Source organism: Haliotis rufescens, unplaced genomic scaffold, assembly GCF_023055435.1.
Source record: "Haliotis rufescens isolate VD_foot unplaced genomic scaffold, xgHalRufe1.0.p SCAF_62, whole genome shotgun sequence".
Classification (NCBI taxonomy): Eukaryota; Metazoa; Mollusca; class Gastropoda; order Lepetellida; family Haliotidae; genus Haliotis; species Haliotis rufescens.
Genome location: NW_025964353.1, coordinates 1,466,512 through 1,679,583, shown reverse-complemented (window position 1 = coordinate 1,679,583; position 213,072 = coordinate 1,466,512). Strand labels below are relative to the sequence as shown.

The window sequence follows — 213,072 nt, the reverse complement described above, 5'->3', positions numbered from 1 at the left end:
TTGTAAAGTTGATGCCGGAAAGAATGATCCTCTGGGGTTAGAGTGATCCTCTGGGGTTAGAATGATCCTCTGGGATTAGAGTGATCCTCTGGGGTTAGAGTGATCCTCTGGGGCTAGAGTGATCCTCTGGGGTTAGAATGTTAGAATGATCCTCTGGGATTAGAGTGATCCTCTAGGGTTAGAGTGATCCTCTGGGATTAGAGTCATCCTCTTGGGTTAGAGTGATCCTCTGGGGTTAGAATGATCCTCTGGGGTTAGAGTGATCCTCTGGGGTTAGAGTAAATCAACAGGACATGAAAACTAACAGAGTAAAAAGTGAACGTAAAATGGACGATGACCTTATAGTTAAATATTAAGACCTCCTTCTTCAACCATTTGAGGTCATTAAAGTAAAAAGGGTCGCACTGCGCCCCATCTTCAAAAGTATGTGTGTGTGTTTGGGTAGGGAGGGGGGTGTTCCTCTCTTCAAACGTCCCTATAGAAATAGCCTGAAAACTTTGTGGCACATTTTGGAGCCTCGCCAAGCTTGGACATTGTACAACAAACGTGAGTTTTATTACCTACAGTACTTATTAGACCAAGACATTACTGCGCTTATGACATTACGTTACAGTATGTAATAAATACATGGCGCAGACGTATGTTCCGATTCGCTTCATAAGAAAATGGAGACGCAATATATTTCTTTAAAACATTAACGTAAGTGGCTTAACACCACTCAGTGCCCTGGAGCTTTCAGCTTATTGCTTTCAGTTCTTTTGACAACTTGTTGAATTTGGATTGTTTGGCCCAAACCCTGGCTGCCTTTTGGATTGTTTGGCCCACACCCTGACTGTCTTTTGGATTGTTTGGCCCAAACCCTGGCTGTCTTTTGGATTGTTTGGCCCACACCCTGGCTGCCTTTTGGATTGTTTGGCCCACACCCTGGCTGCCTTTTGGATTGTTTGGCCCACACCCTGGCTGCCTTTTGGATTGTTTGGCCCACACCCTGGCTGCCTTTTGGATTGTTTGGCCCACACCCTGGCTGCCTTTTGGATTGTTTGGCCCACACCCTGGCTGTCTTTTGGATTGTTTGGCCCACACCCTGGCTGCCTTTTGGATTGTTTGGCCCACACCCTGGCTGCCTTTTGGATTGTTTGGCCCACACCCTGGCTGCCTTTTGGATTGTTTGGCCCACACCCTGGCTGCCTTTTGAATTGTTTGGCCCACACCCTGGCTGCCTTTTGAATTGTTTTGCCCACACCCTGGCTGCCTTTTGAATTGTTTTGCCCAAACCCTGGCTGCCTTTTGGATTGTTTGGCCCACACCCTGGCTGCCTTTTGGATTGTTTGGCCCACACCCTGGCTGCCTTTTGAATTGTTTGGCCCAAACCCTGGCTGCCTTTTGGATTGCACTCCTGGACAATTGTTCAGACAAAATACGAGAAAGTTCCAGAGGCTAGAACCTCTCCAAGTTACTTACAGGTACACACACACACACACACACACACACACACACACACACACACACACACACACACACACATGGGAGCAGAACAGGTCTGCAAACAGGCTTCATGTCTCTGTGGTGCAAAGAAAGAATGCTGGACGAGGTTTGGTCGCGCTATGGCAACATTCAATACGGAAAAAGGGACAACTGCATTCATCTATCTGAGACAAGGTAGTCAACTGAGTCGTTTCCACCCTTACCGAACAAGCCTGGAATTTCCGGGCTCGATCGTAGCGCCACCGGTGGCTATTACGAGTTATGTCCCTTCTATGGCCCTCCTATTGACCAATCAGATTCCACTTCTCATAATTATCACTGCCATTTGGACCGATGAAGATCCGGGGTAGAATAGGTCTTCAGCAACCCATGCTTGTTGTAAAATGCAACTAACGGATCGGGTGGTCAGGCTCGCTGACTTGGTTGATACATGTCATCGTATCCAAATTGCGTTGATCGATGGTCATGATATCAATCATTGGGTTGTCTGGTCCGGTCGAATATGTACAGACCGCCGTCATATAGCTGGAATATTGATGAGTGCGGTGTTAAACAACAATTTAAACAAACAAACAAACTTCCATTTGCTTCAAACAAAATGGCTGCGTCCAGTCAAGACGATCTGATCGATAATCAAGATTTATATTGTAAACTAACGGGTCTTACTTCGCAAAGTGCATCTAATCACGTGAGCACCTTGATTAAAAACATGAAAATATTTGGAAAATATCTGTTGATGCCGAGTTGACGGTATCCATGCTTTGCAAATCCTGCAAATGACCGAAATCTGCACGGCATTTGACGAACCGGATTTCGATTTCGTTACGCGATTATGATTGGGCTATGCATAGACTTGTTATATAAATATAACTCCACAATTCCAGCCTTTTACAGTCAGTTGACTCCCTTGCCTCGGGAAAAAGAAGTGAATTGTGGTTGCTGCAAAACCACCAGATTTTTTTGCGTGCACAAGAATCTTGGCAAATGGTATTTGGCAGAAAAACAAGCAGACTTTGCGTTGCTGGAAAAAACCGAATACATGCGCAGCGAGGATGAACGAGTACTGTCTTAAATGCCGTTTGGGAAGTCAAGGGATCCAATAACAATTAACAAACGTATTGGCGTTCCATGTTTATGTTGCCATGGTCAGCGTTAGACCTTACTCAGCACTTCACACTGGCAATCTCGCCAAGTCAAGGACTAGTGATGGTCCGACGACAACGCTCCTAGATCCCTACATAGGCATCCATGTGCCACGCCACTTTCACCTTCAATATCCATGTCTTATTTGTATGAATATTGTATAATATGAAAGAAATGTTCAGTAGCAGACAACAAACAAACTCGGTACATATACTTGGTAGCAAAAATTGTAAACATGGGATTTGTGTGGCATTGAGATGTTACATGCTATCATTCTAAAACATACCAGGCAGGTTCTGGATGCCTGGCACTGGAGTGCACACATGGGAGCCCACACGAAAGGGACAGCATTGGAGATGATAAGCAGTTTGAAGGAAAAGTTGAAAGGCAAATCAACCATCAAGAAGTTATTCTCAAGCATACTGTGCCATTCTATAACTGTGACATTTTAAATGATGAAGAAGACCTACTATCAATTATAAACATGCAGTTTCGAGTCTTCTTGAATGTAAGTGGTCACTGATTGTGTGTTCTCAGATTCAAATCCAGATTTCTTACATCACTCCATGTTTGTTCTAGTCACTATGTCATGTTCGTGCAGGTGGATGGGTATCAGCTTCATGTCCTCATAGAATAGTCGAGGCCTTCAACCCAAGGCCTGAAAGTGTGCATGACCACATCAGTATCATCTATTGATGACAAGACAGCTGCCAGTCTTCAGTCACATGCCCCCATGATATCGTCATGGAAATGAGGAAGAATAACAAGTTTTCTTCCAATGAAGGCCAAAGCAATTGCTGACTACATACAGTATGCAAACAGAGGCAGCTTTTCTAAGACTATTCCATTCTTGAAGGAATGGTTAACAGTTGTTCCAGTCAGTGCTCTTGACTCCCATCAGGATCTGCTACCGTAAGAAAACCCATTCTGTTCGCTTGATCGGTTTCATGAGGGAAACAAATAACACTTGTTCCTGAAATCTAAACTTGGGTAATCTGTTTCTGATTTCAAGCAAGACTCCACTTTCCACAAACACATACAATGTGTGAAACCAGTTCTTGATGTCCGACTGTTGCATAATTTAAACGAAAACAGAATCCCAAATAGTGAGTGAGTGAGTATGGTTTTACGCTGCTTTTAGCAATATTCCAGCAATATCACGGCGGGGGACACCAGAAATGGGCTTCACACATTGTACCGATGTCGGGATGTCGGGATGTCGGGAATCAAATCCGGGTGAAAGTGAACGCTTAAAACCACTAGGCTACCCGACCTCCCAGGCTTGTAAGAACTGACTTAAATGGAAATTGTGAGGTCAGGATGTGTGACCTGTCCACTTGACCCACGTGAACTACCACCTTTGAGCTCTCAACACTAAGCAATGGACAAAACTTACAACCTTCCTGAGTTGACCAAACAAGGTAACTCACACAAGAAGACAACAAAAGTATATCAGACAAAATCGCCTCTTTATTTGACATTTTTAAAAAAACAATATTAGCACACTGAATGTGTATCACAGTTTGTTTATTGACAACCGACTTACACCACGAGTAATAACACTGACCAAAATGTTAGGGAAATATAAGAGAAACTTCAAGCATCTAGTTTTGATTTAAGCATTGGCAATACTCAGCTTAACACCGGTGTAATATCTGAAAGAATCTTTTAATGCTCACAATGTTTCAAGAAAATTAATTCAATTTCAAATGTTTTTGGCAAATATATTACACTCAATCTGAAACAAAGCTGTTTTTAATTTGGCTGTGTAAATATAAATATGTAGCTATTAATGCTGTTGAAAATCAGGTATAACCAGGTAAGAACCTTAACAAAACGTTTCTCCGGGGAAGTAACCTCTGGCATGTGGAATGTCATCAACATGGGTGTCGACAAGGGTTTAGTGTATTATATACAAACATACATATGTACAGTCACCAATATATGCAAACATTTAAGTTCAATGTGATCATTTGACAAACAGTTATTTGTATAATGAATATCTATATAATTATTACTGGCAAACCACACCATAAAAAAACTGCAATATTTAATTTTGATATATATTTTGAATTTCACCGACCAACAGCTTATGTTGTGTAAGCAGTAGAATGTTCAGTTACAGCAAATAGATTTCGAAGATATTTTCTTAAATACACCGTTGTGTTAAACTTTATGTGTCAAACTTATGGTTGTCTCGAAGCAAAAGCAACGTTACCTGCATATTCCTATTTTATTCATCATTTTCACTTGTGTCGAACCTTGGATAACTCAAAGTTTTAACGTAGGTCCCTTCAATTCCAAGACAACATTGTTTGACTGTATTGTACTGTGATTCAGTGTTTAAAGCAAAAACATATTCCAAGTATCTTTGTTTATGATACAAATGACTAACAGATTTCACAGCTTTCACCTTTCAAAATGTAGATATGACAAGAAGTAACTACACTTTCAAATTCAACAACAAGGAGTTCATGTAAAATCTTCAAAAACATTACTTCCTGGGTTTTTCATACACATACATCCTGTGGTGACACAAGAGGATTGAATGAGTGGATCAAACTTGAATCTGAAGCTCTGTTCATGTCCTTGTCAAATGTAGCATAATTAGTGGATTAACCAGACTGGCCTCCATGATGGAGCCTCCAGTGTGAGCAGTGTTCCTGTTCCTCAGCACTGTTAGTGTTCAGTAACTCGTCAAGACTTTGGTAGGGGACTAGCAGTATCACAGAACCCTCGCACACGTCACACAAGGAACAGTATTTACAATTGGCAACCAGTGTGAACTGCAAACGTAATGAGAAGCTCTTGTAGTAGTTTCACACCAACATTCAAACAGCTTCTAAATAATTATACATGGGAATAATCCATGGGATGTTTCCTTAAAGATTCACAAATCTCACCCTCCATTACCATTCTTGTTTCTAGTTGAGTGCCTTAACTCTGTGGCAGTACTTGGAGCATGGGATTTTCAGACGATAAACTGATGGAAAATATCACAAGATTGATATATAATTAAGAATAAAAGGCAACCCTGAGTCCAGTAGAATAATTCACACCAGCCAAATAAGTCACTAAAAAAACGTAGTTTCGGGTTTGTCGACTCTTGCAGATTAATATCTGATTCTTTCGCAGTGCGTACACAATTATATACTTATATGCTTAAAGCTGATCCTTGATATGGTTTCTATCAGAATATGAGTAAGCAGTCAACTCATTGTAGAATCTCATAGCATTCTGTTGTAATCTAACATGACTTTCCACTGAAACTGCCAAAACAATAGTATTGGTACTGGCTAAAAATTGAAAAAGACACTTTCAGCTGAAAACAAGAATAAAACTCAACTTCTTTAAAACAAATATATATACCATCCAAACTTTAAGTACAATCACCACAGGTAAAACAATTGGAAAATGTTAAGTACATTTAAATTGAAAACAAGTATCAACAATTCCTGGAATTACTGACCAAACTGATATCGATTAGCATTAGCTCAAATTACAAAGTGTAACAAATAGTCAACAGATGTATCTCATCCAACATGAAACAGAGATACACATACAAACAACACACAGTTCAGCAGTGAACAACTGGAAGAATATAATACACTATATTCATTCCATAACAATCAAGTACCCGATCAAGACAAATCTTTTTAAAATGCTGTAAGTACAAAAGGAAAAATATTGATGTATCACAAAAATAACGGACGGAATGTCCCAACAGCAATTAGCACGGTCACCAATACTATACAAATGCTCTTGCTACCCTTAACACCATACAGAACAGCAGTGTCACACACATATATGTTGTGTGAACAACACTCATAATGCTTTGTGTTACAGCTAGTGTTAAATGGACGGACTGACATGAAAGTAGCAGCACAATGAACAGATGAACAGTCTCATGCTATGTACAAGGACAATGAACATGATGCTATCAGCCACAGAATACCACTGGTCCCACCAGCCGTATCCATGGTAACAGCTATGTACAATCTCAACAAACCCCTGATTAAAAAGAAACAGTGATCAAGACAGTCGTAGGAACTTCTGTTCTCAGAGACAGCTCTAGTCCTTCAAATTTTCTTGGCATCTGTCAATAACTCAAGATGCATTTCAGCCTGATTAACTTTTTACCCAAATGATTAGTTTGAAACAGAACACATCAATTCTTGTTTTTGTAATTTAGATGATCGCTGAACATGGTGTATAGGGATAATCTGAGATAAACACACAAACACAACACGCAACACACATGATGAGGCGCCTCAGTCGTCCAGCTGACACAGGGCGGCCACGCCTCGGTTGACCCAGTGTTGCTGGGGCTTGTCTGTGGGGATGTTGATATACAAGACAAAGTTTGTGGAGTGACCGGTAGTGGACAGCGTCCCTCTCCTGGCACTGGTCTTGTAAACAGGACAGGAGTAGCTTGGTACAGCTTTGAACTTGGCGTTCTCGTTGGGCTTCAGCCAGATCTGATGGAGTTAAGGAAACCATGGAAACAGAATATATTCTAAAGGCCTGGGTTTTGTTACACCAATGAATATACTGGCCAGCTATTAAATCTGATTGACAGCATTGAAGACAACAGCTCGTATTGTCAAGAGAAATGTTAATTATCAGCAAAATACAATAAGTATTTTCAAACACGTTCAATGAATTCAACATACAAGTTTGTTATATATTTCTTATCATAGAAATCACCTGCCAAATTCTTAGTTCTGAGTAACAAGTTTGAAAATTGTGCTTTTATTCTGCTTTAAAAAAATAATACTAACGTTGTTATGAAAGAAAAAGAAGGGCCATAACTCTGTTAGGAACCAATGAGCCCACTCCTTGAAACTGATATTATACAATGAAGACCCTAGGGCTGGGGCAGATAACTCGGGTACTCGGGTACTCGGGTGGGTATTCAGTACAACCTGGGTACCCACAGAACTACCTGGACACATGTTTAGTCACGCAATATATTGTTTAGGCCTAATAGACAAAAAATCACAAACACTTCTCAATTACACTATGTCACTAATGTTCACTTTTCTTTCGGACTATGCACACGTTCCTTCTGACTTTTATATGTTTGAATAAAGATAAGGCTTCAGTCAACTTTAGTGTGCATGAACAGATCGTTCCATACGTGTATCTAACTACTTTTTGCAGGCCTCTGGCACAACAATTCCCAATCTGCCTTGTTGTACCAAACTCTCGTAACATTGGGTCGGGTACCTGGGTTGTACATTTGGACTTGTCCCTGCCCTACAAGACCCCCTTGCATATTTTCATTACAATTTATCTGCTTTTGCAGTTATCATGCTAAGACAGTATTTATAAAATCTAAATCTAATAACATGTTATTTGTTTGTTTAACGACGCACTCAGCACTATAAAGACTATACGACGGCGGTCTGTAAATAATCGAGTCAGAACCAGACAATCCAGTGATTGACATCATGAGCATTGATCCAAGCAAATGGGATATGATGACATGCTTCAACCAAGTCGGCAAGCCTGACCACCCGATCCCGTTAGTCGCCTCTTACGACAAGCATAACATTCAGGGTTGCTGAAGACCTATTCTCACCCGGACCTTCACGGGCGCCTATATCATGTCAAATATGTTTGTATAAGTTGATTTCATTATTAGTATTACTGCAATTACTAGGTCAGCAAAGTTACAGGTAGCTCAAAGTGGCTTACAGAACAACCAGCGGTTGATAGGAGGATGGTTTCAAACAATGCTGTTGGTGTATACGAGGAAGCCAGAGTGTTGGTCCGTTCTGGTGATGACCTCTAATCACCAAACTACCATTGTGACCTCCCAATCACCAAGTCTGTGGACAAAGGGGCATGCATCCCACAACGTAGTAAGTCGAGAACATGGAACATTTACATGCCGTTCCGGTAATCAGCATCAATAGTATTATGTCCATATTAATAATAATGATTAAAGATCATAATAATTCTTGGATATCTTACTTTGCATACATTATGTCTGCACAAGTCTAATATGTACTTATGTTTCAAATGCACATCCTGGTTCACAGTATATAATATTCTAGGCATTCTGTTACTGAAAAGCTCTTTCACATAAATCAAATTTGTGACATGAACTATATTGCAGTAACCATAACACAAAATGACAATTAATTGAGGAAGAAAGGATACGACAGGGATGGAGTCAAAGAGAATCTTGGGAAGAGACTCTCCGATCTGCATTTTCTCTCGGTCCCATCTGGCGCCCTCGAGGAAGAGACCCTGTAAACGTAAGTCACTTTATAATAATCTCATATCGCAGATCTTTCTTACATCTGTGGTTGTTTGAATGCCATGAAAACTCCATATAAGTAACAACATCCAAATTAATAAAATAATGGGAACTACTTATGTCATTTGAAATTACTATATTAAACCCAGACCAGATATTAAGATTGTACATTATGAATCCGTGATAGATACAACACACTACAACGAATCTGGACAAATGCTTCTTTGTACAGGAAATCAGTTATATGTGAGAGGAAAGCCCAGAGTGATGCATTTAAAACAATAGTGATGCCCACCAACTCACTAGTCCCTGGAGGACAATGGTTTAGGGTACCAGCTTTCCCTTTATCTACTCTCCAAAATAACATTTTATTTTATTATCAAGGAGAACGTCTGAGATGAGAAGTTCCAAATATAATTTTCAACATATCAATAGCTCACATAGACATAGGCTCCATCTTCAGGTTTTTCAGACATCTCTTTCTCCTCGGACGTCACGGCAAACTCAAACCCTACCAAATCTATGGGGATGCTGTACTTGCGAGCAAAGTTCTGAGACACACCTGTAAGAATAAAGGTTTCCTTAGAAAAGCACCATAGAGCATTTTTACAAACCAAACCTAACAATCAACACACCTCTTCTGATGCAGTGAATACAAACCCCAACTTTAGCCACCATTGAAGAGAGCTCAGATAATAGTGAGTGAGTGAGTGAGTGAGTATGGTTTTACGCCGCTTTAAACAATATTCCAGCTATATCACGGCGGGGGACACCCGAAATGGGCTTCACATATTGTACCCATGTGGGGAATCGAAGCATGCCTTCGGCGTGACGAGCGAACACTTTAACCACAAGACTACCCCACCGCCTCTCTCAGATAATATAATACATTAAACTCTGCTGAAAATGATGGAAATGCACATTTTGGAAGTGGATTCAAATGTGTTTTGAACAGACTGTGATGAATAACATAAAATTCACAGATGAATGGTCTGTTTTTCAACTTGTCTTCTTCAACGATGCTATTTTTTGTGGTGGGAATTTGTAACTGATGCTCCACTTGCCTGTGAGGAAGGACTGGGTGAAGTAGAATCCCGACAGCCAGAATGTGGCAGGAGCACCCTTGTCGACCCAGTCCTGCAGGAACTTCAATCTGCCACAGATATCATACAAGTTCAGAAACAGAAACAGATGTCAACTATACATGTCACAGTCAGATAATACAGGCTTAGAATCATAATATTCACAAGGCCAAGTTATGGGAACATGTTGAAAAAGACAAATCAGAACCCATTGAACAAATTAAGGACTCATTGTGAGCACACATGCCACAGATCAACCATTTGTTTCAGAGATGTTGTTTCACAGACAATGCCTGCTGTTTGCTTGTTTGTTGCTTTGTACCAGTCTGCAATATTGCAACAATATGACAGTCTTGTCAATAATTGATTCTTGCCCAGACAAAACAGTGACTGAAAGTATGGGCAATGTCCTATAACACTGCGGTATAACACACAATCAGCCAAGGTACTGAGCCTGACTCACCAATCCAATTTAGTCGACCCTTACGACAAGCAATGGACTTCTATGTACCTATGTTATTCCTGGTACCCATGGGAAACAATGCCAAATCCATGCAATCATGCTATCACATACAAACACTATCTTCAGTCTAGTCTGCAGTCTAGGTGGTCAGTCCCGGTGTTTCTCATACAGTGACAACCTACCTCAGCAGGAGATCCGTAACGTAGCTACCCAGCGGTTTCAGCGAAGGGTAGGACTTGGCCGCCCACACAGCAGGCACCTTGCCCACCAGCATGGAGTCAAACACTTCTTCCAACTCGGAGGACATGACGACCAGACCCTTGATGGCCTTCTTCAGGTTCTGGAGGGTGCTGCGGACCACCTTCGTCAGTCGGTTGAAGCGGATCAGCTCCTGACGTAGCACAGTGTTCATGGACTCCGTGTAGACAACCGGGTACTTGTTTATCACCTGCAGGAGAAGCGAGTCATCTTTAGAGACATGGAAGAGTTAGACTACTGGCAGGGTTACTTGGGGAGACTGTTGCATGCATTAAACTGTTGATGTACTATTGCAATAGCAAAGAACACTATTGGGATAGTATAATTGCAATCGATTAGCACTGAGTAGTACACTGATTTCCCAATAATGCAGATTCCATTGATATGTTCTATAAGTATAAGTCTAATACAGTCGTGCCTCGTTTATACGGACACTTGCGTCATTTCACAATTCGTCCGTATAAACGAATTTCCGTATAACTGAAACCAGCTTCTTACTGGAAGAGTTACTTCCCTTCAATTATGCAACTTATGACAGATGACAGAGCAAACAGATACATCCACTCAATCTTTATTCATACACGTTTCAAAAAGTCTGTCATGGAAGTTTGAACTGTCACCAATTGTCGATTTTCCTATGGTATGTCCAAACGCAGTGCCATAATGCTTACTGATGGTTTCTAAACTTGCTGACGGGTGTTTTTCTTTAAACAGACAAATTTCCCTTTTTTTCGCGTGCTGTAACTGCGTGTCGCTTACGTTTCGCTGGTTGACAGGCCATACTTACACAACTTTGACCTCTGACCTCCACAGACGTCATATTTATCGAAGGGGATTACATGTACAATAAACAAGCTCGTCTCAAACGCAACTCAGTGTCACTTGGTTAATTGACTTCTCACGAATCAAAGGATTACCACCAGCGGAAGGATTACCACCAGCGGAAGTGTATTGTCCGGATAAGTGAGACAATTTTGTGTGCATTTCAGTGTTTTGTGTATGAAAATGAAACTGAATTTCCGGATATACGGGTAAATTTATACAGTGATTATTTTGTTTTGAATGAAAATCGTCCGGGAACCGAGGTTTCCGGATATCTGAAGTCTGTATAAGTGGGGTATGACTGTAGATTGCCAAATCTATGTTCTGTAGAATCCTATGAATCGTTTTTAGAGAGAGAAGGGAAGTAGCTATAAACAAAGGCTGATATAGTTGTTTGTTTGTTTGTTGTTTAACACCGCACTTAGCATTATTCCAGCTATATAACGTCAATCTGTAAATAATCGAGTCTGGACCAGAGAATCCAGTGATCGCTATCATGAGCATCAATCTAAGCAATTGGGATACGATGACATGCTTCAAGCAAGTCAGTGAGCCTGACCACCTGATCCCGTTAGTCGCCTCTTATGACAAGCATTGGTTGCTGAAGACCTATTCTACCCGAGATCTTCACAGGCTGATATAGTTATGTAGTGTGAATGGATGTATTTTGGATAATAGTTTGGTCATTTCATTGCATCTATTGGAAATGCTGATACTGTTGTGACAACTCTTAATATTCTGCAATGGGGCCGTGGACAATTGCCTTGATGATTACATGTATGTGTGAATCCCTAATGGTTGCCATGTGTTGCAGACTCCTGTCTGTGTACACATCTACTCACAAATTCAATATCAAAGTCTTTAGGTAGCTTGAGCAGGATGTCAGCAGCAAGGTCTTGTAGAACCTCTCCCGAAGACTTCCCTCCTCCACCACTCTGTCGGGGCAGAGTCAGCAGGATGCTGTCAAACAGCTGAAACACAGACATCATCATCATCATCATCAGCAGCAGCAGCAGCAGCAGCAGCAGCAGCATCTCCATCATCATTACTAGCATCTCCATCATCATCCCAATCATCATTGTCATCATCATCATAATCATCACATCTATCATGTCCATGCTCCTCCTAATCAGATTGTGGCTTTAGGTTGAGAGAGACAGACAGCTTTGAAGAAGATGTCTACATTAGGGCTTGAAGAAGTCCAAATTTACTAGCCGGGTACCCAACACCCTATTACCCGGATATCCGCTATAGCTCTCAAGAGTTGGGTACAAAATTTCCGAATGGGAATTGTTTTACCGCAGCCCTGGCAAAAACTATTTAGATACACGTATAAAACGATCCGGTCATGTATACACTGCAGTTGATAGACGCTTTATCCTTACTCGAACATATAAACGTCGAAAAAGTAGAACAAAGTAGTCGAAAACAAATACTTGCATAGTGAGAAAGAAATGTGAACATTAGCTATACTTGTAGTGTAACCATTGAGTTTTATTGTTAATGTCATTAAACAGTATGTCACGTGACTCACCACGGGTCCGGGTAGTCATTGGGGTACCCGGGTCCTACTCAGGAGCAACCTGACCCGAGTACCCGAGTTACCCGTCCCAGCCCTAGTCTACCTACAGTTGATTCCCACAACTGCAGCTTGTGGTGATTGACTACTGACTGGGATAATGCTGTGATAGAAACAGATTTAGCCCACTAGTCCTTATATTGATAGCCCATAGTAAAACCCTTAAAAATGGCAAATTTTACTAGTCCTTATGATATCTTAACTATTGGGAGTTTGACAAGGACTACAGGACTAGTGCCAATTTCTAACGATGTTAACTGAGACCATCTCTGAGCTGTGACCAGGTAGATATTAGTGTACATTTCATAAACTGATATTGAAACAAGCCATGCTTAGGCCCACACTAAAATAATTGAGAATGAAAATCATATATTCACTGACAACAGAAAGACCAAAAAACTTACCTGTTAATACATTACATTATCAGAATGGAAATAGTTTCAAAGGGTGGTACACTTCAAACAAATCTTGCATGTTTTCACAATGGAAAAGGTAACCTGTGTCCTAAAAATGGATGCGTGAATCAACAATGTTCCTCTAACGCCAAGTGTCTGCAAGAAGAGGCGTACCTGCTGTGTCTCCTGGTTGTCCTTGGTGATGTCAGCATTCTCATGAAGCCCAAACACTTCCGGGTTGGGGATGAGTGGGAGTGTTCGGACGTAGTCCAGGTAGCTCTGATACGGGCCTTCCTCGGGGGCGAAGTAAAGACCACTTGGGGAAAACCTGCACACAGATGTCATGTACAGGGTCAGACAGTGCAGCACTGGCACCACAGGGTGAACACCAACACTGGGAAACACTGGGGGACACATAAACAGGGAGGCAGGGTCAGACAGTGCAGCAGTGGCACCACAGGATGAACACCAACACTGGGAAACATTGGGGGACACATAGACAGGGAGGCAGGGTCAGACAGTGCAGCAGTGGCACCTAAGGATGTACACTAATACTGGGAAACACTGGGGGGCACATAGACAGGGAGGCAGGGTCAGACAGTGCAGCAGTGGCACCACAGGGTGAACACCAACACTGGGAAACACTGGGGGACACATAAACAGGGAGGCAGGGTCAGACAGTGCAGCAGTGGCACCACAGGGTGAACACCAACACTGGGAAACATTGGGGGACACATAAACAGGGAGGCAGGGTCAGACAGTGCAGCAGTGGCACCACAGGGTGAACACCAACACTGGGAAACACTGGGGGACACATAAACAGGGAGGCAGGGTCAGACAGTGCAGCAGTGGCACCACAGGGTGAACACCAACACTGGGAAACACTGGGGGACACATAAACAGGGAGGCAGGGTCAGACAGTGCAGCAGTGGCACCACAGGGTGAACACCAACACTGGGAAACATTGGGGGACACATAAACAGGGAGGCAGGGTCAGACAGTGCAGCAGTGGCACCACAGGGTGAACACCAACACTGGGAAACACTGGGGGACACATAAACAGGGAGGCAGGGTCAGACAGTGCAGCAGTGGCACCACAGAGTGTACACCAATACTGGGAAACACTGGGGGACACATAAACAGGGAGGCAGGGTCAGACAGTGCAGCAGTGGCACCACAGGGTGAACACCAACACTGGGAAACATTGGGGGACACATAAACAGGGAGGCAGGGTCAGACAGTGCAGCAGTGGCACCACAGGGTGAACACCAACACTGGGAAACACTGGGGGACACATAAACAGGGAGGCAGGGTCAGACAGTGCAGCAGTGGCACCACAGAGTGTACACCAATACTGGGAAACACTGGGGGACACATAAACAGGGAGGCAGGGTCAGACAGTGCAGCAGTGGCACCACAGGGTGAACACCAATACTGGGAAACATTGGGGGACACATAAACAGGGAGGCAGGGTCAGACAGTGCAGCAGTGGCACCACAGGGTGAACACCAACACTGGGAAACACTGGGGGACACATAAACAGGGAGGCAGGGTCAGACAGTGCAGCAGTGGCACCACAGGGTGAACACCAACACTGGGAAACACTGGGGGACACATAAACAGGGAGGCAGGGTCAGACAGTGCAGCAGTGGCACCACAGGGTGAACACCAATACTGGGAAACATTGGGGGACACATAAACAGGGAGGCAGGGTCAGACAGTGCAGCAGTGGCACCACAGGGTGAACACCAACACTGGGAAACACTGGGGGACACATAAACAGGGAGGCAGGGTCAGACAGTGCAGCAGCGGCACCACAGGGTGAACACCAACACTGGGAAACACCGGGGGACACATAAACAGGGAGGCAGGGTCAGACAGTGCAGCACTGGCACCACAGGGTGAACACCAACACTGGGAAACACTGGGGGACACATAAACAGGGAGGCAGGGTCAGACAGTGCAGCAGCGGCACCACAGGGTGAACACCAACACTGGGAAACACTGGGGGACACATAAACAGGGAGGCAGGGTCAGACAGTGCAGCAGTGGCACCACAGGGTGAACACCAACACTGGGAAACACTGGGGGACACATAAACAGGGAGGCAGGGTCAGACAGTGCAGCAGTGGCACCACAGGGTGAACACCAACACTGGGAAACACTGGGGGACACATAAACAGGGAGGCAGGGTCAGACAGTGCAGCAGTGGCACCACAGGGTGAACACCAATACTGGGAAACACTGGGGGACACATAAACAGGGAGGCAGGGTCAGACAGTGCAGCAGTGGCACCACAGGGTGAACACCAATACTGGGAAACATTGGGGGACACAAAAACAGGGAACCAGGGTCAGACAGTGTAGCAGTGGCACCACAGGGTGTACACCAATACTGGGAAACATTGGGGGACACAAAAACAGGGAACCAGGGTCAGACAGTGTAGCAGTGGCACCACAGGGTGTACACCAATACTTGGAAACATTGGGGGACACATAGACAGGGAACCAGGGTCAGACAGTGTAGCAGTGGCACCACAGGGTGAACACCAATACTGGGAAACACTGGGGGACACATAGACAGGGAACCAGGGTCAGACAGTGTAGCAGTGGCACCACAGGGTGAACACCAATACTGGGAAACACTGGGGGACACATAGACAGGGAACCAGGGTCAGACAGTGTAGCAGTGGCACCACAGGGTGAACACCAATACTGGGAAACATTGGGGGACACATAAACCAGGAACCATAACACCACAATACCTAAAGAACATGAAGAAATATTATACAAAAGTACAAAGTAATGTGATCTTAATTTCCATATTTCACTGCAATATTTCAATGGAATACTGAGAATTGTCTACATTTTCATAAATATTATTTTCAGGGGGTTGGCAGTAATACAATGCTTATGACGTCGTTGGAGAAGAGTACTCTTGTATATATTACAGCAACACCAATGACCTCAACAATAACCTCAACAATGACCACATCTACACCTACTTGTAGCCGGGATCACTGATGATTTTGTCCTTATAGAAGATGGACAGCAGTGACATGAGCAGCCTCCTGTCCTTGTCGTCAGTGACTCGGCCACCATAGTTACACTCCCCAGTCAGGTAGGTGAGAGCTGGGAGGGGCAGTTCTTCATAGTCATTCAGGAACATCTACAACACAGAACATAGTGCTATCTGGGATGTCTACAACACAGGACATAGTGATTCACTATAACTTCTTAATCAGGATAGCTATCTGGGATGTCTACAACACAGGACATAGTGATTCACTATAACTTCTTAATCAGGATAGCTATCTGGGATGTCTACAACACAGGACATAGTGATTCACTATAACTTCTTAATCAGGAGAGCTATCTGGGATGTCTACAACACAGGACATTGTGATTCACTATAACTTCTTAATCAGGATAGCTATCTGGGATGTCTACAACACAGGACATAGTGATTCACTATAACTTCTTAATCAGGATAGCTATCTGGGATGTCTACAACACAGGACATAGTGATTCACTATAACTTCTTAATCAGGATAGCTATCTGGGATGTCTACAACACAGGACATAGTGATTCACTATAACTTCTTAATCAGGATAGCTATCTGGGATTTCTACAACACAGGACATAGTGATTCACTACAACTTCTTAATCAGGATAGCTATCTGGGATGTCTACAACACAGGACATAGTGATTCACTATAACTTCTTAATCAGGATAGCTATCTGGGATTTCTACAACACAGGACATAGTGATTCACTATAACTTCTTAATCAGGATAGCTATCTGGGATTTCTACAACACAGGACATAGTGATTCACTATAACTTCTTAATCAGGATAGCTATCTGGGATGTCTACAACACAGGACATAGTGATTCACTATAACTTCTTAATCAGGATAGCTATCTGGGATGTCTACAACATTCCACAAAAACAAATGTTCTTTTCCTGTAACATGGCTGGCATTCATTCTACAAATACATACATTGTCACCGATGGACATCAACATCTATGTCTAATCATGTTTGGTGTGTTTGCCGCTTAAAGCTGAAGGCAGGTCAATAAAAAGTCTGGACCAGACAAACGGATGAGTTTGTTATGACCAATGTCTCACACCATCTGAGTATGATGAGACGCCATCGTCCAAGTAAGTGAATCTGACCATCGAATCCACGTAGACCCATCTTACAACAAGCAAGATTACTGGGGGCAAAGTCTTATCCCCCTGTGAAGGCAACATTCACATATTTCATAAGACCAAAGTCCAAATCTAGTACTCCTAATATTCAGTGGATGGTTCACTATATGAAAACCCTCCCGAGATCCCAGTGTTTCTAGAAGCAAATCACTACTAACTGTGTGGGCAATGATTACAACAAGGTGGTATACTAACAAGCATCTGTCTCATGCTGATCCTCAGATCAGATTCGTTGAATTCATACGGGATGTTCCAGCCGAGGGGACCAAACTTCCTCCTTTCTTGGACCATGGCATGGAAGAAACACAGGCCAAACAGCATCTTGTGCCACTTGACTCCCTGGAACACATGGCAAGTTGGTTCACTGCACATCAGACTCATCCTTGATTGATTACTGGTCCTCACAAACATGTATCATTAACTTATTGATTGGAATAATGGTGACGAAAAACTTGCAATAATGAGATGCAACAGCTTTACAAACCAAAATTGTGTCTTGATATTCATCATGAAAAGCACAAAATTATCTCAGTATCACAAGCCTTTTTAAAATATATATAAAAAATTACCCATAACTCAAACTTTGCTATTAGTTGAATTTTGAAACAATGAGATGAGATGAACATTTACAATTTGTCCTTACCAAACTTTGAAACACAGTTAGCACCACAAACGTATTAAAGTCTTTGATAGGCATTTAGAAGTTGGTAGAACATGAACACATGAGCCTTTTTCATAAATAGCAACTTCTTTTAATCTTTGTATGATGTTTCAGAGTTACTACTTGCTCCTTCATCAGGTGAATGCAAAGAATAAAAGAAGTTGCTATCCATAAAAAAGTGTACACAAACGTATTGGTTTTAACAAGGAACAAGACCTACCTTATTACATCCGCTGAAGAAGGCAGGGTCTGATATAGGATCATTGAGGTAGGATCTCAGAAGGTTGGCACGGAGACCTTTAGGGGGCTCATTGGTCATCTTGACCCCATTCTGCAGGATGGACACGGGGAACTCGTCTGAGGGGTAGCTGGTCAACCACAGACGGAATTCGTTGTGCGTGTTCTCTGGAACTATCACCTCCTCGCAGATCTTCTCTAGTCTCGGCATCCAACTTGTGGCTAAATGGCAATTCTGCAGCACCACCCAGGTACCATCCCTGATAGCATTGTCAATCATCTTTGCAGCGATGGGACCCTGTCCTTGTCCCAGGGAGATGGTTTGGATACGGTTGCCAGTAAAGCCTTTGTCTTGGCCGAACTTGAGAAGAGCCGCCATAGGATCAGCTCCCGGGGAGAGCACGAAGATTAAAGGAGCACAGCATGTCGAGTCCGCAAATGAACCAACCAGGTCAAATGTCGGAGGCTCAATGTACGTCTGGCCTAGATTGTCGATGATGAACTCCTGAGTTGAAGGAACAATCTTGTCTGGCCGCAGTGTCCTTAGTATGACCATTCTCTCAAGACCGCTAAGAGCATTAAACGGACTTGGCAGTTTGTATTCGTGAGGGGCAGAGGAATCATAGAATTTCTTCCATTCTGATACATTTTCTTGAAAATCTACAATTGAAAATAAGTGTATCTGAGAAATGCGTGAAAATAGGTATAATTTCAAAACAAATACAATTATCTGACCAGTGATTAACTCAAACATGATGGTCCGTTGTCAAAATCAACAAAATACACAAAAATTTGATTTACAAACCAAGCATACATACTCATCAAACTGCACCTCAACATGCTCAACTTACGTTCTCTGTAATTTTTGAGATTCTGCAAACTTCCTGCTCTGACAATTTCAGCCCAGGACTTCTCTGTGAGCCACCCTGGGGCTGGGTTGGGGTAGGGGTTCTCTAGTGCCACGCCCCCAGTCAGCAGGAACCGCCACACTTCCTCCATGATCCTACCCCTGCCAAACAGATGAACAGTTAGCACATGTTATAGTTTGAGACTGGAGTGTCATTGGGCTGTGACAAGGTACATTGCTACCATTGTTATTGTTATGTTTGGTGCCTCAGAGTACCAGGAAATCTATATCTATTTCTAATTACTGGGTTCTTTGACTCCCTATTTGTGAAAACTTGGTGAAATGAGTCCCTATTTCGAATTTCTTGGTACTGTGACTCACTATTTCTGATTTCTCGGTACAATGACTCCCTATTTCTGATTGTTGGGTTCAATGACTCTCTATTTCTGATTGTTGGGTTCTATGACTCCCTATTTCTGATTGTTGGGTTCTGTGACTCTTTATTTCTGTTTACAGGGTTCTATGACTGTCTATTTCTGATTACTGGGTTCTATGACTCCCTATTTCTAAATTGTTTGGTTCAATGACTCCCTATTTCTGATTGTTGGGTTCTATGACTCTCTATTTCTGATTGTTGGGTTCTATGACTCTCTACTTCTGATTGTTGGGTTCTATGACTCCCTATTTCTGATTGTTGGGTTCTATGACTCCCTATTTCTGATTGTTTGGTTCTATGACTCCCTATTTCTGAATTTTAGGTTCTATGACTGTCTACTATTTCTGATTGTTGGGTTCTATGACTCCCTATTTCTGATTGTTGGGTTCTATGACTCTTTATTTCTGATTGTTGGGTTCTATGACTCCCTATTTCTGATTGTTGGGTTCTATGACTCTCTATTTCTGATTTCTAGGTTCGATGATTCCCTGTATTTCTGAAACAAGTCCCATCATTTTCACAGGTAAATGGTCACTTGACGCATATATAAAAAAAACAATCTAAAGATATTTTTTGTATATTTTTTACCTGTTTCATAACGCTACTGATCCAGAAATTAGTTCAGTGATTGTTGGAAAATGTTGTAAAAATGATAGTAAAAACCTGACTTAACTTGCAACATGAGACATGTCAAATACATACACCTAAACACAACCATATGACTTCTGAGTGAGTGAGTGAGTTAGTTGGGTTTAACGCCGCTTTTAACAGTATTCCAGTCATATCGCGGTGTGTCAGCTTAATGTGGGAGGAAAGCCCGAAGTGATGCAGGTTTCAGACGTTTACCACTTCGGTGAAACCCACGAGCACGGGTATGGTGCTGACAAACCTGGAAACATAATTGGGGCGAACCGGGATTCGAACCCACAATCATAGGTTTCTGGCGTGCCCAAGGGACGCAACTCTGCACAGCGAATCACTGCGCCTAAGACGACTGGGCCACCCGTGCCCACCATATGACTTCTGATTACAGGATGTATGTTGAAGACACCAACTTACTGTCCTCTCATAATTCCAATACACAGGACGAAGGAGAAGAGGAGCTTGTCTTTCTCAAACAGCGACCGACACACATTACGGTAGATGCTGTTGGTGAAGTGGTCATTGAGGTTGAAAATTCTCTCCTCCAAATCATCTGAAGGTGAACTGTTGATGATGGACTGAAAAATAATTCATTCGAGTTTAAAAGACATATTCACGTATGGACTTCTGTCCATATACAGAGTTACAGAGGTATTGAGTTATACAGTTATAGGGTTGCAGAGCAACAGAGTTATGGAGTTACAGAGCTACCAGGTCATGGGGTTAAAGGGTTGTGAGGTTACAGGGTTACAGAGTAAGGAGTTACAGGGTTACAGAGTAAGGAGTTACAGGGTTACAGAGCTACAGAGTAAGGAGTTACAGAGTAAGGAGTTACAGGGTTACAGAGTAAGGAGTTACAGGGTTACAGAGTTACAGAGTAAGGAGTTACATGGTTACAGAGTAAGGAGTTACAGGGTTACAGAGTAAGGAGTTACAGAGTAAGAAGTTACAGGGTTACAGAGTAAGGAGTTACAGGGTTACAGAGTTACAGAGTAAGGAGTTACAGGGTTACAGAGTAAGGAGTTACCAAGTAAGGAGTTACAGAGCTACAGAGTCAGAAGTTACAGGGTTACAGAGTATAGAGTTACAGAGTAAGGAGTTACAGGGTTACAGAGTAAGGAGTTACAGAGTAAGGAGTTACAGGGTTACAGAGTTACAGAGTTAGTAGTTACAAGTTTACAGAGTTACAGAGTAAGGAGTTACAGGGTTACAGAGTAAGGAGTTACAGGGTTACAGAGTTAGGAGTTACAGGGTTACAGAGTTACAGAGCTACAGAGTAAGGAGTTACAGGGTTACAGAGTTACAGGGTAAGGAGTTAAAGGGTTACAAAGTAAGGAGTTACAGAGTAAGGAGTTACATGGTTACAGAGTTACAGAGTAAGGAGTTACAAGTTTACAGAGTTACAGAGTAAGGAGTAGTTACAGGGTTACAGAGTTACAGAGTAAGGAGTTACAGGGTTACAGGGTTACAGAGCTACAGAGTAAGGAGTTACACGGTTACAGAGTAAGGAGTTACAGGGTTACAGAGCTACAGAGTAAGGATTTCCACGGTTACAGAGTACGGAGTTACAGGGTTACAGAGTAAGGAGTTACAGGGTTACAGAGCTACAGAGTAAGGAGTTACAGGGTTACAGAGCTACAGAGTAAGGAGTTACAGGGTTACAGAGTAAGGAGTTACAAGTTTACAGAGTTACAGAGTAAGGAGTTACAGGGTTACAGAGTTACAGAGTAAGGAGTTACAGGGTTTCAGAGTAAGGAGTTACAGAGTAAGGAGTTACAGGGTTACAGAGTAAGGAGTTACAGGGTTACAGAGTAAGGAGTAGTTACAGGGTAACAGAGCTACAGAGTAAGGAGTTACAGGGTTACAGAGTAAAGAGTTACAAGTTTACAGAGTTACAGAGTAAGGAGTAGTTACAGGGTTACAGAGTTACAGAGTGAGGTGTTACTGGGTTAAAGAGTTACAGAGTAAGGAGTTACAGGGTTACAGGGTTACAGACTACAGAGTAAGGAGTTACAGGGTTACAGAGCTACAGAGTAAGGAGTTACAGGGTTACAGAGCTACAGAGTAAGGAGTAACAGGGTTACAGAGCTACAGAGTAAGGAGTTACAGGGTTACAGAGCTACAGAGTGAGGAGTTAGAGGGTTACAGAGTAAGGAGTTACAGGGTTACAAAGTTACAGGGTTACAGAGCTACAGAGTAAGGAGTTACAGGGTTACAGAGTTACAGGGTAAGGAGTTACAGGGTTACAGAGTAAGGAGTTACAGAGTTAGGAGTTACAGGGTTACAGAGTAAGGAGTTACAGGGTTACAGAGTTACGGGGTTACAGAGCTACAGAGTAAGGAGTTACAGGGTTACAGAGTTACAGAGCTACAGAGTAAGGAGTTACAGGGTTACAGAGTTATAGTGTAAGGAGTTACAGGGTTACAGAGTTACAGAGCTACAGAGTAAGGAGTTACAGGGTTACAGAGTTACAGAGTAAGGAGTTACAGGGTTACAGAGTTACAGAGTTAGTAGTTACAAGTTTACAGAGTTACAGAGTAAGGAGTTACAGGGTTACAGAGTAAGGAGTTACAGGGTTACAGAGTTAGGAGTTACAGGGTTACAGAGTTACAGAGCTACAGAGTAAGGAGTTACAGGGTTACAGAGTTACAGGGTAAGGAGTTAAAGGGTTACAAAGTAAGGAGTTACAGAGTAAGGAGTTACATGGTTACAGAGTTACAGAGTAAGGAGTTACAAGTTTACAGAGTTACAGAGTAAGGAGTAGTTACAGGGTTACAGAGTTACAGAGTAAGGAGTTACAGGGTTACAGGGTTACAGAGCTACAGAGTAAGGAGTTACACGGTTACAGAGTAAGGAGTTACAGGGTTACAGAGCTACAGAGTAAGGATTTCCACGGTTACAGAGTACGGAGTTACAGGGTTACAGAGTAAGGAGTTACAGGGTTACAGAGCTACAGAGTAAGGAGTTACAGGGTTACAGAGTTACAGAGTAAGGAGTTACAGGGTTACAGAGTTACAGAGTAAGGAGTTACAGGGTTTCAGAGTAAGGAGTTACAGAGTAAGGAGTTACAGGGTTACAGAGTAAGGAGTTACAGGGTTACAGAGTAAGGAGTAGTTACAGGGTAACAGAGCTACAGAGTAAGGAGTTACAGGGTTACAGAGTAAAGAGTTACAAGTTTACAGAGTTACAGAGTAAGGAGTAGTTACAGGGTTACAGAGTTACAGAGTGAGGTGTTACTGGGTTAAAGAGTTACAGAGTAAGGAGTTACAGGGTTACAGGGTTACAGACTACAGAGTAAGGAGTTACAGGGTTACAGAGCTACAGAGTAAGGAGTTACAGGGTTACAGAGTTACAGGGTAAGGAGTTAAAGGGTTACAAAGTAAGGAGTTACAGAGTAAGGAGTTACATGGTTACAGAGTTACAGAGTAAGGAGTTACAAGTTTACAGAGTTACAGAGTAAGGAGTAGTTACAGGGTTACAGAGTTACAGAGTAAGGAGTTACAGGGTTACAGGGTTACAGAGCTACAGAGTAAGGAGTTACACGGTTACAGAGTAAGGAGTTACAGGGTTACAGAGCTACAGAGTAAGGATTTCCACGGTTACAGAGTACGGAGTTACAGGGTTACAGAGTAAGGAGTTACAGGGTTACAGAGCTACAGAGTAAGGAGTTACAGGGTTACAGAGTTACAGAGTAAGGAGTTACAGGGTTACAGAGTTACAGAGTAAGGAGTTACAGGGTTTCAGAGTAAGGAGTTACAGAGTAAGGAGTTACAGGGTTACAGAGTAAGGAGTTACAGGGTTACAGAGTAAGGAGTAGTTACAGGGTAACAGAGCTACAGAGTAAGGAGTTACAGGGTTACAGAGTAAAGAGTTACAAGTTTACAGAGTTACAGAGTAAGGAGTAGTTACAGGGTTACAGAGTTACAGAGTGAGGTGTTACTGGGTTAAAGAGTTACAGAGTAAGGAGTTACAGGGTTACAGGGTTACAGACTACAGAGTAAGGAGTTACAGGGTTACAGAGCTACAGAGTAAGGAGTTACAGGGTTACAGAGCTACAGAGTAAGGAGTAACAGGGTTACAGAGCTACAGAGTAAGGAGTTACAGGGTTACAGAGCTACAGAGTGAGGAGTTAGAGGGTTACAGAGTAAGGAGTTACAGGGTTACAAAGTTACAGGGTTACAGAGCTACAGAGTAAGGAGTTACAGGGTTACAGAGTTACAGGGTAAGGAGTTACAGGGTTACAGAGTAAGGAGTTACAGAGTTAGGAGTTACAGGGTTACAGAGTAAGGAGTTACAGGGTTACAGAGTTACGGGGTTACAGAGCTACAGAGTAAGGAGTTACAGGGTTACAGAGTTACAGAGTTACAGAGCTACAGAGTAAGGAGTTACAGGGTTACAGAGTTATAGTGTAAGGAGTTACAGGGTTACAGAGTTACAGAGCTACAGAGTAAGGAGTTACAGGGTTACAGAGTTACAGAGTAAGGAGTTACAGGGTTACAGAGTTAGGAGTTACAGGGTTACAGAGCTACAGAGTAAGGAGTTACAGGGTTACAGAGTTACAGAGTAAGGAGTTACAGGGTTACAGAGTTATAGTGTAAGGAGTTACAGGGTTACAGAGTTACAGAGTAAGGAGTTACAGGGTTACAGAGTTACAGTGTAAGGAGTTACAGGGTAACAGAGTTATAGTGTAAGGAGTTACAGGGTTACAGAGTTACAGAGCTACAGAGTAAGGAGTTACAGAGTTACAGAGCTACAGAGTAAGGAGTTACAGGGTTACAGAGTTAGGAGTTACAGGGTTACAGAGCTACAGAGTAAGGAGTTACAGGGTTATAGTGTTACAGAGTAAGGAGTTACAGGGTAATAGTGTTACAGAGTAAGGAGTTACAGGGTTACAGAGCTACAGAGTAAGGAGTTACAGGGTTACAGAGTTACAGTGTAAGGAGTTACAGGGTTATAGTGTTACAGAGTAAGGAGTTACAGGGTTACAAAGTTACAGGGTAAGACAGTCTGCCCTTATTTTCAATGTATTTAAAATGCATAATATGAATCAAAGGAAGACATGAGAGAATGAAAGAATGCACATGTGAGTGTATTCATTATATCTGCATCTGACAGCACTGTATTGTTGATATATAAGAACAAAGTGACATTCATCTTCATTACCAGAGGAACACAATGGACATATTCTCAAATATCTTGTGGTTGAAGTAAATCTTCCTTTTCTAAACTGTATTAGAATGCTACAATGCTTTCTTGTGGTTATACATGTGCTTCCACCCACGAAGGGTGTCTCACCTGCAGGTACAGGTTGATGAACCATGTCAAGGAGTACTGGTACATGGGCTCTATGTTGGCCAGGTCAGAGATGCAGAAGAACAATATAGATGAATGAACTGCCACCGGCTTGTACCCATTTCTTGTCTCATCAATCTCCTTCTCTGTGGATGCAGCTATCTCCTGCTTGGCGGAGATCTCCTCAGACAGAACTTTAGAGGAGGACAGGACCTTAATAGCTGTCTCATCCTCCAGAATATTACCCTGAAGAGAAAAAAGAAGCAAGTCAATTTTTAAAAATGGTTCAGAATTGCCACTAACATTAAAGACATTGATCTGATGCTTATGTTTTTTTGCAAATGCACCTAAAGAAATACTGAATCTACAAAATTTGTTTTTTCAAAAAAATTCAAATCTGTTCAGTCACCATATTTTGGACTTAAATATCGGTTTAAGAATCCAGTAAAACAAGACATGGGACAGAGAGCGTGAAAGTGTTTCAGGTTGAGTGAGTGAGTGAGAAATGTTTTATGCCTCTTTTAGCAATATTCCAGCAATATCATGGAGGGGGACACCGAAAAATGGGCTCCACACATTTTACCCATGTAGGGAATCAAACCCGGGTCTTTGGCATGATGAGCAAACGCTTTAACCAATTGGCTTTCACCGCCTCTTTCAGGTTGCGAACAGAGTGAAAAGTTGTCCCCCACCTGTGATGAGGAGAGGACTTCCAGGATCTTGTCCTCGATCTCCTTCAGCTGCTTTTTGTTGGCCGCCGACTCCAGGATCAGCTGGTTCTTCTTCTCCTCCAGCTCCGGCTTCTCCTTGGCTGCCACGATGCCCAGCAGCTGGTCCTCCAGGCCTTGGGGGGTGATCATGAAGTTCAGCACACACACCTACAACACACATCATCGGACCTATACACCTGGTGCATTATCAGTAAGTCTGTAGAGTTTTACACCATTAACAACGGTATTTCAACAAGCATGAAATACTCATATCCCCTGCCAATATGACATGTCCAGTTGTGTGCAAGGCAAGAAATATTGTACGATTTTTAAGATCTGCTCCAGAAAGGAGTACTGCCACCATTTTCAGTTTAAGTCAAAGTCGTTGCTATGGAAACTGGTATATTTGTTTTCAAAAATCCCAAACTATCAAAAGGCACGAGTTTACCACTAGACCTATCTATGTGCCAAGTTTGGTGAAGAAAAATTGTACAGTTTTTAAGATCTGCTCCAGGAAGTAGCACTACCGCCATTTTCAGTCTATGGTAAGTCATTCACATAATATCACAATGTCACAGCTAATGCAACAGAAAGCCCAAAGTGACAAAGGATACTGGCGGAACGAGACGAGGGGGGAGAGGGAGGGCGCACCCCCTTTTTTCAAACTGTGCCCTTGTGCACACAGATGCTGCAGGTTATCACTATGAGGATGGGAATGGTGCAAGCAAACCAAGAATCATAATTCAGGTGAATTCGGATATGAACCTTAACCACGGATCAGGGCAGGTAGAGAGATATGTGTTTTGTTCATCATAGGTTTAATTCAATGTTTCTCAAGGACTATCAACAATTCACTGAATAAAAACATAGAATATTTTGTACCACAATATGTGTATCATAAGGTCTTGTATTACAGCATGACATTTAAATTTACTTTAGAGATAAGAGTATTCAAGATGTGACCAGTTTGATTTTTAAATTTTCTAAATCTCTTCAACTTCACCTCTCTGATGTGGGAACACAGCTTAAGGATTTCACAATGGTGTACAAGTGATATTGCTACAAATCCAAGATTCATTGAAATGCCTCAATGAAGCATGAAACCCCTTGTTTACCTTGACTGAGACTTCGGGCAGATAGTGAGGGTTGCGGAGTCTGGTGGTGATGTACATCTTGAAGTCGTGGGAGTACTCTATGACATTGTCCCCCAAGCGAATATACTCCACACCCTGCTGCTTGAACGTCTGTTTCTGCAGGATGGGCTCCAGGATTGGGTCCAACTCCTCCGCGATGTTCTCCAGCAGTACCGGTGTTCCGAACTGGATGGCGTTCTCCAGTGTACGCATGTAGTTTGCATCGGACAGCTTAATGATGCCAAGTTTGTTTTCCTTCTCCATGTTCTTAATCCACTTGTTGGCCTGACCTGATTGAGTAAACAGAGGCGTAATGAATAATATATTGTCGGATCATAGGTTTTTTGACTCCATTTGTTTTCGGACGGCCATGTTTATTGCGATTACTCGTACTATAACAGGAATGTAGCATCACACAGACATTGTAAATACTGAGATGATGGCTTGTTTTTAAGATAAAGTTGTCTTTTAAAAGTGAATGAGATGTTTTACAGTTCTTCATGTGATTAGAGAGAAAACTATTAATGTTTCTTAAGCGTCTGAAAACCCATAACAGGGGGCTATATAGAACAGGCACTGGTGAATCTGAAGGGGAGGGTAGGTAGTGAAAGCAGTGGAGACAGCATGAGACGGACACAGTCATATATGACTCTTACCTTGCGGATCTATCATAAGAGGCCATCTTCTGGAGTTGCTAACAATGATTCCATTATCCACACTGAAAGAGTCAACCGGCAGACCAGCAATCTGCCATGCTCTAATCTTCACTGGATCCCCCAGGGTAAGATTGAGAGAGAACACTTCAGAACTTGGGATCTCCTTCTCCTTGCACAGCCTGAGCCACTCTTTGGTGATGTCCTGTAACAGTAAGGTAGGGAGTGAGCTGCAGGGGTCTCATTCAGCAGGTACCGTCTACAGTATGGTAGTAATAGAGCACCCTGAAACAACCCTTTAGTGTTACTGGATGCTGGCAAGGCAAGGTGAAATGAGGGAAATTTTATGCCATTTTTAACAGTACCCTAGCAATATCACAACATGGGACACCAACAAACAGCATCATATATCAGTTTGTGCCAAAAACTTTTAAGTCTACTAGCCCATCTTAGTATATGAACTAGTACAAGCTGATCTTACTAGACCATAAGAGATTTTAGTAGACAGGGGGTTCGGACCACACAATCTCCCTTGATCAACCTTCAAGGTAGAATTGTCTTTCGTTTTCAGCATATTCTATTGCCACACCTCTTCCCTTCTGTAACAAATGTTATATTTGGGATGACACTTTCTTAGTAAAATACAGATTCTTGTACTTTTGGGGTTGATTCCCATCCAGGATTCGAACCCACACTGCCAGAGTTAGGCACCTATTCGCCAGCACACAAAGTCAGTCATCTAACCCATTCAGCCACCAAGGCTTCCACAAAAATGAAAGTCTGACAACTGGTAGTCTAGATCACATACTTTGTGTACCCCTCCGACATGTGTAAATTGGCCTGGCTCCCCTGGCCGAAAGCTATGAACACACATAGATTCTCTTCTCTTCTCATAAAACATTAGCATCAAAGTGTTTCAATAAAACAACTGGAGTTCTCTTGCAAACTTACCTGTCTGAAGTCGACAGTGAATGCACCAAGATAGGCCACCACCCCCGCAGACATAAGGACATCCCCAGTTATGTTGACATATTTATCTCCCAGCATCCTCGCCGCCTCTGTCCACCTGTCCTTCTCACCACCCAGTCCACCGATCAGCTTCTCCGCTCTGTCCAGCTTCTTGGAACACAGGTCAATGTTGTCTTCCAACTCTTTCTTCTTCTGGGTCATAGCCTCGAACTCGTCATTCAGCGCCTGCAGCTTGTCAGTCACCTGAACAGGCAACAAGAGTTGGTTTGTTATCATCCCAAACTGACTCCCACAGGAGCTACAAGAAAATTGCATCACAATGCTTTGCAGACCATTGTGACATCATCGGTTACCATGACGTCACACTCAACATCACTAATCTCTCTGCCACTGGTCAGCTTTACCTTGCTCACTCACTGGTGAAAACTGTTTACAAACTGAAAAAGTTCAAAGAATGATTTTGGAAGATAAATAGAATCTCACCCTTGCCTCTTTTGATATCACCCATATAACACTTATCCACACAAGTGTAAAACTCCTGGCCAAGCTTCGGAGTTAAACATTTATTGACTCGTGTTGATATATTGATATCTTGACACTTGGGTGAGATTCTCTATAACTAGGCTGAACTGTGTTTCAGTACTAGCAAGGTGTGGGAGGAACATGCCAAGAGTGACCCATATAGTGGATGCTTATTTAACACGTTGGTGGTGTCAATCTTGGCATTAAACCCATGATAAACTCATCCTGGCATGAGTAAGGGAGAAAACTCTGCATTGTATATACCTGTTTCTTAGACCAATGGACCAACTTATCCATGGGATATAGTATAACCTATACCTGCCGCCTTGCTCATTACAAGTCTCTCAAACTGCTGTCTAATCTCATTCTTCATACTGGTATATAAGTGTTTTGTCGGACATGCATCGAAGAGCTGTACTTACTAACATATCATATTATAACTAGGAAATCATAATCCCGATAAACTTTGAAAACTATGTTATTGTGAATCTGAATTCCAGTGACATTAAACAAGGAAATCATTGTTATGCTTCAGTGTTGCACAAACTATGAATCCAGCCTTATACAAAGCATGGACCCAGGTTTACAGAATCTGGATCCTGACTTTAATACAAACTATAGATCCAGATTTTTAAAGAAACTATGGATGCAGATTATTTATACAAAGCATGGATCCAGGCTTACATACGGAATCTGGATCCTGACTTTAATACAAAATATAGATCCCGATTTATAAACAAACTATATTTCTATTGAATGTGGACCCAGACATCAGGTTTATACTTACAGCCTGTAGTTGTCCCCTCTTCTCGTTGAGCTTGTCCATCTGAACAGACAGCTCACTTTCAGCCTGTGCCAGTTTCTCCTTCTTGGGTGCCACGACCTTGGCCACCCGATCGTATGTGTCCATGGCTCGTACCCATCGACACAGCCCCTCACAGGCAGTGGAGGCGTTCTTAATCAGGGTGGGGTCAAAATCCGGGTTGGACATGTATCTATACATGAGAAAACATTGACATAAGTGACAAGGATGTTATGTCTTGATAAATCGAACACATGATACCCCATCAAATAAGACTACAATGAAATAGATCCAGTTCTACTGAAACAGAGAACAGAGCGAAGAACACAGATCCACGAAGCATTCCAAGTATTACAACAGTCAGAGTGCTCAAAGCCTAGGTCTTGTAAACAATAATTCTGACCTTGTGTCTTTCTAAATTCCTAGATAATCAGCTAAATCTAAATATTAATTTTGACGTAATCATACATGCATTGGATGTATCACCCTATTACAAGTTTACAATGATAGCATTGTCACAGTACTATGAATTATCTGACCTAAGATGAAATATTCTGTCTGGCACTTGAGTTTCTGACAAGGCCCAAATCACCAGTTTGATCACCACATTTGGTTTTCAGAATCAGACTGTCAATTTGTGGAGTTTAAGAACTCTCCGAAGGGAAACTTACTTCTCTCTAATCTTCTTGATGACTGGGGGAGGGATGTTGTCCTTGTCGTAGGTCTTGAGCCTGTCCAGGAACTTGAGGTCACTGAGCAGCTTGAGAGACGGTCCCCAGTAGTCCTCAATCATCTTCCCGCTGCCACCAGGGTCCGGCTTCCTCTCCGACTTGGAGCCCATCATCACACACACAGACTCCATGACCAGCTTCACCGCAGGAGGAGGGTTCTGAGACACACAATACAGTCAGTGAGGCAGTATACTGAAGTAGCTACAGTCCAGCAATATCATTGTCACACATTCAAACATGTGGGACTTGACCCTTGCATGGGCTCAAATTCCTCTTCAAAATACAACAAGGATATATGAGTTTGTCAGTGTGATGATAGATTCAGTTCCATGTGGCCTCAAATGAGGTGATATATAGTGTATAAAATATCCTACTGGACATCCATTCATGTTCAAGCAAGTAAATATGCTAAACCAAACAAAGAGAAAATGAAGTTGTAAAAAGGATCAGGGATTTTCACCTTGCCTAAGAAAACTTGGAGTCATTTCTTCAGACGCATTGCATATATATTTTTACGAGTCCTGCATGACTGATATTGATTACACACTAAAATCATGAACATTCTGTTCACTGAAAAATGTTGTCATGAAAAAATAAACAATTTCTGTAACATTCCCGAGCATATTTTAGTAGGAACTAGTTCTGACTGACATAAATATTTTGCACCATATATGACTTTTTACACACAAAAATAGGCTAGGAATATTTTGGTTAAATATTTCTCAAAGGCACCAGATTCCTGCATCATGTGAAACCCTGAATGTTCATTTTGCGACTTTACATAAAGCAGGTACTAAAAGGAAAGTAGAAAGCAAGAACATCTGTGGACATCTGCGTGACATCTTGCGCTCTAAGTATTCCAGTTGTGTTAGGCTCATACCTTCATAGACTTGACGAGTGTGATGTCGGATGGTTTGAGGGTGTTGAGGGCCGAGATGGCGGACTCCAAGGCCGGGATAGCTTCAGCCAGCTCGCTCTCACACTCGTCCTTGATGGCCTGGGCAGCAGCCGCAGCCTCGTTGGCAACAGCTTCATCAGCCGCTACAACCTAAACACAAGCAGCACACACTCAAACACATCCTCAGATACCAGCAACACAGTAGGATGATAATGTAATGACCACAGTTGACATGATGATAGGAAAGATGAGACACATAGCCCAGATGAGTACTTTCCAGACCCTGCTGTTTCACAGGCACTTCTACTGCAATGAGGCATACGTCAATGTTAAAGTGTGGGAGTTACAGCAGCCGTAATGCTAAGATGGCCTCCTGAAATAGTTCCTGTCGTTGCCAATTCATCTCACACAGAAAATAGCAGTCTGCAACATTAGTCACTGTTCGGAAGCCCGAGTCCAGTAAACTTTGGTTCAGTCTAGAAAGCTCAGCTAAAAATAGTCCATATGATAAAACTAAATGCTTTTGAAAATGATGCTAAGAGCCATGTTTGGACTAGAAGTCTCAAACCTTTTGGCAATTAAATGGTAAATTCATGAAAAGTTGTGAATTCAGGAAGATACACCTTCATTCATTCAAGGAGAGACAATGTCAAGGAAGCTATTTCAACTAGGCTCAAACAGGCCTTTGTGTGAGCCATGTGCACCCTCAGCCCCTACCACTACTGCAGCCATGCACCTCCCTACTGACACTAGACAGACCACTGTGTCCTGCCACTCACCTCTTTCTTAGCCTCCACCTCCACGGTGTCCTGCTCAATCTTGATCATGAGTTTCTCGGTCTCGGCTGATGTCTTGATGAGCTCTGGCTGGAGGTCCTGTAGCTCTTGCTGCATCACTGACACCTGGGAGGCTGCGAAGTCCAGCTTCTCAAGACCAGTCAGGTAGCGGTTCTTCATGGTCAAGATAGCCTCTCGCTTCAAACCCAGGAGGCTCTTGAAGGTCAGGATCAACTCCAGGTACGAAGTTGGGGTCACATAGTTGTGCCGGCGGAGCATGTCGAAATACCTGGACAAGAGAACATAAATCATTGGCCAGGTTGTTCGACGTCTTACAACATTTAGGATTACATTGGACTGTGAGTGAGTTAATGTTCATGTATGCCAAAGTAAGCAATATTGTGCCGGCCTGTAAATTATCAAATCTGGACCAGCCAAACTCGTGGTTGATATTATGAGCAAATCCCATACTATTTGGGTATGATGACATGCGATGACACTAGCCACATATCGTGACAATCCGATCCTTAACAGCTGACTTTCCACAAGCACACTAAGGGCCTAATCTGTCTGTCACAGCACATATTTTGACACAGTGCAGACATGATCTCCATCTCACCTCTCTGACATGTTCCTGACAGACTCGTGGAAGTACTTGCACATGATGACTGTCTCCTTCCTGACGCCGTCCTCCAGCTCCACCTCCTCCAGGAACTTGTTGGCCACCATCTCCAGGGCATCCTCCGGCCACGCCTTCACACACATAATGCATGTTTGTGATAATACGCATTTAAAATACTGTTAAATCTCCCATTGTACCAGGGAACAGCTGTACACATGATGTTCAGCTTCGGCAAATTATGGGCATTCCCTTTACCATGCCTGTCAGTATAGACTAAACAGATTAACATTCCAATCTCATTAAAATCTGATCGTAGTTCTCGCTATCGCTAAACAAAGATCTGAGGACATCCCATTAAGGGTCACGTCAGACCAACCTTTCATCCAACCAAACAGAGCCTCGTTTACCAGATCATGAAAGTGACAGTCGGAATGTGTTTTTTAATCATGCAACCACGAAATATTTAACACGGGGTATTCTGAACGACAGTTACGGGTTTTATGATTATATCCATACAATCTAGGCCATCTATAAGCCATTCCAGAATGTTCTTCTAATCAGTTTTAATTCTTTTAATCAAGAATACGTCAAAATATGTTTCGAAGCGTAGTCGCCAGTTTGGAACTAGTGTCGTAAAGCTCGAGAAAGCTGCCTTCTGATTGGCTTATGTTGATTTCTTGTCAATCATTTCATTGGTCGGTCAAAATTTGCGATAGGTCGTTCTGGGATGGGATGTCCTCAGATCTTTGTTTAGCGGTAGCGAAAAACTAAGATCATATTTTAATGAGAATGATAAACATTCTTGAAATACAGACATAGAGAATCTCACCCAAGTGTCTTTTGTAATGAAATCTATCAACGAGTGTTGATATATTTGATATCAAAAGATAGGGGGTGAGATTTGATTTATGATCCAACATCATTCTTCTAACTTTTTCAGTTTGTAGACATTACAATTGACACTGTTCTAGTCAGTCTAATACATCATTGTACACTGATATCCTGTAGTCTAGAACTTGATTGTTCGACGATTACTGTTGGAAATGTCTATATGTACTTATGAGGTCATTATGATGTATCTCTGATTTGTTAATACAGAGATGTGTTAATCTGGGATGATTCACTAGGAGCTGTACTTGAGTGAAAGATCAATGTCATCTTTAACCACTAATACTCAGTATAACTGGCGATGTATCAATGGGAGGCTGGTTACATGTATATGCATGTCTCACCTGGAACCAGTCAATTGTGCAGCAGTTGATGAGGGAGGGGAACATCCTCAGTCTGTTCCTGAAGGCGTCGCCGATAGGACTCATGGCCAGGACAATGTGGAGGTTGGTCTTCACTCTCTCGATGAAGAAGTTGTACATCGACAGTGGGGTTGCCTCAATTTTCTTACCCTGGAAATTAGTAGGAATATTAAAGAAAAAAATTCCACAAAGACCACAAAGTATATTCAATTATACAACAAAGTATAGTTGTATTGCTTAAAACGACATATAACAATGTTCAGCCTTCTGAAGCAAAGGATGCCATGCTTAGATGAACAAAAGTCTAGCATGATAATAATATGAACCTTTCAGCTACTTGTTCATCTGTCTAGATGCAATTATTGATGCCAAGCATAAAAAGGAAAAAACAAATGACCAGAGGAATATATCAGTCACAATGAGTATGGATTTATGGTATGAATAACAGTCTTGAAAAAAGGACACCAAGAACAGGCTTCACAAATTCAACCATGCAGGGCATCAAAAACTGGTTCTTTAGCATCACAAGAAAACACTCACACCACTAGGCTATGCACCTCAAGGCTTGTGTGTGAATAAGGAAGCGCTTTCAGACAGTTGAAAATGTCACTATTTCTAGTTTACACATTGACATTACTCCACTGCCTTTTGGGGGATGATTTAAAAATTAACTCCACAACTGACCTCATTCCTGGCAACCACCTGCATCTTCTCAATGATGTCTGCCTTCTCATCAGCAGGGAAGATGTTGGGGACGTCGCCGGTGTTGAGGATCATACTGATGTCCTCCATGAAGGACTCGTCCTTGATCTGGTTGTCTGAGAACAGGAACACTGTGGGTTTCCCTTCAGAGCCTGTCTTCACCAGCAACTGGCAACATGCACCAACAAGGGCTGCTTAGACTTCATCACATACACAGGGCTACTTCCTTAACCAATAACAAACATCAACTGTATGGATTTAATTTTCATGCTTAATATTTTTTAAATACATTTGAGGGCACAGGATCAGTTGTCTAAGGCGTCATAATTCACTGTGCAGAGTTGGGTCCCTTGGGCAGCCAGAAACCTATGATTGTGGGTTCGAAACCTGGTTTGCCATGATTTTGTTCCTAGGTTTGTCAGCACTATATTTGTGCTTGTGGGTTTCACCAAAGTGGTAAAGGTCTGAGACCTGCATCATTTTCCTCCCTCATTAAGTAAGCTGACACGCTGTGGTATTAATGGAATACTGTTAAAAGCGGCAACAAACCCAACTCACTCACTCACTCACTCACTCACTCACTATAAATACATTTTCAGTCCAAAAGACTCCCAGGAGGATGAGATGGTAATATGAATGGTAACCCACTAATGTCTGACAGGCAACATTGTATACTCCTCAGGGAGTTGAGAACCCAACGAGAATGCAACTGATCAGTTGACTGGGGTAACAATATGTCATTGAGGATGCTTCTGTGTGGAGTATTCTCAATAGGTTAACAGACTTAACGTAAAAGACTTACCTTTTTCAGGTCCTCTCTCCACTCTAATGAGGTATAGTTTTTAGTAATCTCTATCTGGAACAAGTCGAAGTCGGCCATGAACGTAGCCAGCTTGCAAGCACTCTGTCTTCCTGAACCACCAATACCTGGGAACAAGTCATTCAGTGAGAACATAGCAGCTACAGTGAACATAAATGCCTCAAACATTGTTTTCTTGTCTTAATACACTCAAGATCCTATGAATCTAGTCACAATTTACCGTGATCAGAATGTTTGTTGATTTTGTTGTTTAATGCCGCACTCAGCATTATTCCAGCTGTAGGGTGGCAGTCTGTAAAAAATCAAGTCTGGACCAGACAATCCAGTGATTGACATCATGAGCATTGATCTACACAAGTGGGATATGATCCGACACCCACATCACGTTAGTCGCCTCTTAAGACAAGATTGGGTTGCTGAAGACCAGTTCTAACCTGATGTTCTGGGGGGGGTCAGAATGCTTCTGCAAGTCACTCATTGAGGGATTAAGGGGAGAGAACTCAATTGTCAGCTGACATGGTCCTCTACTTCAAAACATACTTTTAGCATTGATCAACATTTTCTCAATAATAATCTCTTGTACCTGCACAGCTATACCTAGAACACTGTCATGGAATTTCAAATCATGTTTGGAAATAAGTTAGCAAATTGTGAAGTATGAAAACATTTTTTTGTTTTCAATGTAAAAACAATAGGTAGAGAGTTAAGCATGAGTGCCCCAGTGCAAGAATTCTTCAGGTAAGAGATTTTGATAACAATATCATAAAAACAAAAGGTACATATATACGACAACATGTGTACAAATTATCAAATTTTGTTATGACTAAATGCCACAAAATCATCTATTGTGTTTTCATTTCTTATTCAATTCAAGGGCTATAATTACCTTGTTCAGTCACTGCCTAAATTAATCAGAGCATTACTAGATTTTGCGTTCTAATTCAGAGTGTTCTACCAATTCTTGTCATCATAATCAGTCACCATGACACATTCACCACACATGGGTAACACTGCTCATGGTCGATTTGAAAACCCTTGACAAACCTGGTGAACCTGCATTGACAACAACCCAGTTTAAATTGGTTGACCAATGTTAGCACATGTAAACTGATTTATGTCTAACTTGCACACAGTTGCCCATCCCTACTGAACTTTGGGTGCAGTACGCAGGTGTATTACATAAGGAGCATGATGAAAGCTAATCAGTTTCATTTATTGATTTCATCATGTATAAAAGCAATTTAATAACATATTTTACTAGGTATTGACAGAATATATGTATTCTGATATATCAGTGAAATTGAACTTCGAATGTTGATATAAATACTTTGGAATAATTAATGCAACCAAGACAATGATTATATCTTTGTTTGATGTTCTACCTGCTATTTTAAACTTTCTGGTAATTTTACATGCATTACATAAAAAGGTCAAGAAATAAAGCATTAACCTCTCATAGTTGTGTGTCATAGCAATAGACATGGCTGCTGGTAGCCATTTTGTATCATATGTAAGGTTGCATGTCGTAACATCGTTTGACTCTGTTCACTCAAATTGTAAACAATAATCAAACTCGCACACTATAAACAGACACAAGGGGGATATTTACCAACAAGCAGCGCATGTCCGTTGTCCTGCAGTAGTACGCGACTGACACGTGAGATGTGCTCAATTGCAAACTTAAACATAACAAGGTGCATGGGTGCTTTGCTCATTGTGTTGAACTCCTCCAGATAGCTGTAGAGGAAAGAGAGGAGGGAACAGTTTAGACAAGTATACATGCACACAAGAGGCATCAAATCGAGAAATTGTATTCAAAGGTTTGATGGCTAGAAACTTGAGAAATTTGAACAAGATGCATCAGAGAAGAATAAACAACATCATTCAAAGACCTCTCTCGGCAAGCAGTTGAATATTAATCAATCCTGTGGTAGAAAACATAACTCGAGAAGGAAATAGTTAGAAGGTCATGGTGACAGATATATTGACCATATTGTACATGTTTATAATACCAGCACAAGAACCCTGCCAAGTGTTACACTGTCCCTTTTACCCAAATGCTTACAGAGCATCATAAATAATCTCCTACTAAACACATCACTACATATGCTGCTAAATAGATTCAAAAGAGATAATAACTGTACCCATAATATGCTCAATGTTTTTTGCTGAAATTCTGCAATTTTTAGAAATGTTTTCAACTGCAGCTTAAAATGTATTAAATAACATATTCATAAGAGAGAGTGCAAGTGCATTTCAATATTTCAAGAGATGAAGATTAAAGATTCATGACAAACAGTCTGTAAAACGTTTTGCATGCGTAGTGATTTCGTTTTGACAGTAAATGTATGTTTGATTTAATAAGAAATAGTCTTAAAATTTACATATCAAACAACATGCTGACATGCTTCCTTGTGAACACTAATCCTGTGTTAAACGCTGTGATCAAGCATCCACGGACATTCAATAGTGTCTATGATGGTAATTAGAAAAGTGTGTAGAAATACAAATACTGTGAAATATGAACACAGATCTACCACCATGCTGTGATCATCACGGACCCAGCTTTACACAACATACATCAATAATCATGAAAACCTAAACAGTTCATTGGAGGCTAAATGTGCAATATTAAAAAAATATATTTTAAACAATTGTTCGGTATTGAAGTTACATATGGTTGTATGCAGTGACAACATGCTGCCATGGCTGAAAGAATCCAGCAAGATATTGTGTGTAATCAAACCAGGATGAAGAAAACTCTTTGAGATCTAAAATCCCCATGAGACATTGTCTTCTATACTTATTAATAATACAAAATGAATGATAAAACACTGCATTTAACCTCCAAAAAGTTCAATACAAAATTACTTGAATGATGTACAAAGAAGCAAGATGCAAGTATTTGAAATATTTTCAAAAAAGTTGTACAAGCCAGCATGACACGGAGTGAGATCATTGTGTGCTACCCAGTGACCTGACAGTGACCTGACACTGTGACCTGAACAACCCATGCCAGGAAGTCACGGACTGTGAGTGAGGAGAAATATTACTTACTACGCCACCATCTCTTCGTTATGACTAATGTAAGTAATATTCTTAAGTTAGTCATGTAAGAAGCAAACTTTCACTCTATAAAACAATATCATACTCCCATGGACTGAAAACATTGAGCATTAAATGAAAACAAAAAAGACCTGACAGTTGGGCAAGAAGCACTAACTGTTCTCAGGTGGAGACCTTGAAAATTAGTGTTGAGGGTCAGTTTCCATTTTTGAAAGTTTGAAAATGGATGCTTTATTGGGGTACGAATTTATTTTTTGTCATAAGTAAGAAAAACATCTTCAATATGGGCGTCTTGTTTTGATGTGGTCCTGCATTACTGCTTGATTATCAATATACACTGGACTTTTGTCAATATCAAGATGTCTATTTAGTGTGAACAACGGGATCTGATCCCAAAGAAATGCTAAGGATATATCATGTATTAATTTTGCAAGGTTAATGGCAACAGAGACAAAGGGTTGACATACTGATTTAACTTCTTTATTCTTTCAACGCAACATTTCTGTAATTGGTACCAGGTGCTTGATAAAGTAACTATCATCTGTACCAAAATGTCGCATTGAAAGAATATAGACTGTAAAATCCATAAGAGAACTCTGTGTCCATGGACACTGCCCATGTAAATGCCACTTAACGATGTTAGAACAATATTAGTAAGAGAGAAGTGGAGGACTCACTGTTCCATGACACTGGTCAGTTCCTTCAGGTCAGTGACCTCATCGTATACCTTCTGGTCCAAGTTCATGTAGTCACCAAAGAACAAACTACGGACATTATCATCAACCACGTTGCCACTCTTCGATAAGTGACCCAGTATTTTATCTATGTTCATCTTAAAGTGGGTCTGTGACATCTCCTTCACAATGTTGAAGAACGTGTTCCTGGAAGATAAAATATGTATATCATTAGGGCTGGAGATAATATCTAAAACTGAAGGTGTTAAGCAGTACAGTGCACCATGTTATGTGACCTGCGAAGATCCGGGGTAGAATAGGTCTTCAGCAATCCATTCTTGCCGTAAAAGGCGACTATGCTTGTCGTAAGAAGTGACTAACGGGATCGGGTGTTCAGGCTCGCTGACTTGGTTGATGCATGTCCTCATATCCCAATTGTGTGGATCGATGCTCATGATGTGTCTGGATAGTCTGATGGCCGTCATATAGCTGGAATATTGCTGAATGTGGCGTTAAACAACAAACAACACCATGTTATGTTCAATAATGAGTGTTTAGTATTTTTTCTTTTCATGCAGGGTGAAATTTGAAAATGCAGGGTGTGTTTTATTGCTGTAGGCAGTAACTGAAAAGATAGTTGTTTAACTCAAACCATCATACTGACTTATAATTTAGTTATTAAACATATTCTCAGTGGTAACTAACTCATTTCATATGATGATATCGATATTAAACCTTTCAAAATAGAAGTTGTTTATTTTTTAAATGAATCACAGGGCACTCCCATGGATGTAAAGGTGTTCCTTTTGAGAATGTTTAGATTGCCAACCAGAAGAAATGTTTTCAATGACAAACAGATACAGGATGTTCCAAATTCTGTTAATAATTCATTCATTATCCAGGTATTAGTTAAGTTTACTTGTGAGAAAGTATATTTATCACTGTATCCAAATAATAGAAATTGTTGCAAGGTATTTTTATGAAACAAAATGTGAAAATGTGTGCCCTTCTTATTCTAACCCTACCATTATGAAATATGAGGTATGGGTATCTATGACCATTGAGCATATTGGATGGAGTGACACCTCTTTGATCAGTGTTTCAATATATTACAGTTCATCAGTTTTTGGTTTAGGAGGAAAGCCTGAAGTGATGCAGGTTATAGACATTTACCACTTTGGTGATACCCACAAGCATGGGTATGGTGCTGACAATTCTTGAACCATGATGAGGACAAATGTTGGATTCAAACCCATGATTGTACAAATTGGCATGCCTCAGGGACGCAAATATTGGATGCAACATGGCCAGTGGCAGTTTGATTCTTAAAATGAGGCTACGTGTTTACCTGTCTGAATCATCTATGAGCCGGTCATAGAAGACCCTGTAGACTTCATGCACCCACAACCTCATCAGCTTCTCTGGTTCCCCCATGTGAGTCGGGGGGACGAGCAGCACGCCGCGGATGACTCGGGAGAAGTCGCGCAGGTTGAACACGTAGTGACTCTTGGTTGGCGTGGGGAGGAAACTCTGGATGGCCTCCTTGTAGACACCCATTGTGGCAGACACTAGCAGCTGGAAGCAGGGCAACGATACTGACAATTCTTCTACAACACTGGACAGTGAGAAATACTGTGGGAGTTCCACTATTCTGAAGCTTTCAACCTTCTATGGTCAATACGCTTTGCAATTTCATAATACAGAGGTTTAGTTGTGCAGTTAGAAACAAATATTACAGTATTTATTAGACAATCATTAGGCTTAGGCAAGGTTACGTTTGCATTTATGATGCATACATGGACACACAAACAGACTGGTCATACAAATATGATACACTTACCAAAGATAACTACAAACACATAAAAACTAACCTATCTTCATTAAATGATTTTGTCAAAAAGGTTAATACAGTTTCATTAGCAAAGAATCAAATATAAGTACAGCTGTTCTTACAGCCTTAGAAAATTAAATATATGGTTCCAAAATCTTGGAGTTTTAGAAATTCTTCGACAAAATTAAACACTTTGCGAGCAGATTTCAAACTTGTCAGATGACAAGGTCATGGCTATGGGACCTGACAAGGAAACTCCTAAACTGTTCAACACAAACAAAACATTCAAGCCAACATCAGAAAAGGAGCAAACACATGCAAATGAAGTCCGGACTCCAAATGAATCCCTGAGCTTAATTTCTTGTAAACAACACCACTCAGATCCAAACAGGCCTAGTGATGCACAGGCACCCAGTGGAGTGTTGCCACACAGTGCCGCCGTGTCTGGAGAGGCACACACATCACAGTGTTACATACCATGTCTATGTCAAGTCCAACAATTGATGGAGAAATATTATTACCTGCTATAAATATACACTGCATTCTGTTTAAAGTTAAGTAAGTTTATAACGAACATGCTTCTACCAAACTGATGGATATAACAAACATTTCTTTTTTCATTCTGACCAGTTGTTGTATATATGCTGTATATATGAATGGAGTTTGGCATGTTAGTCAGTGGGTAGTGGTTGTGCTAGTGAGGAGTTACTGGTGAGAGTGTTAGTCACGCAGACAGTGAGGGTACTTACAGCGGATTCCTGTCAGTGTATGACATTAAGTGATAGTGAGTTGTGAGAAGATAGACATAGTGGTTACAGACACATCACAATGTTACTTGTAGAAAAATGACAACTTGCCATGTAGGTAACTATTACATGAAATGTACACAATAACATACATGTGACAGTTCTACTGCTGGCGAGGGAGATACAGTTTGTACATTCTAATCCCTTTGGTGAAGGTCAAGCAAACAAATCCTCTTTGTAACTAAACCCTGCAAATCTGCTCAAGAAAACTTATTTGTAAAGTCATAAAAGACATTTTCAAGCCCAAAAGATGTACAAGTGATGTTTTGCTGTAGTTAGTCATGCCCAATGTGTAAACATCAACCATTGCCACTACCAATGTGTCCACAGCTTCTGGCATTATAAGTGAGACAACATTATCTTGAACAGTATTTCAGTCACCTCACACCATACCAGCGTACTGTGGAATACTCAGGACATAGGTTACGTCTTTGGTCAAACCCTCAAGCATGGGTATGGTGCTGACAGACCATGGTTTATGTTCTGGGATTTGAACCCATAACCAACAGATACTGCACAGCAACTTGTAGCACTGTTACCACTGGGCCACCATGCCCTGGCATAGTGACCAACACAATGGGCCACCACTGACCACCACTGACCACCACTGACCACCACTGACCACAGCTTCAGCACCTAGAGACATCACAGGACAGTGATTGTTGACTCTACCACCTACATACATAGGAAAGGCAAACAGATCCCTCAAAAAGCTGATTATTTATTTTAAGAATTGACTTCAATATATTTTGTGTTTTTTTTATGTTTATAACTCAATAAATGCAAAAACACACAAAAATCAATTCTTATATATATGTCAACAATATTAACTTCACAGATTGCTTTTTTAATCATCAACACAAAAAACTGTAGATAACACGACAAAATCAGTGACATCATCCAGTACTACAATGCAACACAAGACCCACCCTTTCTTTAACAGTGATAGTCCACTAGTCCTTATAAAGATAACATACAGCAAAACCCTCTACAAATGTCAAATTTCTATTAGTCCTTATGATACCTAAGTATTGGGCAGTTTGGCAAGGACTATAGGATAAGTGCCAATTCTTAATGCTGCTTTTATCAGCCAATCAGAAAACAGCAGTCTATTAGTGGGTGTGGCTAATTAACTGCATCTCCCTCTTCAGCTGTGAATGCATCACATGCCAATGTTTTATTTCTATTGTGTGAGTATGACAGTGATATAATGTATATGATAAGAGAAGAAAAAGCATTAGCTGATCACACATTACAGGTGAGTTTATTACATGACAGCAATACACATGATGACATGAGAGCTACATAAGTCGGTGATTTCCTACAATACATGTCTGACACATACAAACATTCTGTACAGTTTGTCACATTGTAAGAAGAGCATGCTCTGTGTGAAGTATGACATGAAATGTCTGGAGACAGAAAATGACACTTTTCACCCATTCTCACGTACAACGTCAGACCGAGATCAAACGGGTGCCAGGTGTAATATGAGTTTGACAAAACAAATGGGGAAGGCTACCAGCAAGGGACCACATGGTCAATCACCGTTTAGGAGATATCTTTAATTGAATGATTAATTTTTGTGTCCTATATGAGTGAAAAAACAATTAATTGACAAGGCACTACAGCGTCTGTTTTAAAGCTATTCAGTTCATTTTCTTGTTATTTTGGATGAATGACATTGTAGATTATGATTATGAATCCACTCTTGTGGCCCCTTTACTGGTAGCCTTCCCCAAACACAAAGAAGACTATCTTAAATTTGCAAAAGTTAAAACATAAACTAAACGTCAATGTTGGTTAAAAAATAACATTTCTATTTCAAAATATCTTGGAAATTAACCTGACCCAACACTATGTTTGGATGATACTGACTCTTATGACCAGCTGATACAAGTATACACAACCATATGTAAGTTATTATCACTAGTGACTAGCCCATGAGAAAGGGTGGCAGTGAAATGGTATCAGTAATAGCTGGAGGACCCTACCTTGCCGTTCCTGGGGAAGGACTGGTCAAAGCCCTTGGAGAAGTGCCAGTCTGTGATTGTTGTGAAGATTCTGTTCATGGTGTTGTCATCAAACTCCTCGATGGAGATGATGTTGAGATGACGAGAGAAGCGTCCGGTGATGTCATTCCTCCCTCCACCAGGCGGACCCATGGCCGTCACGAACAGCTGGAAGTAAAAGCAGGTCAGCAGTGCATCCTGTCTAGTTCCACAAGAGAGTACTTGAGGAGACTTGGATCACATTGAGCAACGGTCCAGTTCAACTAGGGTAAGTGAAGAAAGACTTTACACACTGTAACCATGGCGGGAATCAAACCTGAGTCTGAATGGAGACCGTATCCCAGTACTTCCTCCACCTCCTCTCAGCTGGATATCCTATTCAACACACTATATTTCTCCGCTCCTATCAACCAGAGACATCATTACGTCTATGAGGCCAGACCTTTCAGTTTACTCATTTTTTACCCATAAATTCAGGTCAGTAGGTAAAAAATATAATTCAATTTATATACATTGATAGTGACAGTAAATGAGGCGGGTTTTTTTTAAACATTTCTTTTGTTTCTTGTCGGCAAAACAAAAGAACACTCTTTTGATTTATTATATTTTCTCACATTTACATTTTTTGGCGTCTGTGGATTTGTCAACAAAGTTTTAAAAAAGTCTGGCTCAACTGTCATATAAATGAATAAGTTCTGGCACATCTTGTCTGTGTTTACTCACAACATCAACGAGGTAGACTTTGGATGTGTCCTTCCTGTCATACCAGTGCCCATGGTCAATCCACTGGCGGAGCAGCTCAATGGGAGGCTGGGCGCCATACTTCTCCTTGGCAGGCATGTTCAGGTCGTCAACAAACACGACTGACCTCTTCCCCATCGGGGGACCATACACACCCTTCCTTCTCCTGGGAACAAGAAGTGAGAACAATACTTATTTCTACAGTACAATATTATATATACCGTATTCGACATAATAAGCACCCAGGGCGCTCTCAAAATTAGAATATTATTTTGGTGAAAAAAATGTTGAGTTGAAAGATAAATTTCGTGGTTTATGCTGACAGCCTGAAATGTTTATGTACGACAGATATATTTTTCCCGAATTTAATTGCCCATAGTTAAGTGTGCATATAACGAGTGCGTATTATACGCGAATAAATAAGTCTTGTGTACATTAATCAATCGGAAGGGGTGCTTATTGGGATTGGTCACTAGCCAATATATTAGCAAATATCGCCGTGGGCGTTTACTAGAGCGGGGCGCTTATTACGTCGAATACGGTATATAGTAAGGGACCTGCTCAACTAAGCAACGGTAACGATAAAATTCAAACTTTCCTTATATTTCCTTCATTATTTTCATATTGTAATGCATCAGTTTTAAAAAGGTTAACCTTAGTAAAATGAAGTGGATACATGATATTTAATAAGCAACACATTGGAAAACTGTTGGGAGCTTGATATGTAGATATGGTACATACACTCCATGAGCATCACCATCAGTGTGAACATGACCAGGGACTTACATAGGTCTCTCAGTATTCGAGGGCGGATCCAGCATTTTTGAAAGGGAGGGGTCCAAAATATCAAAATCCTCTCAGTCAATTTTACTGCCCACTACATACTAAATTTCGTTTTCAAAAAGGGTGGGGGTCCGGACCCCTGGACCTCCCCTCTGGATCTGAAAGTGGTATTTACTGGTCCTATGGACTCCCACAAACAGCAGTTAGAGGGTCTAAGCATGAACATGGATGACCTAGGCTGTCAACATGGGCAGCTTCACAGGATTCCATGATGTCGCATCGCTACACAAGCTCAGATGCCTCAAGGCCATCATAGATGTGAAGGAGAATCAACTACTGACATCCTGAACAGTGGGTGTATTTCTGACCAGAATAGAAATGTCAGGTCTATGTAACATGCATTCTTGATAAAATGAATGATTTACACACCCTTATTGTTTACGTCCCACAGGACACAATGTAACTTATTGGCATTCATTCTCAATTTGTATGTAAAAACATGGCAGTGGCTTGATGTATCTTCTTGTTTATATAACAGATGGAAGCCTGGACTCTATGACTGATGGACCCTGTGGACTCACCTGTCCAGTTTGGACATGACGATGTCTTGGGTCTGGTTTGCGGATGTGCGGGCGGAGAAGTTGATGCAGTTGGGGATGTAGCTGCAAGTCAATTAATAATTCTTTACTGCTGTATGGAGCAGATTTTACTTGTAATGTTAAAAATATGTTGAAATACAGATCTTTTAGACAACTCATCTTTTTTTTCTCTAAAATCTGACAAACTAAACAAAAATGGAGCCTTTTTCAGCTAGTGATTTCAACAACAATGTACAACAATACAAACGTAATTTGCTTTGTTGAATTATTCTGATATATTTCAACAAACCAATTCTGTGTGCATTGCAATACATAAGAATTAACTTGAGCATTAGAACATGAGCTGCAATGATTTCTATCCTATCATGTAGACACAATAATCCCCCCTCTCCAGTCACTCACATATCCTTGGGTAAACTCAGGAGGTAGCTGTTGGTGATGGCGGACTTGCCCGTTCCTGTGGGGCCCACAAACAGGGTGGGGATCTCGTGGGCGAGATATGTCTTTAAGAAGAATGTCTGCCGTGCCGTCTCCATTGTCTGGATAATCAGGTCCGACACCTGCACACACCCAAAACGCATACTTCAAGAACATGGTGACAACAAGCATGGAAGGAAGTCATCTCTTCGAGTCTGAAAACCGTCTATCCGTCTCCCTTCTCTGTTGAATTAAATGCTGTCCAATCAAACACAATAACTGAGAAGGCTCAGAAGCTGATTCTGGTTTATCTTCAGCTTTAAAAAATTCATTTTTCCTTTTTTACAATTTTGCATCTGGCAATCTAATCATGCTGATTTGGTCTTTGAATGGCATATAGAAGTGATACATATAAGGAAGAGAATATATGTATGTCAACTTCTTTATTATGAGGAAACACAATGTTTCAGAGAATATGCTTACTCCTTCATATCTTCCTCATGCTAATTTGGTATAAAATATATTTTGCATTACAAATATATTTCTTCCAATGATTTAGAAACAGTATTTATTCCAATGTGACACAATATTTATTCATTCGTCGTAGGTGTAGTTTGCAACTAGTGACATTCACGTGATCATGCAAACAATCATTCAATATATTTTCACAAAAACAAAAATATGATAAAAAAAAAAATGCTTAGAATCAAATACTTTGTGAATCATGCCAAAAAAAATATTATCTGATCTGATGTGCTATTTCTGTCACATGCTACATGCATCCCTTGGGAGTGACATCAAGAACCTATTCAGCCCCCTAGTGCATGCCCCATGAAGTGACATGTACCTATTCAGCCCCCTGGTGCATGCCCCATGAAGAGTGACATCAAGTACCTATTCAGCCCCCTAGTGCATGCCCCATGAAGAGTGACATCAAGTACCTATTCAGCCCCCTAGTGCATGTCCCATGAAGAGTGACATCAAGTACTTCTTCAGCCCCCTGGTGCATGCCCCATGAAGAGTGACATCAAGCACCTATTCAGCCCCCTAGTGCATGCCCCATGAAGAGTGACATCAAGCACCTATTCAGCCCCCTAGTGCATGCCCCATGAAGAGTGACATCAAGTACCTATTCAGCCCCCTAGTGCATGCCCCATGAAGAGTGACATCAAGTACCTATTCAGCCCTCAAGTGCATGCCCCATGAAGAGTGACATTAAGTGCCCATTCAGCCCCCTAGTGCAGGGTCTCATACCTAAATCTACCGGGCATCTCACCTTTACTTTTGCCTCAAATTTCTTTTTTCCAGTTGACTGGAAGTTTAAGGCAGATGACAGTGAAAGCTTTCCTTTGAGTCACAGTAATATTTTAGGCTTACCTACCTGGTAGTTTTTTTTATGTCACCATCAACATTACTTACACAGCCCTGTATGACTGCTTCAAAATAAGACCAAAATAATTTCAGGCACTTTATCACCTGCTCATGTATTATGTTTTTGTTGTTGCGAAAGAATATTGGCTACTTTTCTTATGTGTTCCCAAAACATAGTTTTGCTTATTTGTATTATTAAAAACAGTTTATTTTTTAAATTACTGGTTCAAGATTTCGAGGCTATTAAGAGTATTGATTTTGGAAGTATTTTCCGATGCTTATGTCAGAGTAAGTTTTCAGGCCATAGTGCTCCATATTAAATTAACTACTCATTGGTCAAGTGACCCATAATTTGGGGGGATGATGGACCATACTTCAGAAATACGGACCCTGGGAATCAGAAGTATCGGAATTGATCTGTACACAATTGTTTCTGTCCAACATGAGATCAAGTCCACTATAGTTAAACATGACCGGGACATGATTATAGAGTATTGAAGATTGTGATCAAAATGCACATCTATGAAAATTTCAATTCAAGAATTTCACCACACACATCCCTTGTGGCGGGTTTCTGCAACATTCCTTTTCACACCAAATGCAGGTGAGTCAATTCGTGTCTCACACTTGACAAATCAAACACCACTTGGGGGGTCCTACCTTGGCGGTTGCAGGGATACCGGTCTTGCTCTTGTCCAGAGTGTCCATCCAGCTGACCCAGTGGCCGCTGGCCTTCTTCTCAAAGCAGAAGTCGTAGATGGTGTCCCGCTCGGGGATAGAGTTGCTCTGAAATATTGACATACCGGTAAAGATGTATCCAGCTGTGTGGTTTTCCTGATAGTGTGTTTGTTTGATTATCTAAAGAACGCTGCATAGATAAAAAGATTCCACCGAAAACATGAGCATTCAATAACTGGAAACATCTTTGTACAAGTCCAAGCTTTGCTCTTACCTTGGTGATCTTGATACTCTTGGGTTTGGGGTGGTCTGGGTCTGTCCCACTAATGAGTGTCCTGAAGTAGGTGTCAAACTTCTTCCGACTGTCTCCGGTGAGTGTCCCACCGATAGTCCAGATGACCGAGAACAGGAACAAACCTTGGAGCCACAGTGTCACCTGGAAGGAGAGAGCAACATGGGTCTGGGGAATATCTGCAATCATTCAGTTCTCAATGTATTGAAATACAAACATTTGTAGGTCCAGAATCTACAAGTATCAGACCTTAGCTCTCAACATTTTTGTTTTCAGGTAATGACTAAACAGATATGTTTATTTTACCATGAACAAGTAACCAATATGATCCAAAATGTATTCATTAGAACTAAATCGGACATAAAATACATTGCTGAATAACCATAACAATTACCATCACTTTGAATCACGTGACTCACCTGTTGGTTAGTGAGGACCTCCTTTGTGGGCTCCACCCCCTCTTCCGCCTCATACTCGCACGCCTCTTTGATCTCATCCATCAGACAAGCGTACAGCCTCATCAGGGACTGCACTGAGTGCATGTCGGACGTCGTGATGAACGTCTTGCACTCCTTGTTGATGTAATGCAGGCATGGATCTACTAGCCACTCGAACAAGTCGGCAACCAGTTCCTTGTTCTCGTCGGACAGTTTCTGGGGCAGCTCATGCTGCAGGTAGGAGTCTCGGAGGGGCCGCCACCCCATCTGGTGGGGCTCTAGGTAGATCATTCCACACCGACTGACGGTGGCTGGTGAGGCCTGCTCTAGATCCGCTGGCTCGAATATCAGGTTCATCTTGTTGCTCATCTGGATGATCTCACCACTCATCAGACACAGCTGGAATGAAAGTTGATGATGATGTTCGAGGAGTGATTATTTTGATATATTGATGGACTGTCCTTATATGAAAGGGTAAGATCAAGAAGTTCAAACAGTTCTGTTAATGTTGACAGACAGCAATAGAAACTAACAGTTTTAGTCCACCAGTCCTTATAATGATAACGTATAGCAAAACCCCTAAAAAGGGCAAATTTCTACTTGTCCTTAGGATACCTTAACTATTGGGCAGTTTCTAATGCTGACTGACTATGCCGTGTTACCTTCTTGTTGTCATCCAGCACAGTGTTCATGTTCTCAATCCACACAGCATCTACAGGGCCGTCAAACAAGATCCACTTGCGGTCATCATTGGGGTTACTGGCATATTCACGGAATGTGTTTGCCAACACACCTAGGAAGCCAACATGTCACAGTTAGTTAGGTAGCCAAACTGCAGAATCTTATAATTTGAAATTGAAATTTCTGCACTCTGATTAGCTGAATTGGTCACGTGTTATTGCATTCATTTCCCAATGAATGTAAAAAAATTAAGCCACACCCACCGAGGCGCACTACTTTTATGACTGCAGAATGACGGGGAATCCCAATATTACAGTCGAGGGAATTCCCTTTCTGCTCACGTGTAGGCTGATGTGGCCGCTACGCGGATTCATACAGTTTGCACATCGGTTTTTTCGATTCATACCTCAGTGAACCGAAAACCACACACAGTCAATCCTTTAACAATACTATGTTTGTTTGTCTGTTTGTTTGTTTGTTTGTTCTTAATCACCTCACACAGCAATATTTCCCCCATATGAGGGATATGTGCTTGACATCATGTGCATCAATCTTCACAATTGGAATACGATGACATGCATCAACCAAGTCAGCTGGCCTGACCGACAACCAAGTTAGTCGCCTCATGCCAAGCAGAGTCACCTCTTATGACAATCATGGGTTGCTGGAGACCAATTCCAACCTGGATCATCAAGGGTTATACTAGTGAGTATTGAGGGTGGATGTATCTTCAGCACTAGTATATTCTACATTGTGTGTGTGTTTGTGTAACATTACTCTCACCAATATTCCAGCTATATTAGTATGGTCTGTAAATAATCGAATCTTGATCAGACAGTCCAGTGATTGATATTGTGAGCAGCGATCTATGCCACCAGTGTACAAAGACATGTCATCAAGCAAGTCACAGAACCAGTCTTCCAGTTGTTTGCCTCTTACAACCATCAGCCATTCTAACTCAGATACCCACAGGCGAAATTCTACATTAAAACTAACATTTTTAAAAGTTGCTAAGTCTTGAGAATTTCCTTTTGTCTTGAAATAAAATTTAGCTCCAGAGTATATTAAAGTATCTCATTTTCCAGATCTATGATCGAAACTGATACATAAAACTATATAAAAAACAAAATCTAAAAACTATGTGCTCAATATCTCACCATCGGTCCACTCATGGGAGACTGGGTCAAAGCATCCATACAGCTGGCCCATGGTGATAGACTTGGGGTTGATGATACGATGGACAACCCTGTACTCATCGAACAGGCCGGCCTGATGCAGGTCTCCAAGGGCATCTGCCAGACACTGCCAGCCCATCGTCTTCCCACCCAGCGGCTCGCCCACCACCATCAAACCATGTCGCACAAGGATCATCTCGTAAATCTGGTTAAAGTTATAAACAGTTAGAACACTAGATCAAATACAATAGATTGAGTAGGGCTTATCTTATCCTCGTACTTAGGCATATATCTACCATGTTTGTGCAAGTGTGGAATATTTACAACTCATTTTTGACTAACTAATGACTAATAACTATTAGTCTATAGCCATCTTCATCATCATCATCATCATCATCATCAGAGCAGCAGCAGCAGCACAATAATTAATCTGGATCAGATCATGGGGCTCAGACTTAGCCCTTTAGCCTGCAGGGTCTTCATCCCAATGTATGAGATAGGCTCAATGCAATCAGTAATCCAGTAGGAATTAACTGCCTTCTTCAATGTAACTAATTGGAGTGTGAAGATGTCATGCCCCATGTCACTAGTGGGAAATTGTCTGTCAACAATGATGACAATTCATCGACAATGACAGTACACTCTAGGAACAATCAGTATCTGACTCGACCACATAACTATCACAGTATAAATACATGAGGCCTGACTCGACCACATAACTATCACAGTATAAATACATGAGGCATGTTCATCTAAACAGTCGATCACTGGTACCCATTACGTACTTAATGAAAACCAAAGTATGACAAGTGAATGTACCTACTATTTACAATAACATCAGAAAGAAGTGCAAACATGACTGAATAATGTGTTTAAAATATTAGAAAGAAGGTGTCATTTCAGAGTATTTTCTTCTGCTAAAACTATCCATAAATCTTACCTGAATAATCTTGTCTATGAACCATGGCACTGCCTGCAATTTCCTCTTGGCAATGTTTTCTTTAAGAGCATCCATGAATACGCCATAGTCTGGTTTGGGCAGCTGCACACCGGGGAACAGATCGGAGATGATTCCCCCGAACAGCGGTACATCCTAGGAAGAGTCACAGTGAGTCAGTGAGTCAGTGAGTCAGTGAGTTGGCTTCAACAGTTTTTGTGTCACCAGCCTTAGGAATCATTTATTTAGGACAAGTCCACAGGACTACAGGAAACCTCAGAGTTTGTCGCTACTAGTCCTCCTTCAATGATACAATGATGTTTACTATGTTTACATTTTCAGTCTGTTTTATTCAGTTCCAATTTGTAGCAAAATTGAAGCATTGAAAACTGGTTCAGAATCATAGCCCTCAAATGGAACTTGTCAATAAAGACTACCATCATTGAGTATTTATTTGTCCTCGGTACAATTTAGTAGTATCGGTCTAGCAGACAAGCATGAACTTTATAGGCTGGTCACATCACATGTCAGCTTAGAGTGGAAGAAAAGTCCAAGTTGACCGACGTCTTGGAAATATACCATTTTGTTATGCTGACCGAACAAGCATCATATGAGGGGGTAAGTGCTAATTTTACCAAGAATTTTGAGATTACTCAATTTTGATTGATCTATTCAGTTTTCAAATTTTGAATCGATTTTTTTCAAAGCGTCATCTGGAATGGAAGTCGGCAGTTTGAAACTTGTGCCAAAAAGCTTGAGTAAGCTGCTTTCTGACTGGCTAATGTCTACTTCTAGTAAGTCATTTCATTGGTCGGTCAAAGTTTTGTGAAAGGTCAGTCTGACGTTAACCATAATGGGATGTCTTCAGGTCTTTGTTTAGCGATAGCGAGAACTAAGATCTGATTTTAATGAGATTGATCATATGTACAATTTTAGGTTACAAAATGCAAAGTTACAATTACTACAATATTCAAAGGGTGTGTGGCAATACATTTTGTGCAGAAAAAATGAGACACTGCACATTAAGATACAAATTTAATTCAGCACAGTTAAATCTACAGGTAACCTAGCTCTACATTGAAAAAAGTAAGTTTATCTCCTTATTGAACCTTGAAGTCGGGTTCACGGTTGGCTAAGGAGTGCAACACTGAACACTCTACTGAGGCACCTAAGACAACTGAAAGTATGAAAGTATCAGGTAAAAGCATCTTGCAGACACAACAAACAGAGAATGAGATTTCTACATCTAATTGTAAGACTTTATACTGAAGTACCTGAGCCAAGAACTTTGGCAAGTTGACGTCATTGATAGCCTTGAGAAGCAGCACAGCCTCATCCTGATCTGAATATTTGAGTTTGAGGTTACCAGCTGCTGTCAACACCGACTTGACGGCTCGCATGCCGTAGTCGTAATGGTGCTGGGAGGACAGCTGCTCGGAGCACAGACGATAGGTGGCCACAATCTTGTTAGACAAGCTGGAAGAAACAGTCAGGATGTATGATCTTGCTTCCATTATCACTGATTATATTTTCCATGCCTACCAAAGAGATTTTAAATATGGATCAAAATGAGTAAAATGTCAATTTTGACTACTTTGCACAACAAATGGCAAAAAGCATCATTGTTTGTGTGCTTTGCAGACATATTTTACAATATGCCTAGAATATTAATACATGAGTAAGCAAAGCCTAAGTAATGCATGTGCCCTGACTGAGTTATCAAGGTATCATGGACATTTCTCCTATTTTCAAACCAATGTGACACATCTTTGGTTGGCCTGTATCTCCAAGAACAAAATATGGCTGAAATATTTCTGATTCAGTATTAAGTTCCACTTACTCCATATACAAGAGTAATGTTATCCAATAGAATGTTTGAGTGAGTAGGGTTTATTATGTACTGAGAGCCATCTTGCAGCTGTATCATTTCCGGTGAACATGGATGAACTTATTAACCCCAACAGGATGCCCTGCCACCCTGAAAGTGAAAATCTTGACAATGCTGCTTTTTACACTATCTAAAAAAACGTATCTTCGAACCTTCTAGCATCCACAAATCCAACTGAGTACAAGACGATCTCGCCGATCATGCCGTAGTCAGGAACCATCATGGCGACTGTTCGGAACAGAACCTGAAACACACAATTGAATATGTCACACATCAATGTTCAGGTATCAAGCCAAGGGTGTATTACCATACTGCCACAGGTATCAGGCCATCTTCAAGCACTAGCCCGCCCCTAGTTTAAATGTCCTGAGATAAATTGTCCTTCTTACAGTTTTATGGGTGTCGATCCCCCAATTTGTAAAACATCTTTGTGATCAGTGAGCTGACAGTGATGGCAGTCAGCAGTAACAGTATCAACTCAACAATGACTACCCATTGGTCTGTTAATCTTGTTCGCTATCTATCAAAAGAAGATCAGAGGTAATTTTGTACAATGTCCGAATTACATATTTAGACACTGAAACACAATCAGTATTTATCAATCTCAATGACCGAGACAACTCAGACATTCTTCAAAGGAATATATGATGCAGCTGGAATTAGGAAATAATTTCAGACAAACACTATTTCCAGCAATGAACTGTACACTGACATCACCAACACACCTTGAGGTTGTCGGGCAGCTCCTGTCTGCCAGCGTAGCCAGGGTTCATAGTGATGAACATGGTGCATGTCGGGTTCAGTGACAGCTCAGTGCCTTCAAACATGAACCTCTTCAGCCGAGCAGCAATCGCCTGCTGGATGCTGGCGATCTGCTGGGCCACCACAGACAACACCTCCAGTTCGATACGGTTGAACTCATCAAAGCACGCCCATGCTCCAGCCTGTGCCAAACCCTTGAAGAACTTGCCCATAGCTTTATAGTCCAGGCCATCGGAGCAGTTGAACACAACACACTGTTTAGCCACAGCCTTGGCCAGATCTTTACATGTCTCAGTCTTCCCTGTTCCAGCGGGACCTTCGGGAGCTCCGCCCAGGTTCAGCTTCAGGGCACCCATAAGGGTTCTGACAACACAGGCAATGTGGGTGCTTCAAGTTGTCAACATTATCACTGTCTACAGAGCATTACCCATTCTAAACTAGTGAGTGAGGCGTTGTTTAATGCTGCTTTTTAAACTTATTTTATTTATATCACATTGTTAACTTAGTGAGGTGAGGTGAAATGGGGTTTAACGGTGCATTCAAGATTGTTATATAGCGACGTGCATGCATGTGTGTGTGGCCGCTTGTACTAGTACGGACTAATGCAGATTATAGAGTGCTAGCCAGCTGAGATACCATGCCGCAGTTTTAACATGAATATCCCACTCAGACACAGTATACTGACTCCGAGGCGCCAGACAGGGTAACAACAAGTACCATCTTTTAACGTCTTTTGGTATGACAAGGCCGGGGATCGAACCACCGACCTTCCGCTCTCCAGAGCGGATGCTTTACCACTAGACCATGGAGGCGGTCTGTAGGAGGAAAGACATAGCGATGCAGCTAGTAGTGTTATAGTGTCAGATAGAGTGAACATCCCATAGTGTGGCCACATACACATTACATCTATATCCTCGAGTCAAGGTATGGATATGTATATTGGTGACAGTAGGCTTGGCAGGAGAGGTTCATTATACTCACTGACATAATCTACACACACATCATCTGCTGTCTGACAGTTCAAGTATAAAGATGTTTACTAGCATTTACTGTGATTCAAAGCCTTACCTACTGGTCATGGCAACCTTTTTTGGGTGGTATTCACCTTTAAGTGAACAGACTACATTGTAACCAAGTTGTGACAAACAGTATTGGTCCCTCACCTGTAACACCTGTCCGTCAGGGGAGTGATAACGAGCCGAGGCGTGTTGCCCAGGTACTCGTACCCGTACTTGATGTCGGTGGTGATCATGCGTACAATGACATCGTCCTCCCAGTAGTAACGGAGCTGAGCCAGCCAGTCAAAATCAAGAGGACTTTGTATATTGTCTCTTACAAGACCAGCAACCACATCACGAGCTGGAACAAAAAACTTTCATGAGACTGTCCTGAAAACATACCTGATTCCATATCGTTAGAGACAGGCAGATCTTATTAACTCGTTGAATGTAGGCATACCTGTTAATACTGTTTCAATCACATAAAATCAAAATTGAACTCACATTTATAAATTTAAAAGTGGGAAAAAATATCCAAATTTTGAGAAATGTATTTGCTTCATTCCACCATGTGTGTTTCTGTAGTGAAGGTGAGGGATGGGAAGTCATCTGTGGTCTATCATTCAAAAAACACTTCATCTTTATTTCATTTAACCCACAATCACATAAAAAATATTTTGTGTAAAAATGAATTTGAATTTCATATTTGATGACAGGCCCTATGGTATTTGTGATGAAATCCTTTACATGCCACGTACAGGTAAACATCAGCAGAACTTACCATGTACATCAATGACAGTGAGGGCACCGAGTGTGATACGAGCTCCTCCCTCAAGTTTGCCTCGAACCAGGTCAACAATCTCCTCAATCTGCTTGTTGCACTTTAGTAAGTAGTTCTACAACAATAAACATTTCACGGTGTTTGAGAAAAGGAGAGAGATATGGTTTGTGTTGTCAGAAAGAATGTAAAGACTGCCACTCTAACAGGTTTGTTTCCAACACAGCAGATGCACAATGATGCTATGAGCTCCTAATAATGGCTTTCAAGTGTCACCATGGTTATTCTGTACTAGTAGATACTTTTTTCTGTTTTTTTCAAATAGATCGAGGAAGAATTCAGAAAAATCTTCCTTCAAAAGAAACACCAGTGCTTGATAAAACTCTTCTATTCATATAACATAGTATCCAGCAGATCTCGCCTAGAAACGTAGTCCATCTTATCCTGACATCATGAGTGCCTACCTTCATTCCATCCTTGACGGCCATCGCCTCCACAACCTCCACTGTCCAGAAGATGCTGCTGACACACAGAGTGACCTGCCCCGGCCACTCCACCACCCACCGCTTCCTGGGGGTGTCCCTGTACGCCTGGACCGAGTCCATGATCACCTTCCTCACACTGCTGATCATGACATCCTCCACCTGCAGCAGCCACTTCTCTACCATGCCCTGTCGGTGGAGGAAGCAGAGATGTCACTACAGCACGCATGTGTAGCACAGGTCAAATAGCATCAGCCTTAGGTGTGAATCATGTGGAACACCACAGCAAACAATATTTCAGCTGTATTAGGCATCCCTACATGCGTAAGTCTGCACCATAGTAACCAGTGACTGAAAACATAATCAATGATGATCCCCATGGATGTGAGAATGAAAATCTAGTGCACATTGATCCCTTGACTGGGGTAATAATGGTTTGTAGCACCATGAGCATTCACGAGAAAATGGAATCCGTGCAGTATAGATCGTAATCCATACCATTTGGGCCTGTTGACACAATCACAGTATTCACAGAGCTTGACCAGTAAATCTAAGTCACCTCTTATGATAAGCTAAAGGATGTGGATTCTAACCCAGGTACCATATGTTAATTTGACTGGTGCCTTACCTTGGCTTTGGCGGGGAAGATCTTAGTGACATAAGGCACTGTCTCATTCTCTGCAGACACCATACCAACAATCTCCTGCTGCTCTGTAAACTCAAGCTTGTTGATTCCTTCAAAACACTTCTTGAGATGTGGCTGTACTCGCATCGGGTCCTTTGTCTCAGACAGGATCTCCAACAGCTCATCGTTGGACAGGAAGAAGAATCTGTGGAACAGTTGGTGACATATGGTCCATGCATACACACGTACAAATCATGGCAATAGAGTAGTCTCCCTTTGTTGATATGGAGATGCTCCCAGATGACATTGTCTCTTTGAAACTGTATGTTTTGTTTAAAGCCTCCAAGGCAGAGAAATAGGATGACACAAAGTTTATTTTAAGAATTACCTTTTTCATATTCACTTAATAACAGTATTTTCTTCAAGCAAATAAAAAAACTTCTAGAATCAATTTCATAATATGACTCATACTAGGTCTCCTCTGGTTGATATTGACTCAAGATCATCATGTTACTATTAGAAGCTTGAAATGATCTACCACATAGATTTAAGGAAGAGAGTTTATGGATGTCAACATCCGTATTATGAGGAACACAAGGTTTCGGAGCATATACTTACTCCTTCATCAGGTGATCTCATTCTAGTAAAGAAGTTGATATCAATAAATTCTCTTCCTTATATGTATCACTTCTAAATGCCTTTCAAAGTCTTGACACACAAGATTTATATCATATATTCATGCCTTTAACCCTCTGGATGCCGAGTTTTTTTTCTGACGCACATTTTCCTAAGATCGGAAAAGTGAAGGTTGTGCGAGAATTGCGCTCACGCGGCACTGGATCTACCTCTGGCTATAAACTTACGCAGAGGTGGAGAATATTAAATTTCCTATTTGATGGTGTTAAGTTAACTGCAAATATTAAACCGGTTTTAAAGAAATACGCTTCTAAGTGTTGTCCGAGAATTTATTCTGCGTTGAAAAACAGTAAATTTCTCCGCTTTTTATCGTAAATCGATAAAAGTACTGTGCGACGATTTTTTTTATTTCGAAGCTTTACGGAAACTGTCAGCGAACAAAATACTGCCTAATATCTGAACGACATAACTATATATCAAATGGAGTTATATGCGTATGTGTAACGACATACATTCAATGCCAAAAATAGCATGCCGTAAATGACGAAAACTGATTTTTCTCTATGACGTCAAAAGGCGACCGAGAGGTTACATGCGTACAAAGAAAAGGGGGCATAAATCCGCTATGCTGAGCACTAGGTTATTGTAACTCAGGTCAATTGGTGAGAATTAGCTGTTGGTAAGGACAATGTATTTTCGTTGTGTTTCGTTCACGAGGAACCAAACTATTCCAACACAAATATCGATATTGAAACTGTATACGTTTTCTTATAAATAAAACCCACAAGAAATGATGAAATCGTACTTCATAAAAAAGAGGTAAATAGAGAAATGGATGGCCCTACCTAACCTATAACTTAGTCCTTATATTCCAACATTCTCCTGAGTGTGTAAGTGTAATTTGACTTATGGTGCACCATTATTAATGGAGCACTAGCTTTATCATCAAATGTAATGAAATATCCCAAAATAACACCATTCCTTTTGACGTCATGGCTGGTTTTATGTCTTTGATAACGTCGGAGAAAGACGACACTGGTATTTTGATTTATATATATCTCCCATAATTTTCGTTCATGGTTTGGAATTTGACGCTTTTTCGACACAACATAAAATTACTGCTTTCACCAAGTAAATAATGTCTTGAATATGTAAACAATTAGATAGTTTATCGTGTATCTTAATTGGACAGGACACGCACCTGTTTGGCATCAATTTACGTTATGAAATTCACAAAAGAATATTTCAAAACAACCAAAATTATATTCAGTATTGGACATATATTTGTTCATTATCATGTTAGTATTTCTCTTCATCTCGTCTCAGAATGGAACAATAAAAGATGCGAAGAAAGCACTATCATATTGGTATAGAATTATCAGGCTAATCGTATAAGGTTGAACAAACGGGGTACCTGGCATGGATTTTATTTTATAAATTTTAAAAATTTCTGGAGAAATTAAGTCAACAGTTTAATATCCCGTGATCACAATATTGAAAAAAGAATGAACCCATTGATTATATAATGCAAAACGAGAAGAATAATTCGTAAAATGTGTGTGACTAACGCGCACCTAGCGAATCGTTAGATATCACTGTTCTGTGTATCAAACGACATCAAAAACAGTTCCAAGACCAAGACAGTTCTTTCAGAAATGTGTGCATATATTTACCGAATTTGTTTTGTAAAAGTAATATATTCAGTTTTAGTTATAAAATAAAATGAAACGGCTATTCATGGACATTGCTAATATGAACTTATAATATTGACTATTGCACATCCCAAGAAATGCGTACATGCTGCAGTTACATTTACACTTCTTGTAACACTTGTCCAAAGGAAAGAAATATCGTATGCGACACTAAAAACCTATCAATTGTTATGTAAACAATGTTCAAACAAACAGGAGATTATCAAGGTTCCTTCATACATGTTGTGGCCGATATTTACGTATGATATCATTTTGAACATTGACAAATGTCCAAAGTGAAATTAGAATCTAATTGTGTGAAAAAATGTATAAAATATATGCAAAATCTGCATCATAACTGAAACTGTAAACAGCATGGTACAATGATCGTGTGCACTCTCATTCAAAGACCTTCACCTCAAAGAAATTACCAAATATGTACAACAATGTTGACGTATGACATCACTACCTGTGACCTACTTTTACAAAATGGCGTGTTCACTGTCAACAGTACGCGGGATTTTACGAGGGGACTTTCGTTGATTCAGGGATTGTATTTACATAAATGTGACATGTAAGTAATCAGAAACATTCTGACAATCTATGTACTGTTATTTGTTGTTATAATTTTCATTGGAACAAACCGAAATAGTCAGAAATTCCGATAAATACCGTTGTCGTTGTGCGTGATTTTGCGTCAGTCATGGCGTCACACAGGACGGTAACTTTGCAATGATTTGATATTTTCAACAGAAGTTGTCAATGTATCTATTTTAAATTCCCTATTTCTTCCTACGATTCTCTTCCCATGACTATTCTGCAAATGTTGAGCCAATATTTTGAACGAATAGACGAATGGATAGCTCAAAATAGGAGAAAATGCTACAGTGTGTAAAATCTGTATTTTGCTTTGTTTACACTTCAAACAAGTGCAGTGTTTCGAGCACAGCGTTCGTTTTCACACCTGACTTATATTGCTTGATTTCATCCAGCCACTTCGTATTGGTGACAAAGACCATTGTTCATTCGATTCTAAAATGTATGAGGAATTCAAGGATGTGTGTATCGCAGCAAAGTTTGGAATATACGGGATGTTTCAGGCGCTTCATAACCGGTGTACCTGAAACGTGATTTTGTAAACACTATCCAATATGGCGGAAAGTTCACTTCGGCGTTCGTGTTTGCGTATTTTCCGAAACATTCTAAACGATTCTAGGGTTATCGGAGACGTTTTTGAATGATCATTGGTGATTTCATAAAGGACAGATACCCGTGATCACTAATATGCTATTTTTGAAATTCATTTCTCCGAGTAAATATCCGAAATTTAGATTCCAGAACATGCTGTAAATAACGCGGCGAGTGGTGATTTAGTAATGTGTAAAACATGGCGACATTTACGAAGTACCTAATTTTCATGGTCATTTTTTGTACTTTTGCTTGGCCTAAAAAGCAAATGAATAATATCACAGAACAGGGAATCTCCCACCTTATTCAAAACTGTGATGTGTATTAGTGTGCATGATGTATGTTGAATTTTATTCGACTTCAAAGTGAGGGTTGTAGAGGAAGGACATATATGTCCCTCTGGCATCCAGGGGGTTAAAGCTTGCAACACAGGGAGAACACATGCATGACAGCTCTCTGACCTTGGGAAGTAGAGTCTCTTCTTCTCCAGGTACGCGTTGAGTCCCTTCTGAATCTCCTCCAGGAGGACATTGGCTTCCTTCAGCCTGCCCAGCATGTTGGCCTGACCAGTGGCTACCAAACACTGTGTGTCCTTGGCTGACTCCGTCATGATGTCACGCCAGTAGCTGTCCACGATGCCGAACTTGCGACCTTCCTCCGGCATCTGCGCCATGATGTCCTCGGAGCTGAAGATCGGCTCCAGATACAGCCAGGTGGCTTGGCACTGAGGGAAAACGTATCAGAAATAAGGAGCCAATTTGAAGAGTGAAAACTAATCTTCTGAGAACATTTGAGGGTAATTTCTATCAGTAATAATGAAATTGGCTCTTTTGGACATGACACAAGTTTTAATTTTGACCATTGGAGTGTGACCTTCAGTTACTGACCTTCAACCACTCATCGATGATATCCTGCATAAGCACAAGTTTCTCTTCCCATTCATGCATCTCCTTCTCAAATGGTTTGATGAATGGTGAGCCACGCATGGTCTGTGCCTTCACAATGTGGTCGTCCAACAGCACTTGTATGTCATCTATAGCAGACAGGATTGACACACCCTGCAAAAAGAACCGTCATTCAAACATTGAAAAGGTATGTCACTAGTCCGTGTCAAACACTTTCGAATCTATTTGTTTGAACCTTACCATAAACAATAATACATGAACTATTATTAGCTGAGGTAACTTAACTGAAATCATAAAATATATGAAAAAGAAATATGTGTTAGTGTTTCTGTGTATATGTTGTAGGATTGCTGTGCTTACTGACCGTATCTCGATATGGAATCATCTCAAAGTGCAGATCCTTCCATTCAAACTTCATCTTCTCCAGCGCCTTCTCCAGGGAGTGTTCCTTGGCCGCTGCGGCGCCGATCTCCTCAAGTCTGCAGCACACAACCACGGAAAATGATGAGAATCTCAGCACAATATTCAATTTGGGGATTCTAATATGTCTACTGACAATAAATAATAATGAATATTTAAATATTGGCAGATAATGTTAACTGTTGAGTTTCGATGTTTGATGAGAAAAAAAGACGCTTTAATAATATCAAGTGAGACTTGTGAGACTTGTGAGACTTGTGCTACTTTTGCTACCTGCATGATTCCCAAGCAGGATTTACACCATCACTTAAGTTAAGTCAACAATTAATCCACCAAATACTCAGTGTGATATGATGACACCATGGGTAGACATAAACATACTTTCAATAATGTGGTCTTACGAGGAGCTTGTGAGAATTGTGTGAGTAATGGCAGCTTCTAAGGTGTGACTGTACAGGTGTACTTACTTGACAAGGTGTTTGGACAGGCCATACTCCAGCATGTGATGAAGAGACGTTTCTCCTTCTGGCTTGATGCTGAAGCCCACGATGTCACTCATCTGCAAGCATACAAGAGCATGAGCCACACAGATGATTCAAGATGTCACATTGGCTGCTCCAGTAACTCAGTATCTCCTCTTCTCCAAGTGGCTACTCATGCCTTCATGGCAAGAGGCTGTGGTCTGTCCTGGTTTAACACTGTCTAGTAATGACAAGGGTCTATAGTATTTCATGCTAATGCAGGTGCCTGCTCATTATCCTGATGACATCAGTCTACAGCCTGCCTGCCTGCCCATCACATTGTCTACTCATTATCCCTGATGACAACAGTCTACAGCCTACCTGCCCATCACATTGTCTACTCATTATCCTGATGACATCCGTCTACAGCCAGCCTTCCCATCACATTGTCTACTCATTATCCTGATGACATCCGTCTACAGCCAGCCTGCCCATCACATTGTCTACTCATTATCCTGATGACAGCAGTCTACAGCCTGCCTGCCCATCACATTGTCTACTCATTATCCTGATGACATCAGTCTACAGCCTACCTGCCCATCACATTGTCTACTCATTATCCTGATGACATCAGTCTACAGCCAGCCTGCCCATCACATTGTCTACTCATTATCCTGATGACATCAGTCTACAGCCTACCTGCCCATCACATTGTCTACTCATTATCCTGATGACAGCAGACTACAGCCTACCTGCCCATCACATTGTCTACTCATTATCCCTGATGACAACAGTCTACAGCCAGCCTGCCTGCCCACCACATTGTCTACTCATTATCCTGATGACAACAGTCTACAGCCTGCCTGCCTGCCCATCACATTGTCTACTCATTATCCTGATGACAGCAGTCTACAGCCTACCTGCCCATCACATTGTCTACTCATTATCCCTGATGACATCCGTCTACAGCCAGCCTGCCCATCACATTGTCTACTCATTATCCTGATGACATCAGTCTACAGCCTACCTGCCCATCACATTGTCTACTCATTATCCTGATGACAGCAGTCTACAGCCTGCCTGCCTGCCCATCACATTGTCTACTCATTATCCTGATGACATCAGTCTACAGCCAGCCTGCCCATCACATTGTCTACTCATTATCCTGATGACAACAGTCTACAGCCTGCCTGCCTGCCCATCACATTGTCTACTCATTATCCTGATGACATCCGTCTACAGCCAGCCTGCCTGCCCATCACATTGTCTACTCATTATCCCTGATGACATCCGTCTACAGCCAGCCTGCCCATCACATTGTCTACTCATTATCCTGATGACATCAGTCTACAGCCTACCTGCCCATCACATTGTCTACTCATTATCCTGATGACAGCAGTCTACAGCCAGCCTGCCCATCACATTGTCTACTCATTATCCTGACGACAACAGTCTACAGCCTGCCAGCCTGCCCATCACATTGTCTACTCATTATCCTGATGACAGCAGTCTACAGCCTGCCTGCCTGCCCATCACATTGTCTACTCATTATCCTGATGACATCCGTCTACAGCCAGCCTGCCTGCCCATCACATTGTCTACTCATTATCCCTGATGACAACAGTCTACAGCCTACCTGCCCATCACATTGTCTACTCATTATCCTGATGACATCCGTCTACAGCCAGCCCATCACATTGTCTACTCATTATCCTGATGACATCCGTCTACAGCCAGCCTGCCCATCACATTGTCTACTCATTATCCTGATGACATCAGTCTACAGCCTGCCTGCCCATCACATTGTCTACTCATTATCCTGATGACAGCAGTCTACAGCCTGCCTGCCTGCCCATCACATTGTCTACTCATTATCCTGATGACATCAGTCTACAGCCAGCCTGCCCATCACATTGTCTACTCATTATCCCTGATGACAACAGTCTACAGCCTACCTGCCCATCACATTGTCTACTCATTATCCTGATGACATCCGTCTACAGCCAGCCCATCACATTGTCTACTCATTATCCTGATGACATCCGTCTACAGCCAGCCTGCCCATCACATTGTCTACTCATTATCCTGATGACATCAGTCTACAGCCTGTCTGCCCATCACATTGTCTACTCATTATCCTGATGACAGCAGTCTACAGCCTGCCTGCCTGCCCATCACATTGTCTACTCATTATCCTGATGACATCAGTCTACAGCCAGCCTGCCCATCACATTGTCTACTCATTATCCTGATGACAGCAGTCTACAGCCTACCTGCCCATCACATTGTCTACTCATTATCCTGATGACAGCAGACTACAGCCTACCTGCCCATCACATTGTCTACTCATTATCCTGATGACATCAGTCTACAGCCTACCTGCCCATCACATTGTCTACTCATTATCCTGATGACAGCAGACTACAGCCTACCTGCCCATCACATTGTCTACTCATTATCCCTGATGACAACAGTCTACAGCCAGCCTGCCTGCCCACCATATTGTCTACTCATTATCCTGATGACAACAGTCTACAGCCTGCCTGCCTGCCCATCACATTGTCTACTCATTATCCTGATGACAGCAGTCTACAGCCTACCTGCCCATCACATTGTCTACTCATTATCCTGATGACATCCGTCTACAGCCAGCCTGCCCATCACATTGTCTACTCATTATCCTGATGACATCAGTTTACAGCCAGCCTGCCCATCACATTGTCTACTCATTATCCTGATGACATCAGTCTACAGCCTGCCTGCCCTCCACATTGTCTACTCATTATCCTGATGACAGCAGACTACAGCCTGCCTGCCCATCACATTGTCTACTCATTATCCTGATGACATCAGTCTACAGCCAGCCTGCCCATCACATTGTCTACTCATTATCCTGATGACATCAGTCTACAGCCAGCCTGCCCATCACATTGTCTACTCATTATCCTGATGACATCAGTCTACAGCCAGCCTGCCCATCACATTGTCTACTCATTATCCTGATGACATCAGTCTACAGCAAGCCTGCCCATCACATTGTCTACTCATTATCCTGATGACAGCAGACTACAGCCTACCTGCCCATCACATTGTCTACTCATTATCCCTGATGACAACAGTCTACAGCCTACCTGCCCATCACATTGTCTACTCATTATCCTGATGACATCCGTCTACAGCCAGCCTGCCCATCACATTGTCTACTCATTATCCTGATGACATCAGTCTACAGCCTACCTGCCCATCACATTGTCTACTCATTATCCTGATGACAGCAGACTACAGCCTACCTGCCCATCACATTGTCTACTCATTATCCCTGATGACAACAGTCTACAGCCAGCCTGCCTGCCCACCATATTGTCTACTCATTATCCTGATGACAACAGTCTACAGCCTGCCTGCCTGCCCATCACATTGTCTACTCATTATCCTGATGACAGCAGTCTACAGCCTACCTGCCCATCACATTGTCTACTCATTATCCTGATGACATCAGTCTACAGCCAGCCTGCCCATCACATTGTCTACTCATTATCCTGATGACATCAGTCTACAGCCTGCCTGCCCTCCACATTGTCTACTCATTATCCTGATGACAGCAGACTACAGCCTACCTGCCCATCACATTGTCTACTCATTATCCCTGATGACAACAGTCTACAGCCTGCCTGTTCATCACATTGTCTACTCATTATCCCTGATGACAACAGTCTACAGCCAGCCTGCCTGCCCATCACATTGTCTACTCATTATCCCTGATGACAACAGTCTACAGCCTACCTGCCCATCACATTGTCTACTCATTATCCTGATGACAGCAGACTACAGCCTACCTGCCCATCACATTGTCTACTCATTATCCCTGATGACAACAGTCTACAGCCTACAGCCTACAGCCTACCAACATTTTGGCACTCACCATATCCCAATGCCGGTCCCGGATGCCAGGGTTGCAGATGGTGTGGAGGATAGGCAAGTGTTGTTTGAACTTGTCAATCTTGCCCTTCACACTATCTGCAACTCGGCGTGGGCCAGCCTGGTCGTTGAAGGTCTTGGTCAGTTTGTACATAGAACGCCACATATCGCTGACCTCACTGTCGATGTTTTCAGCATTAAGGTCCATGAATGAACCTGAAACAAGACATGTGACACGTGTAGCTGACAGTAGGAACAGCAACATCATTTGACAAAACACTAAACCAACCTTAGTCCAGACACTCCATCATCCAGACTAATACTGAGTTGAAAGCTATTGTACAATTTAAGTGACTACAGTAAACTACGGTTATAACGAACTCGAAGGGACCACTAACTTTAGTTTGTTATAACCGTAGTTCGTTATAAGCATATATACAGCATAACTATAGCAAATAGTCGGGACAAAAAAATCAGTTTGTTATATCCGTCAGTTCGTTATAAACGTACTTGTCTGTATATATCCATGATTTACTAATCAAGGTAAAGTGGGGTTTATGTCGCATTCAAGGTTGAGAGAGAGTGTACGGACTAATGCCAGTTTCATAGTGCCAGCCCAATGACAAACCATGCCGCAGTTTAACATGAATACCCAAGACACTGTATACTGACTCCAAGTCTTTGGTTTAGCACCTTAATGCTGAGTGCCAGGCAGGTAACAACAAGTACCATCTTTTAATGTCTTTTGTTGTGACACGGACGGGAATCTAACCTATGACCTACAGGGGATGCTGTACCCGCAAGGCCATGGAGGCAGTTGCAGCCATTATGGCAACAATTCACAGTAAGTATTTATTTCTTTGGAACCATTGAGTTAAATACAGCACTGTGCATTATAAAAAGAGGAAAGTATTTACATTATTAAACATAACATGTCGGATTCCCACTACAAGTCTGTAAGCCTGACAGTAGTGCATGTAATGCCAGGGGTTCCATACCGTGCGTCCAGGTGTCATGGCGCTGAGTGAAGTTGTACGCTGTGTTCCACAGTTTCTCGTAAGGTTCTTTCATCTGGAACATCTGATGCAGAATGGGGAACGCACTCTGCTCCCACTCCAGGAGGCGTTCTTCCTCGTTGATGCCATCCAGATCTTCCCGGGCCTTCTCCAGGTCGGCCGTGATGCGTGCCAGTAGCTCCGTGTTGTTCTTCATCTCGTCAGGGCTCATGATCTGGACATTGGAATTCACATCACTTAACCTATTATCAAGGACTGAAATTAGCACTAGCCAGATAACCCGGACCAGTTTTGTTAATGTTAAAGGTATCCTAAGGGCAAGTAGGATTGCAAACATTTGTGGGGGTACTGCTATAGGTTATCACTATTCGGGCTAGTAGACTGTCTTCGTAAATTTCTATCAATGATCATATACTATGTGCTAATTCTAAATGCTTACTACACTCTTCTAAACAATCTACACAGCTACATGTATATATTGGTTTTCTTACATCTATGGCTCAAGAGAGCATGTAGATTAGAAACATTTAAACTCTGACCAACTTTAACAAAATAAAGAGCCAATACAATAAAACTGAAACTGTCTAATTTCCACACAAGGAGTTTTTTTAACAAGACATTATCTTGTTAAGATCATAACAATGACATGCTCTATAGTCATCATATACAGAAAAGTCCCAATGGGTCGGCTGAAATAAGTTTTGCTAAATCTTCGTCTTGACATTGAATAAGCTACACACTGAAAGACAATTCATTGGACTCTGGTTCAAGACTATATTATGTGAAGTCACAGGTTGCCTGTATAACTAATGTTATACAGCAGGCTCCCTGTGAGTGATGAAGCAAGTCCCTATGGTACTGATGCTACGTGACCTACCTCCTTCTTCCTGAAGGACTCGACCTCTTTGTAGTAGCCATTCAGTCGGTCCTCGTAGTCGGACACCCTCTTGCGGAGGTGATCCTCGATGGTGTCCCGCTTGTTGACGATGCGGTTCTGGCTCAACTCAAACACTGTACGGATGTGGTCCGGCCAGTGGAATACAGTGCTGTTCAGCTTGATATCCTCAACTGGAATACATCACAGATACATTGGTATACCATCACACAGAAGCCGACTAAGGAGAATTACACAGGGGAAGAGTTTTCCAACAATACAAAATGTTCAAAGTAGTATGTTATCAAAAGAATACAATTATAATGAACATTCTACCATAATGTTTCATTTACAGCCTCATAACTCCCTAATGGGATCGCAAGTGGATTGTATGGTTACAAACTGTGGCTGTGTTTGTGTGTCATAATAACCTAAAGAATGGATTTGTTCGATCGCAGGTGGATTGTATGGTTACAAACTGTGGCTGTGTTTGTGTGTCATAATAACCTAAAGAATGGATTTATGCTCATGCTGTCGACTACTACTGTTCCTGGTCCAGGTTTAATTCAATGCCCTGCATCTTGCTGTTTCCACCCTTGCCGAACTGGGCTGCAATTTCGTGGTTTAATTGTAGCACCACCAGTGCAAATTACAGGTTATGTCTCTTCTATGTCCCTCCTATTGACCAATGAGATTCCACCTCCTCTCATATTACTTGCATTTGATTCATACAAAATGGCGGCGCCCAGTCAAGACAATCTGATCGATAATCAAGATCTTCTTTTTTGTTATGAAACCCATGAAGTGCATCAAATGAATTGAGCACCTTGATTAAAAACATGAAAAGATTTGGAAAATATCTGTTGACAGCCAATATATAGCTCACATGCTTTGCAAATCCTGCAGTCGACCGAAATCTTGCGTTGAAATCCATGTTGTTAGCGAACCGGATGTCTAGTTCGTTATTCGATTTTGATTGGACTATGCATAGATTAACACCCTTGCCTCAAGAAGATGGCCAATGTGATTCAGCTGAAATATTGCCAGACTGGGAGACCATGTCTATCAGACACAGACAGTAAGAGAGTGAGTGAGTACAGTTTGCCGTCACGACTTACAGGGGAAGATGGCGTAGTCCAGGAGGAACATCAGCCTATTGGCAGACTCATCAATCTCATCCTTCAGCTTGTACACCGTAACCTCCGTAGACTGAAACATAAATTGTCAGCTGATTACACGACTGTGGAGATCAACTTCCAACTTGACCTGCATGCTTTGAAGGAAACTACTAAATACCAACATACCAACAACAAAAACTGTAAAGGTCATTACTTCTTGTAGAACGAAGACTTAATAAATGTTCATGATATTACATTGCAATAATCAAGATGTGAGCACTGTTCCTTTTCTGGAACAATCTGTTCGCAACAAGAACTGACATAATTTGAGTAACATGAAATAGATAATTCCCAAATGTAATTGTATCTCTAAAAAATGAATGGCTGGAAAATCAAACAAAACAGTATTACTCAGGGCTTGCTTTGTTTAGAATTGAGCCTGCTGTTAAAGACAGGCTGTTCTAATTGACTGACAACTTATGATGTGACACCCCTGAGGTTAGTGATATTAGTTTCTGATACAATTTGGCAACAGGGACCAGCACTGATCAGTATTAAGGTAAAACACATGACACAAATAGAGTGACTATTGAACTCACAGTCTTGAGGAACTCCTGTGTTTCAACCAGCTCCTGTGTGGTCTCGGGAATCTCACTCACTCTATCAGCCATCTCATCATACCGCCGACAGATGCTGCAATAACAGTCAGTGATAGAGAATGCCCAATATTTCCATAAAATCAACATTTAACAATTTCTCAATGATATAATCCACATATGCCAAACAATATATGAAGTATAATTCAGTTTGCTTTGACCTACAAGTACTCCAATTATTGACACACTATTAAACAGTATTTTCTTTTTCAATTTCGATAATCATTATATAAAACCGAAAATCTCTTGATTCAACTAACCACAATCGTTGCCAATTTTGCAACTGTTTTAGCTACCCTTATCAGTAATAGGATAATTATACTACAGTCAGAATGTGGTTTTGAGGGTAAGTTGTAGTGTGCATTACACTATCTGGATGGAGGACATGACGTGATTATCTCCCTTGCACCACAATGTTATCTCTCTGTATGTGAACTCACGCTCTGTTCAGCTCTCTGTTCTCATCGACCTCGAATACAATGAGTCTTTCCTTCAGTCTCTGTGCCCTGTGACACAGCTCTGTGTTTAGCTGAACACAGTCGAGACAGAACATGCTGAGCGGGACAGTGATTCGCAGCAGAGCAATCTCATCCTTCAGATCCTGGTAACCTGTGATTTTCTGTCAAAAAAGGTCATTATTATTATTAATAGTGAGTGAGTTTGGTTTTAGAAATATTCCAGCATTATCATGGTGTGGGATACCAAAAATGGGCTTCACACAATTTACCCATGTGGGGAATCGAACCTGGGTCTGTGGATTGCTGCTCACAATATCAATCACTAGTTTGTCTGGGCCACAATCAATATTAACAGGCCATTGTCATATAACTGGATTACAGTAAAAAAAATATTTTAAGAATTATAACAATAATAATTACTGTTTGAGTGATAACTAGCAGTGCTGAAGAACATAAAAAAAGTTTTCCTACCTTCTTGAAAGCTTGTATGGAATGTTTTTCTCGGAGGAAGGTAGACACATCTTGATCAGCTTTGTTGTTGAGCAGGTCTGAATATTTCTTGTAGATGTTCAAGTATCTGCAATAAAGTAGACCATAAATAACAACTGGTACATCAAGGAAGAGAATTTATGCATGTCAACTTCTTTATTATGAAGAACACAACGCTTCAGAGTATATGCTTACTCCTAAATCAGGTGAATCAATGCTATGAGTCAGAAAGCATATATATGTGGTGCTGAAGGTGAGATGTAAGCTCAGTCTGGTGTTTATGGCCCCAGGCCCCATTCCACAAAGCGGTCACAGTGCTATGATGACCGTAACTCCCATACTTTAACATTGACTTACGAAAGTCGTTGCACTTTGTGGAACAGGGGCCAGGTGAGCTAAAGTAGAAAGCACACTTACTTCTGTGGTCCCACTGTGTTATCCTTGAAGATCTCCATGGCCTTATCAACGTAGTCTGTGAACAGTGTCTCCTCGATTTTCACTGACCTCAAGAGTAGGCGCTGTCCTCTCATATCAGGGAACAGTTCCGTTTCAACCTGCAGCCAGGAATAGCGTTATATGTTGCTGAAATTGTCTCTTATTAAAACTCAAAGCAGGTCAATAATGTTAGAATTAACATGGCATTTAACTCTCCTAAATATCAGCCTTCTGCTACAATTTGAGAGGACCTGATTTCAAGCAACTTCAGGATGAGATTCCACACTTTACACTGCTGGAACATCGGACTTACACAACACAGATACATTTTACAAAACATCAAAATAACAGCAGACACTTTTCATTGTTTTAAGATATAACCCATACCCTTGATAGTCCCTCTCCACTGGCAATGATCTCGGAGAAACACTTCAGAATGATGTCTCTGATCTCCCTGAAGGGCGGGTCAAACACAATCTTTGGGTCCTCCACCCTCAACTTGATGATCATGATCTGCGGCATGACGTACTGCAGCTCGTCAAACTCCTCACCGAAGTCGTTGCCCACCTAGCACACAGATCATGCACATAACAGACACCAGGTGGTCATGGGGAACTCATCAACACACACTGCAGAACAGACACCAGGTGGTCATGGGGAACTCATCAACACACATTGCATAACAGGCACCAGGTGGTCATGGGGAACTCATCAACACACATTGCATAACAGACACCAGGTGGTCATGGGGAACTCATCAACACACATTGCATAACAGACACCAGGTGGTCATGGGGAACTCATCAACACACACTGCATAACAGACACCAGGTGGTCATGGGGAACTCATCAACACACATTGCATAACAGGCAACAGGTGGTCATGGGGAACTCATCAACACACATTGCATAAAAGACACCAGGTGGTCATGGGGAACTCATCAACACACACTGCATAACAGACACCTGGTGGTCATGGGGAACTCATCAACACACACTGCATAACAGACACCTGGTGGTCATGGGGAACTCATCAACACACATTGCATAACAGACACCAGGTGGTCATGGGGAACTCATCAACACACACTGCATAACAGACACCAGGTGGTCATGGGGAACTCATCGACACACACTGCATAACAGACACCAGGTGGTCATGGGGAACTCATCAACACACATTGCATAACAGACACCAGGTCGTCATGGGGAACTCATCAACACACATTGCATAACAGACACCAGGTGGTCATGGGGAACTCATCAACACACATTGCATAACAGACACCTGGTGGTCATGGGGAATTCATCAACACACATTGCATAACAGACACCAGGTGAACAGACACCAGGTGAACAGACACCAGGTGGTCATGGGGAACTCATCTATACACACTGCATAACAGACACCTGGTGGTCATGAGGAACTCGTCAACACACATTGCATAACAGACTCCAGGTGGTCATGGGGAACTCATCAACACACACTGCATAACAGACACCAGGTGGTCATGGGGAACTCATCTATACACACTGCATAACAGACACCAGGTGGTCATTGGGATATCTTTTCCTTTTATTTCTTTTATTGTTGTTTAACCCCGCACTCAGCAATATTCCAGCTACATGACGGCGGTCTGTAAATAATCGAGTCTGGACCAGACAATCCAGTGATTGACATCATGATCATCGATCCATGGCTAAGGGACACAACCCTGCACAGGGAATTCTGGCGCCTTAGACAACTTGGCCACCAATGTTCCCCCTAGATAATTATATGTCTTAGCAGGGTCAACTTTGTAGCTGCCAACAATCCAGACCTTGTGTATCTGGAAGAACTCCAGGAAGTCTGCAAGTGAGTTGATGACCATGCTGCGGAGGTGGATAGACATGACGGCAGCGACACAGCGGAAGAACTCCTGGATCATCTCAGTGGAGTCTGTGTCATTGGGGGGAACCAGATCCTGCCATAGGTCCGTCTTCTCAAAGAACACCTTTGCACATGTTGGAATCCAGCTGAAACAGCCAATAGATAAAAGAGAGATTTAACACTGCACTGCAGCCATTCTGCTGGTCTGAAATACCAAGATGACCCTTGCTTTATCTAACATGAATTGTTGAAAGATTGCATCTGTACAAAGGTCCCGAAATCCTCACCTCTTCCTGAGAACTTCATGAGCATCCCAGCATTGTTTCTTGACCAGAGATTCAAACTCAGCAGGCAACAGGGGCAGGTCGGACGCCAACAGTTCCTTCAAGTTGATGAACCGCAGATGGCTGAACCTTAGAAAACATCCAAGAAGTAAGCATCACAAAGCGAGCGAGTGAGTGAGTGAGTGAGTGAGTGAGTGAGTGAGTGAGTGAGTGAGTGAGTGAGTGAGTGAGTGAGTGAGTGAGTGAGTGAGTGAGTGAGTGAGTGAGTGAGTGAGTGAGTGAGTGAGTGAGTGAGCGAGCGAGCGAGCGAGCGAGCGAGCGAGCGAGCGAGTATGGTTTTACACTGCTTTTAGCAATATTCCAGCATTATCATGGCGGGGGACACCAGAAATGAGCTTCACACAATGTACCCATGTCGGGAATCGAACCTGGGCTTTTGGCGTGACGAGCGAACGCTTTAACCACTTGGCGATCCCACTGGCCCGTTTTTACTGAAAGATGCTCTACTTACTGGTCAAACCAGATGTTCTGCAGGTCATGCATGATGGAGTTGGTGATGAAGAGGTGGTTGAGGTTGAAGTTATGGGCCTGGTGGTACGACTGATGCCAGGGGACGGGCGCTCGTATCAACCTGCAACACAATCACAGCTCAGACCTCCATCTCAAGGATCCAACTATCTGTACAGCTTGACCAGGCATGAACACAACGGCAACATACTGTCAACACCTGACATAACAATGTCACAAATAGCAAATTATCAGGATGAACCAAACTCTAAACACAAGCACAATTATGCTATGACTCAAATTGTTACAGTAAATTTTGTACAATCCCAAATCTCTATGGAGTTGGAATAAAGACTGCTGATCAGCCATGTGTGTGTTGTGTAACGCTGCAATCAGCAATATTCCTATATGACAGTGACCTGGAAATAATTGAGTCTGGACCAGACAATCCAGTGATTGATATTGTGAGCAACGATCCACGCCATCGGGGTATGATGACAAACAATCAATAAACTCCTAAGGCTGACCACATAATCCATTTCGACACATCTTACGACCAGCACGGAATGCTAGGGAACTGGGTCCTGTTCCACAAAGCGACCATAGCCCTTAGGTGATCATAACTCCCATACTTTAAGAAACCCAGAAACATCACAGTGTTGATCAGTCATGCATCTTGCATCTTTTCCATAGAACATGAGAATTATTAATTATTATAATGTATTTAGGCTTGCATTAGCAGGTGGCATCATGTTTACCTCAGGGGGAAGGGTTTGGGTGTCCAGGCGATGTGTAGTCTGTCTCTCTCATCTTGGTCCTTCAGGACGTAGTCAACTGTAACACAACACCGCCATCATGATAACCTACCACACTGAACATTAACTGTATGTGCAGCAAATCTGCATGATGAACACAGCTAATATACTAATGGACATAAATATGGAAACCGTTGCAGGGAATATATTACACACTTGCTTCACACAATCTACCTATGTAAAAGTATCCTTCGAGCGAAGTGAAGTTTCCATTTTTATATAGTTGATGAATAATATGCAGGTAAATATTGAGAATTTTATGGAAAAAAGCAGAAGTTAACATTAATTCTTCTGAGATGTTGATGTGTTCAAATATATTGATCCACCTGCATATGTCATGCAAGAATCTAGCTTTACCATCAAGTGTGTACAGGAGTAGGAGGAATCATTCTGTGGTTCTTGCATGGCTATCTATCTTGACAATGAAACACATCCTAAGCATAAGGATTGACATGAATCACACGATGAGCTGTAAGATAAGTTCTCCTCCCACCTATTGACTTCCTGATGCTCATCTCATAGCCTGTATCTATCTCCTGCAGCAGCAACTGGTTGAGGGTCTCATGTTCCCAACTGGAGATGAGATGAGAGGGGACAAGGCGCTGGATATTCTTAACCTGGGTGTGAGACTGGGGTGCCAGCATCTCTCTACGGATACCTTTGTTGATGTAGTAGTAGTAACGCTGGAATCAAAAGCAGGGTTGCTGCACTATAATGCTGTGTTTGTTTCTTTGTTGTTTAAAGCTGCGTTCAGCAATATTCCAGCTATAAAATGGCAGTCTGTAAATAATCGGGTCTGGACCAGACAGTGATTAACATTATGAGCATCGATGTACACAACTGATATACGATGACATGCATCAACCAAGTCACCGATCCTATTAGTCAGTTCTTACTAGAAGAACAATGCTAGCCCAGATCTCCATGGGTATAATGCTGTGACTTCTTACAGACAGATGTAGTGTGTATGTGTGTGTGTAAGTGTGCAATGTCAATTTTTTTTACAAATAATTGTTTGGAGTACAGAGTATTATCATGAGCTGTTGTTGACTCAAGATTGTTCCACTCAAGCATTACATGTTTTGGAGTGTTTGTGATGATGTATGACAAAGTAAACAAAGCTAAATAAATGTTACTTCTTTGCATTTTTGTAAACACTTTTGTAATTTATCCGTGGTTCTTACATTTCAATCCTTGCCATCACAGCAATGTGATTTTAAAGTTTTATTCAATTACAACTATAAACTCATCCAAAATACTTTTAACTAATCTGGGATTCCAATTTGGTTAAAAATATTTTGGATGAGTGTATTTCTGTAGTATTTTTAGCTTTCACTATTATAGTTTCAATCTAAGTTAAAGTTGGAAAAAATTTTTTTTTCAAAAATCCCAAAACATAAGAAAGGCACTAGTTCACCACTGTACTATCAATGTACCAAGCTTGGAGAAAATATAGCGTATGGTTTTCAAGATCTGCTCCAGAAATGAGCATTACCACCATTTTCAGTCTAAGTCAAAGTTGTTGCCATGCAAACTCAAAAAAAAATTCCAAAACTCCCAAACCTTCAAAAGGCACCAGGGTGCCATTGTACAAAACAACCTTAGTGCTAAGACTCTCATAAGTCTATGTGACGGTATGGGAGTTAGCGCTAAGACCGCTTTGTACAACGGCACCCAGTTCACCAACAGACCTGTCTATGTACCAGGTTAGGTGAAGAAATATTTTTCGGTTTTCAAGATCTGCAAGGAAAATCTTGCACAGACAGACAGTGTCCATTTTAATACCCGCCACAAAATGGGTTACTGGGGATAAAAGACATTATTGCTTAACCGGTAATGCAAAACTAATTATAAGAGCTTTGACATGTTTAAATGATGATGTCTTTTTACATGAGTAATCAATATGGTGACAATTTCAATGCTGGACTAAAACGATGAAACAATATAGGGCAATGGCTAGCCAACACAGGATGGTCGCACCTCGAGGTCTCTTTCATTGGGTTCTCCGGACAGCTGAGCTTCCTCTTCCTCTATGGCCCGCATTATGTCCATCTGCTCAGTTGGGGTCAGAGGGCGACTAGGTGGTAGTTCTGGAACAACTTCCTGACGTGGTGACAACTGACCATTGACCAGTCTAAACATTAGAAAAGAAACAAGTTTACTGACTGACTGAAAAGACAAAGGACCAAAATCTTGGTTTTGGAATCTTGCAAAGGCTCATACAGCACATCTGACATCATCTGATCTACTCATAATCTATATACATACAATGTTCTTCATTCGATGTTGAACAACACTAGAGTCAGTTAATACAGTGACAGCCATCACTCACATGTTACTTCTAGTGCACACCTGGCTTGTTGAGTGAGTGAGTGAGTTTGGTTTAACGCTGCTTTGAACAGTACAGCAAACTACAGTTATAACAAACTCAAAGGGGCCACTAATTTTAGTTCATGGGCGAGGAAGTGTAGTGGTCAAAATATTTGCTTCTCATTTTTAAGATTCCCAAATTAAGTATGAATGAAACCATTCATTGTATTTCAAGTTGATATTGTAAGCAATACAAAACCTCACTAATCTCTATTAATAGCCTTTCAATGTAAAACACTACACTCAATTTCAACTCGCTTGGACAAACATCCATCTTCATACATGTTTCATGTTTGTTAAATTTCCTCACCCATTTTTCACAACATCCATCGTTTTACTCCTCGTGATCCCCGGCCCCCGCTGCCTGGGGCTTTTCTTCACCATCTCGACTGCAATACAAACAAAACAAGTCAATATTTCCACGATGATTATACATTGAATCCAACAATTACTCCACTGATGAATAACATCTTTAAGATAGGACACAGTAGAAACCTGCTATATATATTCCTGCCAAACTCACCCTGATACTAGATTTCCAGACTATCAAACAAGGAGGTTTAGGACCAGTGTGATGTCAGTATTTGAACATCAATTTAGAGTTTCAAAGTGTACACAGTTAACTTTGTACAAAACATATACTCTGATGAACCAACCATGTCTAATAACTGACAAATTACACCCTGCTTGTGGACATAGTTGACTGTCAGGATTGGAAAAACAACAGTAAAACAACGTCCTTTTTTCATTAAGACTTGGTAACTCAAATGTGTAGTACAGTTCCCATCTAGGTCAGAAGTACATCAACTCACACAAGATCGTCATCACCAGACACACATTTACTCAAAAAGCTTATTCCAAAACTACAAATGCTATTTCTGACAGAGAAATGGTTGATGTTCAGAGTAGACTCAACAACAGACACAGACCCACAACAGTGTAGACACAGACAACAGAGTGACAACAGAGTGACAACAGAGTGACAACAGTGCTGGTCGATTCAAAAACATGTACAGGGGTTAATACAGTGACAGCCATCACTCATGTGTTACTTCTGGTGCAAACCTGGCTTGTTGAGTGAGTGAGTTTGGTTTAACGCTGCTTTGAAAAACTGCAGAAAACTATGGTTATAATGAACTCAAAGGGGCCACTACTTTTAGTTTGTTATAACCGTAGTTCGTTATAAGCATATATACAACATATTTTCAGCACTTGGCTGGGACCCAAAAATTAGTTGGTTATATCTGTCAGTGTGTTATTACCATGTTCGTTATAAACACAATTTACTGTATTTCAGTCATATCATTGCGTGTCTGTACGATGTGGATGGAAAGCCAGAAGTGTTGCAGGTATGGTGCTGACAAACCTAGAAACATTATCAAGGCAAACGTGGGATTTGAACCCACAATTTCGCCAACTCAGGGCAGAAAATTGTAGAGTTTTGGACGACAGGGCCACCCCTGCTTGTGGCTCGTAGATATCCTACATGCATCGAATATATGACATAAACCTTACAGTCAGTCACAATTCATATAAGAAAATCATTAATCTATATTAATCAAAATATAATATAGGTGGCCATTTTCAACATTATCTCAAGTGACACTAACACTGATACGAAAAAACATTTTTCGAAAGGTCTTTTTGAGTTCTTGTTAACAGAAAAAAACAGATTCAACTTACACTGGGGCTTTAATGATAGTTCCCTGATAACTATTGTAAGGTGGGGATATCATAGAGATACCTAATCACCATACATGAAACATGCCACTTGTTATTCTGCCCCATAGCATATGCCAGATGATCACGGCATGGTGAGTTGTGTCGTAACACAGGAGGCATTTGTATTTGTCTCATAAGATAATCTGGTAATAGCAATCAGCTGTTTACACATTTTCTCCCCTATCTATGGGTGATTTAGTTAAAAACATACTTAATGTCATGGCCAATATCAAAACTGAAAACAAATTTCACAAGAATTGAAAGGAAGACTGAAAACTTTGTATCTCTTGCGACTAATTTTTGTTTCAAGGTGAATTCATGGTTAGTTGATGTGATTTGCAGATCAGATCATACACAATTTCACCGAAATTAATGTAAACAAAATTGAATGAAATCTTTGAGAAAAGTAATATATTGGATTACAAACTTAAGTCCAGATACACAATGAACACTTGTATAGCCAGATAGTGTAATAATAGGAGTAACTTGCATACTTCAGTACGGATTTGTTCACATGCTTCTTTCGGTGTTGTGTGCTCAAGATAACGTCTTTGCATTGTGAAACAAAATCAAAGCTCATTGTATACGTGTACTATGCACACACTCGTAGTCCAACGATAGTCCAATACTGTATTCCAGAATTTTACTCATCAAGGAAAACATTTATGTAGGGAGGCCCTATCCCAGGTTGTTGGTAGAAACTGTTTATTTGTTTACATACTACATGTAGTTTGAACACCACAACCCCCTCCACAAAAAGGCCGCCCTCCCGCACTATATTTTCAAAAGCCATTGCCTGAGAACCAATTCTTTTATTTTTTAAGCCTAACTGAACACTACTAGGACTCACAAGATACACTGTATAGAAAACTTGTTACTTTACAGTATGACCAAACAAAGGCTGTACAGAGCTAAAGAAATCACCCTGACTTTTACAGCAAACACACACAGACAATGTTCTCTAACACACAGTAACATCTATGAGTAGCAACATCACACCAAGTCATTGAGTTAGTAACACCACTTAGTCTACCTACCACTAGTGTGAATTGGGGGCAAAGTTCTGTCTGAAAACAACATGAACATGTTATGCTGAAGACAACTAAAGTCAAGGAGCATTGCATCAAGCGGCACCTGAAAACTAATATTCAATTAAACTATTCTGATTGTAACCTATGTTATCACTATTCACGCTCACTGATGCTTTGATATTAGTTCAAATTGAGAAGCAAATGTCACCTGGAAGCAAGAGATCTTCAACTAAAAGATAGATTTTTTTTTGTAATACAGCTGCTTAGCTCATGTTGCTCAAATAAAGTAGATCAAAGTTGAAAATTATTAACATCTTTCATCAAAAGTGATAATAATAACTGCAAGAAACTGTATGTATAACTCTTTATAGAAACTAATCAGGAAGATTCACAAAAAATTTATACTTGAATAGAACAACAAAACAAACACATTGGTCAGTATGAAATAAATGATACAAAAATATTTTAATCTGATAACTACATGCCAAATAAAGCAAATCTGTTATTACTGAGGTCAGGACTGTTAAATTTTGAATTCAAGCAGGCGTCAATGGAATCTTTAGACTCGCCTACCTTTTGTCTTGGATCGCACAAGTTTTGGAAGGTCTCTGAGCTTTAAATCTGATGCTGTAGGTGTGTAATTGTTGGCAATAGACTCGCTGGGGCTGCGGTGATATTTCTGTTCTTTGAATGGTGCTGCAAGAGTCCATGATGTCCCTTTCATCAACGGAGGATGCTCACTGTTTCTCAACACAATCTGGAAAAGAGAAAAGTTTTTCATGTGCCTACCCAGAAAATGACATTTCAAAAATCCTTATACTCTTGGTTGTTAGGCACCAATTACAACAGCACATCCTCCCCCCAAAAAACATCATCCACTACTCTGGGTAGCAAACCTTCCTATACCAAATAGTGAAAAAAGTCACCCCTAAGAACCAAATTTGAAAAACATATAAGCCCATTATTATGTATTTATTCTATTCGTATATGAGGAACGGTAAACATCATCACAGACAAGTAATTACTCAAAATAAGCCTAAATGACAGGCTAGGGTATTCTGAATAATCCCATTTCACATCCATATCTGGCCTGAATGTTACCTGATAGAGGTCAGAGGGATGACTATCAGTTGATGGAAGTGGGGGAAGTCCAGGCAGCCCTCTGGTCTTGCTGCAACTCTGGATTGGTGTTTCACACACCTGAAAAGTTGTCATGTATGTCAGCTGAATCTTGGAATCTTGTCATGTGTTGTACATTGATTTATTCAAAGATGAAAACATTGTTACATAATATCTAATCATCTATGTAGAATGTATTTCATGTATTTCACAGCTACAGATAAGCAGCGTATTTGCGTAAAACAACACACCCAAATATTCAAAACCCAATTACTTTCAACTAACTTGCACACAGAAACGCATGCATTAAATTAAATGTACAAAAACAGCTCGCGTAAATACCCAGTGAAGCTTTTTCAGCATGCATACAAATAGAACATTATTACATTTCTTTTAAATCTTAAAATGTTCACTAATTTTGGGAAAACCCAATAGAGTGAGGAATAAATGAGTGAAAAAATATTGGTTACCCAATGAAAAATGTAATAACCCAATTAAAATTGAAACCCTAGAGTAAAAACTCAATTGCTCAAAAAGTTATCTGGAGCTCGGATTTCAACTTGATCTGACGATAATTTTGCATCAGAACTCGTATGCACGGATGAATACATTGATGTATCAGCTTCCTGTCTTTACTGTCATGTGGCTTATCATGTTGTGCATCTATTTTTAATTTGACTGTAATGGAGGGGCTTGAAATCATGTGACCGTAACAAGTAGGCATCTGACCGACTCATCTCGCCTTGACAGGCATTATCACCAAAAAAAATTTAACCATCTAAGTGTTAACAGAAATAAATGTTCTCAAAGGTAAGATTTAGTTTTCATGTATTGGGATTGTTAATAAATGTTATTAGACACATAATCAGAATTACATCTTAGGGGTTAAAAAACCCATAACACAAGGATATATTGACTTGATAGTAAAGCTAGTGACCTTTGAAAACTTGAACTTACACAACTAGCCAAACATGATTATTTCTTGTAAGATATTAATAAAAAATATTTCTAACGAAAATGCAGTTATTGTAGCTCTGTTCACATGGTTCATATGGGCGAAAGTCGTACCAACATATTCATGCAACTGGTGTTAACTAAAGGATATCGATATGAGTGCAAAGCAAAGTGAAAAATAGCATTTTGAAAAATATTCCAACTTTCCTATAAAAAAGACTATGAATGAATGAAGATGAGATGAATAACATGGTATATCACCTGCTTTGACGACTTACACCGGAGGGAATTCAACGCACTTTTACAGTTCCAATAATCAAAACATAAACCTATGAGAAAAGTTTAAAAGGATAAAATGTCTTTGCCTGCAGTATGAATAGGCTCAGATATTTGTGTGCCGAACTACCAAATTATCAAATTCATTACAAACCTTGGCCCGCTGAAGAGCCATATCTGAAAACAAGAAATCTGTAGGCTACTCTCAGAGATGTATTTATGTTGTTTTTGCTACAGAGGCTGTCGTCACTTTCTGGGGACCTCTATCAAGGGCATCAGTCCCCGTAATCATGAACACTATAATTCGCGAAACCTGTCACCAACAGAGATCCTCCATCTTGTATAATCAACATCCGGGCGACTGAGTTGCTAAGAGGCGAACCTCGATAAGGTTACTTCCGGTAGCAGACGACGCGCCGCATGTGGGGTTTATCCCTTGCTTATTTTCACACATTTAATGTGTCCAATTTAAGGGTCTTAAAATTTCCAGTGCGAAATACAAGTGGTACTGCTACCAGTTTGTGGTGAACGAGTTGTTGTTTTAATTTGACACTGTAATCAATTTAGTGTCAGTTCATTTACTTTGGCCTACGAAAGAGGCAGTGGGCAAGATTAGAGTGTCAGTATTCTGTTATCTGTTTCAAGAGAAGCAATGTTCACTAGTTAGCACTGGGTAATATTATGTTGGGGTTAACTGATAACGTCTATTTTCATTTTTAAATTACCACAAGGTAATATTTTGTCGAATACTGAGTTATAACCGGATAAGTACGGGGGCCGTCGCATCAAGGGCGATAACTCCTCCATTCATACGTGCAGAGATCCAAAGGCCGAATCTCAATACGATTAAGCAAACAAATAGTTGTCACCTTGGGGACGGCGACGCTCAAATGCAAGCGGCCTACTAAGAAAGCCATATTGAACAGATAATGCCCCGACTCGAATGTGTATGGTTGGTCGGTTGTGTTGTAGTGGAAGTGATACAGTGGCAATGAGGATTCAGAGGGAATGTTTGGAGAATGTTACAGATCCACCTTCAGTTGGCTAACGGGATACCATTAAACAATTAGGATACTGGTAAGAAAAGTTACTGTGTGAACTTTGTATTGATGTCATCGTCTACTCTTGCATGCAGTTGCATACACTTTTGGATTTTACATAGACACATGCTTGTAGCAATTTATATTCATAGAACTCTAGCTTTAAAATGCTTGTAGATCTGAGTTATTTAACTTCATGTTTTGTTGAATGTTTAATTTTTATTTCATGAATTTTGATGGTAATGCTTATTAAATTCAATCATTATATGCTAATGCAATTATAATTATGAAGAAAACTTATTTATTATTTCTAATCTATGTTGTTTCTTTCTCTTATACATTCTCTTAAAAATATTTTAGTTTCTTTTCATTAAACCTATCTTCTGAAAAACTGTTATGTATGCTGGAATGAAGTTTGTATTCCAAAAAGTTCCTCTTATGCCATTTTGTGATACAAACATGGATTTTTTCACAAGATAATAACTGATGTGTAGTATGAATTATTTATTAATTAATAATGTTAATAATGGACATTCCATTTATTCAATTTCAGTCGAAAGATGTTGGACGTGTACAACTATACTGGATCTTCCCTATCCAGTACAATGAAGCATCCACAGTCCAATCGGGAAACCTATGAGTTTAACCTGGGAAAGGCTCCAGAACTGAGATGTGTTTTTTCACAAAAGGCAACTGTGTGTGGAAAATGTGAAACATGCGAGTTAAATGACCGACTCAAATATGTTAAGGAATGGTTCCCCCGCTTTGGAGACCATTCCCAAAAACGCTTCATGTTGGGATTGATGAGACGCATACACAGTATTAACCTACTACAACAATTAGTGACTCTTCTTCAACCGTTACTGAACAAGGACTATACCTATGCTCGGATGAGAACATGCCCAAGTTTACGGACAGATACAATGACACTTAGTTCCGATCGGAGTTTATCATCCGGTGCTGTTGAGTACTACATTACCTCGACATGGGACTGGTTTGCAAAATCAAATTATTGGTCAAAATCAAATTTTGCCCTGGCATTATTGCGTTTGTGTGATGTTCATCTTCTACATATTCTTGGGACGCAAGCAAGAACATTACTCATCTCCGAGGAGAACGCATGTGGGGGCCATGAAGGTAATATTCCATCCATTGTTGAAACTGATCCATCCTTGTTTCAAATATTGCTAGGTAGGCAGATATTTAAGAAAATTTATACATTTATATTTGAAGAAAGTACATATTCTAACTCAATAATAGGGGCTTATTTTGAGAATTTACATTTATATTTATATATATATTTATATTTAAGATTTACAAGACAATTATTGAGTGATACAGCTGAATACTCTAAACAAAACATGTTTTAAGTTAAAACCTCATGTTTGTGGTTCATAAATTGTTTCTGTCCAGAGAAGCAGTATATTAATTCCCCTTAAACCATGGCTCCTTTGTCTTTGACCGTGGTCTAACTAGGTTTATTGTTAGTTAAATACGACTTGGCAATGACGAAATTTCTTTTTTTCCCTAGCATTTATGTTGATGATAGAACAATTTCATGTAAAAAAGGTCGCCAGCGGGATTTGAACCCGCAAAGTCCGCACGGAAGGTTAACGAATGTAGTCTTCTGCCTCGGCAACATGGGAAAAATTGTGTGAAATTAACAACTAAATATTTAGTTACATCAGACTAATTGTTTATCCATTTATGAACTGCAAAATATGTTTTATGCAATTTTTATAACAGTATGTTACTCGATGCATGTTAGTATTTGTGCAGTACTTGTGATTTGGTAGCTTTTTGTTCAAGGAAACAAACAGATAGAAACGAAATTACTATTATCTTGATCATGGCTATGTTTGCTCATAAAAGGCCCATAACATGGGCAAATAATATTTAGGTGATTAATAAAAGCGCTTGAATTGGTCCAAAATAAATGGTTTACTTGCCCCGGGATATAAATTTCATAACCCAAATCAGCATTTAAAGTTGGAGGTGCATGTGTGAAATGCTCGGGGGCACATATTTCATGTGCTTCACGCAGGGCTGACTCACACAGTGTTCTAACAGTTGAGTTCCTGAATATATCTTTCAGAATACCTTTAACAAAACCTGGGTTTTTTTAGCATTTTAGGTGCTATAAATGTTGGACATGGTTTAATTATGTTAGACCACTCGGACCCCAGTGTCTAATCGTTGAAATGGTTGATTAAACAACTCGGCCCTGCACACCTCGTGGTCTAAATAACCATTTCAACTATTAGACACTGGGTCCGAGTGGTCTAACCTATACTTCTACTAATGTATATTCAATTCAGTTGTCTTTTTCCATTTTAAACTAAACACATTTGATTCCCATAAGCATGGTTATCTTAAAGTTCAATGAACAAAACAAAACTGAAGTATTGAATATAAAGCAGGCAGGGTATATGGAAATATGGATTAATTATGAACATACATGATCATGATGATATAACATATATATACGATGTCAGATGTCAACTTTGAGATAAGAAACTTTTTGAGTTTGATGATGGTAAATTCATCAGGGTGTTACTGTATATGGTATAGCAATTGCCAGTAGATGATGAAAATAAATTATATTTTTCAGTTGCTGGGATTAAAATAACTGTTTCTTGTTTTTCAAGGGACATCAGTGTAGTTGTTGATGTGTTCACTCGCATTAGGGGAAGGAAGACCACCCAGTGTCTAACCAATTCTCAGAGTTCACTGACCATTGCCCTGATTTGGCTCAATACTGCTAAAAATGACATAAAACCCACTCACTTGCTTACTCTTTTGTTGCTTTTGTTTAAGATAGTGGTATGAGGTCCTCTTGCTGATTCAAAACTCTACTACACGCAAATTGGTTGATTTGTTCCGATATAATGAATTATTGGGTGCAAGTTTGTCAGTGGAACTGTTCTGACAGTTTTACAGCCTTACATCTTTTATATGTTTTGTGTTTGCAAGTTATATACATGTTTGCCTAGTTACTGACATTAACATCCTGCTGGGAAAGAAATTGGGTGTTTTCTTTGCGTCTGTAATATATCAAAGAAGCTTTCAGCAATCAATCTGTCATCTCATCACATTTTGTGATATTGTTTTGTTTGCTTGGACATAGGTACAAGATGTGATCTTTTCTCCATCAAGCACTAAAGAATACTCCAGCATGTTATTTTGATTGTCAATTGTCAATTTGGCAAAGAGTTAAAATTCACTTACGTTTTATGTCTTGTGCCATCACAAGCTGAAGAATAGGACAAAATCTTAAACAAGACATGTTTTGGACAGTGTTACAAATTGTTTGGGGCAACATAAGATAAAGTGAATCAGTGACTTTGCTGAAGATAAATGTCATTACAACATTTTTGTAATTTTAGCAAATTATGATTGGACAGTCTTTCTGTACCATTCCCATAAATGAAAAATATCTTGTGGACATTTTGGATGATTATCAATAAATGTCATAGAAAATGAACAAAACTGAAACCTTGAGTTAATCAATACAGTTGTAAGAAATCTGTAACTAATTCTCTCCATAGCACTGGCTACATTAACTTCAACAACTGATTTGTATATGTGGTCACTCTGTTGAATGGCTTAAGTGAAATTGGTGTATTAATGTACATGATGAATGTCATGGATATGTTCGTTCTTTTGCTTTTGCAATCACAAGTGATGTGTCAAATCCATTGACTTGTAGTAAATCAGTAATGGTCATTAATGAGGGTCTATGGTATAAAAGAACATTTGAAACATATTGAAAGCATGTATTTTCATAGGCGTATCCAGTATTTTGAGAAAAGGGATGCACATAATGCCTAAATCACAGTTAATATGTTAGGAATCTTAAAGAAAGGTGGTGCTCTTCTGGATCTGCCAGTGATTGTGTAGCAGTGTCTAAATTATGATAGTTACTAAAAGCAAATGGATGATGTACAGTAAACTACGGTTATAACGAATACGCTTATAACAAACTACGGTTATAACGAACGAAAATTAGTAGTCCTTTTGAGTTTGTTATAACCGTAGTTTACTGTATGTTGGTATTAAAGGGATGAGTCAAAATCTTAAGAGCTGGTTGTGTGTAACAATGTGGATTTTGAAACAATATGTATGACAGAAATTAAGATATGAATAAAAAAGGCTATGTATATAAGTATGACCAAGTGAATGCGTAGAATAATAACAGCAAGCAATGACTGCATTCTATGCTATGTGTTAAATGTTTGAGTTGACTCCATTAAGGGATATTGAAAGTTGGAGAGTAGTATAAGTAGGAGATCAATTGTATTTTTTAAATATACAGTGTTCACTTGGGGTTGTTCATTAATCGTATGTAGAAATTGGCAATAACAATCTCAACTATTCAGGGCCAGAGTCATAAGTGAAACTCAGGTATTGTACTTACAACAGTCATAGCTTTTGCTTTGTGATGGAGGACCAAGGCTTTTGTAAGCATCCAAGAATAAGTTTGACCACTTCATGCTGCTCTATGCTTAACATATCACATTGTTATGTACTAATTATGCTTGTACCTGTAGAATTAGTTTAGTATCATGTAAAAGTTACCATCATGTGGGCTAGTGCTCTGTTGTATCACTCAGACTGTAGTACTGTATATCAAGTGACCTTTAATTGGAAGTAGTCAGAACCATAACATATTTCCAAAAGCATGATCAGTTTCTTCTTGATAACAGCAATGTTTTTTTTTCAAGAACACTGATGATATTACTGATGCAGCAAACAAGAAATAATATCATGGTTATTGTTCCTGTTACTTTAGACAGTTTGGTTTGCTAATCTAGACTATTAGAGTAATGTAAATACACAATCTTATTTATATTACCTTCATGGTGAAATACTTTTGGAAACTTGCTGTATATAACATATACCTGGAAGGGAATGATATCATAAAACATTATATCCTTACAGCTTAGGTTCACGTAGAGGTTAAGCAGGCAACAGTCAAAGTTTGAGGTAACCAGAACTTTGAGGTAGAGGAGTTCCTCGCTTGGACTTCAGTGAGATAACCATGTTCAGTCGGATACGGCGTGTTATTTTTGTGTTTCAGACTTGACTCACACTGAGGCACCATCGGTTGCTGCTTCAGACTATTCCTTTGATTCGGACGACCATCGGGAGCTTCTTTTTCTTCAACAGACCAATTCACACTATGGTCGAATACGCTCAGACCCTTTCACTGGAGAATGTATTGATGAGTATGATCAGGATATTATCAATGATGACAGTGGAGATGACAGTCTCTCTGGATCAACTGACCTCTCCATTGACCCAGCTTGCATGGTGGTGTCTACTTCATCTAAAGCTTACTCTGGGGTGTCTCGGTATCGCGACTTCATCCGGTTGTTGCCTGTACATCTGTCTAAGTATATTCTGAGCCTTTTAGACAGACCGACACAACAGAACGCACTCTGTGTGAGCCAGAACTGGAGGGTTCTGATCCAGGAAGTTCACAAGGAGTTCTATGTCAATCAACAGCTCTGGGAGGAGGTCATGTTGATGCAGGTAAATTAAAGGAAAATCACTGGTAACAACCAAAAACTGGCAAAAATTTAAAGATTGATGTCTCGTTCAAAAAAGCAATTGATTTATTTGTTCCAAATACTTTTGAGACTACTAGCCCAAACATGGATCTTGGCATAATTTTCAGTTGAATGTAGTGTTAGGGACCAGTTCAAAGGTTGGATGTCAGATAAAATGGTGAATTCCTTAAGTTTTGAGACATACCCCCTACCTCCTTAAAAATTAATTCTGAAAATGTTGAACTCCTGAGTAGAGTGACCTCTTTTGGTACATATTCTCATGTGTTACCCTGCTTTTTCAGGACGATAATCCATTAAAGTTTATTTACTGGGTGTTGAAAATCATCTGAAGGGTTTTTACAGATCAAATCTGCCATTCTGTATTACACACTGCACTAGAAGGACTCACCACTAGTGCTGGCAATTACAAAACCCTAACTCCTTGATAGACCAGATGTATTTAATGACTCCTAACAGCATGTGAATATAAATGGGATAGGTGAAAAGGGATCAGAGAGTTTGCTCAGTTTAGTTACTATATTAATGATTGAGTCATCAGGTAAGTTGATTTTATCGGATGAAAAACTTGCGGGGCCATTGCTTCACAAACCCCTAAACTTAATGAATTATGATTTTTATGCAACATCAAACTTTTGAACTGGTCCCTTATTATGTGAATTATTATAAGTTGCGATTACTATATTAGACCGAACAAATTTTATTAGACTGTGGCTTTGGACTAGTGGATAGAGTTGCAGACTGAGATTGTAAATGACAACAGAAAATTAACACATTAAGCACTATTTCTCAGTATCCTTTATGTAAATGACAATGAAAAGAAATACCAAATTTGTGAAAAGGAACTTTATGTACTAGGAATCTTTGCAGCAGTAACAGGCCTTGAAACGTTGTCCATCTTATCAAGCATGTTATAATTATGAGCAGTTTTATTGTCCCCCATAACTTTTGTATTATTGACTAACTGAATTGAAAAATAATCTGTCCCAGATGTCATGGCTGTTGCATTTGAACTGAAAGCAACCGAGATATCGATAATATCTATAACTGGTATGTTAATTGGAACAAGTTCCACTCACAGCAATCAGAGTGTATATTTTCATGGGTCAATTCAGACATTAGTCCACAAATTCAAGACAGGTCGAAAGTTATTAGGACTAGTGACTAGTTTTCTGCCAAAATGTACCAATGTACAATGATCAGTGTTAGATTTAAGAAGGCTCCCAGGATTGTTGAGGCTTTATGTTGCAGTGTTAAATAATCAATGGACCTGTTAGATCTTTAAGTTTAATCATGAAGGACCGCTCAACTTTCATTCTAACAGTGGTGAAAGTGTTAGATTTAGAAAGCTCCATTGGGGTGTCTGCCCAAAAACTTTCACTCATATTCCTATGTATCATTGTACAGTGTATACTAGAGATACTAAAAATATGGTTATGACTTGTTTTGAGTTATTTTATATGTTTTTTAATCACTAACAAAAGTATTGTCACAACAACGTGACATATAAGAGTATTCAGTCAAGGGATGAATTATTACCATTCCAACCATGGTCATTTTTAAAAATCAAGAAATTGTTTTAATGCTGGTATTTAATCCCAGATTGAGTTTCTACTTCCTTGGCCCCAAGAATTCAATATCATTATGAAGATAAGTATGTAATGAATATATTCCTTAAATCAATGGTAATGAATGGTTCATATTCTTCAAATATTTCTTCATTTTAAGATGTATTTAATAGAAATATTTAAAACATATCAGCAAACACTCTTGTTAACATATATCAGCAATATATACAATGTATGGTTGTAATGTATTTCAAACACAAAAATAGAATAAAAAGGGTTTCTATCAACACCAAAATGTTCCACATTCAAAATGGGTTGAATAGCCTGGCAGTTTTTCTAAGCAGAGCAAGTGTTATGTCCTGTGACATAGCAGTGTTGTGAATGTGGCCAGAAGCTGTTTAGATCAAACAAGCAGGTGTAGCCATGCCATCAACAACTGCCTTTATATCTTGAGGGGAAGTCACCTGATTTAACTACATAACTGTAATATGTGTAGCCCGAAATAATCTTCAATCTGGTAAGATATCAGAAATATTTATTGTTTAGCAAAAGACCCTCCAGGAGGTAGGTTATTATGCTATTTCAATCTGTATTTACTGTTAGTTACAATATTCCGTTAAAGCATTAGCATCATATTATGGTAATAATTGACTATTCAAATTACTGCTGACCCTGTAAGCCTCTGCGTCATACCTGAATGGCTGTTGTTGTTTAGGGGTACAAAAATCTCATGGTGCTAGCTTACAAAGCCATTTTGTGTGCAGAGGTATTATTTGTGTCCCAGGGAAAAGAGCAGCTGAAGGGCTTTATAATGTCTTTACAGTGGGCTTGTCATGGCGTCCCATAAATCAGAACTGAATTGACAAGTATTACTTTCTCAGCAGCACAAATAATTCACTGGTGTTCTTAGAACTTTACTAATAATTTTGGTAACAAAAGACCGCTATGCTTGTAATAATTCTGATGAAATGGTTTTTGATAAATTGAATAAAATGAACCTAATAAGCTCTCTTTATGAAGGTACTATTGTATTAAGATCCTATATGTGGTTTTGTTTGTTTTATTCATGGATTTCTTATGAGCTAAACAGTAATTGCAACTGATCATGCTGATATGAATCTATTTTGCTCCGAATATATAGCCTTGGTTGTATTGTCCACTATATATTGAAAGTTCAGGTTGGTTCATAGCAGTCTTTCATACTGTTGTCAATCCACATTTGATAAGAGCATTGAGATTGCAATAGAACCTTTTTATCCCTTTTTCAATGGCAATTGAATAAGGATATTATTTTCTAATCTTGAAATAAATTACTTTTGAATATGTGGTGGAAAGGCTCCAGAGGATTTCTTATGTGATTAATATGTTTTCGATGATGCATACTTTGTTAGAAATCATTAGTGTCTTGTTTAAGAAACTAATTGTAAGTCACATCAGGTAGTACTAATGGAGTAATCCATATCAGATAGTCAGCATCCATGGCTAATTGATGCCAGGATTACCTGAAGTGAATGTTATCAGGCTCGACTAATCCCTAAGCACTGGTTTCTTAGGAACAACAGCAGCCCTGAAATAAACAGCAAATCCTGTTTGGATTATGAGGGAAATTATGCAGGCTCGTTATATTGATCAAGGTAGAACTCACCCACACAGAAAATGTCAAGTGGATTTAATATCCCTCACCACCTCTTGTGTGGCTACTGACTAAGGCTATTTATTCCATATGTTCATGGGAAGAATTTAAATCATAGGATTACATGGATTGTGAATAATTGTGGCTTTGTGCAGGCTTATACAGGTTACCCAGCAGGCAGTTACAGTGTTCTTATGTGTACAATCTGGGCTGAGGATTAGCTGGATCATTATGGCATAATAAGCATTTTGATCAAGATTCTTAAAGTATATATATGACACTGGACTAGTTTAGTGGCTCTCAGCTGTCACAGTGTTTTATGTTGACTCTGTGAGTAAAACGCTGGATTGCTCATTCACTTTAAATTGTATCTAATTCTATTATAAGAGGGTTTCAAGAAAAATGGAAACTTTGTGCTTTGTTGTCGGATTGGGTTGACACAATCTTTATATCAGGAAAATAATAAAATACATATGGGACATTAAACCTGAATCACTCACTCATGCACTAATGATTGTTCTGACATAATACTACAGGTACTGATAAAAACCTATGCCGCACATATTGACAATATTATGATGTGCTAAAATGTAGGGAAGTGCTCACAATGACATCCATATGTGTTTATTTTAATGCATTTCTCACATCTGTCTAACAATCTTTATTTATATATTTGTAGGACTCAGATCCATGGTAGGACTCTGATCTGTTGCGCATATCCAGATCTATGACAGATTATCATATAGTATTAATAATTGTCAATTGTTATAGCGTTATTCATCGTATAGATTCATTTAAGGGCAAACTTTTGATGATTAATGTTGTGATTTCTTTTGATTATTTTAATCATTTCCCCTTTGGAACAGCATCATCGGTGCAGGTAATGCATATCAGTACTTTTCTTTTAAACATTTCCGAAAGTTTCATCGTAGAAATAAATTTATAAGACCTTCTGCACCATCCTCTCATTTGACGGAGTTGATAAAATCCTGAATATTTGCACACTTCCCCACTTCAGACTAAGAGCATTTACACAAGGAACTTCTTGTATTTTGAAAAATCATTTGAAAAGGATTTGGCATTAGGGTCTTTCGATACTGGTTTCTTCCTCTGCCTGCATGAATCTGCCATAAGAAAACCTTCATTTTCTATGATGTTCAGCACCCTCATTTTCGACTGATCGCTGTATCTTTCTGTAATAGACGTTAAACTTACATGACATCATCACAGGCAAGGAGTCGTGACGTCGTCTCAAGAATGACATCATACAACAACTGAACTGATTGTCCATTCATGAATAAGACATCATTGCAAACATGACGTCACATAACAATGAGAGTCTGTCCCACCATAAATCTGAGTCCGACATATTTACACTGTGAACTGTTCATGGTGTTTGTGTCTGTTATTTTCATGATTCTCATGACCTTCAAACCAGAGTTTCTGAAACACCAAAGTCATTTCAATGACTTTACCCATGTACATTCTTGATGTAACTGTACCCAGAAGTAACATATGAATGTGTTGGCGTGTAGGGGTGTGTACCGATAAGGCCGCCATTGCAGGTGTCACGTTCCTCCTGATAGCACACTCAACGCAGGTGCAGTCTTCCGCTCACTGAACACAACCTGCGGGCTGTTTGTCATGCAAGCACTTGCCAGGACAGGGACACACTTGGTTCTTAATTACATCAATAATGGAATAATGTTTCATCTCTGTCAAACTGTTTCACAAGTAACAGATAAGTAGGCAGGGGTAGCGGTTTGGGCGTGGCAGGGCTGTGGCAGTATTTACTGGGGGTAAAATAGAGGCTGATCTGACACATATCTCATGTTTTTGTGATGATCATAACTACTTGTATTGCCATAGAAAATGCATGGCTATTACTGTTGACCATCATATCAGATGTGTTTGTTTAAAAGTACATAATATCTAATATATATATGCATATATATACATATATTGGGCCAGTATATATATATATATTGGGCCAGTATATATATATATACTGGTTATTGCACTGTCCTTTGAAAACTTTTTCGTTATATCATAACTCATATTATATACTTTAGTCACATTCTGACTGAAATATTGCTGATGTGAGTTTTCAATCAATCAATCAATCAATCAATCAATCACAACCAACCAGCCGTAACCAACTATCCTTAGCCAACCTATTTGTATTGTTTTATATCAATGAATCATTAATAACCAGCCAGTTTGTCAATCAATCAATCAATCAATCAAGCGTAATCGATCAATCAATCAATCAATCAATAATGGCATACTTTTGTCTCATATATTGTGTGTGTTGCAGGGTCCTGAAGGATTTGGGTTGTATTTTATTGACCCCTAAACTGTCTATTCTACATAGCACCAATGAGAAGGACGTCATGGGTTCCTCCCTAATTTGTAACACTGCATGTGTAATTACAGCCCAATTTCTTTCAGTAAAGTAGACACAGCTGACAATGGTCCACACATTCAGTAATTACTTAAACCTACTGAAAGACAAGTTGAAGCTTGTAGACTCAAATGTTTGAGCTGTCACAGGCTTTAATGGATGTTTGAATGAATAGGCATCCTTTAAAGAAGCACTTACCACATTTAGTAGAATACAGTGACTTACAAAACTAATGAATAACATTCAACTCTGACTCAACTCTTTGAAAATACTTCAAATCTTAAATTTATGTCTAATCAAGGATACATTAATGGGCTTTGAATAAAGTTTCTTTAAATAAAAATGTCAGGATTGGTGATATATACGTGTAAGCTATGATGAAAAAAGTAATGAACATGCCAGTTTTACCATGTTAACAGTGTCACCAGTACATTAATAAAACAATAAACCATTCTTCAGAATGTGTTGTTTAGATAAGTTGTTGCCAAGTTTTGTATGTCAAGTGTTCTCATGGAAAGATCACTAACTGTTTTCCCACCATTGATTTTGCCATGCTGGTACAGAAAGTCAATTCCTGACGTAATCAAATAGTCATTATATTGATCTGCTTTATACAACACTACAGTATCAGGTATCTTCAACTCCCAAGGTAATAGCAGATACAGATGATGAGTGTGGCAGCAAGCCGGTGGACTGAAGTCTGTTGACTGGCCTTATCCAGCATTGACCTGACTTCAACCCATATTGAGCTAAATGACATTGTCAAATGTATAATGGATTATTGCAGTCCTTCCACAGCCTAGATTTAAACGAGATCCCTGCTCACACTGGCCTGATACCTGACATCACAGGACTATCAGGGTGTATCACACTGTATTGTGGGACTAATTCCTCCTTGCATGGGCTGCTTGACAGGCTCTGTACATGATACTGTTTCTATGCAGTGGTCGCCCATAGAATTCAGATGCAATCAAAAGATTGTCAATATTCATACAAGCTGACACACTAGGTGATAAAATGTGAATTACGGTGTTGGTGTTTGTGGTGTAGGATGACTAAGCATGGTGTTGCTATTGACGCTGCTAGTGTCTTATCTGTCGTGTGCTATCACTGAACTGAAACGTGATGATAAACCAGTCAGTTCAGTTACTTATTATAGAATGTACTTGTACATATATACAATAACAAACAATTATTAAAAGTTTTAATGAGTTTTAATTTGAAATTGGCACTAGTCTTATAGTCCTTGCCAAACTGCCCAATCATTAAGGTATCATAAAGACTTATAGAAATTTGCCCTTTTAAAGGGCTTTGCTATAATTATGTTATCATTATGAGGACTAGTGGACTAAACCTTTAAGTTCTATTGCTGTGCAGTATTTTTGTCTTTTAAATAACACCTATACAGTTTGTAAGTTTAGAAAAGAATATGAAACATAAATTACAGTCTTGTGTTTTGACAACATATATGAACTATCAAATTGAGTATGTCAGTTTGAGAATATTACATGCCACTAGGGCTGCAATGAATACACTATGAGGCAAATACGATTCGTATCACGAATATAGGGTAATGAATACAAATATTAATTCACATATACAATAACTAGTCAGCAGTTGATGTGCTGGTAATATTTGTCATATTCTGTGAAACATTAACAACATAAATCATTTGACATGGTTTGTTAATTATTAATATATTATACACTTATACTGCACTTATCCAGGTACTAGTATCTGCTCAAATGCTACAGACCAGTGACCAAATTCCTGTCAAATTAAATATGATAGTAGTGTTTTCATTGAAGAAATCTATGCATATCATATGTTCTAATGGATGTTTTTAGGTACAGGGTATGTGAATGCACATGATTGCATATTCATAAATATTCAATTCTAGTGGCCACGAATAACGAATTCAGTTCCTGAATGGATACAGTTCGATTCACCGTAACCATGAGTCATTATGGCCCTACTTGCCACACAGTAGTGGTCAGTGGAGTAAGGTTAGAGACTAGTGAAAAGGACTTGATGCTTTCCCCCCAACTCAAATTAGGTTATATAAACCACTAGTCTGAAAAGAACTGCAGATAAGTTGACTTGATGTTGTGGTATTGTAGTGAGTGAGTGAGTTGGGTTTAACGACGCTTTTAACAGTATTCCAGTTATATCGCGGCGTGTAAGCTTAATGTGGGAGGAAAGCCCGAAGTGATGCAGGTCTCGGACGTTTACCACTTCGGTGAAACCCACAAGCATGGGTATGGTGCTGACAACCTAGAAACATAATCAGGGCGAACAAGGATTCGAACCCACAATCATAGGTTTCTAGCGTGCCCAAGGGACGCAACTCTGCACAGCGAATCGCGGCGCCTTAGACGACTGGGCCACCCGTGCCCCTGTGGTATTGTAACCCAGTGCAGCACATTTAGGAAAAAGAAGAAATCATGTAATATGTAAACAATACTGAGTTGTAGCTTATTTTGACAGTAAGTAGATATTTGATCAAATATGGCTTGGCTAGTGTGTGGTTATAGCTATCTTTGCCATCAGGCCGCTGGTTCAGCCCTGAGGTATTTCTGAGTGTCCTCCTGTTTTCAGGGAGCAGCAGCACAAGGCGTGAACTCCGTCTATGCCAATGATGTGGATGTGATAGTTCCCCGGATTGACACCGACACCAACGATGTCATCCTCACTGATGGTGCTGTCATCAAGACGATGTTCAAGAGTGAGATCAACTTCAACACCGCGTACAGCGGCCTGGCCACCATGAAGGTCATCATGGAGGAGAGGAATGTCTACTGTGGAGCCTACAACGTCATGGTGATCTGCGACCAGTAGGTTACTCATTATCAGGGTCTAGTTTTGCAAGGGTCAAAACATATTTCCGTAACATGGGGTGATATATATCTCATATAACTCCTTTGGTATAGTTATTGTTGAAGGAAGTAAGTTTAGGGTGAACTTTGAACATTTTCTCCACATCAGATCTAATCTGAGTTATTTCAGGGCTTTTGGTTGACAGCTACAGCATTAGCATGTTTAATCACCCCATTAGCCACATAACTGGTGTTTTCCTGGACAAGGTGCTTGTCACTTACGGTTATGTGTACATAGACAGCTCTGCTGTTAAAGAACTAGGCGACCAATACGTAGGGCTGTAGTTATATAGACTGTCACGATACGATGCATGTCTGTCATACTTGGTGAGGAATGTCCTGACACTTGTTATGTTAAGTAGCAGTATTTAGTCATTAAGGGGAATAAATAGATGCCCCGAAGAAACATGTTAAGTTAAACATGACAATGGATTGAGATCTTTTGTAAATTCTCAAAATGAGTATTTTACATTTCATTTTTATATAATTTTTTAGGTCACCCTAATATATACTTGTAACATTTTGTTTTGACACAGCTTTTCCGCTATCATGGCATGAAGTATCATGATGTGTCTTGTTTCCCCTCTACCTGAGATCTATAGGACATGAACCTTGTTTAATGATGCCATGGTTCGTTCCTTCAGGGAGGACATCCACCGAGTGATGCACACTGATGGAGGACAGACAATAGCCCTGGGGTCCAAGGACCGCAAGGTTCGCTTCATTGACTGTGAGTCTGGGAAAGAGAAGGGGCCAGTGATCACAGGTCATGCTGGATCCGTCCGTTGTACCTACCTCTGTGAGAAGAAGGGCATCGTGCTGAGTGGAAGCTACGACACCAGTGTCAGGTAGGTAGTAGAGATGTAGTGAGTTGTGCCTTGTGGAACTGTGGAGTCTTACCACAACAATGTTTTCAGATCTTTACACTTTAGTATAGTTTTATAGTCATATAATGTCAGTTCAGTTAGCTCTATGACGGCAGTCTATAAATAATCGAGTCTGGCCCAGACGATCCAGTGATTGATATTATGAGCATCAATCCACTCAATTGGGATACGATGAGAAGCATCTACCAAGTCAGCGAGTCTGACCACCCAATCCCAATTGTTGTCTCTTCCGATAAGCATAGTCACCTTTTGCAGCAAGTATAATAGGGTTGCTGAAGACCTATTCTAACCCCATATCTTCACGGGTTCACGATAAATAGGTTTCTGAATCAATCCAATAAGCTATTCATCCACAATTGGTTATTTTTATTAAAAACATGAAAATTGTTTTGTTCAACCATTTTATGCAGGACAGACTTGAATTCAGTTTGACATGGACTTGAGCATAATTCTCATTGATCAAAATCTAAGTATTGGGCATTTTCAAGAGTTCACTGTTGAAAAATTATGGAGAGTTAGATAAATTCAGAAATGGGTGTTTTCCAGAAAGTACAATATATAAATCTCATATAGCAGGTTTTGTTGAAGGGCTTAATCATTACGTGTCTCTTTGCCATTGCTCTGTATTTATGATGGATTGCAGTCACATTCATTATGCGCTGCCATTATCAATAATTTATTTCAGTATAATATATTGATTGATACCCAATAACCTCACTCCCGCCAAAATGATCAATCAACTTAATATGTGCTAGTTTCTTGTGCACACCATCTCTAGTCAGAACGGAGTACTTTAAAAATTATGTTTTACATAATTTCCATGAACAATATTACTTTTCCAATATTACAATAGCTTTCCTAAAATACTTGTAGCCAAGATGGATGGATTTTTAAATAAGATGAATACGGTTCTTTTAATTAGTGTTTTGTTTTGCTGAAGTAGCTTTTGTTTTCAGGTGCTGGTCTATTGAAACTGGGCAGTGTCTAAAGATATTCCGAGGTCACCGAGACACTGTTGTGACAATTATTGTACATGGAGAGACTCTAGCAACGGGGTCCAAAGATTCCTCCTGCAAGGGTCAGTATTAGAATGAGTAATAAAATGACCAAAATCATTTTTGAATCTGAAATAACAGATTCAAAACAATTCCTAACATAATTAATTTGCACATCATCTCATACAATATTTGGGGGATTACAATGAAAGAAATCTTGGGCCACCCTGTCAGCCATACCTCTTAATCCACTTTCATTCAATTTCAACTTTGAAAATGATCGAATTAATGAATTTTCACACTGGTATTAAATATAATTACTTAATAGACTTAATAACTGAAACTCTAAAGCTCAGGTTAAGGATTATTTTCAAAATATCTCAAATAATAAATCCCAATATTTGCTATACCAACTTAAAGGTTTATAAATCAACATGTTATTTTCTTACCACTTCACACCTAAATCTTACCTTATATCATATATTTTTCGGAGAACATGATAGTATTTTTATGTAATGAATCAAGAATCAAGAAGATAATGTGTAATGTGTTTAAAAATCTGTTCCTTTCAGTATGGAACCTACAGACAGGAAAATGTTTGCGAACCTTCCGCCACCGCCACCCTGTTCTAGCTGTAGCGCTGTCTAAGGATCGTTGTATCTCAGGGTGTGAGTCAGGCAGAGTTAAAGTGTGGAATGTCGAGTCAGGGGAACTCATTAAGGTGAGAAGCTATACCAGCTTGAGAATTGAAGCTGCAGTGTATTATTGTAGTAGAAGTAGAAGCATCGTGCTGATGTTGGTCCAGTGTATAGTTTCTTGTTTGTTGTTTAACGCCTACCCAGCAATATTCCAGCTATATGAAGTCAGTCTGTAAATAGTCAAGTCTGGGCTAGACAATCCAGTGATTGATATCATGATAGTCAATTGGTTGTTTGACATGCATTAACCAAGTCAGCCAGCCTGACCACCTGATCTCTTTAGTTGCCTCTGTTGACAAGCATGGATAGTTGAAGGCCAATTCTAAACCAGATGTTGATGGTGTGTATATTTCCTAATTAAGATGTGGGCAAATGTGTTTCATTACAATCTGTGCCCATAACTTGTGTGTCTACAAGCCTGAACGTGTCTCTTGATATCATTTTCTGTAGATCTTTAGCGTTAATATATTGACCATTATTAACAAAGCTTACTTGACCAAATGACATTTTACTAGACTTGGGGTACAGACTTGTGGCTACGTTGTTCATACAATGTTTGGCCCTTACTATATGAAGGTTCATACTCCAGTGAGCTCACACAAATTGAAAGTCAATTCTAATAATTTTTGGTATCACATTTTTTAGCTCGAAGGATGTACGCCTAGATCTATACACAATTTAATTTAGCATGTGTGACTTCATGTTTACACCGACAGCTAAACAACAACCAGCTGTATTGCGAAAAAAAAGTTCCTCAAAAAGAGAGGTGACATGAGCGTATGTATGCTCAACATGCTTTACAGGAAAATGTTGTTGTTTGTTTACAACAAATGTATTCACATAATATCATCATTGGGTGAGAAATGTCTGTTAAGAACTACCTCAGTAAGTCTGTCATAATGACAGCGCATTGTAATACGTTTACATCAAGTATAAACCCCGTGAAGATTCCGGGATAGAATAGGTCTTCAGCAACCCATGCTTGCCGTAAAAGATGACTATGCTTGTCGTAAAAGGCGACTAACGGGATCGGGTGGTCAGGCTCGCTGACTTGGTTGATGCATGTCATCGATCCCAATTGCGTGGATCAATGCTCATGATATTAATCACTGGATTGTCCGGTCCAGACTCCATTATTTACAGACCGCCGTCATATAGCTGGAATATTGCTGAGTGTGGTGTTAAACAACAAACCATACCAAAAAACATCAAGTATAAGACGTCAAAATGGCCAACAAGATGAACATGACGGGAGAGATTTCCGAAGTTGTTAATGAACCTGTGGCGGTTACATATGTTAGTCATCATTGGTCAATTGGCCAGTAATTGAAAGGTGATTATAAAGATGTGTCAAATAGATACTAAGGTACTTGTCATTGTCAGTCTACACACCGATCGAGTCGATACTACAATAGTAAACTTAAGATGTGTATTTCTATGTTTTGTTCACCAGGATGGGTCGTAGCGAGGACATTCATAAACAATCATGCAGTCAAACTCTGAGTATGCTAAAACACTGAGTTCAAGATTAAAGGGTCTAAATGATCAGAAACAATTCTTCTGTATATGTATTCGTGCTTGGGAATTTCCAGTAGTTCCCCCAGGAATGTGTAAGTTATCTGTCAGTGTTTACGTCAATTGAAGAATTTTTCTTGTGAAAAACTTATGAACTTCAATTTGTGTCGTTCATACCACTTATGAATGTCAATTTGGGGGTCATATGACCAACCTTTTGTCCAATGGAAAAGCTGTATACACAATGTATCAAGTAATCTTCACATTAAAAATTTATTCATGAATAAACTCGCTGTTTCTCAATTTCGTGAAACTTATAAGCACAGGTAGGGTGCCAAGCATCAAGGAAAATAACTGGATGAGATCTGGAAATTAAGCTCACTATGATCCAGCAGATCCTAGCAGCAGGTGGCCAAATCTATCTTGGTGTTCAAATTCAACCCAAGAAAATATGAACTGAAGTGTACTTTTTTTTATCCCAGAGATTATCAGGCCACCAGGGCCCAGTGACAGCCATCAAGTTTGACCGCTGGCATATTATCACAGGCAGTAAGGATGGCTATGCCTTGGCATGGAGTGCCTTGGGAAAACACTCTCGCTGTCTACAAGCTCTCAGACATCCCAAGTGAGTGAAGCAGTACATGTCTGGTCTGGCCATTTAGTGTGTAAGCAGCACTTTACTCTTCAAATGCTCGCATGTGGCTGGCTGCAATGGAACAAGGGAGATAACTCTTCTAGGACTGTCCTCAGACCTCTGGCTTGTTTGATCCAGTTCAGATTGCAACTGATCAGCAATGCATACTGTCACATATCTATATCTGTAGTCTTGTGACTGTTGGTGTCAGTTTGTGTTGAATTAATATCAAGACTCATGTTTAGAATAATGTTATATAAGAAAAATGTTTTTGTGTAAAATTCCAACATGGCATGATGATGATGACAATAATGATTTGACTTTTCCTAAAATGAATGTGCTTCTACCTTAAGACTAAATGTATGGAGACTTAATAACAAATGTCATGGACAAATAATTTGGAAGTATTCCTATGTGTTGCACACAGAAGTAACAATGTTGATTGCCATGTTTCCAGAGAGGTGCTCTGTCTGGAGTTCATGTACCTCCGTGTCATCACGGGATCAGCTGATGGCCGCCTCAGGATCTGGAATATCCGAACTGGTCAGTGTTGTCGCATCATGAGAGGCAACAGTCGCAGTGACCCAATCCACTCCATCATAGCTATGGGAGATAGGTAAGGCTGCAGCCTGTAACTGTTAAAGAAGTCTGATTAGGAACAACAGAATACCTAAAACAAATTTTCAAATGAAAATTATAAATATATGTTCTGTTTATTTATTAAAATGCACACTTTATCAAGTCTTATTTTATTTCAATGCAGCTTTTTGTTACCATACATTTTAGTCATCTATCCTTATTAGAATTTGACCATATTTGTGGTTTTGATTATTCATGATATCATTATGAATTAAAGTTACAAATCTTTAGTGAATTATTTTTACTGTTTCTCCTGATTGATTTATAGGTGTATTGTTTTCTTCCTTCAGTGCTGTTTATAATATTGAATAAAACTGGTAACTCCTAAAACATCTGTAATCTGTGGTTCTTAGTACAACATTTTGATCCCAACATATGTGACCCACCAGAGTAAAGGGTACCTTATGGATACTTGGATACAATTGTGCTGTGACTTCATAAAGAAAGACCTTTGACATTCACTTACTTCCATAAAAAAATCACCACATGTGCGGACTGTAATAATTATCTTATATTTCTCTCACTAGTTTGTAATGTAATTAAAACATATTTTCAAAGCATTTCAGCATACATTTCAACTAGTCAGACATTATATCTAAAAACTGAAATTATTACATGAACAGTCATGGGCAGAAAAATATATTGTATTTTTATGGTCCTACGATACTGTACTTTTAAAATAAAATAAGAAGTCAAAATGTGATTGTTCACCCATAAGGTCCCTCATCTCATGGTTGGTCACACATGTCCTCAATGGTTGCTTTCCTATATATGCCTTCATTTGATGCTTATGATATGCAGGCAATGTCACATCCCCTTACTTTAGCATGAACAATTTGTTGCTTTTAGGATCACCCTGAACACTCACAACAACCTGCTTGTACTGAACTTTGAGAAGGTTGACTGGGACTACAGCCTGGAGACAGACAAGGTGCCCTCCATGGTGCAGTACAGTTCCTACTCCGACTCCCCGGTCAGACAGCAGCCCTACTCCTACATCCGGGCCCAGAGGATGAAGGTGGCAGGAGCGGCCAACAAGAAGATCATCAACCATGATGGCAAGCTGGATGAGCCACTGAGGTACACACCCCAGATGCAGACCTCATTTCGTGCTCCTCAGATACCTCACAGCGCTAAGACACTCAGTACTCACTCTCTGTCTGAGGCGAGGATGATCCAGTTCAGTAGGGGAACATCTGGTCTGGAGAGTCATGAGTGGGCACCGTTAGGTCCAGGTTTTGCCACTGAATCGCGTATCACCTTTCAAACTGACCATGGTCAGACCCTGTCACCTCCCAACAGCCCCTTTAAGAAACCGCCTCTGTCACCTCAAGCTCAGTCGTCAGCTCAGTCTCGGACCCGGCCAGGAACATCCAAGTCGGGCAAGGGACAGCCCACTGTTACTATTTTAGAGCAGAAGCCAGACCATATGGATGAAGACGATGTGCCGACGGAACCTCCTGTTATACATCGCAGAGTCTCATGGGCATTTGATAAACCTCTCAATAACAAATCAAAAGATTTTAGTTTGTCTGAAATGAAGTCTTTGCTTCGATCTCAAATTAGAATGAGAGCTGAAAGTGTAGTTCCTCCAGACTTTATATATTTGACTGTAAATACAATTCAGAACTCCATGAAACCGAGTGAAACAAGCAGTAACACTCGGAATAATATGAGAGATATTGAAGTTGTTCCCTACACCCAAAAGCAACGCCCATCGTCCTCCCCTGGAAAGATCGATCCCAGGACTAAAGTACCTATTGAAGAACTTGGTCTGGAACAGTTCATTCCTGTAGGACAAGGGGAAACAATATCTGACTACTCGGATCTTAGATCTGTGCGTTCACTCCGAACCAAGGAACAACCAAAGCCTCCACCAATACCACCGAAAGAGTCCATCGCAACTCATTGTGTATCCACTCCCATCAACCCATCTCGACACATGAGCATCCATCCTAAGAGGATCAAGTCAACACTGCCCCGAGGTAGGGTCATCCGACCAATATCTGCTGCAGTAATGCAGAGGACATCAGCTCATCAACCTCGCAGAGAACCCAAGTCCCAGCGTCCCGTGACAGCCCCAAATTTGACCCGCCCCATCACCTCGACGTCCATCCCTCCCAGCATTGCAACAGCACTGCCAGGAGCACCAGTCCACCGCCCTAAGTCACGTGGGCTGTCGTCCTCACAACACACAGCCAATGTAGTCCCAATGCTCATGTATTCCAAAGAGGTGAAGGACACTATAGAGATGTTCAAGCAAAGACAGAAGGACCGGGAACAGCTAATCCCTCGATCAGCAAGTGAGCCTAGTCTGGGAAAAGTCAGTCCATTTAATGATCCTTTGAGAAGTCATGTCAGATTTGAGCTCCGCACACACAAACAAGAAAAAGAGTACATCAACGACATTGAGACCATGCATCGCGATCAGAGACAGCGGGAAGAGGATACACTGGAGAAAAAGAAGAGAGCAGCATGGTTGGCTAGGGTCAAGGGCAAAGAAGTCAAGGACATTCCAATGACTGTTAGTGTGCCAAAGTTAGACCTAAGCCAGTAGACACTTTATTTAATTGAAACTGTTTCACAAAAAGCATGACTTAGAGACAACCTGCCAGTTTAGAAAACAACAAAAACTTTAATAATTCCAATTCTACAGAGAACTCTTATAAATGATTACCAAGCTGATGATTTGTGTGTTGGACAGGTTTGTGTTTATTACTTGGTCCATTCCACCATCGCACTTAAGGAATCAAATTAGATCCTTCCATGTCTCTTGTCCGTTTCAATAATAACCAAACCTCCAATAGTACATCAATATTATGAACTCTTTTAATTTGTATTTTTACGAAGAAACATATTTCTTTCATTAAATCCTTTGTATTTCATTATAACTTAAGAAAGCGTGATAAGAAATTTGTTTTGCAATTTTACTTTCAAATTCCATTTTTCCTATTGTTTAAGGTTTTTAATTGCTAATAATTAAGAACATCTTTAAACATTCTTCACAACAAATCTTAAGGTTATTTTTGTTATAGTATAAAAACGTGGAAAAAAATGCTTTAAAATAGTTTTCCTGTGTAAAGTATGCCAGTGATTGGATATAAACTACTGTATCGAGTGTTGTATTGAAAGTGCCATTGTGATGCCTTTGAGAAGGGTTAGGGTTAAGTGATGATGTGTTAACTAACATATGAGTGTGATACATGTCTGTTGTACTTCATGCTATCTCAACAAACTCTCTGATGTATAGGAGTGACATGCGATCTTAAAGCTTACAAGTCACAGATACTCTCTAACACTTTGTCAGACATAACAGAAAAGGTATAGTAACTGTTGAAATGAGACTATTAACAGACCTGTTCATGTTTAGGCAAGCAGGACAAACTAGCTGTATTAACACTGTCCAATTGAAGTAAAATTAGAATGTGAAATTCATATACTTCTATGTATACGATAAAATCCACTCTAAAATCAATGGTTAAGGTAGGCATTATGATAATATGTTAGACCAATTTAATAACTTGTTTTACATTATTTTATACCAAAAATACCCAAATCCAGAATGGGATCAAATCAGTGACCTAATTATTACTGCATTGTGCCTCTCAGAATATTATCTTGTGTATAAGACACATATAGCTTTCTCTGCTGAACGATTGTGGGGGCATTGTATCCTTTCTCCTCATGTTGAGTATTTACTGAACCAAGCAAGAAACGACAGTCACAATTTCCCCACTGTAGGTTTGGAGATATAGGTTACTCGACACAGTTATTCCCCATTACAGATTTACTTGTATATTCTGCTGAGGGGAAGACCTATAAAACAAGTGATAAAAAATTTCTTGCAGTAGTTACAATTTTGGTGTGATGCTGAATGTTAAACATATAAAGCCATATTAGAACTTATATAATCACCAAGAAGCCTATTTGCCAGTGAAATTTCCAAGATATCAGACTTCCAACACCTGACAGAATGTGTTTTATAAGATTATACACTAGGTTGTAAACAAACAAAACAAATTAGGAAGAATATTTACTCACAGGTTAGCCTTCAACATTTGCCAGTTTATTCATTGTTTGTTGTTTGCAAGAGTTTGTATTTTATTAACAAATGTGTTGTACATATAAGCTATGTAATGCCAGTTAGTGCTACGTGTGTCTCAGCAGCAGCCGTTTGAGGTCTCTATTCCATGTATTCCCAAAGTCATATTACTCTGTACAGTGAAACCCTGCTCATCCAGACAGCACTGTTCCCAGTTAAAAGATTCAGGTACTAGTATATAGATCCCCCAATTAATTATGTGAGATGAAATGGGGCTTAAGAAAGCGTTCAAGTATATTGCACTTATATAGCAAAATTATGTATGCACCTGCATACATGTGTGTTTGTCAGTGTGTGTATGGCTGCTTGAACTAGTTCGGACAAATGCTGGTTTTATAGTGCTAGCCAACTGAGATACCATACCACATATGTAACATGAATACTCCACTCAGACACAGTATACGAGTCCTTGATTTATCCCCTTAGTGCTGAGCTCAAGGCAGGGTAACAAGAAGTACCATCTGTTAACGTCTTTTGGTATGACGTGGACTGGGATCAAACCCCCGACCTACTGGGCAGACGCTTGGTCAACGGAGGCGCTCAACAGTTAATGAATCCTGGGTATGGGTGTAAATCCCTTTATGTTTGTTCAGTACATACACAACAGAAGTTGTCTGGAATGCAGGGATTCTGGATTAACGAGGTCCTGACTATTGAGGTTTGACTGTAGTTGGCTGATTTGGTTCAGTGTGATTGTATACCCAAGTTACAATGTCAGTATTACATGTATTCATATATCTGTTTGTTTCAGTGTTGTGAAAAATTACTAAGTCTTGAAAATGATGCAATCTGGAGTTTTTCTTTTAACTGGATTGTGATAAAAAAATTGTCTATACACATACAAACTTTCCATATACATAAGTAACCTGTGTCTTCAATCTCAGAAAATATACATGTGCAGTGGAAAGATTATTTCTGTTGCTGTGAACTGATACAAATTTTATTTTCCGACATAAGACAGATTGAAAGTCATCTTCAAATCCTTCCAGATATTTCCATGTGTTTATGTACACTTTACTAGGTTTTCTATTTTTATATACCAAAGTCTGTGATATCTTGATTTATATTGGTCTGTTGGATGAAAAACAGAATAAAATAAATATCCCAAATATGTACTTCTTGGTCTTGTGCTTACCTACATTTATGAGGATTTCTTCAGCCATAGTTGTGATGGCATAAGGTTTTGGGTAAAAGTTGAATTTCATTCAATATTGTGCAGATTAATGGTAAAAATCATAAAGAATTCTTGTTCATTATCTGGCAGGACAAACACACAATAGCATATAACTTATAATGGCATTTCTCTTCTCTTATTTATACACTTATCATAAGACTTGTTCATCAAGTTATGATCTTGTAATCTGAACAATATCATTGCATGTAAGTTATTAAGTCAAGTTCAGGAGGCAGAAAATTGGATGATAGCATGAACCACAATCAACAGAATTTGGGTAGGATTGCAGTCAATCAACCAGTTCACATAGCAATATCTTTAGTTGTCGGTTTAGAAGGTTTAGTATCAATGGAGACAGTTCACTGTGAAGATCCAGGGTAGAATAGGTCTTCAGCAACCCATGCTTGCCCTAAGAGGTGACAAACAGGATCCGGTGGTCAGGCTTGCTGACTTGGATTCATGTCATTGTATCTCAGTTGATTAAATCTATGCTCATAATATCAATCACTGGATTGTCTGATCCAGAGTGGATCGCTGTCATATAGCTGGAATATTGCTGAGTGCAGCGCTAAACAACAAACAAGAACAAAAAAAACTTTGCCTGATCGTCATAAGTATGTGTGATTGTGTGTTTCTGTACTGTTGCAATATTCTAGCTACCGTATTTCCTCTATTAGACGCCTGGGATTCTATCTATTTCGGACAAGCCTTTGACCCGGCGTCAATTAGAGGCCCGGCGTCTATTGGAGGCCCGGCTTCTATTGATACCCCCATTTCACTATGACCACGAATGTCCCGAATCGTCAAGAAATGGAAATATTTTGTGTTCGTAGATATCCGAAGATATATCTCAAAGGGAGTCCTCATTATGTAATTTAGGTCCCAAAAAGGGATCATTAATTGTATCAATTGATCGACCCGGCGTCTATTAGAGGCCCGGCTTCTATTTTGCACTGAACAAATGACCCGGCTTCTATTAGAGGCCAGGCGTCTAATAGAGGAAATACGGTAAATGACAAGTCCTCATAAGTCGGCACTTATGATATGCATGCGGCACCCTGATAATCTTCTGACACAAATCTTCAGGTACAGGCCGTGGTGATTCCGGGTTTCACTAGGTCCACAGCAACCTATTCTGGTCGCAAGAGGCGCCCACGTGGATCGAGTGGCCCCACTCAGTGTCTTCGTTGATTGTGTCACCATACCCCAAGGGCGTGGATCGTTGTTCACAATATCAATGACTAAATTGTCTTGGTCTGACTCGATAACTCAAATCTCAATCCCGTATCCCCCATAAGCCCACCCCACCCCCTCCAGTGCCGTAGCCAGCCGGGGGGACAGGGTGGGCAGTTGCTCCCCCTGGATTTTTTTTATATAGAAAACAGTTTTATTTGAATCAAGTTTGGGACAAGTGATACCCCCCTGTCAAAAAAAAGTTAACTACGGCCTTGCCCACAAACACATATACAGCCGGAAGATCCCTACCCCTTTTTTTTGAAAGCCAAATTTAGTATGTTGTACTTGTAGACTGTCTATACAGTAGTATGTTGTAGGCAGAGAGTATATTTTGGACCCCTCCCTTTTAAAAATGCTGGATCCGCCCTTGACCAGAATACTATTTGATATGTTTTCAACAGATATAACACAACCAAACGCAATATGTTTTTTGCGAATTATTTGCATCACCTTGCATGTTGTATTTAAAATGCACCCCTTCTTTTTTCAAAAAAGTTGTTTCCGCGCCTTCTCTGAAAAAGAGAAACTCACATTCAGAAATATTGTTAAGATAACAGACAAATCTTTCATTTGAAAATATCGACTCAGATCAATCAATACGGAGGTGTACAATGAAGTTCGTTACAAGTAAAATTACAACGTTTCAGTTCATATGATCTAAGAACATCAACGAAATTTTTAAAAAATATATTTTGACCGCCGTATACATGCGGAAACTAGGCGTGTGTAAATGTCTATTAAACTGAGTCCATTGAATCATCCACTAATCTCGTGGTGGACGTGCGTTAAAACCCGAGCTTGTGACGAAAGGAGGTCATTGCACGTGCCAAGGAGACCAATCAACGCTTACACCGCTCGGATTGTAAACACAATGTTAAAGTATGGCCATTACCAACATTGTCGGGAAACAAGTCAGCTTGAGTGACAAGCGCCTGATAATTGCTCTGTTGACAACCGCCCAAGCTGTTATTTAAAAAAAAGACGAGCGGGTGATGCCAGCTCAAGTGTCACTTCCCTCCTATACTTAAGATATCAGCAGCGTTGTTCTGCATCAAACAGCTGCAGGTGATCTGTCAAATCAAGCTTGTAACATGCCCACAGGTAAGAACCGTTCACTACCAAAGTGCGAAATCTGAAATTTAGAAGCGCTCGTTATATCTGCAAAAAAATATCAAGAAGTTACATAAATTTTGGTGTTTAGAAGTAAGCGGAGAAAACCTTGATCAGCTTATTATAACAGGTGCATCTTAAGAAAACAGAATTGGTCATTTCCTCATTAAAAAACCCGGGCGTATACTGGTTGTATTGGAATGGAGGTTAGATGACATTTGAGAATAGAGGATATACTCTGAAGGATTTGTAATGCCTATTTTCTGACACGAACAGGATCGGATTTGGTCACATCAGTAGTGAATTTCAGAGTGTTGGTTCATTTTAACTATTTATCAGATGCTGGTCGTCACAGAGACGGGGTGGTCTGGTAGCCTGGTGGTTAAAGCGTTCGCTCGTCACGCTTAAGACCAGGGTTTGATTCCCGACATAGGTACAATGTGTGAAGCCCATTTCTACCGTGATATTGCTAAAAGCGGGGGACACCAGAAATGGGTGCTTCATATATTGTACCCATGTAGGGAATCGAACACGGTCTTCGGCGTAAATAGGGAGTAGTTACATTTCGCCCCTTGCTAAAAATGAAACAAACAAGAAATAGTTATTCGACGGTAAAATTAAGTTTGCAGTGTTTCGGCGTCTGTTTTCAGCCGAGTGGCGTTTTGATTTTATAGAAAATCCGTTTTCAAGTTTCATCCGTTTTTGTAGGACAAGCATAGTCGCCTGTTACAAAAAGTTTTTCTGTATGTAACCCGTTAAGATTCCAGGACCCTGTTCCACAAAGCGATCGTAGTGCTAAGACGATCGTAACTCCCATACTTTAACAGACTTACGACAGCTAAACGCTGCGATCGTTTTGTGGAGCGGGCTCAAGGACAGAATAAGTATATCATTCAATACTCCATGCAGGATGCCTCAGCGGCCTTGATATTGGAATAGTGTTTTTGGCGGAATACTTACAGTAAGATCGGGTGGTAATAATGTGTGAACTATCTGATTGTGTTTCATCGTACTATGACTGTTGATTGTTGTTCATCATGCTTTCAAGCACCGGTCTGCCCCAATTTTGACTCATGGGACACTTAGTCGTAATCGTTGCTGACTGTGGTATAAAACATGTGCTCTACCCGAAATGTAATGTAATGGAAATGATGTCCTTCGTCCAGACAGGATGAGCGTCGAGGAAGTGAGTATTCAGGAGATCCACGGGTTTGACCACGATTTTGACCCCGAAGTAGACCGGAAGTACCAGTGCCCAATCTGTCTGGCGGTCCTGCGGGAAGCGGTTCAGACTTCTTGCGGACACAGATTTTGCGAAGAGTGTCTGAAAGGCGTCATTAAGTGAGTTACGAAATATTCCTATATTGATTATCCACGGAGATTCCCTCTCACTGAGATCGTATATCTCCCCGAGACCCCAGTATCTGACCGAGGAAAGGTATACCTTGCAAGATATATGGTAATTACCGAGCGGTTATTTATGATCACAACAGGTTATACAACATTAAGGCATACTGGTCTTTATGTAGATATGATATTCTTCACTTTAACACTTGACCCGTGAAGGTCTTCAGCAACCTCTGCTTGCCGTAAATGGCGACTATGCTTGTCGTAAGAGGCGACTAACGGGATCAGATGGTCAGGCTCGCTGACTTGGTTGATGATGCATGTCATCGTATCCCAATTGCGTGGATCGATGCTCATGCTGTCAATCACTGGATTGTCTGGTTTACAGACCGCCGTCACGTAGCAGGAATATTGCTGAATGCGGCTTTAAACAACAAACAAACAAACAAAACTTTAACACCTGCATTTACTTACCTGTGCAGATACGTAATTTTCTTAAATAACTACCACGTTATCAGGAATAAGCCTTTCCATACCTTTCCGCTGATTTCAAGGTGCGATGGTGGAATGTTTACGTTTTATACAGAGTTATTGTGATATCAACTGTATGAAGGCAAATCACTCGCTAATTTCCATATATTGCTAGGTATGCTCCCGTGGTCTCAATGTCTGGCGGAAGTAACCTCAACCTCTCATTAAGGTACTACTCCATCACTGCTATATATAGTTATTACGAAACGTTTACCGTATACCTTCTGTGCAGGTCACCGCCAATAACTGTGTAGTAACCGTGATCAATGATCGTATCTGTGTGCCCCGTGTAAAGTTAATGTTTCTGTCTTCCAAACATTCACAGAGCAAGAACCTGTGCCAAGTGTCCCGTGGACAACAGATGGTTCAGAGTACGGGGAGAGGTAAGATATACACATATTCAGACAATTTCACCCTTTGCGTCCATGTTACTGTGTCATTTGCATGTATTGTGAGCGCATATTTTACCCATAGCTCTACGGGTAGCTGCAACTCTTTCGGAACTTGCGAAACCTATCAACTCCTTTTCCTTGGCAATTTTCAATTTGCCTTGTTTAATTTATTGATACCGACATTGTGACCAATACGTCCTCCTGCTAGTAATTAGAACAAAACACCATGGAGATTCTGGGTAAGAGTATTTCCCCCTAAACCAATGATATTTTTAAAAGCCGACTAAAATTGGGTGATAAAAGGCGTGTTGTCGTGCCCTAAGTGTGTGGATAATTGTCCTTTGTTTTAAACATTGGTTAATTGGTAAACTCATTTACAGGCCGTTGTGACATCTGCAATGCTGTCTACGTCTTTAATCACCCACTCCCTGTTTCGCTGTTAATTATCATTGTCACCCCAAGAGACCTAGTTTAAGGAGAGACTTCATCCGTAATTTGCTTTGAAGAAAAATGTCTTTTAAAAGCGAACCCGATCTGGCATGCGTTTGATCGTTAACAACATATATATGCATGATTCGTATGTCGACATCGTCGTTTCCGTCAGGTGTTTCCCGACAACGCCACCAGACGTGAAGTCCTGTCCTTGACCGTCAAATGCGACCACAACAAAGGTGATGACCGATGCCAGTGGAAGGGGGAGCTCCGGGAACTCCAGGTAAGTGAACGCGGCCATGCCCCATTAGTCTGCAGCTAGTCCAAGGGAGACCATCCAGCTGGTAGTGACCCCCTTAAACACCACGTCTTTCCTGTACGTACACTTGGACATTTCAGTATGGTGGGAGTGAGTACAAATCAACGTCGGATGGACACTTATCAGCATAATATATGTCGCCTCCAAACGTTGTTACAAACAAGTATAAAGGTTTCGTGTATTTTTCTAAGTTATTGTAATAAAATGCCAGTCAAAGACTTGATTTCAAAAACACGTGAAGATCCGGGTTAGAATTGGTCTTCAGTAATCCATGCTTGTACGAGGCGACAAATGGAGTCGGTTGGTAAGCCTCTCTGACTTCGTTAATGTACGTCATCATATCCCCAATTGTGTATTACATGTATTTACACATTCGTGACCATCTCGTGTGTTCCGGGACAATCCGAATAGCGACACGTGAGCTCCGTCTAAGAGCAAATGTGCATAGCTGAAAGAATTGTCACCTCGTTGCGAAATGATTCACGTATATTCACCCCATATATCATACAGATTCTAATTCAAACACATCGGGTCTTACAGTATTATACAGTTTGATTGAACACATTTAACTATATCTTGGGTTTATTGTTAATGCAAGACATGTAAACTCAAAAATTATTTCTGATGGATTCTTTGACCGAAGTACTTCAAGTCAACGCGCATTCTGATTAGTTTGTCGTATTTTCGAACATAGCATTCATCGATAGGAGGATGAGTCATCTTGTGGATTACGGAAAGGGGCGAGTGGTGACGAATGTTATTTACAGACAGCCCTCATACAGCTGGAATATTGCCGACTGCGGCGTTAAGCAACAAACAAAATTTACCTGACTTATAAAACCCCTTCACAATATTAACCGGGCGGGGCTCTAATTCCAGTTGATCTTCTTCAACCTGTGCCTGCTGTTGGCGACGACAATCTCAATGTATGGCTAGACTGTTTGTCATCGTGTAACAAAGGCGCTGACAGTTGTCATGCTATACATCACTGGTTACAGGCCGTGGAATATTGCTAACTGCTATAAATAATATTTTCTCCTTCGTGCCAATATGAACACACAGCCTACTCCACTACTAGCTTTTAACAAGTAAACCATTCATAATATAACAGTGACAAGGAGAATTTTTGTTAAAATTAATATAATAAAGGATAGGATCTATGCTTCCTATTTTTTATACATGTCTGTGGTTTATCTTGACTAACGCTTATGCTTTGACTAGTACCTCTTGCATCTTCTCGAGACAAGGGCTTTAACTGACTATAAAAGTCCAGTTTCCTCTTTTATAGTCAGTTAACCCTCTTGCCTCGGGAAGATGTACTTGATGTGACTCAAACACCAACAAGTTGTTTGTCCCCCAGGATCACAAGGATGCCTGTCAGATGGCCCCCCTGCCATGCGAGTACAACTGTGGGCTGACGGTGACACGCGGGGAAGCGGTGGCCCACATGGCCTCCTGCAGGAGAAGGCCCGTCGCGTGTGACCACTGCCACATAACGTTGGCATTGGCGGACAGACCAGTAAGTTACCTTTATGCCGGCGTTTCTTCAGAAGTCCTTGCTGCTTAGTTAAGACATTCCACCCGTGAAGTTCCGGGTTACAATTGGTCTTCAGCAACCCGTGCTTGTCGTAAGAGGCGACTAACGGGGTCAGGTGGTCAGGCTTGCTGACTTGGTTGATGCATGTCATCGCATGCCAGTTAAGTAGGTCGATGCTTATGATATTAATCACTGGATTGTCTGGTTCAGACACGAAGTGAAGACGCGGCGGTGCAGTTTATGGCCGTATTGCTCCCAGACCCGGCGGATAGCCTGTTGCGAGGAAGCTATGCCCGATTTTTTAAAAAGTACTGATTTAACTTCGACATTTTACTGCATCCGTCATCTTTGTTTATTTGACATTGACTTATTACATTTCTTGGAGTGAATGTTGTCCAAACTGCACGAAATTGCTTAAAATGCAATCAAATGTTTAAAAAAATTATGGGGGGCATCAACCTGCTCACATCCCTGTAAATACATTGACATAACCTGTGAATGTGTCTGAAAAGTACTTTACTGCAAAACTAAACCCCACGTTAATTTTGCCCTGACGTTCTGCACAGATGCACCACCTACTGGAGTGTGAGAAGTTCCCGGTCACGTGCACGGTGTGTGGAGCTGTGGGCATTCTCCGGAAGAACATCCCGGATCACATCGAGCAGGACTGCCCTCTGGTGGAGGTCAGATGCACTTTCCACAGACTAGGGTGCAAGGCTGAGGTATGTCACAAGAAGGAAAACGGAGAGCTGCAGGTGCGCGGATTCACGTCAATAGAAGCGGGCCTTGTTTTGCAAGGCGGAAGTTTCATTTTACAGATCTTGTTTTCAGTAAACAGTCGCGGTAATCCTTATGTAAGAAATGCTCAGACAAAGCAAAGAATAGTTAAGAACAGGTAAAGAATACGATTGCCCGACGCCCGAGGGCAGTAATGCATAACGGTGTCATCGCCTCATGGTCGTTCGCTCATCTGAGTATTCTACAGAATAATGGCAACACAAAAAAGATTCAATAATGGCACGTGGAATCTAACTTTGGCATTTGTATTTTATTCTTCTGAGATAAATGTTATTGGTTAGACGGGGTCTTTCTTTAAGGAAAAGCGCCAGAACCTTGAGAAACATAACAAAGATTACTGGCAGCAACACCTGGCCCTGATGGCCGAAAACGAGCTCCATCTGCGGTCTGAGATGCAGAAGTTCCGGATCACAGTCGAGTCCCTCACTAACGACGTGGAAGATCTCAAAGGGTGAGTGCACACCCAATTGTCAATTTTATGAGGCGGTGGGGTAGTGGTTAAAGGTTTCGCTCGTCACATCGAACTCAAGGTTCGATTATTTATATCGAAAGTTAATTTATTCGGAAGCCCCTTACGACTCCAGAAACGTGGATAATGGGTTCGACTCCCGGTTCGCCCCGATTATGTTTCTAGGTTTGTCGGCACCAGACCCGTTCTCGTGGGTTTCACCGAAGTGGTCTGCATCACTTCGGGCTTTCCTCCCACATTAAGCTGACACGCCGCGATATAACGGGAATATTATTCAAAGCGGCCTTAAACCCAACTCACTCACTCACTCATTCAGTGTATGTTTATCTCGATGTTTCAGTCTGGCCGTGAGACAGGAAGTCATCATGAAGGTCCAACGTCGACATATTCAAAGACTCCGAGGCGAGTCCAACAATGATTCTGTTTCAACTACGTCGGACGACGACGTTGCCGACGCAGGGACTAACACCATCACCGTCGATATGGATGAAGACAGTGCTAACATTTGATGACATGTACCTGGATATTTAGTCTCGAGTATCATGCGTAGGCATAGTGTTCTAAACATGGCACGGACGGTGGGGTACCCCTGTGGTTAAAGGGTTAGCTCGTCATGTCGAAGATCCGGGTTCGAGTTCCCCTTTGGTACAATGTGTGAGGCCCATTTCTGGTGTTCCCGCCGTGATATTGCTGGAATATTGCTAATAGCGGCGTAACACCATACTCACTCACTAAACATGTCACATGACGTCCCAACAGCCACACAAGATATATCTTTCCCTGACGTATACATGTGTGTGCACGTACATGCACGTACATGCACATTGATGTCTCACGTATCGGTTGGAAAAGCCTTCTTTTTAGCCTCCTTTGTAAAACGTAAGCAAGCCATGCACTTCATGTATTGGCCGCAGTCCTCTCCGTGTAACACCCTCATCAGGGCCAGGGTGCTCTGAATACCATTCTATAGACACACCAACCGCTAGGACATTTCTATATGCATTATTCAGAAATGTACATATATTGTACATGACAGATTAACGATAGTTATGGTATGTCATGACAAATTAACTATAGTAATATGAAACAATGGACTGGTCCTGAACTTCTTTTGAGTAGTATATGCACGTGGTACATAACTTCTTTGAGGGGCATTTAGAGGTTGGAGTACTAAGTAAGGATATGAATTATGGATGAAAAACGTCAGTATTACAATTAAGAGCCACTTTTCGGTGTAGGTTGTAACGCATGCTTGATAAGGAGATAGAACCTACACCGACCTGTCGCTCCTCGTTGTAATAAATTAGTTGTTCGTCCATATCTCATCCTTACCCACCTGTTACATGTAATTGTTCTGTTCTGCATGTATGGTGTCGATGTTGCGTTAATGGGTAAATGCACAGCACTATGCAGCATTGATGTTAATACGATGGTATATCACGGCGGCCTGTCTTGAGTGTGGATCAGACAAACCATGACAAAATATTTTAAGTACAGCGACTCATGCCGTGGGGTTCGACATTATCTCATAAGGCAGTTCACAGGTGGGAGATGTAGGCAGATGTCATATGTTGGACACTCAGTGAAAGAACAAACAAACAAAAGATATATCGGTAATATATTTCGTATTTATTGCGGCGCATGAAGTTATTAAGTTATAGGTAATTATTCAGTTTCATCTCAAACTCTTACTAAAACATATCCTAAGAGGAATCCTAAAATGTGCGATAAATGTGCCGTGCGCACAGGGTTATCCTAGCGACATGGATATCGCACCACAGCATCTGCTCAAGTACTGTAATGTTAACCTAGCATTTGATAGGATCGTTTTGTGTCAGCAGTCTTGTCCTGCTAAAAACGTGATATGTGAGTCTAGACGCTAGTTATTAATGGACAGACGGCGTGACTGTTATCTCGAGAATGTTTTATGATACACATGCATCAAACTAGGCGTATTCACCCATAAATGGTTACTTTGTTATTGGGTTAAAGACATACCCACAACTGTTGAGCTGGACTTTCTACACGGCTGTATCAGCACTGCTGATTGTTTACAAGATTCACGTGAAGGGACGATATGTATATGTAAGTGGACTCCCTGTAGGTCAGTGTATAGTCAGAGAATTTCAACTGATTTGTCACCAGGTTTGATTATGCTGAGGTATAACAGCTGCACTTATACTATATATAGTCAGCGGTGTGCGGGACTATATATATATATATATATATATATATATATATATATATATAGTCTTGTATGTATTTTGACAAGGACTGAGAATCCATTTCTATATATTTGCATGCATATTTTTCTACTATAATATTTCATATTTTCATAATAAAGATAAAATTCCATGTAAATGACTTATGTTGTTTTCCCCTGTCCTATAGGCTAGGCTTCTGACTGCTGTCAAGTCACTGTCACCATGGAGAATAGATAGGGCTGTTCCCCTTTTACACCCGTTAGGGTCGTTGTCCCGATGTGTTCTGATTGTGTCATCGTTACGTGGGTTCATATTGTCGTGTTGATTTATATGGCGGTTGTCTCAAGATAACTAGTCCTACGAGAGTAAGAATCAGAACGAAGAGAAACTAGTGCGTTCTAATATCCATTGGGACGGTCGGGTAGCCTAGTCCATGTTTAAAGCGTTCCCTCGCCACGCCGAATACCAGGGTTCGATTCCCGACATGGGTACAATGTGTGAAGGCCATTTCTGGTGCCCCCCGCCGTGATATTGCTGGAATATTGCTAAAAGCGGCGTAAAACCATACTCACTCACTCACTCTAATATCTATTTAAGGAGCAGAGCGATTTTTATTATGGCGCTCATTTTCAAATGGTATGCCTGACCCAGACCCGTAATGTGGCGTTAAACACCACTTTAACGACCAATACGTATTTTAATTGTGTTAACTGCACAAATAACCAACCGATTTAGCCCTTCTGCTTACATGTCTATGTATTGAGTATGTCAGGTTTGTTTCGGGGGTGGTGGAGTAGCCTAGTGGTTAAAGCGTTCGCTCGTCACGCCCCGGGTTCGATTCCTGACATGGGTACAATGTGTGAAGCCCATTGCTGGTGTCCTCCGCCGTGATATTGCTGGAATATTGCTAAAAGCGGCGTATAACCATACTCACTCACTTACTCAGGTTTGTTTCCATCGGTAAGATATCTCGAGTGTACAAGGTGTTTGTTTGTTTGTTTGTTGTTTAACGCCATAGTCGGCAATATTCCAGCTATATGACGGTGAGTGTACGTCATATTAGTTCCATGTGTATATATAACATAAGAACTATTTTCATAACTGAACAGAAGTATTCAAAAGTGATTCACTTTAACTGAGCTATAGTCTTGTGTACTAATTTGAACAAAGAGGGAATACCAAATAAATCCTATGAACCATCAATTATGTAAACATATTTCAATGTGTGGATCGTGTGATTTTATTCAATATAATTATAATCTGTGCACATTTTGCTATAAATAGATCCACATTCATACATCTTTGTTTGTCAAACCGACATACACTTTTATCCTAAGATCCCCATGGGTCGTTAATCTGTATTTGTAGTTAAGGCTTGCGATTATCCCCACGTGCTGTAGAAGGTTCGACCTATTTTAAGCTTATGGCGCCTCGGGGAAATACCATATGGTTATTCATGCTCTATTGCTCAGCGAACGGAGACACGATTCGTGGACATATTCATTAATACTTCATATGTTGTTATATAGTTTCCGTACATTCACAGGTTTTTGTTCAGATTAATGAGAATATTGAGCGCAATTAAGCAGCCATCTTGTTATCTGAGAAGCCAGTGTGAAGACTACCGCGTGCATATGGTGTACTTCCTTGATTGCTTTCGGCATGACTCGGGGTTATTCGTATCTAATTATATTCCGGAACACTGCATGACGACCGACATACCCGGATGATCGTCGTGATCCAAGGCAACGTGACTTGTTTATTTAAGTTTGTGAAGGATATCACAAAAAGACACAGTAGATGGGCAGATATAGACGACTCTGTGTGTGTGTGTGTGTGTGTGTGTGTGTGTGGATAGATAAAATACAAGTCCAAATATGAGCTGTTTAATTAATTCAAACGGTTTCACGAATGTATATATACACTTCATCCATTACTATGTATTGAGTTGTACTGTGTCGAGAAATAAATAACTCTACTGCTCCTACTACTACTACTGCCACTACCACCATCACACAATATAAAGAAGTAATTGAAAGGAACATACAAGGTTACCTAATGTCTATGATCAACATATTTTACTGGAAAGTACAAAGTAAATGATTTATGAAACCGGTCCGCGGTCACTCGATTTGATTTCTAGCCGCCACGTCACATGCACGGACTATCATATGATACTTACATATTGATCTACATTAATAGGTTCATTGTTTTGTTGATACTATGTATTACATATTATATTAAGATCATAATATTATATTTTAGTCGCTATGAACGTGTGGGAGCTGTTGGTATGGTTGAATATCGGGAGGGGGTAACATATGTTCCTATACCACACCTGTCGAGGACTGAAAGATAGTAAAAACACTCAAGATATGAATGAAATAAACACGTGGGTATTACTTTTCCGTGTCACCTGCTGAATCAACAGCAAAAGAATGATGATTTGGCAAAGTGTCGCCGTACCACGTTCGTCCTGTGGTTTAGTATTTGCCTCGTGCCCATTCATGTTTGACGAGTTCGGCGGGTGCTGTATCGCTAATACCCAAATATAGCAACTGCATTTGTGGGCGCTGTCGGTAACTGGCCAATCGAATAACAGATCACACGTGATAGCATTCACAGGATCTACGTCATATCACATGTTTTGGCACACCGCCAGAATTTTCTGATGCAACCCTATGCTTTGTTTACTCCCTAGAAATACCTACACATCCGCTTCGCAAGATAGTGCATCAGAACCTTTATAAATATACTAGTTTGTTTCAAAAGCCAATATTGTAAATATGGTTCAAGTGTAATTTAACTTCAAAATGAAGCTAATGATCACATAGACGTGAATATTTAGCTAATTCGGGCAGCTGTAGACGTCACGCGTAGTAATATTTCACACTAAGCGCACTTTTTAGCTGGCCACATCGCCCGCACCTCTCCATTCTCAGTTTTACCAGCTACCAAGAAAGTCTACACGTTGAACCTTTCGTGATGGCAGCGTAAACCGGCAACCCCCGCAACACCCGTGCAAATAATTTTGCACTATGGCGTAAGTACATTATTAATATACACATTTGATCGTTTTAATTTACATTTATGTGCTACATTGTGATATTATATGTGCTTAATTATTACTTAAAAATAACTGCGCAGTTAGACTAGACATGTCCACATGTGCCACGCGTTACTTCCCGCCATATGGACGACACAATTAATATTTTGTCCATTATCAATCGCACTTGGAATTATGAAGTATGTTATCTTTATAAGGTTATATGAACTCCATTTTTATTGTATCTACACACATTTGTGAATTAAATAGCTGTTATGCAATTTTTATGTTTGACAATTTCAATGACCTTAATTTCTCCTCCCCCCACAAATCGTTGGTTCTAGATTTATGGCTGACACGAGAGCTTTTTCTTTCAGACCCCAACACAATGTCGTTTTCCTCTTCGCCCTGGCAATTGCTGTAAAGGCACAAGATACAGAACCCATTTATACCTACGATGACTTCTACACTCAACATGGAGGACCTCAACCTCTTGTCGGAGGACTGGCAGCTCGAGCCTTCGCTCGGACTGACCCTGTTCGATGATCCATGGAAGAACGTCGACTTAGAGTCGACAGATGTTGTCAAGACTCCGCTCGATAGCGGCGTCGATGACCTCAGCGCGCTGCTTGGAGCTCAGACAGATCATATCGCAGGTGCGTGTTTAAGGTCACGAGTTGACCGTATCATAAGGTCAAGGTCGAGTGTTCAACCCGGAAACTAAACCAAGTTGATTTGGTAATGGGCGTTTTCCTAGTTAAGACTTAAAATGGTGAATAATATCGTGGAATAAATCTGTTTTGTTAAATACTGATTACTTTTAAGGCCATTTATTTCAATATGTTCAATGCTTTTTCCAGACCCCTTCTGCGATGAGTGGATGGAGAATGTTGGCATCACGGAGATGCTACAGAGCCTGGTGGAGGACTCTGCTAGTGCCATGGATGTCAATTCAGTCCCAGAAACTTCATGGGAAGCTGCAGACACCTCTTCTGAGGCCAAGGGTCATGAAATTCTACGAAGCTTGATAGAGCAGGGCTTGGAGCCGGAATCAACCCCACCGTCACCAGAGGCACAGGTGGCTCCAACTATAGACCTGGGCGCTGTGTCCTTGGACTCTAGTCTCGAGACTCCCATGTCTCCCATACATATAACAAACATGGATGGAATCATGCATTCACCTCTCTCCGCAGAAGATGTAGAAAGCCTCCTGTCTGGCTCCGAGCCCTCCTCCCCCCACTCAAGTTGTGCGACAGACGTTGTGAGTGACGCATCCACTTGCAGTGAGCTACAAGCGATGCTTTTGGACAATACCCCTAAATCAAATGGCAAATCTAGAATTAGGTCGTCGCCCTATTCTAAGTCTAGCGGGCGTAGTACAAAGTCTAAGGTTAAGGACACAGATGACTTAGATCTTCATGTTGAGTTTCTTTCTAAGAAAGACAAAAAGAAGCTGCAAAACAAGAACGCTGCCATCAGATATCGCCAGAAGAAAAAGGCAGAAGCCGAAGATGTAAAAAGTGAGGAAAATGGTCTCGAGGATAAGAACAAAGAACTACATGACAAAGTTGATCAGTTGACACGCGAGATTCAGTACATGAAGGACCTCATGTCAGAGGTGTTAAAAGCCAAGGGCGTTAAGTCGTGAAGTGTAGATAAAAGTTAGTGTGAATGTCAACTTGTACATATTGTGGATGAAAGGTGTGTGAATTCGATGTAATAAATGTTCGTAAATTATGACAACCATTTGTTCTGTTTTAACTTTCTTTTTTTTGGTCGTTGGAGTTAAATAAAATCAACGCTGTCAGGCGGTATGATACGAAGCGTAACGGATTTGAGCTAGTTTTAGTGCTCGCCTGGTAGTGTTACTTTGGGATTCTAAACACTGGTGCCCCAGGTGGCTGAAATACTGCCGTGTGAACTTTAAATCAAAACGTTTCATGTCCCAAACAGCCTCGGTCGATGCTCGCAATATGGATCATTGGTTTGTCTGGTGCAGATGAGATGTACATGCCACGGTCATTGGATGGAATATGGACGAGTGCTGCCTAACGAGCAACATGCTCTCAAACACTGGTTATGCCTCGATAGTTGCCCTCGTAAAAGTACCCAAACCCCAGGCGATACATTTCATCAATAATTATGAAGGTGGACGATTTCACAATGCACACACACCTTGTTTAAAAAAGTTTCTTTATGAAACCGCCTTAGTTTATTGTGCTCAATAGTGCTGGAACGAGGAGTACATATACATATTGCTGATACATACGTATATTCTTTAACGATGACTTCTTTTTATATTGAGTACTAACATTTTCAACACCGCAAAACGACACGGTAGCCTTTCAATATCCCCGAAAACGTGTGGGTCTCGTAAGGTTTTTTGTTAAAGAGACTGCAAATGTTTGCGGCGCACATGGTACATTCATCAACATAACGAAGCTTACGTACTCTTTACGTGGTTTAAGGGAAGTAAGTGTATTTATCTGAATTCATCGCGAAGGCACACTAAGACTCCGCTGCAATACAAATGGACGTGAAACATTTAAATTCTATATCATAATTAGGAGAACCTTAAATGTTCCTTATGATTTGTCTGGGACATATCAACCGGTCTCCTCTACGCCCTCTCCCCCGTTTAACATGAACTCGACGCGTGAAGACCCGAGGTAGAATAGGTCTTCAGCAACCCATACTTGGCGACTAACGGGATCGGGTGGTCAGGCTCGCTGACTTGGTTGATACATGTCATCGTATCCCAATTGCGTGGATCATCTCGTGATGCCAGTCAGTGTATTGTCTGGTCATGAGAATTGCTGAGTGCCAGTTTAAATAACGAACAAACATGTCAACTCAGATGTCAACAAGATTCACATACACACTAACACTAACACTGTTTATTCACTCACGATCGATGAATCTGTCAAGGATACTTCTTTAAACCAGTGTTCCAGAAACGGTGATTTCTGACACACACCGTAAATATGGTGATTTACCAGCCGCTTCTTTCACTCTGAACTGCGGTTGCGGTGCAGTTACTTTCCTTGAATCGAACCATGCATTCTCTCATAAAACTGCCGTATCATTGTGAAATAGAACTGGCTAGAGACTTGCTTCTATATATTAGTTTTGTTTTCTTAAAATACATATATTTAACAGTCATGGGGCAGGACTAACATAATCCACTAGAACAGGAAGTTCATTCGTTGTCAACTCGTGTCCTTTCGGGACAGATGCGAGTGGTGACGAATGGAGGAAGTATTTACTTTCTAAACAAGTGACAATGAAACAAATTATATATATAAATATGTATTTCTCTATATTCCACATATTTTCTATGACAAATTCCAGAGAATCTTCCCCTGTGGGCTTCTGGGCAGAATAGGTCTTCTGTACCCCGTGCTGTAGTAGGATCCAAACTAAACTGAAGATTGTGTGATCTGGATATTTTAATTGTGAGGATTCGAATCCCCTGATTCCTGAATTCTACTTAACAGAAATCTAAAGAATCGAGAAAAATGTGCGATTCTGAAGTTAAATGACTAAAAACAAATCTGTAAAAAAATACAAATATATTAATGTTTTCCATTTATTATGTTTTAACACAAAAATACTGGGTTTTTTCTAGTCTCATTGCTACCCACATATTGTATCATTCATGTTGAGTTCCATGAACTTACCGGTACCACCACCGGAAGTTTGGTCAGAGTATTATGTGGGGCAGCGAGAAACAGATCGCTGTTACGCTCTGAGGAATGATGAAAGGTGCTCGATGAAGCGAACGTAAAACATTGCTTTCCTTGCGTGTTCTGCAGCGTTTCTATGCTCAGCTATACGCTGCATACATGTGGTACCTTTTTGATACCTCTAAACAATTTCAATTTTGAAGGCTTTAATGGACAGATTTCATTATTATTACAATCCATACGTAACAATTAAGTCTTTTTTCACTCATATAACACACACAAAAATCATGCATTTTCCTACACATTCCTCAATTTCTTTGTGTTACCGGAAAATGTTTAAATGAAGCGCACATAAAATATAAACTTTGTCCTGTGATGTACTTAGAATCATCAGATAAAATGTGAATGCACAGTCGTATTACTGTGAAGACTTGTTAACTCGAAGTCTTTGGGAGCAGCAAATATATCCAGTTACATGATAATGATTCTGTCGGGGCAGTCCGATTCCATAGTGTCAAATAATAAATCTAGTTAATGGAGTTTAAGAATTTGTCATTATGAGATATGGGAATATTATGGAGGCGTTATGACGATGACAAGCCCACGTTCTCGTACATATCGGCTACTTCGTCGTGAAACTCGCAATTCAGAGGCAATAAGACGCCATATGCCGTTGAACTTTACCATATGACCTATATGTGATATTCACCATCGATTTGCTTCACGTGTGTGTGTGTGTGAGAGAGAGAGAGAGAGAGAGAGAGAGAGAGACGGTTACGTTTCGACTCGTTCGTGTGGTGGTAAGTTAAACACCGTTAATCCGGTCAGTGTCATCCTAGAGCAAATGTCCAGATATACACATGCCCGGATGAACAAATCACTGTCATGGAGTTATGGCTTCAGTAAATGTAGATGTCCAAAATGAATCGCCCCAAAAGAAAGGTTTCCGAAAATGGCACCCGGATTAGCGAGCTTTAATTGTGCTGTAGTGCGGATACCAGCCTATAAAACAAATAAATATTAGCCTGCATGTTTGTGGGTGTGTCAGAGGAAGATGTATCACAAATACGAAACATGCTATAGGTCGTATCATATTATGCTCTGTTCCATATTGTCACTGTAAAGGACAACCCTCAGTTGAAATGTGCTTATGACAAGACCCTACATAGAAATATCTATGCTGCAAAAACAGACCTTTTAATTATGAAACAAAAGCAATGTATCTCCTATTCAACTGATGATGAATTATTTGAACACCTGTGCATGGTGTTTGTTTGTTTGTTTTAAATTTTACTGTGTACCGATCCGTGTAAAATATTATGTATTATTTACTTTTTACATATTTTCAATATGCAAATATTGTGCAAGAATTATATTTTCTGAGAAATTAACCAGATAAAGCAGTTCGTGTCGTTCATTTCAAGAGAATTAAGCTAACCGTGACGACTATTCATACTTTACGTTTGAGGACCGCCTCCGTGGTCTAGTGGTAGAGCGTCCGCCCGGAGAGCGGAAGGTCCGGGGTTCGAGCCCCGGCCGCGTTATACCAAAAGACGTTAAAAGATGGTACTTGTTGTTACCTGTCTGGTGCTCGGCATTAAGGGGCTAAAACAAGGACTGGTCGGCTCGGAGTCAGTATACTGTGTCTGAGTGGGGTATTCATGTTAAACTGCGGCATGGTATCTCAGTGAGCTAGCACTATAAATCGGCATCAGTCCGGACTAGTACAAGCAGCCACACACACACTTAGTGCAATAATCTTGGCCGCGACGTTAAACCCCATTTCACCTCACCTCACCTCACCTCACAACTTTACGTTTGTAGTTGTTTAATTTTCTGTTAATATTAGTGAGTGAGTATAGTTAACGCCGCTTTTAGCAATATTCCAGCAATATCACGGCGGGGGACACCAGAAATGGACTTCTCACATTGTACCCATGTGGGGAATCGAACGCGGGTCTTCGGCGTGACGAGCAAAAGCTTTAAGCACTAGGCTATCTCGACACCCACTGTTAATATTTACCAGCATATATGAACCTGATAATTCCCACGAATTATTGAAGGAATGCTTAGAGGTCAGCTATTGTGATTCCTCGGATCTCCTCAACTATATCAGCAGTCTCATCTCACACGGAATGGAATCAGCGTCCGACAGGATGACATCGCCCACAGATACTGAACGCGTCACACCGATCACGACAAACCACGTGACAGCAGTGGTCTCCTGTTAATGGCCTAAATGACCTCATTTTGCATTTATTGAAAAATATTTTAATCAAATTTGAATAATCATGCTTTTACCACTTATATATTAATCATATAAGCCTTATGATCTATTATATATAAATGTGGTGTGGATGTGCACAACATAGCTTTGATTATATTGCACTCTGGCAATGTAACTGTCATAAATACATTACATAGCCACCCGTGAAGATTCGCGTTAGGTCTTCAGCAACACATGCTTGTCGTAAGAGGCGACTAACGGGTTCGTGTGGTCAGGCTCGCTGACTAGGTTGATGCATGTCATCGTATCCCAGTTGCGTGGATCGATGCTCATGATATCAATCACTGGGTTGTCTGGCCCAGACTCGATTATTTACAGACCGCCGTCATATAGCTGGAACATTGCTGAGTTCGGGGTTAAACAACAAACAAACAAACACACGAAACATTACATAGCATGTATACAATACAAGAATGCGCAAGGGGAAATGATTTGGAGCTGGGGAGAGACGGAGGACCTACTCTGGCATTGAATAATGACTTGGCCTACTCAAGTCAAATCTGATCCCATTTGCATTTGTTTATCTACTGTAAATCTACATGACAATAATCTCTACCCTTCACGAGGTTTGCAAGTGATAACTGTTTACATGAGAAGGTCAACATATTTACGTTGATATGTTCCGACTCACTACCTCCAGATAGAGGACCAGAACAAGATGGCGGCCGCCATGTCTTCTGAGAACTCACTCAGCAAATTGCCGGGATCTCCCAAAATGCAACTCGGGCCCAGGAAGATGTATGGGGTGATGGCTGTTCTGGTGTGTAACCTGTGTGAACAGATGACGTACTACAGCGTCATGGCTAACCTCATCCTCTTCTGCACCAGCGTCCTCAACTACAGCAGCCCCGAGGCAGCCACCATCAGCCTTGTCTTCTCGGGTATCTTGTAATATCTTCCTTGTTGGAAATACTGAAACTGGTGTCAAATTAACGTATATGACACACATTTCACCAAATGTACACGTTGTGTGAATTGTGTACTCATGTCCTGATGACCGCCTCTGTGGTCTAGTGGTAGAGCGTCCGCCCCAGAGCGGAAGGTCCGGGGTTCTATTCCCTTCCGCGTCATACCCAAAGACTTTAAAATGGTACTTGTTGTTACCCTGACTGGCGTTTCGCATTAAGAGGCTAAAATAATTACTAGTCGGGTCGGAGTCAGTATACTGTGTCTGAGTTGGGTATTCATGTTAAACTGCGGCATGGTATCTCAGCGGGCTAGCTCTATAAAATCGGCATCAGTCCGGACTAGTACAAGCAGCCACACACACATACACGTGCATGCACGTCGCTATATAAGTGCACCTCACCCCACCTGACCTTTATGTTCTGATAAATACGCATAAATAGAACTGAATTACTTTTTCTCGACATGAAAACATTGACATTTCAAATGGGCTACTCATGAAAATATCGTGCAGTTTTGTCAGTTCATTCGATGGGATAAACATGTAGCACATAATTCACATCCATTCATATAAGTTTCACCCCTATGTAGTCTTTTACGCCCAATAGAATCTGTTTCGGCAGATAAATCGAGACTGCTTATTCTCTGGTCGTGGACAAGCTAAATATTCTCAAGCTAAATATATGACACATATCTCTAGTGACTGGAATGCATGATGTAAAGAAACTAAAAAGAAACCAAAATGCGCGACAACGATCTGGGACATTATGACCACGATGAATCATGGATTCGAACCCATGACCAGTGTATGCTAAACACTCCCCCTCCGAGCCACCCGTGTGACACGTGTGGGTAGACGGATCTGATTTGACGTTGGGTTGAACGCGACAAAACCCTTTCCGGAGTCGTTTGTACGACGTAGTAAGAATTTGCAAATATCCTGACAGCCAGAGTTTTGACAACGTAAACCATCAACCATTGGTTACTTCGAGATATGAATGTTTATAGAGAGTCATGTTTTAGACATGGTGCACGTGTGTTACAGCAAGTCGTTTTGTTTGTTTGTCTCTTGTTTAACGCCGCACTCAGCAATATTCCAGCTATATGACGGCGGTCTGTAAATAATCGAGTCTGAACAAGACAATCCAGTGATTGACATCATGAGCATCGATCCACGTAATTGGGATACGATGCGATGTATCAACCAAGTCAGCAAGCCTGACCACCTGGTCCCGTTAGACGCCTCTTACGACAAGCATAGTCGCCTTTTACGGCAAGCAGGGGTTGCTGAAGACCTATTCTAACCCGGATCTTTAGGGTAGCCCGGTTGTGGTGTAGGCTTGAAAGATGGATTAAGGTACACTTACAAGAGTTATACATCAGTGGTCTAACTACATGTATACAACATCAACGCCAGATGATAAATAGAAACATATTCCATTGAGCGTAAAAGTTAAAACAGCGGTGAAAATAATAAGAATGGATCACTGAAAGTCAGTTCGTGAAAATGGTAAGCATGTCCTGCCCTACCGGCAGAACCCGCCACTCACACAATCTGCATGAAGCAAATAGTATTAAGTGTTTGTTGCCTGACGCAGCACAGCAGTACTCCTGCCTGGCGACGGCGGCTTGTAAACAAACAAAGCACGTGATCGATCCATGGACCAGAAGATCCAATGACGGACAAAAAAACAAATAGGAAAACGAGATTGAGCTGAAGACCCGTTCTGACCCGGATCTTCACGGGTCTAAAGCAAGTCGCAGTCAAACGTTTTAGGCGTTCATTTTTATATTATAGAACTGTGTAGTGTTGTCAGACGGGTGTGCTGACCTCTGTTCCACTAATATGTCATTCCTGCACTCTGTGTGTAGGGACAGTCCTGTTCATCAACGTGGCGGGGGGCTACATCGCGGACTCGTTGGCGGGTCGGTACAACACGATCCTTGGGGCTGGCCTCATCTACCTGATAGGTGAGATACCCAGATCACGTGGCACTCCCTGGTCACTCCACTGTTTGCTAATCACAGGCCAGGTAACAAAGAATTAAAACGCATGACTATATACCGTGGTGAATTTGGGTGTTGGTATTCACAGGGCGAAAAGCCGTACAGATATGACACTGTGTAGTGGCGATTGACAATGTGTTGTATTGGCGGAGTTATATAACGTCATCACAATATGTCTTTGACATACATGTGTATGGTCCTAATATTCTAAGCATCATTATCAGGACGAATCCATGAATGTAGGATTCTGGTACGGCTAAGGGATGCAACTCTGCTCAGCGAATTTCGGCACATTTGATGACTGGCCCCCCGTGCGTCCACACGGAATGCAGAAAGTTCTGTGCTGTGCTGTGCTGTGCTGTGCTGTGCTGTGATGAGTTTAGGAGTGGCATGATGCATTAAGACCCCAAGTAACGAGTTTACATGCTTACATGCCATTCTCTATGTAAGTGTCTGTGCCATGTTTGTTTATTTGTTATTAATTTCCACACTCACAAAATTCCAGCTGTAAATAATCCAGACTGGACCATACAGTCCAGTGACTGATATAATGATAAACACAACCAAGACACCAAGCCAGACCATCCGATCTATCAAGTAACATCTGACGACCAGCACGGTTGTTTGGAACCTGCTCTTGTCTTGAGTTTTCTGACTGTCCTGTCATTGTGACAATGTTGATGTGTTGCACTGTGTCTGTACAGGTCTTGTGATGATTCCTGTCTCTTCCGTGGATTATAAGGATGTGTTCGGCAGGTCAGAGGATGGATCTGCCCTGGACATGACAGTGGTAAGAGTAAGAGAAAGGATTTTACGGGTGGGTTGGGTTTGCCGGAAATTCAGTAATACAGAATGTTTACTTTTTAAACAGCTTCGATCAGTAAGATCTGGCATTCCAGATACGGCTCCATGCATTGAGTCGGAAACTTCTTGTTCTATGTTGGCCTACAAAGTGGATTAGCCCTTGGTTTACTGAGTGTTGTATCCCCAGGAGGCGAGACGTGTCTACTTCCTGGGAGGCCTGGTGTTTGTTGCTCTCGGCACTGGTGGCATCAGGGCGAATATCGGAGCCTTCGGGGCGCAGCAGGTGCAGGGGCTGGGCGAGCAGGCCGTGCAGTCCTTCTTTAACTGGTAAATTATGTTACTGCTAAGAAATCTCTCCTAAATCAGGGTCGATTGTACGATTCCGACCATATCAAGAGCATCTGTGTATGAATAACTATCAAACAGTAATGATACCAGGAGCGTCGCGTAAAGGTGAGCGTATCCTGCTCCACCGGGGGCACCCATCACAAACACATGCAAAGTCAATTATTCACCTGAGAGAAAAAACGGGAACACATGGTACAAGTCAAAATAGGGAGCTACATGGGACATCATTTTGGTCAATGATTCTTCAAATTTGGAAATGCCCACATGTCTACTCTAAACCTTTTTGAAAGCTTTACTGAGGCCTTGGTTGTTGTAACTTTGATCAAACAACTTTTGAGCAAGAGTCGTGTGACGCTCTTTGAAACTTTCGCAGAAAGAGTTTGCTCGATTGTACCTCAAAAGATGTGAAACCAAAGGCTGAAGCCGCTGGAATATTGCTCAAAAGTTGACTATTGGAAAAATGATGTCATTGTCATACAGTCTTGTGGAGGGTGTTTTGTCACTCTGCATCTTTATGCATAGATCTGAATATGTAAATAATGAGGCGGTCTCTGATTTCTTTTCATTCTAGTTCGGTTGGGTAAATCAATGAAAGGGAATTGGCTATTTGATGGTAATTGAACGACATCAGATCATCGATATACCTGAAGCTTAAGTTAAACTTCTTGTTCTTATTTTGCCAATCCGAGAAGAAATTCCGATTTATATGCATAAAGAAACAAATCAGCAAGAAGAGGAGCCCATTTGGTGCCCGTGGGGATGCCTACTTCTTTCTTGCCTAATTGTCTTACCCTCAAATTTTTCATTGATGTAAAGTTTGAGGTGTGGGAAAGTGGTGTAACAAAGTTGAAAAATCAAATGTTTTGACAGAAATGAACTTTCTTCATTTCTAAGATTGCAAAACTTCAAGCAAGTCCTACAATTAATTCCACTTATCTCCAATACTTTCTTGATCGTGTTAAGGAGTATGGTTAATCTTTGAGTCAGGGGTTTGGTGGTACATTTGTTGGACCCAGCAAGTTCTCTCTCTTGATACAAATTTTTACAGAGCTTTGGAATCCAGTACAAAAGAGGAATAGACAAGTTGACCAAACTAATGCATGGTTTGGGGAGACTTCTTCCTCATATATGGCATTATTTGATGAGTCACTTATACTTACAAGTTTTAAAACAAATAATTTGTGTGGTGATGCTTACACATAACGTTGATGTTATCTGAGGCCTTGTCAGTGGGAACTAATACAAACTTTTCATGTGGAGTAATCAGACCTTGGAAGACAGCTGGCACGGACAAAGGGTTTGTTCCAATTCGGTTTCCTCTTTATCTGTTTTACAAATGCCAACAGCCCGCATTGACTGAACCCACACTGAAAGTCCATCAACAAGTCCCTCTTTTCTTTAGGCCCATTATTTGGCATATGCTTCGATTTTCAAGTTGTGATCAAAATGGCAGAAGACCAGATACAGCACCCCACGTGTATGTTTATCCCAATGGTGCTTCACAATGTGGTCCTCCCACAGGTTCTACTGGTTCATCAATGCTGGAGCTCTGGTCGCCTTCTCTGGCGTGGCCTACCTACAACAGAACAACAGCTGGGTCTGGGGGCTATCTGTCCCCTTCTTCAGCATGAGTCTAGCCCTTGCAGTTTTTGTCCTGGCCAAGGGGACGTACCGTCACACACCACCAGCAGGTCAGTACCACACAGACAGTTAGTTAGTGGCTGTACGTGACTGTCATATCTCTTTAAACAATCAAACACAGAGGAATGGTTCACTGGAAAGATCAGAAATTTAATGTGTTGGTTCAAACAACTGCATGGATTCTTCTTTCTCAGAAAAGACATTGTATGTTCTAAAGTGCTGGCTGAAAATAGACAAATAGTCTCAAAACTAAAGTAGAATAGTATGTCATCGGCCAAAGAGTAATTTCAACAGTACAATTCGTTTTATAATAGTGCTTGCAATGATCTTGCAATTTTCTATTTTTCTTCGGAATATTAGGTGTTTTTGATTTTGTTTGTTATTGTGACGAGATTCAGATTGAGGGACAGCCCCCTTGTATTGTTATGACTTATGTGTGTTCAATGTTAAATTCACATGTTGTGTTTAATTACCTAATAGATTGAAACTCAATAACTACTTTGGCCTTCATTGTATATAAAATGATGATGTGATGTTTGTTGTTTAACGCCGCACTCAGCAATATTCCAGCTATATGGCGGCGGTGTGTAATTAATCGATATTGTATAAAACACATGTTCATTAAGTGCAAACTCTGCTCCACATTATGATGGTATTGTATTTCTGATGGTTGAAATGCTAATCCGTAAGAACGGAATGAGTCTGTTAATAGCCTTGGCTAGCCGCGTGGAGTGAAAGATTCCCCTATCGGAGAGTGTCCAGTGCTAAATTTACTCTCGGAGATTCTCCGCAGTTGAAGACCAGCTTGTCCTACCGTCAGTTCCCGGGAGGCTTTTTAACACTTTAGCAATGAGTCTCGAACTGAGCTGACCTGACGTTCTACTATCCTCCGAGATCAGGTTCCTTTGTCCATCAACACCTGGTCAACAGAAGTGATTCCACATAGTAAGATAGATAGATAAGACTGATAACTGTCCACTCGTTCACTTATTCCCCAACTCATCCACTGACATACATAACCAACAACTCACTCATGTACTCACTCACATACTCGCTCACACTGATGCTTTGTTTCAGAGAGTGTGCTGACTGCTGTGTTCAGTGTGTGGCGTAAAGGATGCGGACATTTCGACAAGGTGAGGAAGACGAAAGGTGGACCGTATGATGACGTCACTGTAGATGGCGCTGTCAGTGTGCTGAGAGTCATACCTGTGTATCTACTCATGATCTTCTACTGGGTCATATACTCACAGGTAAGTACAAACCTCTTATAATATCCTAATATCAGAATGAGCCATTAACAAAGTATATTTAAACACACGGGTTAATGGACAAGATTATAAAAGACAATCGTATGGGTAAAAAAAGCTGCAGAAGCAGTGATTAGCAGGCCCTTCAATATCTCTAAGTGCACCCAGGAATCTTGTGAATGTTTCACTGTCGAATGTCTGAAAACAGTCATATGTGTGTTGTTGAGTCTGGAGTTGTATTGGAAGGTGGCAGGGATTCGGTGTTTTCATATAAATATGTAATCCGTACTTGGCAAGTAGATGAGACGCAAGTAAGCATCAAATAACCCTCGTCTTGTCTCATCATGAACTTCTCGAACGATCCAGCTTGCCATGTTTGTTCACTTCTACCAGGGACGATAACTCTGATCAGACTTCCTCTTAAAATCCTTTTACGAGCGTTTCTGTCGATTGCTGCCACTCACAATCACTTCACATAAACGTACCAAACTCTCTACAAATATATTGGTTGAATATTACGTTACTGAACAGCGTGACACTATGTTTGTTTTCTAACATATAGATGCAGTCGACCTTCTTCTTGCAATCAGAGAGGCTGAACATTAAAATTGGTGACGTCAAAATCCCCGCCGCCATGCTTGCCATCTTTGACATCCTCATCATCCTCGTGTTCATCCCCCTCGTAGACCGAGTGATATACCCGCTCTTCAGAAGGTTGGGCCATCCCCTCAAACAGCTGCAGAGAATGGGTGAGGAAAAAATTAACAATAACCATTTAGGTCGGTATATAAGAAACACAGCATTGATGTCGAAAATATTTATATCTAAATAACAAATGTATTGGTGAGAATAAAGAACTTGTCCTGAGGTAGAAATGAAATAATGCCACATATAAGGTCAATATCCTACTTGAGGAAGAAATTTGCCAAAACTATAAATCAGTATTATCAACTTTTGTCTTGACTCAAGAACCTGAAAGTATGTCCTTTCCTCTTTCGTACTGGATTCCAAAGCTCCATAAAAGTCCGTACAAAGAGAAATATACCAAGAACTGGTGCAAAGATCTTGCAAATTCTGTGGTTGGTTCTGGAGAGTGCGCAGACTTCTGCCAAGAGCATCCCAGACGTATTCGATGGGATTGAGGTGGGGAGACCTTGACGGCCAGTCCATGACGTTGACTCCCGCATTCTGAAGGAAATTCCTTGACAAAATTGCTGTGTGTGGTCTGGCATTGTCGTGTCCATGTGCTGCCATAAAAGGCAGAAGTTCTGGTGCCATTACCTGGTCGCGGTAAGCAGCAGCGTTGAGGTTGCCACGGATGACAAGAGGCCTGGAACGTGCATTGCCACAGAAAGCACCCTACACCATGACACTTCCGCCTCGAAACTGTCAACTTCCTGTACACATCACTGGGCGTAACGTTCATGACGGCGCCTTCACACCCTCGCCCTACCATCAGCAAATCGAAGATTAAATCGGGATTCCTCACTGAAGACGACTTGATTCCAATTCGTAAGTGTCGCTGTGCCCACAATTGACGTTGACGTCTGTGTAATTGAGTCAGAATCGGCCCGCAGTATGGCCGTCGTGCTTGAAGGTGAGCAGTTCTAAGACGGTTTCGAACAGTTTGCGCACTCAGTCTACCCCTAAACAGTTCATTTCTGGTTGATGTAGCCGTCAAAAATCGGTTACGGAGGTGACGTAAGACAATCTGACGAGCCTCTGCATGTGACGTCACACGTGGTCGACCTGGCCGAGGGCGATCAGCGGTGGTACCCGTTTGCTGTAGACGCGTCTGTAAATCATAAACAGTCCGTCGACTACAACCCATCGTCCTTGCGACTTCAGCTACTGACGTTCCAGTGTGCAACATGCCGATTGCACGTTCATGTTGCACATTTGAAAGGCGTGGCATGACAAATGGCCGTAAAGACTTTTGTTTTCTTGTGTTTTTCTTTTTTTGTTAATGACTGCTAACAAGTGTGGCAGAAAACACGTGCGGTGTTGGCCACTTTTGCCACTATAGTGCTGTGCACATGATTTTGATCGATTCACCTGCACAAAAACTGGTGTTATCTGAAGACAATACGTGGCCATTACTGTTTAAATACACAATAAGGGCCCACAATGATAAATGTTAAAATTTTGGGATTGTGAAGTTTTTAATTTGGTTCAGTATATATTGCCGGGTCCAGCAAATTCACCACCAAACCCCTGTCTCAAAGATTAACCATGGTCCTTTATACACCAAGAGGGGGAGTGGGCGGGGGGCTTTCTATATAATTCACAGAAATTATTTGAGACAAGTGGATCCATGGACTACCACATGGATGACATCTATGTACAATTTTGAAGTAAGACATTTAGGCAAGAAGTGGGCATCCTCATGGGCACCAATGGACTTCCGTTCTTGCTAATCAGTTTCTTTATGCATACTAATCAGAGTGAGTGAGTTTGGTTTTACGCCGCCTTTAGCAATATTCCAGCAATATCACGGCGGGGGACACCAGAAATGGGCTTCACACATTGTACCCATGTCGGGATTCGAGCCCGGGTCTTCGGCGTGACGAGCGAACGCTTTAACCACTAGGCTACCCGACCGCCCCCATACTAATCAGAGATTTGCAAAGTTCAAACAAGGTAATTTGGCCAAACTTTTAAACTTGAGCTTCAGGTATATCAATGATCTGATATCGTTCAATAACCATCAAATAGCCGATTCCCGACCTCTGATTTAGCTACCTGAACTAGAAATTGAAGAGACCAGTCAATCTGCCTCGTCTGTTTCATATTTTGAGCTATAAACATTCCGAGTGCCAAAAAACTCTCCACATATTTGGCCTTTCAAATTTGTCTGATGTTCGTGTGGAGATTAAACAAGATGTCACTGCCTCCCCCTTTTCTTCCCCAACAGGAGTGGGCCTCCTGCTGGTGGGGGGTTCCGTGGTGACGGCGGGGGTAGTGGAGGTGTACCGGAAGCAGGTCATGTCAGGTCGTGGCGCCGTCATCCAGGTGCTTGGGGATGAGAAGTTCAACGCATCGTCCATGTCTGTGCTTGTGCAGGTGCCTCAGTTTGCATTTGTGGGAGCAAGTGAAGTGTTTGCCAGCATTACAGGTGGGTCGTATTAAAAAAGAACAGAGAGCAAACGTGAAGTGTGAATGATTGGGGCATCACGTTGCAACCGGTAAAATTCACGCTACATCATGATGGTCTGCTTTTTGGTCGAGTCTGGACCGAGAAAACCACTTGTCAAGCGAAGTGAATGAATATTGTTTTGCGCCAAGGGTATAAAGTAAGTAAGTGTGTGTGGTGACTCCTGGTAAGGACTGGTCCCGACAACCCATGCCTGTAAGAGGCGACTTCCTGGATCAGGTGGTCAGGCTCAGTCACTGGCTTCATTGCGTGTCAGCCTACGCCCAACGTGGAGGATAGTTGCTCTTAATATCAATCGCTGATTTGTATGATCTAAATTCGATTTGGGGGCACGGGTGTCCCAGTCGTCTATGGTGCCGCGATTCGCTGTGAAGAGTTGGGTCCCTTGGGGTCACCAGAAACCTATGATTCTGGGTTCGAATCCCGGTTCGCCCTGATTATGTTTCTAGGTTTGTCAGCACCATACCCGTGATCGTGGGATTCACCGAGACCTGCATCACTTCGGTCTTTCCTCCCACATTAACCTGACACGCCGGATACTGGAATACTGTTAAAGGCGGCGTTAAATCCAACTCACTAGATTCGATTATTTACAGACCGCCGTGGTATAGCTCGAATATTGCTAAGAAACAATAATCTGAACCAGGCACACCTTAGCCTCTTGGTACACATTCACAGCACACACAAGCTCACATGGGGGCAGCATAACAGGAATCTCAATGACATGAATATAGTAATATGTTCCGCTTCATGTTAAGACTTCAGTGTGGTCTCATTGAAATGCCATGTTCTATCATTACAGCTTTAACATCTTACCATATGTTTTCCTAGGTTTAGAGTTCGCGTTTACACAAGCGCCCCCTTCAATGCAGGGGCTCCTCACAGGGTTGTTTCTGATGACCTGGGGACTAGGCAACTTTCTTTCATCGGCCATTCTTAAAATAGTTGAAGTTGCCACGAAAGATGGTAAGTTGTCGTGCAGTGTTTGTTTGATTTATTAACATCATTAGAACAATAGGAACAGTTGACAATGTTGTTTTACCTCGAGCAACTGTGGACAAAAGGAGAGATATAAATACCCACAAAGATAATTCATTCATGACCAAAGAGATACATTCTGGAGACTAATAGTCATTCTGCCATGCCATTGAAGAATGCTTGAATCCTAATGGTTAAAAAGAGGTTTCCTTTTGCAAAAGAAACCACTTTTATATATATTAGAGTTTTCACACACAAAAAACGTGTGTATCGATCATATCAATCCATAAAAAGTGACTGCCGATCACCGATCTGAACTGTATACCGTATCAATATTTCCTCTAATAGACGTGGGGCTTCTAATACAAACAACGCCTCCCGTGAAGTTAATAGACGGCCCATTGTTTAATAGAGGAAATATGGTACGTGTCACATCGGATGATTTTGGCGACAATTTTGAGGTTTGAGGAGTTCGTTTCGAGCCCCCGATGATAAGATTCAGATATAGAAACTGACAGTTTTAGCCCAGGCATATCTTTTGCATACAAATGAATACGTCTATGAAACTCTTATGGACATGTTTGGTGGCCAACAGGTAATTTCCCCACTAAAACGTGCGATAATGAAAGTAAAACATAACATAAGAAAGTGTTTTAAAAAACCTCATTCATGACAACATACTGTTTACAAAACTTTTTGTGATCGATATTAATTGCCATCACCATCAACCACCAACTCTAGGAATTAGCAGGAGAGGACTGAAAGTCCATCGAAAAACACTTCGAAAGACCACGAAAACTCACTTGTAAACAAATAACAAGTGACGCCCCATCACCGAGGTCAAAGGGGTAGGCACTTTATCACCAGCTTATCAAACATGATGAAAATCACTTCAGAACACGCACAGTTAATAAAAACATACACGAACCAGTGTATTGGGGCCTTTCACATTCCGACTGTCACTTTCATCATCTGGTAAGCGACGCTTTGATTGGTCGGATGAAAGGTCGCTCTGACGTGACCCGTAATGGGATGTCCTCAGATCTTTGTTTAGCGGCAGCGAGACCTTAGATCTGATTTTAATGAGATTGATGAGACTTACACATGTAAAATAAATAGTAGAATGTTAATTCATAAAGTTTGTTGGAGGAATATATTCGTATAACTTTTTTGAAAACTATTTGTCACCTCTACAATAGGAAATGGCATATTCGATTTCAAAGAATTGACTTGTCTCGCTGATTTCCAAGAAATGAATTGGTGAGCTCAAACAGTGCATAGCAGGTTGCGATGAAACTAAAACATCTTTCATTGGACTAAGTTTGGAGAGCTATTTGTCAACCTCTTTTTGAAAAAAATGTGTTTTGAACACTTATTTTGAACTCGTCAAGACTATGCGTATTTTAATGTTCAGCTTTAGTAGTATTCGTTACATATATAACTATCTCTGACCATTTTTCGGAATGTTCTAAGATAGCACTCGGTTACAAATTAATATAAGAGGTTTCTACTCAATAGTTGGACTACATCAAATTTCAAAAAACAGTAGTTTTCTATCTCCTAAAGGGACTATTATCCACTTTTCACAACTGGCTAAAAATGAACACAGGCCTCCAGTGACCTCCTTAGGTCAGCCATTGTTATAAGCCTTTCTTGAGTTTTGTTTGTTTGCTGTTTGACGCTGCAATATTCCAACTCTATGACAGCATTCTGTAAATGAGCTGTCAGTGCTCCCAATATCAACCAGCTATCATTTATCAGACAGGAGCTGACTGGCACAAAGCTATCGTAACGCTAGTCACGTCACAATGACGTTAACGTCACTTTCTAAAGGAGGACCCGGGTTTTAGTGTGGGGTGTATGTGATTTATTTTTTTTTAAATTTGTATTTTGTTTCACGCCGCACTCAGCAATATTCCAGCTATATGACGGTGGTCTTTAATTAATCGAATCTGGACCAGACAATCCAGTGATTGACATCATGAGCATCGATCCAAGCATTTGGGATACGATGACGTGCATCAACCAAGTCAGCGACCACCCTATCCCGTTAGTCGCCTCTTACGACAAGCATGGGTTGCTGAAGATCCATTGTACCCCGGATCTTGACGGGTCCGGGGTTGTATGTGATGCCGTGTGTATGTGATGCCGTGTGTATGTGATGCCGTGTGTATGTGATGCCGGTGGTTTACCTGATGCCGGGGGTGTATGTGATGCCGTGTGTATGTGATGCCGTGTGTATGTGATGCCGTGTGTATGTGATGCCGTGTGTATGTGATGCCGTGTGTATGTGATGCCGTGTGTATGTGATGCCGGGGGTGTACGTGATGCCGGGGGTGTATGTGATGCCGTGTGTATGTGATGCCGTGTGTATGTGATGCCGTGTGTATGTGATGCCGTGTGTATGTGATGCCGTGTGTATGTGATGCCGGGGGTGTACGTGATGCCGGTGGTGTACGTGATGCCGGTGGTGTACGTGATGCCGTGTGTATGTGATGCCGTGTGTATGTGATGCCGTGTGTATGTGATGCCGGGGGTGTATGTGATGCCGTGTGTATGTGATGCCGTGTGTATGTGATGCCGGGGGTGTATGTGATGCCGTGTGTATGTGATGCCGTGTGTATGTGATGCCGTGTGTATGTGATGCCGGGGGTGTATGTGATGCCGTGTGTATGTGATGCCGTGTGTATGTGATGCCGTGTGTATGTGATGCCGTGTGTATGTGATGCCGGGGGTGTATGTGATGCCGTGTGTATGTGATGCCGTGTGTATGTGATGCCGGGGGTGTATGTGATGCCGTGTGTAGGTGATGCCGGGGGTGTATGTGATGCCGGGGGTGTATGTGATGCCGTGTGTATGTGATGCCGTGTGTATGTGATGCCGTGTGTATGTGATGCCGGTGGTGTACGTGATGCCGGTGGTGTATGTGATGCCGTGTGTATGTGATGCCGTGTGTATGTGATGCCGTGTGTATGTGATGCCGTGTGTATGTACAAATGTTTGTATACTGATACTTGCCTCTCCAGATCCCTGGTTTCCCGACGACATCAATAACGGAAAGGCAGAGTATTTGTTCTTCCTGTTGGGCGGCATGATGCTCGTCAACTTCATCAGTTTCGTGTTCGTAGCTCGCCGATACACATACACCCCTCTCCCCACCGAGGTGAGTGACGCCGAGGAGAGTGACGCCGAGGTGAGTGACGCTGAAGATCAGACGGAAGAGGGGGCTCGGGTGACGACGGGAAAACCATCCGATACGACTTGACTTTTCTGCGTTTGTAAGTGAGTGTCAACAATAAATCTGATTCAGATTCCGGCGCAGTGATGACTTAGCATTAAACTTCTGCCATAAGCTAATTTGCATATCACTGTATTTTCTCTTGTTTGTATACAGACACGCCCATTCAGAATCAGAGCAGAACAGCCTAGTGTCGGGTTTCAATGCGCTTTAGTATCGTTTAGAATAATTTTAAATCCACGCCAACAACAACTGCGACAGAGTGGCAGTACATCGTCTACACATGAAAGTCGCTAGCTCGCCATAGGGCTTCGGTTTCTGCACGTGGAGTCAAGCTAAACAAAGTTCTCTTCCAAAACCTCGTCAAGCCAGATATAAACAACAAACACACAATGTGGCTTCCCCTGTGGCACACGCCGAGGCATTTACTCTGCATGAGAAACAAAGAAAGGGATTACAGGAAAAACCTATATAACAAACCCAATGATTTGGACACACTTAATCTGGCTTTAACACTGTCTCTGATATACCGATCTTTGGCATTCTCGCTCTTCCAGCGCCCGTGTCTCTTAAAAAGACGGTCGGGTACACCATTGTTTGCTGCCGCTGAAGCACCACCTGCAGGCCATATATTGACACATCACTGACAAAAGGTGACGAGGTTATACGAAATATTCCATGGAGTCATGTATAAGTCAGTGGCTTATTTTCATTTCATTAGAACATATTTACCATCAACAGTACTTAGTGCTCTGAGCACATATTCCTGAGAATCCTCGGCAATCCCTACAATCGTTAAATAACGTTGCAAGTGCATAACAGGACATAGCAGTGAATCGGATACACCTATGACTACCCATGCACCATCTCGGTACACGTCCGTCTTGGACTGTTCAATAAATAGACATACAATGTTCACAAAAGATGATATCTGAACGTGCAACAATTCAACTGATCGAAGAAAACCTGCAAAAGCAGCTAAAATCATTGCAGCAACTCTGCAGTCTTTTAAACATTTCTCACTTTCTAGAGACGATACCATACAACTAAGTTGCAATATTGTTATCGGTTCCTTTTTGTTTACTGGTTTAGCTAATCTCCGCTTACCAGCCTCCAATGCATTTCTTACCAGTGTATTGTCTGCGGGACTGTGTAACCCAACAAGAACATGAGCATATCGAATGCTGTAAAAAGCTGTATTGACAGGAGAAATACTTTCACAACTTTGTATTAAAGATAACGAATAAAGTGCGCAGTGCATAGGAGCATTTGGCAATAAAGTCGGCAAACCATGGGAATCTGCCATAATCAGAAAATCTCTTGAATCCCAAGTTGTATGATCTCACTGTAGTGGCTGATCTAGCCTCATTTAATAATTTGTCAAACCATGTACGTTCAGTTTTAAACTTTCTGGGAGGGTAGATATAACATCATGACATACAATGTCTAACATATCTGAAACAGAAGAAAGCATTTCAATCACTGAAATCGATTTTCAACGCTCACATTGAAGATTTTAAATCTGTTTCACCAAATAAACCCCCAATACGACTGGGAACATAAGCTTCTTTGCAAGACGGCAAATAAACAAAGTCTCTTACTTCTTTGAGAAATGTACCTTGTTTGCATAGCAAAGGCCAGAAACTCGCCGAGTACGACTGGGGTTTTGTTTGTTTGCTTGTTTGTTTGTTTAATATTCCAGCTATACGACGGCGGGCTGTAAAATAATCGAGTCTGGACCAGACAATCCAGTGACTGACATCATCAGCATCGATCTATGCAATTGGGATCGATGACATGTATCAACCAAGTCAGCGAGCCTGACCACCCGATCCCATCGCCTTTTATGGCAAGTATGGGCTGCTGAAGACTTATTCTACCCCGGAATCTTCAGGGTCACCCCTGAGGTACAACCAACGTACCCTTTGCTCTGTATTTGCACAGATGGTACAACACACGAGAAACCAGATACACTGGTGGTACTATCCAGATCACCTCATTACTCCAATCTGAAGTAAAAGTATCCACATTCTCAGAATTAGGGTTCCAGTACCAAGAATCGAAACGATTGATCTTGTAGTAAGAAGCAAAACGATCTATTGAATGTGGTCCCCATGTTTCATCGACTACATGAAAAACACAGTCAGCAACTACCCTGTCATCTCTATCAGCGAGCTTGCTCAGAAAATCTGCTTGATCATTTTGTTCTCGGGGAATCCAGTCTACTGCCAAATGTATACAGGATCTCAAACACAACTGCCAGATAATTAATGCAAGATTTTGTAAGTGTGTCTTCATGCTACCCTTAATTACAGCACATACATTGGTATTGTCCGTAAACCACTTGACTGAGTGAGAACCAAGAAAAGACAGAAAACTTGTCAGTGCTATAGATACAGCCTTCAACTCCCGCCATGTTGAACTTTGATTCATTTCGGCTTCAAACCACTGACCATGTGACAACCTTCCACCAAACTGAACACAGTAGCCACCGTAACCTGCACCACTTGCATCCCTATAAACAACCTTGGGAGGGGAATTGTCTGAACACAACGATCTGGACTTGAAATGTTGAATATTGTCCCGCCAGAACACTAACTGTTCCTTACTTTGAGCTGACAAAACAATCCAGTCATTCCACGAGTTAGCCGTCGGACAATCTACACTGAGTGACCTCGTCATAAGTTGACTGACTGAATAGATAACTGGTTTCATAACAATAATTTGACCAACAAGTGAAGATACATCACGAACATACACAGACCTACTGTTAGGGACTAAGAGAGATGTGATGCAAATGGAAAGCTTCTCTAACTTCCTTTCCGGTATAGCTAAAGTAAAATGTCAAGTGTTCACATGAATCCTAGCCATTCCAAACTTTGTGAAGGCGTCCATAAAGACTTTTCAACTTTAGGTACAAATCCAGAACTTATGAGGTCATTTAGGTACTTCACGTGAGTGGCGTGCAGGTCAAGCAGTTGAGAAACATGTAAATATAGAAAATACATTTTAACATGCCAGAAACCTACCGATATACAAAACGTCGACAAACACAAGCCAAAAGACCTACACTGGTGAAAACTGATCACAAGGGACCAATGCCCAGAACATTTGTGGCAGACCAAAAAAAGAGATCCAACACCCTCTGCTCCAGAAAGCGAACACTGATGAAGAAGGTATGATGACATAATGTCAAACATTTCATATGTAAAGAAACGCACATCAATATTAATGGCCATGTTAAAGCAAACATTACCTGAAGTCCCAATCCATCACCTCCAGAAGGCCCGCCAGACAGTCGCTGGCATTACATAGGAATGTGAACAGCACAAACTTAGTGCCAGTCCTGCCATGGCGGTGAAAGTCCTTACGCAGAGATGCTGCCTCATCCTTCGATCCGAGGTCTTCAATCTGATTACTTTCAGCTGTGATCATGTCAACCAGTTTGGCATTTGTCCTCTTGGTGACATCTTGAGACCTCTTACGGTCCCCTGCCAAAATGAACATGCGTGGTAGCTTCACCACGCATCCCAGTTTCTGACCTGACAAAATGGCATCAACATACAAAGATTTATTGTAAGTACACCTTCCTGAGAACAGACATAGATCCGAGTCCAGGGGCTGTCCTGAGAGAGACGTGTGCGGAACTGCACTTGAAGGGTTGGCCAGATAGCCAGACTGTCGCAGACGATGTCGCCAGTGACGGATCTCGTTGTCAAGATTCGGGTGATATATACTACATAAAAAAAATTATAGGAACACCCCTAAATTTCATAGCCATATATAAAACTTAACGTGGCTTGGTCATTTATGAACTTCAGAAAATGCAACTTTCTGTGTGCACTGAGGGCACTTTAAATGACGTTTTGAGTCGTGCATTTTTGCAAGTGTTTCTTTTTTTTTAGAATTTGGTCAAATTGATTAAATGCTAAAACAGGAAAAAACTTGGGTGCAGAAAGACTCCCTCGCCATGTCAGATTCAAACGCCAAAACACAACAACCTAGTGCACGTGTAAGGCAGAATTCCAATGCATTTGGTGGCAACTTTTCTTTATAAAGAAGCTTCAGACACTGTGAAGTTACACATTTCCTTAAACATGCCCCAGTGAAGACCGTTAAGCATTCATGACAGGTGTAGGGCCATAGCGTGGCTACAAGATGGTGAATCCATAAGAAATGTTGCCCGTCGTCTTCAAGTGTCACAGTCTGTCATTCACAGACTGAGGGAACGGTTCCAGACAACAGGGAGAGTCAGGACAGATGGCGTTCTGGTAGACCCAGAGTAACATCTAGGGCAGATGACCGATACGTTGTGCTGCAAGCCCTTCGGAACCGGTTCACAACAGCCAGTGCTTTGAGACTGCAACTCCGACAAGCAACACACACACCAACGTAAGCGTATCGACCATCAGGAACCGCTTCAGAGCTGCTCATTTAAGGTCACGTCGTCCAGCTGTACGTCCTCATCTTCGTCCTCATCACCGAGCTGCAAGACTTGCCTGGGCCAGGGCACATTTGAGATGGGATAATCAACAATGGTCCAGAGTTCTCTTCACTGATGAGTCCCGTTTCTGTCTTGAGCATAATGATGGAGGGGTCAGGGTTATGAGACGTCCTGGAGAACGTTATGATGATGCCACTGTACGAGAAAGAAACAGGTTTGGCGGTGGCTCTGTGATGGTATGGGGAGGCTTCAGTTTGCATCACCGAACACCTCTCTATCTTGTTCAAGGCAATTTGAATGGAGTGAGGTATCGTGACGAGATTTTGCGCCCTCTTGTCCTACCACAGTTGAACAACATTGGTCCAGGAGCAATCCTGCAAGATGACAATGCCAGATCACATCGGGCTAGAGTCGTTAGAGACTTCCTGCAACAGAACAATGTGACTGTGATGCAGTGGCCAGCATATTCACCGGATTTGGCACCGGATTTGAGCATCTTTGGGATGTTCTGGGATGACGTGTCAGGGGCAATCATGGAGTTGCACCAGCTCTTCAGGTTCTGGTTCAGTGACTCCAAATGAAATGGCAGGCGATTCCACAGGCTACCTTTCGCACCCTTGCAAGATCCATGAGGCAAAGATGCACCGAATGCATCAAACAACGTGGAGGACACACTCGCTATTGACATTGTTATTTCCATTTTTGACCCCCACTTTCTTATTCGACTTGTTCGTGTGTGCTTTTCAATGACAGCTACCTGTAAATGTTTTTGTTTTGAAGCTTGATACGATCACATGTCATTAAATGTTCCTTTTTATAACAGAATATTTTGGTGTTCCCATAATTTTTGTGTGTGGTATACATAATCGCTGTCGTCTGGGGCACATCTTAGACAGATGTGATCGGATCTGTAGATGAATTATTGATGTGATGGTGATGTTTGAAAGTAAATGAATCATTCATCAGTACAATTTAAATATTTCAGGTGAACGAATTAGTGAGCCGGACACATTCGGAGGCTTATCTTTACATTGTCACGCCATCAAAACAAAACTGGTCGTATGGATCACAGGAACTGAAATCTAAGTACGACAAATTGCTTGTAAGTAAAGCATATCCATGAATAAACAACAGAACATATATAAACATTTCCGTCTACGTAAATAAACAGTCATTGTTACATATTACATATGATATGCACATTATTATGTTCAGATGAAACAACATGGCAACCTAAGGGATGGGGGAAACAGCACAAACAACAAGCGATGGTGTCGTTACCGTCCCCTTCCCTTTACCCACTAACAGGAAAAGAAACAAACCCAAGTATCAATGTTTCGACAATCTGGTTCTAATAAATGTGCTATTTGCCATATTGAAAGAGATGGTGATGGCGACACAGAAAAGGGACCGTGGGGAGGATGTGATCCCCCAGATTGTGATAATTGGGTGCATTTCCTCTGTCAAGGTTACAGAGTTTAAAAAAACCACCTGAACATAAGGAGAAAAAATCCTTTCTACTGTGATAAGCACAGACGTACAACAATGTAATAAAATTCCTATCAGATTGGTCTTATTGTTAACATTTTTGTAATACATTTGCATAGCAGTATGGTTTACTCAAGAAGGGCCATTATTCAGACGTGAATAATCAAACTCTTGAAAAATCATTACAATGTCGTCACAAACTGAAAACCGAGGGTCCGGAAATACGGAGTTCATTATTCAATGCCAATAAAACAGCAGTAAGCTCCCCTTACGGTGAACCTCCTCATTGCAACTCCATGCAGCTCTATCAGTAGTGATCCTTCAACACCAGTTATTCCATCCCTGCGTGATATGTTAAAGATGCAAGTATATGAACATTTCTACTGTGCCTGTATAAATATATTGAACAACACAAGTTCCTGTGACATTGAATAAGATTTAATGCAAAGTTATGTTTTTTACCAAATCTGAAGCAATTTCGGTTTGCAACAGATGAAATACTGGTGTCAAATGGTTTAATTTGCCATACTGACTTCAGAAAATGCGTGATTTCATAAAAAAAAACATGAACATGCCAAAATGTCAATTTACAAATTCATAGCGTGTGTGTCCACCTTTGGTTGCGATGCAAGCAACACATCTTCGTCTCATGGAATGGACCAGGCGTCGCACAAAGTCTTGTGGGAAATCTGTCCATATCTGCTGGAGCATGTTTCGAAGTTCCTGGAATGTCTGTGGAACACGTGGACGTGAACACATGTCGAAGGCGCCGATCCATCTCATCCCACATGTGCTCAGTTGGTGAGAGATCAGAGGAGCTAGTCGGCCAGGGGATGACATTCACGTTGTTTTGTTGAAGAGAATCCTGAACAAGTCGAGCAATATGAGGCCGGGCGTTGTCATGTTGAAAGGTAATGCCTGGGCCATGACGACGCAAAAACGGTAGAACAACAGGGCCGATGATCTCGTCGCGGTAGCGCTGTACATTGAGATTTCCCTCTACCACTTTCAAGCGGGTCCTCTGTCTTGCTGTAATCCTATCCCATTACATAACGCTGCCGCCCCCGAACCGATCTTCTTCCATGACACAATGATTGACGTAACGTTCACCTCGACGTCGGTACACTCGAATCCGTCCATCGCTGTAGCTGAGGTGAAAACGAGACTCGTCAGTGAGAAGAACGCTGTCTGCACCACTGTACACGTGCTTGATGGTGGTTTCCTGTCAAAATGGGAGGTCTGGCGGGTCTTCTGGCGACAATCCCTGCACATCTGAGGCGGCGACGTACGGTTTGTGAAGATATTCGTCGATGCTTCTTGCAGTCACTGTTGCTGGCTGGAATCGATTTCGTAGGTGTGTTGTTCGAATCCAGTTGTCTTGTCGATTATTGGTTACGTGTGGCCTGCCACTCCGAGGATGGTCTCTGACTGCATTCGCCGGTTGCCAACGTTGCCATAAACACCAAATGGTGTTTCTGTGGACGTTAAATTGTCTTGCAACATCACGTTGACTCGATCCTGTTTCAAGCATACCAATGGCTCGCACACGCTCATTTTCGGACAGGCGTGGCATTTCGTAATGTTGAATAATTGCGTAATTTTGTTGTTTTTCTGAGTGGTTGTTGTCAGCATGATGCTAAACAATGCATATGGAATCCCGTTAACGCACGTGTTTTTATACCCATTCTTGGGTAGTGAAATGCATGGGGCTTGCATAAAAGTCAACTTTTGCATGGAATGCATGCTTTTCTGTAGCAGTTGCGTTTTTGTGACTTGATTCCATACATGTACTACAATATTGAAAACCAAACTTTACTTGTTTGAAAAATACACTAAAATATTGGTGTCACAGGAACTTCTGTTGTTGAGTATATATTTCTGCTGTTTTCAGGACAGTATTTACAGATTCAGACATACTTTGAAAACACAGGCTGCCTGATTTTGCGCCATTTCAGTTTGTAAACTTTAAAGATTATTTCGACGAAATTGTCATGTTGTGTACACCCACATACCATTCTACCTTCAATATGGCGTAATATATATATATACTCTTCACAAAAAAGAAACTTGACATAGATGTAAAACCACTTTTTGCCAAATATCTAAACTAATCACATTAAATGAGAACCAAATAAGTCAAACAGAAAGATGATGTGTCTATAATTCGCGAAAACACATGCAAAGAACATAAACGTAGCGTTTGGGGATCAATTTTACAGCCTCATCCAAAGGCAACCGCCTGTAAAAAACGTGCAGCACAGGATCCTGCATTTAGGCATGCAGGCCCCCCTGCTGAATGGGTATAAAAATCCACATCAATGGCTGTTCATACAGTCCTTATAACGGCAGCAGAGGCGGTGGCAGAATGCCAAGACTGAATGCAGCTCAATGGAACAACGGCATTGGGAGATTACAAGCTGGAGCAACTCAGCAAGAAGTGGCCAGGCACTCTGGCGTATCCAGACAGACAATCTCCGCACTGTGGACCCGATACAACAACACCAACAGAGTTGACGACGGACCAAGGTCAGGAAGCCCAAGGGTGACAACCCAAGCACAAGATCGATACATCTGGCTGCGACACCTCCGAGACCGCACTACCACAGCCACGTTTACAACCACACAGATCCCTGGGGTACGCAGAATATCAGATCAAACGGTACGCAACAGACTGAGGGAGTTTGGACTTTTTGCACGAAGCCCTGTTCGACGTCATGTATTGACCCCACGTCATCTGGCGGACCGTCTGCTTTGGTGCCAACAGAGGGTTACATGAGCACGTGCAAGGTGGAGAAATGTACTGTTTACTGACGAGTCTCGTTTTCTACTCACACGTGCTGATGGGCGCGCGCGTGTCTACAGACGTCGGGGTGAACGTTACGCCCCAAACTGTGAGCAGCTGGTTGTCCCATTTGGCGGCGGGAGTGTCATGGTATGGGCCGGAATTCATCACGGTGGTAGGACGCCTCTCGGCATATGACAGGTGCATTGACAGGTGTGCGTTACAGAGACTTGATCCTACAGCCTTACGTTCTCCCTCACGTCAACGTTCATGGCGGACAGTTCCAGCAGGACAACGCTCGACCGCATATTGCACGTGTTTGTCAGGACTTCTTACAGCACAACAACATCCAGACATTACCTTGGCTAGCCCGGTCACCAGATTTGTCCCCGATTGAGCATCTGTGGGACGAGTTGGATCGACGCGTTCGCAGAAGGAATCCAACGCCCCAAACACTTCCGGCGCTTCTTGATGCACTTCAACATGAATGGCAGCACATCCAACAGCGTGTTATTGACAACTTGATTGCATCTACGGGTCGTCGGTGTCAAGCGGTGATTGATGCACGTGGTGGGCACAACCGATACTGACATTTTCTGTACCCCTGTAACATTAACTGTAACGTGTACGTGTGTCTGTCTGATGTTCCAATGTTTTGAACATTGTGTACATTGATCTTCAATTATGGTTTCTGTGTGTCCCATTTTGAAACAATCGCATTATATTACATTTTGAAAGTCAGTGTCAAGTTTCTTTTTTTGAAGAGTATATTTCACTCTGTTCAACAGAATGAAATTTCATGATAAATGCGCAAAAAGAAATTGTTTTTCACCTTTTAGGGTATTTTCTCAATGCAAGCTAACCATTTCATGACATGTATTTATGTCCTTCCAAAGATGACAATGACGAAAACATGTAAACTGATGGATTGACTGTGTAAGATGTGACGAATCTCTGGCCTAGACTATAGCCTGCTTAAGATGGGACCCGTGAAGATCCGGGGTAGAATAGGTCTTCAGCAACCCATGCTTGCCGTAAAAAGTGACTTTACTTGTTGTGAGAGGCGACTAACGGGATCGGGTTGATGCATGTCATCGATCTCAAATGCGTGGATCGATGCTCATGATATTAATCACTGGATTGTCTGGTCCAGACTCGATTATTTACAGACCGCTTATGATGGTTGGTTTGTCGGCATCACACCCATATCGCTAGCATGTATACACATGGGCCTCACTGTGGGTTTAGAGAAGGCCAGGTGAAGCAACTGGTCAATGTCTTTGCCAACTGGCTTCCACATTTTCCCAACATATATTGCCTATAATGCATATATAGGATATTTAGCATCCCAAAACGAGCGTTGTGACTTCTTTATCATATATGAATATTATTCTTAATTTCTGTCATCACTAACGGTTCCTAAATATTGCAACTTTCCCCGGAATGTGCGATGAATATATTGTAACAAGACTACTGGTACCATGCAAGCAAACAGACAATTGCCCACACATAGTGTCAATGATCAGCTTTCGCGGCAATCAATCGGAGGCGCTTGTTCTCGCGGTCACTTGTCCCGTTGTCTTCTCGGGCTGGCACCAACAGGATGACAATCAGGTTTGTTTAGAGTCTGCCTGGTCTGCCTTTAAACAATCCTACTTATACGTATGCTCCGTAAAACCATATGACATTAAAATACAGTGTTGGACTAGTGCAGGAGATGCGTCTTCAAAAGGCACAATGTATGGTATCTTGAAATTGTCTATTTAAATTTTGAATATTACTTGAACGTACTGCAGGAAAACGTGTGGCTGGTCTTGCTAAAGTTTAGAACTTGTAACCATAATAACATATCGTTTTTATTAGTTTCAACAAAATCAGTAATGGTACTATCGTGTTAGTGGATTTTCTGGTTCCTCGATCACTTGATTGTCTGGTTTGTTTACAGGCTGACGTCGCATGACAGGAGTACTGCGGTGCGGCGTCAAAGATGATAATTACTTTTTTATGCTGTTTGTTTGTTTGTTTGTTGTTTAACGCCGCACTCAGCAATATTCCAGCTATATGACGGCGGTCTGTAAATAATCGAGTCTGGACCAGACAATCCAGTGATTAATACCATGGGCATCGATCCACGCAATTGGATGACATGCATCAACCAAGACAGCGAGCCTGACCACCCGATCCCGTTAGTCGCCTTTTACGACAAGCATAGTCACCCTTACGGCAAGCATGGGTTGCTGAAGACCTATTCTACCCCGGCGTCTTCACAGACCACTTTCTTATGCAAATTGTATGACTGGAGGTTGCTACCAGTAGTTACCTTTCAGCGAACACCTGGGCCCACTTGCACAAAGCGATCTTAGCGCTACAACTATTGTAAGCCTATGTTAAAGTATGGGAGTTACGATCATCTTAGCGCTAAGATCGCTTTGTGCAAGTGGGTCCTGGTGTCATCACTGATTTTCAGTGGTCCATTCCACAACTATTTTCCCTTTGCGTCAAACGGAATCTGTTTCGGCAGAAAATGTAGGCTGATTATTCTCTTGCACTGACAATATATATTTACCTGGGAGATGGAGAAATATAGTTTCAACCGAAACTAAATGTCCACTTTGTAAATGAATTTCGCAATTTGTTTATTTGTCCATGTTTAGAGAACGTAGGAAACAAATTGTACACAGATTTTACTACATCAGACCCAATGAACTTTCTCGTCAATAATTCACGACGAGGAACAATTGCACATATATTGTTACCTTAGTGAATCTGTATATATATGCATGCCTCCTCGACAAAAATGTGTTGTATTTAATTATTTATAGGTACATGTATATGTTGCTGAAATGAGTTTGTCAGCGGTCTGATTAAAAATAAAGTTCAGTTCATCATTACATTGTAATTTCGATACGTAATATAGCCATCTCTCTCTCTCTCTCTCTCTCTCTCTCTCTCTCTCTCTCTCTCTCTCTCTCTCTCTCTCTCTCTTATATATTATATACATACGTACTTATGTATGTTTGAATATGTGCCAAAAAAAGACGCAAATGTCGAATTTGATATATATGTTTTTATTTTATATTTCATATAATCAACAGATGGTAATCGATTGTTCACAGTTGGCACATATTGTCATTGACCCAGGTTTCTTATGGCACACATGGAACAGAAGATTTTCAAGTTGAGGGTAATCTGTTCTCAATATCAATATGACTTCCATTAGAGTCCAAAACTGACTGCCATCGTCTGATGGCACTGATCTAACGCAATTCCCCGAGACTGGTTGTTGCCTTTGGTATTGTTTTTCCCCAGTGAGTACCCGGATGTATAGCAGAAATCTAGACTAGTTCGCGACCTCTGCTGCGCCATTCGTAAGCGCATTAGTCACTTTTATGGGTAGTAATAAGGGCGTATGGTCACATTGTAGGTATATTTGTGGGTAGCATCGGTAATGGTGACGAAGTTTTGATAAGTCACTTGCTTGGTAATTTTGCGATTTTCGTTTACACTATTTCGACTTGCAACACAAAGTAAATATTTCACCTGAGCATTGCTTTTTATATAGTGTGTATATTTTTTTACTGTCAAAATGTGTAACAAATTTATTAAACGTCTAAATATTCAGTTATTTTACAAAGTGACTGAAAAACATTTCAATCTGTATTATTATGATAACGAATTCCAAACATTTTGATGTTTAATGTCATCACAAAGAGACTGAAAATGTTACGTTGAAAAGTACATTTCTATGTTGTTTGGCTTCTAATCCTACATAATAATCTTTTGTGATGTTTTTAGGCCCTTTTGATCGTCTTAATCAATCTGGACAGATTATTTAGTCAAAATGACTGAAATATTTACACATTTTATAAATTGCCTGAGAGAATCACATTTTACAAATTGACAGTGATATATACACGCTTACAACGGAAAAGACTCGTGAAAACAACGTCTATCGCGCATTGAAGAATTTCCCAACCAAGACGTAGAGAAACAAGAACGAATCGGTTCAAATGAAGGAAAACAAAACGCAAATATCATAATTACAACCTACCAAATTTATGTGTATAAATTTTAGGCAGCTTCCTTGTTCGAGGAATGTATCCGTGAATATCCACACAAAAGAACAATATCCCACTCGTCTGCAGGTGTACAAAGAAACATATTCGATGTCACGTGTCTCTGTAACAATAAAATATTTTAAAAGATATATATCGTTTCGGGATATTATAACCCGTGTTCGTTTCTCAACTGATCACTTGGATTGTTTCAGGTGTTTCACATAGGTGTCAAATCTCATGGGTCGGCTGAGAAAGCGCACGTGACAACTATTTTCATAACGTCCACGGTTCCTAAAAAATCCATTGAGTGATTGATAACAACGATCAACCAATCAACGTATTATCAGTTAACCCTTTGAACAAAGTATGTTGTTTTTACATCGGCACTTCACGCCATGATATGAGTGTATTCCCTTTGTTTTAGTAAACCTAGACATGTAAACACTCACTTTTGACATATCCACTGTGCAAGATAACAGTGATTAATCATTCAACGTATTTTCTGTTGGTCCTTTGATGACTAGGAACGATCCGTTGATTTACAAAAAAAAGTAAATCAACTGATCATTCATCTCTTGCTGGGCTGCAACGTGCATCTTACATAACACACATTTCACCTCACTTCAAACCTGGATTTAGATTGAATAATTACCACAGACACAATAAATGCCAAATGGGAACCTTTGTCAGGTAATCTAAGTGGTGCTACCACTAATTGTACCTGTAATAAATTCATTAACTGAGCATCAAGTGAATGGCGACAAATACACAAGTGTAGGGTTATACGAGAAAACGTGAATGACAACAAGGGAGTAGTAATCGTATTATCGACGCAATCCAAAATCCGAAAATGCTTTCACTGCATGGATACTTTTTTAGTATTAAACTATAACCATCTGGGGTATTTCCAAATGACGCTTCCGATAAGCTCCGCCGTTCTTTCTGTCTGTTTGTTTAGGCTTAAGAAATTAATTAGCATGCGCCGTTTGTCGAAATCTTTATAGATCACAGTTAACCAATCAGTGTTTATGCAAAAATGCGTAAAATAAATATTGCCTCCAGCCTCCAAGTTTATTTAGCTGTCCTTGCAGACGGTAGCCCAGTTTCTGGTCACGCTCAGTTGCGTTGCGTATCATCCGGGTACTCACGGGGAAAAAACAATAACAAAGGCAACAACCAGTCCGGGGAATTGCCTTAGATCAGTGCCCCTTTAAGGAACATTCCCCGCAGGTTTCCGACAGAATGTAGTCTACGTGATGCAGTAATAAGCCTTTCAAGGATTTAATGGTATTGTTTAAAAGCAGAGTAAACTCGCACTCACTCACTCTCTTAACTTATATGGTTATAATGCTGATAAATTCGGATCCTGTCGCGGCTTATGTTTTTGTCCTTGTACAATTATCATACATTGTACCCACGTTGGGAATCGAAACCGGATCTTCGGCGTGACGAGCGAACGCTTTAACCACTAGGCTACCCCATCGCCCCTTGTCTAAATAACAGATTATACATTCTCACTTTACTCTCTCCCTGCGAGAGGCGCCTATTTCGTTTTTGTTTTTATAAACTGCGACCCTGGGGGACACAACCTTGGGATTGTTCTACCGTTCATCCATAGAATTCACGAGCAATCGCGAAAAAACACGTCTTTGCAAATTTTCAATAAAATATACATATTGCAAAACACGTGACCAAAAGAGGAAAGCTGCGGTTGGGACATCGTTTTCAGATTGAAATCCTGTCAAAATGTATCTACCTTTCGAAAAACATGGTCAGTGTATACTTTCTTTGCTCGTAGGTGTGTATCCAAAACATTCCAACAGTATAAGTATGAAACGATTCTCAGCTGACATTATAAGTGAGGGAGGTGTGGTTTGGACAAACCAGGGATAATTATGTTAGATAATATCTAATACATATTTACGTTTCACATGTTTACTTAATGTTAAACTTTTCAAGAATGTATAGTTCTCTAAGACTACAAATGTCAGGTGTCATCTTCTTGGGGTATAATGTTTCCTGTGACCGTGGGAAAACTTCGTATTCATCTCGAAAGTTCACGATGTGACAGCATGCTAAATTAGTAAATAGTACTTTGAGATTATTTTACGAGCATGTGTGTCTTAATTTTAATCGGTATGACACACATGTCAGTGTAATAATTTCTTTATAACTCATTATTTCTTAATCCTTTTGACCTCCCCTTTAAAAAAATGCAAGAAAACCAATTTCTTTCGAATAAGGTCAACAATCTTCAGCTATGACGTCGTTTCTAGTTTCTACGTCACAATGAGAATCCAATGATGCTAACAATGCCGTCCAGGTGACGGAAACAATGCACTGGTGGGCTAGAAGTGATATTTGCACTATAGTGCACATACGATTTGTATTAAATCGGTTATTTCTAACCCTGTGGGTAATATATTCTGTAACAGCATTTTAGGATTTCATTCATCAGTGAGTGAGACTGGATTAAGGGCGCTGTAAACATGATCTCATCACGCCAGTACAGATTCCCGTACTTTATTGGGGTTGAGTCTTGTCCAGGATTCGAACCCACACCGCCAGAGTGCCTCCATTTGTTACATATGCATTTTATTTTGGTTGCATATATTTCTAGAGCATTATATGACAAACGGGAAAACAACTTGTATCTTTCTTATGTCGGTATATTCTATGCATACTATCCGGTCATGTATGGAAGTCGGATATGTTCGTGGCGAGTTCAGCAGCCTTGTGAATAATACAGTAGAGATGACAGCCATCAGGACGTTACTACAACAATACATCATATTTCAATACCGCTGGTATATTTGGATTGAGATTTCTATAGACACAGTAAATCTTTAATAGTCTTTGAATTAGGTCAATAAGCTAAGTGGGTGTTTCCCGGACAACCAAAAAAGGAGACGCTTTGTATCTGAAGAAAGAAGGCGATTTGTGCCCGAAGCAGAAGGCTAATCTTTGTGTTCAAAGCACGAAGGTGACTCTTTGTGCCCGAAGCAGAAGGCGAATCTTTGTGTTCGAAGGAAGAAGGTGAATCTTTGTGTCCGAAGGAAGAAGGTGACTCTTTGTGTCCGAAGGAAGAAGGCGAATCTTTGTGTCCGAAGGAAGAAGGTGACTCTTTGTGTCCGAAGGAAGAAGGTGACTCTTTGTGTCCGAAGGAAGAAGGCGAATCTTTGTGTCCGAAGGAAGAAGGCGACTCTTTGTGTCCGAAGGAAGAAGGTGACTCTTTGTGTCTGAGGAAGAAGGCGAATCTTTGTGTCCGTAGGAAGAAGGTGACTCTTTGTGTCCGAAGGAAGAAGGCGAATCTTTGTGTCTGAGGAAGAAGGCGAATCTTTGTGTCCGTAGGAAGAAGGTGACTCTTTGTGTCCGAAGGAAGAAGGTGACTCTTTGTGCCTGAAGGAAGAAGGTGACTCTTTGTGTCTGAAGGAAGAAGGTGACTTTTTGTGTCCGAAGGAAGAAGGTGACTCTTTGTGCCTGAAGGAAGAAGGTGATTCTTTGTGTCTGAAGGAAGAAGGTGACTCTTTGTGTCCGAAGGAAGAAGGTGACTCTTTGTGTCCGAAGGAAGAAGGTGACTCTTTGTGCCTGAAGGAAGAAGGTAACTCTTTGTGTCCGAAGGAAGAAGGTGACTCTTTGTGTCCGAAGGAAGAAGGTGACTCTTTGTGTCTGAGGAAGAAGGCGAATCTTTGTGTCCGAAGGAAGAAGGTGAACTCTTTGTGTCTGAAGGAAGAAGGTGACTCTTTGTGTCCGAAGGAAGAAGGCGAATCTTTGTGTCTGAGGAAGAAGGTGACTCTTTGTGACCGAAGGAAGAAGGTGACTCTTTGTGTCCGTAGGAAGGAGGTGACTCTATGGCCTGAAGGAAGAAGGTGACTCTTTGTGTCCGAAGGAAGAAGGTGACTCTTTGTGCCTGCAGAGAGGTGACATGCCGTTTTGTGTCGACTACAGCTTCTGTATCATGCTCACACTGAGTCTCTTCAATCCAAACGTTGGACTCGCTGACAACCTACAACAGGACAGGGAACCCTTTGGCCCACTCATGTGCATGGAGTTCTGTAGAAGGTTTCCTGGATTGCCAACTTGTTTGTTTTCAGAACTACATCTGAAATGTACTGTAACAGAGACCAGTATGCAAAATACGTCTTTGATCGAAGAAACATCACTACCTTTACATCTGGTAAGGAGCATACAGATAAACCTAAACCTACAGTCATTTAGGAAAGAAATCTTTTGAGATGTAAAATAACACCTAGAGGTACGGAAAATATACCTATACGTAGGCAGAAATAACCCTTGAGTTACATACCGTGTCGTTAATTCGGACACATTGTCTGGATTAAACGGAATTCACTGCAGGTGTATATGAGATCTTCACATGTTATGAAAAACTGCATTAAATATTTCGAAACTGCGATGTCTAGAAATGTGTCTAATCAGAGAAGAGAGATGAGTAAATTGTTGATTAGGCCTTACATTGTTTTTCTTTATTCTGACTAATGGATTTCAACTTCTTTGTACTTCCAATGCGACATTTTGGTACAGATGTCAGTACGTTTATCAAGCAACTAGATAGGGCACAGCTACAAAGCTAAGAGTTTCACTAAAATTGTAAACGTCTAAGACCTAGGAGACATCCTCCCAGATTTACCTGACGCTGTGATATAACTAAAATACAGTTCAAGGGGTGGAACAATTAACTCATTCACTAACTAAACTTGAAAAAAATACTCTCAACAGGAACACAGCCAACTCAGCAATAGTTCTTGTTCCAAGTTTTCCACGTTGATTCAGAGCAGAAGAAAGGCAGCACGTTGTGTTCAAGGTAAGCAACATGGATGAAAAATACAGTGCATTTGAATGAATACATGACACTTTTTATCGATAGCCACTTTTATTCTTTGTCACGACGTTTCAGAGCTACTTCTTGCTCTTCTAAACTTCTAAAACATGTCAGAGATGTCAGTACATTTGAAATCTCTTGGTAATTAGAATTTGTTCTAATTAGAAAATGATGTCCGATGCAATTCCCGATTTTGGTTTGTACCATATGTTCCCGTGTTTTTTTCCGGTGAAAAATTGACTTGCCTTTGCATGTGTTTGTGACGGTTGCCACCGGTGGGGCAGGATACGCTCACCTTTTCGCGAACACCTGGTATCATTACTATTTGATAGTGATTCATAAACACATGCTCATGATATAGTCAGAATTGTACAATCGACTCTGCTTTATGCAGAGATTTCTATTGGATGTGGAAAGGAATATTATTGCCATTATCATTATCATTATTATAAGAGACGGTCTATCAATCACAATCTTCAAATGATTTTGAAGAAACTGTATGCACCAAGGCAGAGCTGACTCATGGACTTCAACTTCTTTATACTTTTAATGCGACGTTTTGGTACAGATGTCAGTACTTTTATCCAGCAACTGGGTAGGCATAGCTACATCGCTAAGTGTTGCCAATACACAGATGAACAAGAACCACACATCAAACAAAGATGCCAAAGTAATGATGGGGTGAAACCTGTAACAAGAAGGTTGTAGTGGCAGTCTGTAATAACAGTGTGTGGTTCTAGTTATTGAGATGATGGTGAGATGATGGTATGAAGTAACCTTGGGGTTATGCCCGCACGGAACGGTAGCTTAACCAGGCCACTTGTGTTACAAGCTTAGAGGTCGTGTCAAAGTTAAATAAGGCTACTGCTTTACCAATCAACATGCTTCATTGGTTTGCCTTAAACCTTAAACAATGGGAGTGGGCACTCAGGGGTGGCCCCAATCTTGGTCTCTTGTTCCATGTTATTGTCGGCTCTGTCACGCTACATCCTCCACATCATTTGTCACCCTTGTGTGTTTACTCCGCTGTGCAGAGTTGCGTCCCTTGTGCACGTCAGAAGCCGATGATCGTGGGATCGAATCCCGGTTCGCCCCGATTATGTTTCTAGGTTTGTCAGCACCATACCCGTGCTCGTGGGTTTCACCGAAGTGGTAAACGTCTGAGACCTGCATCACTTGTGGCTTTCCTCCCACATTAAGCTGACACGCCATGATATAACAGGAATGCTGGCCAAAGCGGCGTTATACCCACTCACTCACTCACTGTTTACGCAGGAAAAACGATTTTAGAAGCAACGTGCGACAGATGGCATACAGGCCTAGCAAAGAAAAACAGCAGAGATGTGCCCAACTATGGAGCAAGTGCACACTTTAAATAAAAATAGCTACACAAATTACAAACGAGGCACCATCCCATACTCGGCAAACGTGGACCTTCCTTTCAGTGCTGGTATATCAGTCATGGCACCATCATTTACAATGTCAGTCAACAAAGCCATTCTATTTCTAATAATGGAAACATTATTTCTCAAGGCATTGTAATTTACAGAATCGAAGCATTCAAAATCAGATAACTCAAATTCTATATCTGTATCTCGAAAACGAAAAGCAACCCTTTCCCGAATATACATACAGTAAACTACGGTTATAACGAACTCAAAGGGACTACTAATTTTAGTTCGTTATAACCGTAGTTCGTTATAAGCATATATGCAGCTTAAGTACAGCAAATAGTCGGGACCAAAAAAGTAAGTTCGTTATATCCGTCAGTTCGTTATAAGCGTGTTCGTTATAACCGTATTTTACTGTATTGTGGATATTTCATACACCTTTCGTTTCTGAACTCCGTCTCATGCATATTCGTGTCCTGCGTATTTTCTTTGGCTAAGATAGAAAATTCCGAATCTGGCTGAAGAACCCACTCATCCCCCAGAGCGATTGTGCGGTCAAATGTCGCTCAAGGGTCACCTGACGCGACCCTTCCATGGAGGTGTCGTCATATAGTAATGCCGTGTCGGAGTACAATAAGATTGTATGTTGTGGGATCAAAGTTTACTTGCAAATTTGACAGTAACGGCAAACATTATTAACCTCGTGAAATTGATCAATGAAAAGAACATGTAGGTCTAATGTTAACCGTTCAATGATATACTAGTCTGGTATCTTATGTTTGCATACAATGGGCACAGAGGCTTCATCTGCAGCCATGCCAGGATCTACTGATCTTGGTTTTGACTCGTGTTTTCGTGGGTTTTACCAAGAAGTAGTTATACAAAGTACAAAGTACTGAAGGAACGAAAGAATGAAAAGTAGAACGAGCGACCAATGAAAAGCCGAGATATTTATAGAAAACTTGTATTTGCCAAGAACACTTCACAACAGTTGATATCCTCTTTCCGGCTTCCCTTACGGTTAAGAATGTACAATATTGTCCAACCCACTCACTCATCTTACATTCTAGTGTTTGCAGCTACAGGGGAAGCCCCAAAGGACCAAGTTGCTCGTCTCCTGGTGTTTCCACAGGGATCAAATGTGAAGCACTTCGTGCATCAGTTTCTCCTTCACAACAACTCGCTGGTAAGGTACTCTCACATAGCAGACACCAACATGCAAGCAGTTGCCTATATGCCACAGGCTCGACTTATTCTACTCGCAACAAGCGCAAATTGCTCCATTGCATCCTATCATTTAGATGACTCCCAAAGGTCGCTGATTAAGACTGGTGTTTGTGCCACCTGCATGGCTGCTGATGAAGATGCAGACTATGTGTTCGTTGTATTCGCCATGGGGCTCAGCAGAATGAAGAGAGACGGGCAACAGTACAAGATTCTTACTCGTCAAAAGGAACCATACAAAACTGCTTCACACATCACAGTGGATACAAAATCCCGAAGAATCTATTATGTCACCCTATTTGAGACGGATTTGATTTCCGCCTCCTATGATGACACAGACAGACGGATACTACATTCTGTCGGAAACCTGCGGGGAATGTTCCTTAATATAATAGAACAGGCCCTGTACTATGTTAACGGAAAGCATCTGATCGAGCTGAAATTGTCAGGAAATACTACAACCAAAGTGATGACATTTAGATCGCGTCCGAGCACTTTTACTATGCATGGTGTGGGGTTTGCTTATTATGCTATTAACATGCCCTACAATGTCCACGTGGTGGACGTTATAAAGAAGACGGATTCCAGATCAAATAGCTACTTTGGTGACGCCTGTATGACCTACCTATTTTGTGATGTGTCTTGAGGGTTAATTCACATCACCATGACAACGGTATGTTGACCAACGTTCCGTCATAATTACTCCTATAATTAGTTTTGGTTATTTAAAATGCAAGGTTATTTAAAATAAGGTTGTTATGGAATTCTTTTGTTATTATCTTTTTTATGCTAGTTGTTTATGATAGTAAAGGATTTAGTTGTTGTGTGCAGGACGGACCTGCTAAGTACGTCAATGGTGTCAAAGAGTGTGGCACATCAACCACAGAATTCAGGCCACAATTCGGGATCTGATTGCTTCCATGGGACGACGATGGCAGTCAGTTTTTGACTCTAATGGAAGTCATATTGATATTGAGAACAGATTACCCTCAACTTGAAAATCTTCTGTTCCATGTGTGCCATAAGAAACCTGGGTCAATGACAATATGTGCCAACTGTGAACAATCGATTACCATCTGTTGATTATATGAAATATAAAATAAAAACATATACATCAAATTTGACATGTGCGTCTCTTTTTGGCACATATTCAAACATACATAAGTACGTATGTATATAATATATGAGCGAGAGAGAGAGAGAGAGAGAGACAGACAGACAGACAGACAGACAGACAGACATACATGAGTAAAGTAAGAATGTATATTCTGTTATTTAGGGGTAGCCTAGTGGTTAAAGCGTTCGCTCGTCACGCCGAGTTCCGGTTTCGATTCCCCACGTGGGTACAATGTATGATAATTGTACAAGGACAAAAACATAAGCCGCGACAGGATCCGAATTTGTCAGCATTATAACCATATAAGTTAAGAGAGTGAGTGAGTGCGAGTTTACTCTGCTTTTAAACAATACCATGAAATCCTTGAAATCCTACTGCACCATGTAGACCTTTCTGCTGATGTCCCTCATAAACTTGTAAGTAGCATCTCTGATTCTGACCCTTCTCATCCACATGCACCAAGACTTTGAGTGAACCATGCTGCGAATCCACGTGTTCAGTTTCCGACCACACCTGCTGAAACAACATTACAAATGGTTGGTGTTGATGTGACTCGCATCGGCCAACAGGACCATAGTCACAGTGTTTGTCATACTGATAATATATCACACCAATTGATATGCAGTAACGCCCCAGTGCATGAATCTTCTGGTACTGTTGAAGGTGTTCCAGTTGTTTAATTTTAGGAGAACATAGACTTTGCAGCTCATGATGTTAAAGTCCACTACTTGTTGTAGGCTCATCACACTGCTACCAAGCTGTATGCAATATAATCACAGGTGACTTCTATATTATTGACAATACCAACCTTCGTCAGTTATTCAAATATGGAACAAAACATCATGAGAAGCATCATATCAATTTGGATCAGATTATGGATGCTGTCAAAGCACATGCCAAATATGGGCAAAAGAGAAGAGGAACCTGTTAAAGTTCTTCCAGGTGGGTTTAGTCAGTGCGCTATGTTGTCATAAAAGAACGCTCAAACTGATAAAAAAGAGGAAATTTGGAATAAACCCATTCTATCCGAGCCAGCTGTTATCCAAAGCATGCCTGCACAGTTTGCAGTCCTTCCAACTGACAAGGCATCAAATAGCAAAACCGTTATATGTAAGCATCACTACATTAATTGTTTGAGCAAAGAACTTGGTATAAGTGGCAAACCAACATGTATGGCCAGCACTAGCATGTTAACGGAGGACGAACTCTGCAATAGTACCACCACCCTTTGACTTGACTTGACACCTGAAGACCTGTCCATTCCTATTTTGTACTGGATTCCAAAGCTCCTTAAAATCAGCACAAAGAGAGATATATTGAGTCCAGCAATATGAACCACCAAATCCCTGTCTCGCAGATAAACCACAATCGGTAGAAGGATTTTATATGCCATCTGAAGTTTACTGAGAAAACAAAATGTGAAATGTTGGACTTTTGGGACATTTAAGGTGAGGTGAGGTGAAATTGGGTTTAACGTCGCGTCCAAGATTATTGCACTTATATAGCGACGTTCATGCACGTGTATGTGTGTGTGTAGCTGTTTGTACTAGTCCGGACTGATGCCGATTTATAGTGCTAGCACACTGAGATACCATGCCGCAGTTTAACATGAATACCCCACTCAGACACAGTATACTGACTCCGAGCCAATCAGTCCTTGTTTTAGCCCCTTAATGCCGAGCGCCAGACAGGGTAACAACAAATACAATCTTTTAACGTCTTTTTGTATGACGCGGCCGGGGATTGAACCCCGGACCTTCCGCTCTCCGGGCGGACGCTCGACCACTAGACCACGAGGGCGGTCTTGGGACATTTAAACCAGAAGGAGGCATCCCTATGTGAACCACTTGTGATCTCCTTCCTGCTGATTTTTCTCTTTATGTATTTGAATCGGAATATATGCACGGAATGGCAAATTCAAAACAAGCCTTAGGTAATTTGGCCAAGAAGGTTAACTTAAAAGTTGGCTTCAGGTATGTCGATGGTCTGATATCGTTCAATAACCATCAAAAAGTCAATTCCCTTCCACTGACTTACCCACCTGAACTAGAAAAAGAGGAGCCCAGTGAGACCGCCTCGTCTGTTTCATATTGAGATCTAGGTATAAGGATTCAGAGTTACACAAAAACAAGACGTTCCAATTGTCAACTTCCCCCCTTGTCGAGCAATATTCCAGCGGCTCTAGCCTTTGGTTTCTACATTTCACAGCTTTTGAAATACAATTGTGCATGCCTTCTCTCCGAAGATTTCAAAGAGTGTTATGCAACTTATCCTGAAAAGTTGTTTCATCAAGTTTACAACATTCAAGGCCTCAGTAAGGCTTTCAAAATATTTATAGTAGACATGTGGACGCACCAGTGACAATTATGTCCGATGTAATTCCCACTTTTCACTTGTACCATATGGTCCCGGTTTTTTCTCAGGTGAACAATTGGTTTGTTTTGGCATGTTTGTGAAGGGTGCCAGGCTCATGCTAAAGTCGGAATCGTGCAATCGGTTCTGCTTTTGGCAGAGATTTCTTATGAATGTGGAAAGGGCTTTGTCGCTGTTATATGTAATACTGTGTCAGACAATATAGACGATGCGATAATACAGACACCGGATATAGTGTAACAGGATATCATTGTTAACTGAAAAAGTATCGATTTATTTACATTTATTAACACAGAAAGATCTGGTAATGCAGAAGGCTGCAGTGTTGGGGAGTCTTCACATTCTCCGAAAAGTTCTGGGAGGGTTCAATTAGACAGTTCTTCCTGGAAGAAGTCCCATTCGGTGTCTGGGCTGCGTGTAGAGGGGGCAAGGGCCATGAGCTGAGAATGAGCCCAACCAGCCTGACTGTGCCAGGATCACCAACACCATCTTTGCTGCATTACATATTTTAATATGTACATCATCATAATAATAATAATAATAATAATAATAATAATAATAATAATAAATTGCTTAAACATGTTTAGAAATCCAGCGCAGAGGACTATTTTCTGTGAAGGCACTAGTAAATTCCAGAAATATTTTCCACATAATCGAGTACATGCAATATATATTTAGCTGTCCTCTCACTTACCATGACTCTGTAGAAATATTTGAAGATTGATATCAGTACCAAAGTTTGTAAAGAAACAAGATCTGTTATATCTGAAATATGTCGATAAACACCGAGGTTATTTATGAGGCATGTATGGTGAAGAATCTATAGCGTTTATTCATTATCCAAAGGCATTGTGACCATCAAATTGCTGTACATTCCATTCAGTTTTAATAAACCAATTCAACTAAAGTACAATAACTTGTATTCAACGACTATAACAACCATTCAATGAAGCACTTGGTTCACATGATGTGCTGACGCGAAACTTAATATGGCCATTCGTTTCTTTGATTTATACGACAGAAATAATCTAAATAGATTTAAGCGGAATATAAGCCGTGTCAGGATTCGAATTTGTCAGCACCATAACCACGTTAGGAAAGAGAGTGAGTAAGTGAGTGTGAGATTACTCTGCTTTCATACCATGGCTGGTAACACCAGAAATGGGATTGACACATTGTACACATGTAGGAATCGATCCCCAGGCTTCCGAGTAAAGAGCGAACGTTTAAACCACTAGGCTACCCCACCACCCCCGTGCTAATAGACACGCACGCAATCCCCAGAATTGTCAATAGGCCCACAACACGTGCGGTGTGATCCTCAGGAGACGTTCGAGGGCATAACACAGGATCCATGTGTGACATATCCAGTTTAGACCTACCTACTGATGTCTCATCAATTTGTAGGTAGCAAACCTATTTCTGACCCTTCTCATAAAACAGTATCCAAGTGTGACATATCCAGTTTAGACCTACCTACTGATGTCTCTCATCAATGTGTAGGTAGCAAACCTATTTCTGACCCTTCTCATCTAAATGCATCAAGACCTTGTGTGAACCATGCTGAGAATCCACGTGTTCAGTTGACAACCACGCCTGCTGATCGCTATGAACAAACAATACAAATACGAACGATACACAATACTCAGTCTAGTGTTATGCAACCACTCACTCCTCAGTGATGGAGACCGCCTCCGTGGTCTAGTGGTAGAGCGTCCGCCCGGAGAGCGGAAGGTCCGGGGTTCAATACCCGGCCGCGTCATACCAAAAGACGTGAAAAGATGGTACTTGTTGTTACCCTGTCTGGCGCTCGGCATTAAGGGGTTAAAGCAAGGACTGGTCGGCTCGGAGTCAGTATACTGTGTCTGAGTGGGGTATTAATGTTAAACTGCGGCTTGGTATCTCAGTGAGCTAGCACTATAAATCGGCATCAGTCCGTTCTAGTACAAGCAGCCACACACACACACACACACACACACACACACACACACACACACGTGCATGCACGTCGCTATATAAGTGCAATAATCTTGGACGCGACGTTAAACCCAATTTCACCTCACCTCACCTCACCCCAGTGATTGGTGGGGCTATGACTTGCATCCGTCAACAGGTGAGTGAGTGAGTGAGGTTTTACGCCGCTTTTAGCAATAGTCCAGCAATATCACGGCGGGAGACACCAGAAATGGGCTTCACACATTGTACCCATGTCGGGAATCGAACCCGGGACTTCGGTGTGACGAGCTAACACTTTAACCACTAGGCTACCCGACCGCCCCCCGTCAACAGGAATTTAATCACAGTGTTTGTCATATTGATGATAAATCTGTTCATTTTACGATTACAACAATTGATATGCATGTTGACAATAAGACCCCAGACTATGAATTTATTTCTGTTGAAGATCTTCCTCCGTGTGGCATCTCCGCCACCCCAGGTATTGATGGAAATACCAATCCTGTATGTAACGGTGACATACAGTTTGGTTGGGATGATGATTGATGTGTTTGTAATACAGTGTCAAAAAAAACGGACAATAAAATATTTCAAAAATATTCACAATTATATGAACAGAATAAATGTGATCATATGTCAGCAAAGGATAAAGAAAATGGTTTGTTTTTTGGTGTTGTGTACTTTCCACCTGAAGGATCTAAATATGCTATTGGTGATATGTTTGTGCCTAAGTGGTGTATAACTTGTTGGAAAACATGTGACATGAAATTAGAGCCCTCTGACTGTATAGTTTTCGGCAAACCAACAATGGAGAGGAACTTTACCAATGCCTTGATAATAACTCGAGCCCTATTTTTGACACACATGGCATGTTTTATAAAATTCAGCCACATCATGCCGCAAATAAGGCCAAAAGAAATTGGATAGAATTTTGTTTTGTTTACACCCAAATGACCTGCCGAAGGAGTTTCATGTGCCAAACTCACAGCATGCTTTCGATACGAATTTGGAATGAACAATTTGATGGAAAACCTCTCATTCATTAACAGCAGGTACATCCGGCAGCCTCCACTTCCTCATCATGAATGATCCGTAACAGTGGCAACCAAATCGTAACTGGAATCATTTTCTTAGCCATAGCACGATTTACAACACACGAAGGAAAAATACATGGAATTTCATTTTCACGATTTTCAGTACTTTCCGAAGTGCTAGGCTTAAGGCAAATAATAGGATCAGCCAAACATCTTCCCTCTGCCACATCATTCCCAATGAGTACATCTACACCTTTTACAGGTAGAGTTTCTACAACCCCAACCTTGACCAACCCAGACACCAAATCTGTCTTCAAATTCACAAAATGGTGAGGTGCACTGGTACAAGCACATAAACCATCTAACAAAACCTCAGAGTTTTCTGATGATTCCTCAGAAAGTGGCAAAATGCCATCCAAAATCAGAGTTTGAAGAGCACCAGTATCCCTCAAAACGGTAATGGGTTTAACATTGGAACTGTCACCTTTAGTTGACACAAAGCCTTCACTAACAAAAGGTAAGTACTCCTCTCTTACAACAACATACTTCGATGACTGGTCTACAACAGCTAACTCCTCATTAGCCGAACCACAAGAAGGCTGTGACTTGACATTCACAAAAGCATAAGGAGAAGAATGACAAGTTATTTTCACTCAGAAACGATATGCCCTGTCATGCGGCAATATCTACAAGTAGGTTCTGACGAAAATCCAGAAGTATTTTTAGAACCAACTGGAGTAGAACTTGATTTTTTGTCAACAAACTCAGAACCAGACTTGTCAGAACTTGATCTGGGAGGGGGTGAGCTATCCTTTCCTTTCCTTTGTAACCCTGACTGCTTAAAACTACCCCTGTGAGTTAGCGAATAATCATCAGCCATTGTGTCAGCTTCGTGTAACTGATCCACTTGCTGCTCATCAAGATATATTCGAATGTCCATTGACACACTGCTTAAAATCCTTCAGCAAAATCTTTGAAAATCACCATTAACCCTTTGAAGTACACCTGGGTTGGTCAAGGTTGGGGTTGTAAAAACGCTACCTTTGTAACTCAGCAAAAGTAGACTCATCCCTTTTCCTTAACAGACCTAAACGTTTGCCTGTAAGCTTCAGGAACCAATTCATAAGCCTTCAAAACTTCACCATTAACAGTCTGATAATCAGAACTCCTATCAACAGGTAATGCAGAGTAAACTGCCTGAGCTTTCCCCCAAAATACACTTTGCAACAACATGGTCCACTAGTGTTGAGGTCATTTCAAACTGTTAGCAATCTTTTCAAAAAGTAAGAAACACTTCTCAACATATTCAGAGAAAGGCAGAACAAATCTAATCTGCTTGGAAAGATAAAAACATCCATCACCTGTTGGGGTACTGAGAGAGTGTTCATTCTGTAATTCAAGCTGTTTTAGCCTTTTCTTTTCAGCTTCCAGTCTCAATGTTTCATTCTCAGCCTCAATTCTCAATTTCTCTTTTTCATTCTCAGCTTCAATTTCTTTTAGCCGAATTTCTCTGTCTTTCCTTGCTTCCAATCTCAATCTTTGTCTTTTTTCAAAGCCAAAACATCAGTTTTTTCAATTTCAGGGTGAATCGGTCATGCCAACCCACAAACATAGGATACTGCCACCCTTAAGGGATGTAACTCTGTACACTGAAGTGAGGATGTTATACCAGTACATACTTCCCACACGTAGTAAAGAAACTGATACGACATTGCTGTGTGTTGTCATTGTCTATAAAAGACAGACTGAACGTAAACAGTTGTAGTAACCTACATGTGCAGCATGTCTTTTCGTCAGGAACACATTTTCATAGGGATTCGTAGACAGACATAACCAAACACTGCCAGGAGATATCATGACAGGTGTCAAAGGTCCACCCCCTCGTCGGTTTACTGACATTAAATTACACCTCCTATCTGGGCGTATATTAATGTAAGCTGATAGCCACATCTTCCCGTTAAACTATCCAGCCACCGAGCACTGCCAGTGCTATTCATTCCGGACATCACGATGCGAGGTCCGGTGTCTTATTCATGGCCGAAATGGCAAGAACCTGTCGTTTTAACGTTCGATCGTCCACGATCTGTTCATGTTACTCACAAAGTGTCAAACATTATTTGCTTATCATTTTCCAGTATGTCGACACCGACACTGGTTGCTCGCCGTTGCTGCAGAGGTACTACCGTTACACGTATCACAGCACTTCCTGTTGATCGATGCGTCGCCCTCAATTGACGTCAGAGACTTTGGTCTCACTTTCACGGTCTCTTCCTGCACCACACGCATGCGTATAACGTTTCGGTTAGTCTATCGCCCGTCCCGGATAAAACGGACATACGGTCTTCCTATCTAACGGCAGTCGTACTGTACACGTGGTTGTGCTGATGCCTGTGGCAAAGCCCACTGTGGCCCATTACTTACTTATAGCATTTCATTTATTCCTCCATCCTCATATCCTTCCCTTCTACGCCTGAAATTATATAACGCATTCAGTTATACTCACTCAGTCCCGGTACCATTCAACCAAAGAGGTTAAACTGTGACCATTAATAAACACAAAATGTTTCAAATTACTTGTTTATATTAGATCTACCCCTGATGTGAATAATACACATTGAATATATATCTCCGTATATTCCTTTTAAGGACTGTCGAGCGTGGGTGTACGATTATGTATTCTTTATTAAACTGTAGGTACGCATGTATATCAACGTTACCGTTATTATTATGTCATGTTCATTGATGTTAGAAAGAAAACGTTCATGTTTCTTGGTGTAAGTGGATGTGTAAGTGTTGCTATATGAAGCTCACATGGCAAGGTGGCACAACCTCTGACGCGCTGAGGGAGCCGCCCATATTTGCTGAACTGGGAGAGACAGAGTGAATGAATCACAATTACAACTTAGATGGAAAATTGCACCTTTACAAATAATGCTAATCTTGACTGGGACCAAATGTATGTAATTTAAGCATTCCAAGTTACTTGAGAGTTAGCTAGTTCCAGTAAAGACTTCTACAATGATTAATACCAATAAATTTGTTTTTATTTATTGATCATGATCAATGCAGTTGATGTCTTGCTAGAGAAGAAACTATTTTACATGTTTTCTTGGAATGTCATGTTGTTACGCCTTTTCGACAGTTCATCCGTCTTGGGTAACATACAACTGCTCACATGTGTTCATATCCAACTGGATGCTCAGCTTGCATTACCTGGAATAAGGACAAATATCATTACTGATCATTTTGTTATTTGCCAAATCTTTAATTTATAAGTGTAAATTGAATTTGAAAACAAATATCCCAACAGATTTTATACAAATAGGGCATCATATCATATATTGTTTAAAGATAAAAGTTGTGTCACTTTAATACCTGGAATTATGAATATGTAATATTGTTTACTTCCGTTTGTTATGTACTAGTATTCTACATGAATGAAGGCCACTGTCAAGCAGTACAGAATGAATGAAATGTTGTGTGGATGTGTTGATGAAAGTGGGGAAAAATCAGAATCTCTGTTTATATGGTTATTTTTTATCCAGAAAGAGTATTGCACATTCCTGAACCTGAATAAATGAATACATGGAGAAAGGAAACCAATTCAAGTCTAGAATGATTTGGCAAGACCTAATTGCCTTGATTAATAAACATTATGGGCGCCATTTGGATTTTATTTCATATGTTTATATTATAAGCATGATAATTCTTTTTCTGGGACAACATGTTAATCTACTCCCTGGAATCTTATCATGGTTTCTGAAATTAAAAAATATAGTTGAGAAATATCCTGTAGTTGACCTACTTTTGCCATACGCAAAGATTGCTTTGGTCTTGCAAATAACAAATAGAGAAAGATGTATTGTATAAGTTTGGAGCTTGGTGACAAGAAGTTTTTATTGTCTTGGGTATAGAAGTAATAGCAAAGACATGTTTCGATCAGAGCTACTGTGCATCACTGAATGTTTCGGACATAGGCGAGTTGAGTTGACACCGTAATTCGCGTAACTTTCGATCTGTCCGAAGTCGAGGCTCGCAAATACAGTACAGCACGATCTTCAAAGACCCCTAAACTACATGTTATATACCTGATGTGCAGATTGTGAGTGAAACATCGTATCACGCAATGACAGCCAAGACAGCGATGCGTTCCTTAGACTCAACTAGCTTTGCGGAAGATAGTGTGACGTGATCACATAAGATCACTTAAGACAATTGTAGGTGTAAGGGCACAACACACGTGTGCATTTATTACGTTCCCCCAATACCAGCATTAGGGATGAAGAGTTCACCTTCACAGAACGTAAAAAATTGCTTTTATCTATTTCGCTGATTTGTAACTTTGAGTTGTAGATGTATTCCCTTTGTGTCACTTATATGTTGTTGCAAGGGTAACAAGAGCGTTTTTTCTCCAATAGTCTGCTATTTGTCATCAAACAAAGGACAATGCTTCCAATATAAACACTTTATGCTGTGAAGATGGTAACTGTTCAAGAACGTCGACTCTACAATGTTTTATACTACAATTACAGTATAATGCTTCTAATACAAACACTTCATGCTGTGAAGAAGGTAATTGTTCAAGAACGTCGACTCTACAATGTTTTATAATACAATTACAGTGTAATGCTTCTAACCTTCACGCTCAGTCTGATCATGACACGTCGTTCCATTCCAACCCGGCAGACAGCCGTTGGGGCAGGTGCCGTCGACGTGGTTGCAGCTAGTTCCGTTACAGTGTCCACATTTCTCCATACAGTCCTTACCATATGTGCCATTGCAAGCTGTGAATGGAGTGTTTTGAGAAAAGTTGCGGAAACTGCATTTCCGTATTAATGTAGCGAAGTAGATTTGTTTCACAGGGCGGTCTGTGTTGTTGTCCCGAAAATACTGCAAAAAATGTCTAGAAGCATTTACCTTAAATATTTAACGGAAATCCTATTGATTGAGAACCCTGTGTCTGTCACACATGCTTTCCATCCTACCCTTGTCACATGTAGCGTTGGTCCACCCGTCGTCACAGCCGTGGGGACAGATGCCGTCAGTTCTGTCACAGAAGGTGTTGTTCACGCAGTGTCCACACGAGAAAGTGCAGTTCGAGCCATAGGTGCCATTTACACATTCTGTAAGAAACCATTTCTGTTGTATGTTTGTCTTTAGGCTATTTGATCGTTATTGAGACCTGTTATCCAAACATGCGAGTGGTTCATGCATGCTCACATATGGTTGAGATCGTATACGATATTATTAATATGAATATTCTTTTCAGATGACACCAATCTCCTTGTTCCCTCACCTTGAAGACAATCTGTTCCAATAAACCCTGGTGGACATCCGCTTGTGCACTGACCTTCTACTTTATCACATATCTCCGTCTCGTTGAAACAGTTGCACTGCTTGTCGCACTCTTTTCCAAACCAGAAGTCACTACAAACTAAACCATGAAGATACATTCCTGGTGATTTCGGTCTGAGGCCGTTAACAGTATTTCAAACGTATCGGAACAGACATATGAGCTAATCATGTTGCATTATTTAATGTGTTATAAAATAGTGTTCATTAAGTAAAGAATCAAATCTATTTCATTTGTTATTTCACTGTAGGTCCCAAGTGAGTTGACCGCATTTTCCAGTGTAGGAGAACAGCCTCCGTGGTCTAGTGGTAGAGCGTCTGCCTGGAGAGTGGAAGGTCCGGGGTTTGATCCCCGGCCGCGTCATACCAAAATAACTTAAAAGATGGTACTTGTTGTTACCCTGTCTGGTGCTCGGCATTAAGGGGCTAAAACAAGGACTGGTCGGCTCGGAGTCAGTATACTTTGTCTGGGTGGGGTATTCATGTCCAATTGCAGCATGGTATCTCAGTGGGCTAGCACTATAAATCGGCATCAGTCCGCTATATAAGTGCCATAATCTTGGACGCGAAGTTAAACCCCATTTCACCTCACCTCACCTCCAGTGTAGGATCACCTTGCATCTTCTCCGACTCTCTACCAGAAGTCTATCCCCCTATGTGATATATGTTGTAACCTCGGGAATATACTTTACATTGTGTCTTAATCTCATAGCTACGATCTTCACATTATATAACTCATACTAAGCGTTAGGCTAACTGTGGGCTAACTTTGACCTGCTGAATAGTGATACAAACTTGTACATACGACGTATACTACCAACACCCAGTCAGCCCCACGCGGTCGCGGCCTAGTGGTTAAAGCGTTCGCTCGTCACACCGAAGGCCCGGGTTCGATTCCCCATATGGGTACAATGTGTGAAGCCCATTTCTTGTGCTGGAATATTACTAAAAGCGGCGTAAAACCATACTCACTCACTAGTTAGTGGATCAAATCAGCATGGGCACGTTTTGTAATTTACTGACTTTCGATAGATGAAAGAGAGAAGGATGCTCCAACGAACTCACCGAACACCTGTACTTCACATAGGCTGAGAGAGTATGAAGGAGTTCTTATTGTAACATTTCTTCCTGTCACAGCTTTGTCACAGGTAACATTCCAGACGGTATCAGGATAAGATGTATTTTCCCATTTGAAACATCGCTTCCCGCCCACCTGAACTTCCATTCCTCTCCGTCTGTCGGGGCCTGTATGAATCAGATATAGCATAGCATCAGTTCCTACTCATCAAAATGTATCTTCAGAATACAATCAAATGCATGTCTTTTAAATCTCTAACATTTGACTGATAACACATCATTATTTAGATAACTATATTGTTATACATCATTATATAGATAATGATGTGTTGTCAGTCAAATATTAGAGAAGGTTGATGATGTTTTTTTACATAATAGTATTTTCACGCTTCTGATTAATAGAAAAGGGTACCTTCTGTGGTCTATTGCCAGGTAATGCCAGGTATATTCCAAGATGATCGCCCTTATCGGTTCCACATATGTGACCCCAATTGTGAGTATATCAACTTGGATATTACTTGTCATGTGTCGGTTACCCTGTGCTGTTCCGGGATTTGAGATTTGTGAATAAATATAACGACATGTATGTGTTTCAAAACAGAGCGGGGAGTCAGCAAGAACTCAGCTTGTGCAGCAGTCAGGGGCGACATATCATGGTTACACCCTCAATACAAAGTTTATACTGAGGTTTGGTTGTGTTGCTTAACGCCTCACTCAGCAATATTCCATCTTCAGATGTCTTTGTCACTCTTTTATAGTTTCAAAACTTGGAATTCAGACAGAAGTGATTAGTCATTAGAAGTTAGTATATTAAGTCGGCGTGTCCTGTTAGCAGTTAATTACCTCCGAACAGCGGTAAGGTTTTTTTCCTGTTGTACAGCTGTTTATGACATTTAGAATGCAAACATATATATTTCAGTTTTCTTGTTTGTGGTAACCTAAGGATGCTATGTCTGAGACAACAATGCACAATTTACTGTTACCCGATTGTAAACTGTATCACAATTATCATTTATCTGCCCTGATAAGGGAGACAACTTACGTTCTCTCCGATTGTAGATTGTGATGTATTTTATCTGATGGTCGTTTGAAAGTGCCACATTCCACCATGAATTTCTTTCGGATCCAGCATGTGTGCATGTCAGAGAGTACAATGTTGTATTGGTGTTGCCGTCAAGAGCCAAACCAGCATTGAAATATACATGCCTGTAATATGTCTTCTGACTCGACTCATGGTAAGTGCCCTTCTGTGTCGCTGTGCCATTTAATGCGACATTTTCTGGTGAGATGAAAGAACGAAATGCAGCGACACGACATCAGAGATCTGATGTTTACAACACCATAAACATAAACATAAAACTGGAAACTGGAAACCGACTATATTTATTGCAGAATGGTCAACACCTATAAAACATTACATATGGCCCTATCATAACATACTGTACAAATAATGGAAAATATAATGAGTCTCACGCCATTATGCAACAAACATACTTGTACGCATAATACTGAGCAGTTAATATCTTAAGATAAATGAACAATGCTGTGCAACGAACATATATGTTATCTATGAAACTGGATACATTTAATATATGCTGGCATTATATTACTATTTGGTCAACAAGCAAGCACAATACCTGGGTACTCACAGACATTTTCATACATACTTACAGTTTTAAGCTTTCTCATTTGACTTACGTTTTTGACAGTAGTCTCCATACCAGCCTGTGTCGCAGTTTCCGCTACAGTATCCCGTGGCGTTACAGGGCTTGTTGCGACAGTGACATTCGACAACTCGACCTGTATTAATAATAATAATAATGATAATAATATAAGTGCATTTATAATGCGCCAAATTCCATAACCACGTGGATGCTCATAGAGCTACAATATTATTACCCCGGTCAATGGATCAGTGTGCACTCAATTTTCATTCTCAGCTCCCTGGGGAGTATGCCACTCAAGCTGCCTGCGAGGCGCTAGAAGATTAACAGCCACATAACCATCTCATCCTAACGAGTACCCTCTTACTTCTTGGTGAACAGTGGCACATTTCGAACAAGGTGCCCATCACCCATCCAACCACTCTCCGAGACCGACGTTACTTACTTCACCTGATTTGTGGCCTGTGCACAGGACCACGTGGCATCATTGGGACAAATGTAGGTACGAGAGGCTAAATAATACATTCGTTGGGTAGCGCGTCAATGATACTGGTGTGGTACACTGAAGATAAACTAAATACATTCTTGCACATCAGGGATATAACAGTTCAGATCATAATTATGATTTGTATATACTCAATCTAAAGTGAAGCATAAGGTTACATTGACCTTGATACAACAACACATATATAATCTGAACAGAATAACAAAGTAGTGTCTGACCTTGTGTATGTTGTCGTGTGCTTCTCATGTCTACCATGCTATTCATCAGTCCAAAGCACACCAGCACAATCGTCCACCAGTGGGTAGTCATTCCAAAGGCTGCAACTAAACGTGGATATGAATATGTCCACAAGGCACACGGATGTATGATATGAATAAACAGTGATCGATAAACCATCAGTAAATGGGATAATCAATCAATCCCTTTATTTAATCAATATGTCAAAGTTGTATTAACAATTTTCCTACAGCAATACAGGAAGTGATGTCTGAAGTGAATGTGTGTGTTGATATTGTTACAAGAGGATTTCTAATTGAAACGTACATGTGGATGTTTCACCTTTAAGTGACACAAAACCTTTCAGCAGGTGCTCCTCCTTTACACATTCAACTCCTCAGTGTTAAGGACTTGACACTCACAAAGACATGGGGTCATTTTTGTGACCAAACGAGTTGGCTTGTGGCAATATCTACATCAAACACCTGACGACAGACCTGAGTTCTGGTTCCAACCAGCTGGGGTATCTGATCTCGTAGGGAATGAACTACCCGACTTGTCAGAATTTGAACCGGTGGAACAAGATTACTAGTACCCGACTGCCCTGTTCTGGGATTCCCCTGGCCAATCCTGGGAGAGTAACCATACCGCCTAAATACCACTATAAGTAACAAAGTAATCATCTGTCAAGGTTGCAGTCTGATGTAACTGATCAACCTTCTGTTCATCCAGACAAGTCTCAGCATTACATTCCAACAAACTCAGCTGCCTCAACTTGTCAAAATTCAGATCAACATCCTTCGATAAACAAAGTCTCCTTTTCCCCTGCAAACTCCACATACAAGTAGAAGTATCATCACCTCTTTACTTGCCTATATCTGTTCTTGTATGCTCCAGATACCAAGTCATAAGCTTTCAAAATAGCCCTTTTTACCTCATCATTAGTTGAACTGATATCAGCTGTTAGTGCTGAAAAGGCTTCTTGAGCTTTGCCTTTTTATTAGCTTTGCAATAACATATTACCCAATTTTCTGATTTTCCTGAAACCCTGATTTCCTCCTCACTTGGAGACTTACCAAATTTCTCAACCTTAAATTCATTATTTAAAGATACTGATTTCACAATAATCCTGTTTAAAAATACGGGGATAGAATGCACACTTATCAATACGTACAGAACTGAATTTTGAAATCAGCAAATGCCCACACGAAATCGATGTGAAGTAAAAAATATACATTCACATACACAGTTTTTGGTTTTCAATCACAAACGGTACTACCGCCGGTCAAATAAATGGCAGCAGAAGTACGTAATGCGCCATTTAATAATTTATGTCCAGAATTTGTCACTGTCTTAAGGGCAGAATAATGTTGGAACCTTGAAGGGGTTTGGTGTTTTCAGAAAGGTGTCAAATCCACACTTCCCAAGTAGATAAGACTACAGTCAAGTCGAAAAAGGCATCGAATCGCACCCTGTTTGCTCTTAAATAGGTACAGGTAACCTTCCAGAAACAGTCCCATCTCCAGACTTTTTCAAAATGATCATGTTCACGTTTACACAAAGGCGGATAACTTTACTAGATTAACGCAGAATGCCGCTAAAACTGCAATCACTTGCTGCTACAAATATATTTACATCCGTCTCTACTGCCACACACCAAGAGTGTCATGTCCTCGTCGTTTTAGTATGACATTGAATAATAGTTGAGTCTACCATTATCTGGCATAAATAAACAAAAGGTACCTGGTGAATGCTGGACACTGAAAGCACGCCCATGAAGGGTTAGATAGTTTTAAATATGTCATCCAAAGTTTGGCTGTCCTACATGAAAAGCTTGTAGTTGATTGTCCACTGATAATGTCTCAAATAACATCACCGACATATCAAATAATGCCACATATAAGGCCAGTTTGTTATTTGAGGAGGAAATCTGCCCAAAATATGCATCAATATTTTCAACTTTTGACTTGACTCTAAAACCTGAAGACATATCCGTTCCTTTTGTACTGGATCAAACGCCCTATAAAAGGCCGTACAGAGAGAGATACATGTATATTGATGGGTCCACCAAATCCCCGTCTCATTGATTAACCATAACCCTTAATACCATCAAGAAAACGCTTTTTTGTGTTCACAAGTGACAAGTGGGATTAATACCATTTCGATTCAATGATTGCAACTTCAGAAGAATTCAATTCAGTCAAAACGTTTTATTTTTCAGCTTTGTACGCACTAAGTGAACACCACATGACAGACTTGAGGAACAACTTCATTCTTTGGTCCATAGGGCTTTTTTACTAAACGTGGTGACCATAAATATAGTTACACATCTATCTTCAGAGGTTCAGAACAATTCGTAAAAATGAAGGCAAATGCCATCTGAAGTTTACTGAGAAAATAATATGTGAAATTGGAAATTTCTCATTGATAGCATTTATGTGTAATTGGGGGTAAGACATTTAGGTGCATCCCTATAGGCACCCATTGTGCTCCCCTTCTTGCGGATCTGTTTCTTTATGAATGGGAATGGGAATTTCCGAACGGATTGGCAAAGTCAGAACAAGGTGATTTTAATCTAACTTAAGCTTCAGGTGTAGCAATGATCTGATGTCGTTCAATATCCATTAAAAAGCCAATTCCCTTCCACTGATTTACCCACCTCAACTAGAAATAGAGGGGACCAGTAAGACCACAACGTCCATTTCATATTTCGATCTATGCATTCGGAGTCACAACACAATTCTCCACAAGACTGTATGACAAGGACCGATGACTGCAACTTTCAAATAGTCAACTGTCCCTTTATGTGAGTAACATTCCTGCATCTACGGCCTTTAGAGTCTACATGTCACAAACAGTGTCATACGACGCTCGCTTAAAAGTTGTTTTATCAAAGTTACAACATTCAATGCCTCAGTAAAGCTTTCTTATCAACCCACTTCGTCTACATTTTTAAAGCAGGTAAACAGTAGCTATTAGACAACCCAGGTATAGTCAGAGATGAGTGACTGCGATAGTTAGACAAAGAAGGCACATGGATCAATCCATTTTACTGTAAACAGGGATGCACGAAATTATAACAAACAGACAAAAGTTCTTGCATCATTAATCTATCTATCTATCTATCTATCTATCTATCTATCTATCTATCTATCTATTTTAGCACTTCAAAAGAGCCACAAGCACAATGTTGTCAACAATTATTCCACACAGACACTTCACTTTTCACAACAAGCATAAGATTCAACAATTATTCAACACAGACACTTCACTTTTCACAACAACCATAAGATTCAACAATTATTCCACACAGACACTTCACTTTTCACAACAACCATAAGATTCAACAATTATTCCACATAGACACTTCACTTTTCACAACAACCATAAGATTCAACAATTATTCCACATAGACACTTCACTTTTCACAACAACCATAAGATTCAACAATTATTCCACATAGACACTTCACTTTTCACAACAACCATAAGATTCAACAATTATTCCACACAGACACTTCACATTTCACAACAACCATAAGAATCAACAATTATTCCACACAGACAATTCACATTTCACAACAACCATAAGAATCAACAATTATTCCACACAGACAATTCACTTTTCACAACAACCATAAGATTCAACAAGTATTCCTCATGGACACTTCACCGTGCACAAGTATAAGATTCAACTGTACTGTTAAAATGCTCGAAAAATGCTTTTTGCCCGTTAAAACAAGATCAAATGTTTCACAGACAACTGCTATTGAAATATCAAGTAACTACCGATCTACCTTCCGGTGGTTGGAAGTATTTCAGTTACAATGAGTTCTGACGACATTTTGTTCTATTATCTACTATCAATCTCTATATTGTCAAACTATGTTATTTCACTTTCATTTCTTGATTGAAAAAAACCTTAATATTATTCCATTACTTACAATTTGAATAAATGCACTGCTTTATTAATCTCCATCTCATGTTGTCCCTACCCATACACCACTATGCCCATTGGTGTCCTCCATCAAACATATCATACGGGTCTGTGACTACACGGTTTACACTGACCCATGTAAGAATAGGTCTTCACAACAATCCATGCTTGCCGTAACGGCCGACCAACGGGATCCGGTGGTCAGGCTCGCTGACTTGGTTGATGCATGTCATTGATCCCAATTGCGTGGATCGATGCTCATGTTGTCAATCACTGGATTGTCATTCTATTAACACCTTACAGTTTCGTTTGACATGAAAGAGCAACAATGACATATCTGCACTGTTACCCTTATCATTTCTGATCAAGCTCATTAAAATCAGATCTAAGTTCTCGCTGACGCTAAACGACGATCTGAGGACATCCCATTACGGGTCACGTCAGAAAGACCTTTCGCGAACTTTGACCGACCCCTGAATGACTAACAAGAAGTCGACATCAGCCAATTAGAAAGCAGCTTTCTCGTCTCAACCTGGCGACTTCCATTTCAGACTACGCTTGAAAAATATGTTGACACAGTTCTCGCTTAAAATTTTGAAAACTGAACAAACGAACATTCCGGAATGTCTAATATATGGTTGACATTGTATGGCAGTGCTTCCCACGTACTGTGCAATGCCTCCTCTATTCAAATGTCTATCCCACGGAAGCGAGAGATAGACGATAATTTTGAAGGAATCAGTCATGTCGTTCGGAATACCCCGTGTTGACGTTTTCGAGGTTGCATGATTAGAAAACACATTCCGACTGTCACTTCATGATCTGGTAAGCGACGCTTTGATTGGTGGGATGAAAGGTCGTTCTGACGTGACCCGTAATGAGATGTCCTCAGATCTTTGTTTAGCGATAGCGAGAACTAAGATTTCATTTTTATGAGATTGATTTCTGATCAATCTTTCATAATGTGTGTCTTCATAAACATCCATATACATGTTTGGTGATCAGTGATGACAAATATATTCACACAAGTTGTACTTTTTTCTGTCACTTCTATAAGTTTTCCTTCAGGAGGTATTATGAATTGCGAAATAAACAACAGGGGAAAAACAGAAGTTTGTCCACAGACAAAAGATGAAACTGTACTCACGGCCAAAGAAATTTAGATGTACGAAAGTATTAGTTGTATCAGGCTAAAGTGGAATGTAACGGAAATTTTGTTTGTTATTGTTATTAAATCAATCTTCTACCATGACGTTGAAGAAAGCTTGATTCTGATTGGTTAAAAAGAGTTAACCTTTTCCCTGCTGATACTTCTTTTAAATTAACCCTGTTCACATCAAATAACCTGCGACAGCCAACGCATCGATGCATAAAACAATGGTCGCCGATATCCCATTAGTACATTGTACACGTTCGCTATCAGAACGGCACCTTATCAAACATGATGAAATCTATTTCAGAACTCACAATTCAGCAAAACCAAAATTAGCCACTGCGTCAGGGCCACATAATCAACCGTCACAAAAATGAGCAGAATATCTCGTGTTGTCGTCTGCAGCTAAAATTCAGCCGGGTCAAAGTTCGGGGTGGAGAGATAGTCATTCGTTATATGTATTTCTGTTGGGGAATTATTTCAAACCAACTGCTACATAAATACAACTTCAAAAATCTAAATTCCAGTTACTTAATAAAGTTTGTTGGCGAAATATATTCATTCAGCATTCCATTCCACTGTTTATAGAGCCTGTCACCCCTACAATGGGAGATGCCATGTCGATTTCCGAGAAATGACTTGGTTGAGTCCAAACAGTGCAAATATGCAACAGGTTGCGATGAAATTAATACATATATTTTGGGGAGGCATTTGACAACATCCTTTTGAAAAACTATTTGTTTTGAAACGGGTTTTTTAACTAGTCAAAACAATGACTATTTTAATCTGGAACATTTATGATATAACTATCTGTGACCCATTTTCGGGATGTTTTAAGATATCCAGACTTTGCAACCATGTGATATTACACGTTTCCAAGACAGGACCGTTTTGAGTCCCACTGTAGATAACATACCGCTTGGCGCGTGGTTTTACAAGTGTGGGCACTGCGTGATAAGCGTGAGACATAAGTATGCTGAGAATGTAGAGTTGAAATGTTGCTGTGTTTGGTCTGTTTATGCATTATAATTAATATCTTTGAGTTTGGAACTCCGAAATATTTCTTCATGTGTAAAGCTTCTGATGGACTTGAGTATATTTCATGTAAACACTGGAAGTCGGCTGATAGAAAATAAATACTTGTATATATTCATTACCTTTAATCGTAACTATTACGTCAATTCCGTTGTAGACTTTATGGCAATATTATTTAGATATGGAAATTTGAGGAGAGTTGGAGTAGACCATGTGCTTATGTAACTGATTGTAGGAATAAGGCTTGGACACCTTCAACTACTCACAATGTTTAATTTGTATTGTTTGTTTTTGCAGATACCTAACAAAGTCATGCAAACCTTGAACACCTGGTGTCATCAATGATTTTCAGTTATCCATTCACATGAATTTCCATATTTTGCCTTTTATGCCTCACGGAATCTGATTCGCCAGATAACTGAGACTGATTATTCTCTGTTGTTATATGTAAAAAAATTATATAAACATACATATATATATATAAACAAGTGATGTCATCAGGTGTCTAAGTATTAGATATACACACAAAAACCAGTCCAGATATTCGTGTTGGCTATATGAGCACAGCTATCATTATTTCCTTTAATGTTTCAAGGACATATTTAAATTCCTGGTAAACTGTTTCCTTTGACATTTAATTAAAAACGATATTAGATTTTGTTCTATACATTTAAATTCATGTATAAAAATAGTGATCCCATAAGTTACAGTTAATTTCCCAATACAGTAAACGTGCTATTATATGCAGATATGCGTGTCTATACAACTGACTGCGACAATTCCATTGTCCATAGACAGGGCTGTTACATCATAATTGTCTTTGTGTTTTTTCTCACTCCCTCAAACTACACCTTGTAGCCATAAATGCTATCACAGATAAATATTCGAACATCTATTCATCAACGAGAGCCGAAGAATGTACTACTTACACGGACCCAGCGCCAGCACTGAAACACACGACTTGTGTAGTGTCTGTCCACAAACTGCATGTACACGAGGAAGTGAAATACGCACAGTTTATACTCGGAGTCAGTCGCGAGTACGCCCATCACTGACAACAACACTACTTCAACATAGTCCAATAAACATTTGAAACGAAAAATGAACCACACCATCATTGTAATACCATCATTGTACTCGTGTGATATCTGGTCTGCTTGTACTAGTCCGGACTGATCCCGATTTATAGTGCTAGCACGCTGAGATACCATGCCGTAGTTTCACAAGAATACCCCACTCAGACACAGTATACGGACCTCCGAACCGACAAGTCCTTGTTTTAGCCCCTTAATGCCGAGCGCCAGACAGGGTAACAACAAGTACCATCTTTTAACGTCGTTTGGCATGACGCGGCCGGGGATCGAACCCCGGACGGACGCTCTGCCACTTGACCGGGGAGGTGGTCTACATTGACATGGAATTGGATGTCATTAGTCATTTCAATTCATGGTATATTAGCTCAAGGTATGCTATTTATCGGTTCTTCGTGACGGCTGTTCAAACGTGAGGATATAGCTCATCTAATATCGTCGGGATTTGTTTGCATATAAATTGCAATAATTATTATTTTGACAAAGTAACACAACTCCTATGTTAATTAGGAAATAAACGACGAGTGGGAAGTGTTTATCTGACAATAAAACACTGCGTTGTCCAGCTACATCTATGGGGAACACCTCACTGAACACGCTCCCCTCTCAAACATAACGTCGTCCAATATACAACGTCATCAAGTTGCCAGCGCATGTTGTAATCTCCAGACATGACGTTCATTGTTCTTTGCGATTTATCGCGTTATCATCTTATAGATGATCATGAATGAACATAATAACTAAATGATATATATAAAAGTAGTTCGTCTGTACATATAATTGCTTTGTTATTCCACTGCAAGGAATTAGCTGACTCACACTGATGAATGTGAAGTTGTAATGAATCATGTCTCAAATATTGAGTGTCATCATGGAAGATGACTGCTTAGGGTGTTGATATTCCGTCATGTTACAATGTACTAGCCTCACGTTGATATATGTCATAATATAAGACACTAGCCTCACATGTTGATATTCCGTTATGTTACAATGTACTAGCCTCACGTTGATATGTGTCATAATATAAGACACTAGCGTCACATGTTGATATTCCGTTATGTTACAATGTACTAGCCTCACGTCGATATATGTCATAATATAAGACACTAGCGTCACATGTTGATATTCCGCCATGTTACAATGTACTAGCCTCACGTCGATATATGTCATAATATAAGACACTAGCGTCACATGTTGATAATCCGTCATGTTACAATGTACTAGCCTCACGTCGATATGTGTCATTATATAAGACACTAGCGTCACATGTTGATAATCCGTCATGTTACAATGTACTAGCCTCACGTCGATATGTGTCATTATATAAGACACTAGCGTCACATGTTGATATTCCGTCATGTTACAATGTACTAGCCTCACGTCGATATGTGTCATTATATAAGACACTAGCGTCACATGTTGATAATCCGTCATGTTACAATGTACTAGCCTCACGTTGATATGTGTCATAATATAAGACACTAGCGTCACATGTTGATTTTCCGCTATGTTACAATGTACTAGCCTCACGTCGATATGTGTCATAATATAAGACACTAGCGTCACATGTTGATTTTCCGCTATGTTACAATGTACCAGCCTCACGTCGATATGTGTCATAATATAAGACACTAGCGTCACATGTTGATAATCCGTCATGTTACAATGTACTAGCCTCACGTCGATATATGTCATAATATAAGACACTAGCGTCACATGTTGATATTCCGTCATGTTACAATGCACTAGACTCACGTCGATATATGTCATAATATTAGACACTAGCCTCACATGTTGATATTCCGTTATGTTAAAATGAGATGCATACACTAACTCTATGTAAATTTGAAATAGTTTCTGTCAACAACCTTACAAGATATGAACTTTCAAGTAAACTTCTGGTGAAACAAATTATCAAAATCAAAATCCCTTACGATCGCAACTAAACAAGATATCCAAAAACGGCTATTAATGTTTGTTGTGTTGTGTGTGGAGACAATTCTCAGAAAGTTTGGAAGCATTTCATGCTGTTGATTCAGAGGGGTATGCGTTTGAAGACAGGTACCCAAAAGACACTGTGAAAATCTTTAATCCAATATGGCTGCCAAACCACGTGACCAATGACCAAAGTCAAAGGACAAAAAAATGACAAGCAACTCAAGCAGCAGATACATGCAAGGTTTGAAAGTAACCCGGACAAGCAGTTGCGGAGCAATAGGGCGAAATATATCTTTAAAAAGTACTTGTTTTTCAGTTATCTGCCCTTGGCCATTGGGCCTACGGCTTTGGGATTTTGGCGAGCACTAGTACTCAACGGTCTACATACACATACAAAATGGTTATTTTGCTAGCTCTGGTACAAAAATTGGCAGAATAATAAATAACACAGCCTTTCGGCTTGAGCCCTAATAATATATCCTGGAGCTCCTCAGCACAGATCCCCAACACACCTTACTCACCTCCTTTACATGGATGACCTTGAACTTATTGCCAATGGAGGATCCACACTTAAAAAACAGATTCTCCTTGTCAAGTCCTTTTCTAATGATATCAGCATGTCCTTTGGACTCGACAAATGCAAATTCTTCATCTGAAACTTGGCAAGATAGAAGAGGGAGGATCGGTCAGTTAACTCGAGGGGGAGTTATTGACCATCTCTTGGAAGGTCAGGCCTATACATACTTAGGGATGCAGATTAGGGACAAACTCCAGAATGCCCATATCAAGGAAAAACTTCGGGCAGAGTACAAATGTAGACTCAAGAAAATCTGGAGTTCAGAGCTGAACGCCCGCAATAAAGTTAAAGCCACACATACTTATGCTGTACCCGTCCTTACATGTTCTTTTGGTGTTGTTGATTGGACGAAACAAGAAATTCAGGGTACTGACACCTTCATACGAAGAATCATGTCCGACAATAGATCCCACCACCCTTGCTCTTCTCTCAATCTCTTATATTTACCAATCATTAAGGGGGCCGTGGTTTCCATTAACGTTTGGGCTCTTCGTGATAGAATTGTTTTGTGCATTTTTGCACATATTTATTTGTCTGATGATCCTCTTGTGAAGCATGTCAAGACAATGGAAACAAGGCATTCAACAGTTTTAGTAAACGAGCCAAGGATGTGGCACATAATCTCAATGTCAGTGTTGATTTTGTTGATGATTCTGTACTGCTTGATGGTACAGAAATGAGTGTCAACCAAGTGAAGTGCCATATCAAATCAGCCCAGACTCAGGAGAGGAGAGGCTATCTGAACGACCACTGCATCAAGTTTATATGCAGTGTTGAGAAAATCAGCAACCCTACAGAGTCCTTAGCTTGGATGAGGTCGGCTGGCCTGAAAAGTGAAACAGAAGGCTTTCTGTTTGCTGCTCAGGACCAGTCACTTCCCACTCGAAACCGTCAATGTGTGATTTTGCATCAAAATGTAAATATGAAATGTAGATTATGTAATGAATTTAATGAGACTGTCCAACACATTGTCAGTGGATGCCCAGCTTGGGCACAAACACAGTATATTAAGCAACATGACAACTCTGCAAGGTGTAATGGCAAATCTGAATTCCATTAAAATGTTGTACATGAGGTGTTGGATGAAAGTGAAATTTAGTTTGAATGAATGCACAGACATTGTGTTTAATTGTTTAAAAAAAAAGAGTTAAACATTGTCCAAGCATGAAGTCAGTAACATGATGGCTGGATTTGGAGTGCGTCAAATATGGGTGCACTAATACTCAATTGCAAGGTGTCATACACACAATTAGTTCCTTAGTAATCATGATTATTTCGTCCTATGATTCTACAGTGTCTAGGTACGCACAGCTAGGTGAGTGAGTTCGGTCTAACCTTGCTGTTTACAGACTTCCAGTTATATCACATCCTCTATGCCTCCAGGGCTCGCAGTTCGGTAACCTGCATGAAGCCCTGGATCCATCCCTGTCAGGTTCTCGTCATTGATTTTCATTAACAATATACCGACCAATCAAATATCGGGATAAGGAAGGGGACATGAAGACATCCTTTCCATAAAAAAAATTGAGGGTTTTTGCATGTCAGTCAGTCGCAAACTCTATCGTAAACAATAGTACTGGACGTCATTTTGATGATGACCAACACTGAGGCTGGTTTTCAACTTGCATTCTGATTGGTCTGTTAGACTGAGTAGCAAAGCAAATCAATTTGGCTAATGAAAATAAAGGGGTGGGTAATTTGAGTTCACTAGAACCACGGGAATGGATCTTTGGGTTAGTCTAGGTTTATCGAAATGTGAGTGAGTGAGTATGTTTTAAGCTGCTTTTAGCAATATTCCAGCCTTATCAGAGCGGCGGACACCAGAAATGGGCTTCACACATTGTACCCATGTGGGGAATCAAACCAAGCGTGATGAGCGATTGCTTTAACCACTAGGCTACTCCACTGCCCTGGAGACATAGAGGATGGTTATGTCATGGTGTATCACCTTGTGTGGGAGGAAAGCATGGATTGATGTATCGTTGATGTTTACGACCTGAAACTCACAAGCAAGTGTAAGATGATGGCAAACCAATGATCAATTTCAGGGTGAATCTGTCATGCCAACCCACAAACATAGGATACTGCCACCCCTAAGGGATGTAACTCTGCACTGCGAATTGATGACTGGCACTCCAATGATCAATTTCAGGGTGAATCTGTCATGCCAACCCACAAACATAGGATTTTAATTGGCCAGACCAGAACCGTGCAGAGTCGGATGCCAGAAGTTACTGTTGGTTCACAGCTTTATTTACACTGAAGTGAGGATGTTTTACCAGTACATACTTCCCACACGTAGTAAAGAACCTGATACGACATGGCTGTGTGTTGTCATTGTCTATAAAAGACAGACTGAACGGAAACAGTTGTAGTAACCTACATGTGCAGCATGTCTTTCAGTCAGGAACACATTTTCACAGGGATTCGTAGACAGACCTAACCCAACACTGCCAGGAGATATCATGACAGGAGTCATACGTCCACCCCCCTCTTCAGTTTACTGACATTAACTTACACCTCCTATCTGGGGGTATATTAATGTAAGCTCATAGCAACCCTAAGTGATGTAACTCTGCACTGCGAAGTGATGACTGGCACTCCAATGCCACAAACAGATAAATATCCTGAACACAATTCACAAAAAAGAATGACTCTTAAGAAATCAAGAAATTTAATCGACTCCATCTTGAGTACAGTTGTAAGAAAGAAGTTCCACCGATCCATACTGAGAAACACAATTTCTGCCTGTAGTCGTAAGTTGTGGAATCATTTAAAAATCATTACAAAATACATTTCTTTGATCCATTGAATCCTATTGCCGTATTAACCATTAAACTGCACAATTGCTTCTCTCTGTACAAGATGATTGGTTGACCATGGAGGGAATTCCATGAAGTTGTAGTGTCGTCACGTTGTGTAGTCTTGCTGTGTAGTCTCGTGTAGTCCCCGAGGATGTTGGGAAACTCGCTGCATCTAGCTCAGCTTCACCACAGAGCGAATACTGCAAATTAATGAAAGAGAGATTATTTGGTGTGAGGTAAATTTTCAAAACAAGTTTCTTATTTCGACTTAGAGGTTTTCGGTTACTCTTCAAATATTCCTACTAAGGCACCTCAAGTGTTTGGGCTTGACCAAATTACAGCCATAGAATCCGTGGGACAAAAATTAACTAGAAATGATTTCAGGTTACAGGGGAGTAAATTATTTCTTAAAACTTGACCAAATTTTAGAATCTCCTATTTGAGAACAACTCTAAGGGTGGAAGGTCATTAGTAGAGGTGTTAAGTACACTGACCATGATATTAAGTGCACCGCCAAGGCAGCAGACTCTTGGCATGCAGTAATTTATTGACTGGCACATAAACTTACTAGAGTGGGTAATTGAACACGTCCAACATATTATGCTAGCTTTATTAAATAAAATTATGGCGTCACTTACTGTCTTAAAAACATTTTACATCACTCGCAGAGGTGTTCAATTATTGAATGTAAACTTCCTGTTTTTTGTTGGTATATTCGTCTCACTTTACGAACAGTGCATTTCATGTAACAGTGCTTTCCCATGTAAGATCCTTCAATTACCCTAGACTGAGGACTGTAAGGTTTGTTTGTTTGTTTGTTGTTTTACGCCGCACTCAGCAATATTCCAGTTGTATGACGGCCGTCTGTAAATAATCGAGTCTGGACCAGACAATCTAGTGATTGACATCATGAGCACTAATCCACACAATTAGGACACGATGACATGCATCAACCAAGTCAGCGAGCCTGACCACCCAAACCCGATAGTCGCCTCTTACAACAAGCATAATCGCCTTTTACAGCAAGCATGGGTTGTTGAAGACATATTCTAACCCAGATCTTCACAGGTCCGATTGTACAAGTAAACAGAAATAGAGGATACAACCACGGTCCGCAACAACCTCAGATAGGACCTCCACCTTTGATAGACATAGAACCAACATTAGATGTGGTTGGATTTGCAAAGCGACATGCAAACCTAAAGTTCCATGCCTGTGGTGGCTGCCATGACTCAAAAACTGACAATGATATAACCGTGTTTGCAAAAACCTGAAAGCCGACCTTGACCTATGACTAACCTTGACTAAAACCTTTTCAAGGCAGTGCCCCATCCTAGAGAAAGTATATACCCCCAAGACACTTCGGAATGAGTCTACCGAAGAATAATCTCTAATCTTTGTGTAGTAGTCATTAGAAAAATCATGTTCTGCAGCAGTCAAATTCCAACAAAACATGTCCTGCTTCACGGTCTGCTAATAACCTGTGCATCATGTGTTTTAAGCTATGCATGATCTCTCAGAGTGTGACCCATGAGTTTTGATAATGACATGTAAATATTCTGTTGAAGGGGACCTGGTCTCTGCTTGTTCAGTATGTTGTGAGAACACTGGTGTTATAACAGCTGCACACCTACCTCTTGCCACTGTGCATGTAGTCAAAGGCAGTGTTGATTTCCTCCAGCGGAAACGAGAAGCTGACAAACTCGTCCACCTTCAGCTCTTTCTTCATGTACTCCTCCACCAGTCTGGGCACGCTGTCTCGACTCTTCCAGCCTGGCAACAACACAAAGCTCCAGATAACTTTTAGAGCAATTCAGTTTCTAGTCTAGGATTTTTATTTTAAATGGGTTATTACATTTTTCATTTGGTAACCAATATTTTTTCACTCATCTTTTCATCATTCTATTGGGTTTTTCCCCAAATGAGTGAACATTTTAGGGAAAAAAAATTTTAATTATGTTTTAGATGTATATAACTGTTCTTAATATATAGTCTTGACTCAGAAAGTAAATTAGCTCTTAATTGTGTTTCTGAAATTAGCTCCTTTGTACTGAAAAAGCTTCATTGGGTATTTATGCGAGCTGTTTTTATACATTTGAGTTTTTCATTTAATGCATGCGTTTCTGTACGCAAGTTAATTGAAAGTAATTGGGTTTTGAATGTTGCTGCGTATTTTACCCAAATACGCAGCTTATCTGTAGCTCTGACAACACATACAACGTGAAAGAATTGTTTGACAGGAATTTCCTCAGAGGTTGATGGAAGACAAAGTAGACAATTCATGGATAGCTTCTTTAATATATCCCCGTGTTATGGGTTTTCGGACGCTTTTTCTTCTCTCTAATCACAAGAAAAACTATAAAACATCTCATTCACTTATAAAAGACAACTTTCTCTTAAAAACAAGCTATCATCTGAAAATAAAAATGTCTTAGTGATGCTACAATCTTGTAGTGCGAGTAATCGCAATAAACATTGCCATCCAAAAACATACGATGTCCGAAAACCTATGATCTGATGATACTATTTTAGTAACGTTTCGGCATAGATCCTGATTCCGTTGTCAAGCAAGACTGAGTATGAGGATTTATACCTATACATGACACTAACATAGATTATAAAAGAACAAAGATTTAAAGTTTTAGTAAAATTCAAGCAATGTCACAACAGGGGGACACGAAGAATAGTTTTCACCCATATGGGAAATATAATCCAGGTCCTCTGACTATTGATCAATTCCTTTAACCAGAAGATCCCTAATAAAATACAGGAGTCAGTGTGCGAGTGCATGTGTGTGTGCGTGTGCGTGTGCGTGTCTGTGTCAGAGAATCTGGGAATCTATCTGCAACATTCAGGTGCCACAACTTACCCCCGAAAGCGGACCCCTTCCACACACGTCCAGTGACCAGTTGAAATGGGCGTGTGGAGATCTCCTGCCCAGCAGCGGCGACGCCGATGACGGTGGACACTCCCCATCCCTTGTGACAAGACTCCAGAGCTGCTCTCTGACAGAGAACAATCACAGGTTGGCGAGTGAGTGAATGATGTGTCTTATGGTAACTCTACTCACAAATATTTCTGGATATCAATACTGTTTGTAAACGAAAAAGTTTGGACTCAACAACAAGTGACTTAAAGCAAAAAGCAAAGTCAGAGTACGATGACACCAATCGAAAAGGTCTAACAGAAAGCCATGTCCACTTTAGTGAGCTTTTACAGAAAGAGTTAGATAGTGGGAATCTATACTGATTTGGAATCACACAGTGCCAATTCCAATGTAGCAAAACACAAACTTTTGTTGCATTGTTGCTACAGTATTTGACATTCACAACCAATTGTTTCATAACTTACCATAGTTGCCACACTGCCGATACATTCAAACGTATAATCAAGACCTCCGTCAGTCATTTCCACCAGAACCTGCTGGATGGGGCGGTCATGATCTTTGGGATTCACTGATTCTGTAGCTCCAAACTGCTTGGCTGCAACACAATGGGAATGCTTCAGTCATTCCTAACTGTGATCAATCAGAGAGAGGAACACATTCCTCTATGCTTATAGCAGTGCAACAGTACTTCCCAAGAACTACAAAACTATCCTGACAACATTAGCACTGAGAGAGGGTGCTTACATCAGGGACCAATGACACGTAATCATCCACTTAAAACATCTCTTGCAACAAGAAAGCGGAAATATTCCAAACGGGGTATCTAGTCTTCCCAAGGGCTTCAAAGGGATACAGCTTCTGTTCATATTATGCAGCCACCATGCAAACTCAACCATCACCAAGGGAACTGGGAACCATCCTCCTCCATCATCCCACAGGAGTAAGATAAACTATGTTTACCAATCTCAAACTTGTCTGGGTTGATGTCAATGCCGATGATACGACTGGCTCCTGCTTTCTTGCATCCCATGATGACAGCGAGACCCACAGCACCAAGACCCCATACAGCACAAGTCGATCCAGCCTCAACCTGAAATGTTGAGTACAAATCTGATCGCCAGGTAAATCAAACAGTATTAATATTTGGTCGGACTTAAATAGAAAGACTTATCTGCTGCCTCTTTGGGGTCAGCAGAAATGTAAAGAGTCTGCTAATACACAAGGAAATGAGACCCGTAAGACCCGTAGAATAAGTCTTCAGCAACCCATGCTTGCCAGAAAAGACGACTATGCTTGGCGTAAGAGGCAACTAACAGGATCGGGTGGTCAGGTTCGCTGACATGGTTGATGCACGTCATTGTATCCCAATTGTGTGGATTGATGATCATGATGTCAACCACTAGATTGTCTGGTCCAGACTCAATTATTTACAGGCTGCCGTGATATTGCTGGAATATTGCTCAAAGCTGTGTAACAACATACTCAATCACTCACAAAGAATTGCATGGAACTGTAACTATAACTTTTGGTATTTCTGTCTCTTGAAAATTGGAATTATCAGATGTCACAGTTTTGAATTGATTCATCTAAAAGCTCCGATATATTATCGTATATATGTTATAACTATTCTCCGGAACAACCACTGTCATCTTCCACCTACATTAGCAGAGTTGAGGGCAGCACCGTATCCGGTAGATATCCCACATCCCAGAAGGCACACTTTGTCCAGGGGGGCCTGCTCATCCACCTGCACACAGAATAAGGGCCATTATACAAGGGGCTTGCAGGACACAAGGGGCACAGGACAGGGCATTATACAAGGGGCACGGGACAGGGCATTATACAAGGGGCACACAGGACATTATACAAGGGGCACACAGGACAGGGCATTATACAAGGGGCACACAGGACAGGGCATTATACAAGGGGCACACAGGACGGCATTATACAAGGGGCACACAGGACACAGGGCATTATACAAGGGGCACAAAGGACAGGGCATTATACAAGGGGCACACAGGACAGGGCATTATACAAGGGGCACACAGGACAGGGCATTATACAAGGGGCACACAGGACAGGGCATTATACAAGGGGCACACAGGACATAGGGCATTAGACAAGGGGCACACAGGACACAGGGCATTATACAAGGGGCACACAGGACACAGGGCATTAAACAAGGGGCACACAGGACAGGGCATTATACAAGGGGCACACAGGACAGGGCATTATACAAGGGGCACACAGGACACAGGGCATTATACAAGGGGCACACAGGACACAGGGCATTATACAAGGGGCACACAGGACACAGGGCATTATACAAGGGGCACACAGGACACAGGGCATTATACAAGGGGCACACAGGACACAGGGCATTATACAAGGGGCACACAGGACAGGGCATTATACAAGGGGCACACAGGACAGGGCATTATACAAGGGGCACACAGGACAGGGCATTATACAAGGGGCACACAGGACATAGGGCATTAGACAAGGGGCACACAGGACAGGGCATTATACAAGGGGCACACAGGACAGGGCATTATACAAGGGGCACACAGGACACAAGGGGCACACAGGACAGGGCATTATACAAGGGGCACACAGGACACAGGGCATTATACAAGGGGCACACAGGACACAGGGCATTATACAAGGGGCACACAGGACACAGGGCATTATACAAGGGGCACACAGGACACAGGGCATTATACAAGGGGCACACAGGACAGGGCATTATACAAGGGGCACACAGGACAGGGCATTATACAAGGGGCACACAGGACAGGGCATTATACAAGGGGCACACAGGACATAGGGCATTAGACAAGGGGCACACAGGACACAGGGCATTATACAAGGGGCACACAGGACACAGGGCATTATACAAGGGGCACACAGGACACAGGGCATTATACAAGGGGCACACAGGACACAGGGCATTATACAAGGGGCACACAGGACATAGGGCATTAGACAAGGGGCACACAGGACACAGGGCATTATACAAGGGGCACACAGGACAGGGCATTATACAAGGGGCACACAGGACACAGGGCATTATACAAGGGGCACACAGGACAGGGCATTATACAAGGGGCACACAGGACACAGGGCATTATACAAGGGGCACACAGGACAGGGCATTATACAAGGGGCACACAGGACACAGGGCATTATACAAGGGGCACACAGGACATAGGGCATTAGACAAGGGGCACACAGGACACAGGGCATTATACAAGGGGCACACAGGACAGGGCATTATACAAGGGGCACACAGGACACAGGGCATTATACAAGGGGCACACAGGACAGGGCATTATACAAGGGGCACACAGGACATAGGGCATTAGACAAGGGGCACACAGGACATAGGGCATTAGACAAGGGGCACACAGGACAGGGCATTATACAAGGGGCACACAGGATGGCATTATACAAGGGGCACAGGACAGGGCATTATACAAGGAGCACAAAGGACACAGGGCATTATACAAGGGGCACACAGGACAGGGCATTATACAAGGGGCACACAGGACAGGGCATTATACAAGGGGCACACAGGACACAGGGCATTATACAAGGGGCACACAGGACCGGGCATTATACAAGGGGCACACAGGAAAGGGCATTATACAAGGGGCACACAGGACATGGCATTATACAAGGGGCACACAGGACAGGGCATTATACAAGGGGCACACAGGACACAGGGCATTATACAAGGGGCACACAGGACCGGGCATTATACAAGGGGCACACAGGAAAGGGCATTATACAAGGGGCACACAGGACAGGGCATTATACAAGGGGCATTCAGTTGTGATGGCAAACACGCGCAGGTCAGAGCAGTCAGTGACTCTGCCTCCCTTCAGAAGCATGAGTCTAATAAAACTGATTTTAGCCGGTATGCTGGGTTAATAAATGTCCATATGTTAACAAGTTAACTTGCAAATGATGCCAAGAGACAATTTAGTGTGAGTTTACTCCAAAACTGTTTGGCTCAGGCTACAAAATAAATGACATATAGCTTATTACTGCTGTACTAAACAATTACCTTGGCAACTGATATTTCAGCAACTACAGTGTATTCACTGAATGTGCTGGTGCCCATGAAGTGGTAGAGTTGCTTCCCCTTACAAGTGAACCTGGACGTACCATCGGGCATTACACCAGCACCTTGAGTAGATCTGAAACATATTCCAAATATTGAATGTTAGATCAAACTTCTCTACAGGACTAGACATAGACACTTGTCTGTTACTCCGACACTCGTGAAAATCTGTAAGGATGGCTTGTTTTCTAGACTTCTTCCAAAATATAGTTACATTGAACTATGTCTATAGTGAACAGGCTTATAATGAACTGACGGATATAACAAACTGACTTTTTAGGCCCCGGCCATTTGCTGTATATTTTCTCATATTAAATTGATGGATATAACAAACACATACAGCATACTCACTTAGTGGTCCTGTGTGCTTTCTGTCAATGACGTTGTTGTTTATAACGAATTGTTAATGTCTGAACTGCCGAGCTGCTCATGTGTCACCAATCAGCTTTAGACATCGACGTTAAGTTTCAAATCAAAGTTTAATTGCAGATGAACACGGCATCCCCCAATGTAGTACATAAACAATGCACACTTGTGTTATTTATCTTGTAACATTATGCAACCACGTGACTTGATCCAAGATGTCTGACAGTCGTAAAACACTTATAATGAAACTAAAATGAATGGTCCCTTTGAGTTTGTTATAACCGTAGTTAACTGTATGTCAGGTTACACCACTGGCCTAAAGGGGCCCCTCATGGTGTCCTCACCTGTCTGACAATAGTACCTTCTTGACAACTGTAGGTGGTTTGTCGCAGTACAGTAACATTCAGGTCAGTATTTCAGATTCATCACGGCGTGTCAACTTTATGTGCCACGTAGAAAGTTCCACACATGACAATGAGCAAAGGCATGATGCCCACACACCAAGACTCAACATTTTGTTTATCTGGGATTCAAACCCATGATCAGCACATCCTGTCATGGCAAGTGACCTAACTCCTCACCTCAGACGACTCAGCCACAGTTTAACAAGGATACCCCACTCCAACTACATAGTTTGGATTTGAATTTTTCAAATACATTATATTAAAATCAGGAAGCATCATGTTGTCTTTACCTTTGATTGAAAGAATAGAAATAATCATTTGAAATAAGCTAGTTTTCAAGTGTAAAACTAGTGTATCGTGATACACAGCAAGAACATGGCAACATGTGTCTTTATGATATTGTGCAAAAGATTTAATGTTTCAGCCATTTTTGAATTTACCTTATCTTGGAGCACAGATTGGTCTTGGTGCTTTTGCAGAACTTGCAGTCATAGCACTGAGGGATGTAGCATGGGATAACATGGTCGCCTGAAACACCGCACACAAAACACTGTAGTGACGCTTCTGGGATCGTCATTGTTGGTTGGTTGATTTGTTGTTTAACGCCGCACTCAGCAATATTCCAGCTATATGACGGCGGTCTGTAAATAATCGAGTCTGGACCAGCAATCCAGTGATTAATATCATGAGCATCGATCCACGCAATTGGGATTGATGACATGCATCAACCAAGTCAGCGAGCCTGACCAGCCAATCCCGTTAGTCGCCTTTTACGACAAGCATAGTCACTTTTTACGGCAAGCATGAGTTGCTGAAGACCTATTCTACCCCCGAATCTTCACGGGTCCTGGGATCGTCATGATTGTATACATTTTTCAAATGATTAAATCATGGCTACGCTGTAATGAAAACAATTAACATTCCAAGCAGTGATCATCTGGTGCTCTGGGTTTTCAGATCAGTGGGGTTTATTATCAATGGGGACTACACCTCTTTCATGTTCATGTCAGGTGAACACTGAACAAACTGTCCAATTTAAATGATGACTGCGTGGGTTCGCAAGTCAATCATATGTAAGCTTTCAAAAACGATTTGGTTTCATTTCTTTACAGCCTTACCTAAAAATATCCATAAGAACATATTATATGCATAGATTTCTTACAAAGACAACACTCTTATAATATTTAATTTGAGAGTATTGTGGTCACTGGTCATTGTTGCATATGAGCAGATACTAGTACCTGGATAAGTGCAGTACATAAATGTATAATATATTAATAATTAACAAACCATGTCAAATAATTTATTGTGTTAATGATTCACTGAATATAACAAATAATACTTAAGCTGCTGACTTGTTATTGTATTCATGAATTAATATTCGTATTCGTTACCCTATATTCGTGATACGAATCGTATTTGCCTCATAGTGTATTTGTTGCAGCCCTAGAACACATCCCGAGGATATCATGGGTTATTTTATTCAATGTTGACAGAGCTACAGATAAACAACGTACTAGCGTAAGATACCTCCCACCAAAAAATATTCAAAACCCAATTACTTTCAATTAACAATGCACAGAAACGCATGCACTAAATGAAAAGCTCAAATGTATAAAAACAGCTCGTGTAAATACCCAATGAAGCTTTTTCAGCATGCCTACAAAGAAGCTTATTTCCGAAACACAATTACTAGCTAATTTACTTTCCGGGTCAAGCCTATATATTTAGAACAGTTATACACATCTAAAACATTATTTCATTTGTTTTAAATCTTAAAATGTTCACTAATTTGGGGAAAAACCCAATAGAGTGATGACTAGATGAGTGAAAAATATTGGTTACCCAATGAAAAATGTAATAACCCAATTAAAATAGAAACTCTAGAGCAAAGACTAGATTGCTCAAAAATTTATCTGGAGTTCTGGTTGAGGTACAGAAATCAGGGAAGCATGTATGAATGCTTGGCTCACAAGCACTGAGACTTTTGAAGCCTTGATGCTGAGGGGCTGGTCAGAAAGTATTCAGGCAGGGAAACAACAAGTACCATCTCTTAAAGTCTTTTGGCATAATGCAGCAGGGAAAAAGAACCACCAACCTTCCCCTCTCTGGTCAGACGCTACACTTTCCGGTCAGACCCTCTTTCCACTAGACAATGGAGGCGGTCTGTAGCAATGAGGAACAGTCCCTATGAGAGCTCACCTGGCTTCACAGTCGTGACTCCTTCACCCACACTCTCCACTATTCCTCCACCCTCGTGGCCGAGGACAACCGGGAACAGTCCCTCCGAGTCGAACCCGTCCAGTGTGTAGGCATCTGTATGACACACTCCAGTAGCAAGAACCTGATCAAACAAGTACAACGTGGTAGATTGACCCGTGAAGATCCGGTGCAGACTAGGTCTTCAGCAACCCATGCTTGCCGTAAAGGCGAGCATGCTTGTCGTAAGAGGTTGCTAACGGGATCAGGTGGTCAGACTTGCTGACTTTGTTGATGCATGTCATCATATTCCAATTGTGTGGGCGATGCTCATGTCAATCACCGGACTGTCTGGTTCAGACTCGATTATTTACAGACTGCCAACATGTAGCTGGAATATTGCTGAGTGCGGTGTTAAACAACAAACAAAACAAAAAAAAACACAGTAGATTAACCCAGGGTTGGACCCAGCCTCACTCCAGGGGTCACTGTATGTTGTCAATTTTCAACCTAAATGACTGCGGTCAATAAATAATCCAGACAATCCTGTGATTGATAAGTAACGATCCACTCCATTGGGATATGATGACATGCCATCAACCAAATCACTGAGCCTAACGTCCCTATCCTTAAGTCACCTTATGACCAGCATAGGTTACACACGACCGACATTTGTAGGGTCAGCATGACTCCTGTCTGATCTAAAGGGGTCACACAGAGCTTGTGTTAAATCATTGCCAAGGTACGTCAAGTGCAACAGGTGGCATTTAAAACCTATCAAGTCCTTTTCAACGTGTTATTAAAATCTACCTATGCTGCTATTATATTAAATAAATATAAAAAATAATTGTAAATCATAATTATCTTTATAGGTGTTTGTGTCCATCAAATGAAAACATCCAAACAAAAATGTACCAATATGGCAGGCTTGGGGGCACGGGTGGCCCAGTCGCGATTCGCTGTGCAGAGTTGCGTCCCTTGGGCACGCCAGAAACCTATGATTGTGGGTTCGAATCCCGGTTCACCCCGATTATGTTTCTTGGTTTGTCAGCACCATACCCGTGCTCGTGGTTTCATCGAAGTGGTAAACGTCCGAGGCCTGCATCACTTCGGGCTTTCCTCCCATATTATTCTGACACGCCGTGATATAACTGGAATAATGTTAAAAGCGGCGTTAACCTAACTCACTTACACTCACTATGGCAGGCTTAATCAGGTCAAAGACGTGCATCCATCAAGGGAATGAACAGTAAGTGAGAGTTGTCAGCACAAATACTCAGGTTTCTTGCTTGCAACACAAACCTTGCTTTAAGTCTTTAGCTACTCACCTTTACTCGTACTTCTCCTGCCTTGGGCGGTGCCACCTCGATGGTTTCCATCGTCAAGGGTTTCTTGGCTTCCCATGCCACTGCTGCTTTGCAGGTTATCGTCTGAAACGAGGAACAAATTGATTGGAAGCTCATCACAGGCCCTGTACGGATATTCCCATTTAGATTCAGTGATTTGCCGGAGGTCACAGGGTTTGTCCTCGCCTCTTGAACCTGGGCGGCATTATGACTCCTTAGCTGTAATACAGGGAGTCATATGTCTTTCATGGCGGGTCATTTTAATTTTAAAAAAACTAATTGATGTTAGATTACATAATGAATTTGATTTTTAATTTATCTTGTTATCTCTAATGAAGCAGTTTAAATCATGTTCATCTATTCTCCACACAGTTGCTAATCTAATCATATGTAATTTGTAATGTCTAATATTTGTTATTATATTTGCAGATAACAGATTGATACCGACTGATAAGGGAACTGCTATATAATATTATAACTCTTTACATGATGTGGCGTAACCTGTTCTTGACAGTGACTGACAGGAAATACAACCACCCCGCTAGGAAAATATTGAAACTTATTTCTGATTGGCTGTTCTCTTTGTAGACATTAGGTTTTCCAACATTAGACAAAGCTGATATCGGTCGTATTTTATTTATTGTCAAGGGATATGTCTGTTTCAAATTTTAATGTTCCGACAGTTTAGTGCAATTATTCATTTTGACAGTCTGAATGATCTGACGCAATGGAGAATTAATATTGCGTATTTTCTCCTTAGATTGCACCAAATACGCAGGTTTTCTGCATTAGGGCAAACTCTGGCAGGTATATCTTCCATGTGCACGGGGGAATCTCAATGATAATATTCCAGGTCCTTGGCATAAAAATAGTGATTCGAGATTGAGCACAGCATCAACGACACATACAATTAATAGTATTTGTGATGCCTTCTTATGCTTATCTGGCTGACTCGATCATTTACAGATGTCGTCATATAGCTAGAATATAGCTAGAATATTGCTGAGAGCGGCCTTAAACAACAAACAAAATCTTATGCTTATTGTACAAAGCAATGTCCTTGCTAACAAAGACAGACACGGCCACTAGACCAGTGAAAATTTAGAGGCACTTCATTGTTTCCTCCCCAGATCTGGTTATGTTGCTTAACATACTAGTCCAAAATCACCTGTGGACTAGTTACATAGGCAAATGATTTGCTTGATAACGGTGTTAGAATCTACACCGAAACGTCGCCCAATTGTAATAAAGAAGTTGCTCATCCATAACAATTTCGTCTTAGTTACCATTCAAACTTCTAAATGCCACTCAAAGAAGTTAAACCCTTAGTTTGTTATCAGCATTCATACAACAACTATACAGCATATGGCTGGGACCAAAACTTAAGTTCGTACTATATATATAATGGGACCTTCTTGTCAGTTAACCTATAAATGCCTACATTCACTGCATAATTTCTAAACCAGAAATGACATGATCATACTTGAATGGTTGCTTGAAATTGTACATATCTGAACACTGATAACAGTGTAATTTGTTATATTAGGCCATACAACATATGTATACAGTGATTTCATATGTGCAGAGTATTTAAGTGTCTTACAAAGGTACATGGGAAACAATTCACAATACCAGCTGTGAGTAATTAAGACTTGCCAGACTCGTCTGAGCGAGTATTTAGGCCTTAGACAAGGGTCTCATCGTCAAGCGCTCTGCACACAAACTCCTATCAGATGAGCACTGGCAGGTTTGTAGCACTGAACAAGAACCTTGCCTAAGCCTATGTCCTCAGGACCAGTAGAATTTTAATATCAGTCATCAATGTTAAGTTCAAAAATATCTAATCAAAATGAGCTGAATTGAAATATCTTCACCCTTGAACAAAATATATAAGTAAATGTCCAGGGATTTACTTTGGTCTATGTATTTGAGAATCATGCAGACTCTCTGTAATAAGTAAGTGAGTGGGTTGGATTTAACGCCACTTGGCGTGTCAGCATGATTTGGGAAAAAAGGTTGATTGGTTGGTTGTTTAACGCCGCACTCAGCAATATTCCAGCTATATGACGGCGGTCTGTAAATAATCGAGTCTGGACCAGACAATCCAGTGATTAATATCATGAGCATCGATCCACGCAATTGGGATCGATGACATGCATCAACCAAGTCAGTGAGCCTGACCACCCGATTCCGTTAGTCGCCTTTTACGACAAGCAATAGTCACCTTTTACGGCAAGTATGGGTTGCTGAAGACCTATTCTACCCTCACGGGTCGAGAAAAGCTAGCAGGTGTTAAAACTTATACAGACACCACTTTGGTAAAAGCCCCTGGACCCGGGTATGGTGCTGACAAACTCAGAAACATAATCTAGGAGAACCGGGATTCTAACCGACAATCTGGCATGCCCAAGGGATGCAACTCTGCAGAGCACATTGTGTGTGGTGCCATAGGTGAGGAGGTGAAATGATGTTTAACACTGCCAGAGCCAGCCAGTCCTTGTTTTAGTCCCTTAATGCTGAGTGCCAAACAGGGTAACAAGTACCATCTTTTATCGTCTTTTGGTATTGACATGACCGGGGATCGAACCCCGGATCTTCGCTCGCCGGGCAGGCGCTCTACCACTAGACCATGGAGGCTGTCTGTGGTGCCATAGACGACTAGGCCACCTGTGCCCCTATGTAATGAACTTGGGTGGTCACAGACATTAAAATGGGAGATCCAGAGTGACTTCTGTACCAACAGTTAGATTCAAAACTTGGTCCATAGGCGGATCGAGAGTTTGCGGGAGAGAGGGCAGGGGGTTAAAACATGTCATTCATTTTTAAAAACAACTTTCTCTTAAAAACAAGCCTTCATCTGAGTAATTACAATGTCTGTGTGATGCTACACTTCCCGTAATAGCGCGACTAATCACTATAAACACGGCTGTCCGAAAACGTATGGTGTCCGCAAACCTATGACCCGACGGGTGCCTGTAAAATATAGGCCCTATAAAGATGATAAACGCACATCGATGTCTAAATTCGCAAAGGCGGACACGCAGCGTAAGGGAACAACTAGTCATTGAGTATTAATATGTGTAACTTGTTTAACGAAAACAAATATTGGGGGACTTATTTTAGATTCCAATATTATGTTTGAATTAATGGTTTAATTTTGCTAAATAACGTACATGATTATTACTCTGTGTTTTTCCTTTGTACACAAAAACTAGCTGGGACCGACAAATACCGGTGACAGCGACTCGCTTCGTACATCACATCACGCTATCGGCTGAATATTACGTAACACGCGAGCACATGAGCAAACAGCGTTGGTATTGTGATTGAAAACATATTTAGCGAGATGTTTCACACAACTTTAACATGTGTCACGTTTTGTTTCACGTCCTATCGACAGTGTTAATCATTATTACCTTTCCCACAGTGTCGGCCATGTTGCTAGACTCTATCTCAGTCAGTCCACGTGTTTTGATTATGATTGGTGCCGTGTGCAGCCGCCGGACTTGAACTGGAAACTTGACAGCCTTAGCGAGTGGGTCATGTTGGAATCAGGGCATTCAAAGAATATTTATATACCGTTCTAACATGTCTAAAGCGAAGTTTTTGGGGAAAGGGAAACTGCATAGCTTTTAGGAAATGGGGAAAAAAACTTTTAAAATGCTTTTGTTAGCCATTAATTGTTACTTTTTTTGAAAACGTCAACGACCAAATATATGTAATTATGCTTCAACTGTTAAAAACAAAAAGGAGGCGGTTACGCAATAAATGATCGATAACCTAATTACCGTTTTTCTCTCTCTATTACTCTCTATAAACTTCGCGCAAGCCGTTGACCCGGCGTCTATTAAAACTCTGTTTTATGCCAGGACAGTCGACCTTACCGAATCCCAAATTCTGGTAATGAATGCAATGGTACATTTATAGGAAACTGTAATTATTATTTATCGATACATCACAGTATTCTGGTAATTAGAGACCCCGTGTTTAACAGAGGTCTGACTTTATATTTTGACAGAGCGTATGACCCGGCGTAAATTAGAGGCCATGTTTTGGTAGCCGGCGCCTAATGGAGGAAATACGGTATATGGAAAACACGTCTCATGCTTTGACTTTCAATACAAATAGACAGCAAACGCATGCGCCTATATATTAATCCACATTTTAACATGTTAAGTGCTTTGGTCAATCAGGCTGCACCTTGCCAAGGCCACATGAATGTCATGAGATAGCAATAAGCATAGAAGATGTACAAGTTCGTTGACCTTCGACTGATATGGAGACAGTCTCTCACGCGAATTCATATACGAGATATCATAAACTGGGCCACCGGTATTTTTCATAAACTGATGTGAATATCTTTTGGCATGTATAATATTGGTTTTGGATATTTGGTCTATGTAGTGGAGTTGTATAAATTGGGGAAACTGACTTACTTGAACTCTGATCACCTTAATTCATAATTATATTCTTCAGTCACGTTAACACCATCCTCGATCGATTATCCAGCATAGTGGTCTATTATATATACAGCGAGCTATGATACCTTGTATATATCATCAAGAATGTAACGTACACATTTCCAGCTGTGCTGTTGGTCGTTTGCCCCTTGGTTGTTTGGGACTGCGCGGGCATGGATTTACACCGATTCCACCAATTTCGCAACAGGAAACACCGAACATGGTCATCACATATACACGTACCTAGAGAATCAAACCTGGGGGCCTTCAGCATGACGGACGAGCGCTTAAATTTAGCCATCCCATCTGATTCAAGCCATCTGTGAATGTGTGGTTAATCTGTATGCAGGCAACATTCCCATGACAGCACAGCACGACAACGTTTTCAACAACAAGGCAAACTATGTTGATGAAAAAAAAGACTACCAGTTGTGTCTCTGGACATCATGAAGAGTGAGCCGATCCCCAAAGCTATGTCTTCCTCACATGGCAGCAGCAGCAGCAGCAGCAGCAGCAAGCAAAGTTCATTATGCTTGTGTTGCTTTGGCAACGATCGACTTACCTCCAAGGGAAGTGGTGTTTTTCTCCCAAGTGATTCTTATATATGGAATGGTTGTCATGAGTATGATCTAGTTGGCTTTGGAACACAGTGAGAAACAGTTGTAGACAACCTTGTTGGCCAGCTGCTCTGGATATTGGTACCTTCTATGCCATCAGCCACAACAGCCACAACAACAACATGAACCACTCCTTCCCCTACCTCCCCCGTGTCCAGTCTAGTCCCCTTTGGGTATCTCAGGATGTCTGTGATAAATGCGTTGTTTTCCTAATGGGACTTTTATGTGGCATTGCCCAGTAATGCTCCCCCTCAAAACAGTATGAATCATTAATGTAATCAAACTACCTTTTTCCATCCAAGTGAATCGTCAGCAGTGGGAAGTGGGCGTGAGTGAACTTCATTTTCCATTTTACACGTTACAATGTGGCTTACCCCTTCAACTGGTCTGCCTTGAAATTACCAGGATTGAAAGCTCAACTACCCTTCATGCTACAGTGACAGAACAGAACCCAGGCATCTCCAGAGAGACCACCAAAAAGATCATTATTCCAGAAGGGGTTTATTCCTGTCGAGAACTTGATCCAAAGACATATTGCTTCAACAAACCTGCACACGCCTTTTGCAGAAGTATACAGCTGATGTTTACCAAGCAGATAGTAGAGGGCGTTACAAGTCTCTGTGAACTATCCCAAAGAGCAACTCCAATTCGAAACGCATGGAAAAAACGCATGTGAACTTTCATGCTCCCACCCCCGAAAGTCATGTGTAGGACTTTGACTGGTGACCTCTGCAGAACAGCCAAGCCATCAGATCATAATGCAATATTCAGCATACACCACGCGCCTGGTGTTACCAGCTCCATAGGTATGCATAGTGGAATTCGTTCAGCTACCAATGGTCCACGCAGAACACGAAGTGAGCCAGATCTCAGTTGAGCCTGTCTAGGTGGACGTTTTCTGACCAGCCTCCATGTCGTTGGTGAGCAGCAAGCAGACCATCTGGCTGGTTTTGACACTGTCTATATCTACTCAGATGTGGTGAAAGATCAAATCGTAGGGCACACCGTGACTTCTTAGCTCATGTATGTTCCTGTGTCCCATCAGATGATGGAAGACAGTGTCGTGACCAAAACGGCCTATGCTACATGGGATTGCGTCAGGGAACCACGGATGCCATCAAGATCTATTTAAGGATAATGCAGGGCATCCCAGGCCATTCCAGAGCAGGAAGACCATCATGACAATTTATTTCGGCGGTCCACATCGTCTGGGTACCTTCGGATTCTCAACATGATGGGACACCAGTTTATCACCCACCTCTATGTCACCGGTCTTGGTGGACAACAGCGAGGGAAAGCCCTGGCAGTATACCGAGGACGATATCCATCAAAGAGGGAGAGGGCTGGGAAATATCAGCACTGTCGATACTCAAGAAAGTAGGAAAATCTGCACTCAAAGCAGGAGCATGCATGTTGCCTGGACTAGTGGAAGATATCAGTTCTGGACATAGAAGTATCAGTTTGAAACACCAACAGGAAACAGGCATTACTCACCGCATTGCGACAACATAAACCTGGGCCAGCAGCAGCTCGCTAAAGAAGCATCAAACATGCTCCCTCTTGTATCACCAAGGAACTCAAACAAAGTCCTTCTACTACTGCCTTGTTTTGAAAGATGTGGTCATTTATCAGCAAGCCGTCTTACAGTGCTGCCGTGTTCACACACGTGTGTGTCATCTTGACTTGAATATGGATATGAATGCAATGACACAATACCAACATGCCCCTGATGCCGAGTGGATTTCTGAAAAGGTGAGAGAGCAAGCAGGAGAAAACAAACACTTTATGGATACATATCAGCTTGGTGACATTCAAGATACACCGTCTGCCCCTTCTTACACCTTGAATAATCCTTCAAACCCAGAATATGATCAATTGTAACGTCTGAGGCCTTTTCAAACTTGGCTTAAAAGATGACATGGCCATGGCTGGATATTTCTATCATGGTCGATGTGATAGTGTTATCTGTTATTGCTGTGATGTGAAACTCTGCCAATGGGATGCCACAGACAAACCCTGGAAAGAACATCTGAAGCAAGCCAAAGTCCCCTGTGAATACTTGTGTTTGTTTTGTCCTGATGGAGAAGTGAACACAAAATACAGACGACTGTTGTCTGAAGAAAAATGAAGAGAAAAGCAGAGTGCCTTAATTGTTGTGCAAACACACCCTCTGTACCATCATTCGGGGGGGTCAAGATGTACCTTATATGAATCAAGCAGCATAAATGTCAGTCCAGAAGAGGATTGGGCTCAGTTCAACACCAGACACGGTGCTGTCAAGATGAGTTGCCACAATGTATTGTCAAGATGAGTTGCCACGATGTATTGTCAAGATGAGTTGCCACGATGTATTGTCAAGATGAGTTGCCACGATGTATTGTCAAGATGAGTTGCCACAATGTATTGTCAAGATGAGTTGCCACGATGTATTGTCAAGATGAGTTGCCACGATGTATTGTCAAGATGAGTTGCCACAATGTATTGTCAAGATGAGTTGCCACGATGGATTGTCAAGATGAGTTGCCACAATGTATTGTCAAGATGAGTTGCCACGATGTATTGTCAAGATGAGTTGCCACGATGGATTGTCAAGATGAGTTGCCACAATGTATTGTCAAGATGAGTTGCCATGATGTATTGTCAAGATGAGTTGCCACGATGGATTGTCAAGATGAGTTGCCACGATGTATTGTCAAGATGAGTTGCCACAATGTATTGTCAAGATGAGTTGCCACGATGTATTGTCAAGATGAGTTGCCACAATGTATTGTCAAGATGAGTTGCCACGATGTCTTGTAAAGATGAGTTGCCACGATGTATTGTCAAGATGGGATGCCACGGTGTATTGTCAAGATGAGTTGCCACGATGCGCCGAGATGCCTGCGAATGCTTCAAGGCTCAACTGGACCCCTGTTCTGTCCCGCCTGTTGTCACCCCAGTACAAGATCAGTGGTTCGTTACAGTCGTTTTACGCCACCCTCGGTGGCTGTCCTCTTCAATGTTTAACATCGCTAACCCTGTCTACATTGATTTGAGTCAGTGTTACCTCCGTGTGTGTCTGAAAGTCAAGCATACAAATGGTACAGATGTGATACATGATGGTGATGATGGAATAAACATGTCCACGGTGAACAACATTCCCTCTTTCAAAAGGTATGTGTGCAAGTGGGTCACAACCAGTTAGAAATTACTCCCTCTATGGAACCTACATGTACCAAGCATATTTGGAAACGTTGCTGAGTTATGGGGATGCAGCCAAATCAACTCATTTTATGCCCAGGATGGTACACAGAATAAGCTGGAAAAATGAATCAATATAATGCTGTAGCCCAGAATGTCAAAACAGGTCTAGTACGACGATGGGTCATCCCTGCAATTTCAAATATTCCAAAGTGACCAGCTACACGTTGAAACTCAATGGGCAGGAAGTCTACTGAATTGAAGTCAAAGTGACTTAGAAGACAACAGTGCAGCGCTCAAACAACTTTAAATGAACCTGTTCAGAAATAGCTACACTCTATAGGTCGTGGATCTGATCTGGGTGCCGCCGAAGACTATAACTACCCAAGACAGACTGGCTAGTTTGGACTGAACTTCAGTTTTCAGACCCACTACAGCATCCTGTAACCCTTGTCTGCAACGACGAATACGAAAGCATCCTCGAAATTGATCCATTCGGCAATGCTCTGGTGGTGTAATGAATGACAAGGATGCCCTTGCTGGTTTGACCAACATAGACTTGGACGACTTTGTGCAGCGAGACCCTGTGCTCCGACCTCTCTACCAAGGCATCTTTGCCAGAGATCACTTCACGGCCGCAGTGATGAGTGAACAACCACAGGGACGGTATCCCAAAGCATTCATTGTCATCACGGACCTCTGTCATCTCCCAGGACAGCATTGGGTATGTGTGTATCACCCAGCATCAGACGTTCATGATGCCATGGTCTTCGCTTGATGGCAAATGTAACAGTGGAATCCTCATTCTCTTGCGCACATTGTGATGTGTACTGTTTCGATGTGTTGACCCATCGTGCCCATGGATGGTCTTTTGAAGGTTAATAGAACAGTGTGATCCCCACAATACCACAAGCAATAAAAGACTTATATAAGACATTGGTTTCAGACTCAACTTTCCCTACACACAGAAGAAACCCATGGACAAAACTGACAACCTTGTAAGGTGCATGCACAACCGTACAATCCACATGAGTGAGTGAGTGAGTATGGTTTTACACCGCTTTTAGCAATATTCCAGCAATATCACGGCGGGAGACACCAGAATAGGCGTAACGAGCGAACGCTTTAACAACTAGGCTGCCCGACCGCCCCACTATCCACATGAGACGTAGACATGCTATGGTTCTCATGTTATGGTTCTCCTGTTAAAGTTCTAAGAGTTTGTAAACAAAATTCCAGGGACGCCCCTAATCCTTTGTCTTTTGTTTAGTTTTCGTGTTTGCAGGGAAATACATATTGAAACATGATGCCATTTTGTTTGTTTGCAATGATGAAAGTGTTCTTTTGGGAGAGATGAAAATGACTGTTGCATTGTGAAACTAGCTCAGGTCTTGGTTACCGTTACCAGGAGAACGTAGTAAGAGGAGAATCTGTGCATCGGATGTCGTCAAATGTACCACTGTTCCCTATCGATCTATTGAACCACACCTGACACACCAAGACGAAACAACAACTAAGAAGGATTCCATTCCCGTCTCAACAAATCCCTGCCTTATCATCGCACGAATCAATGTGTACTAAACAATCCAGATTGTGCTATGGGCCTGAGGCCTTTCAGTATGGAATAAAACTTATCCTATAACTAAGATGGATTCCATTCCCGTCTCAACAAATCCCTGCCTTATCATCGGACGAATCAATGTGTACCAAACAATCCAGATTGTGCTATGGGCCTGAGGCCTTTCAGTATGGAATAAACGTATCCTACAACTACGAAGGATTCCATTCCCGACTGCCATCACCAGTTCCATTGAGAGGTGTGACCGTGCCAAACTGAGCCAGATTGATTTCGGAGCAGCCCCACCCCCGAGGAAGCGAGTCTATAGCGAGAACAAGCAGTCTTGTAAGACTGAAAGTTCAACTGCAAAGACAAGAGAAACATTCTTTGTAGTATCTGGATGCCGTGAGCTACCATGCTAAACTTGGCTGACTTTGTTTTTACCTTGTTGTTATGGAGAGTAATAAGACAACTTGAATGCAGAGGCGGCTGACTTTGTTTTCACCTTGTCGCATATGGAGAGTAAAAGACAACTTGAATGCAGAGGTGGTTTGTTTGACGTCGTTAAATTATATGTATGAACGTTATGTAATCATGTATGAAGGAAAGTGAATAAAGTGCATAATAGGACATCAAGTACCATGTAGATCTTATGGCAGTAAAAAGCGGACCAGAGCATTAACATGAAGGTAATTAACACCTACCGCCCTGACCACTAGACCATAACTTTTGTTGTTTTAAGATGTAGATCTTATGGGA

The 213,072-nt window shown here is 41.0% G+C and overlaps 7 protein-coding genes across 12 annotated transcripts; 4 read left to right on the top strand and 3 right to left on the bottom strand.

Annotated features, from left to right (window-relative positions):
- Positions 1–4,080: 4,080 nt before the first annotated feature.
- Positions 4,081–84,012, bottom strand: LOC124110825 (dynein axonemal heavy chain 3-like). The gene is made up of 69 exons (XM_046470261.2): positions 83,815–84,012; positions 82,413–82,511; positions 81,885–82,068; positions 81,318–81,347; positions 78,869–78,947; positions 78,169–78,322; positions 76,682–76,871; positions 76,132–76,207; positions 75,378–75,497; positions 74,870–74,995; positions 74,533–74,728; positions 73,100–73,279; positions 72,695–72,831; positions 72,260–72,365; positions 71,771–71,949; positions 71,274–71,367; positions 70,675–70,765; positions 69,560–69,750; positions 68,665–68,896; positions 67,671–67,882; positions 63,755–63,846; positions 63,232–63,346; positions 62,850–63,020; positions 62,424–62,686; positions 58,451–58,652; positions 57,805–58,011; positions 57,344–57,458; positions 56,728–56,923; positions 55,528–55,927; positions 54,955–55,046; positions 54,189–54,390; positions 52,918–53,070; positions 51,960–52,182; positions 50,784–50,914; positions 50,104–50,520; positions 49,667–49,828; positions 49,375–49,500; positions 47,329–47,486; positions 46,909–46,989; positions 45,527–45,710; positions 44,786–44,971; positions 41,503–41,729; positions 40,158–40,361; positions 38,024–38,151; positions 36,397–36,521; positions 35,577–35,762; positions 34,875–35,042; positions 33,640–33,773; positions 33,024–33,309; positions 32,227–32,394; positions 31,287–31,504; positions 30,601–30,808; positions 29,274–29,534; positions 28,326–28,527; positions 27,652–27,959; positions 26,519–26,704; positions 25,830–26,072; positions 20,952–21,112; positions 19,461–19,618; positions 18,593–19,269; positions 17,907–18,050; positions 16,500–16,663; positions 13,670–13,823; positions 12,364–12,492; positions 10,624–10,889; positions 9,961–10,049; positions 9,337–9,458; positions 8,797–8,886; positions 4,081–7,106 (listed from the first exon to the last, which is right to left on the bottom strand). The coding sequence occupies exons 1-69, from the start codon at positions 83,833–83,835 to the stop codon at positions 6,900–6,902; spliced, it is 12,186 nt and encodes a 4,061-aa protein (XP_046326217.1). The 5' UTR covers positions 83,836–84,012; the 3' UTR covers positions 4,081–6,899.
- A 61-nt stretch (positions 84,013–84,073) lies between these two features.
- Positions 84,074–109,336, top strand: LOC124110826 (F-box and WD repeat domain containing protein 10B-like). Its single transcript, XM_046470263.2, has 10 exons — positions 84,074–84,737; positions 85,254–85,837; positions 89,781–90,235; positions 98,474–98,709; positions 99,396–99,599; positions 100,595–100,716; positions 101,206–101,354; positions 103,329–103,471; positions 103,938–104,096; positions 104,969–109,336. Exons 2-10 carry the CDS (start codon positions 85,261–85,263, stop codon positions 106,674–106,676), a joined length of 3,753 nt encoding a protein of 1,250 aa, XP_046326219.2. The 5' UTR covers positions 84,074–84,737; positions 85,254–85,260; the 3' UTR covers positions 106,677–109,336.
- A 2,159-nt stretch (positions 109,337–111,495) lies between these two features.
- Positions 111,496–132,956, top strand: LOC124110829 (TNF receptor-associated factor 6-like). 4 transcript variants are annotated; one of them, XR_006857336.2, is made up of 11 exons: positions 111,496–111,732; positions 112,908–113,082; positions 113,735–113,788; positions 113,945–114,002; positions 114,616–114,726; positions 116,123–116,281; positions 116,866–117,021; positions 117,397–117,548; positions 117,907–119,392; positions 125,285–125,288; positions 132,945–132,956. XR_006857336.2 is itself a non-coding variant. In XM_046470267.2 (9 exons), the coding sequence occupies exons 2-9, from the start codon at positions 112,913–112,915 to the stop codon at positions 118,073–118,075; spliced, it is 1,029 nt and encodes a 342-aa protein (XP_046326223.1). In that variant the 5' UTR covers positions 111,496–111,732; position 112,912; the 3' UTR covers positions 118,076–119,823. The 4 variants fall into 4 exon arrangements, 3 of the variants coding, with proteins under 3 accessions (XP_046326223.1, XP_046326222.1, XP_046326224.1); XM_046470267.2 differs by lacking the exons at positions 125,285–125,288; positions 132,945–132,956 and having other exon boundaries at positions 112,912–113,082; positions 117,907–119,823; XM_046470266.2 differs by lacking the exons at positions 125,285–125,288; positions 132,945–132,956 and having other exon boundaries at positions 117,907–119,822.
- On the top strand, positions 122,653–124,559 carry LOC124110830 (activating transcription factor of chaperone-like). The gene is made up of 3 exons (XM_046470270.2): positions 122,653–122,813; positions 123,194–123,472; positions 123,677–124,559. The coding sequence occupies exons 2-3, from the start codon at positions 123,274–123,276 to the stop codon at positions 124,462–124,464; spliced, it is 987 nt and encodes a 328-aa protein (XP_046326226.2). The 5' UTR covers positions 122,653–122,813; positions 123,194–123,273; the 3' UTR covers positions 124,465–124,559.
- LOC124110827 (solute carrier family 15 member 4-like) lies at positions 129,442–143,219 on the top strand. Of its 3 annotated transcripts, XM_048386922.1 has the most exons (11): positions 129,442–129,670; positions 131,568–131,666; positions 132,407–132,492; positions 132,694–132,833; positions 134,376–134,545; positions 135,573–135,748; positions 136,308–136,494; positions 138,660–138,860; positions 139,731–139,865; positions 142,904–143,040; positions 143,071–143,219. In XM_048386922.1, exons 1-11 carry the CDS (start codon positions 129,448–129,450, stop codon positions 143,140–143,142), a joined length of 1,626 nt encoding a protein of 541 aa, XP_048242879.1. In that variant the 5' UTR covers positions 129,442–129,447; the 3' UTR covers positions 143,143–143,219. The 3 variants fall into 3 exon arrangements, with proteins under 3 accessions (XP_048242879.1, XP_046326220.2, XP_046326221.2); XM_046470264.2 differs by having other exon boundaries at positions 142,904–143,219; XM_046470265.2 differs by lacking the exon at positions 139,731–139,865 and having other exon boundaries at positions 142,904–143,219.
- A 29,649-nt stretch (positions 143,220–172,868) lies between these two features.
- Positions 172,869–185,807, bottom strand: LOC124110832. Its single transcript, XM_048386924.1, has 9 exons — positions 185,690–185,807; positions 178,639–178,743; positions 177,950–178,051; positions 177,294–177,530; positions 176,240–176,419; positions 175,119–175,256; positions 174,808–174,945; positions 174,460–174,606; positions 172,869–173,035 (listed from the first exon to the last, which is right to left on the bottom strand). The coding sequence occupies exons 2-9, from the start codon at positions 178,727–178,729 to the stop codon at positions 173,022–173,024; spliced, it is 1,047 nt and encodes a 348-aa protein (XP_048242881.1). The 5' UTR covers positions 178,730–178,743; positions 185,690–185,807; the 3' UTR covers positions 172,869–173,021.
- Positions 185,808–191,017: 5,210 nt separating this feature from the next.
- LOC124110833 (alcohol dehydrogenase class-3 chain L-like) lies at positions 191,018–206,014 on the bottom strand. The gene is made up of 11 exons (XM_046470273.2): positions 205,915–206,014; positions 202,481–202,582; positions 201,156–201,297; positions 199,394–199,481; positions 198,127–198,259; positions 195,718–195,804; positions 195,018–195,147; positions 194,522–194,652; positions 194,040–194,175; positions 192,805–192,943; positions 191,018–191,370 (listed from the first exon to the last, which is right to left on the bottom strand). The coding sequence occupies exons 1-11, from the start codon at positions 205,933–205,935 to the stop codon at positions 191,343–191,345; spliced, it is 1,137 nt and encodes a 378-aa protein (XP_046326229.1). The 5' UTR covers positions 205,936–206,014; the 3' UTR covers positions 191,018–191,342.
- Positions 206,015–213,072: the final 7,058 nt, after the last annotated feature.

What these genes read in the sequence shown, in the direction of transcription:
- LOC124110826 (XM_046470263.2), top strand. Translation starts at nt 85,261, where the DNA reads ATGTTGGACGTGTACAACTATACTGGATCTTCCCTATCCAGTACAATG. An exon ending in GTCATGGTGATCTGCGACCA is followed by an intron (nt 98,710 to 99,395) that starts GTAGGTTACTCA and finishes TCGTTCCTTCAG; the next exon opens with GGAGGACATCCACCGAGTGA. An exon ending in CAAAGATTCCTCCTGCAAGG is followed by an intron (nt 100,717 to 101,205) that starts GTCAGTATTAGA and finishes TGTTCCTTTCAG; the next exon opens with TATGGAACCTACAGACAGGA.
- LOC124110832 (XM_048386924.1), bottom strand. Translation starts at nt 178,729, where the DNA reads ATGACTACCCACTGGTGGACGATTGTGCTGGTGTGCTTTGGACTGATG. An exon ending in TGGAGACTACTGTCAAAAAC is followed by an intron (nt 177,531 to 177,949) that starts GTAAGTCAAATG and finishes TCATCTCACCAG; the next exon opens with AAAATGTCGCATTAAATGGC. An exon ending in ATGTGAAGTACAGGTGTTCG is followed by an intron (nt 175,257 to 176,239) that starts GTGAGTTCGTTG and finishes TTCATGGTTTAG; the next exon opens with TTTGTAGTGACTTCTGGTTT.
- LOC124110830 (XM_046470270.2), top strand. Translation starts at nt 123,274, where the DNA reads ATGACTTCTACACTCAACATGGAGGACCTCAACCTCTTGTCGGAGGAC. An exon ending in TCAGACAGATCATATCGCAG is followed by an intron (nt 123,473 to 123,676) that starts GTGCGTGTTTAA and finishes TGCTTTTTCCAG; the next exon opens with ACCCCTTCTGCGATGAGTGG.
- LOC124110829 (XM_046470266.2), top strand. An exon ending in GGGAGCTCCGGGAACTCCAG is followed by an intron (nt 114,727 to 116,122) that starts GTAAGTGAACGC and finishes TTTGTCCCCCAG; the next exon opens with GATCACAAGGATGCCTGTCA. An exon ending in TGGCATTGGCGGACAGACCA is followed by an intron (nt 116,282 to 116,865) that starts GTAAGTTACCTT and finishes CGTTCTGCACAG; the next exon opens with ATGCACCACCTACTGGAGTG.
- LOC124110825 (XM_046470261.2), bottom strand. Translation starts at nt 83,835, where the DNA reads ATGGCTCTTCAGCGGGCCAAG. An exon ending in CTGACGGACAGGTGTTACAG is followed by an intron (nt 55,928 to 56,727) that starts GTGAGGGACCAA and finishes CTGTGTTGTCAG; the next exon opens with AACCCTTATGGGTGCCCTGA. An exon ending in GGATTTGTGGATGCTAGAAG is followed by an intron (nt 54,391 to 54,954) that starts GTTCGAAGATAC and finishes TGTTTCTTCCAG; the next exon opens with CTTGTCTAACAAGATTGTGG.
- LOC124110833 (XM_046470273.2), bottom strand. Translation starts at nt 205,935, where the DNA reads ATGGCCGACACTGTGGGAAAG. An exon ending in CCCAGACAAGTTTGAGATTG is followed by an intron (nt 194,653 to 195,017) that starts GTAAACATAGTT and finishes ATTGTGTTGCAG; the next exon opens with CCAAGCAGTTTGGAGCTACA. An exon ending in TACATGCACAGTGGCAAGAG is followed by an intron (nt 191,371 to 192,804) that starts GTAGGTGTGCAG and finishes ATTAATTTGCAG; the next exon opens with TATTCGCTCTGTGGTGAAGC.
- LOC124110827 (XM_046470264.2), top strand. Translation starts at nt 129,448, where the DNA reads ATGGCGGCCGCCATGTCTTCTGAGAACTCACTCAGCAAATTGCCGGGA. An exon ending in CTGCCCTGGACATGACAGTG is followed by an intron (nt 132,493 to 132,693) that starts GTAAGAGTAAGA and finishes TTGTATCCCCAG; the next exon opens with GAGGCGAGACGTGTCTACTT. An exon ending in AGTGTTTGCCAGCATTACAG is followed by an intron (nt 138,861 to 139,730) that starts GTGGGTCGTATT and finishes ATGTTTTCCTAG; the next exon opens with GTTTAGAGTTCGCGTTTACA.